At 40.1% G+C, this 256,495-nt stretch overlaps 1 protein-coding gene across 1 annotated transcript; it reads left to right on the top strand.

The window, feature by feature from the left end:
- Positions 1 to 91,586: 91,586 nt before the first annotated feature.
- Positions 91,587 to 225,099, top strand: frmpd3 (FERM and PDZ domain containing 3). The gene is made up of 15 exons (XM_072269759.1): positions 91,587 to 91,710; positions 108,680 to 108,782; positions 146,756 to 146,801; positions 154,524 to 154,628; positions 158,642 to 158,749; positions 161,215 to 161,346; positions 162,662 to 162,781; positions 170,955 to 171,091; positions 179,240 to 179,366; positions 181,761 to 181,850; positions 187,737 to 187,916; positions 194,468 to 194,603; positions 215,080 to 215,268; positions 215,381 to 216,340; positions 222,161 to 225,099. The coding sequence occupies exons 1-15, from the start codon at positions 91,587 to 91,589 to the stop codon at positions 225,097 to 225,099; spliced, it is 5,496 nt and encodes a 1,831-aa protein (XP_072125860.1).
- The last annotated feature ends 31,396 nt before the right edge of the window (positions 225,100 to 256,495 follow it).

Below are 256,495 nucleotides of genomic sequence, written 5' to 3' on the forward strand. Positions count from 1 at the left end.
ATCATCGAAGAAGTTCTAATTTCTGTATACCTCGACATCGTTTTATCCCCCTTTGTATAATCCCTTCCTACCTATGTTCGTGACGCTCTGAAACTTTTCGATGATTTTAAGCTCCTCTTCCTAGAGATGCCGCCTGGCCTGCTGCGTTCACCAGCAACTTTTATGTGTGTTGCTTGAAATTCCAGCATCTGCAGATTTCCTCGTGTTAAGAGTATTGTGTGCAGTTCTGGCCTACTTATTTTAGAAAGGATATACTGACATCGGAGAGGGTTCAGAGAAGACTCATGAGAATGATTCCAGGAATGAAAGGGTTACCGTATGAGGAATGTCTGGCAGCTCTTGGGCTGTATTCCCTGGAATTCAGGAGAATGAGGGGGGATCTCATAGAAACATTCAGAATGTTAAAAGTCCTGAACAGATTGGATATGACAAAGTTATTTCCCATGGTAGGGGAGTCCAGGACAAGAAGGCACGACTTCAGAATTGAAGGACGTCCATTTAGAACAGAGATCCGGAGAAATTACCTTAGTCAGAGGGTGATGAATCAGTTGAATTTGTTGTCACGAGCGGCTGTGGAGGCCAAGTCATTGGGTGTATTTAAGGCAGAGATAGTTAGGTTCTTGATTAGCCAGGGCATCAAAGGGTATGGGGAGAAGGCAGGGGAGTGGGGAGGACTGGAAGAATTGGATCAGCCCATGATTGAATGGCAGAGCAGACTCGATGGGCCAAATGGCCTACTTCTGCTCCTATATCTAATAAAATGAATGACTGATGCTTCGCTCCCAGATGAGCTCCATGCCTTTAATGCATGCCTTGAAAGGGAGGATAAAACTACAGCTGTGCAAGTCCCTGCAACATCTAGTGACCCTGTGATCTCTGTCTTGAAGGCCAACATTAGAACATCTTTCAAGAGGGTGAATCCTCACAAGGCATCAGCCCCTTATGATGTATCTAGTAGGGCACTGAAAATCTGTGCCAACTAATTGGCAGGAGTGTTTATGGACATCTTCAATCTCTCACTGCTGCAGTCAGAGGTTCCCACCTGTTTCAAAAGGAAGACAATCATTCTAGTCCCCAAGAAAATCAGGGTGAGCTGCCTCAATGACTACCACCCAGTTGCACTCACATCTACTGTGATGAAGTGCTTTGAGAGGATGGTATGACCAGAATCAACTCCTCCCTAAGCAAGGACCAGGACCTGCCGCACTTGCATATCACCATAAGTCTACAGCAGATGCATTATCACTAGCTCTCCATTCGGCCTTGGATCATCTGGACAATAGCAATGCCTATGTTAGGGTGTTGCTTTTCAATTACAGCTCAACGTTCAACATAATCACACCCTTAGTTTTAATCAACAAGCTCCAAAACCTCATCTCTGTACCTCTGTCTGTAACTAGATCCTTGATTTCCTCACCAAGAGACCACAGTCAGTGAGGATTGGAAATAACATCTCCTCCGCACTAACAATCAACACTGACACACATCAAGGATGTGTGCTTGGCCCACTGCTCTACTCTCTCTACGTCACTGACTATGTGGCTAGGCGCAACTCAAACACCATCTATAAATTTGCTGATAACACAACCATTGTTGGCAAAATTTCAGATGGTGACGGGGAAGTATACAGGAGTGAGGTAGCTTAGCTGGTGAGTGGTATCGTAACAACAACTGTGCACTTAACATCAGTAAGACCAAGGAATTGATTGTGGATATCAGGAATGAAAGGCAAGGGAATACACACCAGTCCTCATTGAGGGATCTGCAGAAGCAAGGGTAGGCAATTTCAAGTGTCATCATCTTTGAAGACCTATTCTGGGCCCAACATACCAATACAATTAAAAAAGAAGGCATGGCAGCAGCTGTATTTCATTTGGACTTTGAAGAAACTTGGTATGTCACCAAACACACTCACACATTTCTACAGATGTACATTGGAGACCATTCTAACTACTGTAGTTGCATCATCATCTGCCCAGCACATCACACAAACCAATCTTCCGTCCTTGGTCTCACTTTACACCGCACGCTGTCGGAGCAGTGCTGCCAGGATAATCAAGGACACGACCCACCCAGTCAACAGACTTCTCGTCCCTCTTCCCTCCCGGAGAAGGCTTAGGAGCTTGAAGACTCGTACGGCCAGATTTGGGAATAGCTTCTTTCCAACTGTAATAAGACTGCTGAACAGATCCTGACCCGGATCTGGGCCGAACCCTCCAAATAGCCGGACCTGCCCCTCAGTTTTTTTTGCACTACCTTACTTTCCCTTTTCTATTTTCTATTTATGATTTATATTTTAAATTTTTTAATATTTACTATCAATTTGTACTCCAGGGAGTGCGAAGCGCAGAATCAAATATCGCTGTGATGATTGTACGCTCTAGTGCCAATTGTTTGGCGACAATAAAGTATAAAGTATGGAAGGGCCACGCACAAGATTGGAAAAAGCTGCAGAAAGTTGCAAACTCAGCCAGCTCCATCATGGGCATAATTTCACAACATATGCCAGTGATATTAAACCTCATTCTGACTCTGAGATAGTTAGATGAATAAATAAATAAAGCAAAAGAGGAATTGCAAGGTAGTGTTCATGGCTTCATGGACCATTCAGAACTCTGATGGAGGAGGGGAAGCAGCTGCTCTTAAAACATTCAGACTCCTGTACCTCTTCCCCAATGGTAGTAACATGAGGGGGGCAAGTACTGGATGGTGAGGGCATGTAATAATGGATGCCACCTTCTCACAGCATTGCTTTTTGAATGCATCTTGGATGGTGGGGAAGCTTGTTCCCATGACAGGGCTGCCTGAGTCTATCGCACCCTGCAGCCTTATTTTTAATCCTGTACATTGAAGCCTCCATACCAGTCAGAATACTCCCCACAGCACATCTGTAAAAATTACTCCCTGCTTTGTCTATTAACCAATTTCTTACCTCTACTATGATTGACACTTTAATTTCATGGACTACAATTTTTTGGAACAGCATATGAAAATTAAAAAGAATAAAATAACATCATGGCAAGCCTTTCTGCATATGAAGGTTCAATGATCATCTTCTGAAAATCCATGCTGGTGACATGAAACCTGATCAGAAAATCCAGTTAGGTTGATCAAACATGACTTGCTTTTACACATCTGTGTGAGCTCTAATTTATGGAGTCAGATTCTCCAATTAATATTGCCTATGAATATTTTTATTTCTTAAGATTTCTAAAAGCCTTTAAGAGGTTAAGTTCACTGACTTGTAGTTGGCTGACATTTTCTTGCAAGTTTCTTTTGAGCAAAGATATCATATTTGCCATTTTACAGTTCTCTGGCATCTTACTGGTCCATGGAGGATTGGAAGGTTTTCTACAAGCCTTTCTGAATCTCCTACCCCCTTCCCTAAGCTGCTTGCAATCCTATTTGTACCAAATAACTTTTTGATTAAGTATAGCCAGCCTCTCTAAGACTTACGCATTATTAACTTTCATGCAACTCATTATCACCACTGACATTTTGGTAATGTCTTTTTCCTTGGTAAAGACAGATACAAATGCTAAATCACCCTTGTTTTTATCCGTAATCAGTTCCACTCCTTTTCCTTCTGTCTGCTTACTATTTACGTAGCATTAGAGAACACTTGGATTACTTTTATGACAAATGTCATTCTCTTCTAATACTCTCTCTTCGCCTGCCTTATTTTCATTTTCACATCTGTCAGCTGTATGTAGCCTGGCTCCCGCTGGAGTTAAGCATCTAATAATATAGTCATACATTTCCTTCGTCATTCTAGGAGCTCAAACTTTGTTCGGTTTGTGGGAATGAACTTAGACTGTACATGAATTGTCTGCTCTTCAAAAGTCATCCAATAGAACATAGAGCATAGATCATAGAATAGTATAGTACAGGAACAGGCCCTTCGGCCCACAATGCTGTGCCAAACCAGCTAAAACATACTTTTAAAAAACAAAAACTAATCCCTCCTGCCTACACAATGTCCATATCCCTCTATCATCCTCATTGTTGTGTATATCTAAACTGCTCTTAAAAGCCTCTAATGCATTTTCCTTTACCACCATATCAGGCAGCATATTCAAGGTATACACCACTCCCTGAGTAAAAAAACTTACCCCTCATATTCCCTTTGAACCTCACCCCCATCACCTTCAATGTATGCTGTATGGTATTAGACATTTCTACCCTGGGAAACAGATACTCCTTGTCTCCTCTGTTTGTGCCTCTCTTAATCAGACAAACCTCTATCGAATCTCCCCTCAGCCTCTGCTGCTCCAGAGAAAACGACCTAAGTTTGTCCAACCTTGCATGATAGCACATGCCCTCGAAACCCAGGCAGTATCCTGGTAAACCTTTTCCGCACCCTCTCCAAAGCCTCATCATCCTTCCTTTAGTGGAGCGACCAGAACTGTACGTAATACGCCAGATGTGGCCTCACTAGAGTTCTATGAAGTTACAACATGACCTCTTGATTTTTGAACTCAGTGCCTCAACTAATAAAAGCAAACATCCCATAAGCCTTCTTAAACACCCTATCGACCTGTGTAGGCACTTTCAAGGAGCTATGAACTTGCAGCCCAAGATCTCTCTGCTCAGCAACATTGTTAATGGTCTTGCCCTTAACAGAGTACTGTCTCCTTGCAGTTGCCTTACCAAGGTGCAACATCTCACGTTTATCTGGGTTAAAGTCCATCTGCCATTTCTCAGCCCATACCTGCAACTGTTCTATATCGAACTGCATCCTTCGCCAGTCTTCTACACTATCCACAACCCCACCAATCTCAGTATTCTCTGCAAACTTTCTAACCCGCCCATCTATACTTCCATCCATATCATTTACATACATCACAAACAGCAGAGATCCCAGCACACATCCCTGTGAATTGTACTTTTAAAGTTTTGCCTGCCAATCATTTGATCCATTTTAACCTCTCCAAGTCACTTTTTATGAAACTTCTCATTGGCACTCTCCATTAGGTTTTTGGTGCCTTAGTAAAGCAGCCAGCATAATCAAAGGCCCCACCCACCCTGGACATTCCCTCTCCTCCCTTCATTCATTGGGCAGAAGGTACAAAAGCCTGAAAGGACATACCATCAAATTTAAGAACAGTTTTTACTCTGACATCATAAGGCTATTGAATTTTTTGTAATATGATGAGATGGACTCTTGAACTCAAAATCTATCTCATCCTGATTGTGCACTTTATTATTTACCTGCACTGCACTTTCTCTGTAGCTGTTACATTTTATTCTGCCTTACATTAATGTTTTACCTTGCTCGACCTCAATGCACTATATAATGATATGGTCTATATAAACAGTATGCAAAATGAGCTTTTCACTGTATCTCAGTACATGTGACAGTAATAAACCAATTCCAATTCCAAAAAAAAATCCATTATTAATTGAAAATCAGTGATGCATTAACTGCAACTTCCCACATGTTCTCCCTTCAATGTGTTGTCTACTACTCAGCAAGTAAGAGGCATAGTGGTCAATAATGTCCTCTTGACAACATAGAACTATAGAGATATATAGACCCCAAGCACCCTTTTACACTTCTCCTCCATTAACCACATTTTGTTCTTCCCAGATTCCCTCACCCATTGATATACAGTGATCAATTAATCTACAAATCCACATAACTTTGGGATGCAGAAGGAAATAAAAGAAGCTGAGGTAATTCTGCACACTCACACAGAGAATGGGCAAACTCCATGCACAAAACACTAGTTGTCAAAGTCAAACACAGGTCACTGGAGTTCTGAGCCATCAGCTTCTTTTGCCCTTTAATATTGTTCCAATTATCTCTGGGTTAATTGAAATCAACTCTACACCTCTTGCACCTTCCTGTAATTTCCCTGCAGATTAGATCCTATTGCTCTCACCCACTATTTGGTTAACCTACAGAATATGGCCAATAACTCAATTGCCCACTTCTTGCTTCTCAACTCGAACCAGCTGACTTCTCTACCAGGCCTCTCAAGGTCTTCCTCTCTCTCAGCAATTAGCTTATTTAATTAGTACTGCAGATTTCCCTCTTACTTTTTTCTGTTCCCTGTTTGCTCTAAGCACCATCTGTCCTACAATTTTAATTGCCCTGACTTGGCCTTTTTGAGCCATGTTTTAGTTATCACAGCCTCATTGTAATCGATTTTGTTATTTGTACATGTCACTCAACATACTCAATGCATCAATTCTAAGACAGTTTTATATTTCTAGACTGCTTCCATCTGAGATCGTACAGTACTGTATTTTTCACTTTCACAGAATTATATTCTGCTTCATTGAAGCACCTTTTTCTTATTTTCTAATGTATTCTGGTGCTCGTTCTCTTAACCAACTTTGTTTAAATCCTTCCCAACTATGAACATCACCACTGGCAACCCAATCATTCTAAGCAAGTCTTCCCTGCTTCAAAATCAGCGCCAATAACACAAGAATCTGAAAGCTTATCCTCGACCAAGTCTTTAGTCAAGCTTTGATCTGCCTGCAAATCCCAGTTACACATATTCCTCAGAAAAATCTAGAAAATACAACCTCAGATGCCCTATTGTTCACCTTCCTTCCTGCATCTGGAAAATTTTGAGAGTACTTAGTACAGAGTGCATTTTTCAAAGAGTATAAGTTCTGCCAAGCATAAAAATAGCAAATGAATTTGTATGAGGGTGATTACATTTGAAACTTCTTTCCTAAATTTTGCTGTGAAAACTGTTAAGCCCTACGTTGTAGCTTTATTTCCAGTGCTTGTCCACAATAAACAAGCTATCAAAAAGGATAGTAAAAGAATTTTCAAGTATATAAAGAGTAAAAGACAGGTGAGAGTAGATATAGGACTGATAGAAAATGATGCTGGAGCAATTGTAATGGGAGATAAGGAGATAGCAGAGGAACTGAGGGAGTATTTTGCATCAGTCTTCACTGAGGAAGACATCAGCAGTATACCAGACACTCATGGGTGTCAGGGAAGAGAAGTGTGCGCAATCACAATTATGACAGAGAAAGTACTCAGGAAGCTGAATAGTCTAACGATAGATAAATCTCCCGGACCAGATGGAATGCACCCGCGTGTTCTGAAGGAAGTAGCTGCGGAGATTGCGGAGGCATTAGCAATGATCTTTCAAAAGTCAATAGATTCTGGCATGGTTCCGGAGGACTGGAAGATTGCAAATGTCACTCCGCTATTTAAGAAGGGGGCAAGGGAGCAAAAAGGAAGTTATAGACCTGTTAGCTTGACATCGGTGGTTGGGAAGTTGTTGGAGTCGATTGTCAAGGATGAGGTTACAGAGTACCTGGAGGCATATGACAAGATAGGCAGAACTCAGCCTGGTTTCCTTAAAGGAAAATCCTGCCTGACAAACCTATTGCAATTTTTTGAGGAAATTACAAGTAGGCTAGACAAGGGAGATGCAATGGATGTTGTATATTTGGATTTTCAGAAGGCCTTTGACAAGGTTCCACATATGAGGCTGCTTAACAAGATAAGGCTGCTTAACAAGATAAGAGCCCATGGAATTACGGGAAAATTACATACGTGGATAGAGCATTGGCTGACTGGCAGGAAACAGAGAGTGGGAATAAAGGGATCCCATTCTGGTTGGCTGCCGGTTACCAGTGGTGTTCCACAGGGGTCCTTGAGAGAGTCTCTTCTTTTTACATTGTATATCAACAATTTGGATTATGGAATAGATGGCTTTGTGGCTAAGTTTTCTGATGATACAAAGATAGGTGGAGGGGCCGGTAGTGCTGAGGAAACAGAGAGTCTGCAGAGAGACTTAGATAGATTGGGAGAATGGGCAAAGAAGTGGCAAATGAAATACAATGTTGGAAAGTGTATGGTTATGCACTTTGGCAGAAGAAATAAATGGGCAGACTATTATTTAAATAGGGAGAGAATTCAAAGTTCTGAGATGCAACAGGACTTGGGAGTCCTCGTGCAGGATACCCTTAAGGTTAACCTCCAGGTTGAGTCGGTGGTGAAGAAGGCGAATGCAATGTTGGCATTCATTTCTAGAGGAATAGAGTATAGGAGCAGGGATGTGATGTTGAGGCCCTATAAGGCACTGGTAAGACCTTACTTGGAGTACTGTGGCAGTTTTGGGCTTCTTATTTAAGAAAGAATGTGCTGACATTGGGGAGGGTCCAGAGAAGATTTACTAGAATGATTCCAGGAATGAGAGGGTTAACATAGGAGGAACATTTGTCCGCTCTTGGACTGTATTCCTTGGAGTTTAGAAGAATGAGGGGGGACCTCATAGAAACATTTCGAATGTTGAAAGGCATGGATAGAGTGGATGTGGCAAAATTGTTTCCCATGGTGGGGGAGTCTAGTACGAGAGGACATGGCTTAAGGATTGAAGGGCGCCCATTCAAAACAGAGATGCAAAGAAATATTTTTAGCCAGGGGGTGGTGAAGCTATGGAATTTATTGCCACGGGCGGCAGCGGAGACGAAGTCATTGGGTGTATTTAAGGCAGAGATTGATAGGTATCTGAGTAGCCAGAGCATCAAAGGTTATGATGAGAAGGCTGGGGAGTGGGACTAAATGGGAGAATGGATCAGCTCATGATAAAATGTCGGAGCAGACTCGATGGGCCGAATGACCGACTTCTGCTCCTTTATCTTATGGTCTTATGGTCTAATCTAACAGTGAATCAAGTGGTTACCCTGGAACTTGTACCTGAAATTGTGATCAGCTGAGTCAGGAGTGAAAGTTCCCTGATGGTACATTTACAAACAGAACAACATCTCGCCAAGGAATTGTTCCTCATGGTTGTCCAATGACAACTGAGCACACAAAGGCTCTAAGTAGAAAACTATACAATGTTTGAATTGTAAAGTCACAACCCTGATAATGACCTCCTCATTCATTGTTGAAATGAAGTTTACAAAATGTTAAAGACAGTTGCTGCCTCTGCCTCTCTGTCTTTGAATTAAAGGGCTGAGGATGAGCCACATCTCCAACACTATTTCCTCGGCAACTGCTACCTCAACAATCTCAGTGTGACTTTACCTAGATCACCCAATTTGCTGGGCATCCCACCCCACACCCATTCTTCAATAGTCCTTCCATTAGGCGAATCTTGACGCCTTTCTTTGCAAGGTGGCTCAATTTATATAGTTAGATAAGTAACTATTCCAACTTTGTTAAATGGGTAGAAGTGTTTTATTTCCCTCTTTTCCCCCTCCCCCTGTCACCTGGGATTACATCCATGTGGCATTGGATATTCCAAAGGTAAATCTCTGTCTATATGTCACATGTTGACTGCTGGATACTCAGAGGTACTTGCTACTCCCATTATGCAATCCTCAACCTCGCTGGATGAGCTCTGTAAGTAAAAATATAATGACTGACCAAGTTGATATCTTGAGGAAAGAAAAGCTCTGATGTTCGTCAAAGTCCAGAAATATCTCTCAGCATGTATCTGGTGCAGTTGTGAATTTAACACTACATATGTGGAACGGACTGGTAGTTGATATCCCAGAGGATTCTAGGCAGTTAGAAGGTAGCACTGCTGGGGCCACAGATTCAGTCCATGAAGAACACAAGGCTAGTATGTCAACAGCTCCTAGACAGTTGATGGAAAGATTCATGCAGTGAAACTTCACGGATGAACAGAGCTCTGTTATTTGGAAGTCTCAATCCATCAAAGATCTGTCCTTGTTCACAGTATAAGCCAGATATTTGCCTTCACATCCAGCTTGCACACTGTAATTCAGAACACTTTCCTGTTCTCTATTGTCCTAACAAGAAAGTATACACCAGTGTCTTCCCACCCCATTCACCAGCAATCTTTCTAATGCTTTATTTAGTGCTCCAAAAACATTACACAGCTTATAATCAGACGTACACCTTTTTTGATTCTGTGACCTTTTCCTTACTCTGTTTAAAAAAAGAAACACATTGTGTGGTAGAACAAAGGGATCTGGGAATACAGGTCCATAATTCATTGAAAGTGACAATACAGGTAGATAAGGTTGTAAAGAAAGCTTTTGGCAAATTGGCCTTCGTGAATCAATGTACTGAGTACAGGAGATGGGATGTTATGTTGAAGTTGTATAGGATGTTGGTGGGGCCTAATCTGGAGTATTGTGTGCAGTTTTGGTCACCAACCTATGGGAAAGATGTAAACAAGGTTGAAAGAATACAGAGAAAATTTACAAGAATGTTGCCAAGTCTGAAGGGCCTGAGTTATAAGAAAAGATTGAATAGGTTAGGATTGTATTCTTTAGAATATAGAAGATTGAGAGATTTGATGGAGGTATCAGAATTATGAGGGGTATAGCTAGGGTAAATGTAAGCAGACTTTTTTCTGCTGAGGTTGGGTGGGACTACAACCAGAGGTCATGGCTTAAGGGTGAAAGGTGAAAATTTTAAGGGGGACATAAGGGGAAACTTCTTCACTCAGAAGGCTATGAGAGTGTGGAATGAGATACCAGCACAAGTGGTGCATGAGAGTTCAATTTCAACATTTAAGATAAATTTAGATAGGTACATGGATAGTAGGGATATGGAGGGCTATGGTCCCGGTGCAGGTCAATGGGAGTAAGCTGTTTGAATGTTTTTGGCATGGACTAGATGAACCAAAGGGCCTGTTTCTGTGCTGTACTTCTCTATGACTCTATGAAGCTCTGCGATTAAGGTTGGCAAATATTGCAAAGTACTCCATAGAAGAGAAATCACCCATGAATGAATGCTAAGCCAGATGTAGAGATATTAGGAAGGCTTCAGTGGAGGATTTTGGAGGAACAGCAGTCAAGAGTGATGAATATCAGAAGATTGCCTACACAGGAAAATTATATTTAAGGGGAAAGTTTGCAAGGAATGTGGTTATTAGTCTTAGAAGAGGATGAAATAGCTGAGGTTAATAGATGTGTATAAAATTTTGAGTCTAGATAGAATAAACAGTGAAGCAATTTGAGGAAAAGGAAACTTTACTTTGAACATTGAACTTTGTTTCCTTGGCAGGGCTGTAAGAAAACCAAAAGGCATAGATGTGATTTGTTCCCAAGAAAGACAATATCACTGGATGTAATGATTATAAGCCAGTCGCTGCAACTTTAGTAGTTATGAAAATCTTTGAATGTTTGATATTAGCCTACCTTAAGTCATTACAGATCCTCTTCTTGACCCACTACAATTTGCTTATAAAGCAAATTTGCTCAGTTGAGGATGTAGCTATTTTGTGCCTTCATTGCATTCTTCAACATTTGGACTCCCCCCAACACCTATGTGAAGATTTTGTTTGTGGATTTTAGCTCCGCCTTCAAATTCAACACTATTGTTCTGGAGTTGCTCCACAGTAAGCTAACCCAGCTAGATGTACGCTACAGTATCTGTCAATGGATTATGAACTTCCTGACAGGAAGGAAGCAGTATCCTACTTGTCCAATCTAATGTCTATAAACACAGGCTCACTCCAGGGCTGTGTTCTTTCATCCCTCTTTCTCTCACTTTATTCAAATGACTATACCTCCACAGACAAACCCATCAAAATCCTAAAGTTCACAAATGACATGATTGTAGTTGGTCTCATGGTCTCATCTCAGATAATGATGTGACCTGCAATCAAAGTGGTAGATCAGTCTTGCAGTATGGTATGTTCATACCAACTTGGAGTTTAATGCTATCAAGTCAGTGGATATAAAGATCAACTTGCACTGACGACCCCCTCAACCCCCTATCTGCACCCCCCCCCCCGGAAATTAATGGTCAGGCTATGTCTGTGGTTGAGTCAAATTTCTGAGGACGACCATTACCAATACATTTAACTGGGACAAGCATGTTATCACTAGGAAAGCCCAGCAGAAATTATTCTTCCTATGCTAGCTTAAAAAATTTAACATCTCAGGACGTATCCTGATGAATTTTCACTTAGCCATCCATTGAGAGTGCTGTGACCACCTTTATCACTGTTTTCCCACCGCCTCCTCCCTCACTAAGTCCAGGTTGTAGCAAGTGGTCCACTCAGTGGAGTAGATCATTGGCCGTCAGCTACCAACTTCAAAAGACCTGTTCATCGCCAGAGCAAAGAAAAGAGCTGGAGAAAATTTCTGCTGATTCCACCCGCCCTATAAGTAACCTATGCCACAAGTCCATGACCACCAGGACTACAAGTCATCTCCAAAGCTTCATTCCTGTGGGTATCAGCTTCTCAACAAAACTCACTCAGATGTACTACCCCAAACTGTCCCAGCACAACATCCGTTAAATGGTCTTTCCTACTCCCTCTGTTCTGTTGATAATTATTTAGAATGTTCTTATGTTCACATTTATTTAAGTTTGGGGTATGGAAATAACTGCCTGAAAGAATCACAGAGGTAGTAAACTCCATCACACTTCTATTCATTGCGCATTTGAAGAGATGTAACCTGCAAGGCAATGTACCTGGTGTTGGAAGTTGAGATTCATCTGAGTATTGTAGTTCTTTTCAATTTGTAACAATGAGCCCAAAAGTGAAAGCGGAACTTTAGAGGTGGTCACTTCATATGGAGTTTTGTCAAAGTAAATAATGAGGAGTTTTTTTTGCCAGTAGTTGAAGGTCAATAACCAAACAGCAGAGATTTAAATTATTTGACAAATGAACCAAAAATGTATAAAAAGAAATTTGCTAACTCAGAGAGTTGTGATTAGAACTGAAGAGCCTGAAGGATTGTGAAAGGAGGTTTGGCATTAACACAGTAAAGACAATTGGATAGAAATTTAGAGTGAATAACTTCCAGGGTAATGGAAAAAAGTACAAGGAATGGATAAATTGTTTGTACTGAAGGATAGCCAGAAACACAATAATGGGCCAAATGGTCACCTTCTGTGCTGTAACTTGTGATAAAAAAAATCAATAACTACACTGACTCCAAAAGGATTAAATTTAGATTCACCCCAGCAATGATTTAAAGAAATCGATGAACAATTATTACAAATAAAACTGAGAGGCCGAGTTCAACAGAGGGCAGAAAATGCTGCACTCTGGAAAATATCAAGATTGAAAAGTCTCTGTATATAGGAAGGAAATTATAGTCTTGTGATCAGACAGCACACAGTTTCAAAATTTTTAAATATAATCTTGTAATTATTTTTCTTAAACTTTATGAAGAGATTATTGTAATAAACTGTGCGGAGCAACGCCTACTAAAGATATTTAAATCGTATGCTACATGCAGTATATTTATTTTATATTCATCTCAGCCTGCACATTAGCAGGAGCACCAGTCTCTCATTTTGTAGATGACCACTATGCCACTACAATGCATAAACATCCAAAGCAAGAGAAAGGAATAAATTTCTGGTGGGTTTATACTGACCTATCCTGGTGGAGAAACTGCCTGCCTGTGTAGTAGGAGGCATACGATAGAGAAATGCAGCACTTTCCTTCAATAATCTATTTGTTAGTTCAAGTAACTATCATCCGATTTCTTAGTGAGTGAATAAGAGAAGAGATACTGAGATATATTGTGTTTCCAAAATTCCCTATTTTATGATAGATACAAATATTCCAGGAACATGAGGACATCTACACTCTGTGACAAATGCAGCTACATAAATGATTTATACATTTCCTGAACATCCTGAATGTTTTAAAAAATCCCCAATGATTTCTAGTGAGTACTTTTTATTCACATTTTGTATCTGTGAATTGCTAGCAAGCTGGCATTTATTGCCTACGCCGACTGCTTTGGTATGAATGTTACTTATTGCTTATCAGCCCATGTCTGAATTTTGGTTATGTTTTGCTTCATGCTTTTGCTTTCACTGCTTCATTTGCTGAGGAGTTTTAAATGGAATTAAACATAGGGCAATCATCAGCAAGATCCTCTGTTCTAAATGATGAAACTGTTGAAGCTGGTTGGGTCCAATACTCAGCCCTGCAAAACCCTTTGAGACCATAGGAGCATAAGACATAGGAGCAGAATTGGGCCATTTAGCCCATCAAGTCTGCTCCACTATTCAATCACTGCTGATCTTTTTTTCCACCTCAGCCCTCTCTCCAGCCTTCTTCCCATAACCTTTAATGCCATGTCCAATCAAGAATCTATCAAGCTCTGCCTTAAATACACCCAATGGCCTGGCCTCCACAGCCTGTTCGACAAGTTCCACAAATTCACCACCCTCTATCTAAACAAGTTTCTCCATATCTCTGTTTTAAATGGACACTCGTATATCCTGAGGCTGTGCCTTCTTGTCCGAGACTCGCCCACTATGGGAAACATCCTTTCCACACCTACCACATCTACACCTTTCAACATTCGTATGTTTTCAATGAGATCCCTCTTCATCCTTCTAAATTCCAGTGAGTGCAGACCCAGAGCTACCTAATGTTCCTCGTATGATAATTCTTTCATTCCCGGAATCATCTTTGTGAACCTCCTCTGAACCCTTTCCAATACCAGCACGTCTTTTCTTAGAGGAGGAGCCCAAAACTGCTCACAATACTCAAGGTGAGGCCTCACCAGTGCCTTGTAAAGCCTCCAGATCCCTGCTCTTGTATTCTAGACCTCTTTAAATGAATGCTAACGTTGCATTTGTCTTCCTCACCACTGACTCTACCTGCAAGTTAACCTTTAGGATGTTCTTTACCAGAACTCCTAAGTCCCTTTGCATCACAGATTTTTGGATTTTCTCCCCATTTAGAAAACAGTCTGCACATTTATTTCTTCTACCAAAGTCCAAGACCATACATTTTCCAACATTGTATTTCATTTGCCACTTTCTTGCCCATTCCGAAAATCTGTCTAAGTCCTTCTGCAGCCTACCTGTTTCCTCAACACTACCTGCCCTTCCACCAACCTTCATTTCATCTGCAAACTTATCAACAAAGCCATCTATTCCATCATCTAAATTGTCAATGTACAACATAAAAAGCAGTTTGGTTGTACTATTTGAGCATCATTCTTGGGCTGGATTGTATGAGCTCCAACAACCACAACCAACTTCCTTGGTGTAAAGTATGACTCCAGTGCTGGAATATTTTTCCTTTAATGCCCATTGAACAATTATGCCAGGGCACCTTGATGTTACTTTCAGTCAAAAGCTGCATTGATGTCAAGGACAGTCACAATCGTATATCCTCTGGAATTCATCTTTCTTGTGCATGTGTAGATGAGGGCTGGAGCTGAGTTGCCTGAATAGCATATTGGCATACCAGTTGAAATCCATGACCCAGGTCTTGGCAGTTGATACACCTGCACATAGTATATACACGGGTCCCACACTGTGATACTCTTTTGCAAAAGTGGCCAAAAGGTGGCTTAAAGTTTGTGTATGTTGTATGCCTTTAGGCCTTTCTTCTGTTTGCTCCAAAATGCATTAGATCTTGAGTTATGAGCATAGTAGTGGGAAACCCAAGGGGAGAAGGAGGTTGGAGGCTGCAGTTTCCAGACTGATTTGGAACTCTGGTTAGAGTGAAGGTGAAGGTGACATTGCATCAGCAACTGCCAGTGGTGGTAGGAGGTACGATTAGGATCCAATGAGTCCCAAAGTAAGGGATTGGCTGCAACATTGATGCAGGTGAAAAGTTAAGGGAATGTACCTGTGAGAAAATGAGTTCTACTCAAGGTATCAGGTGAGCCTAATCCCTTTCACTTACACGGAAATAGGAAACCGTCTTCTTGATGTTCTTCCAACTCCATTCACAGTACACATACAGTTCAGAATTTGAATGTATGGACATGAACACCATTGAACACCTGCTGATCCCACCATTCAAATCTGGGCAATTCTCTCTGTAAGTACTGCCTATAAATGGAGGAGCCAGGTAACAGTTGATAATGTAAAAGAACCACTGAAAAACATCCAATTGTTACTGGAATCTGATTTTTTTTATCAGTTCCATCATGTAATGCACAAAACATCACACTTTAGCAACTTATCAGGGCTTTTTCAATGGTTATAAATTCCATCAGGTCTCCCCTGTAATCCATTACGTACAACTGCCACGGTTTACGTTGGACCGGAAGCGACGAACGGCTGTTTGTAGTGCTGTGTAAATGGAGTTTGGAGTTATTTATCTCCCTAGTTTAGGTAACAAAGGAATCCAAGGAGGGAGCTATAAGAAATGCTAGAAGTTGAAAACGACTTCGGGTAGGATTAGGGGAATTATGAGTGGTTGATGGTCATCATGAACTTTATGGGCCAAAAGTTCAGGTTCCATGTCCCACCAAATGGGCAGTGTTAAAGTTGTCACTTATTTGCATAAATTTATCCAGGTATTACTTTTATTTACTTTAATTGAGAAATCCAAATAAACAACTAGGTCAAATTGAGTTACAAAAATAGAAGACCAGGTAATTGAGGAACTATGCCAAGTTTGACTTTGTGATTGGAAGTAAGATAGAAAAAAAGTAGGAAAATAGATCAGACTTTAGATATTTTGGGACTTTTCTAAACTGATAGAGTACTGTTTTCCAATTTTGATGGCCTTGATTGGTCAAGAATAAGTCAAACTCACATGCTGAGGCCAGTAAACAGAAAGGGAAGGAAACCCTTTTCAACGAAGATTCTATCATATTTTCTGTACATGGGCTGCCCTCTATTGGAGATTGCAAGGACTTAAAGCTGAAAACAACACAACTGATGGATCTTCAAGAGGTCCAATAAATTTCTTAAATCGGTTTCAGGCTAGCCAAGTTCTAAATGTGCATGTAGGCAAATTTAACCTCTCAACGAAGAGAATTTAACTAATTTTAGAGGTACTTCCAGATAAAATGGCAAGACAAGAAGTTGATGAGCCTATTCCTCTTTAAGTCTTGGTTCAAAGTCTGTCCTACATACTAAGTGATTCCTTTAGAAGACTTTACTCATGAGACTTTATTCAGTAGAACTGTGCAGCTAGACTCTCTGTATCAAGAAGAATGCTACTGCTTTTTGCTTAATGATTTCTGATTCCTCCATATGGTGTACTTTAGTAGCTGTTCATTAATTTTACTATTGTTGCAAATTTTAATATTGTTGGATAATAAGTGATGTAATTTACCATTCCAGATAAGGAACACTTGAGTAAGCTTGGACTGTAAATGGTGTATTTAGGGTCTCTACTGGATATAGTTTTGGAATAAGCAGTAGGAATTATTTTCCCAGGCAATTGCACACCCTTTGTAATTTGGAATTGATTCACGCTGCCTGATTTCCATATATAATGTCATAAAATTGTAGAGCAGTACAGCACAGATACAGACCTTTGGCCAAATGAAACTACGGTAACCACATTGGCCACATAACTTGTCCAATTTCCTGTACTTGAAACATTCCTCCAGGTCTTAATCCTCCATGTACCTATCCAAGTGCTTCTTAAATGACGCTGTTGTGCCTGCCTCAGCCACTTCCTCTGACAGCTCTTTCCACATACTCACCAACCTTAGCATAAAACAGTTGCCCTCAGATTCCCTTTACATTGTTCCCCTCTCACTCTAAATCTATGCCCACCAGCTTTGAACTCCCCTACCCTGGAGAAAAGACTGTTAATGTTTACTTTATATATGACTCTCTTAATTTTAAACACTTCTATAAGATCGCCACTAATTCTCCTACTTTCCAAACTGGTCAAACTTTTTCTATAGTTCAGGCCCTCTCATCCTAGTAGCATCTTCATAAACCTTTTCGGCATCATTTCTGGTTTAACCCCATCCTTCCCATAACAGGACGAGCAAAACTGACCACAGTACTTCTAAGTGTGGCCTCACCAATAACTTATACAACTGCAATATAATGTCTTAACTGCTATACTCAGTGTCCCAACTGGTGAAGGTCAGCATGCCAAATGCCTTCTACACCACCCTGTGACATCAGTTGCGATTAATTATGCATTTATTCTCCGAGGTCCCTCTGTTCTATTGCACTTCCTAGTGCTCTACTATTCACAGTACAAGTCCTACTCTGATTTTACTTTCCAAATTGCAACACCTGACACTTATCTACATTGAAATCCATTTGCCACTCCTCGGCTCACTGATCAAGATCCCCCCTGTAGTCTACAATAACCTTCTTCACTATCAACAATTCCTTTTTTTTTGTCATCTGCAAATTTGACAATCAAGTCTTGTGCAACAAAATCCTAATCACTTATATAAATAATGAATAACAAGACTCCATCACTGACGCCTATGGCCACTAGTCACCAATCTCTATTCTGAGAAACAACCTTCAACCACCGTTTGCTGCTTCCTACCTCTGAGCCAATTTTGAATCCAAGTAACTAAATCTTCCTGGTTTTCATGGGACCTAATCTTCTATATCAGCCTGCCATATGGCATCTTGTCAAAGGCCTTGCTAAAGTCCACTACCCTACCCTCATCTACCCTTTTCATTATACCTTCAAAAAATACTAAAAGATTTGTCAAACATGATTCATATACGCCATGCTGACACCTCTAATGAGACTCTGTCTTTCCAAACGTTGGTTGAATAAAAATACAGAAACAAAATATATGTCATCATTCTCTCTATGACATAGAGATTAAATGCTGATGTACGTTATAAACGTGCAAATGCACATGCGCACTTCCCAAGTCGTTCATGTGCTAAAGCTCTGGTCAAATGGAATATGGGATTGCTTAGAACCCAAAGGGATTCTCGTGGAAGAAAAGGGAATGTCTAAGGCACCATGACTGTCCTTACACATTTCTTTACTAAAGAAAATGCTGCAAAGATGCAGTTAAATAGATGAGAAAGAATTAAAACAGATAAGGAAGAAATATCAGGTGGTTGGTGGTAACAAAAGAAGAAATGTGCATGGACTATATGAGATACCTCATAGATTACTGAAGGAAATAAAGATGGAACTTGTGGAGGTTCTGGCCACAATCTTCCAAGTCTCATTGGAAGTGGTCATTTTATTAGGTACACGTGTACAACTTCTTGTTAATGCAAATAGCTAATCACGTGGCAGAAAATGAATAAAACCATGCAAACATCATCAAGAGGTTCAGTTGTTTTCATACCAAACATCGGAATGGGAAGGAAATGTAATCTAAGTGACTTTTAATGACTGTTGGTGCTAGATGGATGGTTTGAGTATCTCAGAAACTGCTGATCTCCTGGAATCTTCACACACAACAGTCTCTGGAATTTACAGGGAATGATGCAAAAAAAAACCCAAAAAAAAACATCTAGTCAGTGGCAGTTCTGTAATTGAAAACATCTTGTTAATGAGAGAGGTCAGAGAAAGGCCAGATTACAGGATGTACTTAATAAAGTGGCCCCTGAGTGCAAATAATATGGGTTTTAGGGCATATGTGGGATTGTGAAGAGGTGGGTATCAGATATCCAGACTTTTACATATTCTTATTTAAAAAGAGAGAGGAATACAAGAGAGAGGGTGTTAAATCAGTCAGATGACTATGCATAAACAATTTCACAATTTAGTTTGTAAGGATGGTTTTAAGGACAGAGAGGGGGGTTCAGAATCAGTTTAGGGTTTAGAAACAGGGATGTGGTGACTTAAAGGACAGACTGGAGTCTAAGCCTCTGTTCTGCATTTGAAGGCCAGCACAGTAGACATGGTCAGATGTTGGACTGGCAGACTAGGAGTCATCAGAGGGTTCCTGGATCGAGGATCTGTGCAGGCAGAAGGCACAAGTGATGGTGACCTCCTAGGCATGCAAATTGGCGAGACCAGAGGTTGAAACCTAATGCTCAGGCCCCGTCATTGGCAAGTCAAGTCCTGGGACAATACTGAATGTCAATTGAAAGACCAGATCAAAAACTGAAAGTCAATAGGAAGTCCAGAAATCGAGGCTCGATAGCTAGAGCCCTGAGTCTGTGGATCAGGTAATTATGCCAAGTCAGTCTGCTGGGGAAGTCAAAGGCCCAACGTCTGCGAATCCATGAGTCCACTGGAAGCTGGGGGCTGAAGGTACCCTGTCTTGGAGTTAGAGAACTGTATGCATATTGGGATGGGTGGGTGGGTGGGTGTTGGGGAGAAACAGGGCATACTTTGCTATTGTTGTTCGGTATGTTCTGTTTTCTTGTCTTCTATGTTGCTCTGCCAAGCACAGTAGAATGTGTGGCAACAATTATGGGTGCCTCCTGCACATCCTTGGGTGTATTGGTTATCCTTGGGTGTATTGATTATTTAGCTAAACTTAGCATCTCAATCTATGTTTCAATGTATATGTGATAAATCTGAATCTGAAAAGATGTTTGATAAATTACCACATAATATTCTTGTTAGTGAAAATGAAGTTCATGGGCTTAAAGGAATGAAGGCAGCATGGACACGTTGGAAGAGAGATGGAGGGTCTAGCCTGGAGGAGAGCAAAGTTCCCGGAAATCAGATCAAGAGCACTGCTTTATCTTTGTATGGTATTGATTTTTTATTGAGTATACAGTGCAAAAATTGGAAACCTGTGTAGGATATGAAACTTGAAAATACAGTAAATAATGAGGAGGATAATACAATACTTCAGAAAGTCACTCTCTGCTAAAATGGGCAGATACGTGATGGATAATCTTTCACACAGAGAAGAGTTAAATGACGCATGCTGGTAGAAAGAAGTAACATGAAGTAAATGATACAATTTAAGCGAGATGCATGAACAGAGACATATGGAAGCCTATATACAAAAGTGGCAGAACAAGCTGAAATGGTTGTTTAAAAAGATTCGTTGCGACCCTGAGTACAACAGCAAGGTAGTTATGCCGAGCCTTTTTTTTTAAATAAAGGAGCTTGTAAGATTTCAGCTGATGTCCTGCATTTAATTCTATATATTCTCTTGAAGCAAGTACAGAAAGGATTTTCTAGATTGCTACCAGGGATAAAACATTTATATTATGTGGAGAGACTGAAGAAGCTGGGGTTGTTACAGAACAAGAAGACAAAGAGTTCTGCTGAATAATCATTGTCTTAGAATGTTAATTCTATTTCTCTCTCCATTTAAGTTGCCTCAGCTGTTGAGTTTTTCCCCGACATTTTCCGCTTTGTTTAGGGTTAGGAGGAGATTTAAAGGAAGTGTTAATCTTGGCTGTCTTGTATACCATCCACAGAATCTACAGTAATCTATCAAGACTTTTTGAAGAGGCCTTTCAAGTCTGCTGCCTCCACCATTTAGAAAGGACAAGTAGCGGACGCATGGAAGAGCAAGTACTCACCACCCCTCTAAGTAGGATACCATTCTAACCTCAAAATGCACTCAGTGGTGTACCTAATAAAGTGGCTACTGAGTACATGTTCATGGTCCTCTGCTGCTATAGCTCATCCACTTCAGGGTTTCATCTGCTCTACATTCAGAGATGCTCTTCTGCACACCACTATTATAACATGTGGTTATTTGAGTTACTGTCACCTTCTTGTCAGCTTGAACCAATCTGGCCATTCTCCTCTGACCTCTCTCATTAACAAGGTGTTTCCACCCACAGAATCACTACTCAATGGGTGTTTATTTTTTTGTTTTCCACACCATTCTCTGTAGACTCCAGAGACTATTGTGTGCAAAAATCATAGGAGATCAGCGGTTACTGAGATACTCAAACCACCCCATCTAGCACCAACAATCATTTCATGCTCAAAGTCATTTACAACACTTTTCTTCCCCATCCTGATGTTTGGTCTGAACAACTGAACTTCTGACCATGTCTGCATGCTTTTATGTAATGAGCTGCTGTCAAATGATTAGCTGATTAGATACTTGCATTAACATGCAGGTGCAGAAGGTGTACCTAACAAGGTGGCCTCTGAATGTATGTCACCCTTTATCACCACAGTACAGCGTAGCCACTCAGCATCTAAGAGTAGTATGCAAGTACCTATGTTGCAGCATTTCCAAAAGGTGGCTCAACACTGACTCCTTCCCAGGGCATATATAAACAACCATTAAGAGTTGCAGATAAGGAACTATCTTTCTAGCACTGAAATCACAGGCAACTTGAGTAACATAACTGGAGATCCAGCCATCTTGAAGCCCTCGATAGCTGTTCTCCCAACCTCCAATACAATTTACTGTAATCAGAAGTCAAAACTGAGTGACTAGGTAATCTTATATGATGATTACAGTTGCCTCACCATTTAAAGTAAGATAGCTTTGAGGCAACTGAAAGGCCTACTCCTCTCTATTCCATGACAGGGTTCATAATCCAGTTTGAAAGAGCAGTTAACCAATAATCCCACAAGATAATCAATTGAATGTTAAAAATTCAGTTACAGAATTCATAGATAGTTAAGAAGCTCTCTTGACACAGTTGCCAACATTCTTTACTTTAAGCAAGGACACATGTATGACATGGTATTGAGATGTGCCATACGTGCACTTTTACATAAAACCCATAATGAATTATTTAAACAACAAAGAATGCTTAATCAACAATACATTTATAATATTATCCAAGTATTACTGTAATATCAAATACACACCAAGGAAGACTACACTAGTTCATGAAGACAGCTTGCCGGCTATTTCTCAATTGCAATTTGGGATGGATTCTATGAACATATTGTTGATAAAGATTCATTTCTAGATTTAGGACTTCCCAACTGAGAACTTTCGTTTCTTTCCTCAGTGATTTTACACTGTGCTAGTGGTGGTCAGATGCCAGGATTGTGTTCTTATTTAAAGAGGCCTATTTTGTTACATTGATTGAGGAATAAATATTGGACAAGCTACTGGAAAGAATCCTTCACATCTCTGTAAAGAACTCTGGTAGAAATTTTGCATCTGCAAGAGCCATCACTTTTGATGCAGAATTCTCTCTGCAAATCACTGAAAGATCAGCCTGGATTTCTATTTTTAAATTTGTGGAGTAAAACTAGAACCTACAACCTCCTACTTTGCAGGCAGAAATGCCACAAATCAAGGCAAGCTGACACCATAAGATATAGTGCCTTATAATGCATCGTAGTTCTTAAAACTCATGCTAAAACTTAAAATGCAACATCCAAATATGCAAAGCAACTTGGAATATTGAAAAGACACCAGTCATCATACAAACTACACTTATGAAGCCAATATGCACTGTACAGACAAGTGTTATAAAGAGCCAATTTGGGCCACGTATGCGTATGCAAGTCAAAACAAAAGAAACCACCTCTATAATGCCAAACTTAAAGAAATACATTTTTACTGATATCTGTGCTGACCTATCCATACATTGCAGATCTTGAAGGGGTCAACTGAATGGCAACAATGGAACACTGTTCACTTTTCAAGCAGGGTCTTTATAATTTTTGGATCCTAAACCTTCTGAGCCTCTTTTGTACCATCACCATCTCAAAATTATCATCATAATGTTAGGTCCCACAGCCACCTCTGCGTCCTTCCAAGTGGTTCAGACCAAGTCATCTTTTTGACTTTTAGCTGTGGTTGGAATTTGAACACCATTGCTAGTGAATCTCCGTGTGACTTGAGTTTGTTCACTCTGCTGTGCTCAGCTCCCATGGTTACAGCAGACAAGGTGGCCAACCATGGATAAGTCACAAACTGTGGCACTGATGCACACAAGCCCTTGGATGATGTGCCCAATAGTTCTAGAGCTGGGTGACATGGCTCTTCTACTCCAACTCCCACGCATGTACAGCTGCATGTACTTTATCTTCAGTGTGAATTTATTTTTTACCCCAACTCATATCAGAATCAAGCATTCAAAGATATATGCAACATATATGATGGCAATGACATCTTACATTGTTATTTTGTACCATTTTCAGAACAACTGTACCTCTTCAATTACTGTAGCTCTAACCACCTACGAGACAATGCAAAAAATTAATTTAAAGGAGAGATTCTGTTAAAGTTAGTAAAATCATTGAAGCAAGAAAGAGAATTCTCAGTTGGGGAGTCCTAAATCTAGTAAGGAATCATTAACAACAATATGTAGATAGATATGTTTGATGAAGGAACGAAGGATGCAAACTGTTTAATATTTTTTTGATTGTTGATTCTCATTACACAATCTCATCATTCCACTCAATAATAACTGTCACACAGCCAAGTTGATGCAATCAGTTTACCAGAGAACAGTAGTTGTTCATAACCATGTCCTCCTGACACATGTACCTAAATGAGATAAAGGCTGCAGAAGAAATAAAGGAAATGAATGCAGAAAAGAGATGTGGAGATCCATTAGGGCTGTTCAGAATCATAATGAAAAGCCTGAGTACTCAATCTTCTGATGACACCTCATTAGATGCAGAGATGAACTGTTTCCATTTTGTAAACTTGCAGAATAGCATTCATCATTATAAAACTGTGGATTTCTTTTTGCCACCCCAACTATTCTTATGTCCCCACAGAATAAGACTACAAATTCAGTTGGTGATTCTGGAATCATAAAAATGTACAGCACATAAACAAGCCTTTCCAGCTCATCTTGTTTACATCAACAAGAGAAAATCTGCAAATGCTGGAAATCCAAGCAAAACACACAAAATACTGGAGGAACTCAGCAGGCCAGGAAGCATCTATGGAAAACAGTACAGTTGATGTTTCGGGCCAAGATGCTTCAGCAGGACTGGAGAAAAAAAGATGAGGGGTGGAGTTAAAAGGTGAGGGGGAGGGGAGAGAGAAACACATCTTTCCCTACCTCCCACTTTCAGCTTTCCACAGGGATGGCGCCCTACATGATTCCCTAGTCCATTCGTCCCTCCGCGCTGATCTCCCTCCTGGAACTTAGCCTTGCAAGCAGAATAAATGCAACACCTGCCCCTTCAACTCCTCCCTCACTACCATTCAGAGCCCCAAACAGTCCTTCCAGGTGAGGTAACACTTCATCTGTGAGTCTGTCGGGGTCATATACTGTGTCCAGTGCTCCCAGTGTGGCCTCTTGTATATCGGTGAGATCCGACGTAGATCGGGAGACTGTTTTGCCGAGCACCTACGCTCTGTCCACTAGAAAAAGTTGAGTCGCCCAGTGGCCAGCCATTTTAATTTCACTTCCCATTCCCATTCGGATACGTCCATCCATGACCTCCTCTACTGTCGTGACGAGGCCACACATTATATTCCGTCTGGGTAGCCTCCAACCTGATGGCATGAACGTCAATTTCTCAAACTTCAAGTAATGGCCTCCCACTCCACATCCCCTTTTCTCTCTCTCATCTTATCTCCTTTCCTATCCATCACCTCCCTCTAGTGCTCCTCCCCACATATCTTTCTTCTATGGCCTTCTATACTCTCCTATAGATTCCCCCTTCTCCAGCCCTGTATCTCTTTCACCAATCAACTTCCCAGCTCTTTACTTCACCCCCCTCCCAATTTAACCTATCACCTTGTATTTCTCCCTCCCTTCCCCCGCCCTGCCTTTTAACTCTACCCCTCATCTTTTTTTCTCTAGTCCTACAGAAGGGTCTCCGCCCAAAATGTCAACTGTACACTTTTCCATAGATGCTGCCTGGCCTGCCATGTTTCTCCATCATTTTGTGTGTGTTTTTCATTCACATCAACCATGATTCTTTGCTGTGCTATTCCTATTTTCTTATTAAGTCCATATCTCTCTCCATTCCAAATTTCTATTAAGCACTGTAATTGTACCTGCCTCCTTTTTTGACAGCTCAATCCAAATATTCATCACATTCTGTGTGAAAAACATATACCTTAGATTGCCTTTAAAATTCTCCTCTCTCACTTTAAACTTGTCTAATTCTAGACACCTCAGCCTCCTATATCCCAGTGAGCATAAACACAGCCTGCCCAATATCTCCTTTTCACTATTACCCTCCTTTCCAGGCAGTGTCCCAGTGAATCTCTTCTGTGCTCATATCATTGCTGCCACATCCTTTCCGTAGAGTGGTGAATGGAACGGTACACCATACTGTCATGGCATTTTTGTGGTAAGGATGCTTGCATAATGATAGCACAGCTGCAGTCTACTGGTCTGGCTGTGTAACCCTATTGGTTTATAAGAGAAGCATTTTGTGTTGGTAACTAAAGAGGTAACTATTGGCAGGGCTTTATAAGATCCAGATCAAATTGGATTCAAAGATTATGCATTGAAAGACGTGGGAAGCAGCTGAGCTGATTCAGATTTATTTTATATGTTGAAGCATACAGTGAAATGTGACACTTTCTTTAACAACCAACACAACCCAAGGATGTGATGGGGGTAGCCTGCACAATCCAGTGCCAACACAGAATGCCCACAATGTTAAGCAAAATACAAGCAACAACAACAAAACAAAACAACAGCAAAATAGCCCCTTTCCCACCCACCCTCCCAATGGCAAACACAGAACAGCCTCCAACCCCAAGACAAGCTATCTCCAGGCCTTTCCTCATTAGGGGATCAGAGGTGGAAAGGGTCAGTAACTTTAAATTAATTCTTCAGTGTTATCACATCAGAGGACCTGTCCTGGGACTTGCATATGAGTGCCATTACAAAGAAAGCACAGCAATGCCTCTACTTTCTTAGAAGTTTGCACAGATTCAACATGTCATCTAAAACTTTGACTAACTTCTATAGGTACACAATGGGGAATATATTGACAGGTTACGTCATGGCCTGGTGTAGAAACACCAATTCCCAAGAACAGAAAAGCTTACAGAAAGTAGTAGATACAGCCCAGTTCATCACAGGAAAGGCCTTCCCCATCACTGAGCACGTCTACAAGGAGCACCGCCACAAGAAAGCGGAATCCGATCCTTTAAATTTGCAGAAGCCTGGCGAGCTTTTATTCAATATTTTCATATGGTTTGATCTATTGCTGTCCTAGTTACTATCTCAAACTTTTGGATTTGATCAGAAAGTTTTTCTTTTTTCTTACTTTACTCTCAATATGGGCTGCCCAGTCCTCTTTTTTTTATTATTTTTTTGTTTTTGTTTATAGAGAATAGTGGGTTTTTTCCTAGATATAAATTTATAAAAGTTTCTTTATCTTTTTTCTTTTTTTATGAAATGATAAGAGGAGTATTTTATTTTTTATTATATACTGCTAGATTAATACTATGTACGATCTTGATAATGTTTATATTACCTTATATCTATTGTTACCGATATAGATATCTGAGATAATCCTCCTCTTGTTCGTTTATATGTACTTTTTAAAAAATTAATTAAAAAATTGAGAAAGAAAGAAAAGAAAGCAGAATCCATCATCAGGGAGCCCCCGCCTTCCAGGCATGCTCTCTTCTCACTGCTGCCGTTGAGAAGGAGCTTATGGAGTCTTAGGACCCACAGCACCAGGTTCAGGAACAATTACTAACCATCAGCCATCAGGCTCAGAATCAGAATCAAAATCAGGTTTCATATCACTGGCAGATGTTGTGAAATGTGTTGTTTTGCAGCAGCTGTACATTATAATGTATAATAAAAATATATAAATTACAATAAGATATATATATATATATATATATGTGTGTGTGTATATATGTATGTGTATATATATATATATACATACACACACACACACACATATATAAAAAATAAATTAAATAACTAATGCAAATTAGAAAAAAAATAGTGAGGTAGTGTCCATGGATTCATTGTCCATTCAGAAATTTGATGGCAATGGAGAAGAAGCCATTCCTAAAACATTGGGTATGTATTTTCAGGCTCCTGTACCTCCTCCTTGATGGCAGCAATGAGAAGAAGGCATGTCCTCAGTGATAGGGGTCCTTAATGTCAGATGCCACCTTTTTGAGGCAGCACCCTTTGAAGATGTCTTCACTGCTGGAGAGACCAGTGCTCATGACGGGGATGGCTGCTTTTACAACTTGCTGTAGCTTTTCCAAACGTGAGCAGTGGCCCTTCCAAACCAGATGGCAATGAAGCCACTTAGAATGCTTTCCACAGTACATTTGTAGAAATTTGAGAGAGTCTTTGGTGACATGCCAATTCCCCTCAAATTCCTAGTGAAATATAGCCACCATGTGCCTTCTTTGTAATTGCAGCAATAGGTTGGGTCGAGAGATGTTCACATCCAGGAACTTGAAACTCCCCACCTATTCCCCTGCTGATCCCTTGATGAGGACTGGTTTGTGTTCCCTCGACTTCACCTTTCTGAAGTCCACCGTCTATTTCTTGGTCTTACAACGTTGAGTACGAGGTTGTTGTTGTGACACCACTCAGCTGCTGATATGTCTCATTCCTGTATGCCTCGTTATGAACCACTTGAAATTTTGCCAATAAAACTTGTTTCATCAGCAAATTTATAGATGGTGCTTGAGCGGTGTCTAGCTACACAGTTGTGGGTGTAGAGAGAGTAGAGCAGTGGGCTAAGCCTACGTCCTTGGCGTGCACTGGTATTGAATGTCAGCGAGAAGGAGATGTTATTTCCGATGTGCACTGACCGTAGGCTCCCAGTGAGGAAGTCAAGGATTCAGTTGCAGAGGAAGGTACAAGGCCCAGGTCTTGGAGCTTATTGATTAGTGTTGGGGTGTGTTTGTGTTGAATGCTGAGCTGTAATCAATAAACAGCAGCCTGATGTAGGTATTGCTATTGGCCAGCCAAGACTGAATGGAAAGCCAGTGAGATTGCATCTGTCGTGGACTTATTCTGGCAGTAGGCAAATTATAGTGGGTCCAAGTCCTTGCTCGGGCAGGAGTTGGTTCTGGCCATGACCAACCTCTCAAAGCATTTCATCACAGTAGATGTGAGTGCAAATGGGTAATAGTCATTGATGAAACTGTTCTTCTTGGTTACTGGTATGACTTGTCACCTTTTTGAAGCAGGTGGGAACCTCTAACTGCAGCAGTGTCAGATTGAAGGTGCCCTTGAACACTCTTGCCTGTTTGGTGCCCTAACAGGTACACCATCAGGTTCTAATGCTTTACGAGTGTAAACACTCTTCAAAGATGTTCTGTCATCGGCTTCCAAGACAGCGATCACCAGATTCACAGGGATTCGTACGGGTGTAGTTTTATTCTTACTTTCAAAGCATGCATAAGAGGCATTTAGCACACCTGGGAGTGAAGCACAACAGCCATTCATGATGTTAGTTTTCACCTTGTGGGAAGTAATAGCCTGCAAACCCAGCCAGAGCTGACATGCATCCAATTCCATCTCTGACTTCAGTCGGAATTGTTTCTCACGCTTAAAATTGCCTTCCATAAGTCGTATCCGTACTTTTTGTATAGTTCTGGATCACTGGTCTTTAATGCCGGTGAAAATTGCAGCATATTTATTCAAATCCGAAGATAAATCCCTGAATATTGTCCAGTCCGTTGACTCAAGGCAGTCTTGCAAGTACTCCTCTGCCTCCCTTGACTATACCTTGACTATATACTTAGAATAAATTTACTTTTAACTTTAACCTCCTGTCATGGCCCCACAGTCTCAGACTCACAGTCATCAGACTTCCAATCTCCAGTCCTTTATCCAGACTTGCAGGCTTACATACATTGAGCATCAAATGTACAGTCAGAGTATAGTAGCCTGAAGATGAAGTGGGAGAAAGAAAAACATGTTAGTTTTAGACAAAAATAAAAGAAACATAGTGGCTGAAAGTCATGATACAAATGGTGGAAAGCAGGACAATAACTAGGCAAGCCCAAAAGGTATTAGTAGGACTTGAGGACAAAGAAAATTGCAGAGGTAGGAAAGTGAAGCTGTAAGGTACTTGAAGTCATTGCTGAGGGTTAGAACGTTGGTGAAGGAGAACAACAGTAGACTGATAATTGTGCAGAATTTTTGTAAAGGAAATAGACCTCAAAGTTCCTAATGATATTTAGTTTATTATACATGATTTAACAATCCATTGTTTCAACATTGACTTTGTGTTATAAAACGTATTTTTTTATAGGATATGACTGATAAGCAGGAATAGGGTACTAGGATGGCCAAAGATGGGAGGATAGAGTGTAGGTTAGGGTATGTGTGTGTGTGTGTGTGTGTGTGTGTGTGTGTGTGTGTGATTGGGTGAAGGGATTTAGAATGTAAGTCTGTTGCACACTCTGGAGCAGAAGGTGGCGGTAATGTACCATTAAGCTGGGTGCCAACCGCTGTAAAACAAGACAGAGAGAGAGAAAACTTATTTTCTCCTATCCAGTTAGTAAGGGAGTATTGTTAGTACTCCCCTTTGTCCAGTGCTTTCTACCTACATACAGGACATATCTGATACCTTCTGCACGTGGATGATTTATGGTCTCCTAATCTTAACGATATCATTTTCAACATTGATTTCAAGTCCCTCCATTCCCCAATAACATGTCTTCCTCACTTCATTATGACACAGAAGGAGACCATTTAGTCTATCAGATACATCCCAGTTCGCAGCAGAGCAATCTCATCAATCACTTGTTCCTATTCCCATTATTTTTCTGCACTCCTGCAACCTATTTTCTCACACATGTCCATCATTTCTACCAGTCGTCTGCATTAATGTTAAGTTACAGTAGACAAGCAGCATAATGCTCCGGTTAAGATTTATATTACTATGCTGTAAGTATTTCATTTCAGCAGTTGTCTGCAAATGCAGTGAGTCCTGCTGGTAGAATGTTTCAGTTTTGGCTAAAATAAGAAGCTCTGTTGTTCAACTTGGGAATGTGAGTCAGCCAACCAGGATTGTGGGGAAGAGTTTCCTGAAGGACAGTAGTCTGATTCGGAGGCTTTTGGCAGGAGCTGTGGAGCAGGACAGAAGGGAAAGTGCCACAGAACGCCTTTGGAAGGACAGTCCTTGTTGCACAAAGTTCTTTGTGCAGATGAATGGCTCCAAGGAGAAAGGGCCAATATTCCTGAGGGAGGGTGAGTTCATTCGAGTTGTACTTCGAGGGAAGTTCAGAATGTGGTGTGTGTTTTCATACAGACCGTGGGTCCAACCTGTGAGTAAAGAAAAACTCCAGTATGAGATCCAATGGTCATTGCGCACATTAGACTGGTCTAACTGTAATGGGACATTTTAATTTCTTTTTCTTTTCCCTGAAATTTGTAAATATTCTTTATAATTTTACGTGTTGTACAACTGTTCTTTCTGGTTGGCCGACAATTGTGTATGGGCATTTGTTGAAGTTAAGGTTTCTTTAATCAGAACATCACAGCATTCCTGTTCGGTTGAACCCCAAGTCATACCAACCCAAGACGTATATTGTTTGTGAAAGGTGGCCTTCTCACCACTGAGGCATGTGGCAGTTAGCAGAGCTCGCTAACGAGCCAAGTTTGTATATGAGCCCGGAGAGAGAGTTACAGTAGTCTACCAGTAAATCTCTGAGGTGTGGGATACCAAGGGAAAACCCATGCAGTCAGACAGGGAATGTTCAAGTCTAAATTGTCAACACCCAAGGATCAAACCTAGATCCCCAGCACTGTAAGAAAGGAACTCTATCTGCTGTGCCACCATACCACCTGAAATTTTCATGCCCTTTGATTTCTCATTTCAACAGATGTCCAATAATGTCTTTGTTGACTCTTCTAACATCCTATGCTTAGTCTCTTCATAACCACTGGTCACACAGTCATTCATGGCCAGTCCACTTATATAGCAACTCTCTTCAGAAAGGTGATGCAGCCATGCCTGTCCACCACAAATTTGTAATCCCTGCCACCAAATATGCATCACCTAACAAAGCAAGAAAGGAAAAGATATGTTAATTAGTGTTGGAAGTTGTGTCAATATGAGGCATTGCAACACTAACCAAATGTGTGAAGTGACTCGAACTTTACTCCTTCCACTATTGTTCTAGCAAGTATTTGGATGACTTCCTATTTCCTTGAAAATAGAGTGTATCTCTCCTTCTCTATAGAGACTGTCAGCAAAGCATTTGCAAACATGGGGGCCAGCTGCAACCCATGTTGTTTGATATCTTGTGCAGAGTTGTAAGCACCTTTACAATACCTTTCGCTGTCAACTGCAGCTCAAGTGCGTTATTCTTTCAAGAACTAGATGTTGACTTTAAACTCTGCAAGTTAGCTCTAATTATTGCAAGACAACCGTGAAATTTGGTTCATTGTTGATGTATTACCACAATTAACAGAGTCAGTTAACACTGGCTGACTAGATGCAGAAATAACGTTAAAGAAGGAGGCAACGCCAATTTAACTCCCAGTGAGAAACACCTGCCTTGCTACAGTAAGAGATTAACAATTTAAGGGATTTTAGAATCCAATTTCCCATGAATATGTTATAGTGTGAATGCTGGATATTGACTGCAGCACAGATTAATAGACAAATTGAAAATTCCCCAGAGCAAGATCCCATGGGATTGATGGTATAATTTTATTAGCATACCCATTTGCAATTTCACACCACCAGAAGAATAAGGCAATGAGGCCCAAAGACAGCAAGTCCCCGGAATAATTTCTACCACATAGAGAATGGCTGTGGTGTACCTCAGAATTCATAAGATATGCTATTAAAATGGTAGTCATAAAACTAATATTTTTCCATTAAATTGTACATATAATTGCACATTGATTGCCTTAGAGTCACAGAGTCATAGAACACTACAGCACAGAAACAGGCCTTTCGACACATCTAGTCTGTGCCGAGCTATTATTCTGCCTAGTGCTATCAACCAGCACCCAGAGCATAGCTCTCCATACCCATCCCATCCATGTACCTATCCAAATTTCTCTTAAATGTTTAAATTGAACATGCATCCAACACTTCAGCTGGCAGTTCATTCCACACTCTCACCACCCACTGGGTGAAGAAGATTTACCTCATGTTCCCCTTAAACATTTCACCTTTCACCCTTAACCCATGACTGCTAGTTAGTGGAAAAAGCCTGCTTACATTTACCCTATCTATACTCCTCATAATTTTCTATACCTCTATCAAATCCCCCCTTATTCTCCTGCACTCTCAGTAATGAAGTCATGATATATTCAACCTTTCCCTCGGCAACATCCCTGTAAATTTTCTCTGCACTCTTTCAAACTTATTTATGTCTTTCCTGTAGGCTGGTGAAATACTCCAAAGTAGGCCTCACCAACCTTTTATACAATTTCAACATAACATTCCACTCCTGTACTAATTACATTGATTTATGAAGGCCAATGTGCCAAAACCATTTTTTAATAACCTTATCAACCTGTGATACATCTTTGAAGGAATTTGGATCTGTATTCCCCGATCCCTCCATTCTAATGCCCCACAGCTCACCATGTAAGACTTAGCCCAGTTTGTCCTCCCAAGGTGCAATTCCTCACATATGTCTACAATAAATTCCTTCTGCCATTTTTCAGCCCGCTCTTCCAGCTGGTCCAGAATCCACAACAAGCTGTGACAGTCTTCCTCACTGTCCACTACATTCCCCAATCTTGGTGTCATCTGCAAATCTGCTGATCTATTTTACCACATTATCATCCAAATCATTGAAATACTGTAGATGGCAGATCCAACACCGATCCCTGCAGCACACCACTAGTCACGGGCCTCTGGTCAGAGAGGCAACCTTCTACTACCACTCTCTGGCTTCTCCCATGAACCAAATGTCTAATATTATTTCCTACCTCATCTTGAATGCCAAGCAACTGAGCCTTCTTGACCAACCTCCCATGCGAGCCCATGTCAAAGATTTTGCTGAATTCCATTTAGGCAAAATCTAATGCCCTGCCTTCATCAGTCTTCCTGGCAACTTCCTCAAAATAAACTCTATAAGATTGGTTAGACATAATCTATCATACACAAAGCCATGTTGACTATGCCTAATCAGTCCCTGTCTGTTCAAATACTTGTATATCTGATCCCTTAGAATACCTTCCAATAACTTACCCACTACTGATGTCAGGCTCACCAGCCTGTAATTTCCTGGCTGATTCTTCGAGCCTTTCTTAAAAAACAGAACAATATTAGCCATCCTCCAATCCTCCAGCACCTCACCCATGTTAAGAACAATTTCAATATCTCCTTGCAATTTCTGCAGTAGCCTCCTACAGGGTCTGAGGGAATGCCTCATCAGGCCCTGGGGATTTATCCACCCTAATTTGCCTCAAAACAGCAAACACCTCCTACTGTAATCTGTATATGGTCCATAACGTCACTTTTGGTCTTCTAGTCTTATCACTGCTGCTTGCCTCAATTCTGTAGACTCTATCTCCGTTTCCCAAAAAAAATACAGATGCAAAAAAATTCCATTTAAGATCTCCTTCATGTCTTTCAGCTCCATGCTCCAGCTTGGAAATAATTTTCAAAGAATCAGAACTTGTGAATCTTTACCATCTAATCTGTAGTGTCAGGGAGCCCTGCTCAAATGAATGGGGTCATCAAATCTGACTCCTCGAGGATATGAGAGACAAGATTCCACAGAATAATTTTGAGAATCACAGCACATTATAGTTATGCTATTGGATGTCACATGGCCAATGACAGAAACAAGACATTTCCCTTTGGAGCCTTGGCCATAGGATATATGATTCAGTTCCAGATGTGTTCATTGAAACATATTCTTCACTGATACAATGAAAAGAACTATCAGTCAGCATTGATAGGTGTCATTGAAAATAAACTGTGATCTCCTTAGGGAGTGTAACTTTCATTTCTTGTGTTGAGGGTAAAATGTTCCTTGTTGGTTGACCTTAGGAAAATTGTAAATAGGCAGGTAATGCAAGGGTAGAAGAGCAGTGAGTGAGTAATAGGAGAGACAATGCACATCATTCTTTTTATATGGATCTCATATACGTGTATATTTTGAAAGCTTAACCTTGGTTGTTGAATTATATCAGGCAAATGAACATTGAGAACCAAAAAAAATGAAAAATAATTTGAGTTTACCCTTATGGCAAGCCTAGCATATTTCTAACTGATAATGCTTCTTACCTGCCACATATCGGTGGTTCCACGGATGCATCAGCTTATACCCAACTGAGATATCAGTTAACCACTGGATTCAGCACTTGAGGTTCAATTTTACTGGCTGCTATTTTGCTCTGTTTAAAAAAAAAACACTTTTATTTTACCTCCAGGGCATCCTCAAATCATATTGCAAAATCTTATGTTTCATTTATTCAAATTTCAAGAGGTCAAGATCTTTGTACAAGTCAAAAACTGTGGTATCTCTTCTGCCAATTCATTTCCATAATGTAATAATTAGAAAACCATTATCTCAATTGCTTGAAGCTATTGAAACTGACTCTGTTGTGATATTGCAATTTCTAGAAGCATTTGTGCATGCTGTGCAAATGTTTTATTACAGGAAGTGCATTTCATATGAAAACTATAAATAATGAAAGCTGCATCCTGACAAATGGTAAGGCACTGAAACAGGGTTACAGTGAGGAAGACTCATGCAGATTTTTCAGTAATGAATGAATAAAAAGAAAGAATATGAGATGTTGGAAATTAATTTAATAGAAAATGCTTCATTCTTTAGACTCAAGGTTATAGATAACTTCAAAGGATATGAAATTTGGATAGTCAGTACTCCACCATCTTAAATCAAAACAACCCCTTATTTAATTGCCAAAGATGTATACCCATTGGAGCATTTTAGCTCTGTCTTTAAACTCAGATATGATATCCACAAACCAAGTTAATAGCCTGTTTACATCTACATTATTGATTTGCTGCTGTTTATTTGCCAAACATCAACATATGTTGCAAGAAAGACTGTCTAAATACAAATACAAGTCAGTTTAATTGCACAGCTATTCAAAGAAATTTTGGTCAGTTATTAAAGTGCTTATATTGTTACATTTCCTGTAAGATGTGGGATTGCAGGGTACCTGACAGTTTCCCTGATGACTACATCTGCAGGAACTGCACCTAACTTTAGCTCCTGACCAAGAAGGTCAAAGAACTGGAGGTGGATCCGGATGGACTCAGGACCATCTGGGAGGCTGAAAACCTCAATGAAGAGACCTTGACTGAGGTGGTCACACCCAGAGTGCAGGCTTCAGATAGTGGATGGGTGGCCATCAGATGAAGCAAGGGGAGTCAGCAGTCAGTGCAGGGTTACCCTGTGGCCATTCCCCTCAGCAATAAGTATACCCCTTTGAATACTGCTGGGGAGATGATTTATCAAGGCACAGCGGGAGCAACCAGTGGCAATGTGGCCAGCTCTTGGACTCAGCAGGGAAGGGTAAAGTCAGACAGAGCAATAGTGATAAGAGACTCGATAGTTAGGAGGACAGCAGGAGATTCAATGGCTGAGAAAGAGATGCCATGGTGGTGTGTTGCCTCCCAAATACTAGGGTCCAGGTGGTCTCGGAGTGGCTGCTGAATATTCTCAAGTGGGAGGGTGAGCAGTCAGAGGTCGTGGTGCACTGTGGCACTAATGACACAGGTAAAAGGGAAAGAGGTCTTGCACAGAGCTCATAGGGGGTTAGGCTGAAGAGCATGACCTTCAAGTTAGTAATCTCTGGGTTACTCCTGGTGCCATATTCCAGTCAGCACAGGAATAGGATGCTATTACAGATGAATGTGTGGCTTAAGAACTGTTACAATGGGCAGGGTTTCAAGTTCTTGGATCACTGGTGTGTACATAATAAAGAACTTCAGGAGCTAAAGCCATTTCTGTAAATAAAATGTTCTAGTGTTTACCCATGCTGTTTGCTAAGATAAAACATAACAATTGGAACTTCTTCTGGGGCAGACCCATCCATAAGGCCAAAAAACTCATAGATAGATAGATAGATATACTTTATTAATCCCAAGGGAAATTGGGTTTCGTTACAGCCACACCAACCAAGAATAGAGCGCAAATATAGCAATACAAAAACCACAAATAATCAAACAACAAAATGCAAAACTATGCCAGACGGAAAATAAGTCCAGGACCAGTCTATTGGCTCAGGGTGTCTGACACTCCACGGGAGGAGCTGCAAGTTCGATGGCCACAGGCAGGAACGACCTCCCGTGCCGCCCAGTGTTGTATCTCGGTGGAATATAGCCGAAGTCCAACAGTAAAAAGTTCAATATCCGGTCTACAAACACGTTCCTCGATTGTAATATGACCCGGATTGCACCATCTGTTGTTAACCAGAACAGTGAGCACCCAACTCCTTTACGAATTGGGTCTCATCCAAGATGAGATTTTGGCAGAGTGCAGGCTCCAGATAGTGGATGGGTGGCCATCAGGTGAAGCAAGGGGAGTCAGCAGTCAGTGCAGGGTTACCTTCTGGCTATTCCCCTCAGCAACAAGTATACTGCTTTTGGATACTGCTGGGGGGGATGACTTACCGGGGCACAGCAGCAGTAGCCAGGACAGTGGCACTGTGGCTCAGCTCTGAGGCTCAGCAGGGAAGGTTAAAGTCAGGTAGTGCAATAGTGAAAGGGGACAAGATAGTTAGGAGATAGACAGGAGATTCATTGGCAGTGAAAGCGACACCTGGAGGGTGCATTGCCTCTCAGGTGCTAGGGCCAAGGATGTCTCAGAATGATTGCAGAATATTCTCAAGAGGGAGGGTGAGCAACCAGAGGTTGTGGTGCACGTTGGCACCAGTGACATCGGTAGAAAGGGGGAAAGGGGTTTTCGCAGTGAGTATAGGGAGTTAGGGAAGAGGCTGATGCGCGGAATCTCCATGGTAGTAACCTCTGAATTACTTCCAGTGCCATGTGCTAGTCAGGGCAGGAACGCAATGATAGTACAGATGGATCAGTGGCTGATGACCTGGTGCGGGGCAGGGTACCAGGTTTCTGGTTCATTGGGATCTCTCCTGGGGAAGGTTTGACCTGTACAAAAAGGAGGTTACACCTGAGCCTGAAGGGGACAAATATCCTTGAAAACCGGAGTAATAGGGCTGAAGTTAGGGTAGATGGTATACAAGTAGATGCAATGAGTAGTGAGACTCTGAGGAAGGACAGGCAGATGATAGGGCAAAATTGGAGAAGGTGGGATGAATTGAAGTGTAACATGGGGGCAAAATCTAAAAGGGTGATGAATACAGGACCAAAGGTACTATATTTTAATGCACACAGTATATGGAATAAAGTAGATGATCTTGTTGTGCAGTTAGAGTTTGTTAGTTATGAAGTTGTGGGCACAGTCATGGTTGAAAGAAGATCAGAGTTAGGAGCTTAGCATCCAAGGATACACATTATATCAAAAGGACAGACAGGTAGGCAGAGGGTGGGGTGGCTCTATTGGTAAAAAAGTGAAATCAAATCCTTAGAAAGAGGTGACACAGGATCAGAAGATGTAGAGTCCTTGTGGGTAGAGTTAAGAAATTTCAAACGTAAAAAGACACAGCCTCTGAACAGTAGCACACAGCCTCTTCTATACAAGCCTCTGAACAGTAGCCAGGATGTGGGATATAAACTACAATGGGAGATAGAAAAGGCATGTAAAAAAGGCAATATTGCAATAGTCATGAGGGATTTCAATATGCAGGTATATTGAGAAAATTAGGTTGGGGATGGATCCCAAGAGAGAGAATCTGTAGAATGCCTACAAACTGCCATTTTAGAGCAGCTTGTGGTTGAGCCCACTAGGGGAAAGGCAATCTAGATTGGGTGTCATGTAAGAACCAGATTTGAATAGGGAGCTTAAAGAGTAAAAGAATACTTAAGATACAGTAATCAAAATAAAACAGAATACACCCCACAGTTTGAGAAGGAGGTGATGTATCAGTGGTGTAAAGGGAATTACAGAGGCATGAGAGAGGAGCTGGCCAAAGTTGAATGGAAGAGGGCATTAGCAGGGATGATGACAGGGATGAACAGCAATGGCTGAAGTTCCTAGGAGCAATTCAGAAGCCACAGGACGGATACATTCCAAAGGTGAGGAAGTATTCTAAAGAAAGAGTGAGATAACCATGGCTGACAAGGAGAGTCAAGAATAGCATAAAAGGATAAGGGAGGGTATATAATAATGTGAAAATTAGTGGGAAGTTAGAGGATTGGGAAGCTTTTATAAACCAACAGAAGGCAACTAAAAAGCCACACAGAGAGAAAAGATCAAACATGAAGGTAAGCTAGCCCATAATATAAAAGAGGATACAGTAAGATTTTTCAGATATATAAAGAGTTGATATTGGACCACTGGAAAATGACACTTGTAGAGGTAATATTGGGGGACAAAGGAAGGGCGGAGGAATTTAATAAGTATATTGTATCAGTCCTCACTATGGAAGACCATAGCAGGATACAAGAAATTAGCACGTTAGTATAGATGCTATTACTAAGGAGAAGATGCTTGTGAAGTTGAAAGGTCTGAAGGTAGATAAGTCTCCTGGACCAGATGGACTACACCCCAGGGTTCCGAAGGAGGTAGCTGAAGAGGTTGTGGAGGCATTAGTAAAGATCTTTCAAGAATCACTAGATTCTGGAATGGTTCCAGAGCATTGGAAAATTGCAAATGTCATAAGAAGAAAGGGAGGCAGAAGAAAGGAAATTACAGGCCAGTTAGCCTGACTCAATGGTTGGGAAGATGTTGGAGTCCATTATTAAGGATGAGGTTTTGGGCTATATGGAAGCACATGATAATATAGGCCAAAGTCTGCATGGTTTCCTTAAGGGAAATCTTGCCTGAAATTCCTGTTGAACTTCTTTGAGGAAATAACAGGCAGGATAGGCAAAGGAGAATTGGTAGATATTGTGTACTTGAATTTTCAGCAACGCTTTGACAAGGTGCTTAACAAGATAGGAGCTCATGGTATTACAGGTAAGATATTAGCGTGGATAGAAGATTGGCTGACAGGCAGGAGGCAAAGAGTGGGAATAAGGGGAGCATGTTCTAGTTGGCTGCCACTGACTAGTGGCATTCTGCAGGACTCAGAGTTGCAACCACTTCTTCTCATGTTATATGTCAATAATTTAGTTGATGGAATTGATGGCTTTCTGGGCAAGTTTACAGATGATACAAAGATATGTGGAGAGGAAGGTAGTGTTGAGGAAGCAGGGAGTCTGCAGAAAGACTTACACAGATTAGGAGAATAAGCAAAGTGGCGGGTGGAATAAAGTGTAGGAAAGAGTATGGTCATACACTTTGGTAGAAGGAATAAAGGTGTAGACTATTTTCTAAATGGGGGGGGATTCAAAAATCAGAGGTACAAAGAGACTTGGAAGTCCTTGTGCAGGATTTTCTTCAGTTTAACTTATAGGTTGAGTCAGTGGTAAGGAAGGCAAATGCAATGTTAGCATTCATTTCAAGAGCAAGGACATAATGCTGAGGCTTTATAAACATTGGAGTACCCTGTGCAGTTTTGGGTCCTTTATCTCAGAAAGGATGTGCTGGCATTGGGAAGAGTCCAGAGGAGGTTCACAAGAATTATTCTGGGAATTATGAGGAGTGTTTTGATGGTTCTGGACCTGTACTTGATAGAATTTAGGGAAACGAGGGAGGATCTCATTGAAACCTGTCGAATATTGAAAGGGTTAGACAGAGTGAATGCAGAGAGGATGTTTCCTATAGTGGTGAGTCTAGGACCAGAGGGACGTCCACTTGGACACATAAGATAGCAATAATAGGGTCCTGCAAGTTGAGTACTCCTTATCCAATATGCTTGGGTCCAGAAATGTTTCTGATTTCCTATCTTTTTGGAATTTGGAATATATAATGAAATTGCTTAGGATCACTATCATTTACCACTATGAATTTATGCGCTACCAGTAAGCAGTTTTTGTCTTGCACTTATTCATCACATATATGCACTGATGCAGTCATTCAGTGTGTGGATTTTCATCAGCAACGACCTTGGAAAACTCATCAATGAATTTCTCTGCTGCTTCATGATCAGCATTCACTTTATCACCACAGATCTTTAAAAATTTAATGTCGTGCCTTTTCTTAAATTGCTACAAACAACCTGCTGAATATTTATAATTACCTTCAATTTTCAGTTCATCATGATATATCTTTGCTGCTTTCATGATTGGCATACTGTTAGTGGCACAGGTTCACTCCAACACTGATAAATCCACTCCTTCAATACACGATCACGATCTTCATTTTTCACTTTATGCAGTGCTTTTCTGTTTTTCATTGCCTTCTGTTCATTACATACGGAGGTCACTTCTCAGAACTGACTGTCGTGCAGAGAAACCAAAGCATCACCTGGAAACCTTCCCAGCACCTTGTGGAATTTTCCATTTGTGATGTCATGTTAGCGCTCAACAAGACTTCAATTTTCAGAGGTTTTTGGATTTTCGGATAAGGGGTACTCAACCTGTTTTATCTTAGCAAAATGGCCATTTAAAACATGTATTCAAAAGATGACGCTCACCTAAAATGACCAATGGCTGGCCAGTTGTGTAGTGGCATCAGCACCAGACCTTCAAGATGAATAGTCCCGAGTTCAAATCTGGCTGGCGTCTTGTACGCTTTCCATCCTTGCTGGGTTAAGCATCAAGCTAGCAACCCAGCCTCATAGAAAACCAATCAAATGCTATGGAAATGGCACAAATGCTCCCTCCCCCCCGCCCCACCACTGAGGAGCTACAAGGCTCGAAAAGGAACAACAACAATATGACCAATAGTAACTTTGATAAATGCTACCAAGTGGCTACATGACAATGGCACATCGGGCCTATCATGTGTCAAGCTGTGCTTGGGTTCCAGAAACATATTGAAGAAATGCTATTGAAGCTATTTTAGAACCATTTATAGGTATCTGAACATAAAACTAATCTGAAGATAAAATGACTTAAATTGAAAAGACATAAATGAAGATTAATTGCAAAAACCACCAAGGATGTTTGAATACTCCATTGATTTTTCCACCCTTCACCATCAGGCACTCTTCATATGACAAGCCATTCAATCTGGAATCATTTTCTTGAACCTCCTTTGAACCCTCTCCAGTTTCAGCACATCCTTTCTACAAACGTGTAAGATAAGGGGCTCAAAACGACTCACAATGCTCCAAGTGAGGCCTCACCAGTGCTTTATTAACTCTCAACATTACATCCTTGCTTTTATATTCTAGTCCACTTGAAATGAATGCTAACATCACTTTTGCCTTCCTCACCATAGTCTCAACCTGCAAATTAACCTTTATGAAATCCCGCACAAGGACTCCCAAGTCCCTTTGTGCCTCGGGTTGTATTTTGTATTTTCTCTCAGTTTAGAAAATATTAAATTAGAAAATATTATGGTCAAGTAAATTGTTCATCTGTCATTCTAGTCATAGAATCAAAGGGGCATACCGCCTGGAAATAGGCCACTCAGCCCATCGAGTCCATGACCACTATCATACCCCCATTACACCAATCCTATACTATATAATTATTTATTCATTAAAATTGTTGAATCTTATTATTTCTTTGTTGTATATAGTACCAATACACCACAGCAAATTATTAATACAAGTAAAAGTACACTCAGTGGCCACTTTATTAGGTACACCTACTCAGTAATATAAATATCTAATCAGTCAATCACATGGCAGCAACTCACTGCATAAAAGCATGCAGACATGGTCAAAAGGTTCAGTTGTTGTTTAAACCAAACATCAAAATGGGGAAGAAATGTGATATAAGTGACTTTGACCGTGGAATGATTGTTGGCGCCAGATGGGATGGTTTGAGTATCTCAGAAACTGCTGACCTCCTGAGATTTTCATGCACAGCAATCTCTAGAGTTTACAGAAAATAGTGCGAAAAACAAAACATTTCCAGTGAGTGGCAGTTCTGTGGGTGAAAGTGCCTTGTTAATGAGGGAGTTCAGAGGAGAAGGACCAGCTAGTTCAAGCTGACGGGAAGGCAACAGTAAGTCAAATAACCATGCGTTACAACAGTGCTGTGCAGAACAGCATCTCTAAATACACAATGCACTGAACCTTGAAATGGACGGGTCACAGCAGTAAAATACCACCAGCATTCACTTTGTGGCCATGAGTGTATATGGCAAATGAAGTTGATTCTTGACCCTTGATCCTTTTATTTGTCAAACATTCCTGTTCACTCCCCCTAGATTCGACCACTCATCTATACACTAGGGGAAAATTGCGATGGCCAGTTCACCTGACAAACCACGTGTCTTTGAAACATGAGAGGAAAAAGATGACCCAGAGGGAACCAACACAGAATCAGCGAGAATGTGCAAACTCCATACTGGCAACACTCAAGGTCTAGGCCTAGAAATTAGGTGAGAGCCACACTCCTAAATGCAGCCCTGCACCAAACTTCCACTATAATTCTTCTTTCAATGTATTTAAATAAACAGAAGAAACAGCACAAAACTACTAAATCTTTCGGAGGTTAATAGTCACAGAATCCTTTCCAATCTCACAAAATCCATATCCCAAATACAGATCATTTAACATTTTCCTTTCTCATATGCTGCCAATATAAAATTAATTTTACCCAGAGAACATTGTATTGGCTGTCAATTCTAGGTGAAATCATTCCAATTGCAAACCAGACATTTCTGTGTGCGATCTACATTAGCAAAGCTGACCTTTTCCTATGACATTCATGCAACAATCTCAGTAGAGCTAAAAGTACACTGCACCAGTTTGTTGTTCTCGCTGTTTAAAAGGACACATTGCTGACATTAGGAGACCTGACAGCCAGGTAGTTCAGATACCATCTGAAGGCCTCAGAATGTGTTTAAATGTAACAAGTGATGTTTTCACTAGAATGTAACCTGAGATACTTCATGATTACCTTAGCCATCATAATGGTGACAGCATTCCATTACTGAAGGCAAAGTTATGAGCAGGACTGACCACTCTGGATGGGTCGGGTGTGTAGGCAGTTTCTCCTACTGCTGTTTTATGAAACATAGAATCACAGAATACCTACAGCACAATACAAGCCCTTCAGCCCACAAAGCTCTGCTGAACATGTCCTTACCTGAGAAATTACCTAGCGTTAACCATAGCCCTCTGTTTTTCTAAGCTCCATGTACCTATCCAGGAGTCTCTTAAAAGACCCTATCATATCCGCCTACACCGCCGTTGCTGCCAGCCCATTCCAAGCACTCACCACTCTATGTGTAAAAAACTTACCCCTGACATCTCCTCTGTACCTACTTCCAAGCACTTTAAAACTGTGCCTTTTCGTGCTAGCCACTTCAGCCCTGGGAAAAAGCCTCTGGCTATCCAAACGATCAATGCCTCTCATCATCTTGAACACCTGTATCAGGTCACCTCTCATCCTCTGTCACTCCAAGGAGAAAAGGTGAGTTCACTCAGCCTATTCTCATAAGGCATGCTCCCCAAACCAGGCAACATCCTTGTAAATCTCCTCTGCACCCTTTCGATGGTTTCCACATCCTTCCTGTAGTGAGACGACCAGAACTGAGCACAATACTCCAAGTGTGGTCTGACCAGGGTCCATTATAGCTGCAACATTACCTCTCGGCTCTTAAACTCAATACCACAATTGATGAAGGCCAATGCACCGTATGCCTTCTTAACCACAGGGTCAACTTGCTGACTATCTCTGAGTTCAATGTGAACCTGTCCATGTAAGGAAAGTCAGGGCACACGGAGCAACACCACTCAGAACTCTCATACTGTGTATTAATCCCCAACTAAACATCATGAATAACATAAATATAGCACTATAAATGATAACATGTCACATATTTCAATGCATCAAAAATAGGTGTATTCTAATTTCTAGGCAGTAGTTACTGCTATAATCATGGGTTTGGTGCTTGCAAACTTGGATACATTTCTATCTCAAAATTGTTTCCTTTACTTACAGTAGATTGTGATGCATTCACACTTTCAGTGACCAGCCCTGATATTCATCTTCAGTATTCTTTCCAAGCCCTGGTAGTGATGTTATAATCTGATTATTGTGTTGCCAGAACAATGTGACTGTCATCCATGAAATACAACCTGCCACCATGGACTAATATAGATTGTTATGTTATTTTGACACCCTTACTAGGAGATCTGAGATACAGTTGGAAATAATAAAAGCAAAATATTAAAGAAAGAAAGATAGGAAAGATTATTATATGTAGGCATAACGATGTGTAATCATCCTAGCCATTTTATATCTTTCATCAAGTATTGATTCAATTTAAATGTGCACTGTGGCAGTGAAGCACAACATGGTAAATGAGCTTCCACTTGTTGTCATTGCACTTTTTAAATATTACCTTGCTCCTAATTTAAATGTGGATAAAAATTAATCATTGTTTTCTTTTCCTTCCATTATACTCTATTAATGTGTGTTAAGGATTATCACAATTTTCTGCCTATCAAGCCCCCACAGAGATTATCTGAGCCCAACAATCTATTTCCATTCTCCATCCTGAGTATTTCTAAATTTCTGATTTCTGAAATCCATGCGCGAGGTCGTTCATTGGTGACACAGCACCAAGTTTAAAAAGAGCTTGGGAGCATTCAGCTTTCTTTCGGCAGGCTGAAATCAGCGCCAATAAAAAGAAGGGAGGTGTAAATGGAGCAACCATTGTTGGAGTGGGCCAGTATTAGTGTGACTATTTTCTAAATGAGGAGAAAATTCAAAAATCAGAGCTGCAGAGGGACTTGGGAGTCCTCATGCAGGATTTCCTGAAGTTAAATTTCCAGCAGGAGTTGATGGTAAAAAAAAAAGGCAAGTGCAGTGTTACCATTCATTTCAAGAGGACTAGAATACAAAAGCAAGGATGTAATTCTGAGGCTTCATAATGCACTGATCAGACTGCACTTGAAGTATTGTGTGCAGTTTTGGGCCTCTTATCTAAGAAATATGTGCTGGCATTGGAGAGGGTCCGGAAGAGGTTCATGAGAATAATCCCAGGAATAGAAGTGTTAACATAAGAGGAGCATTTGATAGCTGTGGACCTGTGCTCATTGGAGTTTATAAGAATTGGGCGGCGGGGGGGCGGAATCTCATTACAACCTATTGAACATTGAAAGGTCTGGGTTAAGTGCATGTGGAGACCATGTTTTCTATAGTGGGGGAGTCGAGGACCAGAGGGCACAGTCTTGGAATTGAGGGAGATCCATTTAGAACAGGGATAAGGAAATACTTCTTTAGCCAGAGGGTGGTGAATCTATGGAATTCATTTCCATAGATGGCAGTACAGGCCAAGTCATTTGGCTATATTTAAGGGAGGGATTGATAGGTTCTTGATTAATTGAGGTGCCAAGGTTACAGGGAGGAGGCAGGAGAATGGGGATAATAAATCTGCCATGATGGAATGTCGAAGCATATTCAACGGGTCAAATGGCCAAATTCTGCTCCTATGGCTTATGGACATATTAGGGCCTTAAATAATTCAAATCTTACGTGTGCCATTTGAGATCCTGTTGCATTCCCACATCAAGCTTGAGAGTAAGGAATGAAAGCAAAATACTTCAGACTCTGGAAATCTAAAACAAGAACTAACAATGAAGTTAGTTCAGTGGCCCTCAGTACAGAGAGCAACAGGGTGCTCGCCGTATCCCACTCTAGGGTGTTGGGAGCAGGGAATCACTGACCTCCACCCATGCACTCTAGGGGTGTATTGCAACAGCCAATTAATCTACCAACCTGGATGTCTTTGGGATGCAGGAGAAAACCAAAGGTCCTAGGAAAGACTCACATGATATTGGGAAGAATATGCTAACATCTCACAGTCAGCTCCTGAGCTCAGAATTAGACTTGTTCTCTGAAGCTGTAAGATAGTGACAGTACCACTATGCAACCCTATTAGTTTGCTTTGAATATTTCAGCCTTTTTGGAGCAGGTTTGTGATCTGTGCTGCCTTTTGACTAAAAAAAAGTGCTTCCTGATTTCTCTCCAAAATGCCCATCCTTATTCTTAATGGTGTCCTATTGTTCAGCTTAAAATGCCTCAATTGACTCATCTTTCAAGCTTCAAAGAATCAATCAGAGAACAAATCCATTATGCCATCTGACCGTTCCCTTCCAATCAATTGCTGGCCCACCTCACTAGGTTACCTCAAAATTGCTCTAATTTCTTTCTTGCACAAAACCACATAAAATTTAAAATTTAAGTAGAATTTCTCTTTTCTATTATAAGACTCCCCCATTTGACAAGAACAGCAGTGCAACAGGGCAAAATTCATTTTCCTGGTCTGAAAAATACAATAGATTTATTCACTTCAGGAAGAAGTATATTTTACTAACCCGATTTTTTTTCCTGACATGCAATTGAAAAGGACAATACTTAGTATTCTTTCTCATGACTGACCTCCTGTAATGTCAAATAAGGCAGGACACGTGTCTGAAATGCTTTGTTGAAGAGTTAAGGTCATGGTTATTCTCAGCTTCCTGACTGTTTGTTGATTTTGCTCATTTCTCACAGCAAGCATTCAGGAGTTCAGCACAATTTCATCTTCAGTGAGAGGAGACATCACGTACTTCCCCTCAGTCCACAGGAGCACATAAAGCAGACACAGGCATTTGTCTTTAGAACATAGAAACATAGAAAACCCACAGCACAATACAGGCCCTTTGGCCCACAACACTGTGCCGAACATGTCCCTACCTTAGAAATTACCTCGGGTTACCCATAGCCCTCTACTTTTCTGAGCTCCATGTACCTGTCCAGGAGTCTCTTAAAAGACCCTACCGTATCCGCCTCCATCACCATTGCCAGCAGCCCGTTCCATGCACGCACCACTCTCTGCGTAAAAAATGTACCCTTGACATCTCTTCTGTACCTACCTCCAAGCACCTTAAAATTGTGCCCTCTCGTGCTAGCCATTTCAGCCCTGGGAAAAAGCCTCTGACTATCCACACAATCAATGCCTCTCATCAAACTTCGTTGAAGTTTGCCTGGAATCTTCCTTGGTAACCTCCTTCCAAAAATAACGGACAGCAGCTGTGGAGGGGCACTGTTGAGGTAACATGCCTCCTGTGAGTACTGTCTTCAGCAGTGTGTCCAAGTCCCTGTGAGGGACGGTGAGCATGCTATCCCCCCACTCCCATCAGTACAGCATTTCTTCATTAAGTAGCACCATTCTCCAGAAACAGAAAAATTATCTTGTGCATTACAGTCTGTCGCTTTAAGAGATGCCTATACTTGCTAGGAGAAGTGTTGAGAGCTGCAAGAACTTGCAACATACGAGTAGTATCATGGTGAAATACAGCCCTGCTTTTTTCACCATTGAATGAGGTGAAGCATTCCTAACCCTTTCCCTTTATCTATCCTTTCAAAACTGCTAGACTTTTGACACATGAATTAAATCACCACTCTGGCTTTTGCATTAATTAAAGCACAGGACAGACAGAAATATACAACTGTTCACCAGACTTAAACCTTTTAGCCTCATTTAATTCAGTGCATTAATTGATATAGAACAATAGTCCACAAATAATTGGAATGCATCACTTCATAAGAAGCGATACTTTATCTCTCTTTCTCTAGCTCCTAGTTTAAAATATTAAAAATCTTAGGTCAATATGTGCTAATGCACTTTAAAAGCAAAGATGTTCAGAGTTTTGCAAGAAAGAATGTAAGTGAAAAACTGAGACCTAGCCACCACATGAAAACATATTTATCCAAATAAGTGTGAGCTTTCCAAGGAGCACTGGGGAATCCTCTGCAATTTATGGTTAATATCTACAGCATGATTTATCATTCAGGTTAAACAACAAGAATTTTAACCTGGGAGTATATAAGTGTGTCTTAATCTTAATTATCTATTAGTATTTTCATCATACAGATTGACTGCAAGCTACAAAATAAAGAGGCATTTCGACTGTTTGTAGAGGAAATGACCTTTGCAATTTATCTGCGAGGTCTGAGACCACATGAGCTGTCAGTTGCTATGTTGACATTGGTTCAGACTGATTTGTTTTTGTGTAGAAAGAATGAGCTGCTTAAAAGAAATAGGCAACTACTAAACATGCCTGGGAATAAGAAAAATTCCAATTTATTTCAGTTGTAAGATAATTATTGTGGCATTTAAGAATGAGAAAGATGAGTTTGGAGACGGTCATACACAAATCCTAAAATCAAAAACACTTGAGAAGTAAATCCAGCTTTTCAGAAACTAAGCAAAAAATTAAAAGAATTACTACAATCCTTGAGGAAACCTAAGTATTTTTATTAATGAAAATGTTGGAAATATGCTGCTGGAACTGAGGGTTGTGCGTAGGAAAAGGAAGTCTAGATGGACAAGTTATCACGTGGTTTGCATTAAGAAATTACCAGGTTTGAGATCACTTGTTGTTATTAATTAGAGAAGATATAATAATTATATAAATGACTAATGTTGGAATGATGAAAGCAAAACGCTTAATGGAAATCTCAAGCCAGAAGATAAGTGATAAATTAAAAATGAAAGGACAAAAAAATCTGTACAGAGGCAAAGTAAAGGACAGGGCATCATTTTATTCATTTAGGAAATGTAGGTGTTGTTGCCAAGGTTGAAATTAACACCAATCCCTAATTACCCTTGAGAAGGTGGCAGTGAGCTAATTTATTGAATTATCTTAATCTGTGTGGTGTTAAGGTACCTGAACAATGATGCTATGAAAAACTCTCCAGGGTTTTAACACTGTAATGACAGGGATTCTGAGGTATCTGTGTGGTTAATGATACCTCAGCAGAGGTACCTTTAACCACAAAGATTACTCTCTTTATTTTAGAAGGATGAAAGATGATCTCATTGAAACACAGAAAATTCACACAGGGCAGATGGAGGGTTGATATTTCTCCCGCATTTGGGCCTCAAAACCAAGCTTTTCAAAAGAAACGTAGCCAATTTCCTCACTCATCAATTGGTGAATTTTCAAAATTCTCTACTCAAAAGTGTTGTGGAAGCTATATTCCAGAGTATATTCAAAACAGAGACTTCAGAAATTAAGGGAATCAAGAGATACTTGGTTAGTGAAATAATCCAGCATTGATTATACATGGTCTTAGTGAATAGTGGGGTATATATGAATAGCAAATGGCCAATTTATGCTGATATACTAACCTACAAAATTCAAAATCTACAGCCAGCATTGGTGGATGAGAATTTACTTGAAAAGGTAGAAAACAGCAGAGAGAATGATTTACTATTTCTTCATTTCACCATCCATTAGTTTGAAGATAAAATTGTTAAAAATATAGTATGTCCCTTTATCTTTTTTGTATTTTACTAGTTTCTAGCTTTAATTATTCCTTTCTTACTCTCTCCTACCTCTCTCAGTTCAACCATGTAGAAGTCAAACAGAGAAGAATGAAGTATATATGGTGAATCAATTACTAGACTCTGATCTAGTGCCCTTCTCTCCCAACCAAACACCAACCAAGTCCGATGTAAAATTAAACTTCAGCCTCAGTAAATGAAAAGATCTAATAGCCCTGGAACCACAAAATTCATTTGCAAAACTGCATCACTAAAACAATTGTGTTTACTATCATTCAAATATCCTTCTTTCTTACCTCTATCAGCCTATGTATTGATCCATATCTCCTGCTAGGTGTGTTTTAATCTCCATGTTGCAATAGAATTCTAAACATTGCTCTCAGAAAGATAACTGCAATGTAAGTGAACAGTTTTCAAATCCACTGCCTTTGCCACTCCTCTACCCAACCTCTCCTCTCCTTAGGAGAAATCTTACGCTTAAATCTCAATAGTATATGTTTCACATCAATAACCTTAAAGTTGATTAAAAGCTGTGGAGTGATCTAATTTCTCCAAACCGTTCATTTCTGCCTCTGCTCGGTGTGGCACTGGTCCAACTTTTTGCAGATGAGTTCTGTTAATCAGTTGTTAATTGGTCTCCTCAGATTAAGCAAATGATAAATTGTTGGAGTGCACTGCAATTGTTAATCATTGTCACCAGGTTAGTTCATAGGATGGGCAACTGATTTTAACGAAGAAAAATATTTCAAAGAGCAAGGATTTTCCTGGTCTCATAAATACAGCATGGTGAACTACTAATTCCTGATTTGTATAAATAAGATGCAGGTACCATGGTGTCTCTATTCAGATGACTGAAGGAGATTGTAAAGCAAGGCTGCTCACAGGTTTCTGGAGACTCTCCTAAAAACCACTCTCAACACTAAACTAACCCTTCTGTCCAAGAGAATATTACTAACTTATCAATTATTTTCAAGACTGTTTTCTAATGTTGTACTACATTCAGTGGCTGCTTTATTAAGAACAGAAGTGTGCGTGGACTATGTGAGATTACTGAAGGAAATAAAGATGGAACATGTAGAGGTTCTGGCCACAAACTTACAATTCTCATTCGATTTACTCTCAGTGGCCACTTTATTAGGTATACCTATACACCTGCTCATTAATGCAAACATCTAATTAGTGGGGGAAGGGGTGATGGTCCACACTCCACTTTGCATGTGTGTTATAGAGCACCACAGCATTGAAAAAGGCCCTTCAGCCCATCTTCTCCATGCCATACTGTTATTCTGCCTAGTCCCAACAACCTGTACCTGGACCTCCATATCCCTCCCATCCAAGTACCTATCCAAACTTCTAAATATTGAAGTTGAACCTGCATCCACCATGGTCAAGAGGTTCAGTTCTGTTCACACCAAATGTCAGAATGGAAAAGAAATGGGATCTAAGTGACTTTGACCATGGAATGATTGTTGGTGCCAGACAGGTTCGTTTAACTATCTCAGAAACTGCTGATCTGCTGAGATTTTCACACACAGCAGTCGCCAGAGTTTACAGAGATAGTATGAAAAACAAACAAACATCCAGTGAGTAGCAGTTCTGCAGGAAAAAAATGCCTTGTTAATGAGAGAGATCAGAAGAGACTGGCTAGACTGGTTTAAGCTGACAGGAATGTGACAGTAAATCATAAAGCCATGTGATACAACAGTGGCGTGCAGAAGAGCATCTCTGAATGCACATCATGTTGAACCTTGAAGTGGATGGGCTACAGCAGCAGAAGACCACAAACATACACTCAGCAGCCATTTTATTAGGGTACTGTACATGATCCCATTGTGTGGGATCTTGCTAAAGTCATTTTGAAAATCAACATGTGCATTGCAAACTAGATTTCAATTTACAACATACTCAAATAATTAGTAAAACATAACAGCCCAGAAATAAGAAAATAAAAAGATTGCAAATGCTGGGAATCTAAAGTGAAAACAGAAAATGCTGGGAAAGGCGAAGCAATTAATGTTTTGTATTAAAGGTCTGCCAAGAAATTGGAGCTTTTAGCAGAATGTTTTGTGTGCTATGTAATTCAATTTTGATAGGAAGATTAAGGAGATCATTTTATTATTGGATGGTGCCCCTAATGCTCATCACGGATGAGATGGAGGAAAAACGGAATTTCAGCCTACTTTCAATTTTTATTTGAATATGGCTTTATGATTTTATGTATCTTATGCCACATTTCAAAATTAATGTTTTATGGATTACATATAGAGTGTAGTATCTATTATTGACAGCACAGAAATATTAGCCAGGACATTTGCAACTAGAATGTTTAACATCCAGCTGACACACAGAAACTGCTAAAGAGGTATTTGGTCTTGCGTCTCTTATAAAGATAACATATCCAACAATATGATGTTATCTCAGTATTGAACGAGATTATGAGCTCAGACTATAACTACGAGTTCAATTCCAACTTTGAAATAACACAGATACTAACTAACTGTTGGTTAGTATGGGTTGTTTTGAAATACATTCCTTTAGTCAATAAACTTGCAATGAAACTCTTACAAAACCAGATAAAGAAATGTTACTTAATGACCAAAGTGGACAATTTTTAACTTAAGTACTCTGTGAAGATAGTTTGAAATCGAACCCCAGCCTTTACGGCAGGTGCAGAAGGGACAATTTAGTATCAAGATTTATTAATGAAGATGCATGAGTTGCAGAGAGGCTAGGTGTAAGCAGATCTAAATGAGGTGTGAATATTGTTATGCTGTCAAATTGACATTTTTGCTATTTGACAAGACACATGTTAAAAATAATTGTCCACGACAGGTGATGCTGAATGTTGTTATACCATAAAAAGAACTGTCTTTTCTACTTTCCACTGTACTCCGGCATATCTCTTGCAAAGGATATTGAGAGCTCCTGTACCAGTCTTCATTATGCAGTCTGAGCCATAAGCAGCTTTCTGTAGTACGTGGTTCTTTGCTGCTGCTGCTCGTCACTGCATTGATGTCAGCATGAGAACTCGCAAGGATTTTAGCAAGTTAGTGTATGGCATTGCACAGGGTAACTGAAGCTTTGAATATGAGTCTTGTCCAAATCGATACAGTAAATCATTTTGAGATATTGAGCATGCATCATCAAGGGTGTGGAGCTAATCCACTGACGAGTGAAGAGGTACCTTGGAATGAGGCTGGAATTCTTCAGTGAAGGTCACAGACCCAGCTGTTTGTGAGGTTGGTCACAGCATCATATCCTATTTATCACAATTCCCCATTGCCAAATTCTTCATTATCACTACTTTGTTACAGAGAATGACTATGAAGTTATAGAATACAAGAAGTTTGACAGAGGAATTGTGTCTTTCCATTTTACCTAATTATCACTATTTTCACATACCTTGTGAGTGTATCGGTAGTAGTGATTCTATGGTCTGCTCTGCAATTTGCTCTAATGTTAACCTTTTGCAGAAATCATCTCATGCTCATTTCCTTTATTTTCTCTTTGTTCTATTTCTGAGTTTGCAACAATATAATTATCCAATGGCTTGCCTAAATTCCCTATTATCAGTATGTGGAACTGCTAAGTCATACTTAACCAGGATTAACAGAATATTTTGTTCACTAACTCAGCTGTGACTAAATCTGGCAGAAGAACCCCAAGCTGATGACTGTTTGCACTGCTATAGCCATTTAGCTATACACAGCTTTTGGTAGCTTGGCAGCACTTCACCCAGCTGGGGTTCAATGAGCCTTTCAGTCCTTTCCTATGGTGGCATATATGAGAGTACTTTTAATTTGCATTATTTTTCTTTTCCTAAAGTTGAAGTCTTCCTAGGGAACTGATCACCTTCTGGAATGCGGTTTGGTGACCAAAGCAAACTATGTGAACTCTAGCCCATCATGGAAAAGAGTTTGAAATTGAACTCCAGTCTTGTAATGCAAATGCTTGAAGGACACATGGGTAGAAAAACTGATAGATAGATAGATTAATAAAAGAAAATAAAAAAGCAAAAAATAAGAAGGAAGAAGACTGTTAAATGGTGGTGGTCTGAATGGGGATTGTCCTCAGAGAGACACGTGTCCTTGTACGAGTTAGTGAAAGTAAACCTGTTGATACAGCAAGTAATTAGGAAAGAAAATGAATCACTGACCTTAATTGTAAGAGAATGTGAGTACAAGAATTACAGATATATTGCTTCAATTACATTAGTGAGACCAAGTTGGAATTGTGTGCAAAGGCCTGGTTCACCTGCCAAGTTTGCTAAAGAGGAAATGCACCAAAACCTTGTCATTCTGATTCCTGAGTTGGTGGGTTTGTTGTGAGTTGAGATTAGGCCTGTACTATAGGCTACAGTCACCAGCCGGCTCCTGAGTTCGAATCCAGCCGGCTCCCGTGACCGCTTTCCATCCGTGCTGGGTTGAGCATCGAGCTAGCAACTTGGTCTTGTAAAAATAAGAAAACCTGCTAAAAAAAAATATTGTCATGACAGTGTCCCAATCACTCCACTCGGAGTTAAGGGCTTTCTTCATCTTCTTCATAGGCTACAGTATGAACTGGCTTGTACTGTACTGAGTTTAAAAGAATTACACAGCATGAAAATGGGACATTCAGCTCAATTTGTCCATGTCGACTAAAATGCCCATTTATACTCATTCCATTTGCCTGAACTTGGCCTATATTCTTCTAAACCTCACTTATCCACATACCTGTTGAAATGTCTTTTGTACCCTCTAATTGTACCTGCCTCTACCACCTCCTCTGGCAATTCAGTTCCATCAACCCATCATCCTCCTATTGAAATCTTTTCCTACTCACATTAAACCTGTGGTTTCTAGTTTTAGTGTCCTTTACCCTTGGAAAAAGACTTTAACTTTCTACTCTATCTGTGGGATAACTTCATTCAACTTCACTTGCCCTATGCCGGAACTGTTCTCACAACTTGTGCACTCATTTCCTCTCATATCCTCAATACTTATTGCTTATTTATTTATTATTATTACTATTATTCTTGCTCAATTTTTTTATTTTCTATTTACAGTTTGCTGTCTGTTGCACACTCGCTGTCTGCCCTGTTAGTGTGTTTCGAATCTCTTACTAGCTCTTCCTTCAGTTAGTCCTGATGAAGGGTCTCAGCCCGAAACGTCCACTGTACCTCTTCCTAGAGATGCTGCCTGGCCTGCTGTGTTCACCAGCAACTTTGATGTGTGTTACTTGAATTTCCAGCATCTGCAGAATTCCTCGTGTTTACGTTTGTAAATCTAATGGATGTTGAGAGGGTGAGGGTGGAGTGCTGCGGGATGGATGGCCGAGAAGGAGTCCCAGGGGCAGGGGTGAAACCCGGCAAGTTAATTTAATTCCAAACAATTGGTTTGTTGGTCATTATAGAATGTCTCTCTAATCTCTGCCAGGCACCTAACAATCTCTTCCCTTGCTTCACACAATGTACAAAATGCTTATAGTGCTTGACAGGGTAAATGTTTAATGTTAATGTTTCCCCTGGCTGGTAGATCTGGAACCAGGAGCCATGGTCTCAAAATAAGAAGTCAGCTATTTTGGACAGAGGGAAAAAAAATTTTTCCCTAGAAGGTAGCAAATATTTAGAATTTTCAACCCAACAGTGTTGATTAGGTTTCGTCACTGGCTATATAGAAGATAGAGACCAAAAGACCTTTTTAATACATATATTCAGGGAATTAAGTAAAATGGGATTCATGGAAAAATGTCACTGAGGTTGATTTGAAGATCAGAAATAATCACTAAATGTATCACTGACACAAAGGATTGAGTGGCTACTCCTATATCTATTTCTTATCAGTAAACTTAATATCAAAAACTTGTTAAGGAAACCCCATGGTTGCACAGAGAATGCATATAAGCAGATTTTAATGGGGTGTGAATACTGTTGCCCCATCAAATTAATATTTTTGTTATTAAGACATGCATCTTTTCAAATAACACAGTGCCCATCCTAAGAAATTGCTCCCAACAGATGTTGCTGAATGATGTTATTCCATGTAGAGAAACATGATCAGACCATGTAATCATATCTCAGCAACTTTTGGCAGAATTCCCTGCATAGAAAATAGGAGCACTAATAGATTACTCTACTTGCCAAGTTTAAGGATAGTGGTGCAATTGTGGCTGTTTTGATGCTGTACCTGCTTTAGAAAAGCTAATTTAGCATAAAATGATTCTCGTGGCTTTACTTAACTTTAAGTTCCCTCCAATACTTACACCCGTTGTTCAAACAATATTGATAAAAACACGCTTCTATAAGCAATAGTAAAGGAAAGATCATCTCCAGGAATTGCTAACAATAAGTAAAAGCAAATTATTAACAAGTTGCATACTTACAAGAAGTACCTAATAAAGTGGCCACTGAGGGTATTTCTGTATATTCTGTATATTCTGCCACTATAGTCCATCCCCTTCATGTTCGATGTTATGTGCGCTCGGAGAGGCTCTTCTGCCCACCATTGTTGGAATGAGTGGTTATTTGAGTTACTGTCGCCTTCCTGTCAGCTTGAACCAGTTTGGCCATTCTCCTCTGACCTCTCTTATTAATGTTTGGTATCTTCACCCACAGCACTGCTACTCACTGTTCTTTTGTTTTGCTTTTCACACCATTCTCTGTAAACACTAGAAACTGCTGTGCGTGAAAATCCCTGCAGTTTTTGAGATACTCAAACCACCCCATCTGGTACCAACAATCTTTCCACAATCAAAGTCACTTAGATCACATTTCTTCCCCATTCTGATGTTTGGTTTGAACAACTGAACCTCTTAACCATGTCTGCTTTTATGCATTGAATTTCTGCCACGTGATTAGCTGACTATATATTTGCATTAATGAGCAGGTGTATAGTTTCCTAATGAAGTAAACACTGGGTGTATTCAGTTGCTTTGAATCTATCTTAGTATTTGCTCATGTAATTTTGCGAATGGGTGCAACTCTACCCTGAAGTGAAATATTGCGAAAATCACACTAACTCATGCATTGAACTTGCTGCAGTAAAAATAGCTTGTATGATATTGGTGAATTACTGACAAGTAAATTCTCTTATAAATGGGGCTCGTATTGATGGGTGGCAAATCCCACAGATTCAAAGATTAGACTACATGGTTTACCAAATCTAAACAAAACGATTAAGAAATATCTTACATGTGAACAGTGCAGCAGTTACATGATGGAGAACCTATGAAAGCCTCTTTGAGAAAATCTCCTGTCGAAATCCACTGTGACCCTATTACATTTATTGATTTTTGAAAATTACCACAGACAGATCAAGCTGGTTAGACCTCATTGGGAATACCCCATTCATTTTTGTACATGATTTCCTCTCCCCTTTCACTCAAGCCCTTTCCCTTACTCTGTTCTGCCCACCACCCATGTAAATGGGCGAAGGAAGGAACAGAATACAAATTAATCAGTCTGGGAGAATGTTATCTTAATTGTTTATGAAATACGGAGAGGTGAATTTAAAAAAGTACATATGCAGGATTTAACGCCTGGGTATGAGGATAAACTACATCTGGCTGTGGAACATTTGCTTTGGGTAATTAGGTTACCATTAACCACAGGTACCTCCAGGTCACCTTTAGGCAAGGTGTAGCACCTGTTAGCCTCCCTACTTGGGTTACAGTGAAGCCACGGAATGCAGAAGGCAAGTTGTGAGTAATACAATCAATGGTTCCTGCTTCTCAGACGCTGAGCAGTAGATCCTTTTAATAGGACAATGTTCAGGGTCACCCATCTTGTATAGACACTGCATCGGAAGCAAGCAAGGGGAAGCTACTTCTTGTATTTTATCTCTAGTACAAACATGGTTAATACATACACAAATGTAAGAGACAACAGCGTAAATGGCAGCCCACTTCCAAATAGTGCGGACACCTCGCTCGGTACGGGATATCATGTATACAGACAGGTGAACCCGGATCGTCATACCACTACTGTCTGCAAGAACAAGAGACTGTGAATTGCCACTTGGAATGTTCGAACCCTGCACCAAGCTGGTAAGCTAGAAAACGTAAAATTAGAAATGAAGAGGCTAGATGTCAGCATCCTAGGCCTAAGTGGAATGGATATAAGTATTCTAATCAAATGACTGCAAGATGATATACTTTGGTGAAGATAAACATGAAAAGGGTGTTGCAATCATCTTAGACAAAGAAACATCCAACAGCCTGCTAGGATACTGGCATATCTCAGACAGAATGGTGCTAATCAAACTAAAAGGACAACAAGACAACATCTCTATGATTCAAGTATATGCACCCACAATGGCAAGCTCAGAGGAAGAAATTGATGCCTTCTACCACTCCCTAAACAAAGCACTAGAAGAATGCAAATCACAAGAAGCCATTATAGTCATGGGCGACTTCAATGCAAAAGTTGGTGAGGGAAGAGAAGACCATATTGTTGGAGACCAGGGATTGGGAGAAAAAAATGAAAGAGGAGAAAAGCTTATATCATGGTGTAAAACAAACAGTCAGATAATCACCAACACTTGGTTTAAACAACATCCAAGAAGGAAATGGATATGGAGAAGCCCAGATGGGAACAACAAAAATCAAATCGACTACATAACAATCAATAACAGATTCAAAAACTCGATAGCTCAATCTAAAAGCTACCCTGGAGCAGACTGTAGAAGCCACCACATACCAGTCATTTGCAAAATGAAAATAAAGATGAGAAAATTAAAGAAACCAAAAAGATCAGAACCACTGGATTATCAACAACTACAAAACAACCCTCATCTTAAAACAGAATACACAATCAAGGTGAAAATCTGTTTTCAATTGCTGCAGGATGAAGGAGGCAAATCTTCCTGGGACATCCTGAAGGAATCAAAAATGGTTGTAGCTGCAAAAGAAACCATCCCACGAAAAGAACGGAAAAGTAAGAAGAAATGGATAACTGAAAATATAATACAATTGATGCAACAAAAACAGACCATCACGCTAAGAAACAGCGAAGAATACAAACAACTTGATAAGACAATAAAAAGAATATACAGAGAAGCTAAAGACATGGCTAAATGAGAAATGCTCAGAGATAGAAATGCTACAAACCCATAACCCTGGAACAAAGTTGATGCACAATAAGATTAAAGAAGTAACGGGGAAATTACCTTGCTCAGCAAGTGGATACATCAAGACAAAAGATGGCAGCTTAATTATGAACAAAGAGGAAATCCTAAACAGATGGACAGAATATATAAAAGAACTTTTTGAAGTCCAAAGAGGAGAAAAAACGAACATAAAGAAGAATCTTGAAGGACCTAGCATTCTAAAATCAGAAATTCCAGCAGCCATAAATAAAACAAAACATAACAGAGCAACTGGTCCAGACAACATTGCTGTTGAAATGATACTGGCCTTAGAAGATTTTGGATTAGAGAAAATAACAGAAATAGCAAATGAAATCTGTGATCATGGGGAGATACTTGATGATTTAAGTAAATCAGTGTTCATCACACTTGCAAAGAAAGAGGGAGCAACAGAATGTGAGTTACATCGTACAATAAGTCTGAGGAGCCACGTGGCAAAAATTATTTTCAGAGTAATCATGATGAGAGCAAGACGCTGTATAAAACCAGAAATCAGTAAAGAACAATGCGGCTTTGTGGAAAACACTGGAACCAGAAATGCAATTTTCATGCTATGGATGATCTGTGAATGAGCCATCCAGGTACAAAAAGACATCTACCTATGTTTCATTGACTATACAAAAGCATTTGACACTGTCAGACAGCAAAACCTATGGAAATGCTTCAAGATCTTGACATAGATGGAAAAGATATACATTTCTTAAGAAACGTATACTGGGACCAGACAGCATCCATCAGAATAGAAGGAGAAGTGAGTGAGTATGTGAATATCATGAGAGGAGTCAGGCAAGGTTGTGTCTTTTCGCCAGACTTATTCAACCTGTAGAGTGAAAATATCTTGAGAAGTATCAAAGACATCAAAGGATTCACAATTGGAGGCCATAATATAAATAACATCAGATATGCTGATAACATTGTACTAATAGCTGACTCAGGAACAAAACTTTAAGAACTACTCACTATAGTGGCAGCAGAAAGTAATCGCAGAGGCCTCTCAATCAACACCAAGAAGACAGAAGGCATGGTCATCTCCAGACAATGTGTGATCAAGATCGGAAATACAAATATCAAACAAGTCAACAAATTCAAATATCTTGGCAGCCTAATGACAAGTAATGGCAGGTGCGACACAGATATCAAATACAGAATAGCAATGACGAAAGAAGCTTTCCAAAAAATGAAGACCATGTTAACAGACAGAAAGATGAGCACATACACTGAAGACAGAATACTGCAGTGCTACATTTACTCTATCCTGACTTATGGAAGTGAATGCTGGACCATTTCTCCAGCAATGGAAAAGAGACTAGAAGCAGCTGAATTATGGTTCTACAGGAAAATGTTAAGAATATCATGGACCACACACACATCAAATGAAGAAGTTCTCAGACGAGCCCAAGCAGTTCGAACACTCATACCAACAATAAGAGAAAGACAACTCAGATTCCTAGGACACATCATACGGAAAGATGAACTAGAAAAACTCATACTCTCTGGAAAGATTGAGGAGAGCAAACCTAGAGGAAGACCTCAGCTTATGTACATCAAAAGCATAGCCAGGTGGCTACACATCGAGGAAATGGAAGTCATCCAAAAAGCGAAGGATAGATCTATATGGAAAACCATGGTCACCAAAGTCCGCATCGGATATGGTACCTAGACAGACAGACATATGCAGGTTTGGTCAATGGCAGCATGTGGTTACCTGCCCAATCCCATTCCCAACCCTTGAATATGGACCCTTTCCTTCCCAGCATTAACCATGAATGAGGCTTGCTTAAATCACCTCCTGCCACTTTCAATATCCAAGGTTTTTATTACAGTGTACTGAATATTCATCTCACATAATACCAAAGAGCAGCTCTTTAAGTTCAGCACCTATCAACATAACTGCTGCCAGAAACAATCCTGTTTTATCTCACTTTACCGGAATACATATGGGTGAAACCTCATCTGGAGCTCAATGAAATTCCACTCTGAAAAAACTGGTTGAGTAGAAGATGGAAAGTTTGGCGGACAGCTATATTGTTGATCTCAGTTAGTGAACTTAAAGCTAGAAACTCATACCCCACCACAACTTGTTTTTGAAAGTGAAGGTTATTAGGAAATAGAAACTAACCCAAAAATGTATTTATGAGAAATAGTTGAAGGTCAACCTTTTTTGGAAGAATTATTGAAAAGCAAAGTTGAAGAATCAAAGCTCATGGTGCATTTAATAGCAGCATTTGAAAAGAATAATTTATAAAATGAGTCAAATAGGTCCTTAAATGGCATTAAGCTTCAGTTCTAGAAGGCTATAAGTATTGGGGAGTGAATGATGGATCAAAGTGAATAGTTGTATGGATTTTCTCTTTGTAAAACCTGAATTTTAACACAGTGCAGGAATATTTTATTCAACTTTAAGCTTCTGAATCTCATTCTTGCAACACAAAAGGGAGAAAATTACTGATTGAATTATTACTGCAGCAACAATACATTTTCTGATCCCTTTAATAATGAAGGTAGTAATAATTTCTTTTGATAGTAATAAATTCTTCCAAATGGCATACGATGGCAAACAATAGTTTCGTGGTTTGTGGGATCAGCTTTCAGTCCCAAATAGAAGGGTTTTACTTATTTATTTAGAGGTACAGCTCAGTAACTGGCCCGTCTGCTCCAATGAACCCATGGCGCCCAATTACATCATTGCGACTAATTAACTTACTAACCCATACATCTTTGGAATGCGGGAGGAGACCAGATTACCTGGAGTAAACCCAGGTGGTCACAGGGAGAAAATACAAACAATTCAAATCGAATTTATTGTTATGTGTATAATGACAGGCACACCAGTACAGATAACACAGAGAATTATGCATGACAGTGAAAAGAGAGAAAAACCTGAAAATTCAAAACGTAAGTGCAAAGAAAAGACACAGTCCATAATACAAGAGGTGGTCTGTTGTGTTCCATTACTGAAATAGGATTAATGTCATTCAGATTAGTTCAAGAACCTGATTGTTGCAGGAGAACAGTTGTTCCTGACCCTGGTGGTGTGGAACATCAAGTTTCTGTACCTCCCATCTGACAGTAGCACCACATAAAGACCCAGATGATAGGGATCCTTGACAACAGATGCATCTAGAGGCAGTGCCTCCTGTAGATGATGTCAATGTTGGGATGGCTGTGCCTGTGATACATTAGACTGTGTCCATTATTCTCTGCACCCTCTTGTGTTCTTGCGCATTGGAATTTCCATACCAGACCATGATGCAATCAGCCAGGATATATTCAACAGTGCAACAGTATAGGCTGCTTTTAGAAAATTTGGTGACATTGTAAATATCCTTAAACTTCTAAAAAAGTGGAGAGATTGGCATGCTTTCTTCAAGATTGCATCTATATACTGCGCATGGAACAAGACATCTGAGATGTTAACACCCCAGAATAGCCAGTTGAACCCTTTTTGACACATTTTTAAAATTTAAATTTCTTGATGTGGGTTCAGGTTAGCATCAGCTATTACTCACACAAACTGATCAAATATCTTGATCTGCAGGGGTTTATTTTCTCAAGTCATATGTGATTACATGATAACGTGATTATGGACAAAAAGAAAGACCTTTGAGGGTTCAAATTCAGATATGGCTTTCTCAGTTATAAGCATGAAATGGGACTGGTGAACGACATCAGGGACTCTGGAAGCTGGAAGTACAGCAGCTACTTGACAAGGCAGAGTAATAACAATGATGCTTTCACGTGCACTCCTCCTGGACAATAAAGAATGATTGGGATTTCCTTAGCTCTGACTCCAACATCACTGTCACGAAACAAATGTTAATTCCTCTCAACACCTAAATGAAATCCACAAACCATCTTTATGGAACTCACTCTCCCACCAAGTCACCAGCTACGTGTTATTTCACCCATTTCGATTTGGTTTCATCAAGATGCTGACTGGGGACGTGAAGGTGAAACTTAGGAGTGAAATTTACCAAACTTTGGCCTAAGTTATGTCTTATTTTAGGTTTTGATCTTCTGAACTAAAAGCAACACACAAGCAAATTCCATCAGCACAGTCTGATGGATAATAATTGACATTATAATAAATATTTATTTTTAAATCACCACGGGTGTCTGGTATGAAAAGATTATGGAGAACTACCTCTAATTTTGCTAGAGGGGATCTACAATGTGATGATACTGTATTTTTTTCAGTACATTTCAATTTTTAGGCACAAGAGATTCTGCATATCCTGGAAATCTTGAGTAACGCACGCAAAATGTTGGAGGAACTCAGCAAATCAGGCAGCATCTATGGAAGGGAATAAACAGTCAACATTTTGAGCCAAGACTCTTCATCAGGACTAGAAAAGGAGGTGGAAGAAGCCAAAATAATGTAGTGGGGGAATGAAGAAAGAAGTTGGGAGGGGGTAGGTGAAGAGATAAAGGGCTGAAAAATAAGGAATCTGATAAGAGAGAACAGTCTTTCTGTCGTCCATCTCTGGAGACAGATAATCCACTGACATCATTTACAAACCTACAGACTCTCACAGTTATTTTGACCATACTTCTTCTCACCCTGTCACTTGTAAAAATTCTATTCCCTTCTCTCAGTCTCTGTGTTACAGTTGCATCTGTTCTCAGCATGAGGCTTTCCATTCTATAACATCTGAGATGTCCTCTTTTTCCAAAGAGCAGGGTTTCCCCCCTACCAACATCTACGCTGCTCTCATCCGCATCTTCCCCACTTCCCGCAAATCTGCCTTCACTACATCTTCCCACCATAATAAAAGAAAATCAGAGTCAGAATCATATTTTGATAGGGCTCCCCTTGTCCTTACCAACCATCCCATAAGTCTCTGTATCCAACACATCATTGTCTGTAACCTCCACCATCTCTAAGGGGATCCTACCACTTAGCACATCTTCCCCCACCTCCACTCTGCTCCCTTCCTCCCACATTTTCCATAGGGATCTCTCTCTGCATGATTCCCTTGTCCATTCACCTCTCTCCATAATATTGCCCTCCTGGCACTAAAAACTGGCAAACATGTAAAGTGCTACTCCGCTCCTATAGTTTCTCACTCACCACCATTGACAGCCCCAAACAGTTCTACCAGGTGAAGCAACACTCTTGCAGACTACTCTACGTTGGTGAGATTGGGGGACCATCTTTTCAAGTGCCCTGTCCACTGCAGAAGGGAAGATTTCCCAATTGCTACCCATTTAAATTTGACTTCCCATTCCCATTCTGACATGTCTGTCCATGGTCTCCTCTCCTGCCATGATGAGGCCAAACTCAGGTTGGAGGAGCAGCACCTCATATTCCATCTGGATAGCCTCCAGCCTAATGGCATTAGCATTGATCTCTCTAACATCCAGTACTTTCACCCCCTCCCTTATTCTATCCCCCATTCCTCATTTCCGTTACCCTCACACTCCACCTCTCCTCACCAACCCCAAGATACTCTAGTAATGTGGAAGTAAGTGTACATGGGAACAAAGACTAGCATTTGAAATGGCATCAGCTCGAAACATCAACTGTTTATTCCTTACCATAAATGCCACCCAACTTCTTGAGTTCCTCTATCGTTTTGTATGTGTTGCTCATGATTTTCAGCGCCTGCAGAATCTCATGTGTTTATGATCACCATCCAGCTTGTACTCCTTCCCTTCTCCCCTCTTTCTTATTCTGGCTTCTGCCCTCTTCCTTTCCGGTCCTGATGTAGGGTCCCAGTCCAAAACACTGTTTATTCTCCTCCATAGATGCTGCCTGACTTGCTGAGTTCCTCCAGCATTTTATGCATGTTGCTCAAGATTTTCAGTATCTGCAGAATCTCTTCTGTTTATGATGATATTTCCCCATTAAATAGTTCCCCATTTAATTTGCTAAAAGAGTTAACTTATGACAAAAGTTCATAAACTAAAGAAGTACTTCTTTGAGTATAGAAGTAGAAGGGTATCTAATTGGAGTACTCTATAATTAAAGATGAAAAGATCAGTTACAAAGAGAGAGAAATAATTTCCTCTTGTGGAAGAATCTATATCAGCTATCACACTCCCAAAAATAGCAATGGCTCAGTATAAGAATAACATCTGAAAATACAATGTCATTGGACGTCTGGATAATTCTCCCAAAAAAACTATTGAGGCTAGGTTAATTGAAAAATTCAAAACTGAGAATAACAGATTTATCACTTTAACTAACACTTTCTTGTCTATCAATGATGGCCTTTCAAGGTTCAAATCAGAGGCCAGTGTACACAATATTGGAGTCACACCAAAATTACTGAATGAAATACAATTTCTCCATTATGAATAAATTTGTTCCCTTTCAGAATAAAATGCCTATGGCAAAAGCTGTTGAGGTTACTTCAATTAAAATTTCAGAACCGTGACTGATTTTTATTAAAAAAAGGATTAAGTAAGGATGTTTGAACATAGGTAAAAAGTGTACATGCTCTAAATAAGCTCACTGTCAGCAGGACCAAGGAGCTGATTTTTTACTTTAGGAGGAGGAATCCAGAGGTCCATGAGCCAGTCCTCAACAAGGGATCAGAGGTGGACAGGGTCAAAACTTTAGATTCCTCGGTATTAACATTTTAGAGGACGTCGCCTGCACCCAGCATGTAAGTGCAATTACGAAGAAAGCACGACAGCGCCTCTACTTCCTTAGGAATTTGCAAAGATCCAGCATGATGTCTAAAACTTTGACAAACTTCTATAGATGTGTGGTGTAGAATATATTGACTGACTGCATCACAGCCTGGTATGGAAACACCAATTCCCTTGAATGGAAAGTCCTGCAAAAGAAGTAGATACCGCTCAGTCCATCACTGGTAAAGTCCTCCACCACTGAACACATCTACATGAAGTGTTGTCGCAGGAAAGCGGCATTCACCATCGGGGACCCCCATCACCAAGGTCCTGCTCTCTTTTTACTACTGCCATCAGGAAGAAGGTACAGGAGCCTTGGGACTCACACCACCAGTTTCAGGAATAGTCTCACCCCTCAAACATCAGGCACTTGAACCAAAGAGGATAACTTCACTTGCCCCATCACTGAAATGTTCCCATACCCTATGGACTCACTTTGAAAGATTCTTCATCTCATGTTCTCAATATTTATTGTTTACTTATTATTTTATTTTATTTCGTTTTGTATTTGCACAGTTTGTTGTCTGTTGCACACCGGTTGTACATCCAGTTAATGGGGTCTTTAATTGATTCTATTATGATTATTGGATTTATTAAGTATGCCCACAAGAAAATGAATCTCAGGGTTGTATATGGTGACATATATGCAATTTGATACTAAATTTGCGCTGAATTTTGAATGACAGAATAAGCTTAAGAAGTTGTATATCCTACCCCTGTTCCTTTGATCCTATGCTGTAATATATTCATACAAAAATATGTGCTAAAATATCTTATGTGAACATTTGTTCAGTCTCAATGCAGCTCAAAGGCCAATAATATCTCCATTTATATTATCTTAATTCTAAATACTGGCAGAACCAGTCTATGGAAAATTGACAAGGACCTCTAGGCTGAAGTATATCTGACCATTTCCCTGAGCACTAGCAGTAAGAAGCATGACAAAACCCTACTGAAGCATGCAAAAGAAAACTGAAAAGAAATAAATTTTGAATATTGACTGTCTAGGCTTTGCAGTCCAGATGTTATGCTTTGCGGTCACTGAGTGTAGATATGTGGTAAAGCGGAGTGACTCTGCAAAGTGAATACAAAAAACAGATAGAAATGAAATCACCAGAAATCACAAGTGGGCTAGCACTATTCATGAGCGACCTGAAGGAACATATGTCATGCAGTGTGATCATTATAACTGATAGGTAGCAATGTAAAAGAGATAAGTAGCTTTCATTATATATCCTAGAGTAATTAAACAATTGTGAAGTTGCATTTTAAAGTAGATATGCATAATGTACTGAAACAGCTAATTATGAAGAATTCCTGTTTTGCAATAAACTAGTATTTGCACAGCATATAAACATGAAGCATAATGCCATTAGTTTCAAGGTAATTATGGAAAAGGATAGGTCTGGTCCTTGCGTTGAGATTCCAAATTGGAGAAAGGCCAATTTTGACGGTATCAGAAAGGATCTTGCAAGTGTGGATTGGGACAGGTTGTTTTCTGGCAAAGGTGAACTTGATAATTTTGAGATTATGGAGTCTGTATGTTCCTGTCAGAATAAAAGACAAGGAAAACAGATTTAAGAAACCTTGGTTTTTGAGTGATATTGAGGCTCTGGTTAAGAGAAAGAAGGAGGTGCATAGCAAGTGTAGGCAGGTAGGAACTAATCAGGTACTTGAAGGGTATAAGAGATGCAAGAGAACACTTAAGGAAATCAGGAGGGTTAAAAGGCACGAGGTTGCTCTAGTATACAAGGTGAACGAGAATCCTTAGAGTCTCTACAGATACATTATGAGAAAAAGGATAGCAAGGGACTAAATTAGTCCTCTTGAAGATCAGAGTGGTAACCTATGTGTGGAACCAAAAGAGATGGAGGAGATCTTAAATGGATTTTTGTGCATGTGTAGTTATACTACTCAGGAGGTGGACACTGAGTCTACAGCAGAGAGGCAAAACAGCAGCAAGGTAATGGACCCTATACAGATTACAGAGGAAGAGGCAAATTAGGGTGCATAAATCCCCAGAGCAGACAAGATGTTCACTCAGACCCTATGGGAGGCTAATGCAGAAATTGCAAAAGCCCTAGCAGAGATATTTAAAACATCCTTAACCACAGGTGAGGTGCCAGAGGATTGGAGGATCGCGAATGTTGTTCTGTTGTTTCAGAAAAACTCTTAGAATAAGCCAGGAAAATATAGGCTGGTGAGCCTGACATCTGTAGTGGGAAAGTTATTGGAAGGTATTCTGAGGTACCGGATATACCTGATAGACAGGGGATGATTAGGGATAGTCAACATAGTTTTTTGTGTGGTAGGTCGTGAGCTTTTCAAGAAAGTTACCAAGAAGGTTGATGAAGCCCAGGCAGTAGATGTTGTCTACATGGATATTAGCAAGGCCTTTGACAAGGCTCCGCATAGGAGATTGGTCAAGAAGGTTCAGTTGCTTGGCATTCAAGATGAGGTCATAAATTGGATTAAATATTGGCTTTACAGAAGAAGCTAGAGAGTGATAGTAGAAGGTTGCCTATCTGACTGGAGGCCTGTGACTAAAGGTGTGCTGCAGAAATTGGTGCTGGGTCCATTGGTTTTTATCATCTACATCAATGATCTAGATGGTAACGTGGTAAACTGGATCAGCAAATTTGCAGATGACACCAAGATTGGGGATGTAGTGGACAGCGAAGAATACTGTCAGAGCTTGCAGTGGGATCTGGACCTGCTGGAAAAATAGGCTGAAAAATGGCAGATGGTATTTAATACAGACAAGCGTGAGGTGGTGCCACTTTGAGAAGACCAGTCAGGGTAAGTCTTACACAGTAAATGGTAGGGCACTGAGAAATGCATTAGGACAGAGGGATCTGGGAATACGGATCCAATTTCCTTGAAAGTTGTGTCATAGTTGGATACGGTCATAAAGAAACCTTTTGGCACAATAGCCTTCATAAATCAATGTAATGTGTACAGGAATTGGGATGTTATATTGAAACTGTGTAAGACGTTGGTGAGGCCTCATTTGGAGTATTGTGTACAGATTTTGTCACCTACTTACAGGAGAGATGGCAATAAGATTGAAAGAGTACAGTGAAAATTTACAAGGATTTTGCCAGGACTTGAGTACCTGAGTTACAGGTAAAGGTTAAATAGGTTAGGATTTTATTCATTAGAACAGAAGATTGAGGGGAGGTTTGATAGTGATATACAAAATTATGAGCGGTATAGATACGGAAAATGCAAGCAAACCTCTTCCATTGAGTTTGAGTGAGAGTACAACTAGATGGGTTAAGGATGAAAGCTGAAATGTTTACGGGGAACATGAAGGGGATATTTTTCACTCAGGGGATGGTGAGATTGTGAAATGAGCTGCCAGTGCAAGTGGTGGATGTGGGTTTGGTTTCAACATTTAAGAGAAATTTGGATATGTACATTGACAGGAGGGCTATGGTCCAGGTGCAAGTCGTTGGGTCTAGGCAGATTAATGGTTTGGCATGGACTAGATGGGCTGAAGAGCCTGTTTCTATACTGTGGTGCTCTAGGGCTCTATGAATATTAACCATGAGTATCCTCTCAGTTAAAGCTGCTTTCTTTAGAGATCATTTTGCATCAGTCATGTCAAGCTCTTGTCAGCACTTTATTAGGGTTTACAGTGTAGAATTTATTCTTATTCATTTTCAGATCAATGACTGTCAGCTGTGCAATTCTGCCCAGACCTCCAGGCAACTTTCCGAACGTTCCATTCTGGTGATGGCACAAGATCACAATGGGCACAAACAACAAGACAGGTAGAGTGAATGTATATTAATACTTCAAAAATTATTAATGGTAAATAAATAACAACTGGCTACAAATGATACAGGGAACAATCTTTTTATGCTACAACAGACTAAGAATTAAAAATTACCAAAAGAAATATAACTGTTGAAGAATCTTGGTATTATAAACAAAGTGCACTATGTGACAAACTTATTTTAGCTGATAAAACAAATTTAGGTTGATATACAGACCTTTCCTGATATAGCCCAAATTTTAGAGAAATATAATAAATGAATTGCATGATATAGAAATGTTAATTGTTCACAATTGATCACAAGAGAGCATCAAGTAAATAATTCTTGTTGATAAAGAAATGCCAACCAATAAATAGATTATAACAAAAATATCTTTAATATATGTTAATAGATTAAATAACAAACAACATAAGAATAATAACCAAAGTAAATTACTAAAAAAAACACTGGTCCATACAGTCTGTCCTACACTAAGATTAATCAAATATTAACCCTTGGTAATATATTCACTCTCTGCTCCACCCAAATCACGTGGTTGCCTGAAAACAAACCAACATATAAAATTTCAGATCAAAAACAAGAGGAAATCTGCAGATGCTGGAAATCTGAGCAACACACACAAAATGCTGGAGAAACTCAGCAGGCCTTATCCTACACGATTGGGAGTTTTGTCAATTTATACTATTCGGTCTTACTCATTTTAAGTACAACAACGTATCTCCTACTATTTGTATTATTGCTATGTTATGTTTTTATTTTATGAAACTAACAAAAAGATTGAAAAAGAAAGGGACTCAGCAGGCCAGGTAGCATCTAGGAAAAGAGTATAGTCAACATTTCGGGCTGAAACCCTTCAGCAGGACACTGATTCTTCATTTCAAATCAATATATTTTTTGGGGAGAGGAGGTGCAATCTAGAAAATTGCTCTTCAAAACATACCCTCCCACCACCATTATCACCAGCTGATTGAAACTAATGCAGGAGAACGTCTTGCAGCTGATAACTCCTTGGAACACCAAACATTGATAAGTTTTCTCCAGCCCGACCAGGCCCATGCTTGAAGGGAAGGACCAAATTATCTTCCATTGCTTAAGCAATGATTAATCACATTTCATCCAAAGTTCCCTTATTTTCTCGGAACAGAAATACCTAACCCAATAGAATAGGGTTCCCCTGGTCCTCACCTACCACCCCACCAGCCTCCGGGTCCAACATATTATTCTCCGTAACTTCCGCCACCTCCAACGGGATCCCACCACTAAGTACATCTTTCCCTCCACCGCCTCGCTTTCCGCAGGGATCGCTTCTTACGTGACGCCCTTGCCCATTCGTCCCCCCCAACCCTCCCCACTGATCTCCCTCCTGGCACTTATCCTTGTAAGCGGAACAAGTGCTATACATGCCCTTAGACTTCCACCCTCACCACCATTCAGGGCCCCAGACAGTCCTTCCAGGTGAGGCAACACTTCACCTGTGAGTCGGCTGGGGTGATATACTGCATCCGGTGCTCCTGATATGGCCTTCTATATATTGGCAAGACCCAACGCAGACTGGGAGATTGTTTTGCTGAACACCTACGCTCTGTCCGCCAGAGAAAGCAGGATCTCCCAGTGGCCACACATTTTAATTCCACATCCCATTCCCATTTTTATATTTTTATTGTAACTTATACATTATTAATACATTGCACTGTACTGCTGCCGCAAAACAACAAATATTACAATATAAACCTATATATTTCCCTTCAGAATCAGTTTTTATATCACTGGCTACTTATTATTTACTGCCTGTCACACTGCTGGCATTTAGGGCAGTAATGAAAGTCCTCCATCTCTATCTGTATAGTAGGCCTCTTCACTGCTGTTTCCATAACAATTGTTATTTGACCAGTCAGGGTTGTTAGCCCTGAGCTGAACCCCCGAACCTGGAGAGCCAGTATATACTGGGCTGCCCTACCAAGAGCCTAAGCACAAGGCCCTGACTCCAGCCAGCATAGCACTCTGGGTCATTGAGGCACGCAAGCCTCCAAACCCAATGACAAGGTTGTGCTCCTCTCGGAGGACCACTGTAATATGTCATGAAAGTTGTTGTTATGCGGCAGAAGTACATTGCAATACATAATAACTGGACATTATGGTAAGTATATACAGTAAAAAAGTTAAATGAAATAAGCAGTGCAAAATAAAAGTAGTGAGGTAGTGTTCATGGGTTTGATGTCCATTTATAAATCTGACAGAGGAGAAGAAAAAGCTATTCCTGAATCATTGAGTATGTGCCTTCAGGCTTCTGTACCTTGTTCCTGATGATAAATGAGAAAAGGGCATGTCGTAGAACGGTGATGGGGGTCCTTAATGACATATGCCGCCTTCTTGAGGCATTGCTCCTTGAAGATGTTCTGGATGCTGAGGAGGCTTGTGTTCATGATGGAGCTGACTGAATTTACAACTTCCTGTGGCTTCTTTCATCTTGTTCAGTGGCCCCTCCATACCAGATAGTAATGCAGCCGGTTAGAATGCTCTCCATAGTACAGCTGTATAAATTTTCAAGTGTCTTTGGTGACATACCTAATCTCAAATTCCTAATGAAATACAGCCAATTTCTTTGAAATTGTATCAATATGTTGGGCCCAGGATAGATCCTCAGAGATGCTGACACCCAGGAACTTGAAATTGCTCACTCTTTCCACTTCTGATCTCTCAATAAAGACTGGTCTGTATTCCCTCATCTTACCTTTTCTAAGGTCCATGATCAATTCTTTGGTCTTACTGACTTTGAGAGCCAGATTGTTGCGCAACACCACTCAACCAGCTGATTTATTTCACTCCTGTACATCTTCTTGTCACCATCTGAAATTCTGTCAACAATAGTTATGTCATCACCAAGCTTATAGATGGCATTTGAGCTATACCCATCCACACATTCTTTGGCCTTTGTCCATGGGACCAACCTCGTTCTCCCATGATCCCCTTTCTGGTAAACTGCTGTAATTCTGACACTTAAGTAGTCAGAAGGCAAAAACTGATCTCTATTGTCAATATACCTGGTGATTGACTCCCAGGCCACTCTCTAGTTCAGTCAGAAAGTTCTTAATCTCAGAATCACCTTATCTAATCTTCTGACCCATGTATCATAAAAATGGCATTAAGTTAACAAATTAATTATAGAAAGTTGGAACTTTGTAACTGAAGCTTCCATAGAAGATCTATGATATTTCAGCTTCCATAGAAACCATAGAAACTACAACACAGAAACAGGCCTTTTGGCCCTTCTTGGCTGTGCTGAACCATTTTCTGCCTAGTCCCACTGACCTGCACACGGACCATATCCCTCCATACACCTCCCATCCATGTATCTGTCCAATTTATTCTTAAATGTTAAAAAAGAACCCGCATTTACCACCTCATCTGGCAGCTCATTCCATACTCCCAGCACCCTCTGTGTGAAGAAGCCCCCCCCGAATGTTCCCTTTAAATTTTTCCCCCCTCACCCTTAACCCATGTCCTCTGGTTTTTTTCTCCCCTTGCCTCAGTGGAAAAAGCCTGCTTGCATTCACTCTATCTATACCCATCATAATTTTATATACCTCTATCAAATCTCCCCTCATTCTTCTACGCTCCAGGGAATAAAGTCCTAACCTATTCAACCTTTCTCTGTAACTGAATTTCTCAAGTCCTGGCAACATCCTTGTAAACCTTCTCTGCACTCTTTCAACCTTATTTATATCCTTCCTGTAATTTGGTGACCAAAACTGAACACAATACTCCAGATTCGGCCTCATGAATGCCTTATACAACCTCATCATAACATTCCAGCTCTTATACTCAATACTTTGATTAATAAAGGCCAATGTACCAAAAGCTCTCTTTACAACCCTATCTACTTGTGACGCCACTTTTAGGGAATTTTATATCTGTATTCCCAGATCCCTCTGTTCTACTGCACTCCTCAGTGCCTTACCATTAACCCTGTATGTTCTACCTTGGTTTGTCCTTCCAACGTGCAATACCTCACACTTGTCTGTATTAAACTCCATCTGCCATTTTTCAGCCCATTTTTCCAGCTGGTCCAAGTCCCTCTGCAGGCTCTGAAAACTTTCCTCACTGTCTACTACACCTCCAATCTTTGTATCATCAGCAAATTTGCTGATCCAATTTACCACATTATCATCTAGATCATTGATATAGATGACAAATAACAATGGACCCAGCACTGATCCCTGTGGCACACCACTAGTCACAGGCCTCCACTCAGAGAAGCAATTCTCTACCACCACTCTTTGGCTTCTTCCATTGAGCCAATGTCTAAACCAATTTACCACCTCTCCATGTATACCTAGCGACTGAATTTTCCTAACTAACCTCCCATGCGGGACCTTGTCAAAGGCCTTACTGAAATCCATGTAGACAATATCCACTGCCTTCCCTTCATCCACTTTCCTGGTAACCTCCTCGAAAAACTCCAATAGATTGGTCAAACATGACCTACCACGCACAAAGCCATGTTGACTCTCCCTAATAAGTCCCTGTCTATCCAAATGCCTGTAGATTCTGTCTCTTAGTACTCCCTCCAATAACTTACCTACTACCGACGTTAAACTCACTGGCCTATAATTTCCGGATTACTTTTCAATCCTTTTTTTAAACAACGGAACAACATGAGCCGCTCTCCAATCCTCTGGCACCTCACCTGTAGACAGCGACATTTTAAATATTTCTGCCAGGGCCCCTGCAATTTCAACACTAGTCTCCTTCAAGGTCCGAGGGAACACCCTGTCAGGTCCTGGGGATTTAACCACTTTAATTTTCCTCAAGACAGCAAGCACCTCCTCCTTTTCAATCTGTACAGTTTCCATGATCTCGCTACTTGATTCCCTCAATTCCATAGACTTCATGCCAGTTTCCTTAGTAAATACAGACGCAAAAAACCTATTTAAGATCTCCCCCATTTCCTTTGGTTCCGCACATAGCCGACCACTCTGATCTTCAAGAGGACCAATTTTATCCCTTACAATCCTCTTGCTCTTAATATACCCGTAAAAGCTCTTTGGATTATCCTTCACTTTGACTGCCAAGGCAACCTCATGCCTTCTTTTAGCCCTCCTGATTACTTTCTTAAGTATTTTTGATAACTGATCGGTTAACTTGACTCATTAGTGAAACTTGGACATGGTAAACAGGAATTTGCTATTCTACTGTCATTAACACAGTAATACAGTGATGGTGCAGTACCAGGATGTTGATTCTAGTTAGATGCATATCACCATACCATATTATTCTTGGTTCTGACTACCTGGATTTAAACTCTCCACACCTAACTTCATTTTGGTAATTAGGCATAATGATCCGCCATTATAATAAGGATAAGTTGAGGGAGCTAGGGCTCTTCTCTTTGGAGCAAAGGATGATGAGAGGTACAAGAGAGTGATAGAAGAGTACAAGATATTAAGAGGCATTAATTGAGTGGACAGCCAAAGTCTTTTTTCCCCAAGGTGAAAATGATCAGTACAAAGGAACATAATTTTATGGTGATTGGTGATTGGTGAGGGCTGGGGAGCATGTCGGAAATAAGTTTTTTTTAAACAGAGAGTGGTGGCTGCAGAGAATATGTTGCCAGGGGTGGTGGTAGATGCAGAAACTGTACATTAGAAACATTTAAGAAACTCTTAGATGTGGATGATAGAGAGGTGGAGGGACAGGTTAGCCCAAGTCTCTGAGTGTCATGGCTTGTAGATTGGTGGTGCACAGATGTTGTCCTGGAGCCACATTTCTACAAGAACAAGCCCGCAGTATTCCTCATCTTGCACAAGTGCAGCTATATATGAATGTAATCCAGATTGTCTTCCATTGAGTGATCACTGGAGAGCACCACTGATGGGGGGGGCCAGGCCCCAACCCAGTTCAGAATCCAGTGGTACACAACCAGCTTATCTGTCTCCTTCCTCGGTGGTTGCAATAGGCGACCCCAGGGAACAAAGGCCTGGTCTGTGCCTCCCTGATGCCATACAGCTCTCTGCCGTTGGTCTCACCAATGAAACAGTAAATTGAACTCACAGTATTCTACATTAACAATGTCCAACAGGTTCTTGCGATATCAATACAAACACCCAAGCCAATCATTTCCGCCATCTGTTGGATTGTGCGCCATCCCTGCACACCGCCTCAGATGCCTTCTTCCCCTGAGTGACCGAAGCAAGCTGCCCCACGGAGCTCATCAAGTTCAGCTCTATCACCATCGAGCAACTCACGTTCTTGTTAACCAGCAGTGCCTTGCACAGACATCAAGGATGAACAATTTCACCTTTTTTTTGGACCCAAGAGAGGTCGCTGCATCCGAGTGTGCCACCGTATTACCGAAACTTGACTTTCTCATTATTAATTTTGAAATTCAGATGTAAATTATATTCACATATGGCAAGCATTGCTACTTTAATCACAGCAAAATAATGAATTGTTTTCTAAAAAATCATCTTCTCAAACATGTACAATATTTAGGCGCCTGTATTCAATGTGCATTGTAAGCAATGATTTGAGTCAAAGATGCTAATGTCTTAACTGTAGTTATTCATTCTGCATTGATTGCTATAAATCACAGATTAAAATATGTTGATGTATTTGGCTTTTAATCAATCAGAATCTGTCAAGAAAATGCATTATGATAGTGCTATATTTCACTGAGTGAAATCAAACTTCATTAAGTATTCTCAGTAGTGACTGTTATGTCTATTTCTACTGATTAAATAAGTTCTCCGACCCTGACAGCATTTTAACCTTTAAAATGCTGTTGAGTCCTGGTTTAAAAAAAAATCAGGCCTTTCTCACTTTAGTTGGGCAACACAAAAAGCTTGTATTTTTCATCATATAAGTATCATCTTCCTTGTTCACAATGCATATTGTGCTTTCTTATAATATGCAAGTGCTCAAGGGAATATTATTGACCAGGTATGTCTACTGAATCACCATCTTCACTCTACCAAACCCCTTAACACACAAGGGCTGTACACACACAAGCATTTAGGCTTTGGAGATTGTGCCTAATGCCAGTTATTGCTACGACAAAGAGCGCTGTTATGCTGTCATGGTATCCAATCCAATATAGGTATCTTAAGTCCGATCCAATACAGTATAGGTATCTACAGGTACCCTCACTATAGGGAGGTTATACTGTATCCACCTGCTCTTCAAAAACTAGTCTGTCTAGCCTCTGCACCAAGATCTAGCTGCCAATGCTTGAGTGGTGGGTCTCTAACAAGGGAGAGATACTTCCAGCTAAGGAAGTAATTTAAACACAGTTTATTTTATTCTTAGGATACACATTTAAATTTCGATACATATTTCACTTTGGACACACACTTACACTCACCAAGGACTTCAGATTTACAAAAGACTTCTGAATTACAAAATCTTTAGAAATTACAGATTTCCTAACAGCGACAATTCTGATGAACTAAAAGAACGAACCAATGAGATACAAATGAATGAGTCATCCATCGCAGAAAGCAAAGGTTGAAAAATGAATTCTAATTGTCACCCTGCCTTTCTGTCATTCTGCTTGTCATTCCTAACAATCCCCAATACTTCATAATAATTATACTATTTTGCTACCAGATTACATCATTTGCATGTAATGTTTTCCAGATATTTTTATTAGGAAAAGCAAATTATACTGATGGTCTAAAAAATTCTGCATACAATGGTGCAAATTACAAATTACTTAACAGTAGTTGCATAGTTTAATGTAAGCCAATTAACATAGCCCTATTGTCTTGCGCTTGGCTAATGAAGACATGAAGGCTCATGGTCACTTCACTTTGTAAACCACATTTCTTACCAGACAGCCCAGATGTCCTTCTAATTTCCAACAGATTACTACTTGCAATTTACATTAAGAACTGAAGACTGGTTCTTATTTACAACAAAAAGTTGAGCAAGGAATATTTGTTTAAAGTTATCTTTGTTACCAACAACTCTGACCCTTTGGAAAGGTAATGCTGCTGTAGTAGAAAGCTGAGGCTAGCAATAAACCTCTCTGACCCTGGAAAATAAATACCCACAATACATTATGGCTACAAAAATAATGGCAGGTTAATGTTGCTTACCATTATAATGTGTAAATTGCATAAGAAGAGGGATCCTGGAATTGCAAATCACTGGTAATTAATGCCAATCCACTTAATGAAAACATAAAATCAACTTTGATCTCTCCTCACTGCATTTGCAAATTAATCTCCAATGAAACTGACTCTAGAAAGTTGAAGCTGCTACTGCAAGATAGGTGTCTATAAGTAGCATCAAGTAATAGGAAACAATTCATTTTTAGAAGTTTATTAATGGAAGGCTTTCCTTGTGGGAGAATCCAAAACTAAAGCTTACTGTTTAAAAATAAAGGTTTGCCCAGTGAATAAAAAGATGATACATTTTTTCCTCTCTCAGAGAGTGCAGGTCTTCTTCAAAGAACGAAAGAAGTGGACTCCTTCAACATCTTAAGACCACAATTCTGAATAAAGAAGGTCATAAAAGTTTACCATGGGTAGCTAGAGAGCAGAGTAGAGTTTACTGTCAGGGTACCAACAATCTTATTAAACAGCAGAACAATCTCAAAAGGCCGAGGCCTTTACTGCTCACATTTCATTCTATATATTTCAGCTTCTATTATATATGTCGTAATCCTTATTCATCACTCTGCGTAACATTTAAAACATTAATTGTTATTTTTTTCTCTGACACATGCTGTCCATAAGAGTTTTCATGTTACTCAGCCAACTTAGAAGCATTAGTCTTGCTGTGTACCAAAACTGATTGCCACAGGTTGCTTGATTTTTGTGGGTGATTTCCTTCAAGGTCAGTGGAAAAGAAAATGCTTTACTGTAGACAGTAAGTGCTTAACCAATGAGATTTCAGAATTTGCAGTGTCAATCAACATCTCCAGCCCAAAAGTGAAAATAAATGTAACTGTGGAGTTTCATTTAAATATTTTATTTTATTTATCCTTTTATGCTTCTTTCTCCCTCAATCCAATTTTCCTGGCTCGTTCTTTATTTTTTCTTTCTCTGGGAGGTACATGATGAGATGTGCCACTCTATCAGAATCTGGGCCAGTAAATGTTTAACACACAATAAGATCTCCCTACAATTCTAGTAACCAGGCTGTGTTCTAAAGTCATTTGCTGTCAATTGCAACATCCACAACTGTCCAACAATAATTTCCCAGAAAGCATTCCCACATTAGCCATGGGGAAGATGAATGTAATCTCAGCCTCCATCTACATTGCAGGATAAAGCACTTGTTTACTCCATAGCAAACCTGACAAATGGACAATAATTCAGTCCTTTCAGTCAGTTCTCATTCTGCCCTAACTATCAACACGCTCTGCAAATATGGAAATTAATAAAGCATTTATTAAGAGAGAATTCAAAAAGAATGATGCAGTTTATATTTTGTAGATGTATTATTTGTTTATTTGCAGATACAACACAATAACATATCCATGCTGCCCAATTACACCCATGTGGTAAATTAACCTATTAACCCACACATCTTTGGAAAGTAGGAGGAAACCGGAGACCCCAACTAAAAACCCAATGGTCACAGGGAGAACATGCACCCTCCTTACAGGCGGCAGCGCAATTAACCCATCTTACTGGCACCATAACAACATTCCACTAATTGCTACACTACCATACTGCCCCATGTTCTGCTTTTCTACCAAGAAAAGTTCCAGTAGAAATTGTTATTTGTTACATTTTGTAACACCAGAAACTAGTCAAAAGAAAAACATGTGAGCCTAGGGATAAAGTATCTTCTAGATTTTTTACTTCTCTTTTCTTTAGTGAGGTGTGTACATATGACGAGATGGTGTAATGATGTTTGCCATGCACGTACTTTTACATATAACCCATAATAAGACCATAAGACATAGGAACAGAATTAGGCCATTTGGCCCATCGAGTCTGCTCTGCCATTCAATCATGGCTGATCCTATTTATTATCTCCTTCTCAACCCCAGTACCCAGCCTTCTCCTCGTAACCTTTGATGCCATGTCCAATCAAGAACCTGTCAATCTCTGCCTTAAATACACCCAACAACCTGGCCTCCACAAACTCATCACCCTCTGGCTAAAGAAATGTCTCCACATCTCTGTTTTGAAAGGGTGCCCCTCTATCCTGAGGCTGTGCCCTCTTGTCCTAGACTCTCCCACCATATCCCTTCCATATCTACTCTGTCTAGTCCTTTCAACATTCAAAAGGTTCAATGAGATCCCCCCTCATCCTTCTAAATTCCAACAAGTACAGACCCAGAGCCATCAAACATTCCTCATATGATAACCCTTTCATTCCTGGAATTATCCTTGTGAAACTCCTCTGGACCCTTTCCAATGCAAGCATATCTTTTCTAAGATGAGGGGCCCAAAACTGTTCACAATACTCAAGATGAGGCCTCACCAGTGCCTTATAAAGCCTCAGCATCACATCCTTACTGTTGTATTCTAGACCTCTTGAAATGAATGCTAACATGGCATTTGCCTTCTTCACCACTGACTGAACCTGCAAGTTAACCTTCAGGGTGTTCTGCACAAGGACTCCAAAGTCCCTCTGCATCTCAGATTCCTGGATTTTCTCCCGTTTAGAAAATAGTCTGCAAATTTATTTCCACTACCAAAGTGCATTTTCCAACATTGTATTTCATTTGCCACTTCCTTGCCCATTCTCCTAATCTGTCCAAGCTTTGTATCATATATGTTTCCTCAACACTGCTTGCTCCTCCACCAATCTTCATATCATCTGCAAACTTAGCAACAAAGTCATCTATTCCATCATCTAAATCATTTATATACAGCATAAAAAGAAGTGGTCCCAACACCGAACCCTGTGGAACACCACTAGTCACTGGCAGCCAACCAGAAAATGATCCTTTTATTCCCACTCGCTGCCTCCTACCAATCAGCCAATGTTTTAACCATGTTAGTAACTTTCCTGTAATACCATGGACTCTTAACTTGGTAAGCAGCCTCGTGTGTGGCACCTTGTCGAAGACCTTCTGAAAGTCCAAATATACAACATCCACTGCATCCCCTTTATCTATCCTACTTGTAATCTCCTCAAAGAATTCCAACAGGTTCATCAGGCAGGATTTTCCCTGAAGGAAACCATGCTGATTTCATACTATCTTGTCCTGTGTCACCAAGTACTCCATCACCTCATCCTTTACATTTGACTCTATCGTCTTCCCAACCACTGAGATCAGGCTAACTGGTCTATAATTTCCTTTCTGCTGCCTTCCTCCTTTCTTAAAGAGTGTAGTAACATTTGCAATTTTCCCATCCTCTGGCACCATGCCAGAGTCTAATGATTTTTGAAAGATCATTTCTAATGCCACCACAATCTCTAACACTACCTCTTTCAGAACCCCAGGGTGCAGTTCCTCTGGTCCGGGTGATTAGGTACCTTTAGGTCTTTCAGCTTTTTGAGCACCTTCTCCTTTGTAACAGTCATTGAACCCACTTCTCCTCCTTCACACACTACAACATCTGGCATACTGCTAGTCTTCCACAGTGAAGACTGATGCAAAATACTCAAGTAGTTCATCAGCCATCTCCTTGTCCCCTGTTATTATTTCTCCTGCCTCATTTTCTAGCGGTCCTATATCCACTCTCGTTTCTCTTTTATTTTTAACATACTTGAAAAAACTTTTACTATCCACTCTGATATTATTTGCTAGCTTGTTTTCATATTTCATTTTTTCCCTTCTAATGATTTTTTTAGTTGCTGTCTGTAGGTTTTTAAAAACTTCTAATCCTTTACCTTCCCACTTATTTTTGCTTTGTTGTATGCCCTTTTATTTTTATATTAGCTTTGACTTCCCTTGTCAGCCATGGTTGTACTATTTTACCATTTGAGTCTTTCTTCATTTTTGAAATACACATGTCCTGCACCTTCCTCATTTTTCCCAGAAACGCACACCAATACTGCTCTGTTGACATGCCAGCAGCTCCTTCTAATTTACTTTGGCCAACTCCTTTCTCATACCACTGTAATTTCCCTTATTCCACTAAAATACTGCTACATCAGACTTTTACTTCCTCCCTATCAAATTTCAAGTTGAGCACAATCATATTGTGATCATTGGTTCTTAAGGGTTCTTTTACCTTAAGCTCCCTAATCCCTTCCGGTTCATTACAAAACACCCAATCCAGTATAGCTGATCCCTGAGTAGGCTCAACAACAAACTGCTCTAAAAAGCTATCTCTTAGGCATTCAATTAACTCACTCTCTTGAGATCCGTTACCAACCTAATTTTCCCAATCAACCTGCATGTTAAAATTTCCCATGACTACCATAACATTGCCCCTTTGACTCACGTTTTCTATTTCATTTTGTAACCTGTGGTCCCCCTCCCAGCCACTGTCGGGAGGCCTGTATATAACTGCCATCAACATCCTTTCACCCTTGCAGTTTCTTAACTCAACCCACAAGGATTCAACATCTTCCGATCCTATGTCACATAGGAATTATGTAAACAACAAAGAATATTTAATCAAACAATATATTTAAAATATTACTGAAATATCATTGAAATATTAAATACACAACACTCCTCCATGCTTGGCTGTAAAGTCCAACTCGATACAGAATGCATCTCAACTGAAATATGTAACGTATTGCTCTCTAGTCATCTATCTATATATATATAAATATACATAGTATGCTTTCTAAAGCAACTACTATATGGACATCCATGGCAGATTAAAATTTTAAATTGTTCTATTCAGACCTGGAGGTTTAATCACTGTGGAGGAATTCTTACTCTTGTGGGATAATGTCTTTCCTGCCAAGTGGAGTCATTCTGCTTGGCAGGAGAGATTTGTGGCTGTGAAACAATCTCAGTTTCTGGGGCCTCCTCCATGGTGGTTCTAGGAGATGACTCTGGACTGCAGGAAGTGGTTCTGACCACCTTTCTTCGCAAACAATTGACTCCGCTCTCCTCAACTAAGGGATGTGTCTTCTCCATATGACATCACTAACGCACAATCTCCACTGAGTGGAAATCGGTCTAGTTCTGTCCTTAATCTTTCCAAGTACCCATTTTTAATAACTTCTGTAGTCCTTCACCAGGACTGTTTGTCCAGGCGTGAAACATTAAACCTCGTTTATTGAGGCACCTTCAATTTCTCTCAGCTATATGTCATGCATACTTCTTCTGAGATTGGCTTTGAGGAGTTCCAAGCATTGAGCACAAGGGATGACCCAAGAACAGCATAGCTGCAGAGTTGTTGGTTGTGGAGTGTGCTGCATTGTCATGTGAAATGACGAAATGGATGAGCTTCTGATTCAGTATTATCCTGGTGTGTTCTGCTGACATTGCTTGCATGCGTTCTTTAGATGCTGGACAAACCTTTCTGCCAAGCTATTTGTAGCTTTCATTTCCAGGAATGTTCTGCAACAGCCTGTGGTCCATTTTCACTGACTAAGTGTTCTGGAACACCAGTCCTTGAGAAGAGGCTTCTCAACACAACAGTAGTATGCGAGGCTATAATGTAGGCTACTGAAATATATCTGGCCACATCGAAGCTGTATCCACTACTACCAAGAAATTTGTGCCCATGAATGGCCTGGAAGAATCCACATGAATGCTCTACCAAGGCAATACAGATCATTCCCAGGGTAGGAGAAGTACTGCTTTTAGAATCTTCTGGACATGTTGGCAACCCCAACATGGGAAGCTGCCCAATCAGCCCATCTATCCCAGGCTACCAGACAAAGCTTCTAGCCAATGCTTTCATCTTAACCACACCTAGTTGACTGGCATGTATCTCCTCCAACACTTTAGCTCTCAGCTTGGATGGTACAACAACTCTCAATCCCCACATAACACAACCTCTGTGAAGGGCAAGTTCATCCTGATGCTGGTAATAATAGGGAAACTGGAATTTCTGCTGCACATCCCAGCCACTTTGGGTTGCCATGTAGACCTGAGACAGTATGGGGTCTTTTCTGGTTTCTCTTTGGATCAACCCTGTTGTAATAGGGAGACTTTCAATTTGCATTAGGGGAGAATATGTCCAGAGCAGTGACCTCTTCTGTAAATTTTTCAGGTATTTCCTTTTCCAAGGGTAAACAGGACAATCAATCAGCATTTCCAGGATTAGTCATCCTGATGATTTTGATCTTGTAATTGAACCCTCCAAGAAACAGAGCCCATATCTGCATATGTGCTGTTGCTGTTGGTGGAGCACTCTTCTGTGGATTGAAAATGGACACCAGTGGTTGGTGGTCAGTAATGAGGGTAAACTCTCTCCTATACAAGTACTGGTTGAAACATTTTACCCACCACCCCCCCCCCTCAACCCGATTCAAGGCCTCTGCGTGTAATTTTCCTCTGCAGGGGTAAGGGAATATGATGCAAGTCTATGGAAAGTTCACTTGCATCACTCATAACGTGTGACATGACTGTACCTATACCATAAGGCAAGCCACCACAGGCAAATTTCACTGGGCAATGTGGATCATAACGTGTGAGTACAGTGTCTGATGTCACCATTTCCTTTGCCTTTTGGAAAGCCAACTCACACCACTTTGTCCATTGCCATTTCTTCCCTATCTGAAGTTATAAGTTCAAGGGGTGCATCACAGTAGTCAGGTTTGGCAGGAACCTGCTATAGTAATTGAAATCTTAAAAAGGACCGCAACTGTGATCTTGAGGCATCCACCACTGCTTAAATTTTCTCACCACACTTGCGTAATCCTAGTGCATCAATAGTGTGACCACAGTAAATAACGCCTGATTTAAAGAATTCACACTTGTTGCATCCTTCTCTGAGCCCATAATCTTCTACCTTGAAATTTTGGAGATGTTCCATGTCATCCTCACTGGTAACAATAATGTCATCCAGGTAACACTGCGTGCCTGGCCAGCATTGCAGCACCTAGTCTATGGCTTTTTGCCAGAGTGCAGATCCAGATGCTACTCCAAGAATACGCCTATTATAGCAAAAAAGCCATTTGTGAGTGTTTATGGGGATAAACACTTCGGACTCTTCTTCCATCTCCATCTGAAGGTAGGCCTCAGCTATGTCCAATTTGCTGAAGTGTTTCCCTCGAGAAAGGTTTGCAAATATATACTCTATCCTGGGGAGAGTGTATTGATCTACTTTCAGTATTGGGTGATGGTGACCTTAAAATCATCACAGATCCTGACAGACCCATCCTTGTGACCACTGGCATTGGCATGGGCTCCACTCAGCCTTGGAGAGAACTCCTTCAGCCTCCATGCAATCTAGCTCACTGGCTACTTTATCATGGATGGCATCGGGAACCAGACAAGCTTTTACAACTTTTATGTGGCATTTTCATTTAATACTATTTTGCTCTAGATATTTTCATTTTTGAGTTTTCTCATGCCATTTTTGAAAGTGGCTATGGCATTACTCAGCATGTTACTTTATTTGCTTTCGGTTGACTCCGTTGCAGCGAATGTGGCATGCAAATGGTGGATGGATCTCCAATCAAGTTCTTGTTGTCTCAGCCATGCACTACCCCACAATGCTGGCCCTCCTGTTTTTATACATACGTTCAAGCCCAATGTGGCTTGTTGGTTGTTATATTTTACTGTTACGAATGTTATTCCCACAGGTGTGATCTTTTCTCCAGTATAAGTTCTTAGTTGGATATCCGTAGGATTCAGTTCAGTATCTTTGAAATGCTGTACAAACTCATTTTGTGGAATGACTGAAACAGCCAAGCCAGTGTCCAATTCCATTTTAATTAATTTGCTGTTCACTTCTGGTGCAAGCCAAATTGCTTGTCATTTGTTAGTTTTCATATTGCAAATCTCAAAGCTAATCAGTCACTCTCATCTTTATCAATTTTTTTATTCTCAAAATGCAGATAAGTGCTCTTTTTGAAACTGCAATTTGACATTTTCTTTTTCTCTTCCCTGTTATGTTCATTTATTTTTGTCTGCCCAACATGCTCTTTGTATGTGTCCTACTTGGTTGCATTTTCTGCAAGTTTCACCTTTGCATTGGTCCAGAGTATGTGAGCTCCCGCCACAAAGGTAACACAATTTGTTCAGCCAGGCAGGTTTCACTTAGATGTTGTGATTTTGTTCATGGTCACTTTCAGTCGTGACTGTAACTCAACTGTGTCTCCAGTTGCTGTTTCCGTTGATTCAGCGATTTCAACTGCTCTTTTAAATGTGAGTTGTGCTTCAGTAAGGAACTGTATTTGAATGTTTTCAAGTAAGATTCCACAAACTGAACAATCTCTCAGTGCGTCATTAAGCCCATCACTGGACTGATAATGCTCAGCCAGCTTCTTCAATTCCACCATGTACGCTGAAATGGACTCCCCTTTCTTTTGATTTATGAAATCTAAATTGATCTGCAATCAACAATGGTTTCAGTTCTAAATGTTCCTGCATTACTTTCTTGATATCACTGAAACTCATTTCAGCTGGTTTGGTTGGAGCAGACAAACTTCTAAGGAAACTGTATGTTCTTCCACTAATTGCACTCCGCAAACTGGCATTCGTTTCTTATCTGCTATTTCATTGTTTTAAAATACTGCTCAAATAGTTTAGTTTACAACATCAAGTTACATCTTGTTCAATCAAATGCATCTACCTTTCCGATGTAGCCTACCATTTCTGCTTTTTTAAATGTATTATTATCTGCTCATATTCACTGTTTAAAAACCTGTGAATTTCATTCATTTTCTGTCTTTTTTTTAACTCAAATGTCCTGCTGAGTTTCAACAGGTGAGTAATCATCTCAGGTTCATTTTAAAATTTACTTGTCACCACTGTTATGCTTTGCAACTCCAAAACTTATCGAAAGAAAATCACGGGAGACTTCGGTGGGTGCACACATATGACATGGCAGTGTAATGACGTGTGCTATTCACAGACTTCTTACATACAGTATAACCCATAATGAATTATGTAACAAATGAAGAATGCTTAATCAAACAACTTATTTACAAAATTACTCAAATAGTACTGCAACGTTAAATACACAACAGTTTTACTATCATATAACATTGATTGCATCAGCTTTGCCAATTATATTTCAGTTTTTTGCTGGAAATGTGAATGCAGCATTAAAAGTGAATAATGATTTCCATTTTCCTGCTGGTATGGCATTGTATATTATAATTTCATTAGAATTAAAATTATTTGGGGTTACATTTTTGATCACCAGATGTTCCAATATTGAATTAGTCATATCAGAACACATTTTATTGCAAGAGACAAAATCTTAACTGGAAAATCTGATAAAATAAATCTATTTCATTGACTGTAATCTTAAGAAAACACATAATCCCTGTACATAAATACAGACTTGAATCTTACATTCCCTCTAATGTGGCTTCTGAATGAAATGCCAAAAAAAGCTCTATTGTCTCCTCTGTGTCTTTGATGAAGAAGCTAATCAAAAGAAAAATATACAGTTTTTTATTTTCATTTTCTTTAAAGAGGTGCACATATGATGTAGTGTTGTAATGATAGATGTCATTTGCATACTTTTACATATAACCAGTAAAGAACTATGCAAACAAGTAATGCTTAATCAAACATTATATTTACAATATTACTCGAACATTACTGAAATATTACATACACAATGTTATTTGTGAAGTATCTCCTCAGCATTTGACTATCACTTTATTGGAAATGAAACACTATCAGCACAGAATCAATACCATTACAGATTCATCATTTTCTTTCCTTTTGACTAACCCCATTGAAATTCCAATTCTACATTATTGAAATAAATAGCAGACATCAAGTGGCAATTCTTCGTTTAGTTTTCTGAAACTTTTTCTCCTTACTTAGTGCTTTACTGGTAAGATGATAAATGGCCATTTCTACTTATGAATTGGCAGAGGAAGTGCAGACTTCACTAACTGATTTATTAGTTTTTGATTGATGAAACTAGTGTGAACTTGGTATATCGAAGCGTAGAATTAGATATCATCCTTGTCGGTATGGTGCATGCACAATATCCTTCAGCCTAACTCCAAAAACAGGCGAAACTAAAAAAAAATTGACTCATCTATGCTTTATAGAATTATTATCATAGTGCCCCTTTACCCTTTAAAACACATCTTTAAAGCACATCTTTTGCTCAAGTTATGCATAAACAACAAATGCATTTTTTTCTTATCTGGTTCCTTGGCAGAAGTGCCTAATATATTGAATATATTCCATGTGGATTGACCAAGAAAATCTAGGTTTTCAACTAAAATAATGTATAATTTTAAAGATGAAATTTGTAATGCTATAAAGCCAAGGATGTTCTCCTAATTCAAAATTGTAACCATTAGTTTTCTCAAGAATCTGTACCCTCTATTTAGAGATTTATATGCTCCAAGGAACAGGAAATAAGGAGACCAATGTACAGCTGACCATGCTGTTGGCATCTCGTTCTTTTACTTGGCTATTGCAACATTTCCAACACTTTCAATGACTCCAGTTTGATTCCCATTTTCAAACACTCTGCAAAATGAATTCCCAGTTGCTAAAGTAATCCACATCGCAACCACATCACTGAAGGCCCGTGACACAGCCTACAGATTGGGGGACAGGAGTACGCTTCGCTCAGCCAGGTCTGCACTTTACTAGGGATCAGGAAAGTGAAAAGGGCCTATGCGGGCAAAATACATGGACACTTCTGTGACACAGGTGACACCAGATGGATGTGGCAGGGAATTAAAGCGCTGACAGACTACAAGGTCAGGCAGAAAACTGATGACAGTGATGCTTCTCTTCCAGACAGGCTTAACAATTTCTTTGCACGCTTCAAAGCATCAAACAGCACAGCAAAGGGGAGAGCTAGTCCCTTTTTACCATCTGACCAGCTAGCTCCAATCATTGATCCAGAGCAAACACGGAGGACCCTTGTCAGGGTCAACCCACGAAAAGTGGGAGGTCCCGACAACATCCCTGGTCGTGTGCTCAAAGAATGTGCTGATGAATTAGCAGATGTCCTGACAGACATTTTCAACATCTCCCTTAGTCAAGCCATTGTCCCCAGATGCTTCAGAACCTCCACAATCATCCCTGTAGCAAAGAAATCAGTTGTAGCCTGTCTGAATGATTACCGTCCTGTTGCCCTGACCCCCATGGTGATGAAATGTTTTGAACGGCTTGTCAAGCCTCATATCACAGCCAGCCTCCCCTCATCGCCGGATCCTCTACAGTTTGCTTATCGTCCAAATCGCTCTACGGAGAATGCAATATCCACCACACTGCCCACAGTTCTCTCTCACTTGGACAACAAAGACACTTATGTCAGAATCCTGTACATTGATTTCAGTTCAGCATTCAATACCGTCATCCCGCAGAGACTAGTGGAGAAACTGTCGCTGCTTGGCCTTAACACTGCCATGTGTCACTGGATTCTGGATTTCTTGACAGAGAGACCACAGTCAGTCTGTGTTGACAGGAACATCTCTGACTCCATCACACTGAGCACTGGATCCCCACAAGGCTGCGCGCTTAGCCCATTGCTGTTTACATTGCTAACGCATGACTGTGCAGCCAGATTCAAGGAGAACCTGATCATTAAATTTGCTGATGATACCACAGTGGTGAGGCTCATCAGCAAAAATAATGAAACTATGTACAGGGAGGAGGTACACCTAGAGAGCTGGTGCAGTGATAACAACTTGATGCTTATTGTCACCAAAACCAAGGAGATGATCGTCGATTTCAGACGGTCTCAGCCTGAGCACACACCCCTCAGCATCAGCGGCTCCACAGTGGAGAGAGTGGAAAACATCAAGTTCCTTGGGGTGCAGATCTCAGACAATCTCACCTGGTCCAGGAGCACCACTGGGATTGTGAAATGGGCCCAGCAGAGATTGCACTTTCTGAGGAAGCTTAAACAAGCATCACTCCCCACTAACATCTTAACTACATTCTACAGAGGCCTGGTTGAGAGTGTGCTGACATTTTGCATCACAACCTGGTACTCCAGCTGCAGTGCTGTCGACAAAAAAGCCTTGCAGAGGGTGGTTAGGGGAGCAGAGAAGGTTATTGGGGTCTCCCTACCTTCTGTCCAAGACTTCTTTCAGAGTCAATGCCTCCAGAAGACACGGTACATCATTAAAGACCCCTCACACCCTCTCCATGAACTGTTTGTTCTTCTGCCATCAGGCAAACGTCACAGGAGCATCAAAACTAAAACCACAAGGCTACTAAACAGCTTCCTCCCACAAGCAGTCAGACTACTAAATAGCTGCTCTACCTGACTCTGCTTTGGACACTTTTAACTTGCACTGGACACTTATAACTTGATTTTAACTGACATGTGGCTGTTGTGTTTTACTATTTATTGTTATGTTTATTATTTAGTGTTGCATTTGTTATGTTATGATTGCACTGCTCCTGGGAAACGCTGTCTCGTTCTGCCCTGCAGAGCTGATGTACGGTTAGAATGACAATAAAGTTTTCTTTATCTTGAATCTTGAATCTTGATTCATATAAATTCACCTCACCCCCTCCCCACCCCATTCTAACCAAAAGTACTGACAGATCTCTTCTTCCTGATAACATCACTCCCCTTTCAAAACCATTACTGTCACCACTTCCACAAGTCATACCTCAACTTCATAGGTTAATAAAAACAGAAAGTGCTGGAAATAAGGTCTTCAACCTGAAATTACAGCTTTATTTCTCCTCCCACAGAAGCAACCTGACCTGCTATTTCCAGCATTTCCTGGTTTCGTTTCTGATTTCCAGCATCTGAAATTTATTTTGTATCTGGACTTCAATTGCTACCCATGATCTAGCCTTTTTAATCTGTACAGGATTTAAATATGATAATCTACCAGATTCATCCCCAACTATTCCACAATTCTCCAACAACTCCCTGCATGAATATCTCTAATCTGTCTTTGCTGGTTACAGCAACATCTAAGGTTATTGATCTAAGGTAACTAATTTAGCCAAAGTCACAAGAGTCATTGTGGATAACTAGACTCATACTCCATTGTTTTCTTTGATCTCTTTGCATGAGGTACATGGCCTTGTCATCATCCTCCACTCTCCAGTTATCCATTTTCACAACAATAACTTGCATTCTTGCCAGCACATCAACAGTTCTTATTTCTTTTCTAGACCAATATAATATCACCTGCAGAATCAATCCTTTCCCACCCTAACCCTAACCTGACTCCTTAGTCTCTTGGTGGCATTATTGGCCATTTGTAGGAAGATTAGGTGTAATTTTTCACCATTACTTTTGTTCCCTGACATAAATTTGGTTTGTTTACTCTAATGAAGTGGGTGGTGGGGTGGAGATTTATCTCTACCAAAGGAGTTGTAAGACGCAGCTTCCTTCCATTAGCCTGCAGGTCACTCTTGCGCAATATGTAGACCTGCTTAGTTCCCCCCCCCCACTCAATCAGAGTCACGTTAAGCCATGCGAGCAGGTCGTGGATGGTTGTATGAGCAGTTGCTGCACATCACAAGCCCTAGTTATGCAACCACTAACACCAGACAGACACTCTTTGACGAGTATTGATAATTGTTGGGTTCACCCATCTTATAAAAGTGCTACCCAGAAGAAGATAATGGCAAACCACTATATATAGTGGTTTGAATAGAAAAAATTGCCAAAAACAACTATGGTCAAAGACTATGATTACCCACATCATACGACATGGTACATGATGATATGACCTTAATGAAAATGAGCCATAAATCAGCCAAAATCTAATTAAATAATGGAACAACCAAATGGCTTCTCAGCCTAGCCATTTGCTTAGACAGATACAGTCCATCCTTAAACTTGCTGTTCTACTCAACCTCGAACTGAGTCTGAACTAATATCTTTTCATTAATGCAGATTGGTTATTTCTACTTCCCCAAAATCTCTCAGGCTACCAAAAATAATGACATTTTCTAGACTTGATTATTCCAATGTGCTATTCATTGGTGCTGATGCTTTCCCAGCTGTTACATGATGTCTAATATCTCATGGATTTTTTAAATTGCCCCCTTTTCAAAAGCAATAAACCGATGAATGAAAACTTCAGCCTCAAAATGCCCAGGGGAGCCTTTGTCTACATCACCATAATAAAATTAAACTCTCAACCATCACCAAGTTAAATATGTACATTTCTTCTATTCAGGATTCATAAGGTCTCTTCGTGATTATTGGATGTACTGTATGTATATGCTAATTACAAGCTGTCTTAATTTCTAAAGCTGCCATTTGTTCTGAAGCTGCTATTTGTTCTAAATCATTTATGCCGTAAAACTTTATTGATCTTTGACCTCTTTACTTACAGTCATGTGATGCATGCAGTATCTCTTAATGACATGGAATGTGGCCATTTCTCTGCATTTACCACCCGACAAGTGAAGATTAAACGAGACCCTGTCTATGGTTTTGGATTTGTAGCAGGTGGTGAGAAGCCTGTGATAGTGCGAGCTGTGGCACCAGGTGAGATATGCAGATAACTCTTATGGAGTCTTGTTATTTATGTTTCATTGATCTGCATTTATTCTACATCTTAGCTGATTACAAAGATCAGCTTGTTTCTCCCAAATATGAATCAAACTGGGTTACAAGTCTTGTCCTACTCCCTTCACCAATGGTCCCTTTCCTGCTAATTGCACTAGATTATGTCTAATTATCTGGGCAACAATTGGCTGGGAATTGCTCACTCAAACCATATGTCTGCTGTTTGAGTGGATGAAGAGCGTGTTTCCATGATAATTAACCAGGGGGCACATCACTACAAAGCTCACAACTGCCTTGTTCATTGTCTAGAGTGGGTAACTTAGATCAGGAACTGGACTGTATTGTGCAGCACTTTGTTTTCCAGTGTTACTCAAGCCTACTCCTACTCAAATAGGTATTGGACTTCCTAATGAAGAGAGTTCAGGTAGTCAGGATACACAACCACTCCTCCTCACCATCATCCTAAACACAAGTGTCCCCAGGGCCATGTACTGAGCCCATTGCTGTACACTCTGCTCACACATGATTGCACGGCCAAACACCCGAGTAGTAACATCATCAAGTTTCGATGACGTGACAATGGTGGGTCTCATTACCAACAATGTTGAGAAGGCATACAGAGTAGTGGAAGAGCTCAAGGTTTGGTACCAGGCATATAACTTCTTCCTTAATGTCAATAAGGCAAAGGAGATGGTTATCAGCTTGAGAAGAAATCGCACCATTCACAGCACCCTTCACATCAGTGCCACAGCAGTGAAAACTGCAAGCAGTTTCAAACTCCTGGGAGTGTACATCACACACAAAATCACGTGGTCTCAAACATATTGTCAACAGTCAAGAAAGCTCACCAATGCCTCTACTTTCTAAAGAGGTGAAAGCGATCTGGACTTTGCAAATCCATACTCATGTAACTCTACACATGTGCAGTAGAGAGCATCCTAACATGCTGCATCACTGCTTGGTACAGAATCTCACTTAGATAGATAGATAGATATACTTTATTAATCCCGAGGGAAATTTGGTTTTGTTACAGCCGCACCAACCAAGAATAGAGCGTAAATATAGCAATACAAAAAACCCCAACAATCAAACAATAAAATGCAAAACTATGCCAGATGGAAAATAAGTCCAGCACCAGTCTATTGGCTCAGGGAGTCTGACCCTCCACGGGAGGAGCTGCACGTTTGATGACCACAGGCAGGAACGACCTCCCGTGCCGCCAAGTGTTGTATCACGGTGGAATGTGGCCAAAGTCCAACAGTAAAAAGTTCAATATCCAGTCTGCAAACACGTTCCTCGATCTTAATATACCCCGGATTGCACCATCCGTTGTTAGCCAGATCAGTAAGCACCCCAAATATTGGAAGGCCTAGATAGAGTGGATGCGGAAAGGATGCTTCCTATCGTGGTGAGTCTAGGACCAGAGGGCACAGCCTCAAAATAGAGGTACATATATTTAGAACAGAGATGAGTGAAAATCTCTTTAGCCGGAGGGTGGTGAATCTGTGGATCCATTGCCACAGACAGCTGTGCAGGCCAGGTCATTGGGTATAGTTAAGGTGGAGGTTGATAGGTTCTTGATTAATCAGGGTGTCAAAGGCTACAGGGAGAATGTAGAGAAAATGGGATTAAGAGGGATAATAAATCAGCCTTGATAGAATGGCAGAGGAGACTTGATGGGCCAAATGGCCTAATGCTGCTCCTATGTCGTATGGTCATATGGTCTTAAAATTGATCAAAAATAAATTTTGGAATAATGCCAATTGTGAAACAGGTCACAATCCACATTAGATAACCTGATATTTCACTTGTGTCAAAGGTGCACTAATAACATCAAGCATCTTGCAACAGAATGGACATCAGCATAAGTTGGAGCTCAGAAGTTCATATGATTGTCATGCAACTATCTCAGGAGAGTGAGGAGAATGCTGTAGTTCTACTCTCAGGATTGAAACAGAAGCTATGCTCAAGTTTGGATATTTCACAAGGCAGCTCAAAAACTCACTCAAGACTGCTTACTTGCATTCTAAAGTGCTCAAACTAAAAAGAGAAATGTTTTTATTGTAAATTATGACTAATCAGCTTAACAATCATGACAGTAGGTAGTAAACTGAAGGGCTGAGGGTGGGGGGGGTGTTGACCTTTGGGGAGGAGGCACAGAAATGTGCAATTATGAAGAGTCTCTAATAGTCTTCTACGTCCTCCAAGGCTATCTGTGTGCTTCTTGTGTTTGGCTGCCATTGGATTGTATCTTTAATTGCTGACAATCTTTTCTGAGTGATATGCTATAAAGTGACAGGTCCTACATTGCAATCACACTGCTCTTTATCAAGTTCTATAGAGACCATGAATCAACACATCTTTTGAGTTGTAAACCATGCCAATGCTGATGCACTTTTCTTTTTAAATAATTTTGCTATAATTTTGAGGGACCCTTCTTGGCACCAGCAAATGTAATGATGCCCTAATGCACTAAAAAAGATTAAATCCCATTTTTAGACACAAGCCACCCTTCCTATTGTCACAAATGGGAATCTTGTTGTTTTTAAATATTTACCATAGAATTTCCATTAAAGGGTCCAGGTGAACAAGGTTTCAAATATGTTGAGGATGTAGTTGAATTATTATCCTATTCTGAAAGTAAGTTATGCTTTTTTTTACAATTGTTGTATACCTGCTGGAATTTAAAGATTATTCCTGGGGTCCACAATGAATGAAAAATTCGGTAATGGTGGTAGAAAACTTGCAACTATATTATATTTCAAAAACCAGGTTCTTCCTTGCAGTATTTCCTTCATTAGTCAATGAAAATCAAAAACTTACAGATGCTTAAAATCTGACAAACAGAAAATGCTAAAAACGCTTGACAGGTCAGTCAGTATCTGTCAAAAGAGAAAACTTGGCAACTGTGGAAAAATTAAAACAAATACAAACCATGGAAAGAAATAACTCTTCTGGCAGTTATTCTGGATCCTGGCTGATTTGAGATTGTATTTCACTGGAGTCATACCATTGCATTGGTATGTTATCGAGTATTAATGTGAGTCTTGTGAAACGTGAACCTTAGCAGTAAATGCTACCATCCAGCTTATCATGAGGCCAGTCATAACAATATCCATACCTGACCTCACATGGTATCTCCAATAATCCCAGTCAAATGATTTATTTCCATTTAGACCAGTTATCATATTCTTATATCTCACAAGACCAGAATAACCTAATTGAAATCTAGCTGAGGCTAAAATCTTCATGGTTGAATTAAATACTTAATAAATTTTCTGAGTATGCTCAGAAAGCTCTGGTGAATGTTCCCAAACAACTTTGAAAAAGTTCTGATAGAATATTATTAAAAATTATTTCAAAATTCACTTTAATACTTTCCAAGCTTTGTTAAGGCTAATGGAACCCCTTAACATTAGTAATTTATTTATTTAGTGATACAGCGCAGAGTAAGCCCATCCTTGCCTCAAGCCATGCTGATTTAACCCCGATTTAACCCAAAACTAATCACAGGACATTTACAATGATCAATTAACCTACCCAGTATGTCTTTGGACAGTGGGAGGAAACCAGAGCACCCGGGGGAAACCCACGCATTCTGTGAGAAGGACATATAGAGACTCTTTACAGACATCTCCGGAACTGAACTCTGAACTCCAACAGCCTGAGCTGTAATAGTGTCACGCTGACCGCTACCTTTCCTTGGCAGCTGGAGACACCACATGAAATCCACAGTATTTCCAAGTAGTCTAACTACAATTCCAAGGTTCAATGTCCTGAAATGATGTACCATCTAAAAAATAGCAGCTTATCTATATAACAGATTTTAGTGCACTGGAATTAACCTAACGTTCCTTTACTGAGTAGACTTTTGCTCAGCTGTGCTGTGATGTCCTTGTGGTAAATCAACCCAATTTGTGTCTCCACGAATGAGGAAAGGCTGCTTAACAATGATATAAGGTAATTAACTGTGATTGTGGTATTATAAGTGCAGCCTAAATTGGCCACTTAAGGCAAAGCTGACAATGATACAAAGCAAGAATCTTGGGCAGATGATTTTCATGCATGAGTAGATACAGTTTGATTAATTTCATTTGCAAGTCTATTGTACTCAGATTGTTCCCTTTTCTGAACTGGCACCTTGTCCAGTTACATGCAGTGAATATAATGGATCCTGATGCAAATAGAGCTAACAAGTTCATTTTGTACTCAATCCTGCTCCTCTATAGCCACTAGATCCCTTGCTTTTCCAGTGATAATAAGTGAATCAATGCTCTCCCTAAAGCCAGGCCTAATAATCAGATTGCTTTAATCATTAACTCTATCTCGTGCAACAAAAAATAGCAATGAATATTTATTAACAGCGGGAAAGTTTCAGTGTTAGAAGCAAATTACAACTAGAAGTTATGAGAGGCCTTTCAGTAATCAGATCTTGATCTTCACGGATGAAGGGCAATACTAGTAACTGATGTTTATCTCAACCCATCCTTCACATTATATTCTTTCTCCCTTGCCCCATTTCTTACAGACTGTTAACATTACCTGTAATTTTAGCTGTGCCATGTTCATTTGTACTTGCACAATTATATTGGTCTTCACTCACATCCAATGAGATGATGTGTATATTTGGCCAGAGGAAAGCAAAGGCCGTCAGCACCATTACTTTACAATACCAGTAAGCTCAAGAGCACAATGCAATATTAAAGTGTAATCCATTCAGGTACATCAAAGATGGTTTTGTAGTTAATACAATAACTTCTCAATTACTTTCTTTCTTTCTTTCTTTCCTTGGAGAGGAAATGGAAACCAAAAATTAAAATCAAATAACTATTAGAATGTTGCATCAGGAAGGCAAAGTATTATAGATATTTTAATGCATTAATTATAAGCATTGTTACTATAAGCAAACAATGTGTTTCAGGAATGTAAGGATATCAGTGGTTTGAGAAACATTTCTAAACTGTTTGGACCTTACGTACTCACCAAGTAGTTATTCCCAGTCACGTGGCACTCCTTTTCTTGTTATTATCATTACGATTTGATGCATTGAATGATGTGACATCGAGGAGAGCCTCCTGTCCCCCTGAGGAACAGGCACACTCTCTGGCCACCAGCAAGGGGAGGAGGATCCCAGCCAGGGTAAACCCAAGCAAAGCTCAGAGCCGGATAGCATACCTCATCAGGTGCTGAGGGACTGTGCGGATCAGCTAACAGAGCTCTTAACGAACATCTTTAACATCTCAATGGAACAGTGCACTGTCCCTGCAGGCAGTCACCATCATTCTGGTGCCCAAGTGAGCAATGGTAACTGGCCTAACAATTACCACCCAATGTCACTGACTTCAACAATCGTAAGGTGCTTTGAGCGGCTGGGAGTGGATCATGTAAAATTCCACTTTCCAGCTACTTTGGATCCCTTTCCAGCTCACCTACCACTCAAACCAGTGCAATCTTGATGCCGTAGTCTCAACCCTCCACTCCATCATGTCCCACCTAGAAAACGATGCCTGAAACGCCAGGATGCTGTTCATCGAGTTCAGCTCAGCGTAAAACATGATCATCACTCAGAAGCTGATGGGTAAACTGTCCTTGTTGTGACTCAACACCCCTCTGTTGGACTTCTTAAGGGAACAACCCAATCAGTCCAAGTTGTCGGCAACATCTTGAAGCTCCATCATGCTGAGAACTGGTGCCCCTCCAGGACTGTCTGTTCTGCCAATGCTATTCAGGCTGCTGACTCATACCTGCACTGCCAGATCCAGCTCAAATCATATCATCAAGTTCACTGATGATACAACAGTGGGTGGCTTCATCAGCAAAAACAATAAGTCGGGATATAGTTGAGAGGCTTGTCAAATGGTTTGTGAACAGCAGAGTCTCAACGTGGATAAGACAAAAGAGATGATTTTGGGCTCCAAGAAGGCACAGATCGGCCACTCTCCACTGCACATCAATGATTCTGCTGTGGAGAGAGTAAAGAATACAAAGTTCCTTGGTGTGCACGTAACGATCTAACCTGGACCCACAACACCTCCTCACTAGTCAAGAAGGCACAGCAGTGGCTATACCTTCTGAGGAGATTGAGGTGTGCATGGTTCCCCACCCCCATTCTAATGGCGCACCACTTAGAGTGTCCTGTCTAGCTGCATCATTGTGTGGTATGGAGGTGGGAAAACTTCGGACCTCAAGGCCCACAGAGGAATGTAAAAACTGCTGAGAGGATCACCAGGGTCTCCCTTCCTCCTATTTGTGACACTTAGTGTTGCAGAAAAAGGACCCAAGACATTGTTGAGGATCCCAACCACATCCCGCAATCTCTTTGACCCACTACTCCCAGGGAGGAGGTACAGAAGCATCAGGACTAGGACTGCCATACTGGGTAACAGCTTCTTCCCTCAGGCTGTGAGACGAATGAATACCCTGCCACTACTGAGGTCTCGTCACTAGAAAAACATGCTGTTTACTGTATACTGTACAGTTTGTTTACCTGTGCTGCGTGCATTTTGAATTATATTTTAATAACTTATTTATCATAACATTTTGTAACACGCTATGCATGTCGTATGTTTTCTGGGTGCACCATGATCTGGAGGATGGGTGGTTGTACATGTACAATCAGACGACAATAAACTTGAACTTGAACTTTGTAAGATAAACAAAAGTTCAATATAAAAGTTTAAAGGTCAAAAATACAAAGTAAAACTTATTATCAGAGTACATACATGTCACCGCAAACAACCCTGAGATTCTTTTTCCTGCAGGCATACTTGGGAAATCTATAGAACAGTAACTGTAAACAGGATCAATGTACAACAAACTGTGTAAATATACATATAAATAAATAGAAATAAATAACAATAACATGAAATAACAAGATAAAGAGATCTTAAAGTGAGAAAATTAGAGAATCCTTAAAGTGAGACCATTGGTTGTGGGAACACCAGAACCAGAATGAGTGTTCAAGAGCCTCATGGTTGAGGGGTAGAAATTGTTCTTGAATCTGATGGTACAAATTCTGAGGCTTCTGTACCTTCTACCTGATGGTAGCAGAGAGAAGAGCATGGCCTGGGTGGTGACGATCTTTGATGATGGATGCTGCTTTTTTATGGCAACATTTCATGTAGGTGTGCTCAGTGGCTGGGAGAGTTTTACCCATTATATACTGGGCCCAGTCCTCTACCTTTTGTTGGATTTTCCACTGAAAGACATTGGTGTATCCATACAAGGCCATGATGCAGCCAGTCAGCACACTTTCCACCACACATCTATAGAAGTTTGCCAAGGTTTTTGATGACATGCTGAATCTCCACGGACCCCTGAGGAAACAGAGGCACTGCCGTGCTTTCTTTGCATTTATATTTATATGATGGGTCCAGGACAGGTCCTCGGAGATAGATGTATAGTCTGTCCATTCTCCTCTGTACTATCACATTAAACAAGCCATTTTTGCCTACAGAACTGCTACTCACTGGACACTTGGTTGTTTTTCACACCATTCTCTGCAAACTCTAGAGATTGTGCATGAAAATCCCAGATCAGCAATTTCTGACATACTCAAACCACCCCATCTGGCACCAACAATCATTCCATGGTTAAAATCACTTAGATCTCATTTATTCCCTATTCTGATGTTTGGTCTGAGCAACAACCAAACCTCTTGACCACGCATGCTTGCTTTTATGCATAAACTTGCTGCAACATGATTGGCTGATTACATACTTGCAATAACAAGCAGGTGTACATACATACGTATCTTTACTTTGGGGCAAAAATGCTATGCTGCTTTATTGGTCATCACTTAGGTAGAGTGTTAGTTTGCCCCTAAACTAAGTTTAGTTTTGCAGATCAGCACCATTACAGAAATTATGAAATCTTCATATTTGAAATAAAAACCATTAGATTTCAATAACACTTGCTGATTTACATAATTAGTTTCTACTTAAGATACTGTTTAAAATCTAACCAGTATTTCTTGGTAGAGACAGTTTGCTAGGCATTTACATTAGCAATATTGTTTGACTGGTAATGGCCCATCAATTTAACCATGAAGCGGAAAAAAATAGTGTAAGTCTCCACTTTCAGGAACTGTAGATTTTATCAGTTTTTTTTTACCACCACTGAGTTACCAACACAAAGCAACTGTAGATTAACAAAATAAACACCTGGACCAGTACAATCCACATGAACTACAGTCAACTGCATTCAAAAAAAGCAAAAAAATGGGAAATACCAACAATTACATAAAAGGCAGAGAAAAGCATAATGCTCCAAAGTATTATTTTTCCAATTCTATTACTGATGATTGATTAATTAATACGTTGTGATTTGGTGGTGCCAATTAATTTGATATAATTTATATTCTTATGCCTAAATATATTTAAAACATTTTTTGAATTCCATTTAATCATGATAGTCTGAGTGCAAGTGGAATTGTTACCAAGAAATATTCATTGCCATTATTTGGTATCCCGGAGCTTCACACCCCTTCCAATGGGCTCTTAGGTTTAAAATCTCTCCCTCTCCCAGTGTAGAGTGCCCTCCTGCTTCAAATTATCCACCATTGTCCCTGTACCAAAAGAGACCAAGGTAACATGCCTGAATGACTGGCGTCCTGTCGCACTCACCTCAATAATAAGCAAATGCTTTGAGAGGCTGATCAAGGATTGCATCTGCTACCACCCACACTGGACCCCCTACAATTCGCCTACTGACACAACCGATCGATAGATGACGCAATAGCCACTGCTCTACATACCGTCCTTACACATCAGGAGGAGGATGCTTATGTGAGAATGCTGTTCTTGGACTACAGTTCTGCATTCAACATAGATCTATCCAGGCTCAACAAGAATCTCAGAGACCTTGGCCTTGACCCTGCCTTGTGCAGCTGGAACCTGGAATTCCTGTCACATCACCAGCAGATTGTAAGAGTGGGCTCCCTCACCTCCAACCCTCTGACTCTCAATACAGGAGCTCCTCAAGGCTGCGTACTGAGTCCATTCCTTTACTCCCTGTATACCCATGACTGTATAGCCACCCACAGCTCCAATCTGCTAATTAAATTCGCCAACGACACGACATCGATCGGCCTTATCTCAAACAATAACGAAGTGGCCTACAGGGAAGAACTCATCTCTCTGACACAGTGGTGTCAAGAAAACAACCTCTCCCTCAATATCGCAAAAACAAAGGAGCTGGTTGTGGATTACAGGAGGAATGGAGACAGGCTAACCCCTATTGACTTGAATGGATCTGGGGCTGAGAGGGTAAACAGCTTCAAGTTCCTCAGCATCCACATCACCGAGGACCTCACATGGTCTGTACACACCAGGTGTGTGGTGAAAAAGGCACAACAGCACCCCTTTCACCTCAGACAGTTGAGGAAGTTTGGTATGGGCCACCAAATCCTAGGAACCTTCTACAGGGACACAATTGAGAGCATCCTGACTGGCTGCATCACTGCCTGGTATGGGAACTCCCTTAATCGCAGGACTCTGCAGAGAGTGGTGCAGACAGCCCAGCGCATCTGTAGTTGTGAACTTCCCAAGATTCAGGACGTTTACAAGGATAGGTGTGTAAAAAGGGCCTATAGGATCATTGGAGATCCAAGCCATCCCAACTACAATCTATTCCAGTTGCTACCATCCAGGAGTAGATATCGCAGCATAAAAGCCAGGACCAACAGGCTCCAGGACAGCTTCTTCCACCAGGCCATCAGACTGATGAACTCACGCTGATTTGAGTGTACTCTATATTACACTGACCGTTCTATTTTTTGTGAATTACTATAAATTACTATGATTGCACATTGTACATTTAGTTGGAGACATAACATAAATATTTTTACTCCTCATGTATGTGAAGGATGTAAGAAATAAAGTCAATCAATTGCAAAAGGCATAAAGGCAGATACAATCATTGAACATTTTCAATATGGACCATTTCTCAGTGTAAGTCCTTCAGACTTGTGATTTTGTAACCTATCTTCCGTATTACCATCTGAAACTGCCCCCCCCATAGAGTACTGTTTTAGAACAAACCATCAGAAATCCAGTGAGCCAAACCTCACTGAACACACTTACACCATATATAATTTTCAAAGTTTTCCAGTGCGATAATATTTCAATCAATTCAAATCACCCATGGTATTACTTCTGAATTCATGCTCTACTCCTGAGTGCAAGATCTACTCTTACAGAGGGAGGTACAGCCGTGACATATACGTTGTCTTGCAGAAGAGATTTTAAACTCACATACATTTGATCTCACCGATAGATGCACAAGATCAATGGCACAACTTGTATATCTGCAAAATTCCTCAATATTTATTCTTCAGCTAATATTATTTAAATGGATAATCTAGGCTTATTCATATTGCTATTTGGCAGCCTTTGATGTACAGAGATTAGCTTCTATAATTCCCATTACACAGTGAATACAAATCTTGAAAGGGCCTAAATAAATTCAAATATCTAAATGTGCCCAAGTGAATGGTAACAGAAAAATAATGAAAAAGACTCCTCTTTAATAAGAATGCACGTACTTCTTGTGTTCCCATCCCACTTGAAATCCATGACTCTTCAACAGCATAAAAATAATCTGAATTAATACCTCCTTCTGGAGGGCTTGACACAACCCATTTACACCTCAATCCCTTCAGTTCCCACATCCTCTTCCTCAGTTAACCATCTCTGAAAATCATCTTCCTTAACCCAGTGTGAATTTCTGATTGCACCTTGGTACAATACCTTGGATGTTCTCATTGTTGACGTTGTTGCTCATGATGTGCATGAGACATATGCACAGCCTTATAATTAAGCATACATCAGTTACTATTCATTAATTCGGCAAAGAGGTGGACATAAATATTAGACAACTTTCTTGGTTTATATGTATGGCAAGATTTAGTCATTGTGTATGAAAGAAGAAAATATACCTACAGTAATTAGAATTCACTCTTCTGAGGTCGAGATAGTGGAACTGCCCCAGTGCAATGGGTTTTCCACTTTTAAAACTCTTCTACACAAGTGTCCTGTCATCACTGGACATGTCGGGCAACCACCATATCTATCTATTTATGAAAAACATCTTGCCATTTAAAGAGTATCCAAAATACCATGACTACAGGCTGATCTCTAATTGCATTCTACCTATTTCCTGGTTGATAGATGAATGGCAGTGGAGTGGATCCAGGTATGATGCAATGTAGCCAACCCTTTCAAACACCTACCTAGTGCCATTCTCAAATAGGCAACAAGTATGCCAGTATGTTTTGGCCTAGAAACTGTTCAGAATAAATATATAAGGGTCTGAAATTGTGTTGGTATCATGACTGCAATTCTGGATACAATATGGTTGATTACTCAACAGGTAGAGTCTCGCCATACTTACCGTCTAACCAGTGGCTTTGAAGAGATCATTTGTGGCCATTCTGCAAAGAAAGTTCAAACTTATTTTTTGATGGGGGAGTAACAAAAAGAAAGAAGCCCGGGAAGATCAGAATTACTCCCCTACAATCTACAAGCAAAGAGCAGCTACTCGTAACCCAGGATAACTCTTTTGGAGATCAGCTCCATTTCCCCCAGGGCTGATCTTCTAATGAGCTCAGCACAGGAGCCAACTTGTAGTTCTCCTTCCCATCAAAAGTTAAAAGTGAATTTATTATCAAAGTACATATATGTCACCATTTACTACCCTGACATTCATTTTCTTATAGTCATAGAGAAGTACAGCACAGAAACTGGCCTTTCGACCCATCTAGTCCATGCCAAAACCATTTAAACTACCTACTCCCATCGACCATAGCCCTCCATGTCCCTATTATCCATGTACCTATCCAAACTTCTCTTAAATGTTGAAATCAAGCTCGCATGGACCACTTGTGCTGGCAGCTCATTCCACACTCTCATGACCCTTCGAGTGAAGAAGTTTCCACTTATGTTCCCCTTAAACTTTTCACCTTTCACCCTTAAGCCATGACCTCTAGTTGTAGACCTATCCAACCTCTGTGGGAAAATGCCTGCTTGCGTTTACCCTACCTATAGCCCTCATATACCCCCCATGTTGTGTGCTGGGGCAGCAGGCTGGGGGTAGCAGACACCAACAGAATCAACAAACTCATTCGTAAGGCCAATGATGTTGTGGGGATGGAACTGGACTCTCTCACGGTGGTGTCTGAAAGGAGGATACTGTCCAAGTTGCATGCCATCTTGGACAATGTCTCCCATCCACTACATAATGTACTGGTCGGGCACAGGAGTACATTCAGCCAGAGACTCATTCCACCGAGATGCAACACAGAGCGTCATAGGAAGTCATTCCTGCCTGTGGCCATCAAACTTTACGACTCCTCCCTTGGAGGGTCAGACACCCTGAGCCAATAGGCTGGTCCTGGACTTATTTCCTGGCATAATTTACATATTACTATTTAATTATTTATGGTTTTATTACTATTTATTATTTATGGTGCAACTGTAATGAAAACCAATTTCCCCCGGGATCAATAAAGTATGACTATGACTATAAGTTTGTATATCAAATCTCCTCTCAATCTTCCACATTCTGAATATAGTCCTAACTATTCAATCTTTCCTTATAACTCAGGTCCTCCAGACCTGGCAACATCCTTGTAAAATTTTTTGCAGGCATTCTCAGTAAGTACAAAGAAACACAATGGAAACAATGAAAAAACCTTCACACAAAGACAGGCTAATGTTTAAAGGACATCAAATTGTGCAAATATAAACATATAAAACAAAAATAGATATATTGGTAGGTAGATGGGAAAAAATGGGTTGTAGAGCCTTTGAAAGTGAGTCCATAGGTTGTGGAATCAATTCAGTGCTGAGGTGAGTGAAGTTGTCCGCTCTGGTTTAGGAGCCTGATGGTTGAGGTGTAGTGACTGTTCCTGATAGTGTGGAGTGCGTCATAAGGCTCCTGCACTTCCTTCCTGATGGCAACAACGATAAGTGAACATGGCCTGGATGGTGGGGTTTCTTGATGGTGGCTGCTGCTTTCCAATGACAGCACTCCTTGTAGATGTGCTCAGTGGTGGGGAGGACGTTACCCTTGATGGACTGAGCAGTATCCACTATTTTTGGAGGCTTTTCTGTTCACGGGCATTGATGTTTCCATACCAGGCCATGATACAACCAGTCAATATATACTCCACTGCATATCTATAGAAATTTGTCACAGTTTTAGATGACATGCTGAATCTTCACAGACCTCTGAGAAAGTAGAGGTGCTGCCGTGCCTTCTTTGTAATGGCTCTTGCCTTCTGAATCTAGGACAGGTTCTTTGATATGATCATATGAATTTAACATTACTGACCCTCTCCATCTCTGATACCCTGATGAAGACTGGCTGATAGTCCTCCAATATTCTCCTCCTGTAGCCAATAATTGACTCTTTGGTTCTGAAACCAAACCATCTTCTGATGTTGAGTGAGAGGTTGTGGCACCATTCAGCCAGATTTTCAATCTCCCTCCTATATGCTGATTTGTCACCACCTTTGATTCGGCAAACAACAGAGGTGTCATCAGCAATTTAAATATGGCATTGGAGCCCATAGCTGCCGATCTGCAGTAGAATTTCTGTTTGACCTCTGTACCTTGCCAGATTTAATCTAGAAAATTATTTTGGCCTCCTGCCACAAAATAGGCAGTTTGGATGCTTGGCCGACTGTATATGTAGCCTAGGAAATGTTAAAAAATTCTCATCATTTCTGCATAGTTCAAGTTCTACAGGATTTAACATAGGCAAGCATTTATCCCAGCTGATCTCCAATTCCAAACTTCATCCTTCTATGTGTCTTCTACCTGTTTCCAGTCTCTCTGCTCCATTCTACTTCACATGTGCATCACGACCCTTTCTAGATGTGTCAATGTATTTTTCTTCACCCCCTTCACTAATGTTGTCTATATTTTTTTATATTATGGTGCAGCCATCAACATTTTTAGCTGATTCCTCCAGTTTCTAAATTAGATTAATTACATACATGCATTACATTAGATCCACAACACAAGCCTTGTGACAGATCATTTCTCCATTGCTTGAAATTTGAAGCCTATTTAATAACTTCTGCTTTCTATTTTCATTTTTCAATCTATTCTACAACAAGTTGCTAACTCCACCTTTCTTAATCTTCATAAACATAGAAACATAGAAAATAGATGCAGGAGTAGGCCATTCGGCCCTTCGAGCCTGCACCACCATTTATTATGATCATGGCTGATCATCCAACTCAGAACCCCGCCCCAGCCTTCCCTCCATACCCCCTGACCCCCGTAGCCACAAGGGCCATATCTAACTCCCTCTTAAATATAGCCAATGAACTGGCCTCAACTGTTTCCTGTGGCAGAGAATTCCACAGATTCACCACTCTCTGTGTGAAGAAGTTTTTCCTAATCTCGGTCCTAAACGGCTTCCCCTCTATCCTCAAACTGTGACCCCTCGTTCTGGACTTCCCCAACATCGGGAACAATCTTCCTGCATCTAGCCTGTCCAATCCCTTTAGGATCTTATACGTTTCAATCAGATCCCCCCTCAATCTTCTAAATTCCAACGAGTACAAGCCCAGTTCATCCAGTCTTTCTTCATATGAAAGTCCTGCCATCCCAGGAATCAATCTGGTGAACCTTTTTTCTACTCCCTCTATGGCAAGGATGTCTTTCCTCAGATTAGGGGACCAAAACTGCACACAATACTCCAGGTGTGGTCTCACCAAGGCCTTGTACAACTGCAGTAGTACCTCCCTGCTCCTGTACTCGAATCCTCTCGCTATAAATGCCAGCATACCATTCGCCTTTTTCACCGCCTGCTGTACCTGCATGCCCACTTTCAATGACTGATGTATAATGACACCCAGGTCTCGTTGCACCTCCCCTTTTCCTAATCGGCCACCATTCAGATAATAATCTGTTTTCCTATTTTTGCCACCAAAGTGGATAACTTCACATTTATCCACATAAGGTGCTTGAAGAAATCGGCAGGCCAAGCAGCATCTACAGAGGGTCAACGTTTCAGGCCGAGATTCCTTATCAGGACATGCTATTTATTCCTCTTCATGGATGCTGCCTGAGTTTCTCCAGCACTTTATGTGTGTTACTCCGGGTTTCCAGCATCTGCAGATATTCTTGTGTTTCCTAATATTTACCAAGTCTCCCTTTATGGCACCTTACTGAAGACTACAGACGAGGTGGTAAATGCAGGTTCTTTTTTAACATTTAAGAATAAATTGGACAGATACATGGATGAGAGGTGTATGGAGGGATATGGTCCATGTACAGGTCAGTGGAACTAGGCAGAAAGTGGTTCGGCACAGCCAAGAAGGGCCAAAAGGCCTGTTTCTGTGCTGTAGTTTTTCTATGGTTCCTATGGTTTCTATTTCTGGAAGTCTCATTCCACTTCTGTTGCATTTCCTTTGCCTAATGTTTCTGTTGCATTCTCAGATAATGTAAAATGTGTTTAAGCATTGGGTCAAAGCATTATCAATGAGAGGATTCATGAAGATATGTGGAAGGGAGCCACAAATGATCAGCTGTGGGTAGAAGGTTGGTATGAAGAATGCTGAAGGTGACAGTGGATAAAGCCATGAATGGGGTGATGTGACAGAGACTGGATTTGTAAGGAAGTTTGGTGGTACGTGCTATGAGCAGTGCTCTATTTGGAACTGATTTTAAGGGAGGATGGCATGATCAGAGAGAGAGAGCAGAAAAGATATGGTGAATGCTGTAATGGACCCATTATTGGGAAGTATATGGAGGGAGCAGTGAACTGTATCATTATGGGGGTGGCTTGAAAAGGCAGCTGTATGCATAGCCATTATCGTGGGAGAGAGAAGAGGATCGTGGATTAGGCTCTGACCAACTCTATAAGCATAGACTGGGGATTAAGGTGCTTGAGGATTGGAGGATGTTGCCAAATGAAATGGTGACCAGAATAGTTTTGGAGGATGTGGCAGTAATAGCAACTTTAGTCATTCTTGTAATGAGATACAGATTGTGACTAATAGGAAAAACCTAGAAAATGGTTGAGGTACCTGACCTGTTACCATAACTACCTTTCTAGTATTCCAGCATCTACTCAAACTAGATCAGGATAACTAATATTAAGCTATTATCTTGTTCTGAAATCTGAGTTGCCTACTGTTGTTTCATATTCACTTTCCCCAGAATGTTTGATGCTCATCTTTTAGCACAGATTCTCGTATCTTTCCTATCCCTGATAAGAAGAGTCATACTCTGGCACACATGGTGCTTTGATGGATTCTGACACTTCTGCTATTTCCACACGAATACCTTAGAGAATTTATGGGAGTCATGCCATCTGGACCTCTTCAATTTAGTTAATGTAGCTACTCTCTCATTTCTGCTTATTTTAATGTCCCTCCAAATTTCTGCTGTTATAGCATTAGAAAAGGTTGAAGGAACCTCTCTGTTCAGCATTCCTGCAGTTTCCAGACTGCACTGTCTCCTAATGTCCATTTCATTATATTTAATCCTTTTGGGGCTCCATTACAATCTTAATCATCGTTTCTGTGATGCACGTACCACTTAATTACATCACATCTTTTTTTTATTTGTACAGTTTATGTTTACTCCTTGCCTTCCTTATTATCATCAACTCAAAGAAAAATCATTATATCAATAGACATAAAAATCAGAAGATGTGAAATGGACTGGTGATTGATGATCATCCATTTTACACAACTGCACACAATAAAAATTAATCCTATTTCATGGTAACTAATATACCAATTAGAATTTATCTATGTCATTCAATTATAGTGAAATATCTCATGGGAACAGTCCGTACAGGATTAAGCTGTCAAAGTAACAACCATGTGATTTTTTTTTGTTAGTAAGAAGCTTTATTTATTTAATTAATCTTATCTGAGACCCAACCCAATTTCACTTTGGAGTAAATGTCTGTATTTCTCTGTTAGGCGGTCCATCGGAGGGCAGACTCATCCCAGGCGATCAGATTCTAGCCATAAATGATGAGTACGTCAGCACTGCCCCGAGGGAAAGAGTCATAGACCTTGTAAGGTAATCATTTGTTTGTTCAGCCAGTTAACAACAAAAATTTGCATTTATACACATCATCTTTCATTTCCAACCATCAGGTCTCTTGGAATAGAGACCAAGATGCCTAAACTCAAATAATTTCTCTAATTTTCTGAAAGACATTGATGACTCTAATCTGAGTGCTAAACCTTTGAAATTCTCAGTGGCATTTAGACGCCAAGAGGAAAAACTTGTTCTTAGTAATATCATAAAACATTTTATCCATTTGGATATTAAATTTGGTGAACATATTGCAGTGAATTAAAAATGAAAAGCCATATAAACCAGAGCAGTGGAGTCTCTTAATACTGTTAAAGTTACCTTAAAAGTTTTCTTCATTTTCTAATACAGTACAGAGTAGAAATGCTAATAAAGATGTAAACAACCTTTGAATGTTGAGGCATGATTAATTATATTGCACACAAAAACTTGCATTTATCACTGTCAATTGCAGTATAGGAATCAGCTCTTATTCTGAACTAAAATTCATTTAAAAATGTTAAGGCTACCTCAGTGTTTCTCTGTCTTGGGATGGCATGTGATCCAGCTGATTAGTATGAAATAAACTTTGTATCACCCAAGGGAGAGTGGCAGCAGTAATTGCCTTGATCTCATAAAGGAAGCTTTACATGACTGGCTCAAACTCAGAAGGGTTGTTGTATCTGAGATGTGCTCAAGTGTTTAACAGTCTATGTTTCAAATGTCTCAAAGATTTGTTGAAAGGTCAATGTTTTAACTCATTATCTGGAAAGAAGGAGTAGGGGCTCTGCAGTTGAGCCACAACATTTACTGTTCACTTCCCTCCACAGATGCTTCATGACCTGCTAAGTTCCTGCAGCTATTTGTTTTTCATTCCGGATACCAGCATCTGCATTTTCTTGCATCTCTATTTGAAAATAATGAATCAAATGGTGATCAATTCAAACCTGATTCAGCATGATATTCATTTTCTCAAAATCTCTGTTAGAATAACCATCATTTTGCTTAGTCTTAGGAAGGTGGACTAAACACTTGGAACCTGACACACACTCTCTACCTAAGTTGTGCACCGCTACCAAGGCTCTGGCAATCATGGAAATATTTGAGGTGTTTAGACAGGGGTTCCCAACCTGGGGTCCACAGACCCCTCAGTTAATGGTAAGGGTCCATGGCATAAAAAAAGATTGGGAACCCCTGGTTTAGACAGAGCTTCAGGTGCATGGATTGTTCAGAGAGCCCTGTTACAAGAAGAAACAGAGATGCTATTTTGCAGGCAGTTAGTATGGACTAAAGAACTAAGATTACATCAAGGGAAGTAATCATCTGTGAAAGGAAACTGAAATCATTTCATGAGATCGCAATAAATGAGGCTCACACACACAGGCAAATCATATCATAATTTCTCTTACAGAATCTTTTAGAGGGGGTTCATGCTGACATACAAGTTGGCTATTTATTGGATACAGAAACAGAATGAGAACACGGTATGGGGAGAATGGAAAATATAGATTATGCATTGTAAGAAGTCAAATGCTTTTATCAACTAGTTTTAAAATACCAATGCAAAGTAGGTTAAATGTAATGACATCAACTTGTTCAGGCTAATTTAGATACTTTTCATAAATATTAAAATTTCACACACACAAGCACTAGCACTTGACTCAACTTCACTTACTCACCATATCGCCAGGCTGTTCCCATAACCTGTGGTCGCACTTTCAATGACTCTTTGGCTTATGTTGTCAGTGTTTGGTGCTTGTTTATTTATCATAATTTTTTTTCTTTTATATTTGCGCAGTTTGTTGTCTTTTGCACATTGGCTGGTCGTCTGTCTTGTTGGGAGTGCTCTTTCATTCATTCTTGGATTTATTGAGTTTGCCCACAAGAAAACAAATCTCAGGGTTGCATTTGGTGACATATCTGTACTTTGATAATCAATGTACTTTGAACTATTATTACTGATGGGAAAGCAGCTTAAGAAGTCTGGCAAAGGTGCTCTTTGGATATCTGGTCCTGTCTTTCTATAAACTTACTTGCTTCCTTTTCTCATTCAGCTGTTCTCTTCCCTCTGATATTCTGTCTTCATCCTCTTCCAATTTCCTGTCCTACTCCTCCTAATTCCCTTTTTCCCCTTCATCAATGCCATCTTCTTCTCATTTCCAATCCACTATATTTTCCCCATTCTTAACCATTATACTCTCCCCTTAACTTCTTGCCCACCACCCTGACCTGATCTTGTCTCCACCTTTTTCTGCTCCTGTTCTCCTCTCTTCTCTTCCTAACGTCAAGACCAAGTTAATAATGAACGGCTGCAATGGAATTATCTGGGAGCAAGTGGAGCCACAATGTCCTATTTGTAGTCAGAGGTCTGATAGGAACCAAGGAGAATGGCAATATGATACTCTGATTCTCCAGATGTGTTCTGAAGACCATGGCTTTCCATTCTACTGACTACACATTTTGTGAAATACTGGTTTTTAGCCACATTGCACAGAGCACAAAACAGTAACTTTCACTATATATGTCAGTGATATTAAACTTGATTTTGATTCTGGTTCTGAACTTAAGGTTCTTTGCACACGTGTGGTTTAAAATAGAGATCTGAAAATTATTCAGTCTCCCTGCTGTGCTTTGTAGAGCCTTCTCCAACAGAAATAATGGCAATCCACTAAGGTGACTTAAAATGATATATTTACATTGCAGTCTTGCTGTAAAGTACCTTGAAAATGTTGTGCTTGTACGAAATCTACAATTCTATCCAGACTATGTTTTCCAAATTCTCCGACCCTAAAATACTAATTTCATGCATATTGATTGTAATGCTCTCAGATATCTATTTCAATATACAATAGATAATACTCTTTTAATCTGTTTATGATATTTCAACTTTTATCATAATCACATTTATACGTTCCAACCTCTGTAATGGTGGAATGGTGGCACATTCCAATAGCTTCACTATTCCTTCAAAGTCCATGTCATTTTCAATTAAATTACCTCATCTACACAATCTCTCCACATGAGGCAATCCATTCATGCCAGAAAGCATGTGAGGAAACAATGTTCATTGTGATCCCTGCAAGGCAAATATAATAATCCTTAGTTAAGGACCCCAAAGCTGTACACAGTACTACCATGGTGATGTCATTAAAGCCTTGGATATAGCATTTGGTTCTCTTGCATGTACATTTTGGATAATATTGATGCCAGTTTATTTGCGTGTATGTATTTGAGTTATGTGTCATATTAGATCACCATGATTGCGAAGGAGTTAGCCACATGCATGTCCAAAGCCCACTGAACTTGTGAAGAATGAGCAAATAATATTCAGAACTACAAATTTAAAACTCAACACTCATAAAATTCTCTTAATCTTACACAGCTGAACAAACATTCAGTAGCATGAAGACCCTCACTTCCCCTCACCTTTACCATTTCAGAAAAAAAAAATCAATTAATTTCATGTTCGTTGCCTATTCATTTTTACTGGCTATTGCTATGTTACTTAAGTGTTTACCACTTTCTAAAGTCCTTTAACATTATTAAAGTCTCAGGGTATGGTGTGGCACGGACTCAGTACAAGGTTTCAGTATAATCCTGTTACTCCTTGGCAAGGATGCATTCCCCTGAGATTACAGAATAACTGGCGGATTGAGAGGCATCACTGGGCAACAATGAGGAACAGAGATGGGTGCTCGGGAGAGTCCAGATGCTTCAGTGTGTTGTAATCTGAGACATTCGTGCTTCCAGAGGGACACTTGCACTGAAATCTCCCATCTGCAGCAAAAGCCAGATCGCGATGTACCAGACAGGCAATAGCAAAGATCAGTTTACCATCCACTGGAAGGAAATAACTGATGCTTTCCACTTTAAGAAAGTTAGCTGAATTTTATTCAACCTTGGGTGATCTCAGCAGAATAAAGATAACGTGATTCACTGCGATTGCAGAGTGCAATTAACTGGATGCACATCAATTTGAAGCTACCGCTTGTCAACTCTGCGCTGAACTGGAAATGAAATGAATCTTATTCCCCATTAACATCTGGCTGGTGTAGCACCAAGGGCAGTACATCATGCAAATCATTGCCTGCTATCCTGTCTGCAGTCCTGCACCCTCTCTTCCCTTTGCCAGCAGCACATGAACCACTACAACAAACCAAATGTGTATACTGAATGATAAGGAATATTCACTGATGACATGGCTGATGAATACATGAACAGCAATATTGAAAGCTACCCTGCCACGTGGGTTGTGAGGGAGCAATCTGTTGCCATACCAAAACAACACTCATTCTAGAAGAGCTCTTGTGTTCTCAGCAAGCAAATGTCAATATTTCCAGTGATCCTCTTCATAGTGCACCACCATTGCTGTTACATCGTACACTGTGAATGGACACCTCCAAACATCACATGCCCAAGCAGTCGGAAGAGAAGCAGAAAGAGAAGGAAGTGGAGGAAACACTCTAGCTGCCCCTTTCTGACAAGGCTGGCCATGAACGGCTCATCATTAGTCCAACTGCAATAACAACACCACCAGTAGTCCCTTTGTCACCAATCATTGTCAGTTCAGCCACTGATATAAAAATAACTGTCACCAAAAACTGAACATTACAAATAACATTTATTAATGTCATATTCAATATAAAAATCAAGTGTCACTCCAACAATATCTGCTCTGCTTACAGCTCCCTCTTTTTATTGGTTCAAATAAAACTGACTCCTGACAAGACTTGTTTTTTTTTCAAATGGCTCCCACCTTGCAATGATGCCACTCTCTCACTCACTAATTCTAAAAATGACTCACTCCCAACGAGACTTGTTCTTTTCATCACTCCCACCTTGCAACAATGCTGCTGTCTCACTCGCTAATTCAAAGAAGGCCCAGGTATCTCCAGACATGTCTGACTGTGGATTTATTCCCCTGCATGGAAGCTAAAACCCTATGTTGCCTATCTGACAGGCAATAGCAAAGATCCTGTCTGATGAGAGCAGTTTATGGGAAGACATGCTGTTTTCCTAGGTGCTGCAATAGAAGATAATATATCAGCAAATACCATTAGATCCACAAGTGCATGAATAGAGTCAGACTTCCCAAGCTTGAAAGGAGGGAATCCATCTTCTGCCCAACCCCACGCATCTTCTCCTTGACAAGTGAGAATGCACACTTTCAGGTACATCAAACAAGTCCATCTATCTCTTTCTGTGATCTGCACCTCCGAGGTGCTTATCACAAAGTTCGCTTCAGCAGAACATGGGTACCATCTCAATCCCCAGAGATCTACCTCCATTGGTTGGAAACCATTCGCATCTTGTGCCTTTAAACTGTCTGCATCCTGTACAAATGAGATGAACCGATGGGGTGTCTTCAGCTTCATTCTGAACTTGCTGCTGATCCTTAGTCCAACCAGAGTTCAGTTCATAAAACAGGGTTCCCAACCTGGTGTCCATGACCCTTGCTTAATGGTATTGGTCTATGGCATCAAACCTTTGCTATAAAGGTAATGTTTCCATGCAATACCTTCCATCATTTACACCTGTAAATCACAAGAGATTTGCGGACTGGATGTGATGTGAGTATGATAAGTAGGTGTGAGGATGGTGTGAACTTCAATCTCTCAGTAAATGTCCACTGAAATGCAGCAGTATCTGCTCTACGCTTTGCAGAAGTAATGAATATTTCAGTAAATTACTTTCATTTAATTTGGGTAAAGCGTCTCTCATGGTTGATAGACAGGCAACAAGTTCAGGTTGTGAGTTAAGTGCGGCTAGAAGCAATTCTTTGTATGTGAGGATGTGGTACAACGTAATGAGTGCTACATATGAGTACTGTTTCCGTGATGGACAAGTAATGTATTTAAAGATGTCTGAGACTAGTTGATGCAGCTCTATATGCCTTGACAAAGACATTCAGGATACATTGGAGGTCTTCTTCAGAGTATGCTGCAACGGCATTGTCATCACCTTTTGAAGCTACATGATAGTGGAGGTGAAGAGCTTGTTCTTGGCCATGAATCAATAGAGGTTGAAAAGCTTGTTTCCATTCTTTAATGATTGAGATTCCCTGTAACAGATCTTGACCAATGATGTGAAGGATGGCATCAATAAAGATGGCAAATAGAGTGGGTACAATTATACATTCCCATTTGACTCTTGTCTTCACAGTGAAGGGTTGTGATTCAGTGCCTCTTTTGCAAAGTACCATGGCTGACATATCATCATGTAATGGCCTCAGTATTCATAAGTACAGTGGCATGCAAAAGTTTGGAAACCCCTGGTCAAAATTTCTGTTACTGTGAATAGCTAAGTGAGTAACAGATGAACTGATTTCCAAAAGGCATAAAGTTAAAGATGATACATTTCTTTAATATTTTAAGCAAGAAAACTTTTTTATTTCCATCTTTTACAGTTTCAAAATAACAAAAAAGGAAAAGGGCCTGAAGCAAAAGTTTGGGCACCCTGCATGGCAGTACTCAGTAACACCCCCTTTGCAAGTATCACAGCTTGTAAACGCTTTTTGTAGGCAGCTAAGAGTCTTTCAATTCTTGTTTGGGGGATTTTCGCCCATTCTTCCTTACAAAAGGCTTCTAGTTCTGTGAGATTCTTGGGCCGTCTTGCATTCACTGCTCTTTTGAGGTCTATCCACAGATTCTCGATGATGTTTAGGTCAGGAGACTGTGAGAGCCATGGCAAAACCTACAGCTTGTGCCTCTTGAGGTAGTCCATTGTGGATTTTGAGGTGTGTTTAGGTTCATTATCCTGTTGTAGAAGCCATCCTCTTTTCATCTTCAGCTTTCTTACAGACGGTGTGATGTTTGCTTCCAGAATTTGCTGGTATTTAATTGAATTCATTCTTCCCTCTACCAGTAAATGTTCCCCGTGCCATTGGCTGCAACACAAGCCCAAAGCATGATCGATCCACCCCCGTGCTTTTAAATGGAACTTTTTGGCATGAAGGACAAAGGAAACACTTTAAAGATAACACCAAAAACAGTGTGAAAAATTTTCAACATTACAATTAAAAACTGGGATGGCATTGCACTCAATGGATAGACTTTCATGAAATCTGTTCAAGATCGAGCTGCGTCACATGAGAGCAAACCTCACTGTGCCGCAGAGAACAAGTGTGGCAGCTGCAAACAGAGAAAATGAACAAGCAAAAGACCCACTCACAAATCACAGCCACCACTTACTCATGTCCACACTGCACCAGAATATGTGGATCCTAGATCAGCCTCTACAGTCACCTGAGGACCCACCAATCAACAACCCTTTAGGAGAACATCCTACTCGACTCCAGTGATCGTACTAGTTAGTAGATATGGTACTCAAATACTCTTGATCAATCGTGTGAGGTAATCAAGATGCTTATGGTACTTCATCCAGGCCTTTGGAGTTACATTCCTGGTACTAACTCAAAGTTACCTCAGCAAGCATCAGGAAGTTTTCCCGGAACCTTATATTACAGATCATGTCCCCAAATCCATCTTTTGCACTAGGACTTCCAGTGCATCATTCAAAAACCTTGCAATCTGCACTCTCCCATTGTTCACTTTTCCCAGTTCAGAGTTAGCTTTGGCTATCACTAAAAAAGCATTTTCTTTATAAGTGAAGCTACATTCAATCAGTACAAAAAACAAGCTTTAACTGGTCCTAGCTAAAGAATTTGACTAATAGAAATTGGTGCAAGCTGAGCATTGCATTTATTGCAGTCAGTGGACAGTCACAACGCTGGTGTGACTGCCTGCACTACACTAAACTGGGGTGAACCTGAGCATACTGTTTATCGACTCTAATCTCGCTGGTCTTAATGAAATAAAAAGCACAATCAATGAGGCAGCTTTAAGGAAAATGTTGATCAGGAGGGGGGTTAGGAATCAAAGAGAGCTATTAATAGATAAAAATATTTAAATGTGTGTTTCAGAGCATATCTCTTAGCCACTAATAATACAGAGTAGAGAATCTACATGGTGGATGGGTGACACACAGTAGTTACCAAAATAACAAGGAGAGTGGCCATGAAGTAATTTTAACACAAATGTGATGATTTGCTATTTGATATGTTGGGGTTCCAGTGCTCAGGTAGGTAAGAACATAATAAAGAAAGAAATAGGTTCAGAAGGAGTCCTTTCAGCACCTTGAACCAGTTTAGTCCTTACCTGCTGCATTGGCTGGAAGCCATTCACACCTTGTTCCTGTAAATTGCCTGCATTCTCTGTGTCTAAGCTGTTGCCGTAAGAAAAGGATAAACTGACATGGTTGATCTTCGATCTCAACATAATTTTCTGCCCCTATCCCTACATCCTTTGATTCCTCTGCTATTCAGAAATCCATTGACCTCTGTACTGAATTGTGTTCTTCCAAGGTAGGAGATTCTCAGGGTGAAAAAACATTCTCCTCATCTCGGTGCAACATAGTCTACCTTTTACTTTGCTACTACAACCTCCATTTCTAGGCTCCTTATCCAAGAGATACCTTCTCCTTGACTCTGCAAAGATCTCTGAGTATTGTGCAAGTTTCAAGATGTCTCCTCATTTTCTTTTAAATTCTAGAGAATAGAGGACTGGCATACTCAGAGTCTCTACGCGTGACAGAGTTGTTATCCCAGGACCAGTCTGTTCATTCTTGCTGCACTTTATCTTTAACAAGTATATCTTTTTGCACTTACAGGGATCAAAACTGCAAACAATACTCCATGTGTGCTCTCATAAAACCCCTATAGAATTATAGCAAATATCTTTATTCGTGTACTCAAATCTTCTCCTATTTGTCTGTTCCACATGCACATTAGCTTTCAATGACTTATCTGCAAGGACACACTGGTCTCTTTCAATATCAACAATACATAATATTTCAGTTTCTAAAAAGACACAGCTTTTTTTTATAAAAATGGATGCGTCATATTTACCCACTCGCTGTCTACCAAGCTGTTGCCCAGTCACTTTGCATGCCTACATCACCTTGGAACCTCTGTACACCTTCATTATGACTGACAATCCCAGCATTTTGTTTTGTCATCAGCAAACTTGAAAATGCTACTTTTAATCCCCTCAGCTAAATTGTTGATATAGTTTGTGAATAATTGAGCCCAAGCAGATGGGATGATAAGCAAAACTTACTGGAGTTGATATATGGATAGTGGATCAAGTGGGCAGAAGTACATATGCAAGCTACATTTCAACCAAAAGGTTAATACAATAGTGGAAAATAGTATTTGTCGCCTGTTATTAACAAGTGTTTCACATTTGCTGTCAGACTGTCAGTGTGTGAAGAGATCTGCAAAGCCAAAAATAAATTTAAAACTCCTGTTTGAGGACTTGATAACACCATGGAACCCTGTGAAAGCTGTGACACAGAGGGAACAGAAATAAAAGACTGCCTGAATTCTAGTTAAAGCAGATTATATATCATACCTGTGAAAGAAGGACAAGGCCAGCACAGTCAGAGATATTGTCAAAAAAATAATCAATGTTGATTTGCTATGGTGGAAAGATGTGGCCTCATCCTCCTGATAACCTTGAACTCCCAATGTCACCTGGCCCTGCTCTTCTCACTCTTTCTCACACAATCTCATTAACGTCAACTTTACTCTCCAAACCCAACATTTGAAGTCACCTACTAACATATACATCTGTTTGCCATCTACACAGTTCCCAATCTCAGACCTCCTCACTCAACCTTCTTCTTGATACCAGTTTACAAGCATCAGTAGACTAAAGCTGATTACCAGTGGAGTGCTCCCAAATATAAACAGACTTGCCAAATATGAGGAATGAAGGAATATTTATCAATAAATAAATAAATATATTTATTTCCCATGTGTGTCAAGCCTTGTTCAGAATAGAAAACGTGTTGTTAGTAATATGGAAACAGAGAATGCTGAAATCAGTCAGCAGCACAAGCACCGTACATGGAAAGAGTTAATGTTTTGGGTTGAAAAGACTGACGTGAATAGTGATGGGAATGCAAAGTGGCTTCAGGGAATATAGACAAGCCTGGTGAATGGCAATAACATGGCAGATGAAGAATCAAAGAATGTGAGTTATTTCAGATTTCCAGAATCTGCGATTATTTTGATTTTCATTTATTGTTGGTTTAAAATTTCACTTAATTGAATGTGCATTCAGCCATTGGCAGTTAAGATCAACAAAGAAGGCAGAAACATGAAAAAATCTGCAGGTGCTGGAAATCAAAGAATTACACGCAAAATGCTGGAGGAACTCAGCAGGCCAGACAGCATCTATGGAGAAGAGTAAACAGTCGATGATTCAGGCCGAGACCCTTCATCAGGCCTACTAAGTTCCTCCAGAATTTTGTGTGCATTACATAGAGAAGACAGAAATGAAGATCTGAAACCATTCAAGAAGGTTGACATCAGAGGCAGAGTGACTGAGGAAGATTGATACCAGGAGTAGAGTCAAGTGAGTGGGAGATCTGCTAAAACCTTTCTTGGCTCTCATTTGACCATCTTTTCTTTGTTTCTGTTATACTTTGTAACTCCAAAACTAATCAAAAGAAAAACATGAAAGATCGGGATAAACGTGTCTTCTTTGTTTTTACCTTAGTGAGGCACTCACATATAACGGGGTAGCATTATGACGAATGCCATTTTAGGTACTTCTTTTGTATAGCCCATAATGAATTATATAAACAAAAAAGAATGCATAATCAAACAACAGACAGGATCTCCTGGTTGCCACCCACTTCAATTCTGCTTCCCATTCCCATTCAGATATGTCCATACATGGCCTCCTCTACTGCCATGATGAGGCTAAACTCAGGTTGGAGGAGCAACACCTCATATACCATCTAGGTAGTCTTCAGCCCCTTGGTATGAACATAGAATTCTCCAACTTCCGGTAATTCCCTCCCCCTCCCTTCCCCTATCCCTATTTCACTCTGCCCCCTCCCCCAGCTGCCTATCACCTCCCTCATGGTTCCACCTCCTTCTACTACCCATTGTGTTTTCCCCTATTCCTTCTTCATCTTTCCTGCCTATCCCCTCCCCCACCCCTTTATCTTTCCCCTTACTGGTTTTTCACCTGGAACCTACCAGCCTTCTCCTTCCCACCCTCCCCCACCTTCTTTATAGGGCCTCTGCCCTTTCCCTCTACAGTCCTGATGAAGGGTTCCAACCCGAAACGTTGACTGATCATTTCCATGGATGCTGCCTGACCTGCTGAGTTCCTCTAGCGTGTTGTGACTGTTGCATAATCAAACAATATGTTTACAATATTACTCAAATATTACTAAAATATTAAATACACAATTCTTCTCCCTGCTTAGCTATAAACTCCAACTCAATATAGAATGCACCTCAACTTATATACGTATTCATACCTCTCCTTCACATGTTCTACCAGTCTGTTGTCACCAGTACAATCTTCTATGCGGTGGTGTGCTGGGGCGATAGCATCAACACGGGTGAGGCCAAAAGGCTCAATAAACTGATTAGAAAGTCTGGCTCTGTTTTAGGAGTCAAACTGGACACACTGGAGGCTGTGGTAGAAGAAAGGATCCTACAGAAAATCCTGGCAATTCTGGACAATATTTCTCACCCTCTGCATGCCACCTTGGCTGAACAGAGGAGCACTTTTAGTAATAGACTGAGACAACTGAGCTGCTCCAAAGAGCACTATTTGAGGTTATTCTTACCCGCAGCCATTATGCTGTATAATGAGTCAAATTATAGTCAGGGAAGTGATGACCCCTCTCCTGTTAGATTGTTTGTGGAAACTTATTGTTGTTTATTCTTTCTACTTTTCTTCTAATATCTATACTTGTGCACATGTAATGCAACTGTGACACTGTAATTTCCTTTGGAATCAATAAAGTATCTGTCTATATATACAGTATATACAGTATAATACAACTACTATATAGACATCCACAGCATAGTAAACTTTAAATCGTCAAATTGAAGTTCAAGGTCAAGTTTAATTGTCATTCAAACATACTTCAATATCAATTGATAAAGCCAGGTGAAACAGCATTACTTAGGGGCCAAGATGCAAAACGCAGTACCAACAGTCATACAGAGCTCAAGGCACATATAGCACATATAAGACAGCAAGCATGTAAGATATCAGTAAAATACAGTCGCACAAAATAAATCCAGTCCCAGACCCCAAGTCCATGAATGTTGTAGCGAGCGAACACTGGGGGGGCATCAGCAACTCCAGCTCGGACTCTGTGCCACACCACCACCAGCACTCCAGTGGAACGCAACAACTCCAGTCTGCTTGGCAGGTGAGACTCGTGGCTGTGAAACAATCTCAGGTTCTGGGGCCTGCTCTCTGCTGGTTGCAGGAGTTGACTCTGAGACTGCAGGAAGTGGTTCTGACACCTCTGGACACCTTTCTTCTCTAACAATTAACTCTGCTCTCCTCAACCGATTCATGTGTCATCTCCAGATAACGCCAGATGCAATCTCCACTGTGTAGAAAGTGGTCAAGTTCTGTCCTTAATCTTTCCAAGTACCCATTTTTGATCACCTCTGAAGTCTGTCTCCACGACTGCATGTTCAGGAGTGGAACATCAACCCACCCCAACTTATTTGAAGAACCCTCAATTTGTCTCAGCTGCTTGTCTTGCATACTCCCCGAGGTTGGGTCTGAGAAGATTCAATCATGAATGCAACGACAACCCAGGATCATCATAGCCAGTGAGTTGTTGGTTGTGGAGTGTCAGTCAGTCAGTCAGTCAGTCAGTCAGTGGGTGCTGTCCCGAATCCAGGGTTGGCGGCTATGCACTTCCATCTTCTTCGATCTTGCGCTCTTTTTCTGGCCTCAGCATAACTCAACCCATTGCCTCACATTATCGTACCAAGTGGTTCGCTGCCTTCCTGTTTCCCTCTTTCCTTCTATCATCCCTTCCAATAACAATTTCTGCAGTCCACCACCTCTTAACAAGTGCCCGGCATATTCCAGCTTCCTTTTCTGCACGTTCTTCAGCAACTCCTTCTCTCTCCTCGCTCCCTTCAACACTTCCATATTACTGACCTTCATCACCCATCTAATTTTCTGCATTCTCCCTAAACACCACATTTCAAATGCCTCCAGTCGTCGTTGCGCTTCCTTGCATAAAGTCCACGATTCGACTCCATACAACAGACTGCTCCAGACATAGCATTTCCAAATTCTACAACGCAGCCCAAAGTCCAACCTCTTGCCACACAGCACGTCACTCAGGCTCCAGAACGTTGATCTTGCAATCTCAATTCTTCATCTAATTTCTGTATCACATTTCCCATCCTCTGGGATCATCTGTCCCAAGTACACAAACTCCTTGACTTGCTCTATGCCTACGCCGTTAATTTTGATACTGATCTTGGGGACTTCTTTCTTCCGTGATACTACCATCATCTTTGTCTTTGCAGCATTTACTTTCATTCCAAATCGTTCTCCTTCAGCATTTATCTTATCTACTATTCTGAGTAACTCATCCTCAGTCTCGGCTACAACACAAAATCATCTGCATACCTCAAGTTGTTCACCGTCACTCCACCAATTTGGACACCAGCTCCATCGTTCAACACCCTGAAGATTACCTCTGAGTAAATGTTAAATAATAAAGGGGAGATAATGTGGAGTGTGCTGTGTTACAATATGCGCAGAGGAAATTGATGAGCTTCTGATTCAGTGCCAGTGTAGTGTGTTCTGCTGGCATAGCTTGCAGTGTGTTTTTGGACTTTGGACAAAACTTTCTGCCAAGCTATTTGTAGCTGGTTGGTATGGTGCAGATGTAACATATTTTATCCCCTTCATTTTCAGAAATGACTGAAACTGATCCACTACAAACTGTGGTCCTTTGTTACTGACTAAGGGATCTGGAGAAGAGGCTTCTCAATACATAAACAGTATGTGAAGCTGTAGTTTAGTCTATTGGGAAAACTTCTGGCCACTTTGTACCTGCATCCACTACTACCAAGAAATTTGTGCCCATGAATGGTATGGCAAAATCTATACAAATGCTCTGCCAGGGCAATGGAGGCCATTCCCAGGGATGAAGAGGCACTGACTGCTCTTGGCATCTTCTGAATGTGTTGGCACCCCCAACAGTGCATGGCTAGCTGCTTGATCTGCCAATCTATCCCAGACCACCAGACAAATCTTTAAGCCAACACTTTCATTTTGATCATGCCTAGATGACCGGCATGTAGCTCCTCCAACACTTTAGCTCTCAGCTTGGATAGAACATCTATCAATCCCCACATAAGACAACCTCCATTAAGGGCAAGTTCATCCCATTGCTGGTAAAATGGGGAAAGTGGAATTTCTGCTGCACATTCCAGCCATTTTAGGTTGCCATATAGGCCTAAGACAGTGTGGGGTCTTTTCTGGTTTACCTTTGGTTAATTTCTGCCGTACTAGGGAGAATTTTGATTTGCATTAGGGAGAATACGTTAAGAGGAGTGTCCTCTTTTGTAAATTTTTCCTTTTCTGCGGATAAATGGAACAATCCATCAGCATTTTCATGATTAATTGTCCTCTTGAATTTAAGCTTGAGATTGTGTCCTCCGAGAAATATCCCTGCACTAGTGTTGCTGCTGTTAGTGGAACACCCTTATGTGGATTGAAAATGGGCACCAGTGGTTGATGGTCAGCACTCCCTTACAAGTACTGGTTGAAACATTTTGCATCCCATACTAGACTCAAGTTCTCTCTGTCAATCTGTGCATAATTTTCCTGATGCAAAGGATTTAGGGGATTCACTTCCATCACTCATAACATGTGACATGACTGTATCTATACCATAAGGTAAGATAGATATCACAGTCAAAGTTCACAGGACGATGTGGATCATAATATGTGCGTGCACTGTCTGACGTCACCATTTCCTTTACCTTTCTCAAAGCCACCTCACACTGCCTTGTTTATTGCCATTTCTTCCCGATCTGTACTAATGAGTTCAAGTGGTGGGGCACAGTAGCCAGGTTTGTCAGGCACCTGTTATAGTAATTGACAGATCCTCAACAGGACTGCAAATGCGACCCTTTTTTCGCGTTAGGATATTCGACGCTGCTTGATTTTTTCTCAGCACATTTGTGTAATTCTTGCGCAATAATAGTGAGATCACAGTAAGTGATGCTTGATTTAAAGAATTTACACTTGCTTCATCCTGCTCTGAGCCCATAATCTCTTAACCTTTTTAACAGTGTCATTAGGTTTTGAAGATGTTCCTCGTCATCCTCACCAGTAACAATGATGTCCTCCAGGTAACACTGAGTGCCTGGGCAGCCTTGTACCACATGGTCTATAACTTTCTGCCAGAGTACAGGTGCAGATGCTACTCCAAATATAAGCCTATTTTTGCAGTAAAATCCCTGTGAGTGTTTATGGTGAGAAATATTTTGGACTCTTCTTCCATCTCCAAGTGTAGGTAGGCCTCAAAGATATCTGCTATCCTGGATAGAGGAGATTGATCCACTTTCAGTACTAGGTTGATGGTGACCTAAAAATCACCACAGATCCTGACAGACACATCCTTCTTGACTACTGGAACCAATGGCACTGCCCAGGGGCTACACTCAAATTTGGAAAGAATTCCTCCAGCTTCCGTGCAGTCTAGCTGGCAGGCTGCATTATCACAGATGACATGAGGAACCAGACAGGCTAAGTAAAACTCGGGTGTGGCATTTTCATTTAACACTATTTACCCTTGATATGTTTGAGTTTTCCACTGTCATCCTTGAACACTGTCGTGGTATCATCCCATACCTTTCTTAACTTGCTTTCAGTTGACTCTATTGCAGGGGGTGTGGCATGCAAATGGTGGATGGATCTCCAATCAAGTTGTTGTTGACTCAGCAAACCATGGCCCCACAATATTGACCCTCCTGGTTTTAACCACCTGCAATCCCAATGTGGCTTGTTTGTTGTTGTATTTCACTGTTACAAATGTCATTCCCACACCAGTTATCTTTTCTCCAGAATAAGTTCTTAGTTGGATATCTGCAGGCTTCAGTTTGGTACCTTTAAAATCCCATTCAAACTCACTTTGTGGAATGACTGAAACAGCTGAGCCAGTGTCCAATTCCATTTTAATTAATTTGAGATTCTCTTCTGGCATAAGCCATTTTGCTTGTCTCTTGTTATTTTTCACATTGTAAATCGCAAGGCTACAAAGTCCGGTGTCACTCTCATCATTATCAGATTTTTTATTAACAGCATGCAAATTAGTGCTCCTTTTGAAACTGCAACTTGACTTTTTATCTTTTTCTCTTCCCTGTGCAGTTGATTTATTTTTGTCTGCCAGACATGCTCTTAGTATGTGTCCTATTTTGTTTTATATTCTGCAAGTTTCACTTTTAAACCTGCATTGTATGTGAGCCCTCCCACAATGATAACACAATTTGTTCAGCAAGGCAGGTTTCTGCTTAGACATTGCAACTTTGTTCACGCTCACGTTCATTCCAGACCGCAACTCTGGCTGCCATTTATATTGAGACAGTGATTTCAACTGCTCTTTTAAATATGAGTTGTGCTTCAACTAGTAGATGATTTTGAATACCTACTTCTAAGATTCCAGAAACTAAATGATCTCTCAGTGCCTCATTAAGCCCATCACTGAACTGGCAATGCTCAGACAACTTCTTCAATTCACACACCTAAGCTGAAATGGACTCCCCTTTCTTTCGATTCCACTTATGAGATCTAAAACATTCTGCCATCAACAATGGTATTGGTTCTAAATGTCCCTGCATTACTTTCACAATATCAGCAAAGCTCATTTCTGCTACTATGGTTGGAGCAGTCAAACTTCTAAGCCAGCTGTATGCTATTCCACCAATTGCACTCTGCAAAAATGGCACTTGTTTCTCATCGAATATTCCATTTGCTTTAAAATACTGCTCAATTTGTTCAGTATACAACACCCAGTTGTCTTTTGTGCAATTGATCGTGTCTATCTTTACAATATAGCCAGCCATTTCTGTTTTTTTCTGTATAATTTATTATTATCACCAGGTACTCACTGTTTAGAAGTATACAAAATTATGAGGGGTATAGATAGGGTAAACACAGACCAGCTTTTTCACTGAGCTTAAGTGGAACAATAACCAGAAGTCATGGGTTAAGGGTGAAAGGTGAGTAGTTTATGGGACCTTGAGGGGAAACTTCTTCACTCAGAGGGCTGTGAGAGTGTGGAATGAGCTGCCAGCACAAGTGGTGCATGCAAGCTTGATTTCAACATTTAAGAGAAGTCTGGATAGGTTTGTGTATAATAGGGATCAAAACAAGAGAAAATCTGCAGATGCTGGAAATCCAAGCAACAGAAACAAAATGCTGGAGGAACTCAGCAGGCCAGGCAGCATCTATGGGCAAGAGTACAGTTGACGTTTCAGGTCGAGGCCCTTCACCAGGACACCTGCTGCTGACCTCAATGGTTCTAATGATCTATAGAACTTGCCGTCTACAATGCTGGCAGGCACAAACATCTCCAGACCATATTCCTCGCCGACGACCCCAATGGCTCCTCGGGATCATTGGAGCTGTTGGGGGTCAGCGGCCGGGACCGCAGACTGGAGATGTCCATGCCTGCCAGGGTTGGAGACAGCAGGTTTTACAGACCGCTAGAACCGTTGAGGTCGGCAGCAGGGACTACGGTCTGGACTCTTCCTGATGAGGGGTCTCAGCCTGAAATGTCAACTGTACTCCTCTCTATAGATGCTGCCTGGCCTGCAGAGTTCCTGCAGCATTCTGAGTGTGTCTCTTGGATAGTAGGGACAGGAAGGGCTATGGTTCCAGTGCAGGTCAATGGTAGTAGGCAGTTTAAATGGTTTCATCATGGTCTACATGCACTGAAGAGCCTGTTTCTGTGTTATACTTCTCTATGACTCTCTAATAGTAATTGTAACTGTTCATGAACTTGTGAACTTCGTAAATTTTCTGCTTTTATTTTTAACTCTCCCCTTTCCAAAGAAAAAAATCACGCTGCGCTTTTTTTACTCAAACGTCTCTTTCTCCCCATCCAGAGAAAAAGAATGTGCTGAGCTTTTTTTTGAACTGAAATGTCTCACTGCACTTCAACAAGTACGTAATCATCTCTGGTTCAATTAAAACTTACTTGTTGCCACTGTTATGTTTTGTAACTCCAAAACTAATCAAAAGGAAAGCATGGGAGACCAGGATAAACGTGTGTACTTGTGTTTTACTTTAGTGGGATACGCAGCTATGATGTGGCACCGTAATAACATACGTATGTCATTCATGTACTTCTTACATGAAACCCATAATGAGTTATATAACAAACAAAGAATGCTTAATCAAACAATAAATTTACAATATGACTCAAATATTACTGAAATATTAAATATACAACAGTTTCACTATTAATTGCATGAGCTTTGTCAATTGTATTTCAGTTTTTTGGCTAGAAATTTGAATACAACATTAAAAGCGAATCATGATTTCCATTTTCCTGCTGTTTTTGCACTGGATATCATAAATTCAATAGTACTAAAATGACTTGAGGCTGTCATTTTTGATCACCAGATATTACAATATTGGAGTAATCATATAAGAACACTTTTAATTGGAAAGTAAGAAAAATAACTGGAAGTCCTGACGAATAAAATCTATTTCATTGACTGTACTCTTAAGAAAACATGAAATCTTGTACATGCATACAGACTTGATCTATGTATTCCCTTTATTGTGGCTTCTGAACGAAATGCAAGAAAGCTCTAATGACTCCGTATCTTTGGTGAAGAGTGCTCAGAATTTTAAGGTCACCATTGCTATGATCAAGACTTTTATACTGTAGATGAATTTTAAAACAAAAGCATGGATTCAGACAAAAGCATCAAGTTTACAAAATCAAAATGTAACCCATTGAATAGTGACAAGCTTTTGTTATGCAAGAGTAGGTGACCTAGTACTCAGTACTGCCACATGTTTGATAAAAGAGGCAGTGTTTTGACTGATGTTTGAAGTCTGTGAGTGACCTTCAGAAATGAAAGAGTTGGAGACATTGATGGGAAGCAGTGTGTATTTCTAAACCTATCTGTGGAACATTCATCAATAATTAATAGAATGAGCAGTGCTGCAGCTATGTTGCTGGAACTGTAATCCAGAAGAATGCCCTAATGCTCTCTTCCAATAACAAACTTGAATGACCACAATTCTGAGTTCAGTAAAAGACCAATTTGCTCAGCTATGGTCTTTGGAGATGAAAACCTGTTGCAATTTTTTGACTATGTGATTCATGTCGCAAACTGATGTGGATCATACTTAAGAATCCTCTAAAGTAGTCTTACAAGTGGTTTGGATGGTGAGGGTTTGTGGCAAGATGCCAAAGAATTACAGCAATTCCATATGGAGACCCATCACTGTCTCCTCAAAGTCCACTCTGAATGGGCAATAATGCCCACATTCCAGAACTCTCAGAAACGCCCAAGAATGTTTTTTGTTTAAGAAAGAGAATACAGGATTTTAATTTTTATTACATATGACAAAATTGAAATTAACTAGGCTTTATTGCTCAAGTACTTGGGTATTCTTTCAATTCCTACTTCCCAGATTGGTATTTGGCTCTACCGTTAGTCTGTCAGCTACAATAATGAGCCCTTCTCTTGGAGTAAAAATAGAAAAGGAAAAATAAAATAGACTGAAAAGGCTGAAGAGGAGAAAGAGAACATTTACACTGCATCATAAAGCTTTCCCAGATATTCTTTTGTTCATCATCCAAGATTTTATCTTTATTGGGGAAAAAACTATAGTATTCCTCTAAGTAATATTAACTTAACCAAGCTTAATACTTAGTAACTATACAGAAAAGAAGGCCGTTCAGCCCTTTGGGTCAATGCCAGCTCCCAGTAGATTAATCCCATCAGTCCCATCTCCACTCTCCTACAGCTCTAGGAATTTACTCTCTCTCACATGCCCATCAATTTTATTTTAGATACCTTTTGCCACTTACCAACACTAAGAAGTAACTTACATTAGTTAATGACCCTCCCAGCACATCTCTGGATCGGGAAGAAAACTGGAGAACCCATCAGAACCCAGAGTCACAAGGAGAACATGCAAGTTTCATACAGACAACATGAATGAAAGCAGGTCCATAGAGTTCAGCTCTTCCATACCAGATCACAAAAGGTATAAGCAAATTGTTTCTCTTGTTGTCTATTTTCTGACTATTTTTCTCTGCCTTTCAAGCTCAATTTAGTTTCTGCCATCATTTTGCTATTCTGCTTTTCTCCTTCTGAGCCTCAGCTTCCCATCTGCCTGCCAAGCCAGTTTAAATCATTCCCAACAATGTGGCGGATCAGCTTTGGAAGATTAGCTTTACTTGTCACATGTACAGTGAAATGCATTCTTTGCATCAAATCAGTGAGGATTGTGCTGAGTAGCCTGCAAGTGTCGCCATGCTTCCAGCGCCAACATCATATGCCGATAACTCACTAGCCCCAATTGTACATCTTTTTGGTTATGGAAGAACATACAAACTCCTTACAGTGGTGGGAATCAAACTCTGATCTTACAGCCGCTGCTGTAAAATGTTGCACTATCTGCAATGCTACTGTGCTGCCCCAACCAAATATGTCCATGGAGATATTAGTCCTCCTGAGGTGCAATAAAAGATCATCTTAATGCCGCAGTATTCTGAATCCTTCTACTCAATACAATCTCTCTGTCCACACATTCAGCTGCACTTTCCACCAAATACAGTAGTCACCAGCATCTGGAAGTTACAACAGTTGAGGTCCTGTTTCTTAATCTCTTTCCTACCTCCTTTAAATATGCCTGCCAGGCCTCCACCTTTTCCTACCTATGTCATAGATGCCTGCATGAACATAAACCTCCAGCTGATCTTCCACTCCAAACTGTTCTGCGGCACAATATCCTTCACTCAGCCATCAAACTGCAATCCTGCTATTCTGGTATTACATCTGCAACCACAGAAATGACACTGTGTATTCGCATTACAAAATCCATTATTGTAGTTCCTCTCTTGAACTTTCACTTCCACTTCCAATAAATTCAGACACTCTTGACGCTGATGTCTAGGCTCAGGTTGCACTTTCCCGCGGTATCCTCTTCATCCATCATATTCAATGTCTGGTTAGAGACCAGGGTGGCTTCATGATCTCCTATACTACCGAAGGGCACAGCCCTGGCAAAGAGCTTCAACCTGAAACGTTGACTGTACATTTTTCCGCAGACGCTGCCTGGACTGCTGAGTTCCTCCAGCACTTTGTGTGTGTTGCTCGGATTTCCAGCATTTGTGGATTTTCTCGTTTGATCTCCTACACGACTTGCCTGCACTTTTTTGTTTGTCACAGTTACGCCTCTTAGCCTGAGCTGTGAGGTGACCTTCTCCTGAAACTAAATAACAATGAAACTCTCAGCTACACAGACGGATCACAATGAGATCAGCTGTTCCCAAGCTCTAAAGTTAGAGCTCCTACTGGTCTAATTACTGACATTGTCTTCATCTCTGGTGTCCAGACCATGGAAAGCATGTTGAAGTTCCTATATGGCACAGGATATATATTTAACAGAAAAGAGGTGCCTTACTATGATTATTTCCACTTAGATTAGCTCACTAAGTTTAAATAGTAATACCTCTGCCCCATCCCTGCCAATGTCCTTACATTTATGGACAGCACAGTAGTGTAATGGATAGTGTAACACAATTGCAACACTAATGATGGGGTTCAATTCCTGCCACTGTCTGTAAGGAGTTTGCAGATTCTCACAGCCACCGCATGGGTTTCTTCCAGGTGCTCCAGTTTGTTCCTTCATTGCAAAGATGTATTGGTGGAGGAAAATTGCCGGAGGATGTCAGCAGGCCAGGCAGCATCTATGGAAATATTTTCTCCTGGTTGTGATTGGGTTTCCATAGATGCTGCCTGGCCTGCTGAGTTCCTCCAGCATTTTGTGTGTGTTACTCTGGACTTCCAGCATCTGCAGATGTTCCTTTGTTTGTGATAGACTAATAAGTCAGTTGGTCACATGGGCATAATTGGGCGGTGCGGGTTTGCTGAGCTGGAGGGGACTGTTACCGTGCTGTATCTCCAAATAAATAAAACAGCTGGTTTTTGTAAATTATTTCTACCTGAGTTTCAGCTAAAAGCAACATAATTCAATGTCCGGATAAGATTAGTTCAGGATAAATTGTACCTTGAATTCATAAACATAACTCAACCGGAGTTAGAAAAGAAAGTTGAATACAAAATGGTTCATTGTCCTATTCTATGTTTGAAATATAAATTGCAAAGTAATATATTCAGGTATGACTAGACTGCAGAATTATTAAAAAAATACCTTGCTTTATACATGAGGCGATGCCTTGCATTTGTAAGAGTGTTTTTCCATAGACAATGCTTTGTATATGAGGTAATACACTACCTAAAAATGTTATTTACAAAATGGGTGTATCCTGTGCAACATGATGCATGGGCCTGATGTATAAATTGTCTTTTATTGCCTGTTAAACTTTTGCATTATCGGGTTCATGGTATCATGATAATGAGGCACAAACTGCACTGGCAACAATAGGATCAGCACTTCCTTGTAACAAAAGTGGGGTGTTGGCTCATACGGGCTTGAAATAACCAGGTGGGATCATTTTGTAGTCAGACTGGTTTTTTCCCTCAAATTGATGACATGGGCAAAAGTACATGATAAAAGGTAGAACAGTAACAGTAATTTACGGGACTGGACAGATTTGAGTCATGTTGATGGTTAAATGCAGAAATCTGCATAGAATCCAAACACAATTTAAACCTGCCCATTTCCTATTTAAATAGCAGCGTAGTGGCACAGCTAGCACAAACACTACCAGACAGCACCAGAAACCAGGGTTCAATCCTGGCCTCTGCTACCCTCTGTGTAGACTTGGCATGTTCTCCCGATGACCACAATGATTTCTAGTAGGACTTCTGCCTCATAGCTTTTGCAACCCAGGTTCAAATCCAAGCATTGTGGTTGTCAGTGTAGAGGTTGTACATTCTCCCTGTGACCAGTGCTTTACCTGCTGAGCCTGATGTCAAGCCATGATCATTACAACTTCTCTGTGTCTGCCAGTACCTCCAGAACTACACCTGGCCCTCAGGACCATGACTAGAACATTATCGTCTGGAACAGATTGTTCATAGCTAGTGAAAGAGAATCTGTTGTTTCTTTTATTCATTGCAGCTGTGTTTAGCTTCAGACAGCACAGTTCAATAATTCCTCATCTGAATGTTGCATGCTGCTGTTTTGTTGCTAGGTGATCTTGATTTTCATTTGAGGGTCCTTGCATACAGACTTTAAGGGCAGCTTCTGACTATTAAAGGCAGTAGGTCTGTTACATAATAAACACCAAAAAGAAAGCAACACAGCCAGAAAAGAAAGAGACTACAAAGGGGAAAACAGAGAGAGGAACTCAATAATGGTAAGAGAAATCAAGTATTTCAACTGATACAGGTAAAGGAGATTTTCAGCTTCTATCACTAAATTTACTTAAATGGTTTTAACTAAAACTAATCTTTCTCCCTGAATTGATTCATTTGTTGCTGCATAAACATTTCACTTGCTTCGGCTGCTTACTGCTTGGTGCACATGGGATCAGAATATGCTTCTGGGTTACTTGTGCAAGTATTGTACATGGTTGACATTAGGAAGGAAACAGTGATGAGTAGACTGATGGGACTGACAAATCCCCAGGTCCAGATGGTCTACATCCTAGGGTACTAAAGGAGGTGGCTCTGGAAATTGCGGATGCATTGGTGATCATTTTCCAATGTTCCTTAGATTCAGGATCAGTTCCTGAGGATTGGCGAATGGCTAATGTTATCCCACTTTTTAAGAAAGGGGGGAGGGAGAAAACAGAGAACTATCACCCTGTTAGCCTAACATCAGTAGTGGGAAAGATGCTAAAGATGAAATAGCGGCATATCTTGATAGCAGTGATAGGATTGGGCCTAGCCAGCATGGATTTACCAAGGGCAAATCATGCTTGACTAATCTATTGGAGTTTTTCGAGGATGTAACCGGGAAGATAGACGCGGGAGATCCAGTGGATGTGGTGTACCTTGACTTTCAGAAGGCATTTGATAAGGTACACATAGGAGATTGGTGGGTAAAATCAGAGCTCATGGCATTGGGGAGAGGGTATTGACATGGATAGAAAACTGGTTGGCAGATAGAAAGCAAAGGGTAGCAGTGAATGGGTGTTTCTCGGAATGGCAGGTGGTGACTAGTGGGGTGCCACAGGGCTCCGTATTGGGACCACAGCTGTTTACGATTTACGTCAATGATTTAGAGGAAGGCATTGTGAATAACATCAGCAAGTTTGCTGATGATACTAAGCTGGGTGGCAGTGTGACGTGATGAGGATGTTAGGAGAATTCAAGGTGACTTGGATAGGCTGGGTGAGTGGGCAGAAACTTGGCAGATGGCGTTTAATGTGAATAAGTGTGAGGTTATTCACTTTGGGAGCAAGAACAGGAAGGCAGATTATTATCTGAACGGTGTGGAGTTAGGTAAGGGAGAAATACAAAGAGATCTAGGAGTACTTGTTCATCAGTCTCTGAAGGTGAATGAGCAAGTGCAGCAGGCAGTGAAGAAGACTAATGGAATGTTGGCCTTTATTACAAAGGGAATTGAGTACAAGAGCAAGGAAATCCTTTTGCATTTGTACAGGGCCCTGGTGAGACCACACCTGGAGTATTGTGTGCAATTTGGTCTCCAGGAAGGACATCCTGGCTGTGGAGGAGGTGCAGCGTAGGTTCACTAGGTTAATTCCTGGGATGTCCGGACTGTCTTACGCAGAGAGGTTAGAGAGACTGGGCTTGTACATGCTGGAATTAGGGAGATTGAGGGGGGATCTGATTGAGACATGTAAGATTATTAAGGGATTGGACAAGATAGAGGCAGGAAATATGTTCCAGATGCTGGGAGAGTCCAGTACCAGAGGGCATGGTTTAAGAATAAGGGGTAGGTCATTTAGGACAGAGTTGAGGAGGAACTTCTTCTCCCAGAGAGTTGTGGAGGTGTGGAATGCGCTGCCTTAGAAGGCAGAGGAGGCCAATTCTCTGGATGCTTTCAAGAAGGAGCTAGATAGGTATCTTATGGATAGGGGAATCAAGGGTTATGGGGACAAGGCAGGAACTGGGTATTGATAGTAGATGATCAGCCATGATCTCAGAATGGCGGTGCAGGCTCGAAGGGCCGAATGGTCTATTTCTGCACCTATTGCCTATTGTCTATTGCAGATTAACTCTGCATTAAACTTCGTTCTTCGAATTTGGTTCCAACAGACTTAAACATCCCCAAGTTTCAGAGATATATTAAGATGCACAGCTGCTAATTTACAGTGTGTAAAGTGCAAGTAACTGAGGACAACTGATAGGTTTACAATAAATTAATAAATGACAATGTCAAATAAAGTCAAATGATAAAGATGCATTGATGAAGTGTCCCAGTGATAGATTTAATGGGTCAGTGCTTGACCAAGAATGGAAAGGAAGGAATATCAGAGCACATCCTACTGATCCATGTTGGTTCCAATTGGACATTACACTCTAAGAAAGTAACCAGTTTGATAGGGGCTCTTTCTGGTGCACTTTGCAAAATCTACTTTATCAGGGTTATTTGACAACATTGCAGAAGTCATCCCACACAACCCTGCCAGAGAAACTGTAGTTTTCTATAGACAGGCATTTCAGGGAGGTGACCAAAGTAATCTCTACTCTGCTGAATGAAGGCTTGCAGCTTGATCATGTGGATCCAGCTCATCTGCCTTCCGACAGGTTTCATCCATCAGGAAATTTTCAAAGCGGAGGAGAGAAAATGATTTGCAAATATTGTCTCACAAGGTAGAAAGATTATCACAACTATTATTAATCTATTCCTTACCCTACACAGTTTCAGCCTCAGCTGCCAAACTTATCATAACAAAGTATAAAATAATAAGCAATGCTAGAGCAGACTTCATTTACTTGTGATCTTGTGTTCACTGATTATTAAACCTTTGCATAGTAGGGTGTTTTTGTTGTGCGCCTTCTAAATTTGTCCACCTAAGACTGTAGCTTCTTCTTATGCTTTGCTTTGAAAATAGCTCTACCTATTGGGATTGTGACTTCTGACACTGAAACCTTTGACCTTTCAACAGGAGTCCATTTCCAGGATGGAAAAATACTTTAGATGATGTTCAGTTCATTGAAAAGACATAGCACACTGAATGGTGATGGATTTGAATAAACTTCCTTAGCAATAGGCAGAAAAAGTTATAGCTCCAAACAGTGTGAAGAAACTGAGAGATGATTGGTTGTTGATATTTACAAATCTCACTGGTCAAAATGTGCAAAAGCAGGGAATTCATTATTTGGTAATTCATGCCTCTTCGGTAATTTTTCATATTGTCACATTAAGGAGTTTACACATTTGGTTACTAACAGTCACATGACTATTTGAGCCAATCACTTATTTTTGCCCTTACCCTTTGGGAGTGTGTCACTATTGAATTTAGTTTTACAATAGTATTTTCTTTGAAAGGTGTGACATGATGGACACTGCACATCTCTACTGAAGGAATTTGAAAAGAAGTTTGTAAGCGAACCCCTCAAAAACAGTGGAGTAAGTGTCTTTTAATCAGCTGCTGGAAAATATATACGAGTTGAGTCTCCGCTTGGTTACATCAATAATATCAGCACAATCTGGGCGGTTTTGGCCAATCCGACACAAGATACTGGTGATTTTAAACATGAGTTAAATACAAGGCCCCTTGCTTTTGCATGTTCCACTTAATTTTAGGCCAGTTCCACGTTCATTTCTCTCACATTCAGCATCTCCCCCCATTTGCACCCCCCCCCGCCCTATCACACAAGTTGCCCACTCTCCAAGTTGAAATTGAGATTTCAATGACTGTAGTAGTTGCTAAACAACCTTCAAATTGTACTTACTTGCTAAGATGCTCAACATAGTTTAAATATTTAATTTTAATGTTAAAATATATTCAGTAATACATAGACTATGTCACCATGGAGACCACCAATACTTCAGTATTGTTTCTTTAATGTCAAATTCATTGAGTTTAAATCCAATTGCTGGTCAGTTTTGGACTGGATTCACTTAGCAACAATATTTATTTTGAGTGATATACTAATTTCAATGTTAGCAATAAAAATGGTGCAAGTTTCTGGAGAACTTCAAAGAATATATTTGATGGAAAGACAAACAAAAGAAATTAATCCTGATACACTACTCAATTATGTTGGCTCATTGATAATTCTGAGGCATAAATTCACCTTTGGTTGCATACACTAACTCTGCAATGTATTAGCAACTGTGCTTTGCACCCTGCTACTGAAATTTGCTCCCTCTGAAATTAATGAAAGGAAATTCCCATTAAATGATGTAAATAAACAAATAATGTCTGCATGTGACATAGAAAGCAGATAACTATTTTCCCCATTTTTTTTCTTAGTACAGATTAAGCAGTATATAAACATAAGAAAATACCCTGCATCTGGATCTTCTAAGGTGCCACACAAAAATATAAGTTTGCTGTGGTGCAGGACTTGTACTTTGTTACCCTATGAGGTGACTCACTCTAGATCTGTATAACACAAGGATTATGATGCCATGCATCTGCTGAATTGAGCTGGATGTGATACTGATCAAGTCTTCCATTTGTGATCTGCACTGAGAGAGCCAAGTGCATTGATGATGGCATCAGAGCAAATGTAGAAACTTAACTCAAAGCCTTTTGTCCAAGACATTTTCAGTAAAGCCGTTTGACTGCTCTCCCTCTGTATGCTGAAAAGCTTTCGAGAGAGCAGTGTTGATGACAAGTCTGTCATGTTGTTCCCTTTCATAATCTCAGAACCATTGACACTGTTTGGTAGCCTAATGCAGAAACTCTTTATTGAGACAGTTCTTTAACGGAACATGTTTGCTTGTAATGCTGAGGCACAGTTGCCTGCAAACTACTTGCAGCTTTTAGTGTTGGTATTCTTCTTTGTTTGCAGAAATAACTGCATGTGAAGCCTCCTTATTTCGAAGGGAATGCTCATGCTCATATGTTAAGCTCTCACTATGAAAACTGAAGCCAGGTGGTGTCAGTCATCACAGTCCCAGTTAATATCTCCCTACTAGGATGCAGCAATTGTACAGAGGGCTCCTCCAACAGAATTGCTAGATAATAAACTTGAGCTATCAGCACGTTCTGAGAAGGACTACTTCCACAGATATTTGTCTACATGCTGCTAAATTGCTACCTCCTTTGATGCCTATTCCTTCATTTGCTTTTGTTGGAATTCTTCAACCAATGTCTGAACCCCAAATGTAAAGTTATGTTTAATGCAAGCATACAATCTCTCTGACCAGGTCCCCAGTGGTCTTAGAAACATAGAAAACCTACAGCACAATACAGGCCCTTCGGCCCACAAAGCTGTGCCAAACATGTCCTTACCTTAGAAATTACCTAGGATTACCCATAGTCCTCTATTTTTCTGAGCTCCATGTACCTGTCCAGGAGTCTTTTAAAAGACCCTATTGTATCATCCTCCAGCACCATCGCTGGCAGCCAATTCCACACACTCACCACTCTCTGCGTAAAAAAACTTACCCCTGATATCTCCTCTGTACCCACTTCCAAGCACCTTAAAACTGTGCCCTCTCATGCTAGCCATTCCAGCCCAGGGAAAAAGCCTCGGACTATCCACACGATCAATGCGTCTCATCACCTTATACACCTCCATCAGGTCACCTCTCATCCTCCATCGCTCCAAGAAAAAAAGGCCGAGTTCACTCAACCTGTTTTCATAAGGCATGCTCCCCAATCCAGGCAACATCCTCATAAACCTCCTCTGCACTCTTTCTATGGTTTCCACATCCTTCCTGTAATGAGACGACCCGAACTGTGCACAGTACTCCAAGTGGGGTCTGACCAGGGTCCTATATAGCTGCAACATTACCTCTCGGCTCCTAAACTCAATACCACGATTGATGAAGGCCAATGCACCGTATGCCTTCTTAACCACAGAGTCAACCTACGCAGCAGCTATGGACTCTGACCCCAAGATCCCTCTGATCCTCCACACTGCCAAGAGTCTTACCATTAATACTATATTCTGTCATCAAATTTGACCTACCAAAATGAACCACCTCACACTTATCTGGGTTGAGCTCCATCTGCCACTTCTCAGCCCAGTTTTGCATCCTATCAATGTCCTGCTGTAACCTCTGACAGCCCCCCACACTATCCACAACACCCCCAACCCTTGTGTCATCAGCAAATTTACTAACCCATCCCTCCACTTCTTCATCCAGGTCATTTATAAAAATCACAAAGAGCAGGGATCCCAGAACAGATCCCTCAGGCACACCACTGGTCACCAACCTCCATGCAGAATATGACCCATCTACAACCACTCTTTGCCTTCTGTGGGCAAGCCAGTTCTGGATCCACAAAGCAATGTCCCCTTGGATCCCATGCCTCCTTACTTTCTCAATAAGCCCTGCATGGGGCACCTTGTCAAATGCCTTGCTGAGATCCATTTACACTACATCTATTGTTCTACATCTTTTGTTCGGTCTTTAAGGATAAATGGCTGCAGTACTTGAGTCAAGGGCTCTAGGGCCTTGACCCCAAGATTTCAATGTGGCATTATATCTGAAAAACAGTAGGGATAGTGGAATTCCTGTGAATCAAAACATCAAGCAAGGCCCCTGAAAACATTGCACTATCTAGGAAAGATTTCTTGGGCTTCCAAATGAATTGGATCTTCAGGGGTGGTAGTTCATGTAATTCATGAAGTAATCCAGGTTTCCAGCAATACAAAACTCCATGAGTACCATCTATTATTTCTTAAAATTACAAGAATACTGCTATTCACACAAATCCATCTGCTGAGTCTGCCTGCTGGTAGCTGCTCAACGAAAAGTCCTTTGCTCTTGAGTTGAAAGCACTATTGACCATGGTATTGCTGAACCATGCAAAACGAACATCAAGCATATGAAATGATACAGAGTAATGGTAAATTGAATCTCTGCAGGAAAACATTCCATGCGTGGGTGCGTGGCTGGAGTTCTACCTCAGCAGGATCTTACTACCAATGACAGAGTAGATCTCAGCCTCTGGATTCATTGCTCCCTTGAGACCTGGGGATAGATGGCTGAATCACTGAATGCTCCCTCTCATTAAGGTCAATGAGCATGTTCCTTTCTTCACTTTCTCCCATGGAGTACCAAGACAATTTGGCCCAACCGTCATGCCTATTCTATTGCTCTACTCATGCAGAACATGAGTGGGACCACCAGAGAAGCACAATACTAGGAATTAATAACCAGAGAGATAGCGGCGCACGTCACACAAAGTCTCAAAATACTTTGCATTCATTCTCTATGCCCAAATAGTCTCTGAGTCTCAGAGCAGCACTGTGGAAGTAAGCATAAAACGGCTGAGTGACCCTTAATTGGTGCGTAGAGTACCATGAAACTCAACTTCCCTGTGACAGCTCCACAGCATTCCCAAAACAGAGGAAGGTGGCCACACTCTAGTTACCTGTGGTCCAGGCAGATGTCACATGATGAATGATGTCATACTGTACAAAAATGCCAATTGAATCTCCCAGACCAGAAAAGAATGATCTGAATAAGTGTACTTCTTTCATTTACAAATAAAAACATTTTGAATTCAATCAAAGACACAGCTGAAAGCAAAGGATTTTCTGGGTATTTGAACCAAGGAATTCATTTTAGATCAATAGTACCGGGAGTATCAGTTACCTATCTATTCATCTCCACATGTCTTCGTGCTGCTGAATTTCATTGCCAATGCTTTCATATATACATAATGCTAGTAAACAAAGAAAAACTGGTGTTTTGCACTAATGTAGAAAATTGATTAAGCCTTCAGAAAACCTGTGACAGAGTCACAAACATGGTACGGTTCCTGCCATAATATAATCAATAATTTTTCAAACAATCCTCTTTAAAAATATCTTACCATTACCCAAAAACAATAGATACACCTGTTTTTTCCATATAGTTCTAATAAAAAATAGGTTTGTCAATAGAAATATAATTCAATCTGTAAAATATTACTGTGATATTTCAAGCTTGAATTTGATTAACCTTTCACCTGTTTCCATATAATTTGGCCAAATGCCCAATGCTTAATTTGGGGAATAGTTTATCAGAGATAGTGCAGTGTAGAATTGAGCTTGAAACTTAGATCACTGGCTGTGTTATTCTCAAGAGTTCAATGAGACAGTTATTTTTTGCTTGTTTTCAAAATATGTTTTCTGTGAGCCTGGCATTTTATGTTAATTAACGTTAATGCTTTCCACAGTAACTTTCACATTTTTTCTGGGCTCTGAACCCTGCATTTCCCATAACAAAAAAATTGATACAAAGAGTAAAATGACGAAGTTTGAAAATATACTAGCTAATAATTTCAGCAACTTTGTAAGGAGGAAAAGCAAGGAAATGCAGATGCTGGGAAAAACTGGAAACACACAGGTCAGACTGGATCTGTAGAGAGAGACAGAATATAGATGCCTTGTGTTAGATCATAGAGAAGAACATAGAACAGCACAGCACAATACAGAGCCTTCAGCCCATGATGTTATGCTGACCTTTTAACCCACTCTAAAATCAATCTAACTCTTCCCTCCCACATAGTCTTCCATTTTCCTTTCACTTATGTACCATCAACGTGATGATAGCAGTTTATCAAAAAAGGAAACGTTCAAGATCAAATATGCTTAAAGTTGAGGAGTGGAAAGTACAGAAAGAAAGACTGATAGGGTGAAGATGTGTGAAGACTGAATAGCACAAGTGATAGGGCTGCAGAGGATAGAAGAGGATAGAAAAAGAAAATGTTTCAAACTGAGATACAAAACATTGCAATTGCTGCGAAACTTAGTGAGAATGCTTGGAATATCCAATACATCAGGCACCAACTGTAGAGAGAATAGTGGAGTTAATGTTACAAGTTGAGGCTACTGGTCTGAACTTTCACCATTTTGCTGCTGCTATATACCTTATGATCACTTCCACCTGATGCAGCTCTGTTTTTTTCTACCCTTTATCCAACTCCGAGGATAGATTAACAAGCAATATCTCTTACAGTCATTCACAAGCCTTTCTCTCATCTTACATCTCTGCCTACATCTTCCTACAAAGATGCCATTTCATTCTTCCAATTTCACCAGGTCAGTCATATATTTTATCTTCTATTGACAACATCATCCATGCCAGTAATTCCAAGATGTCTTCCCTTCTGCTTAACCAAGGTTTCCCATCGAACACAGTTTATAGGAATCTCAAGTTGTTATATTGTTCTTTTATTTCTTTCATTCCCTCTATCTTGGAGCCCAAATACTTTTTACAAATGAAGTTCTATTGTATTGCCTCCAAACTAGTAAATTGCATTCAGTATTCACAACATGATCTCTGCACTGGAGGAATCAGAATCAGGTTTAATATCACTGACGTATAAGACCATAAGACACAGGATTAGAAATAGGCCATTCAGCCCATCGAGCCTGCTCCGCCATTCCATTATAGCTGATCCTGATTCTCACTCAACCCCATACACCTACCTTCTTCCCATAAACACAAAATACTCTGCAGATGCTGGGGTCAAAGCAACACTCGCAACACGCTGGAGGAACTCAGCAGGTCGGGCAGAATCCGTGGAAATGAACCTATAGGAAATGCCTATAGGGCCTCTGCCCCTTCCCTCTTCAGTCCTGACGAAGGGTTCCGGCCTGAAACATTGACTGATCATTTCTACGGATGCTGCCTGACCTGCTGAGTTCCTCCAGTGTGTTGTGAGTGTTACCTTCTTCCCATAACCTTTGATGCCCTGACCAATCAGAAAACAATCAACTTCTGCCTTAAATATACACACAGACTTGATTGCAAAGCAGTCTACGGCAAAGCATTCCACAGATTTAATACTCTCTGGTTAAAAAAGAATTCCTCCCTTTCTAAAGGGTCACCCCTTAATTTTGAAACTGTGCCCTCTAGTTCTAGATACACCCATATGTTGTGAAGCTTGTTGTTTTGGGGCAGAAATACATATTTTTAAACCTATAAATTACAATAAGAAATATATAATTAAGTAAATAGTGCAAACAGAGAGAAAAAAAATATTGAGGTGGTGCACATGGGTCCAATCAGATATCTGATGGTGGAGGGGAAGAAGCTGCTCCTGAAACATTGAGTGTGTGTCTTCAGGCTCCTGTACCTCCTACTTAATGGTAGCAATGAGAACAGGTTCAGTCCTGGGTGATGAGGGTCCTTAATGACGGATGCCACTTTCTTGAGGAACCACCTGTTGAAAGTGTCATCAGTGCTGGGGAGGCTTTTGTCCATGATGGAGCTGGCTGAGCTTACAACTTTCTGTAGTTCTTTCTGATCCTGTGCAGTGGCCCCTCCATACCAGATGGTGATGCAACCAGTTAGAATGTACTCGACAGTACTGTAAAAATATGTGAGTGTCTTTGGTGACATATGAAGTCTCTTCAAACACCTGATGAAAAATAACTGCTGTTGTGAACTATGGATTGATTTTTAGAGATGTTGACACCCAGGAACTTAAAACTGTTCACCTTTCCCACTGCAGATCCCTCAGTGAGGACTTCCCCTTCCTAAAGTCCACAATCAATTCCTTGGTCTGACTGACATTGAGTACAAGATTGTTGTTGTAACACCATGCAACCAGTTGACCTATCTCACTTCTGTACACCTCGTCATCACCATCTGAAATTCTGCCAACAATAGTTGTGTCACCAGCAAAGTTATAGATGGCATTTGAGCTGTGCCTCGCCACACGGTTGTGGGTATATAGAGAGAGACAGCAGAGCAGTGGGCTATACACACATTCTTGAGGTATATGTACTTAGGTTAGTGAGAAGGAGATGTTATTACTGACTGTGGTCTCCTGGTGGGAAAGTCAATAATCCAGTTGCAGACAGAGGTACAGAGGCCCAGGTTTTGGAGGGTATGATTGTATTGGACACTGAGCTGTAATCAATAAACAGCAGCCTGACGCAGACATTGCTATTGCCTAGGTGATCCAAAGCAGAGTGGAGAGCCAATGAGATTGCATCTACTGTAAACCTATTGTGGTGATAGACAAGTTGCAGTGGGTCCAAGGCCTTGATTAGACAGGAGGAAGTAATGGCCTGCAAACCCTGCCAGAGCTGAAGGGCTTCCAATTCCGTCTCTAACTTCAATTAGAATTGTTTTTTGTCCCCCTTAAAATAGCCTTCTATAGGTTGTATCTGGACTCCTTGTATAGTTCTGGATCACCAGTTCTGAATGCCACAAGTCTAGTCCTCAGCAGACGAGGAATCTCCTGGTTCAAAAAGGCTTTTGGTTTGGATATGTCCAGTATGTTCTCCAAGGCACAGACTCATCCACACAGCTCTTGATGAAGTCGGTGACGACTGTGGCGTATTCATTCAGCATTCAAAGATGAGTCCCTGAATATTGTCCAGTTCACTGACTCAAAGCAGTCCTCTGCCTCTGCAGACCATACCTTTTTGGTCCTCACCACTGGTGCTGCAGTCCATAGTTTCTACCTATACACCAAGAGTAGAAGTATAGCCAGGTGATCAGTCTTTCCTAAGTGTGAGTGTGGGATAGTATGGTAAATGTTCTTGATGGTGCTATAACTGTGGTCAGGTGTGTTACCTCCTCTGGTTGCACAGGTGGTAGTTGTTCAGAGATTTCTTCAAGCTGTCCTGGTTGAAGCCCACGCAACAATAAGGAAGGCATCAGATTGCACTGTTTTGTGACTGCTGATAATAGTGCTCAGCTCCTTCAGAGACTGTCTGACAGTCACCCAAGATGGAATATACACCCCAACCAGGATGATGGTGGCAACTCCCTTGGCAGATAAAATGGATGACACTTGACTGCTAGATGTTTCAGGTCAGGTGTGCAGAACTGAGACAGGACCATCATGTCTGAGCACCATGATGAATTAATCATAAAGCATACTCCACCTCCTCTACCTTTAAAAAATTCAGCTGTCCAGTCCTTGGGGTGAATGGTGAAGCCCTCGGTCAGCAAAACTGCATCCCAAATGTCAGGGGTGAGCCACGCTTCCATGAAGCAAAGTACGCAGCAATCTCTGATGCTCCTCTGAAATCTTGCTCTGAGATTCTCCAGAGACTGTATAATCGCCAGCGGGATAGTCCAACATACAGATTCAGTGACCAATTTGCAGAGTACTGCACCTCCATTTAATCAACAGGGTGATCCAGAACATCTAATTGCCCATCACTTTAATTTTCCAAGCCGTTCACTGACCTCTTTGACTATGGACTTATTTTGTGGCACTGAAGTCAAAATAAACTTTAGGAAAAGCATGTCATCTTCTAAGTCTTCAAGACTCAAGTTTGAATTTATTTCAAATATTTTTAGCATAATTGGTCAATATTGATGAAACATCATCAACCTGTAACATAATGGAGTTATTGTTACTGACTGATAACTGTCTATCACTCCACCTTTGCTGTCTAGCCAAAGCTTTGCAAGCTTATTTCAGATTTCCAACAACAGCAGTGTTCGGTATTTCAAATTTCCAGCATTGTACATAGTTTTTTCTGATTCCTCTTTCTCATTCATCTCCCTATTTACACCTCTTCCAGACAAATCAGCTCTAATTAGCAAATCTTCAGCACCTTCTCTCAGTCAGCACAATCAACCACTTGAATCATTCAGTCTCTCTTGAACTCGACCCAATCACATTCCTTTTGTTCTCTCCGTACCTTCTCTGCAATTTAAACAAGTTTGATTCACTTTTTTTCTTCTTAATTCTGCTGAAATATCATTGACCAGAGTCTTTAGCTTTCTTTCTTCACAGATACCATCTGGCTGCTGATATTTCCTATTTCCATTTTATTCTAAAAAGGAAGACAATTGAAAAAACAAACAATTTTGGTTGATTTTAAGGCAGATCCTGAAGAGATCATAATAGGAAGTAAACAAGTGGCTAAAATATGTTCAGCCCGTCTTAATTGTGGAAGACACAGAGTTTTAATAACTTAAAGTACTTAATTTTAATAAAGAAAATACATTGAAGAAATTAAAGAGAGTGAAACCAGAGTCCCATGAAGTTGATGGCCTGAATCCAGAGTTCTGGAAAGATGGTTAAATACATATTGGAGGATCTTTCAAAATTTCATCGACCAAGAAATAACAATAACAGATTGAAATGTAGCAAAGGTTACCTTGCTGTTCGAATGGTAAACAAGAGGCCAACCAAAATGACATCATTTATTTTGGGAAATGTTGCCATCTTGTAATAAGCAACAGGGCACTTTGGAAATGATATGATTAGAGAGAATCAATATGGAATCAAGAGCAATTGTGTTTACTAAATCAAATTTTGAGGATATAGCAAGTATAGGTAAGTAAACAGAATCAATGCAGATGATGGATCTGGTGTAAAAAGTTATTTGATAAGATACTACACAAAAATTTGAGTTCACGAGATTGGAGGCACTATGTTAGCATCAAGAGGGAATTCATGAAAAGGCAAAAGAAAAACAGGGAATAGGAGTGAACGAGCAAGGTTGGGATAACACAGGAACCAGTATTCTGCCTTTCAGTGTTCACAAGTTACACTAATGCCCAAGACAAAAAGTCAGGGTGCATTACACCCTTATTTCTGGGGCTGATTTTTTTATATATAAGGCTAGTTTTTGTTTCTTTATTAGATTTCCAAACAGCTATTTTTGATGTTTTTACAAATAGATTTTTCTGTTGGTTGTTTACAATATGGAACTATAGTTTGTAAAAGGTTTCCAGTCACAGTATCTTTGCAGTTATCAACTGCCAACCATAATTCTAAGGAGAACCCAGACCTCAAACATAGTAAAGGTCAAGTACTGGACCTACCAATCACTACCACCCACACAGCCGTCAACAAAATGTTGGTGAATATGAAGGCAAAAGACATGTATGGTTAAGCCGGTTCATTTATACTTCAGATCTGTGGCACAAAACTACAAATCACCAGCCACTGCCTTCCTGCTCCTTGGCTGTATCTAAAGAAACTTTGGCTATGTCATCTGCACTTTATCAATACTGTTACATTGTCAACAGGCAAACAAGGTCTCCAATGGAAACCTTCCCTTCAAGCAACTACCTATTTTGAACTGCAGCTTTAAGGATATTATTTGTGGTGTCAGACATGAGAATATGACATGTACCTTTGATGATGCATTGCAAATGTAGTACCAGAATGTTGGCTCAATTCACTGCATATACACAGTGCATTGGTGTTCTTCAGTGAGAACATTTTCATGTACACCAGAATGACACACTGCTCCATTTTCCTCACTTGATGTGAAAGGCTGTATCACTTCTTGTCTACTCATTCAATGCCACCTGTTGACTCCAATTTAACTGTTCTACATGTCTAAAATAATGTCAACTTTACTGCAATGCATTTATTCCAATAGCACCTTCAAACGTTAAGATGATAATTCCGAGATCCCAGCACCATTGTGTTACAGGAAACACAACTAAACAGCCCTCCACAAGTTGTAGAACCCTTTTATCTAATTAACAATGAGGCTTCATGTATACTAGGGAAATGCACTATGAATTGTAAATTAAGTACCTACAGTATTTAATGAAACTGAAATCAGGTAGTATTTAATAATCAGTCTACTTGTAAGGGGGCACATGGGCTTGCAACAGACATGGTTGTTTCTTCACAAACTCAGGTACTCAGGCACTCAGACACAGTATACATTTGATTTTATTTATTATTTGATCAAGCAATAAACCACAGAATAGCAAAGAACCAATGATGTCAACTGAGATTTGACATAGATTTGGTGTGTTTTCAATACTAGAAATTATTTCTCATTATGTATACAGTTTTAAAGTTCAATAAGATCGATATAACTGAACAAAGCAGAAATGTTTATGTTTTTATATATTCTGAAATGTTAATTGCTATATTTCCCCACTCTGTATTTAAAGAACATTTATTTTATGCTTTTTTAATAGAAATGGCAAGGACTCCATTATTCTGACTGTCCTGCAGCCTTATCAAGTGAGTATGCTCATAAATTATATTATATATTGTGTGTATGCTGTCTAACAAGATACGATTCAAAATCCCCAGAAGCATTAATTGGCAGATGTGCCTCAGTGCTTGGAAACAGGCCTCCTTCCTGAATCTTAATGTTCTAGGGCTGTTTCCTGGGCTTTACTGAATTATCTTATCATGGCAAAGCAGCATTTGAGTGCTCCACTTAAATTAATATCGGCTGAAATCTTTACTCATTATATGATATGCTATATAATTTTTATTTCTCTTTTAAGATTGCAAATCTGGGTTTTAATAGATCATTGGAATTTAGTCTCTTATTCATAAAGTAGGCTTTTACAATTTGAACTCACCAACTAAACCATCATATTCTTTGAGGGCAAAGAAGGGCAATCTCCTTTGCTTCGTTCTCAAAATCTGGATAGCTTTCAGTATAATTCTGGGTGATCATCTTCAGTTAAGTAAAAAGAAAAGAGAAAAGTATCATGTGATGAATGTAATACTGAGGTTGAATTAATAGACATTCTGTTTTTTAACTGTGCATCTCAAAGGATTTAAGTTCCTAGTGTTAAATCTTGAGATTTATTTCACACTCTGTTATCAAATTAGAAAACAGAAATAATACATGTATAAATATTAGTAACAAATGGAATAAACTTGGTAACATCCAGCAGCTTTTCATTTGGACAGAGTTATGAATGCTTAGAACTCCCTGCCTCAGCAACCTGAGAAAACACAGTAAACATTTCTCAAGATTATATTAGGTTTCCTAAACCAATCAATTGGAGCAGATACTGAAGAAGTCAGCAGAAAGACTTTTCAAATACCAAGTCATCATGATTCACAGGGTGTAAGGGAAAGATAAGCATGTTTCAAGGATTCAGATCAATGAGGAAGAAGGAACACTTCAAAGTTGCTGCAAATGAATTATTGGAGTATAATAAGTGATAAGAGAAATATACAAAGATATACCAAAAAGCTAAGTCTAAAACAGAGTACAGAATAATTGAAACAACACAAAATGCTGGAGGAACTCAGCAGGCCAGGCAGCATCTGTGGAAAAGAGTAAGCAGTTAATGTTTCATCAGGACTGGAGAAAAAGATGAGAAGTCAAAGTAAGAAGTGGGGGAGGGAAGGAGAATTACTAGGTAGTAGGTGACAGGTGAAACCAGGAGTGGGGGGGAGGGGTAAAGAAAAGAGCTGGGAAGTCAATTGGTGAAAGGGTTGGAGAAGGGGGAATCTGATAGGAGAGGACAGAAGGCCATGGAAGAAAAGGGAAGGGGGAGGAACACCAGAGGGAGGTGATGAACAGGTAAGGAGATAAGGTGAGAGAGGGAAATGGGAACAAGGAATGGGGGGGGGGGGGTTGTGGGGTAGAAACATTACCGGAAGTTAGAGAAATTGATGTTCATGCCATCAGGTTGGAGGCTACCCAGACAGAATATAAGGCATTGTTCCTCCAATCTGAGTGTGGCCTCATCACGGCAGTAGACATGTTGGAATAGGAATGGGAAACGGAAGTAAAATGAGTGGCCACTGGGAGATCCCGCTTTTTCTGGTAGGTGCTCAGCAAGTGGTCTCCCAATCTTTGTCAGGTCTCACCAATATTAAGGAGGCTACACTGGGTACACCACTACAGTAGATGACCCCAACAGACTCACAGGTGAAGTGTCACCTCACCTGGAAAGACTGTTTGGGGCCCTGAATGGTAGTGAGGGGAAGAGGTGTAGGGCAGGTGTAGCACTTGTTCCATTTGCAAGGATAAGTGCCAGAAGGGAGATCAGTGGAAAGGAACGGATGGACAAGGAAGTCGCATAGGGGTCGATCTCTGCAGAAAGCAGAAAGTGGGGATGAGGGAAAGATCTGCTTGGTAGTGGTATCCCGTTGGAGATGGTAGAAGTTACAAAGAATTATGTGCTGGGTGCGGAGGCTTGTAGGGTGATAGGTAAGGACAAGAGGAACCCTATCCTTGGTGGAGTGGTGGGAGGATGGGGTGAGAGCACACGTGTGCGAAATGGAAGAGATGTGGTTGAGGGCAGCCTGGTGCTAGAAGGGAAGCCCCTTTCTTTGAAGTGTTGATGGTTGAGGAAGGGAAGCCTTTCTTCCATGGCCTTCTGTCCTCTCCTATCACCACATCTCTTCCCTTTCACGCGTGTCTGCTGGTTTCCTCCAGCATTTTGTGCGTGTTGCTTAGATTTCCATCTTCTGCAGATTTCTGTTGCAAAGAATAATTGATACAGTAGCAAGTCGAACTTCCTTCAGCTCATCGAGAACTCCAATTTATGATGACTGGCCTGGAGATTCTTAGAGGTCCTTGGCATCGACCACAATTCCAGACTGAGGAGAGAAGTCCTATAAGCAGTTCACAGGCGGCCTTTACAATGCCTAATCTATATGGTCCATCCTGCTCCAATATGCTCCATGCTGGGGATAGTTCATATCAACAGCAGAGCCCAGATTGTGACCTAAGGAAACTGGTGTTTGATGCAGGTGTGGCCTTGTGAGCTGTGATCCAGCTGGCAGATTCAGGAGGCACTTTATCAGCAAATTTAATCTAAGTATTGCAAAGCAATAATGGCCAACCTGGTTCAAGAATTACATTATTTTTAAATCTAATTTCAGTAAAAGCTGTTAATCTACGAGCCAACAATTCAGGCAATTACATCTATATTCTTCATTAATTAAGTGGAATGACTTGTTTGTGCTGTCAGAAATTCATCCAGTTACTCTTTTCACCTTCCGTAAAATTTGATTTAAAGGATTTGTAACTTTTTTTGCAAATTGCAAACACAAAAGACAAAATCCCTGACTAACATCTTCCATTAAACAGAGTAATGAATAAAATGAAAACTAAATGTGGAGAAATAAATGTAATTAACAATCAGCAGGCATTGCTGAGAGAGTGAAGGTAAACAAACTTACACTGCTGAGAGCTTTTGCTGTCACAGTTTACCTACAGCTTATTTCAACTAATTAATTAAGCACAGGGAATAAATGTTTCTACTTCAGCTTTAATTAGTTATGGAGTACTACAGCACAGAACCAGATCCTAGCACCCATCTAATGCGTGCTGAATTATTAATCTGCCTAGTCCCATTGGGCTGCACCCAGACCATACCCCTCCATACCTCTCCCTATCTGTATACTGTAGCTATTCAGATTTATTCTAAATGCTGAAATTGAACCCGCATCCAAGAATTCCACTGACAGCTCATTCCATACTCCTGCCACCCTCTTTTTGAAGAAGCTCTCCCCCCCCATGTTCCCCTTAAAATTTCACCTTTCACCCCTCACACATGACCTCTAGTTCCAGACTCACCCAACCTCAATGGAAAAAGCCTGTTTGCATTTACCCTATATACACCTCAAAATTTTGTATACCTCTATCAAATCTCCCCTCATTCTCCATGCTCTAAGGAATAAAGACCCAACCTACCATACTTTCTCTAAAACTCAGGTCCTCAAGTCCTAGCAACATCATTATAAATTTTCTCTGCATTCTTTCAATCTTATTGATATCTTTTAATATCTCTTAAATTGCCACCTCTATTTACTAGAATGGTCTATATTTTGGAAAATGAAATAGTGTATTTCTTTAATCATAAGTAAAATATAAATAAGATAATAAGGAATTCATTTGAGTTTATTTTTCTACATAGAGCCGACAGGTTTTCTCCCACCCTGAAAAGTGCTCAAACATTGTGAAGTCATAAAGGGTTAAGACAAAATTACAGATTAGAAAGTCTACTGAGAGAACAAGCGTTTACTTGTTCCTGCTAATAATTACAATTACATGTGGAAATTTCAGGAAAAGACTTACGGCAAAATCATCTGCAAGCTCTTGATTTTGTTGACAGGAGCAACCAGGAGGAGGATTGGTACTAATTTCTGTGAGGCAAAGGTAAATGCAAGATCATTAGAGGAAGAAATATAGAATGTATTTCTCAAGAATTTAAATATAACTTTTGCCAAAAATATAACATTAGTCTTGTTGAGCATGTAATGGTTTCTCCTGTGCATAACAAAGTGGCCACTGAGTGTATGTTCATAGACTTCTGATGCATTAGGACATCCACTTCAAGGTTCAACCTGTTGTGCATTCAGAGATGCTCTTCTACACACCACTGTTGTAATGCTTGGCTACTTGAGTCACTGTCACCTTCCTGTCAGGCATAATTGGTGGCATGATGCCCTCTCCCATTAACAAGCCATTTTTGCCCACAGAAATGCTGGTCACTGGATTTTTTAAAAAAACGTTTCTTGCACCGTTCTCTGTAAACAGTAGAGACTGTTATGTGTGGAAAATCCCAGGAAATCAGCAGTTTCTGACATATTCAAACCACCCTATCTGGCATCACCAATAACTCCACATTCAAAATCACTTAGAAAACATTTCTTCACCCATTATAATGTTTGACCTGGACAACATTCGAACCCCGTAACCATGTCTGCAAGTTTTTATGCATTGAATTGCTGTCACATGATTGGCTGATTCAAAGTTTGTATTAACAAATAGGAGTACATATGTACCTAATAAAGTGGTCACTGAGTTTATAATACTCAGTGAGAAGTGTTGAGAAGTGACGAGGCTCTTTACAGATTCCCATCACAACATCAGAGACTTTGTTGTGTCTATTAAAATTCTAATTGCATTAAATCGCTAAATTGGAAATGTATTTCCTTGCCAAATCTGCGGAAAGCTGTATGCTGCTCCTAAGAATTGAGATTAATAGTTATTCATCCCATTTGTTCAGCTAGGAATTGTGAAATGAAAATGAAAGGAAGAAGTTGAATAGTGGCTCAATGTTCCCAATATCCTTTAAGACTCAAACAACAGGAATTCTGCAGATGCTGGAAATTCAAGCAACACACATCAAAGTTGCTGGTGAATGCAGCAGGCCAGGCAGCATCTGTAGGAAGAGGTGCAGTCGACGTTTCAGGCTGAGACCCTTCGTCAGGACTGGCCGAGACCCTTCGTCAGGACCGTCCTTCGTTAGTCCTGACGAAGGGTCTCGGCCTGAAATGTCAACTGCACCTCTTCCTACAGATGCTGCCTGGCCTGCTGCATTCACCAGCAACTTTGATGTGTGATCCTTTAAGACTGTCAGAATTTATAGGCCTTTCAAACAGATGACAGCACATAAGACAGAAACTATCTGCCACTGGCAGGAGATCAGCTCCACTGACAGTGCAACAGAGTATAAAATATTACCTCTTAATAGGTAGGGCTCATTTTGCATGAAGTGCACACTGATATTAAAATATTTATTTAAAAGATTGCCTGGTCCAAAAGTACACTACTGATGCAATCAATTGACAGGGAAGTTTAGGAGCTATTGCAAATTAATATTGCAAGTTGATTAAATATTTATTGTTCTATTTCTGGTGTCAGAGTTAAATCTTTCTAGGTATTTTCATGTTGTTTTCATTCAGTTAGGGATGCCTAGTGAGCAAACCACAAACTGGACCATTGTGTTAAAAAAAGTCTTTCACCACTTCACAAATAGAGCCACTGAATAAAAGTAAATGGCAATCATTTAAGGTCAATGAGTCTTTTAGGGTCCCAAATTTACAAGTGAACTGGCGGTTCATCAAATAATCGCCCTCTTACTTAATATGCTGTGTTTTGTCTTACAATATTACAACTAGTTGCAGACTGGTCACCTTTACTAAGTAAATAAAAGAGCTACTTAAATAATGTGGCAACATGAAGGCTAGCCTGAGGTACAAACAGAAAGCTAGCATTTCTTCCCCCAAAAATGAGACAGAACAGCCTCTATAGCAATAACAACATTTTGTGTCATGGTTAATCAGTGTGCTTGACAACTTTTCCTTGTTATTTCCTTGTTATTCATGTGTATGCATCCTCCTCACTTATCAGAAAAAGCATGCAAATGCAAAACCTCTTCTAGTTAAAAATCATGGGGAAGCTCTAGCAACTCTTCACAGAATTGCTCACAGTTCTCTACATATGCACCAAGTTTGGTATTCCCATGGCAATTTCCCAATTGTGCTAGGACAGTCCCTCTCAGGAAATGTAGAGGAGGTTAGGCCTAAAGGCAGAGCTCACTCTGGTGCAAGGGTCCTGAATTCCACAGTGTAATCCAGCACCAAGCATGAGCCTTGACACAGCCAAAGTATCCAATCCACAGCTATCCACCCCCCCCCACTTCCCAGATGGTCAAAAACCTGGAGCATCTCATCAGCAAGTTCCTCATATTTATTGCAAACGGTGGTTTTATTGTCCCAGTTAACTGCAGTCAGAGTCAGAGTTTGCCCAGTCAGGAAAGGGATGACAAAAATCCATAGAATGCAGAGATGATTGGAACTCAAAGTGTAAGACGCACTGGGACAGGAAGTTGTGGCATCAGGTTGGGAATCTGTAAAAGCATTTGCACACCAAGGGGCATGTGGGGTTGCTGTATCGAGGACAGTTGGTTGAGAGTGGCAAGCAAATGGTGAATGGTCTCCTGCTGCTTCAGGATCTTGTGCTCTTGTCAATGAGTGACTTGCTTTAAGCGAGCATACTCTGCTGGGTCAATCATGGGTTCACCCATATTGTCAGGAAACATAGGGGAGGCTTGACACAAAAGCATACCAGCAGAGACAATTCACCAGTAAACAATATTTTACAAATAAACTGCAAAAAAACAAGCCACAAAGGGCCACAAATACTTAAGGCAAGGTAACTGAAGCAAAACACACAAAATGCTGGAGGAACTCAGCAGGTTAGGCAGCATCAATGGAAAAGAGTAAACAATCAACATTTCAGGCCAAGAACTGAAGACCAGGAGCAACTGGTTGAAACTAGCTGCTTTGATTAGTTGGAAACAAGTGGCAGATGTCTCATGTTAGCTGGCTGGAGATTCAGAGGTGCCCGCCTGCGCAGGCCTGACATAACCTTTTAATTGATTGAAGAAGAAGGTTGCAAGTGAAAGAAAGAAAACATGAGAAAACATCCTCTAATTTAAAAAATTTAAATTAACTGTTTACTAGTAAAGTATATTTAATAAAATGCTTTCAGTTGCATAACAATATTTCAATATTTTCATTTTTTGATATATTTTTCATTAGTTGTTTGATTTTTAGTAACTCTTGAATGTTGTCAAAGCTTCCGAATGGCTGAGATGTGAATATTGATTTCCTAGTTGTTAAAGCTCTTTCAGTTGTTTCAGGGCTGGTTCTGGCTCCATCTTATGACAATAATATTACGCAAGGCACTGCTACCACACAGAACCTCACCACTGAGGTTAGAGCTGGCTTACAAATGCATGTTGACAGTAACCACAAACTTACCAACTCAAGGAAGTTAATGGCAAGAGTGGGCAGTTCGCCGCCAGTGAGAAACTCTGGGTCTTTAAAATATTTTTAGATGCTTATCGCATTCTAGGATCATCCCCTTCAGTAGAAGCCTCACTAAAACCTCTGCAACCTACAACGTAACAGCTTTGGAGAGGCTTGTCCACATATTGTTTTTCCAGGCCGGATAAGACCAGAGTCTAACACACAGTATATTACAAGAATTCCACAAAGAACAAATTAGCAATTATCTAGACAGACAAAAAGAAAAAAAAATCAAAAACTTCATTATTACTTCCCCAAACACCCAATGAGATCAGTTAAAGCAAGTTGTTTTTTTACTGTGCTTTATAGCCTTATATTAGATATTCGAAAGCTGCTCTTACATTGACATAACACAGTTAATGTTCTTTTTTAAATTTGTAGTCTCCGAAATCTGCCTTCATCAGTGCAGCCAAGAAAGCACAGCTTAGGACAAACCCTGTCAAAGTTCGATTTTCTGAAGAGGTTACAATCAACGGAAACAGTTCTGTGAGTACTTGCAGCATTGCTTATGACTTGAGAGGAGATGTTCTACCCAGCTACCACATTATCACCAACCAGTTTGATGAGAGCAGGGTGGTTGGCCATTAGGATGATTGAAGGAATTCATGCTGTGTTCCTACTGCCTACACCACACTGTCAAAAAAGTGCCTTGCAAGCTACAAGATACAGGGGAGCTCACATAGGCTTGGTCCCAGGAGGATACTTTGAGCATCCATGGCCATTAGTTTGTAGTTTCTCTACCCTTACTGGGAACTCCACCAACACCATTCATTAATAACCTCTCCAGGTCCCTGGTATCATCCTGAAATCTACCCCACGCTCATTGCTTTCAACTCCTGCCCACTGGGAATCAACAACAAACTAAGTCAGGAATGGAGAAGGATTTGGGGAGTCCATCAAACAATATAGTTCAAAGGCAAGATTTAAGAGTCTTAAGAAATCAATAGTTCAGTGTATATTTCAGCTTCTGCACATCGAAAAGTTTCCAGAGATAAAATACATCCAATTCTCAACTTGGTCTAGCTGTAGCTTCTAACCTCAATTTCAGAAGATTTAGTTGGGGTGCCATAGTTGTTGTGACGCTAGTACAGCATGGGATGTTGCAGAGTTCAGAGTTCAAATTCAGCTCCGTCTGTGAGGTGCTTGTATATTTTCTCCATGACTGCATGGCTTTCCTCTGGCTCCTCTGGTTTCCACCCACAGTCCAAAGACATACTGGTTAGTAGGTTAATAGCACTTACATCCACTGTGATGAAGTGCTTTGAGAGGCTGGTCGTGAAACATATCAACTACTGCCTGAGATCTGCTCTAATTTACCTACCATCACAACAGGTCATCAGCAGATGCCATTTGATTGGCTCTTCATTCAACCCTGGAACATCTGGATAGTGAAGATACAAACATCAGGATACTCTTCATTGACTACAGCTCTGCATTCAATACTATCATCCCTCAAAACTAATCAATAAGCTTCAAGACCTAGGCCTCAATACTTCTTTGTGTACTGGATCCTCGATTTCCTCACTTGCAGATCCCAGTCAGTTCAGATTGGCAACAACATCTCCTCCACAATCTCCAACAGCACAGGTGCACCACAAGGCTGCGTGCCTAGCCCCCTGCTCCTCTCACTTTATACTTCTGACTGTGAGGCTAAGCTCAACTCCATTGCACTATTTAAGTTTGCTGATGACACTGCTGCCATTGGCCAAATCAAAGGTGATGGTGAATCAGTATCAGTTGGAGGAAAATTGTATATCAGGCTGAGCGTTGCCACAACAACAACCTCTCACTCAATGTCAGCAAGATCGAGGAGCTGATTATTGACTTCAGGAGGAGGAAACCGGAGGTCCATGAGCCAGTCCTCATCGGGAGAATCCCAGGTAGAGAGGGTCAGCCGCTTTAAATTCCTCAATGTTATCATTTCAGAGGATCTGCCCTAAGTGTCATTACGAAGAAAGCATAGCACTGCCTCTAATTTCTTAGAAGCTTGTGAAGATTCAGTATGTCATTTAAAACTTTAACAGACTTCTATAGATGTGTGTGGAGAGTATATTGACTGGTTGCATTACAGCCTGGTATGGAAACACCAATGCCCTTGAATGGAAGACCCTGCTAGAGGTACTGGATATGGCCCAGTCTATCATGGGTAAAGCCCTCCTCACCATTGAGCACATCTACATGGAGCACTGTTGCAAGAAAGCAGCATCCATCATCAAGGACCCCCACCATCCAGGCCATGATTTCTTCTCGCTGCTGCGATAAGGAAGAAGGTACAGAAGTCATATGACCCACATCACCCAGGTTCAGGGACAGTTATTACCCCTCAACCTTTAAGCTCTTGAAACAAAGGGGATAACTTCACTCAATTTCACCCAACCCATCACTGAACTATTCCCTCAATCTATGGACTCACGTGCAATGAGTCTTCACTTCATGTTCTCAATGTTTATTGCTTATTTATTATTATTATTATTATTATTATTATTATTTCTTGTTTTCCTTTTTTGTATTTGCACATTGTCCTTTACACATTGGTTGTGGGCAGTCTTTCATTAATTCTATTGTGTTTCTTCTATTTCCTGTCAATAGCCGTAATAAAATGGATCTCAGGGTTGTATATGTACTTTGATAATAAATTTACTTTGAACTTTCAACTTGAACTTTGGTCATTGTAAATTGTCCTGTGATTAGGCTGATGTTAAATAGGTAGGTTGCTGGGCAATGTGGTTCATTGGGCCAGAGTGCCTGTTCCACACTGTATTTCTAAATAAATAAATAAAGATCCCTGATAAGAGACCCACGTGCATGACCTTACTTGAAATTTTTGTACAAGGGTGAGGGAGTAATCTATAGCTAAAAGTAAATGGTCCTATTTAAAGTGGGGGAATATTCCCAGTTTTCCCCACCAAATCTCCAATTTAGGTCAACTGGCCTTTTAACTTCCTATTTATGAGCCCTTGCCATGCACACTTGTCAATAGCATTTATCTGTGGTACCTCTTCATCCTTAGAAAATAAATTACTTTACTAATAAAGTACTTCCGTTTACTGCACAAATGTAAAAGATGTAACTTTGTTTCTATAATTGTAAGGAACATTGCAAATTATCCAGGTGTAGTTACTGATATTTTAATAAGATAAAAAGTGGATGGGTTAAATGGTCAATTAACTATTTAACTACTGATACAGATTGCATCTTCCTCACTCATTTCACTAAAGAGCAAAATGTACCACTCAGCCACAAAAGGAGCTGTTTGGTCAAATATCAAAAAATTGGTCAGACGGGAATTTTAAACGAGGGTTGAAAGGTTTCAGGGGTGGTCAAAGCAGAAACAAAGAACCTTGGCGGCAGCAGAGGATGCCACCAATAATAGAATAATTCTGATCATGTTGGAGAACGATGATTAGTTCAGTGGATGCATGGCTTGATGAAGTTAGAACTAAGGTGGGGCAGTAATGAAGGGATTGAAAACACCAATAAAAATATTAAAATCTGGTATTTCTTATTCAGGAGCCAATTTAGGTCAGCAAGTGCAAGATTAATGGGTGAATTGGACTGGTGCAAGTTTGGACACAGGCAGCAGTGTTTTGGCTGACCTCAAGTTAACAAGAGTGCAGACAAGGGAAGAAGGGAAGTGAAGATGCACAGCCACCCTGAAATATTCAGGCCTAGAGATACAAGGGCATGGATGAGGGTTCCTGCAGCAGATGAGCTGAAGCAGAGATGGAGTCAGGTGAGGTTACAAAGACAGAAATAGCCACTTAATGATGCCACGTTATGTGTTTGTAAGTTCATCGTCGGAAAAAAGTACAAAACCAATGTTGAGCCTCAAGCAATTGCCAGGGAAAGAAAGATTTTAACCTCACAATGTAGTTTTCTCTTTGTTTAGTTCTAAAAGGCGAGCAAGCAGCTTGATGATTTTAAGGTTGAGGGTGGATCAGGGATGGTCTTGAGGTGGAGTTGGATGTTGCAGAGTATGTGGAAACTAACACCTTGATTTTTGGCTGCTTTGCCTTAGGGCAGGATGTAATTGAGAAATAGGAACAGAATAATTATTCGGAGGCCTGCAGAGTAATCTTGCAGGCGAGTGAAACGAAGCCATTGCACTTCACTCTTTGGTATTAAATAGCCTGATAAAAATTGAATAGGTACAATCCCATCAAGCTGGATGATGCAGAGAAGCTGAAAGGAAGACAGTGTCACAGATATGGAAGATGCAACAACATTTTAATAACTGAGAAATAAATATTGTGCAGAACCCAAATATCACTACATGGATTTTATTAACAGTAGGCAGCCTATTTATTAAATATTTCCTCCGAAAGATACCAACTCAAGTTGTGTAGTGCTTGCCCAGTTTTTTTAATTCATCATGGATTTTTAACTGGGTGTGGGATTAGAGCCAGAGCATTTGGGATCTGCAAATAAAAACAACAGAAGAATTTTATTGGTTGCATGAGGGCACTAGAATAAAATTGACTTCATTTTGTCTCCATCAGGATCCTATGAAAGAGGAAACTCTAATGTTGATCTCAAACGTGCTGAATGTATATCTGGAAAACGGCCAGATGAAGTCGTTCACCTTTGATAGCAGAACAACTGTGAGGGTAAGATCATCTTAAATTTACAATCACCTCAATTAAAAAAAATAAAGAGCCATTTATATCTCATTTGGACAGTTAATTAGGTTAACTGGGTAAATATAATTTTTTAATTAATAGCAGAAAATATGTGCCCAGGGATTTGGTACGCAAATGTGCTCTCATCCCATATGTGGAGTGCTGCCTTCAGTGGTTTGGATTAGATTACTCCATAGAAAGCCTATGTTCATTAAAATAATTCAAGCAGGTAATTAGAGAACACCATTGTGAATTGCTCTGGTCCAGTCCCAGTATTTGCTTGTGAGAAACAGACCAAGCAACTCAGAGTCAGAAATATCATCAAGGTCCCTACAAGAGTACAACATGAAGGGCTCCACAATAAAACTCATCATAACTAATTTCACACACAAAATTGCGAATGAAATTTTGAGACTGAAACTAATGTCATAACATTGTTATGTGATGTGGTGTGAGAAAATGTTGTATTCTGCTTCTGAAATTCAATTCAATAAATACACCAGCACAAACAAGAGAAAATCTGCAGATGCTGGAAATCCAAGCAACACATACAAAATGCTAGAGGAACTCAGCAACCCAGGCAGCATCTATGGAAAAGAGTATAGTCAACATTTTGGGCCGAGACCCTTCAACAGTACTGGAGAAAAAAAGATGAGGAGTCACATATCAGCATTTGTATTCCTCGACTTGTGAATAGTCAACTGACAAATTTTTGCTATCACACTCTTGACTCCTCAGGATCAGTATCCTAACTTACAGTGATTTTCCACCAGGGTAAAAGTACACCAAACTCCACCGATAATGCAACACACACAAAATGCTGGAGGAACTCAGCAGGTCAGGCAGTGTGTGGCTTTGGATTTACAGCAATGGCAGATTTTCTCGTGTTTGTGATTTCTCCCCACAATGCATATTGCACAGTAATTTCTCCCATACAATTTTGCAATGCTCAGCTTGTGGTCTAGCTGTTATCAGGATTCAGGAGAAGTTATTCTGTGAGCAGTTCAAAAAAGACTTCTAAACACCCCAGAGTTCTGAAGCTTGCAACTTCTCTAAGAAATCACAGCATGTTATAAGTTAATGCTAAGCTAGTCGTAATTAATAAAAATTTAAAAAAACACATCAGCCAGTCACTAAATTCTACTGCAGCGATAACATGAACCATCCTTAACAACACAAACAAATGTTAGTGCTGAATCTATCATAAACAAGAGAAAATCTGCAGATGCTGGAATTCAAAGTAACACACACAAAATGCTGAAGGAACTCAGCAGGCCAGGCAGCATCTACGGAAAAGAGTACAGTTGACGTTCCAGGCCGAGACCCTTCAGCAGGACTCAGGATTCATCAATCCTGATGAAACATCGACTGTTTACTCTTTTCCATAGATGCTGCCTGGCATGCTGAGTTCCTCCAGTATTTTGTGTGAATGGCTCAGGCTATCACTCCTGGAATTGTATCATAGGTTACAGAGGACAGGAATGTTATAAACAAGTGAATGGAACAGGGTTGAGCTTCTGACTAGAAGATAAAAATCAACTGCATATGACCTTGAACTTCATAATGAATCAGGGAAAAAACCAAGGCAGGTTTCAGGTAGCTAAAGATTATCTTATCTCTCACTTTGTCTCAGTGAGTGTAAACTTAAACCTTTCTTGGTCAATCACTCAGAGAATTCAAAGATCATAAACAGTAACCAAGGCAAGTACATGCGGTACCCCTTCAAGACTGGTGTTACTTGCAGCTGCTGTGGGCCAGTAGTGGAGGGAATGAACTATCGCAATGCTGCAACCTGCCTTGCCAGGATAATGTCCAGCTCCTTCAGAGTTGTGAGTTGCAATCATCCACCAAGGTGGAGGGATGCTATCATACTCCTTGTGTACTTTGCAGATAGTGCATAGAATTTGGGATATCAAAAGTTGAGTCATACCTAGCTTCTGACTATTTTAACTAAAAAAATTATTTTGCTGGTCCAGTTGAGTTTCTGGCCTGGTCAGCTGCTGCTGGTGACATTGAACATCAAGAGTACATGGTTAGACTCATTCTAGTATGAGGTCATCATTGTCTGATGTTTTTATGCGGCAAAGGGAATTTCCAATTCTCAGCTCATGCCTGATTGTTGCCTCAGTCTTCTTGCAGGCATCGGTAGACTGCTTTGTTTCTGAACGGTATTGAACATTATGCAATCATCAGCAAATGTGCCCACTTTCCACCTTATGGTGCAATGAGGAACATTGACAAAACAACAGGGGCTTAAGGCACTGCCCTGAGGCGCAGCTGCTATAATGTTCAAATGCTGTTTGCTCAACCACTATCAATCTCAACCATCCCCTCGTGCAAGATATGATTATAACTAAACAACGTGACCAGTGATGTTTAATAATTGTTTCTCCCTTGTACACCCTGTAATAGAAGTCCTCAGGGTCTGACTTACACAGTGTTGTCTTTTGTAGGACGTGATTCTCACACTACAGGAAAGGTTGTCCCTCAGGTGCATAGAACACTTTGCACTTGTGCTGGAGGTGGGCAATGAAGGTCCAGAGAAGAAACTTCTTCTTCTACATGAAGCAGAGACTCTGATACAGGTTAGTATCAGCAGCAACTAGTACCAAACTCACATTCATTCTCTAAGCTATTTGCTTTTGATTTTCTTTTCAAATTTTCCCTCTCTAGATAATGCAGTAGTGGTTTGTAATAAGTTAGGATCTCAGGATATAAACTCATTTAATCTTCTAATGCTTATGCACACTGCATATCTAGCTACTTCCAACACACGGTTGGATGATCATTAGGAACAGCAATCCTGAACATTTGCTATTGCCTGTAATCCACTAATTAAAAGATCGGTCACCACAGATCAAATTAATGATATGAGAAATGAAAAGATAGGTTACGCTAGAAGGCAAAATTTAACCTTAAGGAGCTCAGGTAGGAGATTAAATTGGTCCAAATAACATAGCACACAAAACCTGCTATTTTCCCATAGACATAGTCTGCTCTTTCAAAGGAGGGCACCTGGGCTCGACCGTAAAGGTTTATTCAGCCCAGATGTAATTTACTGACATTTTAATTGGACCCCCATGTCAACCATCAGGCCAACCTGGAGATAAGAGAAGCCAAGGCAAAAAGCAGCCTAGAAGGATAAATAACATTTTTCAACATCTTTGTGATTCTGCCCATGCCCCAACAGGGAAACCCTGTTGCTCTTAAACTCTGGGTTTACACTCCACCTTTCTGAAGGCCTTACAATCACTCACCTGAATGCCAAGGTTTAGTCTTATAAATCTACATAACTTCCTACTAGCCTGACCCAAGAACATTCGCAGGTTACAGGTGGATGGAGAAAAAATATACGTTCATTTGCTTCAGCAATAACCTGCTCCTCATTGGAAAATTACCACCATTATGCATTTCCTGTTCCAATACCAGCTCTCAATTTGAAAATAATTATGAAATTCATGGCATCTTTGTTCCAGTTTGTGCTGAATTTACATTTCTAGTCAGTGAAATTATAAGTAGCTTCATCATATGATACTCTTATATTTGATAGCAAGAGGAACTTTAACCAATCTGCCAGGGTTGGTTGGATGCCTGTCTGGCAGAAATGAAAGGCCAGTATGGGCCTCCTTGAATTATTGAATATTCTCCAGTCAGATTCCCTATTTTAAATGGGCATCCAAAAATTAACATAAATATCAATACACAGCTAAAGAGCATAAGCAGACTATAAAATATTGTGTGTGTGTGTGAGATATGTACAGTATATGAGCAATTGTTTTAAGTTACCATTTAATAATTGGGAAGATTCCCTTTTACATTACTATACAACTTTTCCTTAACAGATATGATGACTCAAATGTGTTTATTCTATAAGAATCTGTTTTTAATGTCCAATGCTAGGTTGTGCAGCGCAGTCATTTTAACGCCATGAAATGCATCCTCAGAATCACCTTTTTTCCAAAGGACCCAGTTGACCTACTGAGGAGGGACCCAGTGGCATTTGACTACCTATATGCTCAGGTAAGAACAGTAGCAAAATGCCACTTTTGACAAAAGTCTGGGACGAGGGCATGAACAGAACTGAAGACCACAGAACATGCATAGAAACATTTTAAAAAGCCTAACACTCCCATTCTGAGGCCAATGGCATTGACTCTTGAAACCTGATTATTTTCAGACAATGATTCTTGTGTTAATGTAACACCCTCTCCTCTTCACCAGACTTCACAAACAGAAGCTCCTTGCTAACCTGCAACCTCCAAACTGGACCAAAACATTCCTCGGTTAAAACATGGCAGAGCTATCAAAGGAAAGGCTACTGTGTGGTTTTAATCTATTGTACACAATGCCCTGAACATTGTCCATGTAAAATATTGCCGTGGGGTGGGAAAGGTGTCATAACACAAAATTCATCAACCCTGCATCTACACCAGTTTAATGTTCACTTTGAGGCAAAATACATTTTCTAGGCCTGTGAACCCCTTATAATGAATATCTAAAACCTTCATCCTTTTATTGCTGTACTGCAAGAATTATAACTGATTAAACCCAATACCGTATGAAGCTGAAAATCCCAAATCTAACAAGACAGCCTCCAGCATGATAGAAGCACATTCCACCACTAACTTAGGTTACTCAGTTTCAGCCCGAGCAAAATGTAGACTCCACTGAAGACCTGTGCTTGCACTTTTAATTATGTTCTGGGCATCCATTGGAGATTTCTTCATGTACGAAACCAACAGCAGGCCTCTGGTCTCACTTGCACTGAACCAATGAGTCAAACTAATTTACAATGACCATTGAATATTGAGACTCTGCTGAAGCCACAATAAATCTCATGAGTGGCTGAGGTTAACCAATGACATAAAACCCCGGGAATGAAGACAGAAAGAGCATAACAACCAGGCAGGATCAGATTGGCAATCAGGAAAGGTATTACGCTCCAGGACAGCCACTTCCAAACATCCATAGCGCCTTGAGTGAAGACATTTCTAGTATCAGGCCAAATTGGCCAATCCCTTATACTGAGGCTGTGATTGTGACCTTTAATTCTAGACATTCCAGCTGGAAAAGTAGTCCGTTTATCAAGCCTAATAAGAATTGTATTTTCTCAACTCTTTCTTGCTAATTTATGAGGTGATGAAATACCTTATTCTTTTATTCCTTAAAATATTAATATTTGATTCCTCTTTTTTTCATTGAATTTTAAATGTTTTTCTAAATCTCATGGCATTCTTTGTCATGCTCTTCTCTGCTGCCAGTATTTGTCTCTTGGCTTCAGTTTTAACATTTTGTTAGTCTCCCTCTCCGTGACTCAACAGTCTTTAGTGTGTTCTTATTTTTAGCAAAGTATATATTTTCCTTGAATTTATTGAACCTTATATAGAATGTTTCCCCTTGCTATTTTACATCACTTTTTCCCAATACTGTGCTTTTTTCCCTGCAATGTTCTTTTTTTCAGTTTTACAATCTTTTCTCCTATATATTACACTGGACTTTGTCATGTTTATAGTCTTATTATATTAGATATAATTGCCTTGTAGTTTCCCTATTTTTCTTTCTGCCTGGTTCAATCTCTATTATGAGATCCAGTAGTGAATCATTGTGCGTTGGGCTGATTATATACCACTACTGCACGGATCACTGAGTATTAATACCAGTCTGGATGCTCACAGCTATAGCCCACCATACTGTAGAAAAGATGTTCATGTGGGCTGTGCCCTGCAGTGCAGTGAGTCTAGCACTCCCAGAGCAAAGACTCATTCATGTGGAGAAACTGCATGGTTTGCTGCTGGGTGGAGTATGGCCAACCATGTGGCCACCCTTTGCTGAGCTGTGGGGCTCAGGGCTAGTCTTAGGAAAGTCTGCAGATGCAGGAAATCCAAAGCAATGCACACAAAATGCTGGAGGAACTCAGCAGGTTGGGCAGCATCTAAGGAAATGAATAGTTAGTCGAAGTTTCAGGCTGAGACCCTTCTTCAGGACTGAAAAGGAAGGGGGAAGAAAAAAACAGTGGAGGTTGGAGAAAGAGGCTAGCTGAAAGGTGATAGGTGAAGCCAGGAGGATGGGAAAGGTCAAAGGCTGGAGAAGAATGTATCTGGTTGGAGAGAAGAGTGGAACAAATGAGAAAGGGAAGGAGGAGGGGAACCAGGGGAAAGTAATAAGCAGGTATATGTTGACAGATGCCTACAGTTTCATTGATCTTTAAATACTTGAAACAGCTACTGTCAATTACCGCTAATAACCTGTATTCACTACGCTAAACAAGATTTAGTCTTGAACTTCACATCTTAGCAGAGAGCAGTGCACTGCTTGTCCCAGCTCACTCAACACCAGCCCTTACTAACAGCTTGTCCACACTGAGCTGTTAGTGAATCATTGCTGCCAGAATGCCTGTTTCCTGACACCCAAGTTCCTGGTACAGCATAGTACAGCAAAGAAGGGCAACAGCACTGTCGGTAACATATTTCTAAATATATGGTTTAATGATACAAAGTCCCCTGTAATTCTGATTCCATTCTGCTGTATCAGTATGCACTGATACGTCATTCGGAATTCGGAATCATTCTGAAAGGTGCCCTGCACAAATGAAAGGATCTCTGCTTTCTCATCTACTTTGTTTCTTCTTTTCAACAGTTAATTTTGAAGTAATTAAAATTCCCCGTGATTATTGCAATATTGTTCTTTTTGTTTTTGTTCATTTTCTTAATGTGTTTGCATACTTCTTGCTCCTACTCCCTTTCTCAGTTAGCTGTAATGTAGACTGCCCTTTTTTATTATGTTTTACTAATTCTATTTTACTACTCAAATAAATGCAGCTACTCTATTTCATCTTTTCCCTTTTCAAGATTTCTTTTTTCACAATATTGGTGCAATTAATTTAAATGGCAGTGCTTACTTTTCTCTGCTAACCTCTCTGCAGTCCCTGTGAATGGTTCCACCCAGTGTAATGTCGTCAACATTTGCCCTCATCAGTATTGTGATGATTGCTGTATGTTCGTTCTCCTTTCTGAATGAAGTGACATTAGGCCTTGTTTGATTTATTGTAGATCTCCTATCTGCCTCACTGTTTAAAACTTTTATTATCGCACAACATAACCTTTTCACAAGGACACATCCTATTGACATGGCTCCTTGATCCAGTGCATGTATCAGTCTCCCATCAAGAAGAACAACTCTCTTCATACCAGCACTTTAAAAGGAAAAATACAGATGCAATAAATCTGAAATAAAAACAAGACAGGTACCATACATGAATGAAGAAACAGGATTAATGTCTCAGGTTAATGATCTATCATCAAAGCTTTCTAAGCCCTTTAGTAGTTGATTATTCACATACTTCTCCTCATGTCAACTCAGATTCAGATTTATTTATCACATATTCATAAAAATATACAGTGAAGTGCATCACTTGTGTTAACAACAAACACACCCAAGGATGTGCTGGGGCATTCTGCAAGTGCCACCATGGATTCCAACATAGCACACCCACAATGTTCAGCAGAAAAATGCAAGGGACAACAACAGCAAAATAAACCCCTTCCCGCCGGCTCTCTCATGCACATAGACAGGCCTCCAGTCCCAGGACAAGCTGCCTTGTACCTCCAGTGCTTGGCGCCGGACTCTCAGGTTTGCAGACATTAAGATTTTAATTTTGGCCCAGACTCCAGACTCAACCTTCAGGCCTCCACCTCTGGATTCATTGACTTTGGCCTTCAGCCTCATGGGCTTTCTTCTCTGGACTTGATGACTTCGGTCCTTGACCTTTTGAGCTTTCTTTCTCCGGACCCACCAAGCTCTGGACTTTGACCTTCAGCTTTGCCCTCTGGACTTTGCTGACCTCTGTGTATCAACCCCAGGGCTCACCGATCACAGGTTTGCCCCTCAGGCCTCAACCCCAGAACTCACCCAATCACAGAATTACTCTTTGAACCTTGGTTGACCAACCTCCACTATTGCTGACCTTCAACCATGGTGTGAGACCTTGGGCTCAGGACTCACATAGACCTCTGATTCTGTTGGCCTGGGGGATCACCGGCCCTTGTGACTCCTGCCTGTATGGACCTCTGACTTGCTATTTGCTGACCTGGGGATCGCTGGTCTCCTCAGCATCTATCAACCCAACTCTGGGTTCACTGAGCTTCAACCACAGAGTGTTCCAGCCTGGACTCAGGATACAGGCTCCTGTCCCCAACTGTTCATTTACTGCCCCTGACCTCCAACTCTCCCTTTTCCCTGTCCCTAAACACTAACCTGACCCCTAACTCCCCACTCTGTCCCCAAAATCATCCCTAAAAACCTTAAAAAAATAGCTAAATCTGAACCACGCCATCAACAGACATCACAACTCGATACCACCTTGACTCAAACTTGCACATGGCTTACATCATTTCTTGGTTCTGTCTAATTTCCTGGCCTAATTTACATATTAATATTTAATTATTTATGGTTTTATATTGCTATATTTATACTCTATTCTTGGTTGGGGCAACTGTGACGAAAATCAATTTCCCTCGGGATCAATAAAGTTATGACTATGACTATTTAGCAGGAACATCTGTCTGATTCCACCTTTGTCATTTGTTCCAATGTTGACCTTGACAATTTGATTTTCTCCCTTTTTCAAATTCTACACTAGTTGTCTCTTATTCTTGCATCATTTCATGGCCTTTGTCCATAGTCTAGATGGATGGTATCAGTCTATCAAATTATAGAATGCCCTATGATTACCACTTCTCATTTTACTTTGCTAAACACAAACCCATTAGATTTCCCATCCAGAATCCACCACCCACCTTCCCACAATCCAGGAGAGTCTTAGCAGCCATATTTAGTTCCCATATTGGGTTAATAACTTTCCCATTCTACACAAGTGTGACATCATCCATCTTATTCCAAACACTCTGCTACAAAACATTGCACAGAAATGTGCATGTAGGTAAATTCAATCATGTTCACTAGATCAATATCCCTTCCTCCTTAAGATGACATCATCCCATTAAAAAGCTGCACTTATCCGAGCTAATCAACTGCAAAGCAATAGCTTACAGACAAACTCAATCAATATTCCATCTTGTTATATAGTCATGACCAATGTATCAATAAAATTATGCATATTTTCTTTATCATAAGAGATAATCTCCCACAGCACTACATACTTCAACGAAGTCTGTTTTTACTCCAGAATTCGATTCTTAATTCCTGATATTACTGTCAGTTAATTAATAACTTTAAGTGATAATGTGGATACCTCTAATAAAATGAATTTACCCTTTTGTGGACATGTGTCTCTTGGAAGGTTAAAAATTATGTTGCGTGACGTTTACACATGAAAGTTTAATTTGTTGATCTGAGTTGTTTGCTATCTTAATAGATATATTAACACTTAAAATAAATAGGAATAGAATTTCTTTAAATACTGTTTACAGTCCAGTGTTTATATTTTTAGTTGACAAGAAATTGTAGGTTTGCATCTGTTTTTCTATGCAATATAACAACATATATCTTCCCAATCTACTTTTTTAGAGTACAACTTAAATTAATTTTTACTGTGACCAGCATCTCTTGGCTGTCTCCACACTTCCCCTCCCAGCCTAGTCCAACAAATCTTATTTCTTCAAGCTGAGATACAGCTTCACTTAGAATGCCATCTTAATATCCTTCTAACAAGAGGCAGTCTCCATGAGTAACGCTGGGCAAAGGCATCCAGATATTCAAGCATGCTCAAAAATGAAGAGGTAGAGATTAATTCCGTGCCAACATCGGCCCCAAACTGTTCAGCCTGGAGAGTTGCATATAAACACTGAATCTCACCGAGTAAATGGAAGTGAAAAAGGACTTGATTTATCACGTCTTTTTGTCTATATTTGAAACAAGAGCACGAGGCAGTCTGGAGCTGAATGGTCTTGGCAAAATTAAACAAGTAGTGCAAAAACGGAAACAAAAGCACAGTGAGGTAATGCTCATGGTTTCAATGACTATTCAGAAATCAGATGGCAGAGGGTAAAAAGCTGTTCCTGAATCACTGAATGTGTGTCTTCAGGCTCTGTACCTCCTTCCTGATGTTAACAATGAGAAGAGGACATGTCCTGGGTGGTGGGGGTCCTTAATGACAGATACTGCCTTTTTGAGGCACCGCTCCTAGAAGGTGTCTTGTATATTACAGAGACTAGTGCCTATGATGGAGCTGACAAATGAAGCCAAAACATATTATCTGTGCAGCATAACTGACTGTCCACAGTTGTTGATGTTTCAGCATTGTCTGTACCATTCTCATGGTGAACTACACCACAAACAAAGATGGAATTCTTAGAGCTGCCTTCTCTCTTCAATTACATAATTAAGGCGGTCAGACTACCAAACTTAGATTTGATGTGTTGATTGTGGGATCCCTTAGCTGCCTGTTGCATCTTATTTTCTATGTATTGCATCTGATAGCATTTTAAATGTCCTGTGATAAAAGTTCACTAGGTGTTTTAAATTAAATTAGGGTTATCCCTTGCTTCACTGTAATAGTAGAGAGAGAGAGAGATGCCAGGTCATAACATTATGGATTGTATTGTGTACATATCTCTGCTGGTAAAGGTCCACAACACTCATCGATACCTAGCTTTGAGTGTGAAGCCTATTCAGAGTCTATCCGATTTAGCACAACTGTAGTGTTTCAGTACTGTGCTGTGCAAAAGCCTGAGGCACATATATTTAGTAAGGGTACCTAAGACTTTTCCACAGTACTGTAGTAATTTTATGTATTGCACTGTACTAATACCACAAAAAAAATTTCATGACATATGTGAGTGATGATTATCCTGATTCTGCTATGAGTCTCCATTGTGGACTGGGTTTGAAGAGAGTAGAGAGGGGATTCATGGTTGGGAGAAGGAAGGGAGTGGGAAACACCAGAGAGATATTCTGAAATGATTAATAAACCAACTGTTTGGAATCAAATAACCTTGCTGATGTCTCAAGACGTGGTGTGTCTGTACCCGCACCATCGCCATACCTGGCATTCCTTCCCTGCCACCTACCCCACACTCCTCCCGCAGCACTCCACCGCCGCCATTCCCAATATCCTTTGGTCCTGCCAGATTTACAAACTCACTCTCCACTCCATGTTGATAAATACAGTGCTGTGCAAAATTCTTAGGCACATACAGTATATATATATATCTAGCGTGCCTAAGACTTTTGCACAACATTTATTCATTATTCATTACCTCTCATTGATCCAGTTTGGTATCTGTGTCCTTCAGGACTCAGTCAACTTGGTCATTGATAGTGCTTGCAAGCCACTCTGGTGATAGACTTTGGAGACTCGGTACCAATGTAGATTTTTCAGTGCTTCTTCCATGAGTTGTTCAACATGGAGGAGCATGGTCGCATGAAGCAGAGTGAGTGTATCAACCAGCGAAAAACAGCTGGTGAGTAAATGTAACAGAGCTAGGAAATGCACTGCATAAGGTGAGCAGAACAACTACATGGCATTCACACCAATATAAAGAATATCAGAAAAATAATATGGTGTATACTGTAATTAGTGTGAAAAATGGTAATTTTCCCTCAATAGTCAGATGGAGAAATGGATCTCAAGTCCTAGGGCTTGGGGCTTTCATGTGCCAAACTGATTCCAAGGTTAAATTGCTCTGTGCTGATCTAGGAAACTCTAGCAAAAGCAAGCAATAGCTTGAATTACTCTCGTTCACTTCTGTGCTTCGAAACTATGGATTAGCAAATTAAGTAAAACTTGTTTTATTTTCTGTCTTTTGACTCCTGCTATGCATTTCATATATACTGTAGATTTGTGTCAAGTGAAGACAGGACTGGAAAAGTAACACACCAAAATGCTGGATGAACTCAGCAGGTCAGGCAGCATCTATGGAGAGGAATAAATAGCCGACTCATCATGACTGAGAATGACATAACTTCAATTTCCCACCCTCCACATCTACTCACCACAGCTCCCCCACTTCCCAGCCAACCCGCCCTTTCTCCTTTCCTCAAAAGGCCTGACAACATTCTCCTCTCCAGTTTAACATGTGAAAATTATCACTTGAGAAAAATGCCAGGAGGCAATTTACCCCATCAAAAATCCATGGTTTCCTGAGAGGAGATGGGAAATTTGAGGTTGTGAAAGTGCATTTCTGTTACTAGTATTTACTGAATAACTTCAGAAGTTTTTACTTTCCTTCTGCAGAGCTGCAGTGATGTGATGAAAGAACGATTCAGTGGTGACTTAGCAGAAAATATAATGCTGAAATTGACTGCGCTGCATATCTACATCACTGTCTCCAGTGCAAGAACCAATCAGAAGATCACCCTCAGAAACGTTGAGTAAGTATTTTATATTTACTCATTTTTCAACATGTGTATATGGCTAGCAAGTCCAGCATTAATTGACCCTCTCTAATTACTGTTACAAAGATGGTGATGAGCAACCAACTTGAACCACAGTCTTTCTGCTTAACAGCAAAGGACATGTTCTGGAATATAATTCACTGAGCATGAGACAACTGAGAATTAGGATCACCAGAATTTTTTGGTTAACTTGAGCTGTAATGTTTCCTTTTCATAATGTCTGATTTTACCATGCAAAGATGCTTAAAATGTTACAATTAAATCTTCTGGAATTTTTAAGAAACAGAATATTCAGCAGCAGTATGTACATAAAAGGCAAATTAAATCCCAATACATTTGTGCCTTTTTCTTAAAGCTTTCTGGACTGAAAATAAAAGATATAATATTGTTTCTAATCGTGTGCTTCTTGTGAGAAGGTAAATAAAAGAGACTCCAATCAGCTCCTGCTGATGAAAAGAGAACCCGGATAAAGAACTTAAGGTATCTGAGGAATAAAAGGAAACCAAATAGTGAATTGAAGCCTAGATTGCAGACCACAAGTTTGAGTAAAAATGGCCAAGATAATGTGTAGCCAAAAGACTCCACGTAAGGTCAGCAGGAAAGGACCTTAAAGAGATAATATCCTGCTGAAAAACAAACTGATTCATGGAATTGATATCAAGAGTTAGGAAAAGTCTCTGTTACATGAATTATTAACAATCGGGGGGAAATGGACCACAGAAGCAGTCAGATTTCTTTGAATGTTATTCATTTTTCAATGATTGAGAACAAATTAAATAGATTTTTTTCTGACAACCTCTCAAAGTCTCTCAAAACTCCCCTTTCCCAGTGCTGCTTTTAATACCCTTCGGTCCATTTTCAGCTCTGAACTGCTACTGTTCTAGGTATTGCATAGCGGCATACTAAGGGTGGGATTTATAATTTTCTGTATCAGTAATATCAAATTGTTTAAGTTCTTCAAAAACAAGAATATCACTGAAATAGATGGGGAAATAAGAAAGAAAACAGCATTGATTTTTCTATATTAATATTCTGTGAAGCTGTCAGTCCATTGAGAAGGTGATGAGTGAGGTGCCTTCCTGGACCTGCCTGCTATCCCTTTGGTACTGATATTCAGACAGTGCTGCTGAACAGGAAGTTCCAGGACTTAGACACAGTAAAAATGAAGGACCAGCAATATTTTATGAAGTGCAGGTGAGAATTAGAAAATTCAATATGAACTAATAACAGGCTAGAATAAATGGAGGGGAGACTGAATAACATGAATTAAGGAGGAGGAATAAACAATATCAAGATCACATTGCTCTGCTCAGACTAAGAGCTGAGTACTCCAGTATCCTTCTTGCTCCCCCCTCCAAGAACACAGTAGCCACTCCTCACTGTTATAGGAAGAACAATGTGAGCTGAGAGTAGGGAAGGAAAAGAAAACCACCTCCGCACTTCCAATTGTGTCATTAATTCAGAAACAGTTGACATATGAAATAGTAACATAGCAAATAAATATCTCAAATAACCTTCAATTTACACACAGGGAATTAAGGAAACTATGCACAAATTGGAGACAAACAACAAATTACCTACATTACTACCAATACTTGCTTCTGTTAGCATAAACAATGAAAGTCCCAAAGATTTCAGTAGTCATAACGGTTGTTCTTATGTGTTTCTTAAGGAAAGTATACAAGCCAACACTCATGTTGTTTTCTGTTCATCAGTAACCCAGAAATTAACAGCAAATAGAAGTCTTACCAGTCCTTGGATACTGCAACAGTAGGATGATAATATTCAACATGATCTGAAAGTAATATAATTTTAAAAAAGCAGCAGTTGAGAAATTGTATGCAAGCGTGCTTAGAATAGGCCTGGCTAGGTGATAGTTCAAGATTCATGTAAAAAAATTATTTGCATAATGTTTAATTCTGCCTTGAATCACACAATCTAACTGTAAAAGAACATAATTGTTTAAAATTTTCTTTCTATTAATGCATTCATTAGAAGTTGCTGTGTTAGCGTAATTTTACCAATACAGCTGAAAATGGGCTTTATTGCCAAAAATGAGCATGTTAGCAGGGTATCCATTTCTCCACCTATATTTCCCTATACTAAAAATGACTTTAAAAGACTGTACTGTGCTTTTACAATTTCGTTAGCATGAATAGTCAGTTTCTCAGCAATTTCAGTATTTTAAGTATGAAAAGCAAAAAGCATATGCATGTACATCCTAGAAAATATGCATCCCAGAATTTAACATTGCCAATTTCTGGGCCAATCATAATCCTGACAGTTGCATGAATGTATTCTTAAATCATTAAAGCTGATATTAAATGGGAACATTAGTGCTTTGGGTTGTAATTTAAAATCCCTGATCTTTCTAAGGCGTAGAAGTGTATCGACCTAATGCACATAAATGTAATTACTATTGATGGCTACAATGGTCAGCATTGCTGTGGTGAGTCAGAGGGCCTCTTACTGTCTTATATGCGATTCAATTTTCAGCTTAGTGGCCATTTCTGCTTGGAATGCACTGACATTAATATGGTTGCTCCTCCTAGAAAACTAAGAATTCTGATTAAAGTCATTTTCAATGTAATGAATATTCAACTAAACAAATAAGTAAATTATATAATCAATAGAGAATCATAAGGAAACACCCTGTCAGACCAACCTTCTCATTGACTTTTAAGTGAAAGTCCAAGTGGACAATGCTTAGTCCAATTACAACATGTACCTCAGATTCTGAGAACTTGGTAAGTGAGAACAAAGAGTGAGTATTGTTTAGCAGATCATCTATTTAGGAACTGTCACATGACCTGCTAAACATTTTCAAAACCTTCTGTTTTTAATTTGGGTTTCCAGCATGGGCAATTAGATTTTTTTTTTACTTTGGCATCTTTATGTCTTAGTGCTAAGACCACTCCTGTTTCCAATGTTAGGTTTCATTCGTTCTCAGGCAATAAGAACTACAGGTGATTCCAAACCAGTTAGTGTTGTCAATCAAAAGTTTTCAAAAGTTACAGAATAGTTTGAACAAAATATGTAAAAAGTAGAATTCTCAACTATAGCACTATAGTGGACAATGAACAAAGTTGTCTAGGTAACAACGAAACATCGATTAACTGAGAAAGTGGACAAAGGAATGGCAGATGGAGTTTATTCCGAGAGGGCATAGTATTGCATTAAGGGCATACTTTGTAAATGGCAGGACCCATAGGTGTGTTGTAGGCCAGAGAGATCTGGGGTACAAGTATGTAGTTCCCAGAAAGTTGCAACACGGACAAGGTGGTGAAGAAGGCACAAATACAAAAATGCTGGAGGAACTCAGCAGGCCAGGCAGCATCTGTGAAGGGAAATGGATATCTGGGCATATGATATGAACATCATGTTGCAGCTGTACAAGATATCGATGAGACCGCAGATGGAATATTTTGTGCAGTTCCCGTTGCAATGTTATAGGAAAGACCTAACTGAGCAGGAGAAGGTGCAAAAAAAGATTCACAAGGGTACTTCTGGGACTGGAGGACTGGAGTTATAAGGAGAGACTGGATAGAGTGATTCTGTTTCCCCCTGACCACAGGAAGGTTAGGAATGACCTTATAGAATTTATAAAATCATGAGGGGCATAGATAAGGTGGTTGGTAATAGTCTTTTACCTAGGGTAGGGAAGTATAACACTAGACAGCAGAGGTTTAAGGTGAGAGTGAAAGGATAAAGAGAGGCAGGTTTTCATTCAGAGGGTGGTGGGTATATGGAATGAGCTGCTAGAGAGAGTGGTTGACCAAGGTAAAATTGCAACATTTAAAAGACATTTGGGCCTAGACATGGATAGCAAAGTGTTGATGGATATAAGCCAAATGCAGGGAAATGGAACTATTTCAGGCAGGCACCTTGGTCAGCATGGATAAGTTCTACTGAAGGTCATGTTTCCCTGCTGTGCAACTCTTAATAGCGGATGAAATTTAATGCCTGCAAGATTAAAACACACCATGTTAGAAGAAAAAGCACTATAGTGGACAATGAACAAAATTGTCCAAGGTAACAAAACATTGATTAACTGAGGAAGTGGGCAAAAGAATGCTGATGGGATTTATTAAGACAGGGCATAGCGATGCATTATGGAAAGTTACACCAGGGCATTCTTCCTGATTATGATTCTTCATTCAAGCAAAATACTTAGTAAGTATTTTGCATCAGTGATCACTGTGGAAGACAATAGCAGTATGCCAGAAATTCAAGTGTCAGGCGGTTGAAATGAGTGTTGTTGCTATTGCAAAAGAGAAGATGCCTGGGAAGCTGAAAAATCTGAAGGTAGATAAATCACTTGGAGCAGATGGACTATACTCCAGGGTTCTAAAAGGGGTAGCTGAAGAGATTGTGGAGGCATTAGTAATGATCTTTCAAGAATCACTAGATTCTGGAATGGTTCCGAAGGAATGTAAAATTGCAAGTGTCATAAGAAGGGAGGGAGGCAGAAGGAAGAAAATTATAGTGGAGTTAGCCTGACTTCAGTCATTGTGTAGATGTTGGAGTCCATTATTAAGAATGAGGTTCTGGGGAATTTGGGGGTACCTGATAAAGTAGACAAAAGACAGCAACACACATCAAAGTTGCTGGTGAACGCAGCAGGCCAGGCAGCATCTCTAGGAAGAGGTACAGTCGACGTTTCAGGCCGAGACCCTTCATCAGGACTGTACCTCTTCCTAGGGATGCTGCCTGGCCTGCTGCATTCACCAGCAACTTTGATGTGTGTTGCTTGAATTTCCAGCATCTGCAGAATTCCTGTTGTTTGTAGACAAAAGACAGCATAGTTTTCTTAAGGGGAAATCTCGTCTGACAAATCTGTTGGAATTCTTTGAGGAAATAGCAGGCAGGATGGATAAAGGAGAGTCAGTGGGCATTGATTACTTGAATTTTCATAATGCTTTTGACGAGGTGCCACACATGAGCCTGCTTAACAAGATAAGTGGCCATGGTATTACAGGAAAGATACTAGCAATGATAGAAGGTTCAATGATCTACAGGAGGGAAAGATTGGAAATAAAGGAGGCCTATTCTGCTTGGATGCCAATGACTAGTGGTGTTTCGTATTGGTCGGTACTGCGACCACTTCTTTTCACATTTATGTCAATGATTTGGATGATGGAATCAATGGCTTGTGGCCAAGTTTTTAGACAATCCATAGATAGGTGGAGGGGCAGGTAGTATTAAGGAAGCAGGGAATCTGCAGAAGGACTTGACAGATTTGGAGAATGGGCAAAGAAGAGGCAAATGGAATATAGTGTAGGAAACTGTGGTAGAAGGAATAAAGGCATAGACTATTTTCTAAATGGGAAGAAAATTCAAAGATCAGAGGTGCAAAAGGACTTTGGAGTCCTCGTGCAGAATACCTTAAAGTTTAACTTGCTGGTTGAGCTGGTGATAAGGGAGGTAAATGCAACGTTAGCATTTATTTCGGCAAGACTAGAATATAAAAGCAAGGATGTGAGGCTGAGGTTAACGTTGCATTTGCCTTCCTTATCACCAGCTCAACCTGCAAGTTAAACTTTAAAGCATTGGTCAGACTGCACTTGAAGTACTGCGAGCAGCTTTGGACCCCTTATCTAAGGAAAAATGTGCTGGCATTGGAGAAGGTTCAGAGGAGGTTCACAAGAATGATTCCAGGAATGAAAGAATTAATGTATGAAGTGTGTTTGATGGTTCCTGGTCTGTAGTCACCGGAATTTAGAAATGGGATGGAGGGGAGATTTCATTGAAACCTATCAAATATTGAAAGGCCTAGACAGAGAGGATGTGAAGAGAATGCTTCCTCTAGTGGGTGAGTCTTGGACCAGAGGGCACAGCCTCAGAGTAGAGGACGTCCATTTATAACAGAGATGAGGAGGGATTTCTTTAGCCAGAGGATGGTGAATCTCCGGAATTCATTGCCATGGATGGCTGTGGATGCCAAGTATTGAGTATATTTATAGCAGAGATTGATAGATTCTTGATTAGTCAGATAATCAAAGGTTATGAGAGAAGGCAGAACAATGGAGTTGAGAAGTATAATAAATCAGCCATGAATGAATCGCTGAGCAGGCTTGATGGGCTGAATGGCCTAATTCTGCTGCTATATCTTGTGATCTTTTGGTCTTATAGACTTTAAATCTAAAGAGTTCAGAGTAGCGAATGAAGCCAATGGAATAAAAAAAAGAATACTGGAAGAATTTAGCAGGTCAAGCAGAACCTGAAGACAACATGTATAAATCAACCTTTTGAGCTGAGGACTGGGTTCAATTGACGTACAACTTTTGGCTCCGCAGATCATTCTTGAGCATCACTGACTTTTTCCAGACTTTTGCACTTTGCTTCATGTTCCAATTTCTGCAATCGTTTTTATCTTCAAAATGAATGAGATACTGAATTACTGAAGAATTTGTGTCAGGAGCAAAAATTAGCAAATCATATGGTTGGATCACATCTCAAATATCCCACCAGTTCTTGTTGATAAAAAGTAGGAGAAACATTCTAATGCAGGAGGCAGAGAGGAAAGGCCCTAATCACTTGTGTTAGATTTCTGAGTTTTGAAGGAGAAACAGAACATTTAATCTGCAGCCTGGGGTGTTGGTATCTATTGGTATTATCCCTTAAAGAAAATATTCATGTTTTGAGAAGTGTGCATCACTGGCAAGGCCAATAATTATTATCATCCCCAATTGTTCTTAAGAAGGTGGTGATATATTACTTGCTAATGATCATTAACCTACAATTGCAAAGGAAATATTAGAACAAATTATTAAAGTTTTAAGATGTACTCTATACAAGGAAAGAGAGGCAGAGGGTTTTAGGAAATTCCAGAGCCTCAGGTCTTGAAGTCATGGCTGACAAAGGTAAATGTGCAGAGATGTTAAAAAATTTCCAGTGGCAAAAGTGTAAAAGATTGCAGAGAAACATAGAACTGGAAGTTATTACAAAATCAAAGAGGTTTTGGACCATAGGTAGATATGAAACAAGTCTGGGATTCTAAAATTGGATTTTCAATGAACTATCAATCATTGTAGATCAAGAAGCAGAGCAAATACAATTTGGTGTGAGTTAGTATGCAGTAGCAAAGTTGCAGGATCCTACAAATTTTCAAGAGTTAGAATGAGAGAGACCAGCCAAGAATGAGTTAATACCATCAAGCCTTGATATAATAAAGGAAAAAGATTAAAATATGTTGGATTTTGCAACTTTCAGCTGTAGGAAATAATCCTATAGCACTCCTGACAACGGATATTCTAATTGCTCAAAAATAATTCTAAAACTTCTCTCACGTGATCAATTGCATTGATAGAATTGAATCTTCTTGTTTTTAAATATCCCCGGTGCCCTAAGCAGCACTAACCAATTGGGAGCTGGGACAGCACCGTAGCGCCGGTGACCCAGATTCAATCCCTGGAACTGTCTGTAAGGAGTTTGTACATTCTTCCCATGACCACATGGCTTTCCTCCAGGTGCTCCAGTTTCCTCCACGTTCCAAAGACGTACGGATTAGTATGTTGATTGGTCACATGGGTATAATTGGGCAGCGTGGACTCATGGGGCCGGCTGGGCCTGTTACCATGCTATACCTATAAATAAAAAAATAATACCTCCCACCCTCTGTTCACAGAGCTAGTAGAGCCAGGAATATAATTACATGATATAACATTATACACACTGTCCTCCAAAAGACCAGGAATTCTGCTGTACAGCAAGAAAGTGGGCAATATTGAAGCTATATAAAATCCACCCACTTCTACTTCAGTAGCATTTCACATCTATTGAAAGTCTAAGTGATGTCTGGACCCCACCTAACCATCTCTCCACAGTGCGTTACTGAACTGAGGATTTATGAGCAAAATAGTTATCAATTGTTTCTAAGTATATGAGACCTCTCTAGTGTCGACATACCTGAGATTAGCCACAGTACTTCAGTCAAATTTTTCTCAGATGCTGACAGACACAATATTCAAATCTAGGAACAGTACATGCATTGATGGACTAAAGCTTGCATTTATGTTTTGTACATTCCTCTCATGCTCCCGTCAGAATATAATTATTTGCCAGATTCTCAGGCCCCAACTCTGCTGCAATGAATGCAATTTGTTTCTCTGTTAAATCCTCCAGGAAGGAATGGGGCCTTGAGCTGTTCCTGCCACCATCTCTTCTGATGTACGTGAAGGAAAAGCATGCACGGAAAATCCTCTCACATCACCTCAAAGCAACACAAGCTCCAGGTCCTTTAGGCAAAAAGGTAAAACAAAGGAGAGTGGAGAGAGGAGTGCAGATGTATTATAACATAGCAGAAATGCTGAAGTGGTAAAACAGACTGTGTAGCAATCCTTCTGCAGGTCATAATTCAACGCTATGTATTCAGAAAGCTAAAATACTGATCCATTAAGACCCTTACATAAAATAAAGTGCCAGGGCAATCCAGATGAACCACTGCCAGGTTTGTTCTTTTTTCCTTGCATTCATTATGAATATAGCAAGATGTGTTTCATCAGCAAAAGAGCTTTTGCAGGACACACTTTTTAAATTTCTGTATAGGTTTGTTTATAAAGTGTCTCTATAAACATGTAGGACATTTTTAACTGTGTTGTGGCAAGACATAGCTATGAAGTTAAAAACTATTATTAAAGCTAACCAAATTGACACACGTGAGTGCATTCATATTTATCAAATTTGTTCAGTTGTATCTTTATTCAGATTTCCAGGAGGAGAAGGAATAATATTAATCTTTGACCTAACACTCAGGCAGCAAACAGGTCAGAGATGTTTTAAGGCCCATTGCCCATTGCCAAAACCAGCAAGCGGTAAATTGCTTCCGTATTGGGCAACTCAAAAGCAGTCTTAATTCTGACTAGCTCAGTCCTTGAAAGAGGGATTGAAATTGGAGAACAAGGCACCACTGACCAGATTCGTTTTGTGAAGGTGTAGCAGCATTCCAGGATGTTTTCAGCATGATTGCATGGATTTCCACTGCCACCAGGGACAGGTAGGGAGGGCTTCTTCCTTTGCAGAGGGGTTGAAGTGCGATCAACCTTCCAAGATCAACATTCCTCCCTGCAACTTTCCAATGAGCAATGAGTCCAGACGCTAAGATTAACAAAACCAATTGTGGTAGAGATACATCTGATTTTTTTTTGCAGGCAGAATGCCAACTAAACACTGATGAGGATGAAGATCATTGTATTCCTGAATTTATCAGCTTCTGAGTCATTTCACATATTGTCAGGGTGACACAGGGGCATCACTAGTAGAGCTGCTCTCTCACAGCTTGAGTGACCCAGGTTTACTCCTGCCCTCCAGGGCTGCATGTTCCTCCTATAGTTACTGCCTAATACGCTGCTGGCATTTAGGGCAGCAAATGTTCCCCCTGTAACCACACAAATTTCCTCAGGGTGTTCCAATTCACTCCTACCTTCTAATGACAGATACTATGGCATGTAGTGAGTGGTGGAATACGAGGGAAGTGAAGATGGGGAGATTAAAAATGGAATTGGTGTAGGATAGTTTAATTGAGTATTTAATGGATAGCATGGATTCAGCAGGCTGAATTATCTGATTATCACATTATCTGATCCATTTGCAATGTCCAATTCCATCCATATGATCACAGAGGCTTATTAGAAGAAACAAATTCACCTATTTTTCCTTATATTCTGACAGAATAAGCATGCGTATTTCTGTAGACTAAGGGTATAAATCAATATAACCTGATTGTCAATCCTGTACACCCAGAAGTGAAAGCACATTCAGATGGAGATGTAACATAAAGATTTTTACTCCTCTTGTACGACGGGTGATTGATAAGTTCGTGGCCTATGGTAGAGGGAGTCAATTTTCGAAAACCTAGCACATTTATTTTTCAATATAGTCCACTCCTACATTTACACACTTAGTCCAGCGGTCATGAAGCATACAGATCTTGGACCTCCAGAAACTGTCCGCAGCAAGGGTGATTGACAAGTTCGTGGCCTAAGGTAGAAGGGGATGAGTCATACAGATCTCTTTACATGTGCATGCAGTTCAACTCTTTGAGTGATTATGCAGAAAGTTTGTTAATAACTCATCAGGGGTAATTGATAAGTTTGTGGCTTAAGGTAGAAGGAGATGAGTATAAATTAGTGTTCTGGAATCTTTAACGTTACACTGAGGCTCCCTGTCATCATTGGTGGAAGCTTCTTGCCTACTTTTTGTCACCTGGAAATTGACATGCAGTACAAAGTGAGTAGAAATTCTTTGCAAAAGACCTTCATATAGGGCACATCCAATAAGAAGAACCATCTTAGAACTCAAGCCATGATTTATGCACCTAACCACCTTTCTCACACCAAGTTTACCTTTGCATATGTCAATCAAATAAAGCTATTCAAACCCTGCTTCTAATTCTATTACAAATTAATCCAAAAAAAATTCTTCATTTTCCAAAAAATATCCCTTATGAAGTATTTTTGAATATTTTGTGTTTAATTAATATTAATTTGCAAAATAACTGTATTTAAATATTGCTATGTGTTTTTAATCTATAAAAGTACTTGTTTAATCACAATTCGGTGTCTGATTAGTATGGATTCTGTTAAGCAACTATTTTTGCTGAATAATTTTGCTGATAATTTGCTGAAAGCCTGTTTGTTTTATACAGATTTCTATAATACAAGCCAAACTGCAGTACCTGCGAATCCTGAATGAGCTCCCTTTGTATCCAGGAGGACTTTTTAACTCTGTTGTGCTGGTAATGTTACTAATAAACTATCTACTGAAATGTTAAATACAAACAGTAAGTAACATGAAATTTGCAACCTGATAACACTTTTCCGGTAACAGATATCACTGATGTTTTGGATTTCTGGATATTCATAAGTTATTTGATACCAGGCTTGCTTGCAAAATTTAGCTCTTGCTCTTAAACAGGCATTGGCTGCAGTGAAGCAATATTGGCTAAGAGGTAAACAAACACTGGTGGTGAACGGTTTAATAATGTAGTACTAGCACTTAGGTTTGCTATAAGGACCACGTCTCCATTTGCCATAATGAGTTTGGTGCAGGGGGTGAAATTTCAAAATTTAATGTTGCAGTATTTTACAGAAGATCCAAAATTGCAGAACTCAAAAAACTTGAAATAGCAAATAAACAGAGGGGACAACAGCAACACCTATCAGGACTTGGTGAAATGGATTGTGACATGGCAACGAAATCTAACACGGAAAACAAGTGAAGTGACGTATTTGGTAGTTGAATTATGAAAACAATATAAACAGAATGGTACACATTCAGGCAGTTGCAGAAGCAGAGTCTGAGATTTCACATAGAAAAGTCTTCATTAAGATTGTTAAAAAGTATACAGAGATTTTGGTTTTACTATTACGAACATGTATCATAACCTTTCATGATGCAATACAATTTCAATAAAGAAATATATTGTTAAGGAAAATTGTGGACCTATCACCCTGAGAATTAGAACACAGAATGCTATATTTTCATGCGAATCAGGAGCTGGTGCAGGAGTAGACTACTCAGAACCTCCAACAGGCTTTGTCATTAAAAAAAGATCATAAATGCTAAATTACAGACATAAATTTAGGCTATTAGAGAAGAGAGAGTCCTTTTTGGAGGGACATCTTTCAGCTGAGATGTTTAATGCAGGGTCTTATCTACTTTAGTAGGTGAATATAAAAGATCGCACAGATTGAGACTGGATTGAAGAACACAGAAATTATAAGTGGTATTCTGGCCAATGTTTTTCCTTCATTAAACATTATTAGGATAGATTATCTGGTAATTTATTGCTGAGGGAGTTGAAAATATTGCCATATTTCTTACAATGACATTTAAAAAATTATTCGTGGAAGGCAGGTATAGCTGGCAAGGTCAGAATTTAATACTCAGACCTTAACTGCTCTTTTGAGCTAAAGTTATGTTGGCTTCATGAAATATTATATTCCATATGGTGAAGGTCAAAGTAGTTTCTAAAAGGGTATTTCATAGAACAGATGAGAGTCAACTGCACTGTTGACTGCATTTCAAAAGTACTTTATTGGTTGTTAAGCTCTTTGGGAAAACTTGAGATCGTAAACAGCATCATGAAAATCAAATCCTTTTTGCTCTGCAAAGATATTCCTTACGAATCTTACATTCATCTGTTGACATAACTGACAGAAGCTGCAAAGCCCGTGGCTTCGTCTAATAGAAACAGCAATGCCTATAAGTATCTATCGAGTAAATAGCTCTAATGCAGCATACAGCAGTGAAAGTGCACTGAGCTGTCATCTCCAAATTCATTCTATTTACCAGGACGAATTTCTGAGCCTGGGAACAAAATGCTGATATGACATTTTAGCGAGTCAGATTAAATCAATTCAGAGTAAATTTATAGCCACAGTTTTTGAACGAGGAAAATACTTTTCACTAAATGGAAAGAACTAATTAGATTGCTATGAATGAATGAAAAAAATAAGGTGATGACTAAGTATAAGGAAAGATGAGTCCATTTCAAGAAAGAAAATTAAGGGATTAGATGAGAAGTCAGAAAACACAAAAACAAGAAGACTAAAAGGAACTATGAAATTAAATCATAGAATAACATGAAACAAAATAGTAAAATATTTTAGACCATAAGACCATACATATAGGAGCAGAATCTTGCCATTTGGCCCATCGAATCTGCTCTGCCATTTCATCACAGCTGATCCAATTTTCCTTGCAGCCTCAATCTCCTGCCTCTCCTCGAATCCCCTCATGTCCTGACCAATCAAGAATCTATCAACCTCTGCCTTAATTATACATACAGACTTGGCCTCCACAGCTGCCTGTGGCAAAGAGTTCCACAGATTCACCACCCTCTGGCTACAGAAATTCCTCCTCATCTCCATTCTAAAAGGACACCCCTCCATTCTGAAGTTGTGTCCTCTGGTCTTTGGCTCTTCCACCATAGAAAACATCCTCTCCACATCCACTCTATCAAGGCCTTTCACCATTCGATAGGTTTCAATTAGGTCACCCCTCAATCTTCTCAATATAAACCCAGAGCCATCAAAAGCTCTACATATGACAAGTAATTCAATCTTGAATCATTTCATGAACCTCCTTTGAACCCTCTTCAGTTTCCGCACATCCTTTCTAAAATAAGTGGACCAAACTTGCATACAATACTCCATGAGGCCTCACCAATGCTTTATAAAGTCTCAACATTACATACTTGCTTTTATATTCCAGTCTTCTTGAAATGAATGCTAAAATCACATTTGCCTTCCTCAGCATAGACTCAACCTGCAAAGTAACCTTTAGGAAATCCTGCACAAGGACTCCCAAGTCCCTTTGTACTTCAGTTTTCTGTATTTTCTCTCCATTTAGAAAATAGTCAACCCTTTCTTTTCTTCTACCGAAGTGCATGACCATACACTTCCTGACATTGTATTCCATCTGCTACTTCTTTGTCCAGTCTCCTAATAATGTAGCCTCTCTACATCCTCAAAACTACCTGCCCCTCTACCTATCTTCATATCATCTGCAAACTTTGCAACAAAGGGAGCCATCAATTCTGTTATCTAAATCATTGACATATAATGTAAAAAGAATTATTCCCAACACAAACCTGTGAAACACACGAGTTACTGGCAGCAACCAGCAAAGGCTCCCTTTATTCCTACTCTTTGCCTCCTGCCAATCAGCCACTGTTTTATCCATACTAGAATCTTTCCTATAATCTATGGGCTTGTAGCTTATTAAGCAGCCTCATGTGTGGCACTTTGTCCAAGGGCTTATGAAAATCCAAGTACACAACATTAACCAAATCTCCTTTGTCTATCCTGCTTGTTATTTCTTCAAAGAATTCCAACAGATTTGTCAAGCAAGATTTTCCCTTGGGGAAACCTTGCTGACTGTGGCCTATTTTATCATGTGCTTCAAGTACCATGAGACTTCATCCTTAACAATGAATTCCATCCTCTTCCCAACCACTGAAGTCAGACTAACTGGCCTATAGTTTCCTTTCTTCTGCCTCTCTCCCTTCTTGAAGAGTGGAGTGACATTTGCAATTGTCCAATCTTCGGGAACCATTCCAGAATCTAGTGATTCTTGAAAGATCATTACTAATGCCTTCATGATCTCGTCAGCCACCTCTTTCAGAACCTTGGGATGTACACTTCAAGACATGTCAATGAAAAAGTAAGTTTAGGACAATGATAGATGTCAGCAATATTAAATTAGTATTTCACTTAGGTATATTATAAGGAAGTTAAACATGTGGACCTGATATCGGATGATGTAATGAGGAATGAAATGTGCCTTTAAAATTGTAAAAAGGGATATATAAATTTAAAAAAATAAACTCAATGATGATAAAATCCCAGGCCTGGAATGATTGTATCCACACATTTTAAAAGGATTGAGGGAAAAAAGGTGCAGAAGCATTCCCATGCATATTTAATGATCAATTCGAAGTTTTGCAAGAGGACTGGTAGAAAGTGTGTTCTGGTTAATTGGGCCAACAATTAATGGGGGTAGCCACAAATTTGGGACCATTTCTTAAAGAACAAACACAAATCAAGAAAATAGCCTGGATTCCCATCATTTGTTTGGGACACTGTCACTTAATTAAGACAGAAGACTGTTGTCAAAGTTTCTATCTACCGTCAGTCACTTGCACTTGTGTGACCATTAAACATTGTGCTTAGAGCAAAGTTTTTAAGTAGCAGCAGTTGTGTGCATTTGTGTTCAAAAAGGAATGATTTTTGCCACTGATAGCAGTAAGACAATTCAAAACTGTTTTTTACTCACTGCGGATTCAAGCATTCAGGCTTGGAGATGCCAGAAATGGCCAAGAGTGAAAATGAAATGATTTCACTGTTTCAACAAGTTAGAAACTACAAAAAATTCGAAGGTATGGACAATCATCTTGAATGTTAAAATGAAAATGAAGATTTGAAGAATGCAATCATTGAAAACATTTTATGAAGGCAATCCATTATATGCACTGATTTTGTTAATTTACAGTCAATCAAAAGAACACGGCTGCATACACTGGATGAATTCCAACACCGATAACTATTAGGGACCACAATTTTATTTTTACTTAGCAAAACAGTGCAGAGTAGGCCTTTCCAGCCCTTCAAGCCACGCTGCCCCAGCAACCCCCAACAAACCTGATTAATCGTAACCTAATCACAGGACAAAATGTACTGGTCCCAAAGTGCCCCAATTAACCAGAATCCACTGAATTAAGAAGACAGATAATACATGTTCTGAAAATTAGAGAGAAACTAAATTAGCTATGCTAATTAGGAAAAAATGGAATCTCTTGCAAAGAAACATATAAAATCAAGAAGTACAATAATGACAATGCTGCATGCATACCAAAAGGATATATCATATAGCACCAACTTTGCTGAATTATTTTAAAAAGATACAAAACAAAGCAAAATAAGTAAGGCGGTAACTGTAATCTACCTAATTTTCAAAAGGCTTTGGATACTGTACCCCACCATAACATAAAAATAATATTATGGGATACCGTTTCAGAGAACAAGTAGCAAAATCAATTGTGAGTTAACTTGCTTCAGGACAGAAAGCAGAGAGTGGGAGCAAAGTGGTAGCTATATATTGTTGAACAAGATGGGCGGTGGTGTTCCATAAAAATCAGCTTAACAATTACTTATGATCACAGTGGTCACCGTACACATCTAAATTTGCAGGTACAACTACATGGTGGGGGGAAGGAACAGGCAATACTGAGGAAGAATGCAATGAGTAATAAGAGGACATTAAGAGACATGTAGAATGGGCAAATAATTAGCAGGTGAAATTCAGCAAGATAATTCTAAGGCACGTTTTAGCCAGAAGCACAGGGAAGTCATCTATTATTTGGAAATGGGGCTGGAGTGGGTAGAGGAACAAAGGAACCTCAAAGTACAAAGTAAAAGCTGTGTCACAGGTTAACAACATCATAAGCTGTTAAAGTTTATTTCTTGAGGGTTCAAATAGAAAAGTAGGTAAATATTCTGAACCAGTTTTGAATCTTGGTTAGAGCAAGAGTACTATATACAATTTGGTCACCTTATTATAATAAGAATACATTTCCTTTGTTACTGGAGAGGGTGTCAAGGAGCCTTACAAAGGTGATACCAGAAATGCAAGAGATTTCAAGAAAGGTTGAACGGCATCTCTTTTCTCATGAGGATCGGCTAGGAATGACCTAATGGACATCTTTAAAAAGAAGAAAACTTTCGACCAGGTGAACACAGAAGAAATGTTTCCACTTATGGGGAAGAGCAGAAGTGGAAGCTATCAATATAAGACAGTCACCAGAAATCCAAAAGGGAATTAAATGGCAAGAATGTAGCCATTAACCTAGCGAGTCTGTTGAAACAAGGAGTGTAGACACAATTAAGAGAAGAAAGGACAAATAGACAATAGAGGAACACATTGGCAGGTTTGTTTGAGCAAAGGCAGCAGGAGGTTTGAGTGGAGCATAAATGCCAACAAGGACTGGTTAGATTGAATAATTTGTTTTGGCACAGCCTTTGTATTCCTAGGTACTCCTATGAGATTGGTTTACTGGAAGCTATTTGCATTAAGCAGTTGAAATGTATAATTTTTCATCTTCACATTTTTCTAAAAACAGGATGCAAAGCAATCAGAAATGACTTTGCTAGTTGGGCCACAGCACGGCATCAGCCATGTTATAGACCTGAAAACAAATCTCACCACTATCTTAGCAGAGTTTGGCCGAGTGAACCGAATTCAGTTGTTCAAAGAGAAGGAGAACGTGGCTCAGGTTGAGCTAACCATCTCAGAAACTAAGGTATGAGAATACATATAACATTCTTACCATTAACATCACTGGCAGGATGTAGAACTCATGAATGATGAGACCATTACCACAGAGCAGTCATTGTGTGCACTTGTGGAGTTATGACTTGTTATCACTTTGAAATATGATTAGCTTTTGGTATAACACCATTGCTGAAAGCATTATGCAATTTATAAAGGTGTATTCCTCATCATGAAGGCATATTGTAACTGAAGGGCAAAAGTAAAAGCAGTGTGACAAATAGCAACTTTCCAAGAGGATACTTTGGATTTCCAAAACAGAAGGTAAAAGCAGGGAGTATTTTTTGAGCACAAGGTGCTCATTTTAAAAAACAACTCCAGTGCAGCCTTGAAAGGAACAGTGAGTGTTGCTACATTCTGGGAAGGGAGGAAAAGAATTATCTTGGACAAGTACAGATACCAAATAAGTACTGCTTACTGCTGCTCCCTCTCAGCTGAACAGTTGCACAGAAATTGAAATGCTCCCGCACACATAGACTTTGTTGCCATGCAGTTTTCAGGCCATGTAAAAATTTCCTGTTCAGATCAATGATTGGTCCACACAGCTGTAAAAAAAATTAGAAGGAACATTGCTTATACTGTTAGTATAAGCACATAATTTTACAATATTGTCTTACAATGTAAGCTTGGTGGAGCAAGTGTGGCAGAATGCCCCAATATCTGCCATATGTTTATGCTCTTTCCAGACATCAAGCATCCCTTGTCTTGCACCATGCAGCAAGAAAACAGCAATCCTGCAGACAGTACCTAATGCCTGGATGACAGAAACGTGGTTGCTGCTGTATGAGGGCCATCTGATTCATCCATCCTGATAGCCCTTTGAAGAATGTGACTGGCAACCATGCTTACCAGCTCTGTCTGGTTGTATGCCTCTTTTGCACCTGCTACTGATCTTCCAAAGCCAGCAGATGGAAAGTATTAGCTTTCGAATACCTTTATTTAGATAGAGTTTGATTGCAAACATTCATAAATGGTCTTGCAAAACAAACTGTACAGCCATTTCATACACTGTGGAATAACCTCCACAGATCCATTGAAGAAATTACTTCTTTAATTATGCTCTCCTCTGATGAATTAGTCTGAAGAGAAGGCATTTTTTTGCACTTTTTCATGTAATTTTTTTACGGTTGCATAGAATATTTAGTAAGGATTTCAGTTCTGATCATCAGTATAGAAAATTCAGAATTCAGTTGATGGTTTCACCTTTAGCTACTTGTCAGATTTTAGATTTAGAGAAGGTAGCAACTTACTGTGCTTGGCTGATTATTTTTAGAGACATCAATTTATTTATAAATAAAAGCAAACCGCCTTTGTAACAAAGTGCTTATTAAGTCCATGCCATAGAGGCAATACACTTATAGGAGTCTAATGTTCTATCTGTCCTACCACATAAAACTGTTTATAAATTCTATTTATGTAACGCATCAATTTATCATTTCTATTCAATACTATCAACCCTGCTTGTTGCACTCAGCAACATTATCACATTTTTGAGTTATCGCGCTGATAAAGCCCTTCGGGGCATCTTCAGAAAAGGTTAATGTGTACTAGTTGGAGGGAGGTTTTGGGTTGTGGGAACTGGATTGTGCTGAACATTAGCTTTTGACATATTGCAGGGTTGACAGCAAGAGCAGCTTGGAGCAAGGCACACTTCTTCAGAGCCTGCATACAATGCTGGGCCTGTGCAAACCTCACCATACTGAACTAGAAATGGAAATACCTTGATTCACCAGTACTGCTGCCATGTAAAGCTCCTAAAGGAATGATGGTGATGGGAAGGCAATACATAATGATGTAATATCATCTTAACCATATTCCATATCATTTTGGGGGACTAATATTCTTGCAGGCAGGATGACTAGAGCTATTGGGAGTGGTTTAGGCTAATATGGCAGAGGATGGGAACCAGGATTACAGAGCTGAGGATGAGCCAGCAGGTTTACAAGTAGATGATGGGTATAATATGAATGTAAGGAAGGATAACCCAATGATTAGGTACGAATGCAGACAGAGCAAAGAGTTAAATTGTACCCCAGAGGCAAACTTCAAAAAGGCGAAGAATGCAGGACTGAAGGTGTTGTATTTAAATGCATGTAGCTTTCAGAATAAGGTGGACGAACTCATGGCACAATCAGAGAATAATTGGTATGACATTGTGGGCATCACTGACTATAGTTAGCAGCTTGACATCAAAGGATATACATTGTATCAAAAGGACAGGCAGAAAGGCATAGGCTGTGGTGTGGTTCTGTTGGTAAGAGATGGAATTATGTCTTTAGAAAGAGGTGACATAGGGTCAGAGAATGTTGAATCTTTGTGGGTGAAATTAAGAAATTGCAAGGGTGAAAAAAACATCATGGGAATCATATATAGGCCTCCAAATAGTAGCCAAGATGTGGGGTTGAGATTGCAAAGGGAGCAGGAAAAGACATGTATTAAGGGTAATGACACAATTGTAATAGGGACTTCAATAGGCAAGGGGATTGGGAAAATCAGGTTGGTGTTGGATCGTAAAAGAGGGCATGTGTTGAATGCCTACTAGATGGCCTTTTAGAGCAGCTTGTACTTGAGCATAGTCAGGGAAAAGCTATCTTAGACTGGGTGTTGTGTAATAACACAGATCTTATTAGGGAGCTTAACGTAAAGGAACCCTTGGGAGTTAGTGATCATAATATCATTGAATTCATACTGCAATTTGAGAAGGAGAAGCATAACTCACGCATATCAGTATCGCAATGCAATAAAGGGAATTACAGAGGCATGAGAGAGGAGCTTGCCCAGGTGGATTGGAGGAAGATATTGCCAGGGATGATGGCAGAGCAGAGATGGGTAAAGTTTCTGGGAATAGTTCACAAGGCACAGCACAGATATGTCCCACAGAGGGAGAAGTTCTCAAATGGCAGGAGTAGGCAACCGTGGCTGACAAAGGAAGTCAAGGACTGCATAAAGCCAAGGAAAGGGCCTAGAAAGGTAGCAAAAGTGAGTGGAAGGTGGATGACTGGGAAGCTTTTAAAAATCCAACAAAAGGCAACTAAAAAAACAATAAGAAGGCAAAAGATGAAATATGAGGGCAGACTAGCCAATAATATAAAGCTACCAAAAGTTTTTTCAGTTATATAAAAAGCAAAAGGGAGGTGACAGTTGATATTGAACTACTGGAAAATGATGCTGGTGAGGTAGTAATGGAGGACAAAGAAATGTCAGATGAACTTAATGGGTACTTTGCATCTGTCTTCACTGTGGAAGACACTAGCAGTGTGCCAGAGTGTCGTTGCTATTACAAAGGAAAAAGTGCTGGGCTAACTCAAAGGACTTAAAGTGGATAAGTCACTCGGGCCAGATGGACTTCATCCCAGAGTCCTGAGAGAGGTTGCAGAAGAGACAACAGATGATATTTCAAGAATCACTTGATTCTGACATGGTCCTGGAGGACTGGAAGATTACAAATGTCATTCCACTCTTTAAGAAGAGAGAAAGGCAAAAGAAAGGAATTTGTAGACCAGTTAGCCTAACCTCAGTGGTTGGGATAGTGTTGGAGTCTATTACTAAGGATGAAGTTTCTTGGTACTTGGAGACTAATGATAAAATAAATCAAAGTCAGCATGGTTTCTGTAAAGGGAAATGTTGCCTGACAAATCAGTTAGAGCTCTTCGAGGAAGTAACAAGCAGGATGGACAAAAAAGAGGCAATGAATGTCATTTAATTGGATTTTCAGAAAGCATTTGATAAGGTGCCACACATGAGGCTGCTTAACAAGATAAAATCCTATGGCGTTACAGGGAAGATATTGGCATGGATAATGGAATGGCTGACAGGCAGGAGGCAACGGATGGGCTCCGGTGACTAGTGGTGTTCTCAGGGGTCAGTATTGGGACCACTGCTTTTCATTTTGTTTGTCAATGATTTAGATAATGGAATTGATGGCTTTGTGGCAAAGTTTGCGACTGAAGTGAAGATAGGTGGGGGGGGGTAAGTAGCGCTGAGGAAGCAATGCGATTGCAGCAGGACTTAGACAATTTGGAAGTATGGGCAAAAAAGATAGAATACAGTGTTGGGAAATGTATGATAATGCATTTTTGTATAAGGAACAATACAGCGGACTATTATCTAAATAGGGAGAAGGTTCAAACATCGGAGGTGCAGGGGGACTTAGGAGTCCTCGTATAAGACCCCCGGAAGGTTAATTTACAGGTTGAGTCTGTGGTGAAGGAGGCAAATGCAATGTTAGCATTTACTTCAAGAGGAATAGAATATAAAAGCAAGGAGATAATGCTGAATCTTTATGAGACACCAGTCAGGCTGCACTTAGTCCTTTTATTATTTTACTATTTAATAACATTTATAAACCTAATAAATGTCCAATCTTGTCTGACCTGTTAATTTTGCTCTGAAAATAGCAGAGGTTCACTGTTGCATTCCCCTATGAACTACAGCCCTGAATCTCCTCATATTCTCTTCTCTAACTTCCCATTAACACAGTTAGAGCCACAGCAGCATTTTTTTAAGATCCAATAGGATAAAGGAATGAAAGAAAAGGAAATAAAGAAGATGTGACAATGTAGTAAACTGTGGTTAATATGTTTTGCATTCCAGAGAGCTAGTATCAACACAGACTGGTTGGGCTGAATGGCCTGCATCTATGTTGCATGTTTTATATTACTTTCTTTCTGTCAGATTCAAACTTCTTCAGCAAATAGATGGAATTTGTACCAATAGTCATGCCACAGAGCTTAAAGGTACACTGACATTGATATGTATATATCGAACTGCTTTGCCTTCATGAAAAAGAAGCAAACCAATGCAAATCATAAACTACATTTGTTAAACAAAATGCTCCATAACGATTTACATGCAAGCATATATTAGATTATATACTTCCATGGATATACATAAATATCAATTATGAATGTCATCAATCTGTGAAATTTCCTAACTTCCAAGATCCCCTTATCTGCAAGGGAGTCATTGGCATCTGTGAAGTCTCTAACTGATCTCAGTTCTGATGGATTACATCTTCCTGTAGAATGTAGACAATGTGCTATCCATTCACTTTTGGGACTGTGGTGCTTCCTGAATCATGTCCTGCCCCATAAAGGTGAAACATAAAACCAATCCAGCAATTCAATGGTCTGGTTATCATCCAATTAATCCATAAAAGCATTTTGATACCTATCACCTATTTTCATATATAATCCCTCACTCATAATACTCCTACAAACTTTCCATTTCTGTAAATTGACTGAAGTCTGGCATTCAGAGATCATTCACGATTTCTTCCATTTAAAACTGCTTCTCCAGACAGATTACTCACACAGAAAACAGCAGCCAGAACATCAAACACCAAACCCCCACAACCCTCCCACAAAAAAACTAACATCCCCTACACAGAAAACGGCACTGAGAACAAACCCCAAACCAAAACATGCCTGCAAATCACACTCCAGAATCACAACTTGAGTGAAGATATCCCATATTGTTGAACATCTCTTCCATAAAGGAGGCTGTCATACACATCTGCTCAATACTTTCAGAGTTCTATCCAAATGTTCTTAGTTAGCAATCTATTCATCATAGAACTAGGCTAAAGTGTTCCTTCAATGTTTTTATATCTTTGTAAGAGATATCATCGTAGTACCATTGCTTCACCATTGTCTTCAACCCTGCTACCACAAATAACATTATTCTCCCCCTTCTGTAAATGGCTGCATTACTCTGTCTCTGTCCTCTCCTAGGAATTTAAATAATATTACTGGATCCCAGAAACATCTCTCATTGCTCCCAGTATAAGTACCATGGCTGAGTCCTGTCACCCTTTTACAGCTTGTCTGTTTATCCATCAAATCCACTGCTTGCCATCAAGACCACTGTACCTAGAAAGTCCTGTTCTATATTACCTTGGTTACTGCCCTGTACTCCCTCAAGCAACATCATCCCAAACTCATTGCCAATGTAATGTTGCTGTTCCCTATGCAGTATTACCAGTAAGTCAGCCTTTGTTGAAGATGGTCAATGCTCAGCTAACAGAAGTGACTTGTGCAATAATGTCATCTGTTGTGGTACATACAGTTTCTAAACATGCACTCTTAGTCATATTTGATACCATTTTCCTTTAATATTTTGCCTGAGATACTTATGTCATTAATTAACCCAATCAAGCAACAATCTATTAAGATCATTGTTATCCTTCGTCCAAGCAGCCTTTTCCTCATGTGTGAACACATATTCTGTCTGCGGGCAGGATATTTGATGAAAGGATGAAAGACACTTTGCATCATAACCACCTCACACAATGTTGAGACAGAGATCTGTACGTATAGACACACAATCCAGCTCCAGGTATTCCTAGTTTTCCTTAGTCCAGACTTTCCCAATTATTACCACACCAGCCAGCAGAGGTTTCCATGGACCACCATGGGAACTTGAAGCAATTCCTGATACTGATGCTGAAAAGTGGATGCCCTTATGAAATCCACTAGTGAATATCTGACAACATTAACTTTTATACTCTTTTTCTTTTTCCAGCCTATCGTGTTGCTGATGGAGTCAACAGAAGCTGTAAATTTTGCTTGCCTGATAGCAGGTTATTACAGATTATTTATTGACGCAAAGAAGATGATATTTTGTAGCGCCAATATGCAACCTCAAGTGAACAAGGCAGGTATGCTTGGTACGTTAATAGTTTCAATTTTGAAGTTTTTTTTGCGGGTAACAGTCACATTTGCTCATAGGAGTTATAATGGTCACTATTTATGTTAATCATTATGTCACAAAACTGAATGAACTTAATGAATACATGTCTGTCTGTTTACAATGCAAAAATAATCACACTGATTAAGGTGACTCTTTCATCAGGTATTTTAATTCACTGAGCTAGGTCGTAAATATGAATGAAAGTTTTGGATTTGTAATTGGTCTATTATTGTCACTTGTACCGAGATACAGTGAAAAGCTTGATTATATACTCCTACAAAATCCTACAAAAGGTACTGGGTACAGCACACTTCGTCATGGCTAAAGTCCTCCCCATCACTGAGCTCATCTACATGGAGTGTTGTCACAGGAAAGCAGCGTTCACCATCAGAGACACTCACCACCCAGGTCACGCTCTCCTCTCACAGCTGCCATCAGGAAGAAGGCACAGGAGCCTCAGGACTCACCCCACCAGGTTCAGGAGCAGTTATTATCCCTCAGCCATCAGACTTCTGAACCAAAGGGGATAACATAACTTGTCTTCACTTGCCCCATCAATGAAATGTTCCCACAACCTGTGGACTCACTTTCAAGGACTCGTCACCTTATGTTCTCAATACTTATTGCTTATTTACTTATTATTATTATTAATTATTGTTATTATTATTTCTTCTTTCTGTGTTTGCACAGTTTGTTCTCTTTTGCACACTGGTTGTACATTAAGCTTGTGCAGTCTTTCATTGATTCTATTATGGTTATTGGATTTATCGTGTATGCCTGCAAGAAAATGAATCTCACCGTGGAATAAGGTGACATATATGTCATTTGATAATAAAATTATTTTGAACTTTGTTCATACAGTTAAGTTCATTACAAAGTGCACATAGGTTATACAAGCTAAACCAGCAACAGAATGCAGAATAAAATGTAGCATCCATAGAGAAAGTGCAGTGCAGGCAGCCAATAAAGTGCAAGATAATAATGAGGCAGATTGTGAAGTCGAGCCACACAAAACGCTGGAGGAACTCAGTAAGTCAGGATGTAGTTATGGTGGGGAATAAACTGTGGATGTTTCAGGCTGAGACCCTTCATCAGGACTGGAAAGGAAGGGGGCAAAAGCCTGGATTAGAAGGTGGGGAGAGGGGAGAGAACACAAGTGAAGGAGGTTAAGAATCCATCTTATTGTATTAAGAAATGATTTATTATAGCTGAGTACAAGCTGCATTTGCTTGGTGGTCCTTGCTTTCAGGATTTTTATATTCTGCCTGATTGCAGAGGGGAGAAGAGAGAATATTCAGGATAAAGTGTAGTCTTTTATGCTGCTTTACTAAGGCAGTGAGAAGTATGGGCAGTGTGTATAGATAGAGTTTATGTGTTTAAGAGTATGACAACGTATTGCTGTGTTGTGTGATGGAGGCATCACTGGATGAAGTGCACTGCAGAGAAAGCTTAGAGCACTGCGTGCATGTGTTGTTTTCACAAATTGGATGCCACCTACAGTACACACAGGAATATGTTAGCAGTTCTTCATTCATATTTACACGCTGTCAATAGTCAGATTTCACCTTATTCCTACTAATGAGATTCATTCTCACAATCAAAGGGGAACACCATTTCCACAATTGGTTGATAAGTTATAACCTCAGTGAATCAATACTGCTTTGTTAGCTTTTACAAAGGTGGGGGGGAGAGAGGGGATTACTATACAAACTGAAAATTTCAGACTGAGAGTTCCAACTCTAGCCTCACACAGTGTTGTGATTGGTCCTGACAACAGAGAAAAGCCACTGAACAGACACTCTTCCAATCTGTAGAATTATGTTAGTGCATCTTTATAAGCAATCTTTTTTCTATAACATTTAATGAAAGTGAAAAATTATTCAGTGGATGAAACCTATTAGGAAACAAGCAATTTCTGCACTTATTGCAAATTTTAGAGCAATATTATGGGCTCTCATTACTTTCTTGCTTGCCGTTGTATTATTGAAAATTTTCTTTCTTTCAAGGATATACTTTTTCATAACATTTGCAACATACACATTCAAGGGCCCTTCATCTAGTGTTCTTGATATTTATTATTATTATTTCTTGTTTTATTTTTCTTTTTGTATTTACACAGTTTGTTGGGTTTTTTTTGCATATTGGTTGTTAATCTGTCCTGTTGGGTGCAGGTTTTCATTGATTCTATTGTGCTTCTTCTATTTACTGTGATTGCACACAAAAAAATGAATCTTAGGGTTGTACATGGTGGCATATACGTACTTTGATAATAAATTTCACCTTGGAGCCAGTGTGCAGTGGGAATGAGACACTAGCTGTACATAGGAGATCTGACAGGGAGATTCTTAGTCACTGATAGCCAATCTGATTCCCAAAAGTTCTGATGTTGAGTCATTGCACTAAATGAATTTGTCTGTAGTCCTTTGTCTGATTGATTTGTGAACAAAGGTATTCTTCCACACAAACTTTCCTACAAGGACAGGTGGTTCAACTAAAAGAATCATTCCACAGCAACATTACCAGATTCTTCACAACACTTGGGAGAAATAGAACCTCAGCATATACAGTGGCACCTGTATGAGCTGCTTGGCATGGTTACACGTAAAGACAGTCATAAAAATGAAGCTACACTGGGTACATTTTCATTTACCCTTTTACCTGGAGATTCAAATATTGCATCTCTGTGGGCAAAAATGGTCTTGAATTGCCAGATAAGAGAAGAGTCATGAGTGATGGCTTCTGTGCTGGAATCTGGTATAGGCCATACCTGCACAATACAGGAGCACCCCTTATCCAAAATACTTGGTCGGGAAGGGTTTCAGATTCCAGATTTTTTTCAGAGTTTTGAATAAGTAATGGATAGTTTGGGATCTCCAATATTTCTGATTCTGAATTTATGTTCTACAAGTAAGCAATCATTGTCTTACATTTGTTCATCATTAATGTGTACTGATGCAAGCATTCAGCATGACAGATTTTCATCAGCAATCATCTTGGCAAACTCATCAATGAATTTCTTCATTATTAGCAGATACTCCATCATCACAATTCTTTAAACATTTAATGCTGTGCCTTTTCTTAAATTTCTGCAACCAGTCTGCTGAATATTCACGATTACCTTCAATTTTCAGTTTGGCATGATAGATCTTTGCTTGTTTCATGATCAGCATATCATTAAGTGGCATATGTTCACTCTTACACTGATGAATCATTCTTTCATACACAATCGAGATCTTCATTTTTCGCTTTTTGCAGTGTTTTTCTATTTTTCATTAACTTTTGTTCATTATGTATGTGATGTCATTTCTCAGAAATGTCTGTGGAACCTTCCCGGTGCCTTGTGGAATTTTCCATTTTAAGTGTCATGTCAGCGTTCAAAATAATTTCAGATTTTGGAAATTTGGATAAGGGGTAGTCAGTCTGTAGTCACAAAACCACGAGCATCTCACCAGATTATTCCTGCAATTGAGAAGGAATTCATTTTCCAAATTTCCAGCTTGACCATTTGCTCCACCTGACTTTTTATGCATGCCTTTTCTTCTCAGAATCATATTCCCCTTATCCTCAGATAATCAGACCTGCCAGTGAAGGGAACAAAGGATCAAATGGGACAGTTACCAAAGGACATGGCTTTATTATTTGCGCCAAAGGCCATTTTAAACAAATCCTCCTCGGTCTGCAGATAATGGTGGATCCAAGCATAAGATGATAATGACATCCGAGTACAGGAAAGATTTGGCCCGAATGCCTCCACTGCCTAGTGATCTGACCCCTCTTATACCTGCATCCTTCCCAATGGACTTGTCATAGAACGTGATATAAATTTTATCAAGGCAAGAGGAGAGAACAGCCTTGAATAACTCCTGATTCAATTGAGAGACTCACTTTTCTACATCATCAATTAGGATTTAGTTTACTAGATGGGCAGAGGAAAGGATTCATTGTTTCCTTGGACAAAATGCACCATTCCCACTGATCCTTCGGAATCCCTGGCTCATAGCAGCTCAAAATGGATGACATCATGAACCTCAGGGTCATACGTTAGTATCTGCAGGAGACATTGCTTCATCCATCATCATAGATCCCCTTCATCTGGGCTGTACCATCTCCTTGCAGCTATCATCGGGCAGGAGGTACAGAAGTCCAACACCACCAGGTTCAAGAACAGCCACATTCAGTTCTTGGATCAAACAGCACAAACCTAATCACTAGAGATCAATAACACTATGACTACTTTGCATGAAAATTGACCTTTTTTTGTTCTAATTGTGTTCTTGCTTGTAAACATGTATAATTTATATTTAATTTGTGTTATTCTTATGAATGCTAATTCTATGTTGCCATGTGCCTGTGATACTAGTGCAAGTAAGCTTTTCATTGTATCTGTGCATAAATATTAGATTAGATTATGAGGACACTTAGTCCTCATTTATTGTCATTTAGTAATGCATGCATTAAGAAATGATACAATGTTCCTCCAGAATGATATCACAGGAACACAAGACAGACCAAGACTAAAACTGATAAAATCCACATAATTATAACATATAGTTACAACAGTGCAAAGCAATACCGTAATTTAGACAATAGACAATAGGTGCAGGAGTAGCCCATTCGGCCCTTCAAGCCAGCACCGCCATTCACTGTGATCATGGCTGATCATCCACAATCAGTATCCAGTTCCTGCCTGATCCCCATAACCTTTGATTCCGCTATCTTTAAGAGCTCTATCCATTTCTTTCTTGAAAGCATCCAGAGACTTGGCCTCCACAGCCTGCTGGGGCAGAGCATTCCATATATTCACCACTCTCTGGGTGAAAAAATTTCTCCTCAACTCCGTTCTAAATGGCCTCCCCCTTATTGCTAAACTGTGGCCTCTGGTTCTGGACTCACCCATCAGCGGGAACATGCTTCCTGCCTCCAGCATGTCCAATCCCTTAATAATCTTTTATGGTTCAATAAGATCCCCTCTCAGCCTTCTAAATTCCAGAGTATACAAGCCCAGTCGCTCCAATCTTTCGACATATGACAGTCCCGCCATCCCGGGAATTAACCATGTGAACCTACGCTGCACTCCCTCAATAGCAAGAATGTCCTTCCTCAAACTTGGAGATAGAAATTTGATAAAGAACAGACCATGGGCACGGTAAAAAAGAGTCTCAAAGTCCCGATAGCCCCATCACCTCACGCAGACGGTAGATGGAAGAAAAACTCTCCTTGCCATGAACCTCCAGCGCCACAAACTTGCCGATGCAGCACCCTGGAAGCACCTGACCACAGCCGACTCTGAGTCCGTCCGAAAACTTCGAGCCTCCAACCAGCCCTCCGACACCAAGCACCGAGCACCATCTCTGCTGAGCGCTTCGACCCCGGCCCCGGCCGCCAAGCAACAGGCAAAGCCAAGGATTTGGGGCCTTCCTCCCCTGGAGATTCTGGATCGCACAGTAGCAGCGGCAGCGAAACAGGCATTTCAGAAGTTTCACCAGATGTTCCTCTGTGCTTCTCATGTCCGTCTCCATCAAATCAGGATTGTGCACGGCATCCTACTTAACAGATTACGGATATTCATTCCAGAATGGCCGCTGCACGGCCATCTTCTCTTTGATAGTAAATATACTTGTGAATATGACAAAAACCTCGACCTTTCTTGACATTGACTTTGGAAGCACTCAAGAGACCAGTGTAAATTGCAAAAGGAGTGTATTTCTCACAAGCTGCTCTTCTGGACATCCAGACTGGCACACTCTGCCTCATCTGCAGGACTACATTGGCATATCCCTCACCTTAGAACATATATTCAGGGGCCTCTTTATTAGACATAGGAGTAATCCTGATGTGCTCTTCTGCTGTGATAGCCCATCCACTTCAAGGTTTGACGTGTTGTGTGTTCAGAGATGCTCTTCTGCACTGTTGTAACACGTGATGATCTGAGTTTGGGTCACCTCTGTCAGCTTGAACCAGTCTGCCCATTTTCCTCTGACCTCTCTCATTAACAAGGCATTTTCACACACACAACTGCCACTCACTGGATTTTTTTTTTTTTTTTTTTGTTTTCACCTGTAAAAGCTAAAGTCTGTTGTGCATGAAAATTCTAGGAGTTCAGCATTTTATGAGATATTCAAACCACCCTGACTGGCACCAACATCATTCCATGGTCAAAGTTACTTTGATCACATATCTTCTTCATTCTGATGTTTAGTCTGAATAACAACTGAATAACTTGACCATGGCTGCAGAATTTTATGCAGTGAGTTGCTGCCACATGTTTGGCTAATTAGATATGTGCATTAATGAACAGGTGTTAATACACTAAGTGTATATGAACCAGAGTGAAAGCAAGTTATTCTCAGCTCTGTAGGAACATCAAAGAATGAGAAGTAAGATGTGGCCTATGCTGCTAATGCTACCTGGGTAGAGCAGTTCATTCAATTGCTGATTCCTTCCCCTCAACCCATTTTGGACAGTACATCCATAACATACACATGCAGTGTTCACTTATGGTCCAAGCTGACCAAGAAAGTGTGCACTCTTCTGTTCTTCACATTGGCAATTATATCCCTATAAACAGAAAGGCAGTCAGTGATCTTCCAAACAACAGGAATGCTGCAGATGCTGGAAATTCAAGCAACACACATCAAAGTTGCTGGTGAATGCAGCAGGCCAGGCAGCATCTCTAGGAAGAGGTGCAGTCGACGTTTCAGGCCGAGACCCTTCGTCAGGACTAACTGAAAGAAGAGTTAGTAAGAGATTTGAAAGTGGGAGGGGGAGGGGAGATCCAAAATGATAGGAGAAGACAGGAGGGGGAGGGATGGAGCCAAGAGCTGGACAGGTGATTGGCAAAGGGGATATGAGAGGATCAGGGGACAGGAGGCCCAGGAAGAAAGACAAGGGGGGGCGGGACTCAGAGGATGGGCAAGGGGTATAGTCAGAGGGACAGAGGGAGAAAAAGGAGAATGAGAGAAAGAATGTTTGTATAAAAATAAATAACGGATGGGGTACGAGGGGGAGGTGGGGCATTAGCGGAAGTTAGAGAAGTCAATGTTCATGCCATCAGGTTGGAGGTTACCCAGATGGAATATAAGGTGTTGTTCCTCCAACCTGAGTGTGGCTTCATCTTTACAGTAGAGGAGACCGTGGATAGACATGTCAGAATGGGAATGGGATGTGGAATTAAAATGTGTGGCCACTGGGAGATCCTGCTTTCTCTGGCGGACAGAGCGTAGGTGTTCAGCAAAGCGGTCTCCCAGTCTGCGTCGGGTCTCGCCAATATATAAAAGGCCACATCGGGAGCACCGGACGCAGTATATCACCCCAGCCGACTCACAGGTGAAGAGTCACCTCACCTGGAAGGACTGTCTGGGGCCCTGAATGGTGGTAAGGGAGGAAGTGTAAGGGCATGTGTAGCACTTGTTCCGCTTACAAGGATAAGTGCCAGGTGGGAGATCGGTGGGGAGGGATGGGGGGGACGAATGGACAAGGGTGTCGCGTAGGGAGCAATCCCTGCTGAAAGCAGAGTGGGGGGGAGGGAAAGATGTGCTTAGTGGTGGGATCCCGTTGGAGGTGGCGGAAGTTACGGAGAATAATATGTTGGACCCGGAGGCTGGTGGGGTGGTAGGTGAGGACCAGTGGAACCCTATTCCTAGTGGGGTGGCGGGAGAACGGAGTGAGAGCAGATGTGCATGAAATGGGGGAGATGCGTTTGAGAGCAGAGTTGATAGTGGAGGAAGGGAAGCCCCTTTCTTTAAAAAAGGAGGACATCTCCCTCGTCCTGGAATGAAAAGCCTCATCCTGAGAGCAGATGCGGCAGAGACGGAGGAATTGCGAGAAGGGGATAGCATTTTTGCAAGAGACAGGGTGAGAAGAGGAATAGTCCAGATAGCTGTGAGAGTCAGTAGGCTTATAGTAGACATCAGTGGATAAGCTGTCTCCAGAGATAGAGACAGAAAGATCTAGAAAGGGGAGGGAGGTGTCGGAAATTGACCAGGTAAACTTGAGAGCAGGGTGAAAGTTGGAGGCAAAGTTAATAAAGTCAACAAGCTCAGCATGCGTGCAGGAAGCAGCGCCAATGCAGTCGTCGATGTAGCAAAGGAAAAGTGGGGGACAGATACCAGAATAGGTACGGAATATAGATTGTCCACAAAGCCAACAAAAAGGCAGGCATAGCTAGGACCCATACGGGTGCCCATAGCTACACCTTTAGTTTGGAGGAAGTGGGAGGAGCCAAAGGAGAAATTATTAAGAGTAAGGACTAATTCCGCTAGACGCAGCAGAGTGGTGGTAGAGGAGAACTGATTAGGTCTGGAATTCAAAAAAAAGTGGAGAGCTTTGAGACCTTCCTGATGGGGGATGGAAGTATATTGGGACTGGACATCCATGGTGAAAATAAAGCGGTGGGGGCCAGGGAACTTAAAATCATCGCTAAAAGTTTAAGAGCGTGAGAAGTGTCATGAACATAGGTAGGAAGGGATTGAACAAGGGGGGATAAAACCGTGTCGAGGTATGCAGAAACGAGTTCAGTGGGGCAGGAGCAAGCTGAGACAATAGGTCTGCCAGAACAGGCAGGTTTGTGGATCTTGGGTAGGAGGTAGAAACAGGAAGTGCGAGGTGTGGGAACTATAATGTTGGTAGCAGTGGATGGGAGATCCCCTGAGCAGATAAAGTTGGTGATGGTGTGGGAGACAATGGCCTGGTGCTCCTTAGTGGGGTCACGATCAAGGGGTAAATAAGAGGAGGTATCCGCGAGTTGTTACTGAGCCTCGGCAAGGTAGAGGTCAGTACGCCAGACTACAACTGCACCCACCTTATCGGCGGCTTTAATAGTAAGGTGAGGATTAGTGCGGAGGGAATGGAGAGCAGAGTGTTCGGAAGGAGTAAGGTTGGAATGGGAACAAGATGCGGTGAAGTCAAGACGGTTGATGTCCCGTCTGATCCGGTTGAATCGCCAGTTATAGGACAGATTCAACTCAAACAGTGATGACCTTGGAGAACATTTTGTAATTCACATCAAGCAGTGAATTGAATCGCCAACTATTGGTCACTTTCATTTCCTCCGTCTGCATGCAGATGAGGATCATACTGTCCCTTCTTTGGATTCTGTACTCTATAGAATCAGAATCAGGTTTAATATTATTGGCTAATGTCATGAAATTTGTTGTTTTGTAACAGCAGTACATTGCAATACATAATTTTTTTAACTATAAATTGCAAAAGGAAATATATATTAAAAAATTAAACGATGCGAGTAGAGTAAAAAGAGAGCGAAAAAGAATAGTGAGGTAATGTTCATAGGTTCAATGTCCATTCAGAAATCCGATGGCAGAGGGAAAGAAGCTATTCTTGAAATGATGAGTGTGTACCCTCAGGCTCCTGTATGTCCTCCTTGATGTTAGCAATGAGAGGAGGGCATCTCCTGGGTGATGGGTGTCCTTAATGATGGAAAGCACCTTGCTGAAGCATTGCCTTTCGGAGGTGTCCTCAATGCTGGGGAGGCTAGTGCCCATGCTGGAGCTGGCTGAGCTTATAACTTTCTTCAGCTTTTTCTGATCCTGTGCAGTGGCCTCTCCATACCAGACAGTGATGCAAGCAGTCAGAATGCTCTCCAAGGTACATCTGTAGAAATTTGCGAGAGTCTTTGGTGACATACCAAATCTCCTCAAACTCCTTCTTTGTAAATGCATCAATATGTTGGGCCTAGGATAGATCCTCAGCGACGTTGACACCCAGGAACTTCAAACTGCTCATTCTTTCCAGTGCTGATCCCTTAATGAGGACTGGTGTCTGTTCTCACAACTTACCCTTCCTGAAGTCCACAATCAATTCCTTGGTCTTATTGACACTAAGTGCAAGGTTGTTATTGCGACACAACTCAACCAGTTCATCTATCTCCCTCCTGTATGTCTCCTTATCACCACCACAAATTCCACCTACAATAGTTGTGTCATCAGAAAATTTATAGATCGGGTTTGAGCTGTGCCTAGCCACACAATCATAGGTATTGAGACAGCAGAGCAATTGGCTAAGCACGCATCCTTGAGGTGTGCCAGTGTTGATCGTCGGCGAGGACGAAATGTTATTTCTGATCCACACTGACTGTTGTCTCCAGATGAGGAAGTCAAGAATCCAGTTGCAGAGTGAAGTACAGAGGCTCTGGTTTATGGAGACTGTTGTTTAGAACTGAGGGCATGATTGTTCTGAACACAGAGCTGTAATCAGTTAATAGTAGCCTGATGTAGGTATTACTACTGTCTGGATGACCCAAGGCTGAGTGGAGAGCCAGTGAGATTGCATCTGTTGTACTTCCATGGTTGTGATAGGCAAACTGCAGTGGGTCAAGGCCCTTGCTTAGGAAGGAGTTGATTCTGGCCATGCCCAACCTCTCAAAGATTAGATGTGAGTGCAACCGAGTGACTATCTTTGAAGCAGCTCTCCCTGCTCTTCTTGATTGTTGCCCTTTTGAAGCAGGTGGGAACCTCCAAATGCAGCAGTGAGTGAGTGAATATGTCCTTGAACACATCTGCCAGGTGAATGGCACAGGTTTTTAATGCTATACCAGGTCACCATCAGGACCTGATGCCTTGTAAGGGTTCATCCTCTTGAAAGATATTCCGGCAGCATCCTCTGAGTCAGAGATTACAGGGTCACCAGATGCTGCAGGGAATCGCACTGGTGTGGCTTTATACTCGCGTTCAAAGCACGCATAAAAGGCATTGAGGTCATTAAGGAGTAAAGCATCACAACCATTCATGATGTTAGGTTTCCCTATGTAGGAAGTAATGGCCTGCAAACCCTGCCAGAGCTGACATGCATCCAATTCTGCTTCTGACTTCAATTGGAATTGTTTCTTCTGTCCTTAAAATATCCTTCTGTAGGTCATACCTGGACTTCCTGTATAGTTCTGGATCATCAGTCTTGAATGCCACAGATCTAACCCTCAGCAGACTACAAATCCCTCGGTTCATTCACAGCTTTTGGTTTGGATATGTCCAGTACATTCTCAAAAGCACACACTCATCCATACAAGTCTTGAGGAAGGCAGTGACAACTGTGATACTTTCACTCAGGTTCAAAGATGAGTCCCTGCATATTGTCCAGTCCACCAACTCAGAGCAGTCCTTAAACATACCTCCACCTCCCTTGACCATACTTTCTGCACAGCCAGGTGTCATGCTTTCAAAGTGCGGGTATGGGATGGCACAGTAAGCTTTCTCGATAACAGAGGTCAAGTGCGTTGGCTTCTCTGGTTCCACAGGTGATATGTTGGTGGTAGTTGTTCAGAGATTTCTTCAAGCTGTCCTGGTTAAAATCCCTAAAATGATAGGGAAGACATTAGGGTGAGCTGTTTGCTGACTGATGATTATGAAGCTCAGCTCCTCCAGAGCCTGCCTGGCGTGGGCCTGAGGTGGCTTGTACACTGCCACCAGAATAATGGTGTAAAACTCCCTCAGCAGATAAAATGGATGACGCTTGATCACTGGATGTTCCAGGTTGGGTGAGTAGGACTGAGACAGAATTGCCACATCTGTGCACCCATGATGGGATAATCATAAAGCATTCTCTACCTCCTCTACCTTTAAAAGTCTGAGCTGTGCTGTCTTTGCAGAGACATCGGGCTGCAAAATGGTGCGTGTGAACCATGTTTCTGTAAAGTACACGGCAGTCCCTGGTATCCCTCCAATACTGCAACCTTGCTCATAGGTCTTCAGTTTTACTTTCCAGAGAATATACATTCACCAGTAGGACAGTCAGGAGTGGGGGATCTAAATCCTTTGTGTTACTAACATGGCTGTAGGTATGCGGGACTTCCCTGTTTCCATTTTCTTAAAGGGGGATCTGCACACACGATCCAAGTCTGCAGTATGGGATCCACCAACATCATTGGATTTGAGTATTGATAGAATTTTTAAATGTCTTAAAACAATGTTGCTTACTGAAGCAACATTGGCTATGTCTGTGGATTTCAGCAGTAGAAGGCCTAGACAAGAATATGTAGTGATTCCCATCGGGAAGAAACACGACCTTTTGACACCATCTTGAGAGACACAAGTGCCAGACATATCCTATAGCCAATGCTCTCTGGAAAGATGGATCCTGGGTTACAAGGGATATCCTCTATTCCTGATACCAATTTGCAGTCTTAACCTTCGAAATGCTGTGGAAAATATTACAGGTCTTTTAAAAATGAGGTTCAGGTGCCTGCTTCAGTCCACTTATTAGTGCCATCTTCAAAAAGGCTGGGCTAATCCAACACCACAGAGCAAAGTACAATCCAGCCAGAAAGTTATCACTCCTGACAGTTTAACTCAACTCGAAGCAATGGATAGAGTTTGTCATCTCATCCAGAGTTAATGTTAGATGCAGGCTCATCCACTTGCTGTCACCCAAAACACATAAGATTAAGTATGCTACTGTAAATTCTACGAGGCTACACCTTCTGTAATTTTAAAATGTTTAGCTAACAACGTCAAACTGAAAGGATTAGACTTCCTTTAGGGCTCTGATAACAGAGCTCCCTAGTAAATCCTATCCTAGATAAAAGACAGGAAATTGTAGGCCCATGAGCCTGCCTTCACTGATTGGTAAGATGTTGGAGTCCATTATTAAGGATGAAGTTTCTGTGTACTTGGAAGCTCTTGATAAAAGAGGCCAAAGTCAGCATGGCTTCCTTAAGGGAAAATCCATCCCACAAATCTGTTGAGGACATTACAAGCAGGGTAGACAAAGAAGAGTCAGTGGATGGTGTTTCCTTGGATTTTCAGAAGTCTTTGACAAGGTGCCACACATGAGATGGCTAAGCTTGATAAGAGCTCAGGGAAGGTACTAGCATGGGTAGAAGATTGGCCGACTGGCAGGAGGCAAACAGTGGCAATGAGGGGGACCTTTTCTGATGGGCTGCCACTGACTGTTGGTCTTACCAAGAGTCAGTGTCAGGTCTGCTTTGTTTCACATTATATATCAATGGTTTGGATGACAGAATTGATGGCTTTGTAGCCTAGTTTATAGATGATTAAAAAATAGGTGTAGGGCCAAGTCATGCTGAGGAAGCAGGGAACCAGCAGAAAGACTGAGACAGATTAGGAGAATGGTCAAAGAAGTGGCAGGTGAAATACAGTGCAGTACAGTGCAGTGTAGAACTGTATGGTCCTGCTCTTTGGTAGAAGGAATAAAGGTATAGACTATTTTCTAAACGGGGAACAAATTCAAAAATCTGAGGTGCTAGTCCTCATATAGGATTCCCTAAACGTTAACTTACAGGTTGAGTTGGTGGTAAGGAAGGCATATGATATATTAGCATTCATTTCAAGAAGTCTAGAATATAAAAGCGAGGATGTAATGCCAAGGTTTTATAAGGCACTGGTCAGGCTGCACTTGGAATATTGTGAGCCGTTGTGAAGATGTTACATATAGTGGGGGAGCTAGAATCAGAGGGTGCAGCCTCAGAATAGAAGGATGTCCCTTTAGAACAGAGATTAAGAGTATTTTCTTTAGCCAGAGGGTAGTGGATCTGTGAAATTCGTTGCCACAGAGACTGTGGAGGCCAAGTCATTGGGTATATTCAAAATATAATTATTGATTATTAAGAGCACCAAAGGTTATAGGGACAAGGCAGGAGATAATGAATCAGCCATGAATGGCAGAGCAGACTCAATGAGCAAAGGGCCTAATTCTGCTCCTATGTTTTATGGACTAATGGTCTTATGAACTGAGAGGATATCTCTACCCATTCAATAAAGGAGAATCTAGATCCTGGAGATTTTGAGACAAAGATCCAGGTTTGCTGATTCTTTCCCTCTTTGAGTTGCTCTTTGGGATCTAGTTTCATCGGCAGCTACAGTAACAAATTCTGCATGCTTTTCTGGAAATTATGCATTTCCCCCTCTTTTAGTCCACATCACAATTAGTGTGCTGTCAGATTTCCAAATCTCAATGAAAATCTGAAATTCCATTTAAATTTGGAGTTTCACCATAAAGCAGCTGAGATACCTGAAGACAAGAGATTCTGCAGAATCTGGAAATCCAGAGTAACAGACACAAAATGCTGGAAGATCTGCTGAGTTCTCCAACATCGTGTGAGATACCTGAACATTACTTCTTCAAATGAATAATCATTTAACGGTCATTTAAATAGTTTATTTCAAAAACTTGAATTTTCATTTGTGATATAGATTTTGATTTTTGGCCTTTTAGCTTATTCATATGAATATATTTTTGTAGAAGATTTTAATGCCCACCACATATAAATAAAGCTAATGGCAGTCAGGTGGATTATGCTATTTCCCTCTCTCTTCCTCGGAAAGCCTTTAGGCTGTCTTAGAGAAGTTCTGGCTAAAAGCTCTTTATCTCTGGAATATTTTATGGATGTCAGAAAGGATAATAAACTTGGCTATGGACCTTTGTGTGGGCAAACAACTGGGAAATTTCCTCACAAATAGCATCTGTGTTGTAGCTAAGCCTTGGCTGCAGCTGTTTCAGTCAGCAAGCAGCTCTGAGGCAAATATTTAATGTTCTGATTTGAAATTAATACTAGAAGCCACCCAGCACTCAAACAAACCCTAAAGAAGTGAATCTGTGGAAGGAAGTCAATCAGGTTATTCAGTAAAGAACCAATATCTGACTTACAGGAGATTACAGGTGGAAGGAAACGTTGCTACAGCTAGTCCTGCCCATTCAGAAATGTTTTAAGCCCAACTCAGCTCAAATCCCTTTCCTTCAATAAACCTAGACCAATCATGTATTTGAGTTTAAATCATACACATTTTGAAACCACAAATATTCAAAAATTTGTTACATTTATCAAGAACATTAGATAATTGTTACATCTAGAATGTCTGCAGATTTTCTGTGGTTTACAAAGGCACCTTCCAAGTAACTTGTTTTCATGGATGGAAAAAAAGATGGACAATTTTTAATATGCATTGATTGATTCAAATAGACAGCTTTGTTCTGTCAATTGAGGCAAAGTACAAAATAAACATGCGGGTGGAGTAATATAGATGACCAAGCTTGTGAAATGGATCAAAATGTTTAAATGGCAATTTACATGCATTCTATAAAATCAATTTGTTTTGTGTTTATTGTATCAATATATTATAATATTTTATCAACATTGTTATCTTTTTGCCAATCACATGTCAACATTGTATGCTAGATACATCAATAACTTTGTCAAATACTTTTATAAAAACATACAACAAAAGAAATAGAAAGAAATTAAACGTAACAACAGGAATTCTGCAGATGCTGCAGTCCTGACGAAGGGTCTCGGCCTGAAACGTCGACTAAAACTCTTCCAATAGATGCTGCCTGGCCTGCTGCGTTTACCAGCAACTTTGATGTGTGTTGCTAGAAAGAAATCAAAATCTTTTCTGCTACAGAGGAAATGATCTTCCAAAATCAGAAGTGATTGGGCAAGTATAATAGATAAAAAATGAAATTTTAAAGATTTTTTTAAGATTAGCTTATCTTTCTGCACAAAATGACCCAATGTTTTCAGTCCTTAATATAGTATGGCCATTCAAACTCAAGGGTAATGAAACAAGGAAGTTTGTAATATTGACACTTTCAGCGAGATTTAGCACTGAGTCTGTCTGAAATTCCAAGCTTTGATTTGATCAAGAGTCATCAATTGCAAAGTGTGAGCGCCAACACTTTATAATGTAATCTTAAGGAATGTCATTTGGTACCATTCTTACCCAAATCCCACTCCAAATGATTTAGCATTACAATAAATGTGAGCATTCCATTGCAGACATTCCTGACAGTGTTGTTTGCTGATGAAGTTGGAAGTAAAACATAACACGTGACTGTTTCAAAGAAGTGTAGGGGAAATATCCTTCGTGTTCTGGCCAATATTTAGCTTTCAAGCAAGATCAGTGAAGCAACACACACAAAGTGCTGGAGGAATTCAGCAGGTCAGGCAGCATCCATGGAAATGCACCAACATTCGACATCTTATTTTCACTATGTATGTCCAGTCCCTATACAGCCCTCCACTCCCCATCAGAAAGGCCTCAAAGCTCTCCGTTTCTTTCTGGACACCAGACCCAGACAGTTCCCCTCCACCACCACTCTCCTCCATCTGGTGGAACTAGTCCTGACTCTCAATAATTTCTCCTTCGGTTCCTCTCACATCCTTCAAACAAAAGGTGTAGCCATGAGCACTCATATGGATCCCAGCTATGCCTGCCTTTTTGTCAGCTACATGTTCCAAGCCTACACGGGTATCACTCCCTAAAATTTCCTACGCTACATCAACGACTGTATTGGTGCTGCTTCTTGCACCCATGGGGAGCTCGTCAATTTCATCAACTTTGCCTCCAACTTCCACCCTGCCCTCAAATTTACCTGGTCCATTTCCAACACCTCCATCCCCTTTCTCAATCTCTCTGTCTCTGGAGACAGCTTATCTACTGATCCCGCAGCTACCTGGACTATACCTCTTCCCACACTGTTACTTGTAAAACTACCATTCCCTTCTCTCAACTCCTCCATCTCTATTGCATCTGCTCTCAGGATGAGGTTTTTTCATTCTAGAATGAAGGAGATGTCCTCCTTTTTCAAAGAAAGGGACTTTCCTACCTCCACCATCAATGCTGCCCTCACTCACATCTCTTCCATTTCGTGTACGTCTGCCCTCACCCCATCCTCCCGCCACCCCACCAGGGATAGGGTTCCTCTTGTCCTCATCTACTACCCCACCAGCCCCCGTGTCCAGCACATAATTCTCTGGAATGTCTGCCATCTCCAATAGGATCCCACGACCAAGCACATCTTTCCCTCACCCCCACTTTCTGCTTTCCACAGAAATCGCTCCCTACACGCCTCCATTGTCCATTTGTCCCTCCTCACTGATCTCCCTTCTGGCACTTACACTTGCAAGCGAAACAAGTGCTACACCTCCTCCCTCACTACCATTCAAGGCCCCAAACAGTCCTTCCAGGTGAGGCGACATTTCACTTGTGAGTTTGTTGGAGTCATCTACTGTATCCAGTGCTCCTGGCGTGGCCTCCTGCATATTGGTGAGACTTGATGTAGTTTGGGAGACCACTTCACTGAGCACCTTTGCACCATCCACCAGAAAAAACAGGATGTCCCAGTGACCACCCATTTTAATTCTACTTCCCATTTCTATTGCGTTATGTCAGTCCATGCCCTCCTCTACTGTCGTGATGAAGCCACACTCAGGTTGGAGGAACAACATATTATATTCCATCTGAGTAGCTTCCAACCTGATGGCATGAACATTTTCTCAAACTTCCAGTAATGCCTCCCATCACCATTCTCCATTCCCATTTCCTTCTCTCACCTTATCTCCTTACCTGCCCATCACCACCTTTCCTTTCCCTTCCCGTTCTTCCATTGTCTTCTATCCTCTCTCATCAAATCCCCCCTTCTCCAGCACCTTATCTCTTTCACAAATTGACTTCCCAGCTCTTTACTTCACCCCTCCCCCCTCTCGGTTTTACCTATCACCTACTACCTTCTATTTCTTCCTCCCGTCCCCCCACCTTCTTACGCTGAGCTCATCTTTTTCCCCAGTCCTGGCAAAGGGTCTCAGCCCAAAACATCAACTGTTTACTCTTTTCCATAGACGCTGCCTGGCTTGCTGAATTCCTCCAGCATCTTGTGTGTGTTGCTTGGATTTCAGTATCTGCAGATTTTCTCCCGTTTGTAAACACTTGACATCTTGGGCTAAGATCTTCTTCAAAAATGGAAAGGAAGGGTAAAGATGACAGAATAAAAAAGTGGGGGATGGAAGGAGGATAGCTAGAAGTTGATAGGTGAAGCCAAGTGGATAGGAAAGGTAAAGAGTTGGAGAGAAAGGAATCTGATAGGACAGGAGAGTGGATTATAGGAGAAAGGGAAAGAGGAGGGGACCCATGGGGAGATGATAGGCAGGTGAGAAGAGATAAGAAACCAGAGTGGGGAATAGAAGAAGAGAGGAGGGGGGAGGGTATTTTTTTTAAACCGAAAGAAAAATCGATATTCAGGTGGAGGCTACTCAGATGGAATATAAGGTGTTGCTCCTGCGCCCTGAGGGTGGCCTCATCATGGCACAAGAGGAGGCCATGGACCAACATGTTGGAATGGGAATGCAAATTGAAATAAAAATATTTGGCTACCAGAAAGTTCCGCTTTTGGCAGATGGAGCAGAGGTGTTCAACAAAGTGGTCCTCCAATTTACAACTGGTCTCACCAATGTAGAGGAGGCTGCATCAGAAACACCGGACACAGTAGATAATCCGAACAGCTTCACAGGTGAAGTGTTACCTCACCTGGAAGGACTGTTTGGGGCCTTGAATGGAGGTGAGGGAGGACGTGAATGGGCAGGTATAGCATTTTGGATGCTTTCAGGGATAAGTGCCAGGAGGCAGATTGGTGGGAATGGATGAACGGACAAGGGAATCATAGAGGGAGTGATTCCTGTGGAAAGCGGAGAGTGTTGGGGAAATAAAGATGTGTTTGGTGGTAGGCTATCAGCGCAATGCTGTTACAACTTGGCGCGTTCCAGAGCTTGGAGTTCAATTCCATGCTATTCTATAAGGAGTCTCTGTACATCCTTCCCATGGGAATGCTTGGATTCTCCCCAGGTTCTCCAGTTTCCTCCCACAGTCCAAAGACATACTGGGTAAGTTAATTGGTCACTGAACAGTAAATTGTCCCTTGATTAGTTTAGGGTTAATCAGGTTTGTCGGGCATTGCTGGAGCAGTCCGAGAAAGGCCTACTCCGTGCTGTATCGCTAAACAGATAAATAAAGACTGATTCACCTGTTCATCATCATATTATTGTTTGTGAAAGTTTGCTATGTGCAAATTGGCTGCAAACCTAATTTCACTTCAGAAATACGTCACAGGCTACAAGGCTTGTGAAAACTGAAATTGTTCATCTTCTTTGTCTGTCGTGATTCTTTTCATTGTCAGAACATACTACACTATTATAGAATGATTGTATTACATTCTTAAAAATATAAAATATACACATTGATATATTTAAATTGGGAGAGGCAAAGCTTATATGAAATTCCCTATGTTGTGCAGAAAGAAGGAAATTTGTTAGAGCATTCGGTAAACACATAATACATCAGTCAAGATATTGTCTGCATAGACCAGGGGTTCCCAGTCTGGGGTCCACAGACCTCTGGGTTAATGGTAAGGCTCCATGATTTTAAAAAGGTTGGGAACTCCTGGCATAGACTGAAAAACATGAAAATAATAATTATTTGAAAACAGTACTAATTAACTTCATGTATCTAGAATGACATGAGTATTAATTAAAATATGAATTTCTTCATGTACTTTTCATGTAGTTCCCTTTTTATCTACAAACCGTAATTGCCCTAACAGAATTAATATTCTCCTTTAAAGATTGACTTAAACTGAATCATATACAGTATATAATTCAGGCATTGGTATCAAAAATATTGTGCTTACTTCTGCATTAATTCTGTCAGTATAGAATTACAAATTATTTTGCATGCTGAATTGAGACTATAACACACACTATGATCCTCCTACATAGGTAAGCATACAGTATGTTTTATAACCACGCAACACACACAAAAAATACTGGTGAATGCAGCAGGCCAGGCAGCATCTATAGGAAGAGGTACAGTTGATGTTTCAGGCAAAGACCCTTCGTCAGGACATCCTGACGAAGGGCCTTGGCCTAAAACGTCGACTGTACTTCTTCCTATAGATGCTGCCTGGCCTGTTGCGTTCACCAGCATTTTTTGTGTGTGTTGCTTGAATTTCCAGCATCTGCAGATTTCCTCGTGTTATAAACTGACAATTCTGCTCATTTTAGTCTGAACGTATAAGTTAAGGTTTAATACAGATGCAATCCGTGGTACAGATGAAAAGCAATGTATAACTAATAGGAAACAAATGTATAGATATGTCTATTTAGCTATCTTTTTTAATGAAGTATGTTGTACTTAGTACTCCTCTTTAATGGTGGTGCCTCAAAGTACTACACCGCAGAGGAAGATATGCCCTTCATCTTCATTAAGGTTTGATGAGTTTACTCAAAGCACCAGGGACACACAACATCCATTCCTGAGAGTTAAGTCAGGGTTTTAGTTTTCAGGGCTGACTTTACATTAAAAGAGTAATTCACTAGTGTGGGACCAGCAGTCAGCCATGCTGCCATTCAGCTGCCACATACAACTTAAAGCTTTAGTTTTGGAGGATATCTACCGAAGCTTCCCCCAAAACACAATTTCACTTCTTCTTGACTCCTCATGTAAAGGGACTGATACAATTTTTAAAATTATTTTTGAGGATTCCCTTTGTTGCTTCATTGAGCCAATTTCAACTCCAATGGAAGTCAGTTCACCTCATCATGTTGATTGTATTAATCTAATTCAGGATACATTTTGGAATTGGGGAAGTCCAATGTAAGCATTTCCAAGCTAGCCTGTCCCTTAATACACATGTGGCTTATTCAGAAAGCATGAAGGCTTCAACTAATGCAGAGCTGATTTTAGATTGTCAGAACCCAACATTTCCAGGTCCCAGTATTTTCTCAAATGATTATATCAAACTCTTCCCAAAGTTACATTTGGACTACAGTGAAATTGGCAAGGAAGGTCATCCTGTGGATGTTATCTACTCAACAACCCATTTTCTGCCAGTTGGTAAGGTTAACTTCCATTCTCTTCTTCAAATTGAAGAAAAAGTAAATCATATTTTTCTAGGATAACTGAATTTTTTACTGAAGATGATGATATCCTTCCTTTTCATTAACAGACTACAGAAATATACCGAACATTCTGCAACCAGAATGGACTATTTCATCATCAGGTCCCATTCTAAAACCCGAGGGAAGAGGTACAAGTTGCCCTCACAATCTTCCACAGCACATTGAGTCGCAGGCTGCACATAATCTGATGGCAAACCCCCCAGAGTCCAATCTGGTAAGATTTCACTTTTTACAAATGCAAGGAAGAAGAAAGGAATTTGAAAATCAACTCAATATTAATGAAAACTTCATCTTCTTTGAGGAGTCAAGACCAAGGACAAAGTCTGACCCTACACCAAATACATCAAAAACAAGACAGAGCAACTCTGACATCAGAAGTCTTTCTGGGCAGCAAGGATTTCTGAGCAGGGGGAGAGCAAACACACTGGACGGACACATGAAAATGGCAATTGCTTATACAACAGACCATCATAACTGTATCTGCCCAAAACTCCCAATGAAGCTAACAAGAGTGAATAGTACAAAGCTCCTTCCCATAATAATCAAGGAAAATGATGACTTGCTTTGTGATGCTTGTAAGGTCAAAATGAGGGGTAATATTATTCCCAAAGGAAGCAGTACAGAGAAGTGCTTAAACTCTTGCAATTACCATGATGATGTGGTTGACCTAACAACTCTCCCTCTACCGGGAAGCGACGAGGAGCAAGAAGGAGAAGAATGCCGTTCTCTACTTCCAACACTGGCTGCCCCTCCACCTGGTTTCAGGGATAATAGTTCTGATGAAGATGACTCCAAGCGAAGGACCACTCAAAACCTAGCTTCCAGTCGACAGCCTTGTGATGTACACTTCAATGATATCCCAGTGTCTCTAATCGACGGTGTTGAAACAAGGACTGTCAGACATCACGCCCAGGAACTTGATGATGCTCTGGTTTCCACACTACAGGCCCTGGAAGCTTTAGCTGCAGCTGAAGACTGTCCACGTACTCAACCACAAGAAGGATCAGGTACTAACATTTTGTTTTGAATCAATTGAAAACTTTCAAGTCATATCCCAATTTACTACAAACGTTCGTATTTTAATCCAATTTTTCTAACAATATTGACATTAAGAAAGTAACAATAATGGGAAAATTGCAGATAATAGAGGCCTGAAAAATAAAGTCAGAAAATGCTGAAAGTACTTAGCAAGATAGGCAGCATCTGTGGAGAGAGAAACAGTATTAATGTGCTGACAAAAGGTCATCAACCTAGGATGTTAACACTGTTTCTCTTCCTGCAGATGTCTGGCCTGCTGAGGATATCCAGCTCTTTTTGATATTAGATAAGTATTAAAGTAATGCTGTGTTATGTTGCCAAACATCAGGAAGAATCACTGTGTCAAACTTTTAATGTGCTTCAGGATTTAGTTATACAGGTGACTTCTACAAGGGAAAGAAAAGGACTATTATTTCCTTTTGCAAACATTCTCTCTTTTTACAATAAGAAAATAATGGATGTTTTTAACATTTTTATCATTATTTATCATCAATTGCCTGATTTGGCAGTCCAGAGATGTTTGTCATTGAGAGCATTTTTGTAATGAAAGCTCTATTCAAGCATAACCAGTCTGAGTCATTTTAGAATTGCTTTATCTTAGGATATAGGGCTGCAAGCACTATCTAATAACCAGTTTTGATGGCATATAGATGGTATCATTTCTCAGTAAATTCATCAATACAGTGTAAAATCACTCTTCAAGTAAAAACTTTGTACTGTATTGGTTAATACAGTAAAATATTATTGGTTTAAAATATTCTCAGTTGCAACTTTGCCTTTTATTCCATCAATCACAGTGTGATTGCGTACCTGAGGATTTCCAGCATCTCTTGAGGTTTTCTTAGCGCTGGGATATTTTTTTCCTATCTACCCACTCCCTCAAAACAATTTCTAGTACGATAGAAAATCAATACAGTTTTGCTCAGATGAAAATTATATGATAATTGAAAGTTAAGTTTTTAGCAACTTCATGGTAAGGCACAATTTTATTCAACATTTAGCTGGATTTAGCTATAATATTGTTGAATAAGTACTGTAAATGATTCAGTAATATGAATTACTTAATGTTAGCAAACTATCTGTTGGCACATAAATAATAGGCCATGACTCATTCTGTGTAATAGACACTTTCAGTGAGCAATGGAGCACGTATTGAGCAATATGATATACTGATGAAGAATTACTAATCAAACAGTAGTATGAACCAATGGCATTACAGAGAGCAAGGTCATTAATAACCAGAGGGCCAGATAACCATGGCAGGCCATTGTTCTGGCGATGAACGTTAGAGTTGAGCATCAGTAGGACCTTGGATGTGGAGTTTAAGGATGGTGTCTCAGCTGAAGTGAAATGAAACAGTGAGAAAGGAGATTGACAATAAAGCAATACAACTTGCTTCTACATTTTTGTAATGTTTGGTCCCGTTATTCTCTGATACCCAGTACCATGATCCAGCCCACACATGTTTCACAGCAGTCTAGCTTGGCCTGAATATTTGCTGCTGTCTTGGTTAAAAGTTAATACCATCAAGAAACTGCAACACAGATTTAAAGAAACATATCAGCATGAAAGCATGATCATAAGCAAACAAATCACATTATTTTACATAAAAGAAATGAATCCACAAAATAGAAAACGCATGGTGAAATTATTATTTCTAATCATTTTTACCATGTGAAAAATGATAATTCAATTCTGCCATTTCTGAGTTAAAATGTATTATTAATGCAACTAACTTCAAAATCTAAGAGTCCAAGATGAATGAGGCAATAGCAGTACCATACCCTGGAATGTACCTCTAAAAAGCATCAATGTAAGTTAGAAAAAGCCCAGAGTGCCCATATGGAGAAACCCAGCAAAGCAGTCTGCTCACTCCTTCCATGAAGAGTGTACTTCGGGTTACCCAATGGAAATCTATCCAGAACACTGGTGGCATGAAAGCCGAAAGAAGGAAGCACAATTCTGTTTTGTACAACTGAAATGGTGTGTTCTGTACAATTCTTTCAATGAATCAGTAAGTTATTCACCATAAAACATGACATATATTGTCAGCAACCAGAACCTGAAAAAATGCTGAGGAAATAGACCCTTTTACAGATACTTTTTATAGTGTAACTTCAAAAAGAGTTAAGGTAGACATCCTCAGCTACAAGCTACATCAGCACATTGTGCGCCATTCTCCCACATAGCCCACATAAACCAGAACAAACAATGCAGTTTCAGAGTAGGAATCAAAGAAATAGTGAATGATTTTATGCAGATATCAAAGGCACAGGCATGAAGCCTGTGGAAGCCACATATCCAAAGACCTACCACTGTCATGGAACATTGGGAGTCGGTTTGTTGATGAGATATGATGCAGCCAACTATGCCTCTGAAGATATTTCGGTAATATATGTGAGACCTGTGTTACAGAGTTAACAAGTAGAATTAAAACATTCTTCAATATACTATAAAGGTATGGTGGTCCCCAAAATAAAGGCAATTTTAACAAATTTTGTGAATATGTAGGAAGAATTTTGCATCCTTATAGGTAGATTGTGCTCAGAAGATAGCACTCGAAAGATTTAGCCGATCTCAATTATAAAGGTATACCCTCCCAACTTGCTTCCTGTCCTCAGTCTATGACAGCTTAACAAGTCAGAGGAGAAACAGTTAACAGCAAGATCACAATATCACCCATCCCTGTTCCCCAGCTCTGCAACCAAAATGGGATTCTCTCAATCAGTACATAGATTGATCATCAGCTAATGCAATTAGTACCCTGTACCTGTTACAGTAAGAAGTTATCCATCGCATTGTGTTTTAAATTTTACACCTATAGAAGTATTACACATAAAGCAGAGAATAACAAAAACAGAAATGAGAGGTTGAATGATGTTGAGGCAAATTCAACTAAGTAAACATGAACAAACCAAAAGCAGCATAAAATTGCTTCTAAATCAGGTAAAGAAAGTAAAGACTTTCGGATAAATTGTGCTTTTCATAAGCTCAGGAAGTCCTAAAACTTTTTACAAGCAACTAAATACTTTTACAATGTAGCCATTATTAATTTAGAAAGTGTTGCAGCCAATCTGCACATAGCCAGGTTCCACAAAGAGCAATGAAAGGTGTGTAATCTGAATTTTTAGTGATGGTTATTGGACACAAATATTGACAGTATGTCAGAAATAATTTCTGTTTGTAAAAGTCCTTTTACATCTTCTGAAAAGGCAGTTGGGGCCTTGTTTTAATACATGGAACACAGAACATAGAAATCTACAGCACATTACAAGTTCTTCAGCCCACAATGTTGTGCCAACCATGTAGCCTACCCGACAAACTGCCTAGAATTACCCTACCACATAGCCCTCTATTTTTCTAAGCCAATGTACCCATCTAAGAGTCTCTCAAAAGACCATATTGTATCCGGCTCTACCACTGTCGCCAGTACAGTAGTGCATTCCACACACCCACCATTCTGTGTGTGAAACATTTACCCCTGACATCCCCTCTGTACCTACTTCCAAGCACCTTAAAATTATGCCCCCTCTTGTTAGCCATTTCAGCCCTGAGTAAAAGTTTCTGGCTTCCACGAATGTTTCATAATGAAATAGCATTCGCTACTATATTCCCTTAAAACCACATTGTTATCACTCCCTTAATACCACATCGTTATCACGCCCTTCCTAGAAGTTGTGTTCAGGCTTCTGGTATGGGATAAGAACTCAATCTTTTGTCCCAGAGATGAGATGCCTAAGTGGCATGAATGAACCAGTAATTGATGGGTCAACATAGACAACAATGGAACACTGTGATAGTAGCAACAGGAAAGGAGCAATCTTGATCTTGATCAGAAAGAGACTTGTTAAAATAAGTATCATGGCTGCTGGCTAGTAACTATCTGAGAGCTAGGAAAAAAACAGATATAAAAAAAATTCAGATGAATGGAGAATTTTGGTAAATATTTTTCAGACATTTACAAAAAAAAATGTTCCAAGAGCTCTGTCCGCCAGAGAAAGCAGGATCTCCCAGTGGCCACACATTTTAATTCCACATCCCATTCCCATTCTGATATGTCTATCCACAGCCTCCTCTACTGTAAAGATGAAGCCACACTCAGGTTGGAGGAACAACACCTTATATTCCGTCTGGGTAACCTCCAACCTGATGGCATGAACATTGACTTCTCAAACTTCCGCTAATGCCCCACCTCCCCCTCGTACCCCATCCGTTATTTATTTATATATACACATTCTTTCTCTCTCTCTCCTTTGTCTCCCTCTGTCCCTGTCACTATACCCCTTGCCCATCCTCTGAGTTTTTCCCCCCTCCTCCTTTTCTTTCTCCCTGAGCCTCCTGTCCCATGATCCTCTCATATCCCTTTTGCCAATCAACTGTCCAGCTCTTGGCTCCATCCCTCCCCCTCCTGTCTTTTCCTATAATTTCAGATCTCCCCCTCCCCCTCCCACTTTCAAATCTCTTACTAGCTCTTCCTTCAGTTAGTCATAATGAAGGGTCTCGGCCCAAAACGTCAACTGTACCTCTTCCTAGAGATGCTGCCTGGCCTGCTGCATTCATCAGCAACTTTGATGTGTGTTGCTTGAATTTCCAGCATCTGCAGAATTCCTCATGTTTGTGTTCCAGGAGCTCACAGTAATCTTGGACAGTAGAGCAGATCTGTGGCTAGTGCTGCTGTGCTGCACCACAGCTACAAGAACCCCGGTTCAACCATGAGCTAAATTTTCCCATCTCTTTGACTGCATGGGTTTCCTTCAGGTGCTCTCATTTCCTCCTACATGTCAAAGACACTTTGGTGGGTTAAATGGCCACTGTAAAATTCTAATATAGGAAAATGGCAAAAAGAATCAAGGGCAAGATGATTGATATGTGTAAGAAAGAATAACTTCTAGAAGTATAGGAAAATAAGGGGAGAGAGAATGGGATTAATGGGATTGTTCCCATGGGAGTCAGTCTATACTTGATTGACTAAATGGCCAATTTCTGTGCCACAGGATATGAGGTACATCAGCATACACGCCTCTTATTTTTCTTGTTAAGATCTGAATTCAACCACGTCCCTTTTGATCATTGACAAAGAACATATTGATATTGCACAAGCTAGTAATTTATTACAGAGGTCACTGACCTCCTGTGTTAAGTAAACCCTGCTGACTTTTAATTCTATTCTTACAGAACACATAGGCATGAACCTATTCACTCTAACCTCTCTAATTCTAGTCTGTCTATTAATATTATTATTAATGGCTCCGTCTGTCTAAGTAGACAATGGATGCAGACCTGGGCGATGAATATGGAGATCCTGGGCTGCCCAGACATCAAGATCCCCCCTCTCGGCCTCGCGGATGTGGTCCAAAGGAATGTGAAGCGGTACATTTGGCATCAGCTTGGCTGCAGGAGCTGCCGGGAGGTGACGTGATACGTCATCCAACCGCCTTAGGGGCTCCACTCCGGATTTGTGTAGGGTTTACTCCTTAGCCTTCTCTTCTCCCGAAGATACCCATAAGGCAGTGGGATCCGTAACCCTGGATAGGGGCCCATACCGGGTACTGTCAGCCGGAGCCAGCTGAGCCCGGGACTCGTGTAAGGCAGGGTCGTCACGCTCTGTAGTAGTGATTTATGGAGCCACTACCCACTACCCTCAGTCTGTCTATTGGTAGCTTTTTAAAGTGTATTTCTATACAGTTGATGTTTAATTTGAACAGTGACTATAAATATTTATTATCCTAATTGATTTTATACTTACTGCTTCAAATAATAAGAAGAATTCTTTCTGTTTTGATCTACAGGTTTGCTTGTATTGGCAGCCATGACACCAGAGTCATCACTGGATTCTGGCCATGAAACAAATTCCTCAGAAATGACGGATATCTCTGAAATGGTCTCAGCAATAAAACAGCACCATTTACTCGCTTATCAGGGAAATAAACCTGGCCTAATTATGAAAAAGGATCTTCCCTTGAGTGCTGTTAGATGCTGTGCACAAGCTGCTTTCAGAGGAGTTCCATGTCCAAAGAGATATTACCAAGAAGCAAACACTTCATCTGCAATTACTTCATCTAAGCAGAATCCCCCATCAAGTTCCATTAGACTCAAACCTAGTCACATGACTGGATTTTGCACAGTTCACATGCGACCTCAGGTATTTGGTCATTCTAATGAAGCCACAAGTAGGCCAGAAAATATTATTTTAAAGCCTCTTCTTCAGCAGAATTGTCCACGGTGTCCAAAAACAATAGAAGACCAAATGTCCAAACAACAAACAATTCAACCTAAAGAAAATCTTTCCAAAATCCTGACATGTCCCAATGAGATAATTCAGAATATAGATGAAGATAAAGCATGTGTTAAGCAGTTATTAAGTAGAAGGAACTCTGGAAACAGCTCCAGAATTACAAGCCCTGAAATCCATCAAGAAAATTCATCAAGCTATGGCTCAATAAACAACACTTCTCCTCCAGTTTCTAAGTACACAGACAGTTGTGCTAAGTGTGATGCTTCAAAAAATGAGTATTTAAGATATGAAGGAAGCATGCAGGGAAACCCCAGACCGTGTGAATGTCATTTGCTGAAGACCGACGCAAGGCAAGTAGACTCTCAGGCCCACCGAACAACTGTCTTCCATACTTGCACACCAAAGAACAATGAAGTGGCTTATGTCAAAGTGAGCAACAGGAAGTATCAGCCAACAGGTAAGGAAAATCCAGCATTATTCAATGACGATCTTATAGATTTGGCAGATGTTCCAGATGGTCAAAAGAATGATTATACCAAAACAGAGAAAGAATGCCAACCAATGAGGACTAGTTCCCCAAGTCCAGGCTGTTATCACAGTCCTTACAGATATCCATCTACCACTTTAGGGCCAGATAACAGCACAGCACAGCAAGATAATGCTGAAAAGATGAAATACCAGGGACACCTATGTTCTTGTAAAGCTAATATCAGTTCAGAGAAAAGTGCTGGCATCACAATGTGTTGCAAGCCTTCCAGCATGTGTGATGCTGCATTGCCGCCACATGTCTCATCATCTCCTGTGATGGAAAATGCCTTTGATGCCAAACAGCACACTTCTCTTATTCCTGATAAAGTTAATTTACAAAAAGGCTCCTTACTGAACTTTAAGAATCTCTTCTCTGCTACTTTTCCAGCAAGATTTAAGAGAGAAAGTGATGAGAGGCAGGAGCAACTTCAGAAGGTGAAACAATATGAACTTGAATTTCTTGAGGAATTACTCAAGCCCAAAACCAAAGTTGACGTATTTGCAGAAGATTATGTTCATCACAAAGGATCCAATCATTGCTCTTATCAGATCAAAAGTAGTCCAGTTGGAAATATTCCAGGTCTATCCAGGGAACGTCGTCGTAGCTGTGATTGTAAACGTCGAGGACTGACTTGTGATTCAGTGTGTTTTCCATCAATCCCTAATACTCTGGATTCACAAAGAGCAGATCGAGGCAAAGGCCCTTGTGTTCACAAGCAGCCTAAAACCAGTGTTGCCCCTCCTGCACCAAATACCAATACCAAACAAAAAGCCATTCGAAGGCGGACCTCAAGTCTAGAGTACAGTGACTATAGAGCTGAACAGCAGCCTGGTGTGCTCTGCATGATGGCACGCGGTGATTGTCTGAAAGTGCCTCATGATAAGAAACTGGAGCGACATCATAGTGCCACCAATATAGTCTCTGAGGCGGAAATAAGTGAAATAACATCGCAGGCTTCAGAGAACAGTGCATGTATAGCCACGTCTAAGACTGAAGAAACCAGGAAAATAGAAAAAGAAAAAGAATTCATGAGAAAAGCTCTCAAAAGCCAGTGCCGGGAACCACCCCAGTTTGATGATCCGTCTTACGTTCAGTTTCCCAATGCAGACAAACAGCAAAGGTCCCCAGCAATTTTCTCTGTTCAGGGAGAATTCAAACCATCGAAGTCAATGCCACTTTTAAAGGGGGACATGGGTGGCAATAACCGATGCTGTTCTTTTAGATATTGTTTTTATTATAGAAATTGTGATGTTGCTGATGACAGCAGTGATAAAGATGAACTTTCATATTCAGTACCAATGCAGCTTCTTCCTGATCTGAGGTCTGACAGTTCAGTGACACTCAGTGAAACATTAGCTAAAACTTATCAAACATCAGAAAGAAATGTTTCCAACGGATGTGAGGACAATGTACAACAGGAATCAGTACTGCATGATACAGGACTAGATATCAACATAACAAGAATTAATGCCCTGCGGAATAGTGTCTATACGTTACCAGATGGCTTTGTCGCTGCACAGAAGGATACTAACGAACTGTTATCTATTTTAAGGCAATGCACGACAAATCGCGGAAACCATGATGCAAAACTTTACATTTCACATCTGGATGAATACAAACAGACACTCACACTTAAGTTTAAAGAGCTGCGAACTGCATGTAGGAGAGTGGCGGCAGTAGACAAAAGCCCATCACGCATGCTTTCAGCTATCTCAACTAGCTTTCAAGTATTATGTGGCCTCACTGAAGCTTTTGTGCACTTGGTTTATATTGTGCGATCGGAAAGGCAATGCAGAGAACTCCTCTCTAAAGTGGAGGAGGTGGTGATCAATTATACATTTTTGCTCAGAGCGGCAGAAGAATCATCCAGTAAAACATCTCATCACTTAACAAAGCAATCAACCTCTGTAACTACAGTAGTGAACACATTTACTCGTTCAATTAAAACATTAATGAACAAATAACTCCATGAAGCCATGCACTCAAACACCATCTTTTGTGTAAAACTTATTGGGAAAAAAACTTTAAACATACTCCATTGTCCTGTGCTTGGTAGTCATTTCTGTGAACAGTATTTTATCTGATTCCCTCCTGCTTTATTCTCATATTATCTGTTCTTGTTATGCTAAATGTATGTAGTAAGTTTTTCCCTGAATCCAACTTAGGTTAGATCTGCCAACTCCAATTTACTATGTACACAGCAAATTTGCCTTTCATTTTATCACTGATCTATTAATCTCAATTCATATGTCAAAATAATTTATTATTCTCAGATATTTCAATAGTAGCAGGACACCATTTAAATCAGGATTCAGAAGAGAGAAGGATTATTAGGAAGAGCACATTCAGCTAGGCTAGATGTAAGAAGAGTTCTTTAGATTACCATAGTCATACAGCACAGAAACTACATAAAGCTAAGAGATTGTGTAAAACTGAATCATGCCAAGAGATTGTTTATGCCAGTGTCACAGAATCTAGGTGACTATAACAGAAGATTGTCTCTTCCTAGTAAAATGTAATTTCTGGTTTTATTTCCATAATCATTTAATCAAAAGCAATGTAGAATCAGGTTATTAGCAACTGATTGAGACTTAATATATCCTACAGAAACCTAAAATCATAGATACAGATTACAACTACATGTTTAAGTTTTCACATATCAAATTATTGAATTATTGTTTTTCCAGAATTATTGTCCCTCAATAATGCAGCATTTTAATGCGATTTATTTAAAAAATATTGAGAACTGAAATATTCCTTCTACTTCTCTCATTTTGGCATAACATTTTATATTAAAAATGTATACAGCATTTTTCTCAAAGCTATATGATATAAAAGTACAGTACCCATAACTTAATGTATTGCATATGAATTTGTTACAGAACTGCAACAACTGTATTCTTGCAATGAAATCTATTGTGGATAAGGTTCTGAAGCTTTAATGATAATGCAACTTTGAAAGCATGAATTTTGATAGGCTAAGAACTAACCATCAAATCTAAGACACCTTTCTGTTAGTCTCAATAGAAGGCACTTCATAGGTATTATTATATTTCATAAGTTACATCTCAAAAGAGGCTACTGCAATCTCATATCCCATCACTGGATCTTCCTTAAAGTATATTGCCAACATTGTAGAAGATTGGTAGTACCGAGAATCTCATTTTGTACTACATGCTGGTATTTCTTCCTTATGTAGCTGATGCCAGATAAGCACAACACTAATCCAGATATAATTCTGTTCCTATCTGTCAATTTATTGTTCTGGTTTTCAATGACTCATATTTCATCTTTTTCATTTGCTATGTACTGACATCAAGTGGACTTTTATCTTTTTGAGTCTGCTGTATAAACTAATATTTAAAACTCCTTCTAATTCACCCTACTTATGTAAAACTGAGATGAACTAGCCCCTTTCCTACAAGTAAATGCCAAATTGTTAGTTCGTCAAAAATACTAATCACCTAGTACATATGGAAAGGTATTGGGATAGAGATGTGTCTTGGTGAGTAATACAAAATGAGCATTATTGCACTGATTGACTACCATAGAGGTAGTATATACAGTAGGTGCCCATGCTTAGTTCCATTATGTAAGTTTCAAGTCTTACATGTAACAAATAGCAGATATAATACTACCCTTATATGAGCTGACCAGTGTTGCACTGACTTAATTTTCTTTGCTTGGTTTGGATAGAACTGCTAAACAAACATATTTTGGTATTAAAAAAATTGCAACTCACAACAATTTAATGTACAATTTTGGTGCAATCATGACATTTCTTAGCAAAATGTTCATGGGGTTGAATTCCCTCAGTATACCCATTTCAGTATTCAGTATGGAGGGCCAAAATATGAGTTAGTTTTTAAGACAAAGAAATTCATGCAGAGGAAATTCTGCCTTTAAAACAATTCCCTCACCCACTGTACCTTTTGTCCTTCCTAAGATAAATATCATGTTACCATTGGTCATACGGTATCTACTTATATCTAAATGTGAGTGAATGGTGTAGCAAATCCAAGTTACCTTTTGTGCACTTTAGTGAATTGTACTGAGTTATGTAAGGTCAGAAACAGCTAAAGGAGGTGAGGATTTCCTAACACAGAAGAATGTAGAGATCCTTGAAAACTGAATTTGAATTCTAGAAAAACTTCTCAAAGTTTTTGTTCCTATTACTCCTATATTACCTCAAGTAATTTTTGCCTGACCAACAGCCAATATTCAGCTGTCATTGTCCCAGCTTCTCAGGAACAGATATGACATCCCTCACTAATAAGGTATCATTTTTTTGTGTTTTTTTACATCAATAATTGCAGAAGACCTATTTAAAAAGTTTATGCTTTATATTTTTATACAGATAAAATATTATATTGGTAATACATTTGGCTATAAGGATATTGTACAAGAGCTCCTGACAAATCATAGGTACTTTTAGACCTACTGTATGGTTAAAATAGATTCATTGGTGATGTGCGTGGGGAAACAAAAATGGATTGGTGAACTGTATGTAACAATTGATGATCTTATACATGTAGTAATAACAGTGTTACATTTGATTTAGTTTTAATTAATTATAAATATCAGAAGTTGATTAATTTGCCTAGTTTTTAATAACTAAAGCCACATTTATACCCATTAAGTAGCAAAAAAACTATCCTAATCTAAACAGAAAATTTAAAAAAAAAGCATTTTTAACACATTCTTGGATGCATAACAAAGGAGGATCTACACAATGAGTAGAACAAAGAAATTCCCCATTTACCACGAGTAGGATTTTGCACCATGTATCACAGGACTAGTCTATAAAACAAAGGCAGATCATTTGGATTTGTATCATTTAGCTGAAACGAGGCTGAACGGGATTTAAACTCAAACAGTTGCAATACCAGCATACGGCAGCATACATCATTTTGTACAATGACTTGGGGTGGTAAGGTAGTGTAACTGTTAGCACAATGCTTTACAGTACATGCAACCCGCATTCAATTTCTGCCGCTGTCCGTAAGGAGTTTGTGCATTCTTCCTGTGACCCCATGTCACCTCCAGGTGCTCCAGTTTCCTCCCACAATCCAAAGACCTACCACTTAATAGGTTAATTGTAAATTGTCCCGTGATTAGGCTAGGATTAAACTGTGGGATTGCTAGGTGTCATGGCTCAGAGGTCCAGAAGGGCCTATTCCGTGCTGTATCTCAATAAATAAACAAATAATATGTTTCTAGAAATTTTTGTGTAAAAGAAAGGATGTATTTTGAAAGTTTATTAATGATTCACATTTATAGAACTTTAAGTTATATAAAATCTACATGACCAGTTTGATATGCAAAACATAGAATATTTAGTAAGCTAATTAATACAAGAATTCTTGCCTTCTCCGTGTGTATCTATGTCCAACAGATGGTGTAGATGTTAAACTTAGCTGCCATTTTCTGCTTTCATGATATTCTGCCGTTTCTCTGGTGAAAGAACTCTGGAATTCAAAACTGGGAAACATTCCCTTCTCCATTCAAAGGCATCGAAGAGGGATTGAGAAGCAACACTACTGTGCTACCTTCCTACCATTCTGCTTCATTGCCCCCAAAACATTTTTGTTCCTAATTCTCAGTCATCATTTCTTTTTGCGTTTGCAAATATATTGAAAGCATTTTGAATCCCAGGAAATGTTCCAATATTTTCGTTTCACTAGCAGCCATTTCCTTTTAAGTAATCAGACCCAGTGAAGTTCGATCAGTATGCATCTTATCCACATCCTTCCTGCAAGTATAAATGGCACAGAGAAATAAATTAATGTTCTTAATCTAGGATCTAACTCATACAACTTTCCTTTACATGAGATGGTGAAGGGGAAGACAGGCAGCTGAAGGTACTCTTGTCAATGGCATATAAAGTCTGTAAATGCAAAAAACCTGATACTCACTGAGTATGATATAGAATACATGGAAAGCATTTTGGCTGTAAGAATCTGTGAAGGTTCCCTCCCAGCATACCTATCAAAATGAAATCACCATGGACCTCTGTAACAGACTTGGGCAAGTTCTTCAGGTTGGAGTGGCCTACTAATTTCAAAGAGAAATTAGGCTACTTAAAGAACACATTGGTAGCCATTGGCCATGTGCTCAAGTTGCTGGGGGTAATGTCAAGAACAGATGATCACCAGTGCACACCCTCATTATAAAAGATGATTTTAAATGGTTTAAAAATAAAATGTGTTAAAGTACATTCAACTTGCACCAATTATGTACGAATATTTATTTTTCTTCATCTCTTGTTAATTTCCAATCTACAATGGTAAAACTATTTAAATCTAATACTTTTAAGAGACATTTTCTGAAGGCACATTAAGCAATGGAATGGATTAAAGGATAAAAGATGCATGAAGCAGAATGAAAAATTAAAGCTATTTGTTTTCAAACATACTATATGTATATAATTTGATCCAAAACACTTCCTGAGTTATTATCAGTGAATACAAAACAGTACAGATAGTTATTCAGTAAATGAGTTTTAATAATTTCCTTGATAAGCAGCAAAATATTTTGTCTCGGACTATGTACTTTTCATTGTAAATAACAATTAGCAACCAAAAAATGAAGTATATTGCACTAAATATTATTATTAACAGTTAACCATCAACAGTGTCATACAGCTGATTACTAGTGTTGAACTACCTTTCTTACAAGAGGGGTAATTACTATGTGGGTAATGTTAAAAATAGATCTCATACTTTACCAGCTAACCAGCAAGTTACCAGTGTTCTAAAATCAACATGGCCATTAATGAATATACAATGTGGAAAGGTTCAGGGTTAAAATTCCAATGATTGTTAATATACAATTCGCTCTTCCTACCTTACTACTTCTAAAAATATGGGCATTTCCCAATATTCTATTTTCTATCTTGTGCTTATCTGGCTTTACCTAAAATTATCAAAGGTGCTATTTGAATCTCTTTAGATAGTAACGCATACTATATTCGCACCACTCTCAATATATTGTGAAATTATCCATCACTATTTATGAGAAGGCTTAAAATATTTAAAATCGTTATCATAAAAAGAACTAAATCAAGTCAAAGATGGTCTAAATATTAGGGTTTGTTTGTTATTTCTTAAAACTGCAATTAAATGTGTTCTAAATGTACTGCTAAATAATACAAAGAAAGGACTGAACTGTGACATTTAATGCTATTCAAAAAGAAACACTTTTTTTTACATGAACACAAAATACACCGCTGTGTCAACCAATACAAAGATTTGAGACTCTGGTTTGAAGATCTATCACTTGAAGATCTAAATGGTAAAATCCCCTAATATTTAATCCACAAGACAAAGACAGTCTATAAAAGTCTGTAAAATTGAATAAATGCAAGGTTATGGAAACTTGCAACAGGCTTGTGGCAGGTTTACCTAGTATCAGCCAGCCTAACTTCAGTGGTCTTTTCACTGACTGACGAATCTGCATGAAATGCTAAAGCTCGCTGTGCAACATAGGAAACCGCAAAGATTGTCCAAAATGGTGGTCAGAAAGCCAGTACTTTCATTTCGGATGCCGTAGCTTGCAGAAGGACGGTTCAAGCTCTATAATACTGAGATCCTAAACTCTGACTACACTTACACATAGCGATGATACAGGGAAGTGCAAATATGTGGAAATTCATATTAGGTATACAGAAGGACTGAGGAAGGAAATTTAAGAATTATACTATGAAGAATCAATAGAGTAGAAAAATACCTCAGCTTCCCATCTACACATGACAATTAGAAAAATAAATATTTTGTAATTTTTAAGCTTTCATCCAAACATGTGCATGGGTTTTGCAGTCTTAACATTGTCTTTTATGTAATCTGTCCATCAGCTCACTGGTCCTTAATGGGTCTAGCAAAGTTGTTAATTTATGTTACATCACAAATTTATTATATACTGGTATCAGCCACAGCTACCTACACAAAAAAAAATTCCAGTCCAAAACCACAAACTTACAAGTCACAATTAAGTCACCACATCCATGTGGGGTTTTAATGAAATAACATTTAAACTTGTCAAGACACAAACTGTTCAAAATTATACATTACTAACTATGTTTGACATTGTATTAATCCATATTCTCTTTATTTTTATAACAAATTGAAACTTGATAATAGTTTTAAAAATAACTAGAAAATATTTTAGTACTTTATAAATTTATCAATTTGCATTGTCTTTACATGATTTTCTATGTTTTTATAGGAAGGTACATAGATGGCATAATTATGCACCAATTTAGTAAAAACATATCTGGCAGCATAGTTGGACAAACAAATGTATCTTCTTCCATCCTATTAACCTTAGAAAACACATTTATACTGAAATGGGCAAGTTGATGCCAAACTTGAAATGTAAGCATATCACATAGCCACCTAAAATTAATAAAAAAACAAAAGCAGCCTAGTAAAATGACTTATGTGACCAAGTCCAGATATTTTTGTCTATAGCTACCAAAATCCTGAAATGTGCAAAATTGCTGTTTGATTTAAGCACATAGACCTAAGCTACTGTAATTTATTCTCACTGTAAAGCATTTCCATTGTCTAAATAAGGTTAGCAAAAGACTGTGCATTATATATTTCTAATAGGTATATACTTTTCAAATTCAACCTTGCTTTAGTAGAGTGAGGAGTATCATGTAACAAAGGCTATCAGGTCTCATTCACATACATATAACACTATTAAGATCTGTAGTTTAGATCTGATTCCAAAATAATTTATCTAATTTTATTTTCCCTAATATGACACAGGATAAAAAGTTTCTTAAGCAAACTATAAACAATACAAGATATGATTCAAAACAGAGATCAGGCATTTTGTCTGAAAGTTCATTGCACTAAGTTCTGATTTTAACCTCGGCTTTAAATTTATAGTGAAACATTTACTGATCTGCCAGTCATCTACCCAGGATCTTAGCTCCTGAGCCCTATGTCTATCTCCAATGATTGATGGGAATGGCATAAAAGCTAGAGGGTTGGAGTTAAAAATCAGATGGGGAATTTCAATATGTCACCAAGAATACTTATCTTTACTCCTCAATGTGTGAAATTAGCAAATTTGTCAGGTCCTCCTGTGCCTGCCACCATCTTTCACTGATAGGTTTGAGACTACAGGGACATTCGACTGGTTTTCAGTTAAAGTGATTTGCTTATCTCAATTACATCATTGGGCTCAAACTGACTGTTCAAGTTAGGTCCCACTCATGTGCATTGGGTGACTTTCAGAGCCAACTTCTTTCAAGATGAAGGAGGAAAACCTAGACATATATGATCTTGCTCAGTAATTCACAAGTATTATATCCAATCTGTCCTAATACAGAATCCCAATGAGATTTAATAAAATATTAGCTGTTTCACAGTTTCTAGATTTATGAACATACCCATAGTATCAAGGTGGATGGCAACTTTCCATTAATTTATTTTTCAAAACCATTATTTATTGCTGGTCTTCTGAAGAGTATCTAGGGATTAGAAGAGGGACGCCTTTAGCAAAATACTTCATTCAATGGAGTTAGTAGGGAAAATAACTGAAAATCCTCATTAGGAACAGCAGAATTCCCACTTTAACAATACAATTTGGAGAATTTATAGATAATTTTCAACTAAAATAGGCAATTTGTTAGGTGAGAAGCGGATATCCCTTGGCAAATCAATTAACACCCGTATAATGAAATATTTCAAAGGGGTGTGCACGTGAGCAAGCAGCCCACCTCCTAGCAACAAGCAGACAAATGGCAAAATGCCAGTCCCATGCTCGTTCCAGGATTGCATGTGCAATATTCAGGTCCAATTACTCACTAGAACAATACAAGCTCAGTACATCCATAACAGAATAGTGAGCAGTTTAACCAGTGCACAGCTGAGGGGCATTCATAAAGCTTTCCAGAGATACATTTGACCCATGACCCTTCACCTTAGATATAAACAAACCAGACTAAGAGACTGTTAACAAAATCACATCCCTAGTAAGGGGCCATTTCAAAGTGATGCTTTTCTTGTCATAGCTGATTTTTATCTACAGAGATACTTCAGGTTTTTAGTAAAAGAGGAAACTCAGACCAACCTGCAGCACAGATATGTACACCCTTTCATTCAGCATTACCACTACGATTTTCTAATCATTGCATGATTGCATCATACCACTCTTCTACTGCCATGGCTCGTTATGTGTTATGTCAATGTGAGCTGGTTCATCCCCAAAAAAAGGACCTTCCCATTCACAGCATATTTAGAAAAGGCTTGAGCCCTGTTATTTATGGTTCTTGTGGCAATATCAAATCCTCTTCCCTTATGTGATATCCGCTGTAATGTATAATATGTAATGAGAGGCTGACATGGAAATGTATTCATGTATTAATGTAGCAGAGTTTTCTGTAAATAAATCACACAAGGTCTGTATTAAATATTACTTTATTTCGATTATAAAAGTTGCAGCTTCTTCTGTTCTCTGTCACTGCAAACAATGTATCATTACATACAGTATATGTAGTTTACATATTTCTGAAAGATCTTTCTTCTGAAAATAGGCCCTTCATGTGTATTGAGGAAATTTCTCAATAAGCTTTATTCTTGGTATCCCGCTCTTATACATTAATTTTGCATCCATTTAAAATGAGTGATTGCCAGAAAGGCTTGAACACAGCTGCAATTATTTGATAAAGATGGTGAATTTTCATGAACAATTCTGTACAAGTTCAGAGTTATTTTTTAATGTTTTCTTTGTTTGTCCCTGGAGAATGATTGAAGAAACTAAATCATGCTGAATCAAAGATGATATCAATAAACATGGTACAGTAGCCATGCTCCTACATGCATCATCAATTACTTCAAAGCTAACAAAGTGTTCTGCCTCCATAAGAACATTGGTCATGGTATCCATTCCCTAAAAGCAGAAAATGTTTTACATGCTCTTTTGGATCTAATTGAATCTACTGATTCTTAATTGAAATTAGCACCCCCATATATAATTAGTGAAGGAATACCAAGTACCAGACGGAAATACCTCCAACCATGTTAAGTGTCAATTTATATTTGGCTCATCCTTGTTATATCTTATAATGCCAGAAATTAATGGGATGAAAACCACAGGAGCCAGGGATTACTCGTGTTTCTCTTTAGAGATAGGTGCACGCATATGACATGGTGGTGTAATAATGTATGCCATTCACATACTTCTTACATATAACCCATAATGTAAGTAAACAAAGAATGCTTATGCAACACACACAAAATGCTGGAGGATCTCAGCAGGTCAAGCAGCATTTATAGAAATGAATAAACAGTTGATGTTTCAGGTCAAGACACTTCTTCAGGACTGGAAAGGAAGGGGAAAGACGACAGAATGGAAAGGTGGGGGAGGGGAATAAACATAGCTTGAAGGTGATAGGTGAAGCCAGGTGGGTGGGAAAGGTAAAGGGCTGGAGAGGAAGGAATCCAGTAGGATAGGAGAGTGGATCATAGGAGAAAGGGACCCAAAGGTAGGTGATAGGCAGGTGAGGAGAGGTAACGGGCGAAAGTGGGGAATAGAAGAAGTGGGGAAGGTGGAGGGAAACACTTATTTTACCAGAAGGAGAAATCGATATTTATGCCATCAGATTGGCTACCCAAACAGAATATAAGGTATCGCTCCTCCACCCAGAAGGCGGCCTTGTTGTGGCACAAGAGCAAGCCATGGACTGACATGTCAGAACAGGAATAGGAATTGGATTTAAAATGTTTGACCACCAGGAAGTTCTGCTTTTGGTAGATGGAGCAGAGGTGCTTATCGAAGTGGTCACTCAATTTACAACAGGTCTTACCAATGTAGAGGAAGCCACATCAGGAGCTTTGTACGCAATAGACGACCCCAGCAGATCTGCAGGTAAAGTGCTGCCTCACCTGGAAGGATGGTTTGGGGCCCAGAAAGGAGGTAATGGAAGAGGTGAATGCGCAGGCGTAACATAGAACCATAGAACACTACAGCACAGAAAACAGGCCATTCGGTCCTTCTAGTCTGTGCCAAAACTTTATTCTGCTGGTTCTATTGACCTGCACCCAGTTCATAACCCTCCAGACCTCTCCCATCCATGTATCTATTCTTAATTTATTCTTAAAACTTAAGAGTGAGCCCGCACTTACCATGTCAGATGGCAGCTCGTTCCCCACACCCACCACTCTCTGAGTGAAGAAGTTCCCCCTAATGTTCTCCCTAAATCTTTCCACTTTCACCCTAAAGCCATGTCCTCTCATGTTTATCTCTCCTAATCTAAGTGGAAAGAGCCTACTCACATTTACTCTGTCTATACCCCTCATAATTTTGTAAACTTCTGTCAAATCTCCCCTCATTCTTCTATGCTCCAAGGAATAAAGTCCTAACCTGTTCAATTCTGCCCTGTAAATCAACTCCTGAAGAGCTGGCAACATCCTAGTAAATCTTCTCTGCACTCTTTCAATCTTACTGATATCCTTCCTATAGTTAGGTGACCAGAATTGCACACGATACTCCAAATTTGGACTCACCAATGTCTTATACAACCTCACCATAACATCCCAACTCCTATACTTTGAATTACGAATCCCAGGATGCCAAAAGCCTTCTTTACAACCCTGTCTACTTTGGTACTTTGTAGCACTTTGGCCACTCGCAGGGATAAGTGCCGGGAGTGAGATTATTTGGAAAGAGTGAATGGACAAGGGAAATCCATGCAGAAAGCTGGGGATGGGGGGGCGGGGGGGAGATAAAGATAGGAATAATGTCTTGGATGCGAAGTTTAGTCAAACAATATATTTAAAATATTACTAGAATATTGACTACACTAGGCTCCTCCCTACATAGCTATAAACTCCAACTCAATATAGAATCCATCTCAACACAAATACGTAACGCATTGCCTTCTAGTCTGTGTGTGTGTATATATATACATACACACACACACACAGTATAATATATAATACAACTACCATATAGACATCCAAAGCATATTAAATTTTAAATTTTCTCATTCAGGCCTAAAGATTTCATTGCTGTAGGGGGCAATGTCTTTCCTGACAAGCGGTGATCACTCTGTTTGGGAGGTGAGACCTGTGACTGTGAAACAATCTCAGATTCTGGAGTCTCTTTCATGGTGGTTATAGAAGTTGGCTCTGGGACTGCAGGAAGTGGTTCTGACAGCTCTGGACACCTTTCATCTGGATGTGTTGGTATCCCAGAACAGTGCATGGCAAGCTGTTTGATATGCTGAGCTATCCCAGGTCACCAGACAAATCCTCAAGCCAACACTTTCATTTTGACTGTACCTAGATGTAGCTCCACTGATACTTTAGCTCTCAGCTTGGATGGTACATCAACTCTCAATCCCCACATAAGACAACACTTGTCAAGGGCAAGTTCATCCTGGTGCTGGTAAAAACAGTGAATCAGGAATTTCTGCTGCACACTCCAGCCCTTTTGGGGTGTCATGGAGACGTGAGACAGTGTGGGGTCTTTTCTGGTTTCCCTTTGGATCATCTCTGCCATATAGGGGAGACTTTCAATTTGTATTCAGGAGAATTCATAAAGAGGAGCGTCCTCTTTTGTAAATTTTTCAGGTATTTCCTTTTCCAAGGGTAAATGGGACAATCCATCAGAATATCCATGATTAGTTGTCCTCTTGAATTCAATCTTGTAAGTGTGTCTTCCAAGAAACAGACCCAATCTCTGTATTTGTACTACTGCTGCTAGTGGAACACCCTTCTGTGGATTGAAAATATACATTGAACTGCTTGCCCAGCTAATAAGACGGTGCGAAATTGTAAAAGGTATCAAGGTGGCAGGGATTGAACAGAAAGTGGCGTTATTCGCAGATGATGTTTTAGTCTATCCGAGTGAACCAGAAAAATCATTTATAGGATTGTTTAAACGCAAACAACAGGAATTCTGCAGATGCTGGAAATTCAAGCAACACACATCAAAGTTGCTGGTGAACGCAGCAGGCCAGGCAGCATCTGTAGGAAGAGATGCAGTCGACGTTTCAGGCCGAGACCCCTCGTCAGGACCGTCCTTTGTTAGTCCTGACGAAGGGTCTCGGCCTGAAACGTCGACTGCACCTCTTTCTACAGATGCTGCCTGGCCTGCTGCGTTCACCAGCAACTTTGATGTGTATAGGATTGTTTACACTGTTGGATGACCTCGGGAAAATATCAGGTTATAAAATAAATGTAAAGAAAACGCGGGTTATGTCCCTAAATTATACACCATCCAAAAAAACTGCAGGATACATATGATCTTAAGTGGGAAGCTAAATCATTAAAATATTTAGGAATAACCCTGCCAAAGGATCTTTCAACGTTGTCACAGGTAAATTATGGGCCATTAATTTCAGAGATAAAAGCAGATATGCATAGATGGAATCTTATCCCCTTTTTAAGTTTAAATTCAAGGATAAATACCATAAAAATGAATATTCTCCCTCAGTTACTCTATCTTTTCCGTACTTTACCGCTGGAGGTGGATGACAATCAATTCAGGGAATAGGACAAATGGATTTCCCGCTTTATCTGGCAAGGAAAGAAACTTTGAATTCGATATAACACCTTACAGTTAGGGAAGGAAGGAGGAGGTATGGTACTTCCTTGCTTGAGAAATTATATTTACGCTTCACAGATAACCCCTCTGTTATATTGGTGTATTAGGGAATATAAGGCTAGATGGAAGGAAATAGAATTTGAATTGGTTGACAGTTTTCCTCTATAGGCCTCAATAGCAGACAAAGGATTGATGGCCCAATTGGAAAAGTTTAAAAGCAGCTGGATAAATCTTACATTAAAAGTATGGCAGAAGGTGGTTAATTCATGTGGAATCAATAACACGTTAAAACTTTTCAGATGGTGTGCATATGATACCAAATTCCTTCCCAACAGAGGAGATAAAAGATTTGAACTATGGATAAAGAAAGGTCTTACAACCTACCTCTCATTTATACATAAAAGAGTATTACAAAGTTTCCAATTCCTGCAGGACAAACATGGCCTAGAACACAATGACTTTTTTAGGTACCTTCAAGTACGACACTATGTTAACTAGAGTTGTAGATATACAGACTTATCAACAGTAGAATTAGAATTTTTCAAGATTCTGAATTTGGCTTACAGTTCAATACCAAGTAAATCAGTTTCTCAATTATATAATGCACTCTCCCATGCTAAAAATGTAAACACATTGCATATTATAGAGAAGTGGGAGAAAGAAGCGGGGTTGGTACTTTCAGAGGAGGCTTGGGGAAAAATGTGCAGCTTTCAGTGGTCTTCGACTAACTCTTTGACTTGGAGAGAACATTGTTGGAAAAATATTATAAGATACTTCAAGACCCCATATCAGGAAAAATATAAAGACACAAACGTGAAAAAATTTAAAAGAAGAAAATGGACACTAATGGTTGAAGGCCAGTAATGAGAGTAAACTCTCTCTGTCATAGGTAGTGGTTGATGCATTTTACACCCCAAACCAGACTCAAGATGTCTCTGTCAATCTGTGTGCAATTTTTCTCTGCAGCAGTAAGGGCACGTGATGTGAAAGCTATGTGGTGAATACTGCTGTGCCATCATCCAGTGCCTTTCTTAAGTCACTTGCAGTTGATTCTATTGCAGGTGATGTGGCAAGAAAATGGTATATGGATTTCCAATCAAGTTGTAGTGTCTCAACCAATCACAGCCTCACAATGCTGGTGGTCCTGCTGTTACCACACACAAGCCCAATGTGGCTTGTTGATTGTTGCATTTCGCTGTTATGAATATTATTTCCAAAAAAGTTATCTTTTCTCCAGTATAAGTTCTTCATTGGATATCTACAGGCTTCAGTTCAACATCTTTGAAATGCCATTCAAACTCATTTTGTGGAATGACTGAAACAGCATAGCCAGTGTCAAATTCCATTTTAATTAATTTACCATTCACTTCTAGTGTAAGCCATGTTGATTCTCTCTTCTTAGTTTTCACATTGTAAATCTGAAGGCCACACATCCCGTTTCACTCTATCATTATCAGATTTTTCATCAACAACATGCAGATTGGTTCTCTTTTTGAAACTGCAACTTGAATTTTCAACTTTTTCTCTTCCATGTGCAGTCTATTTATTTTTGTCTGCCCAACAAGCTCTTTGTACATGTTCTGTTTTGTTTCACCCTCTGCAAGTGTTGCTTTTAAACCTACATAGGTCTGGTGTATGTGAGCTCCTGCCACCACCGTAAAACAATTTGTTCGGCAGCCAGTTTTCTGTTTAGACATTGCTATTTTGTTCACACTCACTTTCATTCCTGACTACAACTCTCTTGCATCTCTGTCTGCTGTTTCCATTGATACAGCGATTTCAATGCTCTTTTACATAAATGTGAATTGTGCATCAGTTAGGAGCCATTTTCGAATGCTTTCTTATAAGATCCAACAAACTAAGCGATCTCTCAGTGCATCATTAATCCCATCACTGAACTGACAATGCTCAGATAATTTCTTCAATTCAGCCATGTAAGCTGGAATAGACTCCCCTTCCTTTTGATTCCGCTTATGAAACCAAAAATATTCTGCAATCAACAACGGTTTCAGTTCTAAACGTTCCAGCATTACTTTCACATTATGAACAAAGCTCACTTCAGCTGGTTTAATTGAAGCAGTTAAATTTCAAAGCAAGCTGTATGTTTTTCCACTTATTACACTCAGCAACACTCGCACTCATTTCTCATCGGCTATTTGATTTGCTTCAAAATACTGCTCAATTTGTTCAGCATACATGGTCCAAAAATACTGTGTCTTATTTTAACCAATTAGATACTTTTAAAACTGCATAGGAAGTGCACCAGACAACTTGTGCACAGCGACCTCCAATAAGAAAGTATGATAATTACTGGGTAATCTTCACTGAGTGCCAATGGCTAATGGCTAAATATTAGCCATAATTCTAGAATCAAGTGTTTGGTCGGTTTCAAAATATGTATGAGGATTTTTAAAATCTCTGACTGAATGAATTGAGAGGTTCTTAATTTAACATTGCATCTGAAATATGACATTTCGAGCAATACAGCACATGTTCAATTTTGCACTGTACTACCAGCACAAATCTTTTAGGTTAAGTTTCAGGAAAGGGCCTCATTCCACTGAGGAGTTGTGCACCCATTCAGTCCAGCTGAAAGATTATGAACCTGCAACTGCAACAGATGTTCCTGTTTCATTCTTTTTTCTAATAATTGAATGAATAGATAAAATGATTTAATATTGTGGATCATATATGACTTGGAAGATAATGCTGAAATGTTTAACAAATCATCAAAATTCTTTCATCCTACCAACAAGTAGCAATACTATCGCAAGATGACATCAGGAAGCGCTGCTTCAACAAATATGCAATGCAAAAAGCAAGGAAACTTTGTTTTATATCTGCGTATTCTTTGGCTTTGTTAGATGTCAGTTAACAGCAGGGATTCAAATGGAAAAGTTTCAAATCACAAGTATGTTGTGTTATTGTTGTGTATGTGGCCTGGTCACACAACAATGCTATTAATAAAAACGCAGGAGACAGGAGCTAAGGTTCATGGTTCTTTACTGGCAGAAACCCAACTCGGCACACACGTACAGATCAATACATGCCTAATAGCGCATGTTCAATATGCACCGAATAGTGCATTCAACGATGTGTTACTAAAACACTTCGGATCTGGGGGTACATGTCAACAGATCTCTGAAAGTTGCCTCACAGGTAGATAGGGTAGTTCAGAAAGCTTATGGGGTATTAGCTTTCATAAGCCAAGGGATAGAGTTTAAGAGTCACGATGTAATGATGCAGCTCTATAAAACTCTGATTAGGCCACACTTGGAGTACTGTGTCCAGTTCTGGTTGCCTCACTATAGGAAGGATGTGGAAGCATTGGAAAGGGTACAGATGAGATTTACCAGGATGCTGCCTGGTTTAGAGAGTATGCATTATGATCAGAGATTAAGGGAGTTAGGGCTTTACTCTTTGGAGAGAAGGAGGATGAGAGGAGACATGATAGAGGTATACAAGATATTAAGAGATATAGATAGAGTGGACAGCCAGCGCCTCTTCCCCAGGGGCACAACTGCTCAATACAAGAGGACATGGCTTTAAGGTGAGGGGTGGGAAGTTCAAGGGGGATATTAGAGGAAGGTTTTCTACTTAGAGGGTGGTTGGTGCGTGAAATGCACTGCCTGAGTCAGTGGTGGAGGCAGATACACTAGTGAAGTTTAAGAGACTACTAGACAGGTATATGGAGGAATTTAAGGTGGAGGGTTATATGGGAGACAGGGTTTAAGGGTCGACACAACATTGTGGGCCAAAGGGCCTGTACTGTGCTGTACTATTCTATGTTCTAAAACATAAAGTAGTCCCTTATTATACTCGCAAACAACAGGAATTCTGCAGATACTGGAAATTCAAGCAACACACGTAAAAGTTGCCAGTGAACGCAGCAGGCCAGGCAGCATCTCTAGGAAGAGGTGCAGTCGACGTTTCAGGCCGAGACCCTTCGTCCTGACCTGACCTCGCCTGAAACGTCGACTGCACCTCTTCCTAGAGATGTTGCCTGGCCTGCTGCATTCACCAGCAACTTTAATGTGTGTTCCCTTATTATACTGTAGGCTCTACGGTACACTCCTCCCCTTTTATTTTAATAGTGTATCAACTGCTTTTTTTTAACTGGGGCACTATGCTAAACAAATATGTTTACCCTTAACATACAAACGCCTGTCATTTGTTTACTTAGTAACTTAATAATATCAAATTATTACAAAGTAACATAATAATATCAAATTATAACAAGCCTTTTTTTTATTTTTGGTCCAAGACCCATTTATAGATCAAGTCTCTGGGGGGGGTCTCCTCTGCCTCTCCGGGTAACGTCTGAGTTGAAATATTTGCTTCGGGGAATGAGTCTCCACAGGTACCTCAGGTGGGTCCTCAGCACTGATGACAGGCTGATGTGGTCACAGGCTGATGTGGTCACAGCTGGAGTGTTTGCTTCTATGTCCGGGGAGTCCAGGCAAGGTGTTGTCATGTTTTTCACCTGAGCATCCAGGATTTGGTCCACATGACCTGCTTCTATGGCATGAGAGTCCGGGCAAGATGTTGTTGTGTTTTTCACCTGAGCATCCAGGATTTGATGTACATGACGTCTCCATACGTTCTCTCCCACCTGTACTCTATACATCAGTGGCCCGTCTGTGGAGGAAATTATACCCAGCTGCCACTTTTCAGTCTGGTAATCACATGCAAGAACTGACTGTCCCACACTGAAGCTCCGTGTTGACTTAGCATTCAAGTGTTTGAACTGTCTGTTCTCCACATCACGCCATACATCTGGTTTGAAAAGATCCATGCGGGATCTCAGGTTCCCATTCAGAAACATCATCGCTGGAGTCTGATTAGTGGTTGCATGTACTGCATTACGATAGGCAATGTGGAAGTTGTCTATCTTGTATTGTAGTAGTCGATTTTTACTGTCCCTTGCCTTGAGGGCTTTCTTGAATGTTTGTACAAATCTTTCTGCCAAGCTACTTGTGGATGGGTGGTAAGGGGCCGATGTAAAGAGCTTGATTCCATCGTTCTTCACAAAATTTTGGAATTCTTCAGAGACAAATTGTCATCCATTGTCTGTGCAGATTTGTTCTGGTATACAGTCCTCAGCACTGTAATGGTCTTTTTCGATGTGGTTGTCTTCATTTTGTTGACCTCTGGCCATTTGGAATGTGCATCAATGGTGATTAAAAAGATAGAGTCCATGAATGGTCCAGCAAAGTCGATGTGCACTTGTTGCCATGGTGATGAGGGCCACTCCCACAGATGGAGAGGGGCTTGTGGTGGTGTGTTCTGGATCTTTTGACATCCAGAGCAGTTCTTGGTCACATCCTCAATCTGTTTATCAATTCCTGGCCACCACACAGAGGCATGGGCAAGACCTTTCATCTTCACAGTACCCAGATGCCCCTCGTGCAGTTCCCCCAGCACTCTGGTGCGTAGCTTGGGAGGAATCACAACTTGTGAACCACACATTAGTGTTCCTTGACACACTGACAACTGCTCCTTCCTCGCTGAGAAGGCTGAAAACAGTGTGTTACCCCGCCCTGGCCACCTCTTTACCGTGATGTCATACACTTTTTACAACATAGGGTTATTGCGTGTTTCTCTTTCAATGAGGCTGTTTGTCACTGGTAATTGTTCAACTATTGTTGTGTGAAAGACCTCTGCTGAATCCATTTGTGTAGTTATCTCGGAAGTCGGCAGTGGTAAATGTAACAAACCATCTGTATTGCCATGTTGCTTGGTCCCCTTGTGTTCAATGTCATATATGTGACCTCCTAAGAATAAACACCATCACTGCAGCCTTTGTGCTGTCATCAATGGAATGCTTTTTCTTGGATTGAAGATTGACACTAGAGGCTGATGATTAGTCAACAGGGTAAATTTTTGGCCATACTGGTAGTGACTGAATTTCTTGACTCCCCACACAAGGCTTAGAGCCTCTCTGTCAATCTGTGTGTACTTGCGTTCAGCTGAATTTAGCGTTCTTGAGGCAAAGGCTATTGGTCTTTCTGAGCCATCTGGAAACTTGTGCAATAACACAGCTCCTATCCCACGGGGCGAGGCATCACAAGCTAGTCACATTGGTAAGGAGAGGTCAAAGTGCGTGAGAACCCCTTCCGAAGTTATGAGTCTTTTAGTTTCTTGAAACGCTTTCTCACAGCTCTCAGTCCACTTCCATTGTGTCCCTGTCTGTAACAGTGCATTTAGTGGGTGTACGACTGTGGATAGGTTAGGCAAGAACTTGTGGTAATAGTTCACCAGTCCAAGATATGCTCTCAGCTGAGACACATTTTCAGGTGGTGGTGCCTTAAGCACAGCTTCTATCTTGTCTTGAGACATGTGTAAGCCATCCTTGTTGATCGCATGCCCACAGTATGAAATTTCCTCTTTGAAAAACTCACATTTCTGTCGATTAGCTCTGAACCCATATTCTGGTAACCTGGTGAGCATTTGTTCAAGGTTAGAAAGATGTTCGTCGTCATCTTTGCCGGTGACAATGATGTCATCCAGGTAACCCTGAGTCCCTGGAATCCCCTGCAGGACCTGGTCCATTGCCCTTTGCCAGATTGCAGGAGCTGATGCTATCCCAAACACCAACCTGGTGAACTGGTAAAGTCCTTTGTGTCTATTTATTGTCAGGTATTTCTTGGATGCTTCATCGATTTCCATTTGGAGATAAGCCTGGGTCAAACTGATTTTTGTGAAATGTTTCCCTCCTGACAGGGAAGCAAAGATGTCCTCAATATGAGGGAGCGGATACTGTACTGTGCGGAGAACCGGGTTAACAGTCACTTTTAAATCACCACATATGCGCACCTTGCTTGGTTTTCCTGGTTTTGTGCTGGAGGTTTTCTTCATCACTGGAACAATAGGCGTGGTCCATTTACTCCAATCCACCTTTGACAGAACCCTAGTCTGCTCCAGATTTTTCAGCTCTGCCTCTACTATAGGACGGATTGCGTATGGCACTGGTCTGTCTTTGTGAAATTTTGGACATGTATTTTTCTCGATCTCAATCCTTGCCTTCATGCTCTGAAGTGTTCCTATAGCTTTCATGAACACTTCCTCAGAGTCAGCAAGTATTTGTGACAGTCTCTCAGATGTAGTCTGACTGCACTCCTTTGCTGACACATTTAGTGCCTTGATGGTGTACCAATCCAACTGGATTTTCCTGAGCCATTCATGACCCAGCAACGGTGGTCCTCCATTTTTCAGTTCATAGAGGTTCAGTTGCTGTGTTTTATCTCCGTAGGTCACTGTCACTTTAATTTTGCCTTCAGGATGCACCTTCTGTCCTGTGCAACTCTTTAGTAGAAGTTTAGTTCGTTTCAGAGGTATGTGCAAAAACAGTCGTTTGTAGTTGTGTACAGAGATTACTGTTAAAGCTGAGCCTGTGTCCAATTCCATTTTCAGTCTCACACCCGCCACTTGTGGAGTGATCCATAGTACTCTTCGATCATCTGTCTCTTTCACACTGTGAAGTTGCCGACAGGACAATTCATTTTCAAGGGAGTCGTTTTCATCAGAACTGCTTTCATTAGAACTGCCTTCTTTCATTTTGTGTACCTTGTTGTATTTTCCTTTCTGGGGTTTCTTGTTTCTCTGTATTTTGCCCTGTTTCTACTGTTGACTAGCTTTGCATACTCTGCCAATGTGGCCCTGTTTGCCAGTTTCTGCATTCTTTGTCTTTAAACCAACAGTCATCCGGGTCATGTGACCTGTTCCCATAATGGTAACATTTCTTTCCTTCATTTCTGTTCAGTGACATTTTATTTGTGGCATTTTCCAGAGATTTTTGTTCCATCTCGGAAGCACCCGTGCCACTGTTTCCGTTGATATTGCAAAGTTTAGCGCTTTCTCTTTCACACAGAAGCTTCTTCTGTGTAGTTTCACAGTGCATGCCACACACTAATCTGTCCCTCAATGCGTCTGATAGACCAGCTCCAAATTGAAAATGTTCTGATAATTTGCGCAATTCAGCACAATATTCAGAAATGCTTTCATTTTTGCTCTAATTCCGATTGTAAAATTTAAATCTTTCAGCAATGACCAGTGGTTTGGGGTTTAAATGCTGTTGGAGAGTGTCTACTATTTGCTTGAATGTTTTGTCAGCTGGCTTTTCAGGGGTTAACAAGCTCCATAGCAGGCCATATGTTTTTGCTCCCATAATACTGAGTAAGATGCTAGCTTTCTTTTCATCCTTAACACCGTTAACCTCACAATATAACTCCATATTTTCAATGTAAGTTACCCAGTCTTCAATGCCACTAGCAAATGCTGTGATGGTTCCAATCATCGCCATCTTTGTTATGTTAATTAAGCCCTGTTCTCCCCTTATTTTCCTTTTTGACTCACGTGTCCTTTTTACTAGCACCACGAGCGCAGTCTGTCTGGATGTGTGTGTGTCGCTCCTTTTTATTTCCCTTCTGGGGCAGGCAGACCCTCAGCCCCTGGGGGTCAGCGCCGACTGTGGTCTTGGCTGGACGTGCTGCGGCTCTGACTGTGTCTCTTGGCCTCCCGATGGCCCCGACCCCGGCTGTTCTCCCGCTTCCTTTCAGAATCGTGGCCTCGCTCTACCTCCTTCTCCCGTTCCTTGGCTCATTCCTTGCATTCTTCTTCCGAGTGTTTAAAACACGGCATTCTGATATGATGTAGGTTCATTAATCTCGTCACCAATTTGTTGTGCATGTGGCCTGGTTACACAACAAAGCTATTAATAAAAACGCTAGAGACGGGAGCTAAGATTCATGGTTCTTTACTGGCAGAAACCGAACTCGCACACACGTACAGATCAATACGCGCCTAATAGCGCATGCTCAATATGCACCTAACAGCGCATTCAACAACGTGTTACTAAAACATAAAGTAGTCCCTTATTATACTGTTGGCTATACGGTACAGTTATAATATTATTCAACTTCTTCAAAAGTTTATTTACTGGTAATCACTCAAGATCCTTTATCCTCCACACAGTTCCATATATTTAGCAGCGCAACTGGAACTTGAAGATATGCATGAACAAAACAGAAATGTACAGCAGGTGCTATGAAAAATATATACAATTTAGCGTTCACATCTGGTGAACTAGATAGTCTGGGTTCATTTCATTTCAACATTTCAGAGTACCACTCTTAACAGTTAGGTTGAAATATGTACTTGAAGCAGCAGATGGGAATTTGAATTTTGAGTCTAATATCTTATCTGCAGGTGATCAGTTTTGACAAAGCAATACTTCCATAGTGAAACGCTGCATTAGACAGAATCATGTGATGTAAAGTCCTGACAGACATACTGCACCTCAGAGATAACAGTACAAGCAGGTAATCCAATCTGATTCTTAGTAAACTCGAGAATAAGCCTTGACTTGGAGCTACCTACTTTAAATGAATGTCTTCTTAAAGCTAAATGAGGGAAAGGAATCTCGTCTAGTGAGTCAATTTGCTCCTCATTTACAAAACTCCTGATCGCAACAAGTTATATTATTCTAATTACATTGTGCCCCTATAACTTGATAGATCATAATACCTTTTCTTTCTAAATGGCAATATCTCACTGCAGGTTTTGCAGAAGTTGAAAAAAATTAAAATTAAAATCATCATTTGAAAGAGTCAAGACAGTTCCCTAGATAAGAAAACTGATAAACTACTTGACAATCACTGTTTCAAACTGTTTTCAACATCTTTTTCAGGCTCTCCCACACAATTAGTAATAATAACTAGTTACTCACTTACTGCCCATTATGCCGCTGACATTTAGGGCAGTAATGAAGGTCATCCATCTCAGGACTTCCTTCATCATGTCAGCAGCTTCCTTGCGGTTTTTACTACTGTCAGCCATGCAAGACACGAGTGGAGACTCAGGAATACTATCACACTCAGGTGCAGAAGAATTCTTCATCGCTGTTTCTGTAACGGTTTTGCTTTACCAGGCAGTGTTGTTAGCCCTGAGATGTGTTATGTTACTTCTGCTTAAACGTACCGTGCGTTAACAGTAAAGAATCATATTCTGGAAGAATTAGAGAACTTTTATTTACAGTGATAAACAAACATGTCTTAACCCAGCCACGTGCTGGAACATTCTGGCAATCTTGCGCATGCTCAGTGCTCTGTCCAATCATGTACTGGTACATCATTGGACGTGATATCACCACATCTTCCTTTCCTTAAAAAGAAAAACAATTAACAACATTAATCAAAGCAAATACATAATTCAACAAGTCTCTATCAGTCTCTCTGTGGGTTTACGAACATGAGTAGACCTAAGTGGTACACACAGATCTTGTGTTTCCTTGTTATTATTTACATGTTTTGTCTCGTCTGCATCAGTTAACTGAATCTCTGAAGTTGGCTCTTTCTTGAGGTCTTTGCGATTTCTTCGTACCACTGCTCCCTCCTCTGTTTGGACCATGTATGATCTGGATTGTTCTTCTTCAAATACTGTAGCTTTCTGTGTCCATGTGTTCATTTTGTCTTGTATCCTCACTTCATCTCCCTGATGCAGTTCAGGGAATGAACGAGAACATCTATCAAAGTATATTTTCTGCTTTGCTTTGTGTTCATCTTTCCACCTTTTCACTTGTTCACCTTCCTCTGTTCTCAGAAGGCTCTCATCCATTGGCAGATTAGATCTCAAATGTCATCCCATCAAGAGCTGAGCAGGTGAAAATCCACATTCAAGTGGAGTACTGCAGTAGGCTAACAAGGCTTTATAAAAATTACTTCCACTATCTTTTGCTTTGTGCATCAGTTTCTTGACAATTCCTACCAATTTCTCAACTATCATCCATTTGATTGAGGGAAAAATGGACTAGATGTTGTATGAACAAAACCCCATTCACGAGCAAAATGTTTCATGCATTCACTATTGACTTGTGGACCATTGTCTGTGAAAACTTCATCAGGTACACCATGTCTTAAAAAGACTGATTTCATGCATATAATTACATTTTCTGCCGTCGTTCTGCCCAGACAACACACTTCAGGATATAATGAGTACTAATCTGTTATTAATAGATAGGCTTCGTCGTTAGTTATAAAAAGATCAACGCCTACCTTCTGATAAGGTCTCTGAGGATTCAGGTGTGCATGTAGTGGCTCCTTAGGGTTGCTAGTTTGGTATTTAAGGCATATTTGACAAGAAGACACCAATCCTGCAATCTCTTGATTCATCCTGGGACAAAACATCACTTCCCGCACCCTTCTCTTACACTTTTCAATGCCTAGGTGGCCTTCATGAATTTTATCAAGCATTTCTTTATGGAGACTTTTAGGTATAACAATTCTAGTACTTTTGTACAATATCCCATCCTCAACAGACAGTTCTGATCTGTGGTTCCAATAATCTTGTACTACTGAGGTACAGTCATGTCTATTATCTGGCCATCCATCCAACATCACTTGTATTACCTGACTGAGAATTTTGTCCTCTGTCTCAAGACGCAGCAGTTCCAACTTTTTGGGAGCAACAGGTACAGTTTCTATGACCATATCAATAAATACCTGAACACCAATAACATTCTCGTGACTGTCTTTTGTTGTTGGATCCACAGCTCTGGAAAGTGTGTCAGCCGTGTACATGAATTTTCCAGGTTTGTATGACACATTCAACGCATGTCTTTGCAACTTGATCATCATTCGCTGAATTCGCAAAGGACAGTCGCTTAAAGGTTTGTTAAACAATGCAATCAACGGCTTACGGTCGGTTTCAACATCAATAGATTGTCCCGACACAAACTGATGAAATCTCTCACAAGCAAACATAGTGCTGAGCAATTCTTTTTCAATTTGGGTGTACCTTGTTTCTGGATCAGATAATGAACAAGATGCATATGCCACTGGTAGCCATTCTTGATCATGTTTTTGGAGTAATACTGCCCCTCAGCCTGCTTGAGATGCATCACATGAGATTTTGATGGGTCTCTCAGCATTATAAAATTTCAACGCAAGTTCTTTTGTGAGTACTTTCTTGAGATTTAGCCATGCCTTTTCCTGTCCATGGTTCCAGCTCCATTCATTTCTCTTTTCTGTTAGCTGCCTCAATGGAGCAAGCTGTTCCAAGAGATTGGATATAAATTTTCCCATATAGTTAACCATTCCCATAAACCTCTGAACATCCTTCTTACATGTGGTCTTGGCATGTTCTCAATAGCAGAAACCTTCAATGGATCAGGACACACACCATCTTTGCTGATGATATCACCCACAAATGTAAGTTCAGTCACTCCTAGCTGACATTTGTCTTTATTCAATTTCAGGTTAGCCTTGCATGTTGCTTCAAAGACTTGTCTGAGTCTGGCGTCATGCTCCTGTTTAGTCGATCCCCAAATAATAATATCATCCGTGGATGTATCTGTGCCCTCAATGTGGTCATATAATATGTGAATGGTTTTATGGTACACTTCAGGAGCTGATGCAATTCCAAAAGGGCGACTAAGAAAGCAGTATCTGGCAAAAGGAGTGTTAAAGGTACACAATTTTGAACTCGGTTCATCTAGTTTGAGTTGCCAGAATCCGGAGGATGCATCTAATTTACTAAAGTACTTTGCAATAGCAAACTGTGACATAATTTCTTCACGAGTAGGCAATTTGAAATGCTCTCTTTTAATGGACCGATTCAAGTCTCTTGGATCTAAACAAATCCTCAGTTTTCCATTTTTCTTATCAACAATGACAAGCAACTTGACCCATTCAGTTGGTTCATCAATTTTTTTATGACTCCTAGCCTTTCCATTCTGTCTAGCTCTGTTTTCAGTTGATGACGTAATGCAAAAGGTACTTTTCTGCACGGATGTATTACGGGTTGCACTGTATTGTCAATTTTAATCTAGTGCTCTCCTGGAAGACAACCAACCTTTTAAACAAGTCTTCATACTCTTTCATCAAGTCACTGTATTCTGACTCTGTGTCGCTATCCAGGACTAAAATTCTTTTCACCAAATTAAGTCTTTCACAGGCAGATAAACCCAGAATTGACTGTACATTTTTTGGCATGACCACAGATGAAAGCGTATGCACAATATTTTTGTGTGATACCTTTGCCACGTATGTTCCTTTAACTGGAATGTCTGCACCTGAACACCCAGTCACTATTATATTTGTCTGATGTAACTTTGGGCTTGGCTTTAAAGCATTAAACTCAGATTCTGCAAGAACATTTACTTGCGCTCCAGTATCAAGTTTAAACAGAATATTGTCTTGATTCACTTGCAATGGAATAGTCCAGTCATTCTTACTTTGTTTCTTTTCACAAAGCACATCTATATAAAATTCCTCACATTCATCTTCAAGCACAGCACTTACTTGTTTCATTTTACTTTCCTTCTTTCTACTATTACAACAGCATGAAAAATGATTAATCTTACTGCAGCCGTTGCAAATTTTGCCAAATGTGGGACACTGATTTGGACGATGTACCCGCGCACAGTGATCGCATGACCTTTTTCTTTCCAATGCCGTCTTGCTCTCTGTCGGTTTCGTCGATGTATTATTATATTTCTTGATGTATTCACGCTTTTTTACAGCATTTACATTGCAGTTTTCTACAAAAAGCTCTTCAGCCTGCCACGTCAGTCTCAGAAACTTTGCAAAGCGCCAAAGCTTTTTCAAAATATAAATCTTGCTCTCTCAACAGCCTTTCTCTCAAAGCATTTTCTCGAATGCCACAAACAAGTCTATCTTTAATGAGAAAGTCCTTGAGCAATCCAAACTTGCATGTTCTATTAAACACTTTCTTAACTCAGTAACATACTGATCAATTGTTTCAGCGGCTCTCTGCGCACATGTAAAGAATTTATATCGCTCATATGTTAAATTACATTGAGGTATACAAAATACTTCAAATCTGTCCATTAACGACTTTAAATTGAAATTATCTCCATATTCAAAGACAAAATTATTATATACTTCTACTGCGTCATTCCCGATTACATGGAGCAAAAGTGCAGGTTTGGTTTTTTCCGATTTTTCTTCATAATCGATTGCTGATAAGTACAGTTCAATCTTTTGCTTGAATATCCTCCAATTCTCAGCTACATTGCCAATCAGTTGAAGTTTTGGTGGGGGTTGTAAACCTTCCGTTTTACCGTTTACAGTTCGAACTTTTTATCGATTATCTTCGATTCTCAATTCTCCCGTATTATTCTTCCAGAACCACTTCTGACACCATGTTATGTTACTTCTGTTTAAACATACCATGGGTTAACAGTAAAGAATCATATTCTGGAAGAATTAGAGAACTTTAATTTACAGTAATAAACAAACATGCCTTAACCCAGCCACGTGCTGAAACATTCTGGCAATCCTGCGCATGCTCAGTGCTTTGTCCAATCATGTACTGGCACATCATTGCACGTGATATCACCACAAGATGAACCTCAAATCTGGAGGACCAGTGGACCACTTTTAGTCTGGAGGACCAGTGGACCATTTGGGTGACCCTACCAAGAGTCAAAGCATAAAGCTCTGACTCCAGCCAATATAGCCCTCCAGGACATTGAGGCAGGCACGCAAGCCTCCAAACTACGGCATGATTGTGGTCCTCTTGGAGGAAATGACTAGTTAATCGCAAAGCTAATTGTAGATGCCATCAAGCCACTTTAGTTAAGACTTCATAGGCAGTGTTGTAAGAGAATTAGATTTTATGTATATTTCAATTGTAAACATATTAGTAGGAATAAAGTAACCAAGATAGAGTTAGGGCATGCAGTTCTCTGGTCTTCAAATCAAGCTGAACCCCATTGATCTTCTCTTTTCTGCACTCCTCCTGGGAGTCTATTGCCACATCACCAAACTGTACTCTCGCCCCCTACATCCGGGGTCTCTTCCTCCAATGGACCAATGCTTTGCACTCATGTACACCACCAGTCTCTCTTCTTCTTATTAGCTATATTCTTAAGGTCCCACAATACTGACCGGTGCCTGATATATTTCAGTGGTCCAATTTTTAGCATAATGCAATAACCAAAAGGGCTGTAATTTCTGTATTGATAACCCACTGGTATACAGCATCCAAAAATTGCATGTAAATTATGTGTACCATTGATGGTTGGTCTTCGGGAAGTCCAGCCTCTCTGTAAACTAACCTGCTTCTTCTGAAGCTATGGTCTAACAGTTGATTAATGTGGGGCAAAACTGAGTTCCACTGTTGATTTTCATTATAACTGATGTCACGGTAGGTTGTTATTAGCGCCAGGCTCAGTTACAAGTACATTAGTGACATCAGTGTCATTTGAGTCTTCCATTCATTCAGACTGCGATGGACCATCTGGGCTGCTCCACTCCAAGGAAAAAAAAAACAGTCTATCCAGTCTTCTCCCATAATTGAAACACTCCATCCCAGCTAACAACCTGGTGAATCTCCTCAGAACTATCTTCAACTCAATCACATCCTTCCTGTACAGCAGCAACCAGAACTGCACACAGAACTTCAGCTGCAGCCTAAACAATCTTTTAAAAAATTATACCACCTCCTGTTCTTGTCCCAAGCCCCAGCAATGAATGCAAACAACCCATATGCAGGTTAAACCTCCTTATCCATTTGTGCAGCTTTCTTCAAGGATTTAGATTTATGCCTCTATCCCCCAACATTACCTAGAGTCCTACATTCATTCTGTATATCCTAGCCTTACTAGTCCTTCTAAGTGACACCACACACATTTTTCAGGATTAAATTATATCTTCCAGTTCTCTGCCGATCTCATCAACTCATCAATATTGTCCTATAACTCAAGACTACTGTCCTCATTATAAATAAAACCTCCAATTTTTGTCTCATTTCCATACTTTCTCATCATACCTCATCCTTTCACATCCAAATTGTTAAGGTACAAACAGTAACATTCGCAGCACTAATCCCAACTGTACACCATTGGTTACTGGCTTTCTATCTTCACTGACTGCCTTCTATTAACCTGCCAGTTCTGGATCCAATTTGCCACAAGCACTAACCTATCCATGTGGGACCTTATCAAAGGCTTTACTGAGGTCTATGTAGACTACAACAGTCAGACTATGCTGAACATCTGCCATGCTGTCCTTAACATCATATCATTGTCCATGCGATGGAACATGTGCTAAGAGGCAGGAAATGGGAAGTGAACCCTGCCTCCAATAAGAGCTTTATTGATATGCATGTGCCTGTGTAACTATAACATGCTACTTACTAACCTACCCTCCAAAAATGGCCAAAATTAAATTCCTGCACAGACCCCCTACTTGAGATAGCAAAACAATGTTGGGGATGAATATCACAAGAGTAATCAAATTTGAGATTCTGAGTAGAGATGGAACTCCAGCTGACTCCCTTGTAGTTGTCATAAATTTCATGATTGACTGTGCTCTTATAAAATTAGCATTCACAGTTCAGCGTATGAGAAAAGTGAACTCGTACACCTGAATCGTCTTCTGCTTCGCATTGCATAACAAAGGTATAAAGATCAATGTTAAGACTGTATATGCAGAAAGCACAATGTGGCAATCCAAAGAGCAATTTCTCTCTTCCTCCTCTCTACATACCAGGTCAATCTATAAGTCACTTCTGTCTCTGTGCTGGTTTTGAATATAGGAAGAGGTGCGTATTCCCATGCACTAACAGGTGAATTTCCTACTAACTTCCACAGGCAGAGAAAGCAGGAAAGGAGTCACGGCCTGACCAGCAGACTAAGTGTTCTGACCTATAATTACAAAATTACTGATCACTGTGCACTAATAGTAACATCTTGCCAGTAGTCCAATTAATCTGTAGTGAAGCTTCATTTGGTGCTGCTTAAATCCTATTCTAAAGGGTTAATTTTAAACTTCTGCCTGATGGAAGAGGCACAGGCAAAGTGAAATGCAATAAAATTTACTTAGCATGATTAAATAAAAAAAGCTAAGGATAAAATCAAACATAAATGAAGTGTATAAAATAGCACAAAGACAGGATAGAAAGTATCTAAGAGAAACAAAACTGATTTAAAAAAATCATAAGCAGGAAAAAATGGAGTGCAAGATAAGGCTAGACAAAAATATAATAATAATTAGTAAGAATATTAATAGATATTTAAAGAAAAAAACTAGCAAAGTTCATGTTGATCCTATAGGAAGTGAGATCCCACTAGAAAAGAGACTAGTGAATTAATAATAGAAACAAGCAGATGGCAGATGAAATAACCAAGTATGTTGAATCAGCCTTCACTTCAGAAAGATATAAATCACATCCCAGAAATAACTGTAAATTAGGAATTGGAAAGGAGGGAACAATTCAGGAAAATTACAATCAATAGGGAGATGTTATTGAGCAAATTGTTGGAGCTGTGGCTGACAAGTTCCAGGTCCTAATAGATATCATCTTCCAGTCTTATAAGAAGTGAGATATGTGGAGCAGTGATTTTACTTCATCAAAATTCCCTTTTATTTGGGAAGGTTCCATCAGATTGGAAAATAGCGCCACTACCTTTTTTCACCTGGCTCAATTTATTCTCACTTTCAACAACTGCTTCAATTCACTTACTCCAGATCAAAGGTATTTCAATGGGAATCCATATAGTCCATACTATGCCACTCTTTTTATACAACTTAGAAAACAATCCTTGTTTCAGTCCAAGATGGTGCTGGCGATATATAGCAATACTTTGTGTGCAAATCGCAAAACTACTGGCTATTCTACCGAATATGCATCTTCTGGACCATTATCACTGCAATCTGCACCCTGCAATTTCACTTTTGGAGGTGTGCTTTTGAACCATCTGGTGTTTTTGCAGTGTCCTGAAAGAAATGGACTTTCAAGAATGAAGGTACAGCCATCACCGTAGCAGCTATTGTTGGGGCAGACTTCGAGCCGGATTGAAAACATTTTTGAATACATATCCTCGATGGTGGGGTGCCTAGTGCCAATGATGGAGCTGGCTGAGTTTAAACCTTGTGCATTTGTGCCTCCATACCAGAAGGTGATGCAACCAGTCGGAATGTTCTTCATGGTACAACCACCTCAAAGTCTGGGTGGGGAGGGACCAAATCACATTTGAGACACGGTCTCGGCGTCCATTGGTCCTGCCACCAATGGACACTGTAACAGCCTCTCAGTTACTTTTCAAGTGTATTACTTAAGGAGGAAACATGAGTGGCTTTGATGCATTAAAAGAAAACAGACTGAACTAATGATACAATAAACAGAGCAAGACATGTTCCAATTGTATTTACTGTATATAATGTCAGAGTTATAGACATAAACAATATGAATTGAGGCCCTTCAACCCAACGAGTCTGCATCAACCATCATTACCCATTTCACATTAATCCCACATTATCCCTTTTAGATTCTGTCCACATTCTCTTTAACTCCACCCAGATTCTATGGTTTACCTACACACTAGAAGTCAATTGACCTACTGTGCTGCACATCCTTGGGATGTGGTAGTAAACCAGAGCTCCCAGAGGAAAACCACATGGTCAAGGTGAGAATATACATGCTCCACTCAGACCATACCTTGAGATCAGATTTGAACCAGGTTACTAGCAGCTCTACCAGCTGCACCACTGTGGTGCCCTGTAATGCAGGAAATATACTTATTTGTAAAAATTCAAGCTCACTTCAACTCTTTATCCAGTGTATTAATGATTATATCAGTGCTACTTTCCACAAAGCTCAAAATATACATGCTTTTTCCTGTAAGAGCTGCATTATATTTCTCCATTTTCTCTAGTTCCTACATTTTTGTTCTAATGTTGCCGTGATTCATACCAATGCTTCCAAAACGTCTTTCTTTATCCTTAGCTACAGCTTGATCTTCACCAAATTGGCAGTGTTTTCCGTCATGTCTAT

The sequence above is a fragment of the Mobula birostris genome, chromosome 10 (genome assembly GCF_030028105.1).
Source record: "Mobula birostris isolate sMobBir1 chromosome 10, sMobBir1.hap1, whole genome shotgun sequence".
In the NCBI taxonomy this organism is placed as follows: domain Eukaryota; kingdom Metazoa; phylum Chordata; class Chondrichthyes; order Myliobatiformes; family Myliobatidae; genus Mobula; species Mobula birostris.

Excerpts from the sequence above, each read along its gene's own strand:
- frmpd3 (XM_072269759.1), top strand. The coding sequence starts at position 91,587 with ATGGAATGTGGCCATTTCTCTGCATTTACCACCCGACAAGTGAAGATT. Across the intron at positions 161,347-162,661 it reads AAGCAGAGACTCTGATACAG|GTTGTGCAGCGCAGTCATTT; the intron begins GTTAGTATCAGC and ends GTCCAATGCTAG. Across the intron at positions 179,367-181,760 it reads CAGGTCCTTTAGGCAAAAAG|ATTTCTATAATACAAGCCAA; the intron begins GTAAAACAAAGG and ends TGTTTTATACAG.